This window comes from Giraffa tippelskirchi, chromosome 4, assembly GCF_054371585.1.
Source record: "Giraffa tippelskirchi isolate mGirTip1 chromosome 4, T2T-mGirTip1v1.2.pri, whole genome shotgun sequence".
In the NCBI taxonomy this organism is placed as follows: Eukaryota; Metazoa; Chordata; class Mammalia; order Artiodactyla; family Giraffidae; genus Giraffa; species Giraffa tippelskirchi.
In genome coordinates, this window is record NC_137278.1 from 146,016,155 (window position 1) to 146,288,397 (window position 272,243).

The following is a 272,243-nucleotide window of genomic DNA, read 5'->3' on the forward strand; positions in this document are numbered from 1 at the left end:
TGCCCGATTGATAAAGGAAGATTCTCTAAAATACACCTATGTGCAGCAGGGCAGTTTGTTCATGTAGTTTAATGTTCATTGGAAATAGGATTCTGGGGTTTCTATGCCTCAAGTATTTTCACTAGGAAGAAGGCAGAGGGCACTTGAATTGAGTGTTCCTTCTGCCACTTGTAAAACAAAAACTCAAAAAGATAAAGTAAGCATCTTGGTTAAGGCAGGGAGAAGATAACGCTTTCCAAGACAAGGAAATGGGGAGAGAATGGGAAGGGGGAATCTGTAGATTTCATGAGCATCTGAAATTTTAAACCATTCCTTGGCTGTGTCCCAAGGAAGTAACAGACCTATAAGCTGCCTCCAGAGAGCAAAGCCCATGTTGCTTGGGACAGTCCCTGAGACATGGCATCTTCTGTGCTAAAACCAGGAAAGCCCTGGATAAATAGGACGGATTGATTACTCCAAGGGTAACTAAGTGGCAGCTATGATGGAGTAGAGATAAGACCTTCTCTGGGACTTCCCTGGTGGTCCAGTGGCAAAGTCTCCATACTCCCAATGCAGGTGGCCCAGGTTCGATTCCGTCGGAGAACTAGATCCCACATGCCACAACTAAGACCCAACATAGCCAGATAATAAATACATATTATTTAAAAAATAAAAATAAAAACAGACCTTCTGATTTGTGGCTCCGTGTATAGCTTTTCCACCTGGGAGTTACCCATGTGGGGAGAGGGTCTGTCAGTTGTGGCCAAGTGCATTACAGGACTCAGATTCAACTTTAAGTAGTTTTAAAGGAAACAAAAAGTCAAGTTTTTTCCATAGCTTGAGAACTGATATTCATACCTAATAGACAGGTAAAAGACACCCTCAATTCCTTAGGGAAACTTTGTAGACAGATATATTACAGGATACAGGACTTTTTAAATTTTAGAAGGGATCTAGAAACACATTTTACAGTGTTGCTTATAATACGTGGCAGCTCCAATATAGTACCCTATAATCAGACACACTGATATTTCTATAGAAATGTTAATATTTAGATCCAATGAATTAAAAAATAAATGGGGCTTCCCAGGTGGCTCAGTGGTAATGAATTTGCCTGCAATGCGGGAGACATGGTTCAATCCCTGGGTCAGGAAGATCCCCTGGAGGAAGAAATGGCAGAACACTTCAGTATTCTTGCCTGGAGAATCCCATGGACAGAGGAGACTGATGGGCTACAGTCTTCAGGGTCACAAAGAGTCGAACATGACTGAAGCCACTGAACACCCCCCCCAACACACACACACACACACACACACACAGGCTTATGTCAGCCAGGCTGGGTTGTGCTGACAAATGAGGTCAGGTTAGTTTAGGTTTTGCCACCAAGCTAGTTGCAATTTTCAGAAATTTTAATATCTTGGAATTATGGATAATTAATGGATTGGTATATTCATAAATATGCATAAATTTATAATAAAATCAATTTATTATAATATTAGCTGAAGTATAAAATCTATGTTTCCTGATATTGACTTCAGATTCTAGAGAATTTATGAACAGATAGTACTGCTTAATACATTCATAGAGTTTATCAGATTCTAATATTGTAATTGATAATTCATTTAAATTACAATATAAGGTGATATATGCAACATTCAAATGTTCTATTTACATGTTACAGATTTTTATCCAGACAACCAAGGTGCAATTGTCTCAAGTTAAAATAACTTTCCATAAAGGTCAATTGAGACCTGGATTTGCTTGACCTGATAATGAGCAAGTAAGACTTTTTTCCTTGGATGATACCAAACTACAATAATAACCTCTAAGTTTCCTCCAGAGCAATGACCACAGGGTTTGGGGTCAAGAAAATTTTGTTTGTTGACTCTGTGGAAGCAAAGTCAAGGACGCTGGTTTACAACTGCTTTAAGAGAAATAATGGTGATGATGTAGCATTTTTTGGGAGCCTAGAAGGTATGGTTATTATAACATTTAATTACATACTAGCACCGTCATTCTCTGTTCTGACTCAAAATTACAATTTTCGGGGCTTGAAAAACTGTACCACAGAAGCTGATAATCACTAAAATTTTCGTGATTCCATTATCATTCTTTGCTGGAAAGACAGCCCAGATCTAATTTATTCAGAGCTTTGAAGATAAGATTCAGTATCTTGAATCAAGTTCAGCTGTGTATCAGGAATAACTGAAAAAGTTAATGTTTGTCATAATTCTTAGATTTTTCTTTCCAGAGAGAAAGCCATGGGGGAAATAGAAGCTTTCTTAGACATTTTCCTTCTAACGAAACAATGTATAACACATACTTAGATTGGGTTTTATGTCCAGGTTTGCACTTACCTTATTTTGCCATGTAAAGTGCAGCTTCTCTAATCACATGTGATGGTTTGTAAAACGATGCTTTGGATAGGCTTTTTTCTTCTTCATTTCATGTGGTTTTCAAAAGGCTTTGGAATCAGTCTTCTTGTCAGAACCATTTACGCTGTCTTTTGAGATCACTTTGGTGTCAGGATTCCCTCAGTCTTGGTATCTATGACAAACTTGTTACATGCGCCAAAATGTAAAATATTTATGTGTAGACAACACTGCCTCTAACTATTGCAAACGAGGCCCCTTGTCTCTTTTATGGTATCTCCTTAGCGAGCAAGTGTGTGAAGAGTTATGATCATCTTTTTTTTTTTTCTCTCCTTTAATCAGTTCCTTTAAAACCTCCATAAAAACTCTCTTCACACCAGCTACCCAATGGTAGACCAATGCGGGTCTCTCACATTGCGGGCAGATTCTTTATTATCTATCTGAGCCACCAGGGAAGGCTACACAATGGCATATGCAACTAATTGTTCCCTGTTGTCTATGTCTCACTGACTTGCCTTGCTAACTCTGCTTGGCCTGATCTCTGAACTTGAAGGACTCCTGTGACCCATGGGTTGTATCTCAGCCTCGTGGGAGCCCACATCTGGAGGAATCCTAGCATCTCAGTGATATACAGCCCAGGCTGCCTTTTCTCTATCCTTTTCACTATCACATAGTGACTAATACTTCTTTTCTGCTGCTACATTCAATGGACTAAAAGGACACAAGGAAGTTTTAATTCAATACTGTTCTCTTTGCCAAAGTTCTCCCGGGATTCCAGCTAACACTAACCCCAAACAAAACAAAAGGCCAGAATGGAAGTACATGTCACATGTTTAGGCTTACTATTAAATGTCATAAATGCTTTCTTCATCCTTGGGCATGTAAGTCTGTCTGTATTTCTTTTTGTTGTCATTCTATAATTGATCACCCTGCAAAGTAAGAAATCTAAGAGAAACAGAAAGTCATGGAAATGAACTCATATGAGGAGTATGCTAAACAGACTTCATTAGCTCACAATATAGACTCCAGACCATTCACACTGCAGTTCAAGCTAAAATCTCAGTGGGAGGATTCTGTTTTTAAAAGTCCACTTGTTCATAAGACTGTTACTGTAAGCAATAGATAATTAAACTCACTTAATATGTCTTTTATTAATTTTCTTTTTTGTTAAAGAGTAACTCTGTCCTGTAACAGTTGATGTTCCAATGACTATTTATTTCTTGTGCTATGCTGTGCTTAGTCGTTCAGTCATGTCTAACTCTTTGCGACCGCATGGACTGTGTAGCCCTCCAGGCTCCTCTTTCCATGGGGATTCTCCAGGCAAGAATACTGAAGTGGGGTGCCAGGCCTTCCTCCAGGGGATCTTCCCAGCCCAAGGATCGAACACAGGTCTCCCTCAATGCAGGTGGCCTCTTTACAGTCTGAGCCACAGGGAAGCCCATTTATTCCTTAAATCTAATCATATACTCAGTTCTGTGGCTTGAACCCAGGAGGAATGGTGTCTATGGAACATGATGAGCACTTTGACACAGTGAAGACTTAGAATGGAGACTGGCAGAACCTCCATCTTTAGCAGCATCTCATCTGATTGTCTTCCACAGGACTGATTTCTATGTATCAGCCTGGAAAGAAGATGCATCACCCTCAACAGGATAACATCTACTATCCCTCTTTCTTTCCCATTGCGTGAGTGCATGCCTGCTAAGTCACTTCAGTCATGCCCAACTCTTTGTGACCGTGTGGACTGTAGCCTACCAGGCTCCTCTGTCCATGGGATTCTTCAGGCAAGAATACTGGAATGGGTTCCCACACACTCCTCCGGGAGATCTTCCCAACCCAGAGATCGAACTGTCTCCTGCATTGGCAGGTGGGTTCTTTACCACCTGGAAAGACCTTGTTTTCCACTGGGAGCCAACAATTTCTTCTAGAACTTTAGAAACAATGAGATCAGCAAGCTCAGAGTTTAAACTAATGGGAGAATAGCATCAAATTTGATTGAACAACAAGAATACAAATTATCTAGAAAAATGGCCAACAGCAAACAGGATACTTATGTGAAATTACTAGGCTTCAGTTTCAAAGTCCTCTTTGCATCTCCTACCTGTGATACATTCATAGGTGGTGTTGCTTGAATTAGCTATGCTTTGAGTTTTCCCTGAAAATGCAACATTTGGTATTCTTTTTCTTTCTGCCATGTAGAAAATTTAGAAGCATCCACCTGTTGAAAATAAAATCAGGTTATCCATTTTGTCATTAAAAATCTGAATGAAACCAAGACTGCTATTTTAAGACAAAATATTTGTTGCTATAGTTACATCAATACTGAATAGGTGTATTTAACATGAAACTCCTAGAGAAATAAAAAGTCTGCCAGAAACTTGCCCAAATCATGCTTCAGAACAGCAATTAGGGTTCAGAAAAAATGGTCATATGAACTGCCACTCAGTGACTCCTCGGGTACTCCCTTCTTGGTAGCCTGGTTCATCCCCACTGAGCGTGCCAGGGAGCATTGAGCACTAATATCTACTTATCTAGGAAATGCAGCAGACCTTTGCTTCCAGTGCACAAAGGGGGAAATATGCATTTCAAAAAGCTCTGTTTCCAGTTGCACATTTATGTGACAGATGAGTTAGGGCAAGAAACATTGTTCTACTTACCGATGTACCCCCAAGAACCTAGGTCAGTGACTGAAACATAGAAGATACTCCATGAGTGAATGAATGACTCATGCCATATAGAACAGATAGGCTGCTACCACCAAAGGGAGGACTCTCAAGGTCATAGGAGCCCATCTCAATAAAGGATTTCCTGGAGCCCTAATCTACCATTTCTAGCTTTCCTGGGTTGTTTCTGCCCTGTCTTTCTCTTTCCACAGAAAACACACTGGAATTTGGGGAGGGGGGCTACAGGGCTAGAAGTAGAAATTTTGTTCATAGGGCATGTGTGTAATTGCCATATTGCACTGCAGTCATTTACTTTGTCTTCTCCAGGGCCAACCTATGCATTAGGCACCACCTCCCTCCCCCAGAGAATTCTGAGGCTGAAGAAAATATTTAAATACCTAATATGCTTAAATTTTCATCTTCATATTAACACAATTATAAAATACCACTTTTAATGTTTTTCGTGGAGGAAGGGGCCCAGGAAATTGAGAGTGCCTAGGGTGCATGAAAGTCACATAGCAGACCCATCTCCATGAGCTTACATTTTCCTGTCTTTGTAAATTCACAACCTAGCCCAAGACATGGGAAATGTTTGGTTGCTTAACATATGTTTGAGGAATAATAACTAAAATGAATGACTATGCATTCTTAATGGAAGTCAGAGAGAAAAAACATACTGGCCACCAATATGATTTATTTATCTTAAAATGAGAATAGTTATTTAATTAATTTATTTGTTGCCACATGGCACAACATGCAGGATCTTAGTTCCCTAGCCAGGGACTGAACCCGTGACCCCTGCAGTAGAAGTGTGGAATCTTAGTCACTGGACCACCAGGGAAGTCCCCACCAATATGAATTAAATACAGTAAGAGGAAGCAGAGAAGAAAAGGCTGATAAAAGAAGAGAAAGCCATTTTTTTCTTAGGAATGGGCTGGCAATAGTAGCTGAGAGGCTTGGGAAGTAGGAAGCTGAAGCCAGGGAGGTGAGGAGGGGTAGCCTGGGAGCTTCTGTAACATGTAGGCACTGAGTCCATATTTGACAGGTGATGTATTTTTCTGGCAGGCTAATGAGTCAGGGAATCTGAGTGCTAGAAGTGCTCTTAGGAGCCGTTCTAGTCCAGCTCCTCATTTTACAGTTGAGAAGAGTAAAGCCAATTAAATTATTGGGAAGTTAGAACCTGATTCTCAGGCCCTTTCTGCTGCTCTTCCAACTCTTCCAATGGTCAGAACTGTATTTACAAGGCAGGGTGGTGAAATGAACAGACACGTCATTCATGTGTTTATTTTGTGTGTGAGTAATACACATAGTGTGAGCAATTTCACTTGGAGCAGAAGAGAGTCATTTTCAGACATCTTAACAGATCTGTAAGATTACTTTCAGGTCACAGAATGGGATATTGTCATTTCTTATTTCTCTCAATTCTACTGCAGCTCTGACCTGAAACCATTAATACTTGCCCAGCCACCTCCCAAGTAAGAAGCCTGACCCTACTCACATTGCTAAATTGGTCAGAAGACTAAAAGTACAGATGGCCAAACCTGTTGAAAGTGAAACCAGAACCTAGGAGCCTTTCTGAGCACAAGGGCACAAGGACATAAGAAGGGAAGGAGAGATTGTTAAGTAAAGAGACTCTCCCATTATTAATCAGCTTAGGTCACTGAAACTGTTCTCACTTCGAACCAGAGTCAGTGGGGCTGATTCCACTCTTCCTTGAAAAAACTGGCTCTGCACAGTCCCTAATAGGCTTTCTATTATTAATAGATAAGACCTGGTACACTGCATCTGAACATCTGACCCATTCCTGAGTCACTTGACGAATACACCAGAAAGATTCTCTGCTTGCATCACAGAATAGAATGTGGAGATCCAAGGATTTATTACACTTAGGCCCTGTCCTCAAGTAGTGTACGGTCTAGTTGAAGGGCACCCCAGGGAAGGAAGAAGAGCTGGCAGGATGGTGTTTTGGCTCATGATGGCAGTGAACAAGGTCACTTGGCTGCATTCTGCCTCTGGGATGTTCTTTTACGACTGAATGCTTGGGAGATTCTAGAACTAAATCAGTTTCCCACATGTAAGCCAGAACTGAGAAAGCTGAAGTGAAAGGGAATGAAGGTAGGAAGAGGTAGGAGTGAGGTGGTGGTAGGTGGAGGAGGGGTGGTGTGCAATCTCAGAATTTCTCAAGGACGTTCCAGTTCAGTGGAACCCACAAGAGGAACTAAATTTTACTCTTTGAAATCTGATATAAGCTTCATTCGGAATTTCCCAAATGAGAGAACTGCCTGATTGGTACATTTAGCATCCTCCCAGAATCAACCTACATGTGGGCTATACCACCTAACAGGAAAGTGGAAAGCTTCCACTCTCCATAGGTTGTTACCCTCATGTATCGAAGAGGTAGGTATAGGCCTTTGTCATTATCTATAGCTTGGAAACTTTGTCATTCTTCAGTAAACTAGCAACTTACTCAGGTTCTTGGGAGGTAGACCCACTTCTATTCTATATTAAGTCCCCCAAACTCCTAGACCCTGAGTCATAGTTGATCTTATGATACAGTCCCCTTTTATGCTTTATCTTCTCACCTGGATTATATCAGGGCAGTGCCATGATTTAAATGTCTTACAATTCTTATGAGCATCTAAATACTCGTAGGAGCTCAGTTCAGTTCAGTTCAGTCACTCAGTCGTGTCCGACTCTTTGTGACCCCATGAATCGTAGCATGCCAGGCCTCCCCATCCATCACCAACTCCCGGAGTCTACGCAAACCCATGTCCATCGAGTCGGTGATGCCATCCAACCATCTCATCCTCTGTCGTCCCCTTCTCCTCCCGCCCCCAATCCTTCCCAGCATTAGAGTCTTTTCCAATGAGTCAACTCTTCGCATGAGGTGGCCAAAGTATTGGAGTTTCAGGCTTCAACATCAGTCCTTCCAATGAACACCCAGGATTGATCTCCTTTAGGATGGACTGGTTGGATCTCCTTGCAGTTCAAGGGACTCTCAAGAGTCTTCTCCAACACCACAGTTCAAAAGTATCAATTCTGCGGCTCTCAGCTTTCTTCACCGTCCAATTCTCACATCCATATATGACCACTGGAAAAACCATAGCCTTGACTAGACGGACCTTTGTTGGCAAAGTAATGTCTCTGCTTTTAAACATGCTATCTAGGTTGGTCATAACCTTCCTTCCAAGGAGTAAGCGTCTTTTAATTTCATGGCTGCAATCACCATCAGCAGTGATTTTGGAGCCCCAAAAAATAAAGTCTGACACTGTTTCCCCATCTATTTCCCATGAAGTGATGGGACCAGATGCCGTGGTCTTAGTTTTCTGAATGTTGAGCTTTAAGCCAACTTTTTCACTCTCCTCTTTCACTTTCATCAAGAGGCTCTTTAGTTCTTCTTCCCTTTCTGCCATAAGGGTGGTGTCATCTACATATCTGAGGTTATTGATATTTCTCCCAGCAATCTTGATTCCAGCTTGTGTTCCTTCCAGCCCAGCGTTTCTCATGATGTACTCTGTATATAAGTTAAATAAGCAGGGTGACAATATACAGCCTTGACGTACTCCTTTTCCTATTTGGAACCAGTCTGTTGTTCCATGTCCAGTTCTAACTGTTGCTTCCTGACCTGCATACAGGTTTCTCAAGAGACAGGTCAGGTGGTCTGGTATTCCCATCTCTTTCAGAATTTTCCACAGTTTATTGTGATCCACACAGTCAAAGGCTTTGGCATAGTCAATAAAGCAGAAATAGATGTTTTTCTGGAACTCTCTTGCTTTTTTGATGATCCAGTGGATGTTGGCAATTTGATCTCTGGTTCCTCTGCCTTTTCTAAAACCAGCTTGAACATCTGGAAGTTCACAGTTCACGTATTGCTGAAGCCTGGCTTGGAGAATTTTGAGCATTACTTTACTAGTGTGTGAGATGAGTGCAATTGTGTGGTAGTTTGAGCATTCTTTGGCATTGCCTTTCTTTGGGATTGGGATGAAAACTGACCTTTTCCAGTCCTGTGGCCACTGCTGAGTTTTCCAAATTTGCTGGCATATTGAGCGCGGCACTTTCACAGCATCACCTTTGAGGATTTGAAATAGCTCAACTGGAATTCCATCACCTCCACTAGCTTTGTTTGTAGTGATGCTTTCTAAGGCCCACTTGACTTCACATTCCAGAATGTCTGGCTCTAGGTCAGTGATCACACCATCGTGATTATCCGGTTCATGAAGATCTTTTTTGTACAGTTCTTCTGTGTCTTCTTGCCACCTCTTTTTAATATCTTCTGCTTCTGTTAGGTCCATACCATTTTTGTCCTTTATTGAGCCCATCTTTGCATGAAATGTTCCCTTGGTATCTCTAATTTTCTTGAAGAGATCTCTAGTCTTTCCCATTCTGTTGTTTTCCTCTATTTCTTTGCACTGATCGCTGAGGAAGGCTTTCTTATCTCTCCTTGCTATTCTTTGGAACTCTGCATTCAGATGGGAATACCTTTCCTTTTCTCCTTTGCTTTTCACTTCTCTTCTCTTCCCAGCTATTTGTCAGGCCTCCTCAGACAGCCATTTTGCCTTTTTGCATTTCTTTTCCATGGGGATGGTCTTGATCCCTGTCTCCTGTACAATGTCATGAACTTCTGTCCATAGCTCATCAGGCACTCTATCAGATCTAGTCCCTTAAATCTATTTGTCACTTCCACTGTGTAATCATAAGGGATTTGATTTAGGTCATACCTGAATGGTCTAGTGGTTTTCCCTACTTTCTTCAATTTAAGTCTGAATTTGGCAATAAGGAGTTCATGATCTGAGCCACAGTCAGCTCCCGGTCTTGTTTTTGCTGACTGTATAGAGATTCTCCATCTTTGGCTGCAAAGAATATAATCAATCTGATTTCAGTATTGACCATTTGGTGATGTCCATGTGTAGAGTCTTCTCTTGTGTTGTTGGAAGAGGGTGTTTGCTATTACCAGTGAGTTCTCTTGGCAAAACTCTATTAGCCTTTGCCCTGCTTCATTCTGTACTCCAAGGCCAAATTTGCCTGTTACGCCAGATGTTTTCTGACTTTCTACTTTTGCATTTCAGTCCCCTATAATGAAAAGGACATCTTTTTTCGGTGTTAGTTCTAAAAGGTCTTGTAGGTCTTCATAGAACCGTTCAAGCTCAATAAACATTAATTAAATGTATGATTGCATACATGAATACAAGAGTGAATGAAAGAATAAATGATCTTAGTCAGTTAAGACCACATGCATGGCCATTCAATGAGCCTCATCAGAGGTTACTGCAGCAGTGCAGAAGATACTTATTTCTGAATCTTATAAGGACAAGATTCACTCGTCACTCATCTTATCAAATACAGTCTCAACCCAACATCCTCCAAAGAACCATAGAGGTAGATGAGTGGTCACAAAGAGCAGGCTCTATTCAAAGTGCAATGAGAAGATCCTCCTTCTCTAAGTAACAGATGTTAGATTGTAAAAAAGTTATTCTCAAGGAAATCTCAAAATGGGATGTTCTGGGTTCTATGGATCCAGTGCAGAAAAGAGAAAGAGAAACACCATAACTAGCCTCCAGGCAGGAAAACCTTTCAGAAGGAACCTGGTGAAAGACGTGTGAGAAGTAGCTCCCCTGAAAGCTAATCTTTTTCACCAGCCAAAATATAGAATTAATACTATATGCCAAGTTGCTGCAAATTCCCCTTGCTCTGTTCCCATGACTGCTAGTTGCTGTATCTCAATGGCTTTCTGCCTCCTCCATTTTTATTCTTCAACTTCCTTGCACCCAACCTACCAAATTTATGCCAGCTTCGATCTTTTTTCTCTCAAGAACACTTCAAAATGGAACATACTCAGTTTCTGTTGCATACAACAGAAATCATCTCAATGAATTTCTAGTACATACTTGTGTTTGAAAGCAGGCTATGATGGGGCAAAAATATAACCATAGGGAGGTAGTCGTCCCAGAGAAGGCACAGGAGAACCAAACTATTTACACCTCAGCCTCTGGTCTCTGAGTTTTCTCATACTCTGAATTTGATATAAAAGTAACAGAATGGGAAACATTTTGCTTAACATAAGTAGTGATGTGGTTTTTCCTTTAGGAGCCAAACCAGAACATATCCAACTAGGCCTGGCATGAACACTCTAAGAAACAGGAGCTCAGTTCAGTTCAATAAATATTGTTGCACCTGCTAAGTTGCATACTCTACACTGGGCACTAGAACTACGAAGATAAATGGAATATGGTCTTTGATTTTGACAAGCTTGCAACATAGTAGGGGATCCAGACACTTCAGCATCTGATCCCTGCACCACATGGTAAGGGCAGTGAAAGGGAAGCAATGAGAAGCAGAAATATTTTATCCATTTCAGGGCAATGTAGGAGGATAGATGGGTCTAGAGGGTTAAAAATGATTATGAAATGGACATAATAATGTTATAGAGTCATGTTGTCACAGAGCAACATAAAAGTTCTGCATAAAAGAGGTCACTATGTATCTGCAAAACAGTTCCTTAATTTTTGGCCTAATGGATCAAATGAGGATTCCACAGCACAAATGAAGCTAAAGAAATATGGGAATTAATTATTTTAATTGTTAAAATTGGCAATATACACTGTTTGAAATACACTGTTTGAATACCCTGAAATTTGACCCAAACTTCTATCAATTGTCTAGGGCAACATTTATCAACCTCAGCATGTTTTGGACTGGAGAATTCTTTGTTGTGGTGGCTATCTTGTGTATTATGGCATGTTTAGCCTCATTCACTAATGCCAGTAGCACCTGCCCCCACCCCCATCCCCCTTCCTCTCTTTTGGACAATTGGGACAAGTCAAAATGTCTCAAATTACTAAATGTCTCTTGGGTAATGGGGACAAAATCACCTCCCATTAAGAAAAGCTAGTTTAGGATGGTTAGCAGAAATGAACAATTTCATGTCTATTTTTTCAAGATAATCAGTTCCCACTAAGGCTCTGTGTAACAATCCAAACCTGGAGACGTGTCGTCATCATTGTAGCTAAGCCTTTTCTTAGTTTCTACGTGGGGCCCAGTGGTAGCTATGGCAGAAGCTTCTAATTTTTCCCACTATTTGTTTTTCCTCATCCTGCAAAAATAACCTCTGATTTCTAGCTGGGTATTCAGAACAAGATATTTCCTGGTCTTGCTTATAACTCTATAAGCGGAATTAATGTGCACAATTTCTAGAAATGTCCTTCAAGGAAGGAACTGCGCTTTTTTTCTTTCCTCCTTTCCACTGCTTGATGGGAATGTAATTGCTGGAGCTCCAGCAGCCTATATGAGGTGATCTGGGGAATTGAAACTACATGGGCTACAGAAACAGAAAAAACTGACACAATGACAGAGCCTTACAAGTCTTCTAGACAACTTCTTGAACTGTTACATCCAGACTACTGCATAAGAGATTGTTTTTTCCAGTGTTATTATGAGCCTCTGCTACTTTCAGCTAAACCAATATTAACCAAGGCAATTGCCTGAAGTAGACATTTATTATATTTCCAAACGTCTCTGAGCCATTATCTCCCTCATACTAGGAAGCTTGCTCAGTTGTTCTACTAAGACCTTTGCAGAAAATGCTATCCTCTCATCTCCTCTTCCCTTAGAGTACCCAATCCAGAAAGTTTGTTATTTCAATAATAACCCTCCCACTGCCTCTCACTCTATTTCTCTTGTTAGTTACACTAGATTCACTGGTGCTACCCAGTTCCTAAATGCTGACATCTCCTTACACCTATCAGACACAAAAATGAAATGATAACACCTATTACTTGCAAAGGTACAAGAAAAATTATGCTTTCACAGATTTCTGGTGGAAATGTGGCATTGAAGTCATTTTAAAAACAATTTAATAATAGCTGGTAAATTTTAAAATACATATACCCTTTCACTCAACTATCTACAAGTAAAATTAATATTAATCAAGCAATCAAGGATACATATATAAAGGTATTTACTGCATTTCTTCCCACAGTTGCAAAAAGAAAAAGGAATCACTCATAAAAGACAATAAATTTGAGATCCATCAACATACAGTTGCTACTTACAGGATGAAATTGCCTAGGAGACTAGTGGGAAAAGAAAAGGTTTTGAGGAATGAGTCCTGGAGCACTGCAACATGAGGGGGTCAGGAAGATCGGGATACAGTCAAAGACAGCAAGAAGTGTGGCTAGAGAGGCAGACAGAGAACAAGGAGAGTAGTTTTCCAGTAGCGAAGAGAAGAAAGATTCAGGAAGGGTGGAGGAATCAATTCTGTCAAATGCCACCAAGAGGTTCAGTAAGGTGAGGACCAAGAAGGAGCCATTTAGTGTGACAGTGTGGAAATCACTGGAGATATGGGAAAAAGCAACAGCTATGATGGGGACATAGGTCAGAGCTCAAGAGAGAAAGGAAGATGAGGAAATGGAGACAATGAGTATCGATAACTCTGGATTTTTGCTGAAAAGTGGAAGCAGGAAATGAGTCTGTGGATTTATAGAAGCTATTTTGTTTTTAGATGGAAGGCATCACAACATGTTTTGTTTTTAATTATAGCATAGAGGGAAAGTAGATGATGCAAGAGAGAGGGGGGCAACTGCAGAGTCAATGTCATTGAATAGGGAACCTTATAGAGAGGTGAGCCTGAGACAGGAGACAGAATAGCACATCCCCTCTGGGCCAAGTGAAGACAGAATACAGTTGGGCACCAACACAGGTATGATCCACATTGGGTGGTGGAAGGTAAGACTGTGCTCCTTAATTATTTTGGCCAATATCCAGCCAAAACTGAAAGAACTGCTCAGCCTGAGTCAACAATCTACAGACTCTTGAGCTAAATAAATAATTACTATGTTAAGCCACTAAACTCTAGATGATGTGTTACATGACATTATGGTGGCAATGGATAACTGGTGCAAAGGTTGTTCCACATTAGTACATAGAGAACTGCCTCGTTTTTAAAAATGGTTACACCCAGCATTGCATTGTATGTGCCTTATTTTATTTATTTTACCATTTCTCTCAACTGTTTATTTCAGTTGTTATTATAAGCAATGCTATAAGGAATATCTTCCTACATATAGCTTTGCACACATATGGATGTGTACAATGAATTCCTAGAGATAGGATTTCTGGGTCAAAATGTATATGCAATGATAATTTTAATAGATACTGGCATTCAGTAGAGTTTATCAATTTACATGCTTGCCAAAGATTTATGAGTTTTCACACATCTTCATGCTTTTATTTTTTACCAATGTGGAAAGTTAAAAAATATAAATTCCCATGGATGTAATTTTCATCCCTCTTCCTTTGCAGTCCTAGAATGAACCCACCATCCCTACTGGTTCCCATTTACTCTGAATAGTCCTGATTTCGTAATCATCAGCCCTGCTTCAAAGGCACAGTAGCCTCCTAGCCTCACACAGTTTCCTAGTGGTTCTATCTGGTCAATGCTCCCCTTTTATTGATAGCCTATCCACTAAATTTTCATAAGTTATGAGTAATCTAACTGAAGAAAACTTGGGGAAATATTCCACAGATTTAGAGAGAAATGAATTATGTTCAAATGGAAATGTTGGAAGATGGTTGGAAAAAGCTAAAAAGAAATAAGGAAATTAAAACAGAGATGATGATGAATAAATAAGGTATTTTTGAAGTCACTTCAACTTCAACCATATTTTCTAACTTTGACTTCTCAAGGGATTTGTATGTTAAATGCAATTTACCTTACTTAGGCATGGACAGTGTAATAAACTTGTGAACATTAATGAGTTTTTAATCTTAGAACTGATCAGCTGCCCCAGCAGGGTCCCCACTCTCACAGGTCTAAAGAACAGTTGTCCAAATGGAGAGTCACACCAGTAAAAAGACAATAAAATGTACATATGGAATATATAAGGATAATGGGGGAATGCCAAGATAACAGGGGAAATATTAACCAATATAAAAGGGACAATAAGTCCATACAGTGAGAAAATATAAATCTCAGTTGTAGAATTTGGGCCCTTTTATATCTTCACAATCCCCAAACTACTACATCAAACATATATTTGGAACTTTTATATTATTATTCAATGTGCTATGTAATTTAAAGTAGTAAAACAAGGATGGGAAAGTTCATTTATGGAGAAGTGTAAGTAATTTGACCTTAACCCAAGGCTCAAATTGTCATGTTGGAAGCTTTTCTAATTTTGCCATAGATTCTCAGCTTTGTTACTTTGTACTCAAAAGGCAATTAGCTCAGAGAGTGGTTTCTCATATTTAAGCATTTTTCTTTTGTACATCCAACCAAATTGCATTTGGAGTACTAACCCTCTCTGTCCTCAATAGGTCTTTGGAAAAAAAGCTTGTGGGGGACCGGAGAGAATGGAGATGGAATCCCGCAAAGGACAGAGCAGTGAAGCTAATACAGCCCTTTATCTTCTCCATTAAATGGTCATGCAAATAAGAGCTCAAGTGAGTTAACCTTCTTGAAACTGATATGACTTCCTGGATGGGCTCAAGAAAACATAATGTGTGTAAGCTTTGAGTTGAAACCCTTAAATAAAGCACTAAATTGAAAAGATAAATTTAAATTCAGCTGTTCATTGTCTTTTCAATTCTATCGCTTTTCAACTTAGCATATTTTTTCTTTCTTTCACACATAATAAGCCTTAGTTATGAGAAAAAGAGACTGGCAGGAGAGACAACCCAGCCATTCAGGGTTTCTAATGTCTCATCAGATAATCACAAAACATTGGTGCCATTGAGAGAGCCCAGTCTGAAGGGAGGGAGCATGACATGACCACAGGCTCAATGGCTGGGCCTGGGTTGAGATTCTGCCCCAATCTTTTCTACCAAGCCACTCAAACAATTGTTTTCTTTTTCCCCAAATCAACCAATTACATGATTGAACCGAGAAACAAGGGATTGTTTTGACATTAGGCTCTAGCCCAATACTAAACTGAAGTTTGCATTTTACCATAACTAAGTTCAATTCACTATCAAATTGAGGTTCAGTTTGAGACACAAAGCAGTAACAAACCATTTCGTAGAGCCAGTAAATCACTGTCGACTTATTTTGTGGCTTTAGGATTACACCGGACATGTAAAGGTAGAGGAAGTTAGACACCTTTCTTTGAAAAACCTAAGCAGCTAGAGATCCTCTCCTTGTTTTTCTTTCACCACTGCTATTTTATTTCATTTTGTTTGGGTTTTGATTGTGATGATACACTATCCCAGGATGAGTTGGTTCTGGCCCATTTATTTTTGTTCACAATCACCATATATGTTTCTAAGAGCACCTATTTCCCTGTACCCTTTGGGGTGGTCCAACTTTGTGTGACCTTTCTCCTTAAATTGTCCGTTCTTGCCTCTATATCTGACAAAGGGCTTGAGTCTTTAACAACTGGCCCATGGAAAGATGGGAGCAAGCATTCGCCTGGGAGATCTGAACTCATCCCAGCTTCCCCTAAGGTTGCATGCCACCACCTGCAACTTGGACTGTCTGTAGCAAAAGAGTTACAGGCCTGCAAAGTTACCCAAATATCTAGGAGAAGGTTGGCAAAGGAGATTGTCATTCATCGTGGTAATTCGGATTGGTGGATTGCTGACACTGGCATGACTAGCTGTGTCCAGGCCTGGTGGAAAGAAAAAAGTGGTTGACAGGCAATGTCCAACATGGGTGTGAAGCACATTAGATATTTGCCTTCCTTCCCAGTTTTAAAGAATTGCTCAGGCTCAATGCACTGGTTGAATCAGTGCAACCAGAACAAACCATAAACAGGTCATCTTCTTCATAGGTTCACTGGCACTCAGCACACCCCTAAGACTCTTCCTTTTCTCACCCTCAGGGGTCAGAGAAAATTTCTTGTCAAGGTGACTTGTATAGCCTCTGTGACCCAGCAAAGGAACCCTAAGCAAAGTCCTCTGACAAGAAGTCTGCAATGAAGTGACCAAGTCAGAGCAGCAGAGGGACCCGAGTACAGATTCAGGTTTCCTCCCCAGTCCCATTAGCTGTTCCCATGTCACACTGAACACCTGGGAGGCAGTGAGGCTGGGGTGATGGAAAATGGAAGCATGACCCCTGCTCCCTGGAGCTGGCCACCCACTGGCTCTGTCGCCTGTACTTGCCCCCAGCGAGCTGCCGATTTCAGAAAACCTTTCACCAAACTTGAGCCGGTTTTCATCCTGCTTTATGGGTGCTGTCCATTCTTTCAGATGCAAAGTGTTAGTTGCTCAGTCGTGTACGACTCTTGGCAACCCCACGGACTGCAGCCCACCAGTCTCCTCTGTCCATGGAATTCTCCAGGCAAGAATACTGGAGTGGGTTTCCCAGCTCCTTCTCCAGGTTCGGATGTGATGCCCCTTCCAAATAAGGAGGTTCAAAAAATTTGAGTTCGCGCTGTGTGTTTATCCAGGTGTTTCTTGTTAATGACAGTGTTTTGCTATTCTGAGATTAGGGCTGGAGTCACAAGTGATCTCATGTTTGTGGGTTTTCTCCCTTTTAGTTTTTTTTCCTGAGAAAACATTTGGATTCATTTTGGTTTTCAGTTTTAGTTCACGATTCTCATTTTTCTTCTCAATTTCTCCTCAAGCCCTCATTCTTACTATTACCTTCTCTTTCTTTTTCATTCTTGGCCATCTCCTGTTAAAAAAAAGCATCTTTTCCTGTAATAAGCCCTGTAAGTAGCACCGCAACAAACACACACATCCTTACTGTGGATTTCACATTCTCTTTTGCTGTGAGTCTGAAGAGCTGGGTAGCGACTCTTTCCCCAGTGGAGTGAGGCATGTTGGCAAGCGTGTAACTAGAGGACCGGGATTCTCCCACATATTAGGTGTGATTAGGGGCAAGTCAGCCTCTCTATGGAGAAGGCACTGGCACCCCACTCCAGTACTCTTGCCTGGAAAATCCCATGGACGGGGGAGGCTGGTAGGCTGCAGTCCATGGGGTCGTGAAGAGTCGGACACGACTGAGCGACTTCACTTTCACTTTTCACTTTCATGCATTGAAGAAGGAAATGGCAACCCACTCCAGTGTTCTTGCCTGGAGAATCCCAGGGACAGCGGAGCCTGGTGGGCTGCCGTCTGTGGGGTCGCACAGAGTCAGACACGACTGAAGCAACTTAGCAGCAGCAGCCTCTCTATTTCTTCATTTATTAAAAAAAAAAAGATAATTTTTCTTGTCTGCTTCACAGAATTTTTACAGATAAATACTCATGAAATCTTTTTGTAAAGTATAAACTTCTATGTAAATATTATTTTATTATTATTATCCTTTTGCACATCTGGTCACCTGGCTGTAAGGTGCTAATTACATTACAGGAGGATCTGATTGTCCTTTGTGGCACCTGACCAAAGAATGGCAGCTTCTCTCGGCAATGCCCATCCTGAGCAATTCTCGCTTATCTGGGATCCTTTTCATCATTCCCAAGAATGCTACGATTCCCTGACATTAACCATAATAAAGCCAAATTCAAGAAGGAGAAGCTACTTGAGTAGCTTGAAAAGTCAAGGAAATACCATAGCCATCATCAGCATGCTTGCCACATTACTCAGAGATTTTTATCTTTGCCTTCAATAAACTTCCTTAGATGCAGGTCAGAAATCAGATCTCTTCCAGGCCACTACAGATAAAGCTGTATGGCAAAAATGTGCTTCCAGTGTAGGGATTTCTGTTCTGACAGCTTTGCATTCAATCTCAACCCCAACTACATCTGTTTCCCTGTTGGATATTAAAGACAATTGCTGCTCTAGTTTAATAAAATGATAATTTGCATCTCATCTGGGCTAGACTGCTTGAGAGCATTTCCCTTAAAATCTACATGGTTTTATTTTTACAAATGATTTTCACTGAAAAGGTGATGATGTTTTTGGAAATGACACCTAACTAAAATCTCAAATATCATATAATGTAAGCAGTCTATATTTTCAATATAATTCCTTTCCAACTGTATAAATTTGATTTCTGAAAATCTCCAAGGTAGAAGAATTTATATTTGAGAAATGAAAGATCATGCAGAAAGAAAAAAAAAAAAAGGACTGTAGAGCTAGGATTCACTGTAAACCTTAAAAGTTTCTTACAAATACCTTTCTATCAATTTCAATGAAGCAATTGCAGTAGCACACTCTGTAAAGACAATCAATGAGATGATGTTTTCACTATTTGAAATTCGTGATGGTGTGTAGAGTACTTGTTTTGCCTTTCTCTCCAAAAAAGATATGGCAGGTAGGAACAAAAGTTCTTCTGGGCTGGAGGAGGGTGAGCACTTCCCATAGACTTGGCTGTGTGAGGTGGGGATGGGATGGAAGCCAGGCTAGTTGCCTTTTACCTCCTGCCAGTCTGCATGAGACCAGACAGCAAATATAAAAACGGTGCCCTGAAGGGCTAAAGGGGAACCAGGGGGGTATGTTCCAAATAGATCAATCAGTGTCAAGGGAATATGGGGTGAGGTACAGGACAAATTACCAAAGTTGAGACCTAGAGTCCAACAAATTGCTGAGGAAGGAGATAAAGAAGCAAAAATAGCAACAGCTCAGAGCAGAGAAGTCAGAGACAAGGCATTAACTCCATTAAAAAAAAAGCATCTTTTCCTGTGATGAGCCCTGTAAGTAGCATCACAACAAACATACACATCCTTGCTGTGGATTTCATGTTCTCTTTTGCTGTGAGTCTGAAGAGCTGGGTAGCGATTCTTTTTCCCCAGTGGAGTAAGGCATAGTGGCAAGTGTGTAACCAGAGGACCTCGATTCTCCCAAGTATAAGGTGTGATTAGGGGCAAGTCAACTTATTTCTTTATCTATTAAAGAAAAAAGATAATTCTTCTTGTCTACTTCACAAAATTTTTACAGATAAACACTCATGAAATCTCTTTGTAAAGTATAAACTGCTATGCAAATATAATTTTTTTATTGTTATCCTTTTGCACATCTGGTCACCCCATTGTAAGGTGATAATTACATTTTAGTTCATTAGTTTTGTTCATTCCAGATACAGTATTGTGTGGACAAGCCTGGTCCATCTAAAAAAACAAGAAGGAATGAGGAGTAATGCATTATTATTATCCCAATTATTTCAGTAAGCAGAACTCACAATTTAGCTATACAAGAAATACAATTTTTCCAGTTACCAAAAAATATATGGAAATTTTGCATAAGAACTTGGGATCAGGAATAATTACTATAATAGTTTCAAAAGATCTGTTTTCATAGATTGAATTTCCTTTATGCTTCGTTTTAGATGTCCTCTAATCTGGTAAAAAGCAAAATGGTTCAAAGGATCCATTATTTCAAAGAAACTGAAATTTAGACTTGGTTTTTAAACCTGCCATAAGGCTGTTCTGCATCTGAAGAAAAAGCTATTTTCACTAGCTTTTGTGATTTTTATTTCAATCATTACATGAGTGATCAAAATTCCTTCTGATCTAAATATCACTATTTGAAGAGACTCAACTTCTGTGTTGTACTTCTACATGCCTTTGATCAGAATCCCATGAGATATAGAACCATATTCTTGAGTTGCCTAATTGCTCTAACCATTTACATGCTCTGCCTTTGTAGTATTAGACATATGTGTCTAACACTAGCAAGTATGTTAATTTCCTATGGTTGCTGTAACAGATCACCACCATCATAATGGCTTAAACCAACTTTATTATCTTACAGTTCTGAGGATCAGAAGTCCAATATAAGTCTGGTTGTGGTTTAGTCTCCAAGTCATGTCTGATTCTTGCGACCCCATGGACTGTAGCCCACCAGGCTCCTCTGTCATGGGATTTTATAGTCAAGAATACTAGAGTGGGTTCCATTTCCTTCTCCAGGGGATCTTCTTGACCCAGAGATCAAATCTGGGTGTCCTGAACTGTAGTCAGCTTCTTTACATACTGAGCTACCAGGGAATTTCTGAAATGATTATGGTGGTGGTGGTTTAGTCGCTAAGTTGTATCCAACTCTTGCAACCCCATGGACTGTAGCCTGCCAGGCTCCTCTGTCCATGGGATTATCCAGGCAGGAATACTGAAGTGAGTGGCCATTTCCATCTCCACGGGATCTTCCTGACCCAGGGATTGAGCCCAGGTCTCCTGCATTGCAGGGACATTCTTTACCAACTGAGCTATGAGGAAAGCCCAGTATAAGTCTAACTGGACTAAAATCAAAATCTCCGTGGGGCTGTGTTTTTTTTTCCTAGAAGCTCTAGAGGTAAATCTGTTTCCCTGCCATTTCCAGTTTTTATAGGTCACCTGCATTCCTTGGCTCATGGCCACTCTCCACCTTCAAAGCCAGTGATGGCAGGTCAAATCCTCACTCCCTCAGTAGCATCACTCTAAAGCTAACTGTTCGCCTTCATCTTTCACATTTAAAAATCCCTGTAATTATGTGGGTCCATCTAGATAAGCCAGGAAATCTCCCTATTTTAAGGTCAGCTGATGAGCAACTTTAACTCCATCTGCAACCTTGATTCCCCTTTACCATGTAATATAACATATTCACAGGTTCCAGGAATTAGGATGTAAACATCTTTGGGGAGGGGGCATTATTCTGCCTTCTATGTGAGCAGATAGTCACTAGGATCTGGTTCCATGTACATAATCTAATAAAGTTATTCACAGAGACTGTGTATTGGGGTAGTTCTAAGAACTTTACTAATAGAGGAAATAGAAAAATTCTTCTTCATATTATTATAATTATGTTGAATATGAAGAGAAACCAGAATTGGTTAAAATGGTAAAAGAAAAAAAAATGGGGTCATTATTGCATTGTCCACATGTTAGAATGATACCTATGGAGCCCTTTGATCTCCTGCAAAGGTATGAAACCAGCTGCAAAAGATGTAGGACTTAGACTTTCCTGTGTTCAGAGCCAAAGAAGCTTAGGTCCTAGGAGGGCATGACTCTTGAGGAATGAGGGACACCCTACACTGTGTTTCTGACAATGGGTCAAACGTCCCTCCAATGATCTATGTCTCTTTGTACATCCTTTAATCAGTGGCTGCTCTGTAGATAACATCAAGTCTTTCAGGTGTTCTGCACTTTCAACCATCTTATGAACAAAACTAACACTTCATGCTGCTCACTTATTATATGGGTTGGCTCAAAAGTTCGTTCAGTTTTTCCACACCACCTTATGGAAAAAACTGGATGAACTTTTGGGCCAACTCAATAACTCCTTTCCAGAAATATCTTTCCATTCTCACTCTCCTGCTATTATAATCATACAGCATTTCTTTAATGAATAGCCTAATGTCTCAGCAAGTTGTGATGCAGCTATGTTCATATCTGTCACTTGATAAAAACCAAACTTCTGCTAGTCCTCATCTGTTCTAATCTCTGCTTACCCCCAAAGTTTATTTCACTGTGTTTATTAGCAGTATATTTAGTTTGCTTATCAACTAATTTGAAGCTGGAGAAATCAGTTGTCAAAGAATCTTCTTGGGCCTATCAAAACAGCTCCCTGACAATTCAGAATAAAGGAGTTTCTTAATGGAGTGCCTCTGAGATTTCCGCTACCAAAGTTTGCGACATTTCAGATGAAGCTTCAGTGAGCAAAATGTCCAGTTTTAGAGTATCCCTCCCGCAGGCAGAGATAGACTCCATTTGTACTAGTCATCTCAAGTTGCTGTAACAATATGCCATGGTCTGTGTGGCTTAAATAACAGACACTGATTTTCTCTCAGTTATGGAGACTGGAAATCCAAGATCTAGGTGCAGCATGGTCAGTTTCTGTGAAAGCTTTCTTCCTGATCTGTGGATGGCTGTGTTCTCATGTGGCAGAGTGAGAGTACAAGAGCAAGAGAGAAAGAGAAAGTGAAAGCTTCCTGGTGTATCTTCATTTAACAGTGCTAATGCCAACTTGGGGCTTTCCTGGTGGCTCAGTGGTAAAGAATCTGCCTGCAGTGCAGGAGATCCCTAGGTTCAGTCCCTGGGTGGGGAAGATCCCCTGCAGAAGGAAATTGCAACCCACTCCAGTATTCTTGCCTGGGTAATCCCATGGACAGAGGAGCCTGGCAGGCTATAGTCCATGAAGTTGCAAAGAGTCGGACATAACCGAGTGACTAGGCACACACACACACCATCCCCTCCTAAGGGACTCACTCTCATGACCTCAGCTCAGCATGATTATCTTTGAAAATCCCAGTTTCCAAATACCATCACACTGGGGCTGAGGGCTTCAACATAAATGAATTTTGGGAGGACATGATTAAGTCTGTATCATTATCCGAAGAGCAGGTTGGGTAAATTCTAACAATTACAACAGAGCTTCCTATAGGCTCTCTATACCAAACCAGAACAGTATGTGGTAAGCAGTAGTTGTTAAATAAACACTTGTTGAATAAATTGAAAAATAAAAATAAAAATGACTATATTTACCACTAGACCTGTCCTTCCAATGCTGTAATGTCACATAGGAATCAGTATGCTTTTGTTAGGCAAACAAATAAATTAATGAATTAATATTTGTGTGTGTGTGTGTGTTAGTTGCTCAGTTGTGTCTGACTGTTTGCAACACTATGGACTGTAGCCCCCCAGGCTCCTCTGTCTATGAAATTCTCCAGGCAAGAATACTAGGGTGGATTGCCATTTCCTGCTCCAGAATTAATACTTAGTACCCACATAATCTAACATTGGAGATAGCTGGATGTATCTCACTTCTTGCTGCCAAAATTTCTTCCTGCTTAATGTCTGTTCGCTGGGTTCCTATTTCCTCTGTGGCATCTTCAGTGGTTACCTGCGCTTGCAAGAAAAGATGAGTGGGATGAGGTTTGAATGAGCTGTACTCTTATCCCAAAGCAGCCTTTTCATGTTTGGGTGAGACTGGGAGAAAGACTGGATCTCTTTGATAAACTTAATCTCTCTAGGGATACAAATATCTTCCAAGGAAATCAAAGAGGAGTTAATGATTTAAACAAAATTCTATTTCACCAGCTTGGAATAGTTTTCCAATAAATGTCTACTTTCTTCTCATAGTGGACAATTTTCATTTTCTACAAATTCTGTTTCATCTTGGAAATTTTTTGTCTAAAAATAATATGTTTAGCCTTGTTGCCAAAGATAATCCAGGTGTTCTGCCCTCTTGAAAGGTTCCTGAAATTTGTTCTGCCTGATCCTTCTTGCTGCCTCAGTACATCGAAGGGGCAGACATGTGTCCTAAGCTTAGACAATCAGGTTTTCTCTTAAGACTTTCCTGAACAGACTGATGTAAAGACAAAAGAAACTGCTACCAGTTCATTAGTTCCAGGTGTTAAGGTGTTTCCTTAATGATCAGGCAATTTTTATCCTGGTTCCTATCTTATTTCTCAGCCTGATTCTCTGGCCTTCCTTTTGACTATGTGAACTCTCCAGTACCTTTCTAACACATAATGAAGTTGGCCAGAGTTATAGTCTCTGGCATGCAATCACAAAACGCTAACTAAAACTTATTTTTTTAAAACTTTAAAATATGACTAAAGGGCATAAAAGTAACCAAATAAAAAGAAGTAGATATCTTATTCATAGGCAGAGAGATTTGATATTATCAATATAATGATTTTTTTAAAATAAAAATAGCATGATAGTGATTAAACCATCAAAAAGCTTATTCTCAACTGGAATTAAAAGGATGAAAGAAGGAGACTAACTCTACTAAAGAGTCAAAATGTACTATTATGCTCCAAATTATCACACTGCAGTACTGAATTATTTAATTAAGGATACATTGATAGCTCTTTTGAAAAAAAGTAACTTCATGTATCAAGATAAATCTAGACATTTAAATACAGAAAATAATCATAAAAACTTTATAGAAAAATAATATACTAATGTCCCTATGATCTTGGAGTGAGGAAAGTATTTCCAAGAGTGCTGCAGAAACTACAATCATAAGGAGAAAATCAATTAATTTGACACAATATGTTTTAAAATTCTCTGTAGAGGAAAAATATCAGACATGATCACTCAACTAAACTGACCTTCAGTTTTCTCCTAGCCTCGTAATATCACCTTTAATCTACCATTTAATCACTTGAACTCTTTCTTTTGAAATCATAGTAAAGATTCTAGTTTAGTAGCTAGTTATACAGTATAGATCCTTATTTAGGAATCTGGTGACAGTCACCTTGAACTGAAATGTGCACTATTGAAATATACTTAAAGTAGCAAAGATAGTGTTTTAAAACACATATGTCAAGGTAAGACCTTTACATTTACTGCCTCATTTAATTCTAACAAATCTATAATATAAGTACTATTGCTATATCTATCTTATAGGTGAAAAAAATAAGAGTTGGAGAGATTAAGTCACAGGCATAGTTATTAAATGTCAAAATGAAGACTTGAACTCAGGTCTGTCTATGGAATAAATGTGTTCCTAATGGCTTCTTTGCACTGTCATTAGTGAAATGGAGATACAAGTTATGTTTCAAAGGCTTAGTACAGAGAAGACAAGACAGTTCCTGTATTTCTCCCTTTCTCAATAAAAAGCCAGCTTCACTACACATTCAAACACATTTTCTTTCATTCAAAAACCTTTATTGAGAGTGTACTATGTGCCAAGCATAAGTTCTAGAAGTTAGCAATCCATCAATGAATAAATCAAAGTGTCTTCTCTCATGGAAGGAAACAGGCAGTACAAAACAAATAAATACATAATATGCCATATGGCAATAAATGCCATGAAAAAAAAGGCAATTAAGAAGGTCAGAGTGATAGCAGGAAGGCAGAGTGCCCGGTTATAATGGGTGGCCAGGAAAGGCTTCTCTGTTAAGAGGATATTTGATATTGGAGCAGATACTGGAGGCAAGTTAGGGAGCCAAGCACATATTTAAGAAGAGAGTAATGAGCATGAGAATTTCAAATGCAAAAGCATGAGGCTGTGGGGCGTGCTTGGGAAACACCCGGGAGAGCAGTGTGGCTGGAGTGAGCATGGGGTGGGAGTGGTAGGTGATGGGAAACGCAGTTAGGGATATGGGAGGGGCTATCACACACCTACCACACTCACAGAAAGCACCTCAAGTCCCAGTGTCTACAGGATAGCTCTGGGCTGACTTCCAAGAAGAAGCCATTCTAGACTCTCGAGCTCTTAGTAGAGATCCACATGATCTGACTACAGACTCGAATCACCCAGCCCTGCTGTTCTCAACCAGAAAGACACGTCAGGCCCTTGGAAAGCAGGAAGCCAGAAGACGTTTATGATTAACTTACACATCTGCTAGATAATCTCTTCTATTATTGTTTTTATCAAGCAGCATAGACTAAACAGTTGAAATGATCAATTTGCTTAATTGCGACTTGGAGCCATGTTCCCTACGGTGAAACGAATTATCGCTGTCCTGAGTTATGTGTTTGAGATTTACATACGATATTGCTATCATGATTTTGGCTTAAAATTACTCTGATTCCCCTCTTTCTGGGTTTCTGTTAAAAGTTCAACTTGCCTAGCACTCAGTAATCAGCACACACTGGGGGAAATAGCTTTGTGGATTCCGCAAGTAAAATCTTTTCTTAATTCTGCTCAACTATTGTCAGATGTCCTATGAAAGCTTGTGATTAGAACTCAAGTCTGGTCAAAACCAATATCATAATATGCTTTTTTCCCGCAAAAGAGTGATGAATTAGGAGGGGAACCTTTAAAAAAAGATTTTTGTTTTACCAGACTTAAGTTGTGTTTTACTAAGAAGTCATATTTCTAAAGAACAGGGGTTGAAATTTTTTCTTATACAGAACCACATAGGAAATATTTTCAGCTTTGCGGACCATCAAGTCTTTTTACAACTACTCAACTGAGTGTGAAAGTGTATGTAAATGGATAAACTTGTCCAATAAAACTTTATTCACAAAAGCAGGTGGCAAGCCAGATTTGGCTCATAGGATGCAGCATGCAGACTCCTGCTGTAGAATCTCTGATTATTTTATTCTTGCCAGTGCTTAGGGAAACAAATAGAGAGGTAGAAGAATAGCACTGTTCTTTAATTCTCCTGCTCATGAATATCCTGTTCAATGAAATTGTCAAAAAAACTAATGAAGCCAAAATAAATATCAAGTAGAAAAAATCAGTGGGGCTCAGTTTACAGATTACTTCTGAAGTCAAAGGGTGATGCAAAATATATTGATGCTTGATGATGGCAGGAACTAACCTACGTTTGCAATATGGAATGGCAATTGTCTTATGAAGAGGAATTTCTGGTCAGTCGTAGTCTCCATCCCTCTTTCTTTGTTAAGTGTGGAATCTGATTAACGTTCTTGGGGTCACTATGACACTTGCCTCAATCTCCTATCACAGACTTTCCTATATGGGGCAGAAGAAACTTCATAGCTCTTACTGGGATCAACTTGGTTGTCTTTCTGGCCCTGTCATGCCGGGACCTTCCACAAAGCATCTTCAGCATGTCCCACAGAGTTCTGTGGCTGAACACAGATCACCAGGAGTATGGTCTTTGAAAAAGAGGAGAGACAGAACTGCTTCACATAGCTGCTCAACTCAACTCTAAACCCTCAGAAAGTCAAGGTCATATGGTGTATTTCTTCCCTCTGCTCTACAAGAGGCTAACGCGGGCCTGTCTACATAGAGGATGCTTGACAGTGCTTGCTGAAGGGAGATGCCCAAGACACCACTGCCATTTATCTGTCCATCACTTGGGGCCTTTTGAGTCTCAATACTCAGCAGCTTCACTGACCTCCTCATGGACCACCTCACACACCAGCTGAGAAATAAGTCTACAGCTGAGAGTCTTAATATGTTGGAGAATCTCAGAATTCTGCCTCAATGGACCATGTGTGTGCTTAATCACTCAGTCGTGTCAGAATTTTTGCAACCCCATGGACTGTAGCCCACCCTCTTTCTCTGTGCATGGAATTTTCCAGGCAAAAATACTGGAGTGGGTAGCCATTTCCTACTCCAGGGGATCTTCCTGACCCACGTCTCTTGCATTTCCTGCATTGGCAGGTGGGTCCTATACCACTATGCCACCTGGGAAGCCCAAGGACCATAAACAGTTAAATTTAATGATTCTTTTGCACTAAATCAGTCCCAATGGGTCCCCATTAACTATCACAAATGGCAACAAACCCAAGAACCAAAATAGAGAATGGTGGGACCTTCAAAACATACATGTTCCCTTTTCCTCTTCACCAATGGAGTTTTTTTGTTGTTATTGCAACTCTTATTTTTTATTAACCAAAGACTCCACTGTGCCCACCAAAACCAGGGGCAGCTCTTTCCCACTGCAGAGCAGCAGGGACCCGTGAGCACTTATGTGCTGGTAAATGTTTAACAACAGACTCTCCAGGAGGTAAACAAAGCCCTGATTCTTGGCATGTGCCCATTTCGGTAAAGTAAATACTTACCCTGGCTGATTTCAAACTACCAGTGTGACAGGACTGAATGCAGAGCTGAGAAGATAGGAAAGCAATCAGCTCTCGGGGGCTGGTAAAAAACGGACCCCAGGACACCACTGCCTGTGTGGACATTTCAGAAACAGAGAAGATGGACAGACAAGAACCAGTAGCTGGAGTACAGGAGTACAAGCAACACTAGGTCACGGGGGCCAACTTCTGCAGGTCCTGGAGCAGCTTTTTGCAAGAGGCCGCCATTTCCAGGCATCCTGAGAGGTCACCACCCCAGCTCCATGGGCGCTGGCTGGGACAGAATCTACAGTGAAGATGTGATAGAAATTTCAATGTGCTTTATCATAGATGCTTATTTATTTTTTTTAGAAATGTGTTAGTTGCTCAGATGACTGTGATCCCCTGGACTATAGCCTGCCAGGCTCCTCTGTCCATGGAATTCTCCAGGCAAGAATACAGGAGTGGGTTGCCATTCCCTTCTCCAGGGGATCTTCCCTGCCCAGGGATCGAACAGGGTCTCCTGCATTTACCGTTTAAGCCACCAGGGATTTCTGGAGATCTGATAAGGACTCAGATAGTCAATAAGGCTCAGCAGCACTTTGGGTAAAGTTCAAAGCTGAAGCCCCCCGCCCCACAACAGCAGCCTGGAAAGGTGAGAAGCAGCCAGGCTCCTCTTGCCCTGGCAACAGAGCTATGCCCAGAAGCTGCACACACAGGGGACCCTCTTGAACATGTGCCGAAGGAATCAAGGCACTTTGGGTATGACTGTGCAGGTGGCCAAGACTTCACTAGGGGAAGAGAGGGAGAGGGGCTGGTGGTCACAGTTCTAGTTATCTCAAATACTCAGAAGCATCCCGGAGCGAGGCGGGCATTTAGTGGATAAGGAGGGCACAAATGGGTTCACGGACAGAGGAAAGTTTAGGCTTGTTACCAGGAATGGTTAAATCAGCCAGGTCCTTGAATTTTGCCTCCTTTTCCTTTCCAGCTGGGAGAAAATTGTGAGTAGGCACAGAGGTAGTAGGAGAAAAACAAAGGAACTCTTTTTTATCATAAAACAAACAAAAGGCTGTGTTTCATGTGTGTAAAACTGAAGCCCCTTCCCTTGACAGGCAAATATGGGGCCACCTTATCCCATCCAACCCCCTTCTGTTTATTCTGTCATGTATGCGATCAGAGAATTCAGGCAGGTTGTACACATGCCGAGAGATTCGTCTTCACAGAGACTGGTACACAGATGTTTATGGTAGCTCTATTTAGATTAATAATAGCCAGAAGGTGGAAAACCCCAAATATCCATCAACTGATGAAAGAAAAACAAAATGGAGTATATCCAGACAATGGAATGTTATTTGGCTATAAAAAGAAAAGAAGATCTGACATATGCCATTAGATGGATGACTCTTGAAGACATTATGCTAAAAGAGAGAAGACAGTCACAAAGGACCATGTATGGTCACATATGATTTCATTCCTACGAAATGCCATGTATGATCATATATAATTTTATTGATACAAAATGCCCAGAGCAGGGAAATCTATGAGACATAAATTAGATTCATGGCTGCCTATGAATGACGGCAGGAGAAGGGGAGAATAGAGGAAGATTGCTAAAGGATTTTATGTTTCTTTTTGAGAAATGTTCTAAAATTGACTGTGTTGATGGTTGCACATATCTGTGAATATACTAAAAATCACTGAATCATACACTTTAGATGGGTGCATTATATGGTATGTAAACCATATCTTAATAAAGCTGTTTTATATAAAGCTGAGGGGAGCTGATCAGAGTATTCAGATAGCCAGACATGCTGAATGGCGGGTATAGGGCCTCTTGGGATACAGAAGCAAAACTCGTAGGACACACCTAAAGAAAGAGATCAAATGTCAACAGAGCTGTGCAGCCGCTGTCTCTCCAGCTACCCACTCACACATCCAGGAGTTATCCTGGACTCTCCCTTTCTCCCTGGTCCTCACCTAATCTGTGCATATGTGTGTTTGGGAGGGGGGCAGTGTGTGTTAGTTGCTCAGTTGCTCTTTGTGACCCCATGGACTATAGCCCACCTGTCCATGGGATTCTCCAGGCAAGAATACTAGAGTGGGTTGCCATTCCCTTCTCCAGGGGATCTTCCTGACGCAGGGATCAAACCCAGGTCTCCTGCATTGTAGGCAGATTCTTTACCATCTGAGCCACCAGGGAAACTCTCTCCACTTCTCTCCATCTCCACTGCAAACTCCGGGTCCAAGGTATCCTCTGAGAACCCCAGCAGCCTCCTAAGCACCTCCCTGTGTTCAATCCTGCCCTCCCTGCCTTACTCTTCCTCTTGCAGCCAGAGCAAACTTTCTGAAACTCAGATGTGACCCATTCACAATCCCCAAGGACTTCCCATTGTTCTTAGGGAAAAGGACAACTCTTCAAGCTTGCCAGCAAAGTTCTGCATCATCTAGCCCCTGCTTCAGCCTGCCAGCCACAGCTTTCCAGAGGCCTTTGCTTTCACTGCTCCAGCCACACTAGTTTCCCTCCAGAGAGCAATTCTTCTCTATTCCACAAGGCCTTTGCATGTGCTGTTCCCTTGGGCAGAAAAGCCAACCCTTAACACTTAATTGTTCAGTGGCTTAGTCACGTCCAACTCTTTGCGACCCCATGGAATGCAGCACTCTAGGCTTCCCTGTCCGTCACCATCTCCCAGAGTTTTCTCAAACTCATGTCCATTGAGTCAGTGATGCCATCCAACCATCTCATCCTCTGTCGTTCCCTTCTCCTCCTGCCTTCAATCTTTCCCAGCATCAGAGTCTTTTCCAGTGAGTCAGCTCTTCACATCAGGTCGTCATAGTATTGGAGCTTCAGCTTCAGCATCAGTCCTTCCAGTGAATATCCAGGGTTGATTTCCTTTAGGATTGACTGGTTTGATCTCCTTGCTGTCCCAAGGACTCCCCAGCACTTCACCTGGATCCTTTATATCCTTCAGTTAGCTCCAGTGTCACTCCCAGAGGTTTCCTGACCAGTCATCAGAAGTAGCCATGTCCCATCCCCCATACTACACTCTGTCACATTAATCTGTTAATTCTCTTTCTAACATTATCACAATGTGTCATTGGTTTGATGATGCATTAAGTCTCTACAGAAACACAATTCTCCTTGCCTTGTCTCAAACTACCTCATCTCTCCCACACAGCCACTGCCACACAGAATAAATCCTCACACTAAATTGAAGGCATGTGAAATTCATTTTTAGCCTCTACCCTCCTCTCTCCTATGTTCTCTTTCACCTCTGAGAAGCTGTCTCTCTCTGCTGTCCCAGGGCTTCAAGGCATATCCCTCCCCCAGCCCGACCTATGTACAGTGACCTTCCTCCTGCCTTCTGCCCCTTGCTGATCCATGTTGCCACTGACCCCAACTAAAATCTAAAGAAGAAATTCATATCTAACTTAATTAACTGACATAGAAGTGAGAGTGTGGCTAGCTCCTTAAACAGTTATAGGAGTGATGTTTCCAGAAGAGTACTTATGGGAGAACCACTCAAGCAGAGTGGGCGGAGGCATGTGAGGGGCAGGCCCAAGAAACTAGCTAGCCAGACTCTTCAAGGAAAACCGTCCTTAACTACCCAGGCTTGTAACCATTTCTTTCCTTCCTTTACTCCTGAACTTTTACATTTCTTTCCCTGCAGTTTCCCTGGCATCAGCAACTCCCAGATGGAAACAGAAGATGGGGCAGAAGCATCTTCATATGTTTGGGATTTTCTTTTCTTTTTTTTGTATTTGTATTTGCGGATATTTTTAAGCCCAGGTTCTGTGATTTGAAGACCATCAATATTGATTGATGTGATGATTTTTATGTAATTTCTCCTGAATTCCAGGCCCCAAACTTAACCAGATTAGTACATTGCTTCACATCAGACATGTTACCCTAGAGCTGCAAAAAGAAACCACTGGGAAAAGAGAGAAATGCACTATAAAATATGCAGTTATACAATTGCAAAACTCCATAGCTAAACTAGTCTAGATCAAATGATTCCAGATCTTGAGTGTTTGCTGGCCTCAGTGTCACATCAAAAATTCAAGCGGGCTCCCCCAGGCATGAGTCCTTCAAGGCAGAGCTTCCCACAGTTTCCCCATCTAAGAACCATTTGGGATACTTAGTACAAATGCAGGCTTCCCGGGTGGTGCTAGTGGTAAAGAACGTGCCTGCAGGAGGAGATGCAGGAGACGCCAGTTTGATCCCTGAGTCGGGAGGTTTCTCTGGAGGAGATCATGGTAACCCACTCCAGTACTCTTGCCTGGAGAATCCCATGGACAGAGGAACCTGGCAGGCTATAGTCTGTGGAGTCGCAGAGTCAGACATGATTGAAAAGACTTAGGACGCATGCACGCAGTACAAATGTATTTTCTCAAGTTGCTGACCTTCTGAATTAGAACCTTCATGGGAGCGATCACTGGGTTTAAAAGTTTTACCAGGTGCCCCACTATTGAAGATTACAGAATAATCTTCTCCAGGAAGGGGCGGTAACAAGTATCGTAGGGGTTTGTCCTTGATAGGTTCAGTTCTATAACCTTTATGGTGGGTCCAACTGCCAGAATTTTTGATTCAGTTGGATGGAGCCCAAGACTGTGAATTTTTAAGATCTCAGATGGTGCTAATGCTGCTTGTTCAGACACCATACTTTGAGAATTGTTGCTTTAAAGCAAAAGTCCTTGAAAGAATTGTCTGTGTTGGCTGCCTCCGCTCCATTTCCATTCCCTCCAGAACCCAGTTCAGTTGGTATTCATTCCCTATCACTCCCCTGGAAATGCTACTGTCAAAATCATTGGTGACATTGCCAAGTCCAGTTCTCATCTTCATGGCCCATTTGACATGCCTGATTGCTCCCTCATCCACGAAATAGTTCTTCAGCAGATCTCCAAGCCAACCCTCCCACTTTCCTGATTTTCCTTCTACTCCCTTACTTGGAGACAGTCTCCTCAGCTTGGGGATCTTTTTTCTTTATTCTCAGCACTCACTCCCTACATAATCTAGTCCCATAGCTTTTAAATACCACCTATGTGTTAATGGTTCTCAAATATATACCTCAAGCCTGGTGATCTCTCCAGAATGATATATGAATTGTACATGTTTTCATATATCTGACTGCCTTCTCAACACTCCCACCATTATTTCTATTCAGTAGGCACCTCAATCTTAACCCTTACAAAATCTAACTCTCATGCTGCCTTGCCTCCACAATCCTGCTTCATTTCCCCATCTCACAAATTGGTAATCCTATCCTATAGGCACAAATTATTTAGTCATCCCTGACTTCTCTCTTTTTCGGAGAAGGCAATGGCACCCCACTCCAGTACTCTTGCCTGGAAAATCCCATGGACAGAGGAGCCTGGTAGGCTGCAGTCCATGGGGTCTCTCAGAGTTGGACATGACTGAGCGACTTCACTTTCACTTTTCGCTTTCATGCATTGGAGAAGGAAATGACAACCCACTCCAGTGTTCTTGCCTGGAGAATCCCAGGGACGGGGGAGCCTGGTGGGCTGCCGTCTATGGGTCACACAGAGTCAGACACGACTGAAGCGACTTAGCAGCAGCAGCAGCAGCAGACTCCTCTCTTTTTACCATAACTCATATCAGATCTATGAAAAACCTGTTGGATTTAAAGTCTCACCATTGCTCACAACCTGCATCACCACCATCTAGGTCCAAATGGCTTTGGTCTCTTTGCTGGGTTATTACAACAGCCTCTTTACTGATCTCGTGGCTGCTGTTGCCCTGCATTGATCTATCCTCCATGCAGCAGTCAGAGAGATCCTGCAATAAGGTTCTCATGCTGTTAGGAATCAAAAGGAAGTCAGAGCAGTGACCTGCAGAGCCTGCAGGGTCAGCATGTCCTCCTCGGCCCCCACCATCATCATCACACTCCCCTCACTCATGCTGGTGCAGCCAGACGGGGCTGGCTTAGTGTCAGGACACCTCTGTGTCTTAGCGCTCACTGTTTCTGGCCTGGAATGCTGCCCCCCTACATGACTGCATAGCTCCCCCTCATCTCCTCCCAGTACTTGTTCAACTGTTAGCCTCTCAGGAAGCCTTCCCTGACCAGGTCTTTCAAATTGGAACACCCCTCCCTGTCTTATCTCAACGTTTTCATAGGACTCCTCCAAACACACCACTTTATCCTGGTATGCTATTTGTCTATCTACTTTCACTGAATTGTAGGTCAATGAAGGCACAAATTTTGTAGATTTGTTTGTAGCTGTATCTCTTAGGATAAAGTCACGTAACTGGCACTTGAAAAACAATTGCTGAATGAATGAACGAATGAGTTCTAGTTTTGATACCAAGTGCTGTACATACGTTATCTTGTGTTATCTTCTTCTCCTAGCTGAGGAAATGAATGTTAATGGTGATCAGGTAATGTGTCTAAGGTGAATGCAACCTTTGGGACAAACCCCTGTATGTCTATGGGCTGGAAGGGTGATTCCATAACCTTCTTATTTTTTTTTTACATAGGGATAAGGGAATAAGATCCCATCTTTTATTTTATTTACTTTTTGGCCAGGCTGCCTGGCATGTGGTATCTCAGTTCCCTGACCTGGGATTGAACTGCATTGGAAGCATGCAGTCTTAACCACTGGACCACTAGGGAACTCCCTGATTCCATAGCCTTCTGGTTGATGTCTTCTAAAGTCTCATTAGACTTTGAAATTTGTTCCCAAGCGACAAATTATTCTGCTGCAAGCACATCTGGACCTGAAGCTAACACAACATTTTAAAAAAAAATAAAATTTTAAAATTAAAAAACAAACACAAAAAAAACAAATACCCTCTGACACCCAAATAGATCTATTTGGCTCCAAAGCCGCCTAATTTTTCCACAATGCTGGTAGTCCCTACAGTTTTCATCATATGCCAGTCAATATGTTTAAGTACCTGAAAACATTCTCAATTTCAGTTCAGTTCAGTTCAGTTCAGTCACTCAGTCGTATCCAACTCTTTGCGATCCCATGAATCACAGCATGCCAGGCCTCCCTGTCCATCACCAACTCCCGGAGTCCACCCAAACCCATGTCCATTGAGTTGGCGATGCCATCCAGCCACCTCATCCTCTGTCGTCCCCTTCCCCTCCTGCCCCCAATCCTTCCCAGCATCAGGGTCTTTTCCAATGAGTCAACTCTTCGCATGAGGTGGCCAAAGTATTGGGGTTTCAGCTTCAACGTCAGTCCTTCTAATGAACACCCAAGACTGACCTCCTTTAGGATGGACTGGTTGGATCTTCCTGCAGTCCAAGGGACTCTCAAGAGTCTTCTCCAACACCACAGTTCAAAAGCATCAACTCTTCGTCACTCGGCCTTCTTTATAGTCCAACTCTCACATCCATACATGACAACTGGAAAAACCATAGCCTTGACTAGATGGACCTTTGTTGGCAAAGTAATGTCTCTGCTTTTAAATGTGCTATCTAGGTTGGCCATAACCTTCCTTCCAAGGAGTAAGTGTCTTTTAATTTCATGGTTGCAATCACCATCTGCAGTGATTTTGGAGCCCAAAAAAATAAAGTCTGACACTGTTTCCCCATCTATTTCCCACGAAGTGATGGGACCAGATGCCATGATCTTAGTTTTCTGAATGTTGAGCTTTAAGCCAACTTTTTCACTCTCCTCTTTCACTTTCATTAAGAGGCTCTTTAGTTCTTCTTCCCTTTCTGCTGTAAGGGTGGTGTCATCTGCATATCTGAGGTTATTGATATTTCTCCTGGCAATCTTGATTCCAGCTTGTGTTTCTTCCAGCCCAGCGTTTCTCATGATGTACTCTGCATGTAAGTTAAATAAGCAGGGTGACAATATACAGCCTTGACATACTCCTTTTCCTATTTGGAACCAGTCTGTTGTTCCATGTCCAGTTCTAACTGTTGCTTTCTGATCTGCATACAGGTTTCTCAATAACAGTTTTCTCCATCCAGTTCTTTGTCCCAACATTCAGTGCTTTCTACATTTCCTAACTCCTGGGTCATTGATTCCCACTCAGAGGTCTTCTGAGCCACAGTCTATCTTTAGAGCCTCCATTGCATTGGGCTGGAGATGAGGTCCACTTTGTCAGTCAGCAGGGAAGTGGGTACATAAAAAAATGCCATCCTCATCATTCTTTTCTAAATGTCTCCTGGTCTTTCTTTCACCCTGTTCTTTAGTATTTTTGTAGTCACCATATCAGCATTAGAACTTTCACAAAGCTAAAAGGAAGCCTCAGTTTATGGGAAAAATAAAACAAACAAAAGGTTCTCCAAGGAAGCTGGCCCTCTCACTGTTTGCCTCCAACTACCTTTCTGCTCCCACTTATGGGACTTTTTTAGTCTCTGGAGAAATAGTTCCTTTTCCACCATCAACAAATAACCCTAAATTGTAATACCTGGAATTTATTTCTTCTGCGATTCCTTTGCTCTTCCAAAACTGCCATGCAAAATCTTTACTTCTCTGTCATCCCCTTTTCTTTCCTGTTTACAGGTCTCTTATCTCCTTTTAAGAAATCGTTCTTAACAATAGTGCTTCAGATTTCATTAAAAGTCCATGAATTAAAAGTCTCAAAAATGCCTAAAAATATAGAGAGCATTCAAGTTGTATTAGGAAACCTCATGATGGAGGAGGTGTTGCTGTCCTTGTCACTGAGAATCACAGAGATTTGAGTGACAAATTTCCTCTATTGCCCAAGGGATGAATCAGAGGGTTTCAGTGACACACCCTCCAACAAGATCATAGACAAATAGGGACTGCTTCCCCGAGGAAGCGTGCAGCCAGGCAGAATTTGGAGGGGAGACAGATGTCATGATCCAGAAGATCCCCATGACCATGATCAGCACTGCTGTCGTCCAGCCGCCTTCCCCAGGGATCAGAGATGTGGTTACTTAGAGCCATTATAAAGTGACCCTGTCTACCCTACTCCCTAGGACTTCTGGGTCTGCAGAGGTCTGAGTGAAAACAGGAAGAATAAATGCAAAAGAGGCAGAAACTGCTCAGGAATTTGTCTGCCAACATGATCAAAATAACCATAGTCCTCAGGCACCAGGGAATAGACAGTGGCCCAGGAGAAGGTACGGTGCTGCTTAACTTGGTGGCCAAGGTCCCATCATGGAAGAAGATAGGACCCATAGAAGTCTTCAGCATTGAGAGGAATACAATGCAGTCTTCCACACAGAGTCAATGCTTAAATAAACAATGATAAGCCATAAAATAAGTATGAAAGAGTCCAAGAAGTTCTAATGTTTTTCCCCTAGGACATCAAATGATTTGAAAAGAAAAAATACAGTGCCTCTGAGTCACAGGTACCCTAAACACACACGTTTGGTCTTTCTTTGGGGTAACACGGCAGTTCACAGAGAGATTTTCCTCATCCAGGAACTTGCCTGAAAGTAGAGGACATTTATTCAGATTCCTCTGTTCTTAATTGAGTGCTAGCTCTATGTTGATGCCATGCTCAGCAATTTTGCAAACCTCATTTTCCAACCCTAACAACAATACAATGTCATGGTGATTTAAGGACACATTCCCTCCATTCCATCCAAATGCGAGTAAAGAAAGGAGTTTTGTTTTACAAATAAGAAAACCAAATGTGTTGTTTGGGTCCACCAAGTAGCAGAATCCAAGACAGCTTAAATCTGCAAGTGATTTATTGAAGAAAAGAACAAGAGTAGGCAGGGAGAGCCTCAGACCCAACGCCAGTCTGACCCCCGTGAGGAAGAGAAGCAAGGAAGCAGACTCGAGTAGGAAGAGTCTAGGGCTGCAGGGCAGTTCCAAGAAAGGCTCGGCCAGGTTTAGCAAGGTCATCAAGCCAAAGTTGCCCTGGAGAAATCTCAATGTGTCCAGAATAGATCTACCTTGATCTCCACTGTGCCTGTTGCTGGCTGGAAAGAGCCTGCAGGAAACTTGGCTGGGCTGGATCACATGGCGGGGGATGGAGGAAGGGGGATGGGATGGAAGAGTAGGGTGGAGGAGGGGTGTAGAGGAGAAGAATGGAGGGGGATGAAGGAGAGAGAAAGTGAAGGGGGTGGAGGAAGGGGACTGGGCACCTGCAGCAGGAGATCTGAGTAGTGTGCTTTCATTGCTGCCAAACCAAGGTATTAGAGAATTAAAATAAATTTACCTATTCACTCAGCTTCTTTGTGGTGAAACTGTAATTCAAACCCAGGCTTTGGGGATCTGTATTCCATATTTTTCTCACTGTGCCAAGCAGGTCCCTTATTTGGGATGACGTAGTACTGTGGAATTTTCAGTTCTTTGAATTTATCTAAGTTTTGATTCTTTTTCTTTAAAGTTCCCTTTTTATTGTGTTGCAGTCTGCTCACTTACAGGTTAGGGAGTGTTGCCAACTACCGGGTTGTCCAGTGTAGAATTTTATCCAGGTTTCTAGGTATAAGCTTGAGCCAAGAGAAAACATGACACCCCTGAAAAATACCCAGGCATCTTTGTACCTCAGGCATCTCTGAAAGAGGACCTGCGTTCTTGTTGGAGACACAGCATCCTGCCCTGTAAAGCGTCTCTCCACCGGCTGATGCCCTAAGACAATAAACAGAAACATCAGCCTCTCACTGCGGCAAAGATAGGCTTTTTGGCCCCACTCACCCTCTTCTTTCTCTCCTTGCTACGGAGAAGGTTTTGTAGCACAATAAGCCATTAAAGTCGTGTTGTCAGTAATAGTAAAAGAAATTTCTGATAAGTAGGTGAAACCCTCTGAAGAAATTGTTCATTTCACCAATATTTATTGAGTACCTAGCATGTGCCAGGAACTAGAAATGCAGTGTTGAACAGGGGGACAGACGAGGCTCTGTCATCGTGAAGTTTTCCCTCTAGTGGGAGCAGAAAAACAATAAACCCCAAACAAATGATATTAAATGGCAATAGCTGCTGTGAACAATATAAAATATCACAAAGGGCTCAAGAGCAACGGGGAAAGACGATGGTGCTTAAATAACCTGGTCAGGGAAGGGTTCTAAGCATGGAAATGTAAGAAGGGAGCCAGCCACATGAGGATGCAGGGTAGGAGCATCCCAGGCAGAGGGAACCTGGGAGAGGAAAGACAGTGCCTGGAGGCGGGAACATGCATCCTGCATTTGAAGCATTGAAATGAGAGTCTGTGTAGCCGAAGCCTAGAGAGTACAGAGTTAGATAGAGTTCAGCTTACTCAGGACTTTGTAAATCAAGGCAAAGATGGGATTTTATTCTAAGTGCAACTAGAGATTTTAAAAAATAATTTTATTTATTTATTTACTTGTTTATTTTATTGGCTGTGCTGGTCTTTGTTGCTTTGCAGGCTTTTCTCTAGCTGGGACAAGCAGGGGCTGCTCTCTACTTGCAGCATGAGGACTTCTCATTGCGGTGCCTTTTCTTGCTTTGGAGCACGGGGTCTAGGTACATGGGCTTCAGTAGTTGCGGCTCCCAGGTTCTAGAGCACAGGCTCAGCATTTGTGGCATACAGCCTTAGTTCCTCCATGGTGTGTGGGGTTTTCCTGGATCAGGAATTGAAGCCATATCTCCTATATTGGCAGGCAGTTTCTTGACCACTGTACCACTAGGGGAGCCCACCACTGGAGAACTCTAAGCAGAGTAGTTCTAGGCGTTGATCTGCTGCTGTGGGGAGAATGCCTTGCAGGAGGCAGGGATACAAGGCGAGAGGCTGTTTGGCAGGGATTGCAGTGTCCTAGAGGGAAGATGATGGTGGCCATGGAAAATGTAGTGAGATATGATTACATTCCAAAAGTCCTTGGCCTGCTCCTACAGAAGCCTATTGCAAACCAACCTTGTCTACATGAGAGTGAGGCTGTAATAACGGTCCTTTGGCTCTGACTGCCACTTGGGAAGGCATTGGGTCTTTTGGCCTTGACTACATGGAGTGCCACCTGGGAAGTCAGTGGGATACAGCTTACTGGACCTGGGGAGGGCAAGAAGAAAGCCAAAAGCATAACCCCAACTTGACTCTGCATGGCTACAGGGATATCTGATTCAAAGAGCAAAGCCTCATTTCTTGGATTTGGGGTGCAGATTGAAGATCCACCATTGTTAAGATTATGTCCTTTCTGGTAATGGATTGTGGCTGCACATCCCTGGAGGCACCATGGGACACACTGGTGAGTTATATAAAACCCATAGCAGCTAACAATTATGCAGGACTCACTCTGTATCAGATACTGAATCTCTTACCCTTATTATCTCATTTAAATCTCATAACTGTATAGTATAAATTACTATCTCCACTTTGTATATGAGGAAACTGAGGCACAGAGAGGCTAAGTTACCAAATTTGACTACTTTCACTTCAAAGTCTCTCTTCTGCTAAATATGAGTAGGGCTCCAACGACTCCAAGGATGTTGAATCCTCACTCAGCAACCCATGGCTGTCCTGAATTTAAGTGCAGCCGGGCCAATCTGAGGGGATTCTCCTAAGATGTATAGCCAGCCATGTGGCTGATGTAGTCATTATGGAAGTGAACTTTCCCACCGTGGGCATTAACAATATGTCCTGGTTTTCAGACAGACACAACAGAAGACTAAAAGAGAGTGTCCAGCCCTCAACAATTTGACATCACTGGTCCACCAATGCAATGGCTCAGCTCTAACCAACACACTGCTTACCCTCATGGTAGAAACCCTTAGCAACAAATTCATTCAACAATTGTTTATTGTCTTACTAAGTGCCAGGTGCTATACCAGCGGCTAAAGGTTTACATGGAACAAAGCCACTCTCTGTCTTCCGATTCTCACAGGTTAGTGTGGTGGCCTACAGGTAGACTGGCTAAAGTTCACAAAATGAGAGAATTAACAACACAAAGTACTTTTGTAAATATTTAACCTGAAACTGCAGATCACAGAAGAGAACTGTGTTAGCTGAGTAGAAATTAGAATCTAGAATCCAGGTGGCTTGAGGCAGTCAGAGAGAGACAGATTTAAGAGAAGGGGGAAATTATTGAGGTTATTCTGGAGGAATTTGGAGTATTTCTAAGGCTTCCAGACATTTCACTGTAAAAGGTAGCATCTGGCTGTAGTTTTGCCTGAGGCCACTGTCCTCTTTTGAGGCTGAAAGCACTTGCCATCTGCTTGATAAAGCTAATGTTGATACAGGAAGTCATTTTGTTTCTGACCTCTATTTTGCCCAGGAGTGATGGAAGCAAATCTAATAGCACACAGAATGGGGGAAATATGTCCTGGGGAAGCTTCCAGGCTAAAATCTGACTGCTCTTAAGAACTCTAGATTAGGCAGTGAGTAAGAGCTGCTTGGGAATCATTTATCAATAATTTGTGTATTGGAAAAAAAGACCAATCTTCTTTGGCAGGAGGAGAGCTGGGAATCTGAGAACTCCAGGGTCCTAAAAAGCCTCCCTCATCTACCTGACTTCCTCAGATATACAGAAGATCTTTGGGTCTTCAGTGGGAAAGAATCACTTGGATAGAAAGAAGAGAAAAACAGGAAAGATTTCTGGTAAATGTCCCACCCTTTCTTCTAACATAAAATTCCTCATCTGGGTCATATTACAGAGAGGGGGACAATGTTTCCAGAAGGTTGCTTGAAAACATTTTCTGGGAAAGAGAATTGGAGGCTCCTGGAGTCCCTTTCTTCAACTCCTTGGCTGGATTATTAGTTCTTTGACACTTTGGAAAGATCAATGACTTTGGGGTGACAGGGAAACAGTGGGTAGAGCCCCCACGTTGTAACACCAGGTGTTTAGAACAACCAACCAGAGCACACTGCTTTATCTTTCTGATGAATAAGAATTCTTCTATTCATAATATGGGGGTTCTCACCAGACCATCTGACCTGTCTCTTGAGAAACCTGTATGCAGGTCAGGAAGCAACAGTTAGAACTGGACATGGAACAACAGACTGGTTCCAAATAGGAAAAGGAGTACGTCAAGGCTGTATATTGTCACCCTGCTTATTTAACTTATATGCAGAGTACATCATGAGAAACGCTGGGCTGGAAGAAACACAAGCTGGAATCAAGATTGCCGGGAGAAATATCAATAACCGCAGATATGCGGATGACACCACCCTTGTGGCAGAGAGTGAAGAAGAACTAAAGAGCCTTTTGATGAAGGTGAAGGAGGAGAGTGAAAAAGTTGGCTTAAAGCTCAACATTCAGAAAACTAAGATCATGGCATCTGGCCCCATCACTCCATGGGAAATAGATGGGGAAACAGTGGAAACAGTGTCAGACTTCATTTTTTGGGCTCCAGAATCACTGCTGATGGTGACTGCAGCCATGAAATTAAGAGACGCTTACTCCAAAAGCTCAACATTCAGAAAACTAAGATCATGGCATCTGGCCCCATCACTCCATGGGAAATAGATGGGGAAACAGTGGAAACAGTGTCAGACTTCATTTTTTTGGGCTCCAGAATCACTGCTGATGGTGACTGCAGCCATGAAATTAAGAGACGCTTACTCCTTGGAAGGAAGGTTATGGCCAACCTAGGTAGCATATTTAAAAGCAGAGACATTACTTTGCCAACAAAAGTCCGTCTAGTCAAGGCTATGGTTTTTCCAGTGGTCATGTATGGATGTGAGAGTTGGACGGTGAAGAAAGCTGAGCACCGCAGAATTGATGCTTTTGAACTGTGGTGTTGGAGAAGACTCTTGAGAGTCCCTTGGACTGCAAGGAGATCCAATCAATCCATCCTAAAAGAGATCAATCCTGGGTGTTCATTGGAAGGTCTGATGTTGAAGCTGAAGCTCCAATACTTTGGCCACCTCATGCGAAGGGTTGACTCATTGGAAAAGACCCTAATGCTGGGTAGGATTGGGGGCGGGAGGAGAAGGGGACGACAGAGGATGAGATGGTTGGATGGCATCACCGACTCGATGAACATGGGTTTGGGTGGACTCCGGGAGTTGGTGATGGACAGGGAGGCATGGCGTGCTGCAATTCATGGGGTCGCAAAGAGTCGGACACGACTGAGCGACTGAACTGAACTGATTCATAATATTGACTCTTTGCTACTTAAACTGCAAATAGTTTAATCCTATTTGTTGTTACCTTTCAGTTCTGTTAATGTTCTTTTTTCCTTACTGAAGGATTTTATTTTCATTTGGTCAGCTTTACCCTGGCCTTTATAATTTCACCTTTGGTTTCATATATAAAGAAGCCTTCAATAGCCACTACTATAAATTATTGATATTTCTACCATAATCTAGTCCCTTTCTACAGTACACCTCCTGCCCTGTTGAACTTAGGTGGGACCATATAACTTGTTGGTCAATGAAATGCAAGCAGGAATGACAGATATCACATATGAACAGGAGCTTCAAGAGTGCCTCGCATGCTTCAGCACCCTCTGCAAGAGTATTATTAATGTTTCTAGAGAGATACCACTCCATCAACTAGGGCCCCAGTTTGAAAGCCACATGGAAGACAGTTCAGCTGACCCATGATGGGTACATAGCTCAAGCAAAAACAAGAACTTTAATGTAGTTACTCTTGTGATTTGAGAGGCAGTGTTATGACAGCACAACCCAGTCAGTCTATCCTGAATAAGGTGTGTTTCTAGCCTTTGTCTTATGCCTACTGTTGTATTAGAAACAGAGTCTTAATTCATAATTACCTAGATCATCCAACTAAGACTAAAAATAAGTATAACCTCTCATCTGGAAATCCTAGGAAACAAACAAACAGTGTCAGAAATATACACAAACCACCTCCTCAAAGGTTTTACATGTTTGCTATTTTCTTTGTAAATTCAGCATTCCAGAATGCAGAGTAGCAAATGGTGAGAATTGAAAAGGAAGTGTAAATACTTGGGGAAAAGCAGAGAGTTGTATTAAAACCACCGTGGAAACATTTGGCTTTAGGATTTCAGTGTTGCTTTTCCTCCAGTCACAAGGGCCCTGGAGCAGAGTGGGTTCTCCTGGGGGGGGAGTCTGCATCACCATCTCATCTATGACCACCTTCCTCCATCAATTCCTCCATCTGCGTCTGACTCAAAGCTCCATATCCAGTGGCAATATTGGATTGCCTGAAGAGGTGTGGAAAAGTGAAGGATGAAATTTTCCTGGGGGAATGCTGAAAAGTAGTGGAGTACAAAGCCAGGAAACATTTGCCAAAATCCTATTTCTCCCAGCCTATGGATGCTGTTTATTCCCCATGAATGCAAGCATGTCTGGAGAGGCTGCTGTGTCACAGTCACCCTGGAAGGCACGGTGCTTTCTCCAAGGTGGCACTGTGACCTAAACACCCCTGGATTTGGAACAATCAGATGCAAAGGCCAGGAAGGATTTTCAGGGGAAGGGTGTTTTTAACACTCTGGTTCCAACCCAAAAGGGCTGAGGAACTCTAGGAGATGGCACGGAGATCCTGGAAAATGTTCAGAACTGCATCTTTCCAACTTTGAAAACATTTTCATAGCCTCCGAGTTAGCCAGTAATGAGAATTGATGGATTCTAGTCAGAATCACATTTCTATATGATTAAGACCTAATCCTGCTCTTCTGCCCAAATTTTGGTGTTGAATAGCAGCCAAAATTTGACTCCTTTTTGAGCTTGAAGTCAGGTCAAATGGTACTGCTTCAACCCCCTCCACAACCACCTCCGCGATTCAGCAGAGATTCACAGACATATAAATCAGTGTTGGCTCCATTTAGAGGAGGATGGGGAGCTGGACAGCTCCCAGAGAAGTCATACCCAGAACAATTAGTTACCAGCAACACACATTCCAAACATCATATCATAGAAACTGGAACCTCCCAAATTTGAAGAACAGAAGCAGCTGGAAAAACAGGAAAAAAAATTGGTAAAAATCCTAACACAAGGCTAAATTTTTGCTTGAGAGTGAATATATGTGTCCTCTCCAAATTAATGTGCTGAAACCTAATCCCCAAATTAATGGTACTTGGAGGAGGGCCTCTGGGAGGTGCTTAGGTCTTGAGGACTCTGCCCTTGTGAATGGAAATCATGCCCTTAGGAAAGTGACCCCAGAGGCCCCATGCCTCTTCCCTTATGTGAAGATGCAGAGAAAAAAACACCTAAGCACCAGGAATCTTGTGTTTACCAGACACGAAGCTCCAGAACCTCCTCCAGAAGGATGAGAAATAAATACTTGTTGCTTATAAACCACTTAGTCCATGGAATTTTTGTTACAGTACCCCAACTGGACTGAGACAACTTCAAACAATGAGATTAAGAAACAGAGAAGTTGCTGCAGCTGTTATTGGAAGTCCTACCCTGATGGGTCAGTGGTAAAGAACCCACCTGCCAATGCAGGAGACACAGGTTCGATCCCTGGATTGGGAAGATCCCCTAGAGAAGGAAATGGCAACCCACTGCGATATACTTGCCTGGGAAATCCCATGGACAGAGGAGCCTGACAGTCCATGGGCTTGTAAAAGAGTTGGACATGACTTAGCAACTAAACATCAATCATGAGAAAAGGACATTCCAAAATGGCACTGGAAGAATGCATCAGTGAATTAGATGAAGGAGAGCAGAAAACAATATCAACTGGACCAAATCAAAGGTAGTCTCATCACTTTCTTCATGGGAAGGAATCCAAAGAAACGTATTATTCAAGTTAGCTGTTACCATGATAGCTGTACTGAAGATACATGTAGTAAAATTCAATATGATTCTTACTCCATAGCTTATATGCAATCATTTTGAATTTATATAGATATTTAAACTCCCAAAGTAAAGAATCCTTTCAGGCTTTTTCTATTAACAGATAGGTATCTGACAGGTCTAGACAGATAGACCCCTCTGCCAAGGAAAGTCAGGACTCCAGTGCCCAGACTGGAGAGCTCAGATAACCAGCGCTCCTTACATAACTGCACCAGGACAAGGCTTAGTCCCACCTGGGTGTGCTCCAAGGTACCCTTCACATCTGCCACCTCCTTTCATCCTCACAATTCCTTTGTAAGGCACATAGGGTAGATATTTAACAGATAAGAAACCTGAGGTCCAAGAAAGTGAGGGTCACAAAGTTGGCAAGTGGCAGTTCTTTATCATTAAAACTGACCTTCAGGTTCTTTCCTCCAGCCCCTGCTGCCTATTTGCCAAACCTTCCAGAAAGATGCTGTGAACAGAATGTTCAAGCCAACAAGGAAAGATGTGTCTTAGATACTTCTGAGTATGGCTTGCCAGCTTTTTTGAGATTTACCCTGAGCCCAGAGGTGTATCCTTGATAGACATATCTAAAACATGAGATCTTACTGCATCCTGGCCTTGGCTGATGGGTCCAAGTGGATGCCTGTTCCATTCAGAATACACACACACACACACACACACACACACACGTACACACACACACACACACACGTACACACTCCAAATTCAGAAAGAGTCATTGGAGCTAGATTTTGTTAGGGGAGACTTTCTAAAGCTGTTCTTCTCAGATGCTGGTGAAATACTTCAGTACCCATTCTATTTTTAATAGAATTTTTTTAAATTTTGTCTAACTAATCACTTTCTGCTACTTGCAATCAAAGATTCATAACTAGCAACATAATTTCTGAACTCTCTTACATTCTATGCCTTAAACTTGTGTTTTCACATAATATTTCTTGCTTTTACCCAAATGCAATTCTCTCTTCATTGATTACCTTCGATGCATTTCTCTAACAATGACAAAGTTGGGCTACTTTCCATTTTGGCCACATTTTCCTTGGTCAATACTTCCTTGGAAGTATTGATCTTCTCAGATGACCAAGAAAACAAATCAGAGGTTAGAGAGCAAAACCACACTTAGGCACTTAAGAGGGATGAATGGACTGGCAGAAAGCTAATGGGATTGTGAAATCCCTGCTAAATTAATAAACTTCCTGTCAAATGGCCTCAATTCCTCTGAACATTAAAAAGGTACCAAAAGTCTGTCTCAGGCCCACCAAAACCAACGGGTTGATTCCCACTGCAGGCTGGGTCAGTTCAGTATCCTTAAATCACCTTTCTTTTGAGCAGAGTTTGCAGTTCACAAAATACCAGACCAGCAGTGTGGTAGGTAAAATGACACTCAGAAAAAGAGTATTATGAGCTCTAAGCTTGTGAGTGGAGTTATACGTATGTAAAAAAAAACCATTTAAACCTTAATCCTTGCCTTTGCTTGAAATGAGGAAGGCAAGGATGGACTTTCAGTGGCTCTTCCATTTGATAAGGCTGAGCACAGTTCAGTTCAGCTCAGTTCAGTCACTCAGTCATGTCCGACTCTTTGCAATCTCATGGACTGCAGCATGCCAGGCTTCCCCATCCATCACCAACTCCTGGACTTTGTTCAAACTCATGTCCATCAAACCGGTGATGTCATCCACCCATCTCATCCTCTGTCATCCCCTTATTCTCCTGCCTTCAATCTTTCCCAGCATCAGGGTCTTTTCCACTGAGTCAGTCCAATGAGTCTTCACATCAGGTGGCCAAAGTATTGGAGCTTCAGCTTCAGCATCTGTCCTTCCAAAGAATATTTAGGGTTGATTTCCTTTAGGATTGACTGGTTTGATCTCCTTGCAGTCCAAGGAACTCTCAAGAGTTTTCTCCAACACCACAGTTCAAAAGCATCAATTCTTCAGCTCTCAGCCTTCTTTATGGTCCAACTCTCACATCCATACATGACTACTGGAAAAACCATAGCTTTGACTAGATGGACCTTTGTCAGCAAAGTGATGTCTCCGCTTTTTACTATGCTATCTAGGTTTGTCATAGCTTTTCTTCTAAGAAGCAAATATCTTTTAATTTCTTGCCTGCAGTCACCATCTGCAGTGATTTTGGACCCCCCAAAAATAAAGTCTGTCACTGTTTCCATTGTTTCCCCATCTATTTGCCATCATGTGATGGGACTGGATGCCATGATCTTCATTGTTTGAATGCTGAGTTTTAAGCCAGCTTTTTCACTCTCCTCTTTCACTTTCATCAAGAGGCTCTTTAGTTCCTCTTCACTTTCTGCCATAAAGGTGGTGTCATCTGCACATCTGAGGTTATTGATATTTCTCCCGGCAACCTTGATTCCAGCTTGTGCCTCATCCAGCCTGGCATTTGGCATGATGTACTCTGCATATAAGTTAAATAAGCAGGGTGACAATATACAGCCTTGACGTACTCCTTTCCCAAAGGCTGAGCACAGTGGCTGTGAATTAGAAAACAACAAACAGAGCTGTGAGGCAGCGTGGCTGTGCCTTGAAGCCTTCCCAGGGCTTTCCAGACCGCTCTGCAGGGTTAGGGGGGAAGCAGATCTGGCCTGCGCACCAGAGAAGGGGCATGATTTGCACAAGCAGCTAAAGAGCTGCACACAGAGCCCTTCTCGTCTCTAGGGAGCATCAGGCATGGGCAACCAAGAGGGTATTTTATGAGCCTCCGGAGTCTGCTTCAGTGTGGCTAAAGGTACTTTTAATTGGTTTTCTATTCAGAGGTATTAAATTAACTTTACCTAAAAATATTGCTTACTTAGGTCAATGAAGGAAAATTGGATTCAGATTTAGAGTCTCTGCACAGCTGCAAAATAAGCTCTAAAACCTTTGCATTTGTACCACAGCATATGGGCGAAGTGAAGAGCAAATGACTTTGCAACTTCTGATTTGAATGTAAGTACTATTATGTCTACTTTTCCACTCTTCTACTTTTCCACAACTATTTTTCCACTCTTTCCTTTTGCTGTTGGGGGGCAGATAAAAAAGTTAAAGAAATAGAGTCAGATTTGGATTCCTCTAAGCTGTTCGTCACCGCTGATAGCTAAACCACCTCACTGAGATGGAGGCAGTATCAGAGACAGGCCGTCTGGCCTTGCTCTATTAGTCAGAAATATTTAGGCACAGAGAAACAGCACTGAGGAGTGAATCCTGAGACTCAGGTCTGAAGCCCAACATAGACATGCTGTTTCTCCTGAGTGAGCCTGGAAAATAAAGAATCTCAAGATTCGGTCATCTCTAAACTCCTTCCTGGTTGGAATCATGCTTATAAATAGGCATTTTCTTTATTATTTTTATTATCTTAAACTTTGGGTAAATTTAAACTCCAAAAGTTTCATGCAAAATCTGAACATTAAAAGCTCTTTTTTATTTTATTGAAGTTGATTTAATGTTTTGTTAATTTCTGCTATACAGCAAAGTGATTCAGTTATATAAATAAATAAATAAATAAATATATATATATATATTCTTTTTCATATCCATTTCCATTACGGTTTATCCAGGATATTGAATATAGTCCCCAGTGCTATATGATAGGACCACATTGTTTATCCTTCCTATATATATTAATTTACTTCTTCTAATCTGAAACTCCCAATCTATCCCTCCCCCCACCTCCTCTCCCTTGGCAAACAAAAATCTGTTGTCTATATCTGAATCTGTTTCTTTTTCATAGATACGAACATAAACTCTTATTTATCTCAAATCAAAACACCTCAAAGTTCAAATAATCAGAATGATCTTTGTGAAGACATGTAATGTTCATATTAATGGTTATAACGTTGTGCAATATCCTAAATGAGCTTCAAAATCATTAAGAAAAGTTAAACAGCTTTAAAAAGTATCTTCTAATTCTCTTCCCCGGAAATTCTCAGGAGATGAGAGACAAATCAGAGAAGTTCAAAACAGATGAAGCCTCTGCTATTACTCCGCCAGATTCTTTAAACCTCAATAGTGAGGCTGTGGTTTGCATTGATATTTCCCTCCTTGTAAGTAAATCTCCTTTCATTTGAACGTGTCTCATTTCCATCAGTTATTCTTGGCATCCAGAAAAGACAAAATGGTTTTCAGGGTTTTGTTTGTTTGTTTGACTAAAATCAGAAAGCTGCCAGGCCAGCAACAAGAAGAGTCACAGATGGCTTCATTTCTTTGGATCTTGAAATGACTGACCCCACCAGGAGAAAAAGTTTCTTTAAATTCAAAATTATGTAAGAGGAAATTTCTTTCATTTTATAGTAGAGAGCTAAGTGCAACCATTTAAGATGTCTGTCTTTTCCCAGAGAGAGCACAGTTGTTCAGTCAAGATGCTCAGAATAGCACAGGCTAGGCACTCACCAGGCACTGAACACCTGCTGATGGCTGAGACGCTATCCCCTCCTCAAGACTATACCAGCTTTCTGAGTGACAGAGTCCACCGTGGCAAGTCCCTACCTTGGGAAAGCATAACATGCCATGGGACAGAGGAAGGATGGGAAGAGAATTCCCTCTGAGCACTATTTGCATTAGGGAAAAACTTCAGAGAGAGTTGACTTTACCCTTTCTTTACAGTCATTTTTTTAAAAATATTGCATAATAGTGATCAAGACCAGCAGACTGTAGAGCAAGACAGATGGGGTTCAAACCCCAGTTGAACCACTGACTAGCTGAGTGACCCTAGGTAAGTTACTGAACCTCTCTATGCTTCACATTTCCCACTGTCAAAAGGAGATAATGACCATGCCTGCTTCCTAAGGTGGTTGTGAAGATTTAAAGCCCTCAGACTAAAGCCTGGTATGAGCCACTTTGAAGTTGTTATTTTCCTTCAGTGTTTTAGGTTCTAATGTCTCACCCATATCCTCAATGTAACACCTTCAAGGTTCTCACCTATAGCAGTTGTTGTTGTTTAGTTGCAAAGTTGTGTCCTACTCTTTGTGACCCTATGGACTGTAGCTCACCAGGCTCCTCTGCCTGTGGGATTTCCCAGGCAAGAATACTAGAGTGGGTTGCCATTCCTTCTCCATGGATCTTCCCAACCCAGGGATCGAACCCATGTATTCTGCTTGGCAGGTGGATTCTTTCCTTTAAGGATCATAGATTTCTTAAAGGCAAGGCTATATCTTCCTTATGTTGGTATGAGTCGTGAGCACAATGACTTTCACATAGTTGGTCCTGAATTTATTTCATACATAACTGTAAGAAGTAACAACAAATGGACAAAACCCATAAAAACATAGAGAAGTAGAGGGTGGCTTCTGGAGTCATACAGACTTCAGTTCTGGCTCTGTTAATACTGTCTGTGGAATCTTGGACATTAATTCTATCTGTCCCTAATCTACTCATTAATAAGAAGGGAAAAATCACAGGACCTCCTCTGTAGGGCTGTTGGAGGCTTAAATGAGACAATGTGTATAAAGGACTTAAAAAGGCACCTGGCAGTTAGTAAGAGTTCAGTAACAGTTAGCCATAGTTGCAATTGTCTTGTTCCCTCCATCTTTATTATAATTGCTGCTTGCTAAGTTGCTTCAGTCATGTCCAACTCTTTGCAATCCTATGAACTATAGCCTGCCAGGCTCCTTTGTCCATGGAATTCTCCAGGCAAGAATGCTGGAGTGCCCTTCCCTAGCTGATCTTCCCAACCCAGTGATCGAGCCCATTTCTCTTCCATCTCATTTACAGGCAGGTTCTTTACCACTAGCACCACCATTAATCTGGGGCAATTTTGTTTGTGGGGAAACATACCTCTACTTACCAATGACCTCTAAAGAGAAAAATGTATTCTAATGCAATATGACCATTAGGGATAATGGTATGAACCTGAGCTAATTAAAAAAAAAGTCTAAATATGCTAAGTATATCTGCTTAAGAATTCCAGGAAGTAAGTTTAGTATTTTAGGAACCTGTCCCAAACATTTGCAAATGTCAGCGCTTCAGAAGAGTCCCCACCTATAAGTCATTTTGTCCCTAGCCATATGACAATATGATCTATAGTTCACCTGTGTAAAGGCATTGTAAAGGTTACTAGGTGGCAGGCCCTATTTTTTCTTAGTACAGCTCGGGGGAAATGAGGCAGAGAAACATTTGGCTCCAAGATAATAGAATCAGTGGCAAAACTTACCCCCCAAAATCCATTCATTCTCAAGGCCTCGTCCAAATACCAGATGCAAAAGCAAATCTCCCCGAGTTGTTAAGTATAACTTCTAGTAAAAGAGCATATCATTAAACTGAACCTTCAAAAATCCAAATCTCCATGGGAGATGATGTTACTCAAATATATAGCATTCTGGTGGTCTTGCTTGTTGAAAAGAAGAACTTCAAGTATGGTATCAATTGAGATCCAGTCAGGAGATAGAAATGATGCCAGTTATTTTAACAGAGAAAAGACAATATAGAAAGTTGTTAACTTGGTACTGAAACACTCACTGAAAAGGAAAAGAGAATGCTATCATGGAGGCAGCAGCAGCAGGAAGCAGCTACCAATCCTAGACCTGGAGGAGCAAAGGGAAGATGCTGGAACTATTAAAACTTACGCTTGGAAGTGGGGTGCCATGGAGCTGCGACTCGAATGGCTTAGAAAGGGCATTAGACTAATTATCTTGTAATAACAGATAATAGAATATAACTGCCAAAATACTGACTCACTATGCCATACACCTGAAATGAACACAGTATTATAAGTCTACTATACTACAATATGGAAAAAAAAGGGGCAGCTGTTTGGCTGGTGCTGGTTTCCCACATGTTGGAGGGTGGGCTCTATGGACCTGACACCCAGACCTGTAAAGAAAGGGCTTCACCCAGCAGCTGCTGACTTCTCAAAGGGATGTGAGGAGGCTGATTTTGAGTGTTAGGAAAACTGTCTCCTGGGTCCAACTGCTTCTCCAGGAATGAAATGTGAGTGAGGAGGTAAAGCTTTGTTCGGATGATTCAAGCACAGGAGCCAAATGGAAAGAAGGAAGTCCCTTTACTAAACCCTCCTCCTATCTTCTTGTTTTTAGCACATGCAGTCCACTGAGCTGAACCTGAAAGCAGCCGGCGAAGTAAAAACATGATTTGCAGAGTCAAGTCTGGTTGACATCACAAAGGAGTAGGGAAAAAAAGGCCAGTTGGCACATGTGCCTAGAGGAAGGGACATTTTAAAATATTTTGTTTCACTTTATCATAATTTATACCCAATCTAGTGATCTGTCTCCTATATTTGGCTTGGCTCCTGTTTGCAAACTTCCTATCATAACTAAGGTAAGGGATTTCCCTGGTGGTCCATTGGTTAAAAATCCACCTTACGATGCAGGGGACGTGGGTTTGATCTCTGACTGGGGAACTAAGAGCCCACATGCCACAACTAGAGAGTTTGTGCACTGAAATGAAAGATCCTGTATGACACAACTAAGACCTGATGCAGTCAAATAAAAAAAACATAACTAAGGTAATAAAATTGTCTTACCAATCCAAATATGTTGTCTTTTTTAGACTTTTAGATTAAAACTAGAGATTAAAAAAATAATAACAGCATATTTTTTCTACTCTGAAACCCTACAAAATTATGATGTATTCACCATACTTATTTTCATAAATGCTATTTATTATCAGGAAAATGATACATATGAATCTGCAATTGTAAAAGACCATTGAAACGTAATACAGAGAACCTAATACACTCTATAATGTTTCAGTAAATAATTATAGTGAATAACTTTAGAAACGGTATTGCTAATGGAATCCACATATCACTGGAAAATGCTCAGTGCTTTGTTGTTATTGGCTTTGTTTGAATTATTGCAAAGAATGAATTGTCCAAGACATGTAATCCCTAACCCAACCTGTTAAAACTTGATTTTGTTTTGCTCAGAAGTAACTAAGGAGTTGCATTCAGATTCAATGGAGACCAACTCGGAGATATTTACCCAAAGAATATACTCTTATTCATTTAGGAGTACTGTCAATTCAAGAAGTATTCTTAGGATGGCTTTAACAATGCATAAACGTAACTTTGTAGGTTAATTTTAAAACAGGATCTGTAATTCAAGAAACCAATAGTGCCTTTGAAAAGATACTCCTAACACATTGACAAAGGTCTGAATCTGAGATAGGGAGATGATCGCCTCTTAGCAGTAGGGTGTCTGGGAACTCAACTAAGCACATTTCCCATCCTCACTTGCAGTAACCTGTAGTGATGAATTTCTCCATGACACGGTTGGGATGCTTGGGTCATATCATATCTCACATTTTCTCTTCCATGTTTCTCCCCTGCCTTGGGGTACAACAACAAAGACAGTGACTAGAGTGACATTGAAGCCTAAGTACTGAGGACAGCAGAGTGACATCACCTTGCGTTCCTAAATGACTGGACAAGGAGGAGATGATTCCCTCCCACCTCCCCTCATCCACAACCTGGAACTTCTTCCCTGAGCTATAATAGGAGAAATAAACCTCTACTACAGGGGTTTCCCTGGTGGCCCAGTGTTAAGACTTCCATTGCAGGGGGCAAAGCTTCTATCCTTGGTCAGGATCTAGGATCCTGCATGCTGTGCAAGGTGGCCAAAAAACAAAAATAAACTAAAAAAAGAGAAAACCTCTACTACATTTAAGCTAATAATATACCTTGGGCCTATTGGTCATAAGAATTTAGTTCAATCTAATCGATATATAAGACCAATACATTGTCTAGAGGGCTTCCCAGGTGGCACTAGTGGTAAAGAACCCACCTGCCAATGCAGGAGACATAAGAGACACGGGTTCAATCCCTGGGTTGGGAAGATCAGCCTGGAGGAGGGCCTGGCAACCCACTCCAGTATTCTTGCCTGGAGCATCCCATGGACAGAGGAGCCTGGTGAGCTATATAGTCCATGGGGTCACAAAGAGTTGAACATGACTGAAGTAACTTAGCGTACATGCATGCACACTGTCTAGAAGGATTTGAAGTAGTCTGGATAGAGTTCCTAGAAGAAATAAGACCAAATCTAGGCTTTAACTAACAGCCACAATTAATTTAGAATCTTTTTGCGCCAGGGACTATGTCAAGAAGTGACATGTATTTTATAATTGTCACAGCAGCCCTTCACATTATGTTACTAAACCTTACTTTACAGATGAAGAAACTGAAGGCCAGAGGAACTGGGTAATTTCCCCTAAGTCCTACAGCAATAATGAGTATTAGTCCTACAGTTTGAATGCAGATATTTCTGCCTCCAGAGCGCATGCCCGTTGGTTGGGAGATGGTATAAGGAAAGGCACTGAGGTATGTGTTATCATGGTAGGTGGAGGCTGGGAGTGACAATGACTGTGACTTTTCCTTCAGTAATATTCTTGTAGGAAAAGGAATCCACCTTGATCTCCCTTTCCTAAACCAGTCTTGACTTCTGAAATCTAACCTGTGCTGCTCTCTTCTCCATCAATGCTATAGCAACAGGAAAGCCAAGAATAAATTATCAAAGTATTCGGAGATGATAAACAGACCAAAAAACCACACCCTCAAACAGGAGCCCAGTCCATTTAACAGATGACTGAATAGAGACCAGAAGACAATAAAATGGGTGACGTTTCCTATGTTATAAGGAGCCTCAGGAGGATTGGAAGGGTGAGGGGTAGGGATCTTGGCGACAGAACAGAAGAAACCTAAGCAAAGGCAAGTACATTGTTGTTCAAGATCGCCAGCAATTTGCCTAGATAATCAAGAGCTAACTGTAAGTCATTTGTATTCAGCATGGGGATGGCCCTACAGGACTTCAAGGCAAATATACAAATGTAGGCCTGGGGATGCCTGAAGTAAACCACATCTACCATGCTTCGGGAAACCATGCAGAGCTTTGAATAGAGGAGGTGGCCCTCAATGAGGGGAAGGTATGGACAGTATTTCCAATGCTGCCTTTGACCTGACACATTTAAAGTGTCAGAACTGGTCTTATTGTTTTTAATGGAGAACATTGATAAGTCATTTATATTGTAGATGGTTCAGTGGCTCAGATTGACATGCAAAAGTTAAATAGAGCCTTCTGCTCAGCCCACTGTTCTCCAAGACACCCCCATGCTCTATCCTCTTAAAGCCCTTCCTGCAATCCTGCAGCTTGCCTTAACTCATGGTGACAGTCAGAGGCCAAAAAAGGTTAAGGCCACTCAGACTGAGAGCACCAAACTCTTTCACTACAGAAGCATAACACTAGAGTCCATGGATGCCCTAAGTGCTGTCTGCCCAAAATCCCTGCCCTCTTCCTTCTGGACATGTGATACAGCATGTCACACCCTGGTCTCTAGGTGGTCAAGTGTGGCCATGTGACTAATTCAGGTCTATGAGTTAGAAGCAGAAGAGACAGTACCACTTCCAGCCTGGAGCATTTCATTGTTGGTGCAAGACCCTCCAGAATTATCTTTCTTTCTGCCACAGTAACTGGCAGCATTTGAGATGATGGCTATTCCATGAGGGACATGTAGCCTAAGCACGAAATAAATCTTTGCTATTAGAAGACACTGGGATTTTAGAGTTATTTGTTAAGCTAACCTTGCCAATCCTGATAATAATAATTAACACTCACTGATGTGAGTGTTCTATGAGCTTCCCTGGTGACTCAGGTGGTAAAGAATCTCCCTGCAACGCAGAAGACCTAGATTCGATCTCTGGTTTGGGAAGATTAATCGGAGAAGGGAATGGCAACCCACTCCAGTATTCTTGCCTGGAGAATCCCCATGGACAGAGGATCCTGGCAGGCTATAGTCCATGGGGTCACAATTCTTACCACTTTATATATCCTCATTTAATTCTCATAACAGACCTTCAAGATGGCTAGTGTTGTATCCTTGTGGGACAGATAAAGAGACAGAGGTACAGAGAAGTTATGCAAATTGTGTAACTAATGCAGAAGGTAGAACTAGATTCAGGAACAGGAAGTCTGTCTCCAGGGCCTGAGATCTAACCACTGAACTAGGAAACCTCTTGACAATACATTTAAAAATGATCGCTGTAACAAGCTTTAATCAAATTGCTCATCCTTAAAAATATAAACATTGAAAACTGAAGTAAAAACACACTGTTGTATTGAAGTCACCATATGCTACCCTCAATTTTAACTCTTGTTTGCAGTTAATTGCAATTATTTTATAAGGTGAAAAAAAAATTGGCATTTAAAATAAATGCACTCCAGATGTCACTACTTGACTCGCCAAGTTGCATGACAATTTAAAAAAAGTAATAGCACACCCATGAAATAGATAACATTTAATCATGAAGACTGCACTTTCTGCAAGCTCTGAGTCTACACTCTTGAACCTGGTCTCCCAGAGTTAGAGAGATACCTTAAAAAAAACAGGAACTGGAAACATTATCTATTTAGCGTGTTTCATTTTAGATTAAACAGATTTTACTCCCTGTTCCCTGGTAATTATATATAATTAAAAAGCACCAAGGAATGTGCGTAAAAGCACAGTGAAGTAATAATCATGTGGATGGTGGCTTATTTTAACTCACCACTGAGGGGAAGTTGCTTTTATTCAGATTAATTTGTGGAAGAACTGCTGAAAACACAACAATGAGATAGAAGGGAACATGTTCTTCAAATTGCTTAGCTCAGAAAACATGATTAACGAAACACATCTAATTGCATCAAAGTTTCAGAAGGCACTATTACTGAGTACATGCTAAAGGTCACACTCCTATGGAACAGCTTTCTCTTTGGGGCAACCCTTCCTATTTTTCAGAACCTTTATTGAAGTCAGACTGATTCAGATCACTGCTAAAGCAAGACCTTGCCAAGTAGCTACAACAGTCGGGGGTTGTGTTCAAGCATCATCTTGGTGTCATGTTACCCATCCCTCACCCATATTCTCCAGAACAAAGTCAAGTATGGAAATGCTGACCAACAACTCAAGTCTTTCACTTGTTTAAAAGCAATGTATTGAGCATTACTACACTAAGACACTGAGCTGAAATTATTAGAGAAATAATCAAAACTACAGTGAGGTACCACCTCACACCAGTTAGAACGGCCATCATGAAAAAGTCTACAGACAGCAAATGCTAGAGAGAATGTAGAGAAAAGGGAACCCTCCTTCACTGTTGGTGGGAATGTAGGTTGGACAGCCACTATGGAGAACAGCGTGGATATTCCTCAGAAAACTGAAAATAGGATTACCTTATGATGGAGCAACCCCATTCCTGGGAATACACCCAGACAAAACTATAATTCAAAATGCTACATACACCCCTATGTTCATAGCATAACTGTTCACAACAGCAAGACATGGAAACAACCTAAGTGTCTATTAGCAGATGAATGGATAAAGAAGAGATGGTACATACATACAATGGAATACTACTCAGCCATAGAAAGGAACAAAATAACGCCACCTGCAGCAACACGATGTAACTAGAGATTATCATACTAAGTGAAATAAGTCAGGATAAAGAGAAATATCATATGATATCACTGATGTGTTTAATCTAACATATGGCACAAATGAACCTGTCTACAAAACAGAAATAGACTCACAGACATACAGAACAGATCTTTGCTTGCCAAGAGGAAGGGGAAGGGGTGGATTGGGAGTTTGGGATTAGCAGATGCAAACTACTGTATACAGGATAGATAAACAAAAAGGTCCTACCGTATAGCACAGAGAACTATATTCAATGTCCAGAGACAAAGCATAATGGAAAAGAATATATATGATATTGAATCACTTTGCTGTACAGCAGAAATTAGCACAGCATTGTAAATCAACTATACTTTAAAAAAAAGACACTGAGCTGAGTACTATGGTGTGCAAAACATAAGGATGTGAACACATGCCAGGAGCTCACTCTGTGTCAAGCACTACCTTGTTTAATCCTCACAACAACTTGATAACATCATGACCATTATGATCTCTCTATGTTTACATCAGGTAGGAAGTAAGGCTTATGATAACACCTGTAGAATGCTACATAGTGATCTAGGTGTTAACAAGAAGCATGGAAGGAGGGTGGGGAGGGCCGGGGTTACCCCGCAATTTTAAATTGGGTGGTTAGGGAGTGTCATGAAAGTAACATTTGAATAAAGACCTAAAGGAAGCCCAGGGGAAAACCACAGAGATCTGTGGGAGTGAGGGAAGGTACTCTAGGCAGAGAGGAGAGCAAGCACAAAGGACCTGAAATGGGGAATGTTGAAGCAGTGGCAAGGAGGAGTGGGTGGGAAGTAGTCGGGGATTCAACAGAGGCAAGGGAACCAGAGCGTGGCGGTGGTGGAAGTGACTGAGGGTCACGGGCTTTAAGTGACGGGGGACGTCCTTGGAGCATTTGGGGTGCAGAAGGGTCAGAATCTGACAACAGAATCACTCTGGCCACTGTGCTGAGAAGAGACCAAAGGGCAGCAAAGAAGAAACAGGAGGCCCGCTAAGAGGTTGTTGCAGCTAACCAGGCAAAAGCGGACAGTGGTCTGGCCCAGGGTGGCAACTGCAGAATGTCAAAAAAAAAAAAAAAAAGGCCAGATCTTGGACACACTATATTTGTAAAGTAGAAACAGAATTTATGACAGATCAGATGGGGACTGTCAGAGATAGTGGATCAGGGATGGCCCCAGGTCTTTGGCCTAGCAACTAGCAGCATCGAGCGGTCTTTTGCTGAGATGGGGAAGGCTGAAAGGAACAACTTTGGAAGCCCCAGTCTGGGGAAGTTAAGTTTGAAATACCCATGAGACAACCAAACGGAGGTGTCAAATAGGCTAACAGAGATGTCAAGAGACACAACAGAGCTGGAAATAGACATTTGAACATCATTAGCATCAACATGGTACTTCAAGTCAAGGGAACAAATGAGGCCACCAGGGAGACCAGTGTAGAGGAAAGCAGATGCCCAGAGGCTGAGTCCTAGGTCGTGCCAACATTTCATGGTTGGAAGATGAGGAGGAGAACAGCCACAGAAGCAGGAAGAAAACACAGCATCCAGAAGAGTGACCTGTGAGTCAACCACACTGGAGGAAATAACTTACTCCAGCTCTGCCTCCTTTGGTGGGGTTTTGACATAAAATAAGAGGATAAATGGGAAATCCTTTAAAAAAGTTGTAAAGCCTTCTGTGTCTCCAAGATATCTAAGAACTTTACAAGTGTGTATGCAAACCAAGTATATTGATTTTAAAAACTAAGTGCATACACATTTATTATATTGATTTAAAATGTATCAATTTAAACAAATCAATCAACCAAAATATATGAGGTAAATCTCCCAGAATAATACTACATTTCAAAATAGTCAAATTATAAAACGCATCAAGATTCTTTTTTTTAACTTTTTATTTTGTATCAGGGTATAGCCAATTAACAAACAATGTTGTGATAGTTTCAGGTGAACAACAAAGAGATTCAGCCATACATATACATGTATCCATTCTTCCCCCAATTCCCCTCCAATCCAGACTGCCACACAACAATGAGCAGAGATTCTTAAACAGTGGTGTTTCCCTGCAACCTCCAGCTGCTTGATCAATCCTTCAGTGGCTATGGTAAAGTGAAAGTGTTAGTTGCTCAGCTGTGTCCAACTCTTTGCAACCCTATGGTCTGTAGCCTGCCAGGCTCCTCTGTCCACGGGATTCTCCAGGCAAGAATACTGGAGTGGGCTGCCATTCCCTTCTCTTGGGGATCTTTCTGACCCAGGGATCGAACTCCAGTCTCCTATACTGCAGGCAAATTCTTTACTGTCTGATCGACCAGGGAAGCTATGGCAGCTGAAAGAGAAAAAATATTTGCTTCTTATGGTATCAGTGTCATTCCAGAATGTAACCTCTTGTTTCTCTACCAGAGGCTACAGGGTTATCTCCAGAGAGTCAAGAACTAACAATAAGGCTGTGTTCTTTCACTCCTTTCACTCACCCACCATCCCCAACGACAGTGACATCCTAAACCTAGTGACTCTGAACCTTGTATGCTACCTGTCATACATTTAAAACCTATTTTTAGGATCATGATATTTGTTTATTGGACTTAGAGCTCATAAGAACCTAGGAATCTTTCAACATTAGTGATGACAGATGCCCATTCACTTCTACAGTGATAATGTTAGTGAGGAAGTAGATTTTTAGAGCACGTGCTTTGGAGTCAGACTCCTGCTGCTAAGTCGCTTCAGTCGTGTCTGACTCTGTGCGACCCCATAGACGGCAGCCCATCAGGCTCCTCCATCCCTGGGATTCTCCAGGCAAGAACACTGGAGTGGGTTGCCATTTCCTCCTCCAATGCATGAAAGTGAAAAGTGAAAGTGAAGTCATTCAGTCGTGTCCGACCCTTCGTGACCCCATGGACTGCAGCCTACCAGGCTCCTCCGTCCATGGGATTTTCCAGGCAAGAGTACTGGAGTGGGGTGCCATTGCCTTCTCCTTTGGAGTCAGACTGCCCAAGTTCAAATCCTACAATACTTACAGTCTCCCTCATAGGCTTGTTGTGAGGATTCAAGGAGTTTAATGTTTATAAAGCTTTCAGGATGGTGTCTGACACATGGTCAGTGCTTCATGAGGGCTCATTCCGTAACTGGAAGTATCTCACGCATGCTCGATATTGTCGTAAGCACTAGGCATACAATGGAAAACCCGACAAGATCTATCCATGGGTGGTGGGGAGAAACAAACAAGGAAACAGATGAATGGGATAATTATAGAGTGTGTGAAGTATTAAACAAAGACATGTGACAGTGGCTAGGAGTGGTGGGAGTTGAGGAAAGGCCTCTTGGAGAAGGGAAAATTGAACCAAGGTCTGAGCAACTAAAAAGACCCCAGGCATGTGAGGAGCCAGAGTTAGAGAATTCCCAGCAGAGAAAACCACAAAAGCAAAGAAATACAGCCACGAAGACAAAACAGCCAAGTCGATTTCAGAAAATAAACCATCTAATTTAATGTGGGGAAGGCATGTGAGTCAGACATCCAGGGCCAAATTAAGCCACTCAGGAATTAGGCAGGGAAAATATCCATAGGGGAATCCTTCACACCCATGGGCAAATGTCTCAGAATGTATCGATGAAGTATTGCTCAAGCTTGATGCCGCAGGGGAAGGATACATTTGAGTTCTGATATGATTGACCTGCAGATTTTTATTGCAGGATTTAGGAGTATCCTTCTTGGTAAAGAATCCACCTGCAATGCAAAGGGCCCCGATTCAATTCCTGGGTTGGAAAGACCCGCTGGAGAAGGGAAAGGCTACCCACTCCAATATTCTTGGGCTTTCCTTGTGGATCAGTTGGTAAAGAATTCGCCTGTAATGCGGGAGGCCTGGGTTCAATCCCTGGGTTGGGAAGATCCCCTGGAGAAGGGAAAGGCTACCCACTCCAGTATTCTGGCCTGGAGAATTCCATGGACTGAATATTCCATGTGGTTGCAAAGAGTCGGACACAACTGAGCAATTTTCACTTCTACCTTTCACTCACCCATCATCTCCTCATTAAAATATTAATATAATTTTTTTTTTTTTAGCCCATGGTAGTTCTAGTGGTAATGAACCTGCCTGCCAATGCAGGAGACATAAGAGACACGAGTTCCATCCTTGGGTCAGGAAGATCCCCTAGAGAAGGAAATGACAACCCACTCTGGTATTCTTGCCTAGAAAATCTCATGGACAGAGGAGCCAGGCAGGCTACAGTCTATAGGGTCGCAAAGAATCAGACACAACAGAAGCAATTTGGCACTCATGATCATTTTTAAAAGTACTTCGAACCAAGGCAAAACAAGGGACCTAGGATCAAGCAGCTAAGGAAGGCTTTCCGTCTTTTGCTTCCACAGCCTGATGGATGAGTTTTGCCTTTCCGCCATCCATCCCTGGCCCTTTACTTTGTTTTGCTTTTGACAGCTATGGACCTCAGGAAAAGCCAAACAGGTTTAGAAACCAGTTTGGTCCCAGCAGACCTGCTCAGTGGGAACTCACCTGTATACACACAGATCTGGGGCAGTGCCTGCCTGGGCACTAGGAAGTCAGCCCAGGTTCCCAGGGAGCCCTGAGACATCCAGTCTAAACAGATACATCAATCTGCTCCCTGAGAAGAGAAAGCTGGCTCTCCCAATATAATTACAGGCTGGCTGATTTGTTATTCTGAACTTTGGTGCATGGCAGGGGTAGTGCTATTTGTGCCAGTTTATGGTTTGGGGCCAAAAGATGAAATACCAAGCTTGTCTGATTGGTTTCAAGAATCCATTTGCACCAACAGAGCTTCTGCATGTGCCAATGTGTGTTCAGGGATTATGCCACGTGGCTTAGTCTCTTTGGCAGAGCACTTTCAAGAAGGAAATTACAAGTCTTCATATATTCAGAACCATTTAATAGCTGGCAAGCTACTGCCAACCACCTATGCTATTGCCAAATCTCCTGAAATATCTTAAAGGGTTCATCCTTGTCAGGTTAGCTTTAGAGCTAAATAAACACACCACAGACGACACATGCTACATTCTCTCTAAAAGAAAAAACAATTATTTATCTCTATCCTTGGTCCTTGGCAATATAAACCCCAGATGGGAAAAGAACACTTTATATAAAAAATTGTGGACGGCCATGTGTAATCATGGTCTGGGGAACAGCCCATGAAATGACAGAGACCAATTACAGAGACTATAGCTCCACCATACGACAGCTTTGTGTCCTTCAGCAAGTTTCATAACCCCGTCAAACCTCAATGATCTCATCTGTGAAATGGGAATTAAGTGTTGTTAGAGTGAGTGGTTCTAGGTAAGTCACATCACACAAGTGAGGGAGGCACTCAATAAACACCTACTTCTCAAAATGGTAGGGTCTGATGATGAATCCTCTTGATGTAGAATTCGCTATGAAACATTTTTACGTTTGTGTTTAGCTTTCAATCATTATTTGAAACTAATATAGTCATATTCTAGGTTAGCTGAGAGACCCATCTGGATTCGATTTTAGGCCTCAACTTGGAATCTGCATTTGTAGATATCAATACATTGGCAACAAGTGGTATTACTTGAATTGTCATGAGCTAGAGAGGAGAGAAGGAAATTAGGATTGATATAAGGAAACATCCATGTCAAATAAAGGCCCATGGTGCCTGTGGGCTGTGTGCATGAAGGTCCTGCGTTCAGAACAGAGGAAAGTGGTGGAAGAACCAAGGAATTCCCTAGCTCTAAGTCCTATAGCTGCCAAGAGGGCATGGTGCTTGTATCCTAGCATTGAATAACAGTCAGACTCACACATGCTTGTCATGTTTATTTAAAATTTTTTTTTAATTTATTGATTTTTGTAGTTTTGCTTCTAAAATATAAAATTGCTTTGATTTCATGAGTGTTGTGCAAGTAGTAAAGAAATTTATCACCTGTTTTAGGCTTCATATATTTAAATAAGTAAAAATAAAATCAATTCTTAGCAACAGTGGATGTTCAGGCAAATTTTTGCTCCAGAGAATGATTGCATAGATTATTCAATTTTCAGAAACCCAGTAATAACTGGCCATTGTCAGTATAATTATTATGAAGGAATTAAAGGGATTGATTCAAAGAATAAACAGCCTTATGCTAAGTGAAAAAGCAGACTGTCATATTGTATAGACATTATGATTAACATTGTGTTGAAAAAATTATGTCCAGGGAAAACAGCATAAAGGAATATTCTAAATAATAATTGTTACATCTAGGTGATAAAATTGTGAGTGATTTTTTCTATTTTAAAACATTTTAATTTGTCCTTAAGAGACATGAATTTCATCGTTTTAAAATACATATTTGAAAGGTAAGCAACCCCTACAGGCACAAAAGAGGACATAACCTGCAATGAATTCAGGCTGACTCCAGACCAGTCACTGAAGGGTGGGGGACTCACTAAAGGGTGGGGGACTCCCTCCCTTTCCAGCACTCACATCCCAAGCCCTCAGTCTCTGGTTTCAGTAGAGTTCTGCAATTTGCACTTCAGATTTCTAAATATCCCCCTGGTAGCTCCAACAGATGTGATTTACAGGGCAAGTCTCTCTCTTAAAACACCTTTCCGGGAACTCTAATACTCCATAGTACTGGTGAGTTCCAGGAACCATCTGTGCTGCAGTGAAGGTGGCCAGCCCCTCCTCGTTTTCTCCCTTGGCACGTCTCCAGGGCCCACCCCTGGCAAACGGGGAAATAGGCCTCTGATGGCTTTCTTGTCTCTCTAGTACTCCTTTTAGCCACCTCTGCCTTCTTGCTGGCATTCTTCCTTGGCCTTAGTCATTGTGCCACACCTGTGCCAGGCCTTCCTTGGCTGGGCTTCCAGCACTGCCTGCCCATTCCTCCTTAATACTGACTTCAGATTACGTGGTGGGAATTCCTGCCTATGCCAGCTGCACTCTTTAGTGCCCAAGGCTAATCAGATTACAACACAGATGCACAAATACACACATACATATGTATATTAAACACACTACACACACACATACGCCTGTGTGCTCAGTCGCTTCAGTAGTGTCCAACTCTTTGCGACCCCATAGACTGTAGCCCCCAAGGCTCCTCTGTCCATGGGATTCTCCAGGCAAGAATACTGTAATGGGTTGCCATGCCCTCCTCCAGGGGATCTTCCCAAGCTAGGGATCAAACCTGCATCTGCAGCATCTCCTTCATTGGCAGATGGGTTCTTTACCACTAGCGCCACCTGGGAAGCCCCCTGACACACATATATATGCATATATTATATGCATATATATATATATAAATAATACCCAGGCTATCCCAAAGCATATCAATTAGTATCTTTGGAGGTGGGTCCTGCCATTGGAAGTTCTAATATCCAGCTAAGTTTGAGAACTATCAGATCAACAGTCCAAAGCTGAGGCAATATCTCGAAGGTCTGAGAACACAAATTCTGAAACCAACTGACTAAAACTGAGTTTTGGCTCCATCACAAACCTGCTAGCTCTATAGTCTTAAACAATTTGATTTATCCCTTTCTCCCCTCATTTCCTTATTTGTAAAGCGGAGAGAACACTGATAAAAATTTCTGCCTCACAGAGTGGAGGCAAGGATTAAATCCCATAACACCTATGAAGCACTTAAGGCTGTCTGGCATTCAAGGGCCTCACTCAGGCTGCGTCATATTGATAATTATCATTACTCACCCTTCCCTAAGTCACCTGGCTCAGGGGTGTTCAGTGTGGCAGCTTCAGGAATCAAGGACCAGAAGCTTTTCTTCCTGGCAGAGTTGGATCTGCTCAGCAGGCTGGAGAGAGGGTTTGTGAGTTCCTCCTTTACATCTGAAGGAGAGCTCCAAGAAATGCCTGATGGGTATTTTTCATATAATTAGGAAACTCAGATCTTTCTTCTTTCTTTTTTTTAATTGGAGTATAGTTGATTTACAATGATGCGTCAGTTTCTGATGCAAAGCAGTGATTCAATTCTCTGTGTATACACATATTCTTTTTTATATTCTTTCCCATTATGGCTTATCACAGGATATTGGATGTAGTTTCCTGTGCTCCAGAGTAGGACCATGTTGTTTATCTAATCCCAAACTCCTAATTTATCCCTCCCCCCCAACTTTCCCCTTTGGTAACTGTTAGTTTGTTTTCCAAGTCTATAAGTCTGTTTCTGTTTCATAAGTTTATTTGTGTCATATTTTAGATTCCACATACAAAGGACCTGATTTTCAAGGGGGCAACTGGAGTCCTCAGAAGCCGTCGGCAACCCTCCCAGCACCCCAGGCTTGGGAGATCCTTTGGGATGTTGCCCCTGTCCATTTGCGGTCTATTCCCCAGCTTCACCAAACCCAGCTCACCATCCTGGGTGTTAGAATAAACACCCTCCCGCGCTCCATGTGCTGCACACCTGGGAGTGTTTGTTTTTAGCTGACTGTGTTGATTTAGCATTAGGCCCAGCAGGGGATGTGGTTACAGGGCTATGATAAGGCTCTGAGCCACTCTGCTTGCAGGAGGAAAATGCCAAGTTGGTTAAGGAGCACTGAACCACCCCAGTGCTCTGGCTTAAAATATCTTAACCAAAATTATGAAAGCACCACAGAAACAAAACACAGCACCAACTGGCCTCTTTCTCAGGGTAATTTTCCCTCCCACCCTCTTTCCACCCCAGAAAGCAGTGAGGGTGTTGGAATTAGCACTTAACTCAGAAGGGAGTTCTAATAATTCATTCCTCACCCGCCTATGTGAGCAGATTGCACTTGTCTGTGCCTCAGTTTCCCCAGCAATGAAAAAGAGGGCTTGAACGCTCTGATCTCTTCCATCCTTTTCAGTGCTTTAGCTATCATGTTGGTGAATCCACACATCCATAGGTGAATGACGCATTAAATTACTGAGCACAAATATGCATCAGGCAGCTTGGGAAAGAGGAGAGAACAGAGACCAGAGCACCCTGGGAGCAAACGTGTAAACAAATAGGCACGACCGGGGGATTTGTAAGCACATGCTGGTGAGGACATATGTTCAGGGAAAAACTGATTTTTGCAAACCAGGATCAGAAAATGATTTAAATTGAGGGCTAAGTGATGGTTAGTTGCTCACCAGGGTGGGATGAGTTGGAAGGGCCCTGTCACAAGTAAATCTTCAATCAAGGCTGTGCTGCTGCAAAGCCTGGTGGCCTGGAGAATTGCAAGCCCCTCAGAGAGTTGGAAACCTAGATTGTGAGAGGGTATATGTATGTGTGTGTGTGGGGGGGGTGTCTGTGTGTGTGTGTTTTTGTGAGGGAGGATGAGATGGAGATACCAGCAGAGACGAATGCTGTTGGATATCAGAAGAGAAGAAAAGTGAGTAGGGGCCACATCAAAGATATACGATATAAAGTTGAGTTTAGCCTACAAACACAAAGGAGCCGATCATAACCAGTATTAAGCAAAACCCAAGTAAATTCAAGCCAATGAAAACTTCATGCAAAATAGTTATATACCCAAATGCTTAAGAGATTAGAATAGGTGCTTTGTTTCACTGGCCACATTTTTTTTTTTTTTACAGTCAGATAACAAATGTGCAAGCAGTGGTATAATCCTATTTCTTAGCATGCTTCTTAAATGACACGACTTGAGGCTGCAGGATGTAAGTTTCCAAAGTGTCGGCTTTAACTTGCAGCCTTCTTCTTAATGGCCCTTCCATTTAGACAATGCAGATTGAGAAACTATCACTTTCTGAAAGCTTTTGAGAATAATTCCACTGGGCTCTTACCACTACCTGACTGCCCTTTCTTTATCATACATTTTTCTTCTTTTTAGTGTATACCTGATTATCATCTGGGCAAACGGAGATTATATCATGAATATTTTATAAGTGCATAGTGCCAGTGCAGAAGAGACTATTAATAGCTGAATGACTTGAAAGAATATTCCCATACGCCTAGCACATGCCTGGCACAGAGCAGGGGCATAATTAGAAGCAAGCACACAGGCTATGGGAGTCAGAAAGAGCAGGTGTTAGCCTTGACTAGGTCACTTGATGATTAGTGGTCCTGAGCAACTCATTTCACTCTGAGGCCCAATTTCTTCATCTGTATAATGGAGTTCAATAACTTGTTAAAGGATTTTAAAAAAAAATGAAATTATGACTCTCATACAGATATAAAAGTAACATGCTAAAGATTGTCTTTAACATATAAATGTTAAATTATTTCAAAGGAGAAATAAAAGAGGCAGGAATTTATATGATGTAAAAGAATGCTGAAATAGGTTTGCAAACAGAAACTGGCTTTTTCTAATGGGGGAAGGATGAGCAGGTGGAGAAGCCAATTTAATTATATCGAACCAGTATATATTTGTATCCTATAGACAAGAATCACTTGCATTGTTGTCTGTAATTGATAGGGCTTCCCTGGTGGCTCAGTGGTAAAGAATCTACCTGCCAATGCAGGAGATGTCGGTTCGATCCCTGAGTCGGGAAGATCCTCTGGAGATGGAAAGGAAAACTCACACCAGTGTTCTTGCCTGGGAAATCCTGTGGACAGAGGAGCCTGGCGGGCTACGGTTCATGGGGTCACAAAGAGCTGGACGCAACTTAGCAACTAAACAACTGTTATCTATAACCTACAGAGTAGCAGAATAGCTTAAAGGCAATGAAAGCTGCCCTCTAAGAATCAGAATGAGATAACCTGAAAGAGTGTGCACTAAACAATGCATGGCTTTCCACTGAGGCAGGAAATTTTCTCTAGAACACATAGCTGGCATCCTCTTGTTGCCAGGAGGATTCGATTTCATGAATGTCGAGCACCTTGTATAGTTTTGAGAATATACCAGTTACCCAGCAAGTGATCACTGGCTTCATTAGTATTAATGTAGGTTATAAAGAAAATTGCTTCTTGGGTAAGTTGTTGCTCATCCAATCCGAATCTATACTCTTCCATCTCTTTTATCTAATGGCATCCAGTGGAGTGCTGGGCACTGGCTGGGTGCTCAGTAGATTTTTTAATAAGAAATTTATATTAAGGATAACACTCTGATGAGCTGTGAAAGAGATTTTTTAAGCAATTGAAGATTAACCTTCTGAGTTAGAAGAGACGTCAAGGGAATCTAAATGACTGCTGGCATCGTGCTCTCTTTCTGAAAGTCAGTGGCCCTTGGTCCCCATTCATGTAAAGTGATGGTGGTTGAACACTACTCGGCCCTGAACTCTTGCCACTGGAGACCAGTGGAAGTTGTGTTGAAAATGAGCTTTCTCCTGGTTCTAAGTCCTTGTCCAAACACAGCTCTCACTGTGCCTGCTATGACATCCCAGTTGTATTTTCTTCAAGGAAGCAAAACCAAATTATGGTGGCACCATTGTCACTGGCAATTGAATTCTTGTGGGAAGCAGACAAGACAAACACACTCCGCTTCCTGAACTCACTCCCATTTTAAATGATATGGAAGCGAAGAGAGAAAGGGAGCTTGGTAAAAGAGCATATATGTGTGTGTATGCACACATGCATGTGATTAAATAGTAATAACTAAATCAGTCATCCCAAATGTGAAATGTTGTTCTTGGCATAAAGCTGAAATAATTTTTTGGTGGTAAAGAGGGACTTGGGGTTGGGATGGGGATAAAAGTTGGGTGTGTCTTGGAACTGTCTCTGGTTTCAGTGGTTTGGACCCAAAAGTGGTTTCATTTGCCTGTTTCTTCTTCTCCTTCTTTTGAAAGTCTCTCGTTTTAGAATGGTAACAAGGAACCATTCAGTTTGCACTTAGCAGTGAACTTGACTTTTCAAGAGCTAGGGAATAATAGAAAAGAATACCCTTATTTTTCATAAGCTGGACAGAGTCTCTGGTTCCTCAGCCCACCTTGCACCCCTTCAGGCATCCTGCTTCAAACGTGGAGGAATACTGGCCAAGAGACCAAACTTAACTTAATCCTCCCATAGCTGCGAATCACTTCTCCATGCATAGAACGGGATCTTTTGACTAGACAAAAAACTCATGTGAGGAGAGGAATGGGCCAGGGTGGTGGGAAAGGAATGAAGCCTTTAACTGGAAAGCAAAACTCACTTTAAGAAAAGACAGGGTTAGTCTTTTTTTTTTTAATCAATAATGTATAGTCTTTTTTATATATAAAATAACTTTTTAATTTATTTTTCTTGCCACATCACGCCACATGTGGGATATTAGTTCCCCTACCAGGGATGGAACCCACACCCTCTACATTGGAAGGTCAGAGTCTTAAACAATGGACTGCAGAGGAAGCCCCCGGGGTTATTTTTTAATTGAGGGGCTAACTAAATTATTTCATGAGTTTCTAGTTAAAGGCCCATTCTGCCAAAAAAAAAAAAAAAATTATGCTTTGCAAGAGAATGTCAAAAAGTCCACAGTTTTGAGCTTCAGTTCTGTGACTCGAGCATTTGTTATTTTGCAAAGATGCATGTATCCAATTCTCCTTGGAACCTCAACAAAAAACATGACCATCTAACCGAAAGATTTTTAACCTTATATGGATTATGGATGCTTTTGAGAACCTGAAGAATCCCACACCTTAGAAGGAGTCTCACATGCACATCTTGAGTTGCACTTTTCGCCTGTTGCGAAACACAGAAGCTGACTACTCTGGCTAATTTAAGCACCAGAGGGGTTTGGTGGAAGGAAATGGAGTGGGAGAGGAAATAGAGCTGTTTTGGGATCCAGGCAGCAGGAACTTCTAGTGGGCACGATTTCTTGTGTATTGCCAGTGGAATGAAGCAGATCAAGTCATTTCCCCCTTGCTGTAAGCACAGTTCCTGGAGAGGAATTCTGTTTGACCTGGATTAGACTCCGGATCCTTCCATGGCTAAAGGATCTAAAGCTTACTGACCAGCAGCACCATCAAGATCAAAAACTATTTGGAGTGAAGGTCCTAAAGAGAAATCAAGTTCCTGATGTTACCGAGAGAGAAGAATGGGCAAGCTAAAACCACAAACATCTGCTAAACACATCTACTCGGAGTGCTCTGAATGTCATAGGAATAGGGGAGCTATGAACCTTTGTCATGGACCCAAGCTCTAAAACCTGGGATCTAAAAATCCCTGACTAGGCTACACCCTACGACCTTTAGATGCATCATCAACACACTGTATTTCCTGAGTGCATGTGTATTGTTGGAGGGCCTAAAATGCAAGAAAATTTGGGGGACCTGATAGAAACAACCAGAATGAATAACAAGAAACAAATTAAAAAGCTGAAAACAGTAAAACCAAGTTTTTCCCAGACCAGATACTAGATTAAGTCATTTCCACGTAAAGATGTAACTGTTATACCAGCAGGCTCTTAACCAGAGATCTGGTGTACGTGCATGGATCCCAGAGCCATCACAGTGACTAAAGTGCCAGGGAGGATGATCAAGAGAGACCTTCTAGGAAGAGTGATACCCTGGAGTGAGTGGCGCTAAAGAATCAGGCCTCTGGGCTTGACTTTTGATTTCCCTGGAGTGAGTGCAGCACCAGAGACAGGGAGTTTCTCCCCATCTCAGCAGGGGATGTGGCATGACCTGGATCTGAGGTGGCCTGGGAAACAGACCTGAGGACTAGTGAACACTCAGAGCATCTCTAACACAGCTTGTCTTATACGTGGCAATGGGCTAAGAGGAGAAACAAGCTTCTCTCGGATGACTTCACTATTTAAGAGCTTCATAACACAGTTCCTAAACAGCTGTGGCAGAAACCCCGTGAAGTCCACTGTGATTTTTGTCCCTTCCCACTTCTCTAACTCCTTTCACCCTCATACACTAATCTTCTACATCTACGGGAGGTCACACTGGCCTCCTTTCCAACTCCTCATCCTCCCTAAGACCTCAAGGCTTCATCACATTGTACCCCTGCCAGATGTGGTCTCTCACAATTCGGGCTAACTCCAAATTATTCTTCAGCCTAAGCTTCAAGTTTATTCCTCACAGAAATCTTCACTGATGCAGATTAGATCAGGCCCCCACCCATCAACCTGTACATGGCACTTCACATACTGGTAAAGTACTTTGTGCTATTCTGTTATATTCCTGTCTTCCTAACCTGGTAAACTCTGAAAGGATATGGGCCATAACTGCCTTATTCACTTTTATAACCCCAGTGCCAGGAACATAATAGGTGACCATTAAATATATGTTGAATAAATTGTGCAAAATTATAATGAAGAAGAGGATCTATCAAGGACAAATAGTAAAAGGAAATTAGTAAATTTTGAGAACGATGTAATACCTGCTAATGAATGTAAAGGAGCAAACAGATATAAAACACGAGACACTGACAGAACTGTAGCATATCTTCCATTATTTCAACCTCACAAAAGAAGGGAATCAAGGAAGCGTATGGAATGTAGCCAAAGAGAGTTAAGGTTTTAGTTAAAGCTGAAAGCTCATGTATCACATTTGGTTGCCCTGACAACAGAACCACCAATACCATCTTATGATAATATTATAATATGAAAAAGCAAATACAAATAAATTAAGAACTTATCAGAAATGGAGCAACTGATGGTTCAGTTAGATTCACCTTTGGTGATGATCTAAGGTGAAATCTTGGAAAAGACTCTGTGTTGCAAAGGATGCTATCCTGGAACTTGAGTTATATGTTAAAGGGTTAAACTACGTCACAGAATTTGATAAACCAGTTTTAAACTCTATATGGGGAAGCACATAAGGCTGTGATCAACTAAGATAGTTTTAAATAACAGAACAAAATATCAGACTTGATGCACATGGCAGTCATCTTTTAGCACAATTAAGGTGCGGAACCCACAACAACAAAACCTCAGTGGCATAACACAAGAAGCATTTATTTTGGCTTATAAATTTACAGGTTGGCTGTAGAGTTCTGGTAATTTAAGCCAAGTGTGGCTATTTTGGCTAAGCTTTTTTGTAAGGGCAGCTGGTTTGTTGGCTTGGCACTGGCTGGTCTAGGATGGTCTCCACTTGGATTGACTTTACCCTGTATCATGTGCTCTCTTATCTGTCAGCACACTATGTGAGTTTATTCTCACAGTGAGGGCAGAATTCCCAAAGAGGCAGTAGAAGCATACAGAGTCTCTTGAGGTCTAAGTTTAGAACCGGCACACTGTCACTTACAACACATTTGATTAGCCAAAGCAAGTAGCAAGACCAGTCCTGATTCAAAGGGTTGAGAACCAGGCTCAACTTCTTGATGCAATGAGCTGCAAGGTTAGATGCTAAGGGTATGGATGTGCCGTATGTGTCCTGTACTTAGTCGCTCAGTCATGTCCAACTCTTTGCAGTCCCATGAACTGCAACTCGCCAGGCTCCTCTGTCCATGGGGATTCTCCAGGTAAGAATACTGGTGTGGGTTACCGTGCCCTCCTCCAAGGGATCTTCCCAAACCAGGGATCAAATCCAGGTCTGTATTGCAGGTGGATCTTTACCGACTGAGCCACCATGGACAACCGCTCAATTCAATTAACCTACCATATCAGAAATCAACTTATTATGAAGCTGTAGTAACTAATTCAGTATGATATTGGTATAGAAATGAACAGAATAATTATATGATATTACAATCCAAAATAGATGCCTATGCAAATAAAATATCATGAGAGGAAACTTTGAAGATTCTCTATGAGGAAAATTATAGACAATTAAATAAAAGTGCTATGATAATAGATTATCCAATGGGGAGGATTTAATCCTTACTTCATATAAAACACAAAAATCAATTCCAAGTCTATTAAAGATCTAAATGTAAAAAGTGAAACTTTAAAAATTTTAGAAGAAAATAAAAGAACATATCTACTTCTTGAATTTTGGGAAAGATTGCTTAAACAAGATACAAAATGTACAAATAATAATGAATAGGTAAATAAATTTAATTATTTTATAACTTATAACCTATATACAAAGAAAACTTCCAAACATTGAAAAGTCCCAAGTCTTCAGGAAGATGTTTGTAAAGAAAAGATTAGTATTGTGGCATGGAGAACTAATTAAAAATCTTTCCAAAATCAATGAGAGAAAAATGTCAATAGAAGAAAATGAATGAAAACTAATATGCAAAGCAGAAGGCAATTCACAGAAGAGGAAACCTGAATGACCAATAAATATGTAATAAAACTACTGATCTCATTTGATTAGTAATGGACAGATGCAAATAAATTAAAACCATAATGAAATATTATTTCACAACCATTAGCTTGATGAAAATGATGTAGGTTAACAATAAAAAGAGTTCATGAGGAGCCACTGGAACTCTCATACAAATTGAACTCAGAATAACTACTTTGAAGAGTAATTTGGCAATATCTAGTAAAATTGGATGTGTACATACCCTATAACCTAACGATTACATACATATATATATATATCCTATGGGGTTTCCCAGGTGGCTCAGTGGTAAAGAATCTGCCTGTAATGGAGGAGATGTGAGTTCAGTCCCTGGGTTGGGACGATTCCCTGGAGAAGGAAATGGCGACTCACTCTAGTATTCTTGCCAGGAAAATTCTATGGACAGAGGAGCCTGGCAACAGTCCATGGAGTCACAAATAGTCAGACATGACTTAGCGACTAAACAACAACAACAATTTACATATATCCTAGAGAAAAGTTCTCTTGTTTTTCTCAACTTATGAATGAGAATATTCATTGCAGGATGATTCATAATAGCAATGTCTAATCCTAAATGTCTATAAATGAAAGTATGCTTACCTACATATTGGTATATTCATACAATAGAATACTATATTACAGTAAAAATAAATGAACTAGAGGTAATACATCAACATGGAAAATTCTCACAAAGATTATATTGAACAAAACAACCAAGTCTCAGAAAAATGTATACACTAGAAGAGCAGTTACATAAAGTTTACTGTTGTTTAGTTGCTAAGAACTAGTAATTATATCTAGGGTGCAAGTGAGGTTATAAACAAGAGAGTATCTTTGGAAAAGAAACACAGGCTTCAGCTAAACCCACAATGTTTTATTTCTAAAATTGAGTGATGTCACCATGAGTATCTTTTATGTTACTCTCCATATGTTCTTTGTATATCTGATGTTTAATTGAAAAAGGGAACAGATATATAAGAGTCTTGCTGTGAAAGAGAAAAAGAGGTGACAAACTAGAAAAAGAGCTTAACTAATGTTAGGACGTTACCGCCTGAGCATCCTCATCCGTGGGTCTCCTTGCTCTAGCTTCTTCCTCTAGCCCATAGGGTTTGTCCTGCAACATTATAGATCAACAGTAGCAAAAAGATCCCATACTTGAATAAGTTGGAAAAGTGCTGGGTTAAACAAAGTTCAGTAGAGTTCTTTTCTGGAAAACTTGGAGTATTTGCACTATTTATGGGTGCCTTGAATCTCTGAGCAGGAGATAGAGTAAGCAACCTTTCTCCCCCTTGAATACCCTGGGAGCATTTTTTCATATGATGTTGACATGCAAGAGTTTCCATGAAATGCATTTTGGGACATACACCCCCAAACTTGGATCTTCCCATTGTTTGCCACTATCCCTAGGTCTCAGCATGCTCACAAATTCCACTTCTTTCTCAATGTCTGTGTCTTTGTCATTTCGTTTTCACTTCTCCACATAGCTCCATGCTTTTGTCCTCCTTTGGTGGAAGCAACATGGCATCGTGAGAGGAATATTCAGTTTGAAATCCTGGCCCCAATACTTCTTAACGGGGGACTCTGGTTTCTGTGCCTTGGTTTTGACCTCCAAAATGCAGAGGATATCAAGTCCTTTGCTTCACAGGAGAGTTGTGCGTATGCATACATATAAATGAATGAATCTACTGAAATTCTCTTGAATTTACTAGACATTGACTATGATGTACATGAAGAAGGAAAATAATAGTTTATCTGTCTTCAGAGACTAATTTTGGAGACCATATTAGTTTGCTAGGGTTGCCATAACAGGGACTTAAGGGGCTGAAACAACAGAAACTTATTGTCTCAGTTCTGGAGGGAAGAAGTTTGAGATCAAACTGTCAGCAGGTTGGTTCTCTCTGAAGACTGTGAAGGAGAAATCTGTTCCAAGCCTCCCTCCAAGCTGCTGGTGGTCTGCTAGCAGTCTTTGGCACTCCTTGATTTCTACAGCATCTCCTTGATCTCTTCTTTCATCTTCACCTCGCTTCTCCCTGTGCAAATGCCCCCAAATTCCTCCTTTTTATAAGGACAGCAGTCCTATTGGATTAGGGACCCACTCTTAATTCAGTATGACTTCATCTTGGCTAATTTCATCTGCAACGACCCTTTTCCCAAATGTGATCACATTCTGAAATATTGGGGGCTAGGAATTCAACATATGAATTTTCAGGAGACACAATTCAACTCCTAACAGAGACTGATTAACATAACACCTATGAAAGTGTTATCTTCTCATAAGGAGTTATAAAATTTAAGAGTCTATGCTTGTCACAAGTCACCACATTTTAAAGCACCTAGTAACCTACCTCATTGCAGCACACAGCCAGAACTTGACTTGGCACAACCTGGATCCTTTGGGGAATGATGTTAACAGAGCTTGCTCAGGGACTCTTTAAAGTGGAGGTTCTGTTTGGTTCTAAATCCATCCCCAGCTAACAGAAAAATCCATTCTGTTAACAGTTACTAGATACTTGGGGTTTGTGGACAAAAGGAGATCCAGCAGTATGCAGAGATTAAATAATTGCTTGGAGGCAGGGACTTGATGAAATTTTGCTAAATTAGTTGGACTGTTCCATGGTTAAACTGAATAGAGGATCTAGCCTTTCTTATGTGCCAGCTTGTGCTATGCTGGCTCACCCCAAAGAGATGTGCTTTCTTAACAGACTACTCTTACAACATCATTTGCTCTAGAGAGAGATTCAGAATGACATGAAGCCACCTCAAACCTAGCAAAGCTGTCATGCCAAAATGACCTTGCCGTTAAGGGGAAGCAGCCTCACATGGTGGTAAAAAAGCGTGAATTCTGAAGTTCAGCTGGCTGGGTTTAAGTCCTGGGTCTAACTGTGAGATTTTGGGCAAGAAACTTCAGTGACCTTCACCAAATAACCATACTCACCTGAGAGGGTGGCTCTGAGGATTAAAAGAGCAAATCCATGCAACAGAACAGTGTCTGGAATGTACGCAGACTGCATTCGACAAATGTTTGTTGCTGTTACTCTCAGTGTAATAAAAGAACCTCAAGAAATCACTTTGAGATCATTTTTCCTTTTTAAATTGTTAAAAGGGAAAATAATGATATCAACCAACAGGGCCACCTTCATTTTTTGTGTATTAACTTCTTGTTCCTAGGACACTTAGAATGTGAATATAATTTTGTATGGTGCTCTTTTTAACGTAAGTTGTGTCTGTGTTCCTACACAGTTATTCTAATTGGCTATATAAGATTCTGTTGAATGAATGCACCAAATTTTACCTAACAGTTCTCTTATGATTAAATATCTGAAATTTGTGTTTTTGTTACATCAGGTACTACTGACTAATACTACTTTGTACAAATCAGTGAATTTTTTCTCATTAGGCCAAATTAGCCAGGGCAATCTCCCTTCAACCTCTACCCCAGGCTCTTTGCTTCAGTTGAACCCTCCTCCGTACTGCTCTGACCTAAATTACCTTCCTCATAATCTACTCCCCCACCCCTCTGTTTCCCAAGTTCTAGTTACGAAAGCCAAATCTCTGTCACTATTTCACTATTTCTTATTTTCCCTTTGCAGATCCCCACGTTCCCCATTCTGTTCCTTGCTGGGTCATATCACCCTGGATCTACTCATCCCTCCCTCCCCTCACCGATCTATTGAGCTCACAATCCTCTTCTGGGGACATTAAATAGGGGAACCCCAAGGTGAGGGTCATTTGGCATATCCTGCTTTCCCCTTCTTATACTGTGAGCATTCTCAGAGTCTAAAAGGGAAACAATATGATTTTTTCCTAAAGCATCCCTCCTCTTATTCCATTCCTGTCAAACTTCTGTTTACCCTTCAAGGCTCAATTCAATGCACTAATCACCAGGCATAGCTTGATGATCCACCCTTACTGTTCCCAGGGCACTTGCTACATATCCCGGTATTCTCAACAACCAACAGTGATTTCCTATGGTAGATAAATAAGCCAGTTAATGGGCAGATCTGTGTATGAGAACTTAGAAACTGCTCAAGTTACTTGTTTTGACGTGGCTAGATAGGAGTATGATTGTTAGCAGCAGGAACTTGGGAATCAGGTAGACTTTGATTTGAATATTAAGTTTACAACCTCTTTATAAAATCACTCATCTCTCTGCTGATCTCAGCTACAAAATGAGACTGCTTCTGTCACCAGCTTTCTTGGATCAAATGATTTAATAGATGCAAAGCACACAACAAGCACATGGTTTAAATGGCAGCTGGTAAGACTACCCCCAACCCACTGACCAAAAAGTCAAAGTCAAACAGGCCAAAAGTATTGCCCCACCCCCCACCCCGCCACCACTGGATTTTGTCAATTGACCCCAGGTTCTCACCTCAAGATATAAATGGGACCAGTATCATTAGGGGGACTGAAGAACCCATGCTTTCAGTGAGTTTCTGGTATTAATGTTGATGAGTATATTCTGCTCGGGTCTCTCCCTCTTTCTTGCTCACTCTTGCCAGGAATATTCATTTAACATTAAGGACTGCTAAGAGCACACTGGACTCTATTCTGATCCAACTCTAGCCCATCTCCAGGTCTTTCCCACAAATGCTGCGTTGCTCGAGATCCATCCCATTTTTGTCTTTGAGTAGAGGGTTGTCTCTAGCCAGTCCCACCAGACACGCGAATTCAATGTGTAATTTGGAAGGACTGAACACAGCTGCCAATGCAGGAGATCTAAGAGATTCAGGTTCGATCCCTGGGTTGGGAAGATGCCCTGGAGGAGGACATGGCAACCCACTCCAGTATTCTTGCCCAGAGAATCCCATGGACAGAGGAACCTGGTGGGCTCCATAGAGTTGCAAAGAGTCGGACACAAGTGAAGCAACTTACCACAGCACAGTACAAGATTATTGATTCCTAAGAAAGGATTGCCAGGTGGAACTGTTATGCACAGAGGAGATTGAAAAACATAGGAGAAAATGGAGATCTATTGATAGATGGCATTTCCAACACATGCCCCTGAGCAGCAAGAGGGAAGTAGACTGCGGGCATCTCTTAGGAAAGGAAGGGAGTGTACAAAATGGGTGAAAGGTGCACAGAGCAGGAGTGGTAGCCTACTTCAGATTTTGCCTCGGGTCAGCCTTTCTGCGCCTGGTAATGTTCAACATTCATTTGTGAGGTTTGTGAATGGGCTACAGGCCTTGAGGGAAGCTGGAGCCTCTAGGGTTGGATCAGCTTGCAGGCCTTGATAGTACTGTCAGTGCCTGCTAGAGCCAGGCATACTTAACACAGGCTGTCAGACCTTCTAGAAGCAAGTAAAGATGAGCTCTCTGGCCATAGGCAGGCTCTAAAAACTCAAAGTTTTGCATTTGATTAAGGTTCATAAGATACAAGATAGAGTATTAAAATGTAAAAGGCTGCTAGGAAATAAAACCAAAGAAATGCCAAAGAATTTAATCTAAATGCAGATACAAAATAAAATCCTTGCTCTGTTTACTTGGCCCAGATGCCTGAAGCATTTTGAAAGAAGGCATATTTCTGCACCTGAATAATGTTAATCTTGGATTTAGAAAAAGAGTGAGTATAGAGAATTTGGAGATTGCTGAGAATCACTTCTGATTACAATTAGATAGTCTAGAAAACCAACCAAATATTTATGAGAAAACTGCAATGTAGAAAATAATGATGATAACCTTTATTATGGTACTTTAGAGTTGACACAAAGCTTTTTACATAGTAGAGGATGCTCCTGGATTTCCCAATAGCATGCATGTGTGCAGTGTGTTATGAGGTATCATTTTCTCCCCTAAGGAGCTTACAATCCAGTAACAAAAGAAAGACACGTACACAATGTAATATAATACAAAGTAGATGATGAGTCCTTTACAGGGCTCTATAAAGGTAATAAATTTTGATTATTAAGGAGTAGGCTACATAAAGGAAGCACAATTTTAAATGTACTTTGAACTTTTGATAGATGGAGGTGTGAGACAGGCACTTTAGCAAAGAAAACATCATGTGCTAGGGCAGGAAATGGAAAATTGCAGCATGTGTTCAAAAAATGATAGGAAATGCAGGAAGCTTACATTGTAGTCGACATCTGTTACATTTGCCTATTCATTATCCATTCTCTATTCTCTTCATGGTGGTAACTCTATTTCCTTTGGGGAAACCCATTTATTTTCAGTATCTACTGAGAAAGTTGACCCTCCTCCTGGAGTCAGGGCAGTCAGGGCCTGTGATCATCATTTGACCAACCACTACCTCCTATCTCCCTGGATCGAGTTAATACTTCCGAGTTGGGTAGATGACTCAAGTTATCCAACGTCCCAAACTACATCCCAGGAATTTTATTCTCCTTCCACGAGATCTGCAGCTGTGCTGCTGCTGCTGCTGCTAAGTCACTTCAGTCGTGTCCGACTCTGTGCGACCCCATAGACGGTAGCCCACCAGGCTCCCCTGTCCCTGGGATTCTCCAGGCAAGAACACTGGAGTGGGTTGCCATTTCCTTCTCCAAAGCATGAAAGCGAAAAGTGAAAGTGAAGTCACTGAGTCGTGTCCAACTCAGCGACCCCATGGACTGAAGCCTGCCAGGCTCCTCCGTCCATGGGATTTTCAAGGCAAAAGAGTACTGGAGTGGGGTGCCATTGCCTTCTCCTCTGCAGCTGTAAGATTGATGAAATCCTAGCATTTCGAAGGGTCTCTCTGGGCAGAGTCCCTACCACAGAGAAAGGCCAACACATTTATACATGTTGGATCTTTTTGTGCCTAAAACAATCTGCCCTTCCCCTTTTCAGATATGGGAGACAACCCATTCTTCATTTGTTCAGCCAGTTTTCTTTGCTTCCCATTGCTTGTATCCACAAGAATCATACTGCATGGCTGAGGACTGACTGGAGAGATCCATGCCATGTCATGGGACTTCATTCTCTAGTCAAAAAAATCATGAGATGTTTTGGGAAAGAGATGGATTTTGCAATCCCATATCCAAACCAGTTTGAAGGCGACTTTACAGACAGGGAAACCAGGTAAGTGACTTTCACAAAGCCAAAGCCAGTGGGAAGCATTGCTAGCTGTATGTGAGTTCCCCTTGTGAGTTGCATGGAAGGCTCATTGTCACCGCTTCTGAAGCTTAATGTGCACTAGCACTTTTCTAAGCACATGCACACACATTAACTCACTTGACACTCACATCAGCCCTATAAGAAATGTCACTTATTTACACTCATACCAACTCTATGAGGAGGATCCAGCTATCATATGCCACATTTTGCAGAACTGAGGCATATGGAAATTATGCCTCAATTTGTAAGTTGAGGCAAGAGGAAATTAACAAGTCCCCAATGTCCCACAACTAACCAAATGGTAAAACTAAGATCTGGATGTTGGGAGTCAGGTCCCAGAGACTGTCCTCAAAGAAGACAACTGCTGACACCAGGAAGTCTTACAAACATCAAATTCCCTTCCCAGTGGCCCATCTTTTCCTCCCATTAGCCTAGATGCCCATATTTAGAATCACTTCTTTGACCTAGAAAAGGAAGCTGGAAGTGTTATTTATAGAATGCCCATTACATGGTTTCTTGAGTGGGAGATTAGGATGTTGGCCTTTTCCCATTGAAATACTAACAGAGATTTAAAGGGGATAGGTAAGTTTCAAAGAGAAAAATGTGGAGAAATCAGGATGTCTTGGCACTACTCCAGGAAGTGGAAAGTTTCCCTGATATTGGCAGAATGGCATCAAGTGTATGGGTGAGGAAAGAAGGCACAGAGAGAGACTTTGACTTCTGACAAAACTCCCATAAATCCTTGAAAATGCAAACTGCTGTCAAAATTCCCAAAAGCACATTCTTGCAACAGTATGCTTACTTCCATAAATGGCCCTTGTCTGTGTTGTTTCAGTCAGTCCTTGGATACGACGAGATGAAGTCTGGCCTTCAAAGCACTGTCACTGTCAAGTACCTTCTCTCTGCCAGACCTTCCCACAGCCCCAGATGGTCTAACTTCTCCTTCCTTGTCATTTCCTGAGTGGGTGGGAGAGAGGAAAGAGAAAAGAGACAAGAAATGTAGAATTTGTCAGTACCAGCCCAGTATCACACAACCTACCCAGCAGGGCTGGTCCCAAGCAAACCATGCATGGGTTGGTAAGTGGTTGCAGTTTGGCCCCATGCCCACACCTCCCTGCCTGCCCACCTTCCTCTGCAGGAACTTTGACCCACTTCCTCCCCACCTCAGGCTGCCAGTTTTCATAGGGGTTCTTACTGCATCCTCATTGCACTGATATACATGATTAATTATACACTGAAGTAATGCCCTCCTGTGTCATGGGGATGATCATATTAATGGAAGCATTTTAGGGGAGAATTCAAAAGAAGCAACATCGTGATTCTGGAGTCATTTACTTATTCATCCATTTAACAAATATTTGTTGAGAACCTAGAATTTCCCAGGGACTATTCTTGATACTGGAGATAGCTGATTCCCTTTGCTATACGGTAGAAACGAACGCAACACGGTGAAGCAACTATACTCCTCCAATAAAAATCTATAAAAAAAAGACATTCTAGATCATCAATAAAAGCAATCTAATGAGTGTGTAGATAATTTTAGTCACAGTAGAAGCCAACATTATAATGTACTTAGATATAAAGATGAAACAAACTAATTTATAAACAAAAAATATATAAATATATATTTTGAACTTAACCATTTCTCTGCTCCTTCAACACCATCACTCTGGCCTTGGTTACCTTCATCTCTCACCTGGAACCCTATAAAACCTCCCAGTTGGCCTTTCTGCTTCCATACTTGTCTTCTTACATTTTTTATTTTTTTTTTCTTCAAGTACCCCTTACAGGATATCATATCACACTTCTGTGCCAAATCCTCAATGGCTTCCTATCACCCTAAAATATAATACAAAATTCTCATCCGGCTCACGGTTCCTTTTCCAGCTGCATTCCCAGTGACTCTCTCTGCTTAGTCGCTGTGCTCCTGCCACATGGGTCTTCTGAGCCTCGACAATGATTCTGCCTCCTCCCTTTTCTTCAGCCTAGTATACTCTCCAAGATAGAGCTTGAAATTAGAACTTCAACTCTTATTGTTGCTGTGTAGTGGGAGGCTTGCCTGCGCACCCCTCTGATTTCAGCCATGGCTGTGACAGACAGTTCCTAGGAGCCCCCTCTTACCTTGTGCTGTGTCTCCAGCACCAAAGGAGCCCTGTTGGCCTGTGGGCAGACACACGGGGAATATAGGCTGAGGGCATCATTATCCCCAGGTAATCCTCAACTAGCCATATAATCCAGCCTCCTGTCTTTCAGGAGGAAAATTCTAGAAGACATTCCATATACTTCTCAGGGGTCCAGCCTGCATCAGTAACCTTGAACACACCGCGTCACATGAATTTCTCCTCTTCCCATGCACCCCCTCTCCTAATCCTGCCTCCTAGGATCACCTCCCAAATAAACTGCCTTCACTCAGTCTCTTGTTTCAGTTTCTGCTTTGGAGGAATTCAAACTAAGATAGAAGATTTACCCACTCTACCTATTCCTCACTTGCATCAAGCTCCGCTCCTCAGCAGCCACAGAGAAGAGGGAAAAAAAACCCTCACCTCATTTACTGGTTTCTAATTTTCTTCCAATGATCTATGATCTTTACAACCAGAAAAAGAGCTTTCCCTCAACTCCTTCAAAACATCATCCATCCCCACTTCAAAGGTCAATATCTACAGCCTAACTTGAAGAATTCAACTGAAAACCGTTGCAAAAATAACAGTAACAATCAGGGACTGCGTCCAGTTAAGAGGGTAAGGGGTACTATAAAGGAGACATAGTCTCAAAGTCATAAATGACTTCACAATGGACCTGAATGGACACAAGCACCGAGTTTATAAATGGTAAAAGGACAGGCATAGAGTTGACTGATAATTCGGCCAAGAGATAATACGCTTAAATGAGTCTTGGCAAGAATCACTTAAAGTGCTTTGGCTGGCAGGTACTGAGTGTTCTTTATTAGAAATGACTATAGATTAAAGAGATATGAGACAAGTGAGTAATACGAAGCAGAAGAAATCCTTAAATCAAAATTGACATTTTAATAACTATGCTTTAAGTAAATCTCCCCTCTGAAGTCTTCTAATGTTTAACAGCTGCAAGTAAATATGATACCAGGTGAAGCTAATGAAAAAGTTTAATAACGCAGGAAACAAAAGAGCAGAAAGGAAACGGAAACAACCCATTTTCAGTACCTCCAGGATTTCACCTTCTCTCCCTCTTCTGTCCTCTCATCCACCCAGCAGCCTCCTCACTAAGAATTACTGAGCAAGCCAGAGTGCGTTCAAATCTTAGCTCTGTCATATTCCATCTGTCTGTGCTTGGTGAGTAATTTAACCTTCTAAGCCTCAGTGTTCATGTCTGTAAAATGGGATTAAATCACCTGATAGTGTTGTTCCAAGAATTAATTGAGTTAATATATATAAAGGCAGAGTAAACACTTAATAAAATCTCAGTTATTGCTTTTGTTACTATTTTGCTAAAGAAGAAGAAGAAAACTAGAGGAAAGGCATTAGAGAAGAAAACACAGGTGGACAGAGAAAAGAATAGAAAGGAAGGGTGCCTGGAGGCAACTCAATTTGCCATCCAAATAGGACCACTATTCAGGCAGTGTGCTCAGGCAGGTTGACCAACCGGCCTTGGGTTTAGATCAGTCAGTACCAATGCCCCAACTAGTCTAAAAATTTTGAATATCATCCCTACCTTGGCTTGTGCATTATTCAATCACAAAGAATCTTTAAAATTGCAAATCTTTAAAATTCTTTAAGAAATCAATACTGCAACACATATTGAAGACAGGGAAATTGTTAATACTTTATCCCATTCCTGGTAATTTATTCAAATACAAAAGAATAAGTTCTAGACCCACTGATATTTATGGAGTTTTTATTGATGAATACAAAACATCACAAGCAATGTCAAAGTCCATCAATGAAGGAATGGTTAAATACATTGTCGTTCTTTATTTCAATGGAAATTATGCACTATTAAAATTATAATTATGAAAAACAGAAACCCATAGAAACGTGAAGTGCTTATGGTATAAAATGCAGCCAAAAAAGGTACCATAGAAAACTGTGAATACATTCTGATATAATCTGCAAATTATATAAGAATAGAAACAACAGAATATGCAAGAATAACTGTGGAATGACTAATTTTCTTTCTTTTTGCAAAAGTGTTTAGTACATTTGTTATAATATTTTAGCAATTAAAAGGAACTGGGGTGGAGAGAGAAGTGGTTTTCCCTTCTCCAAACCCTACACTCAAAAGTGAGGAATAATATATGTAAAGTACAAGCTGGCATTCTCTCCCAGAAACACCATTAGACTCTCTGAGGGCTTTTGGGCAGATTAGGGAAGCAGGGACTTCCCTGGTGGTCCAGTGGTTAAAATTACCTGCTGACAATGAAGGGGGTGCAGGTTTGACTCCTGGTCGGTAAACTAAGATCCCAATGCCTTGCAGCAGAAAGATAAGAAAAAAAAATTTAAATTAGGAAAAGCTGCCCCTGTGGAAGAATATCCTTCTTAGAGTGCAGACATTTCTTTTGTATTGAGCTCTGTTCAGAGCCTTACCATCCTCCAATGGAGGGTGGTGAAATGGGATTCTTCCAGAAATACGTTGGCTGGATTGCCAAAGGTGAAACTTCTGTAGACCCAAAGATTAATTCTTTTAGGAGGTATGCAGATGAGAATCAGAAAAACAGCAGCTGAATAAACAAATATGTGTGGTATAAAACCTGAATTATATGGTCTACTAAAAATGAGATCTCTTCCCCTCTAAACCTCAGCAAGTGCTATACTATCTAAGCATTCATCTTCTTCCTACTGAAGGTTATATTTAGACTGAACCAAGAAAGATATTGCACCCAAGATTCCAGAAAAAAACTTGAGATGTGAGTCCCAGATGTAGAAAAAAGTATATTTGCCAAACCATGCTGTCTGCACCTTTTCCAGAGGCAGGAACGTTCCAGGCCTCAGATGACCAGGGAAGACAAGTTTCTATGGTGCTTGAAAGGCACCAGAATCCAAAACCCTGGGTCCATCACAGTTAAAGTTCTCATTAGCGCCCTTCATGCCCCTGGCATCAATGGGGCATAATATGGACCACAGGGCTCCTCCCAAAATAGGTTGGGTCTTCCCAAGGATACTGCAAATGTATAAAAATGTTCAGGAACACATAAAATGTTTTATTTTTTTTAATTAGTTTATTTTCTATTTTTTAACTTTATAATATTGTATTGGTTTTGCCATACATTGACATTAATCCACCATGGGTGTACATGTTTTCCCCTTCCAGAACCCCCCTTCCACCTCCCTCCCCATCCCATCCCTCTGGGTCATCCTGATGCACCAGCCCCGAGCACCCTGTATCACGCGTCGAAACTGGACTGGCGATTCATTTCACATATAATTTACATGCTTCAATGCCATTCTCCCATATCCTCCCACCCTCGTCCTCTCCCATAGAGTCCATAATACTGTTCTATTTATCTGTGTCTCTTTTGATGTCTCGCATACAGGGTTATCTTTACCGATTGACTAAATACCATATATATGTGTTAGTATACTGTATTGGTGTTTTACTTTCTGGCTTACTTGACTCTGTATAATAGGCTCCAGTTTCATCCACCTCATTAGAACTGATTGGAATGTGTTCTTTTTCATGGCTGAATAATATTCCATTGTGTATATGTACCACAGCTTCCTTATCCATTCATCTGTTGATGGGCATCTAGGCTGCTTCCATGTCCTGGCTATTATAAACAGTGCTGCAATGAACATTGGGGTACATGTGTCTCTTTCAGTTTGGGTTTCCTCAGTGTGTATGCCCAGCAGTGGGATTGCTGGGTCATATGGCAGTTCTATTCCCTGTTTTTTGAGGAATCTCCACACTGTTCTCCATAGTGGCTGTACTAGTTTGCATTCCCACCAACAGTGTAAGAGGGTTCTCTTTTCTCCACACCCTCTCCAGCATTTATTGCTTGTAGTCTTTTGGATAGCAGCCATTCTGACAGGTGTGAAATGGTACCTGATTGTGGTATTGATTTGCATTTCTCTGATAATGAGTGATGTTGAGCATCTTTTCATGTGTTTGTTAGCCATCTGTATGTCTTCTTTGGAGAAATGTCTGTTTAGTTCTTTGGCCCATTTTTTGATTGGGTCGTTTATTTTTCTGGAATTGAGCTGCAGGAGTTGCTTGTATATTTTTGAGATTAACTGCTTGTCCCTTGCTTCGTTTGCTATTATTTTCTCCCATTCCAAAGACTGTCTTTTCACCTTGCTTATAGTTTCCTTTGTTGTGCAAAAGCTTTTAATTTTAATTAGGTCCCATTTGTTTATTTTTGCTTTTATTTCCAATATTCTGGGAGGTGGGTCATGGAGGATCCTGCTGTGGTTTATGTCAGAGAGTGTTTTGCCTATGTTTTCCTCTAGGAGTTTTATAGTTTCTGGTCTTACGTTTAGATCTTTAATCCATTTTGAGTTTATTTTTGTGTATGGTGTTAGAAAGTGTTCTAGTTTCATTTTTTTACAAGTGGTCTTTTGACCAGTTTTCCCAGCACCACTTGTTAAAGAGATTGTCTTTTCTCCATTGTATATTCTTGCCTCCTTTGTCAAAGATAAGGTGTCCATAGGTGCGTGGATTTATCTCTGGGCTTTCTATTTTGTTCCATTGATCTATATTTCTGTCCTTGTGCCAGTACCATACTGTCTTGATGACTGTGGCTTTGTAGTAGAGCCTGAAGTCAGGCAGGTTGATTCCTCCAGTTTCATTCTTCTTTCTCAAGATTGCTTTGGCTATTCAAGGTTTTTTGTATTTCCATACAAATTGTGAAATTATTTGTTCTAGTTCTCTGAAGAATTCCATTGGAATCTTGATAGGGATTGCATTGAATCTATAGATTGCTTTGGGTAGTATACTCATTTTCACTCTATTGATTCTTCTGATCCATGAACACGGTGTATTTCTCCATCGATTTGTGTCCTCTTTGATTTCTTGCACCAGTGTTTTATAGTTTTCTATATATAGGTCTTTTGTTTCTTTAGGTAGATATATTCCTAAGTATTTTATTCTTTCCGTTGCGATGGTGAATGGGTATCCTTAATTTCTCTTTCTGTTTTCTCGTTGTTAGTGTATAGGAATGCAAGGGATTTCTGTGTGTTAATTTTATATCCTGCAACTTTACTATATTCATTGATTAGCTCTAGAAATTTTCTGGTGGAGTCTTTAGGGTTTTCTATGTAGAGGATCATGTCATCTGCAAACAGTGAGAGTTTTACTTCTTCTTTTCCAATCTGGATTCCTTTTATTTCTTTTTCTGCTCTGATTGCTGTGGCCAAAACTTCCAAAACTATGTTGAATAGTAGTGGTGAGAGTGGGCACCCTTGTCTTGTTCCTAATTTTAGGGAAAATGCTTTCAGTTTTTCACCATTTAGGATAATGTTTGCCGTGGGTTTGTCATATATAGCTTTTACTATGTTGAGGTATGTTCCTTCTATTCCTGCTTTTTGGAGGGTTTTTATCATAAATGGATGTTGAATTTTGTCAAAGGCTTTCTCTACATCTATTGAAATAATCATATGGTTTTTATTTTTCAATTTGTTAATGTGGTGTATTACATTGATTGATTTGCGGATATTGAAGAATCCTTGCATCCCAGGGATAAAGCCCACTTGGTCATGATGTATGATCTTTTTAATATGTTGTTAGATTCTGTTTGCTAGGATTTTACTAAGGATTTTTGCGTCTATGTTCATCAGTGATATTGGCCTGTAGTTTTCTATTAAAGGAAGCTTTTATATTCCACTCCCAGCAACCAATGACCGGGTTTTTGGAACTATCCTCCAAAAATATTTGAACTGTATGACACTACAGTGTACTGAAGAGAAATGAGCATGGGTTCTTAATCCTCTGGGCAAAGAATAAGTTGAGAAAGCTCCTCCTCCCTACCTTGGTTTCTATACACCTCATCAGACTTCAATAGAGAGATTGCCTTGACACACAAGGGGAACCAGTTTCACCAAAGGTTTGAATGAACTTGGTTTGGGACTGAGGCAAAGAGCTATGTGATGTCCTTGGGCTCAGCACAGGTGCCTGCATCTTAGATATTCTTTTCACAGCCTCCTGCTCAGGTGTACAAAGGCAATGACCTCTGCTGAAACTGAAGGTGTGATTTCTCTTGGGTGACTGGGAGTTCAAGCCTGACAAAGCGCCATGAGCCCTGGGGCAAGGTGGTACGGCCCTGGGGAGTGGCTGTCTTCAACACGGAGCAGGATACTGAAATTTAGCAATTCAAGATCCTGTGGACTTCCCTCTGTAGTTCCTGCTGGAGCTGTACTCAGAAACAGGGAGCGCCTTCTTGCCTGGGCGGTCCAGTCAAACCTGCCCACTGCCCCAACCACTGGACAAAGGTGATGACGCCCAGAGCTGGATGATGGGCTGCTTTCCTGCAGCCATAGGATGCAGTTCCCGTTCCTGGTTAATTCTTTGTCCTTGGCACACAGACACTTTAAATTTCCTGGAATAATTTCACCTTCATGTTATGCTTTGGTAAACAGAAGGCAGTCGTCAGGAAGTCATTAATACAAATGTCACTGTGCACGTCACCCTCCCCCAAAGCAACAGCAACCTGTTCAATGCCAAAGAATATGGAGAAACTGGTGAGGGGGCGCTGGAGACAGGAGCCTAGCTTTTCGATTTCCTGGTTTCCTGGTCGTGCTGCAGCTCTGATACGTTTTCTGAAAGCTCTAGGGATCCACACTCTGAGCTGTGCTGTCTTTCATTCAGAGCACGATCACACTCTGCTTTGAAGGAAACAGCCAATAAAAAAAAAAAAAAGCCCTGCTAGGGAGGCCCGGGCAGACTTCAGCACAGTCACGGTCACCGCTCTTTCTTTGAAAGAGGGAACCACACACTGAGATGGGCTTGTGGCTGGCAGTTGAACTTTAAATCTGTCACAGCTGACTGCCTAAAGGTTTTACTGTCCACAACATCAACTATGGTTGTTGTTCAGTTGCTCAGTCGTGTCCTACTCTTTGTAACACCATGAACTGCAGCACGTCAGGCTTCCCTGTCCTTCACCATCTCCCGGAGTTTGTTCAAACTCATGTCCATTGAGTTGATGATGCCATCCCACCATCTCATCCTCTGTCACCCCCGCTTCTCCTCCTGCCCTCAATCTTTCCCACCATCAGGGTCTTTTCCAATGAGTCGGCTTCTACACATCAGGTGGCCAAAGTATTGGAGGTTCAGCATCAGCATCAGTCCTTCCAATGAATGCTCAGAGTTGATTTCCTTTGGAATGACTAGTTTGATCTCCTTGCAGTCCAAGGGACTCTCCAGAGTCTTCTCCAGCGCCACAGTTCAAAAACATCAATTCTTTGGCACTCAGCCTTCTTTATAGTCCAACTCTCACATCCATACATGTCTACTGGAAAAACCATCACTTTAACTATATGGACATTTGTCAGCAAAGTAATATATCTGCTTTTTAATATGCTGCCTAGGTTTGTCATAGCTTTCCTTCCAAGGAGCAAGCATCTTTTAATTTCAGGACTGCAGTCATCATCTGCAATGATTTTGGCACCCAAGAAAATAAAGTTTGTTACTGTTTCCATTTTTTCCCCATATTTGCCATGAAGTGATGGGACTGGATTCCATGGTAGATCAGTCCAGAAAAGTGTGTTTCAAAATGGAAATGTCTCCCGGATCCACTGATGGCAGCTGGGAGAAGGTGTATCAGCAATAGTTATACACGCTGTATTGTTCTGTTCCTCTTGCCTTCTAGTTCCTGTGACCTGGAGAAGCCCCAGTCACCCTCACCACCAAGTCCAACTTTCCCTCCAAGATTCAGATCATATCCCTTCATTTGACAAATATGGCTTAAGCACTCACTTTATGCCATCATTCAATTATCAGTCTTCTGGGGAAGATGACACTGAAAGAGTAATGTGGGCACAGCTGCGGGATGTATCTACTTTGAAAGTAACTTCATTTGGGTGGGGGTTGGGGTCATAGATATAACCTCCTTTCCAAATTCTTCTGGCTTTCCCCAAGCATTATTATCACTCCACCAGTGAATACCAGGCACCTCTTCCATCAGCTCAGTGCCTGGTATTTCTACAGAATGCTTCCCCCACCCCTGCCATCCCTGCCATTTCATTAAGAATATCTTCAAGGTCATTGGGCTGTCCTATTAATCAAGTACCTGGTAAATGTTCAATGATTCAAATAAATAAATCTCTATGAAAGGAACTAACTATTGTCTAGCCAACCCCAAGTGAGATCAATAAGCTTTTTAAAATCCAGATTTGGTCAGTCTCCCAAGTGACAGCATATTTTACTATTTGGAACAGGAACGTGCAGATGATGAGTGTGACTGAGCAGGTGAGCAAATGCTGAATCAGGTAGTTACTGCAGCGGTGAAGAAATGGAGGCAACGAGGTGAGTGAAAGAAAGCAGGGTGTGTTGGAAGCAGCTGCTGAATCAGAGTAAACCTGTCGGCAAAGGTTAGGACAAGGGCCCATTTAAAGGCAAATTTCACTCTGGTGTTTCTGAATCATTGACATCAAAACTACTAAAAACGTGTGGGAGTCACTTCAGTGCTAGAAAAATATTTGAAATCTTATTAACCTCTTTGTACAGAATGCCAAATACTGCATCGAGATAGCAATTAGCTAGTCCAATGTAGTAATGAAATGATCTGGGTTTTTTTTAATAAATTTATTTATTATGAAATGATCTGTTGAGAATGTCCTAAAACAGTGCTTCTCAGATGTTAATATATATACCAATTACCTGAGTATCTTGATAAAATTCAGAGTCTTACAGTGGTGGGGTGAGGCAGAGATTCTGTATTTCAGATAAGTTCCCAGATTCTATCAGTTCCCTTTGAGGAGCCAGTTCAGAAAGACCAGGGAGAACAAGTTATGATTTTGACAAACACACTTTTACTCTTCTTTTTTAGATTTTTACTATTTATTGAAATTTTTCTAATACATGGTCACTGTGATGAATTTGGAAATTGTAAAATATACAGAAAAACCCAAAAACTTAAATAGCCCTCAGTCTCATCACCTAGTGATAATCTATATGAATATTTTGATGTGTTTCCTTCTAATCTTTTGTTTGTTTTTACATAATACTCTCTATAAATTTTTTCTTGTTTTTTAAAAATTGTTTCCCTCATGCTGTTATATTTGAATTGATCAGCAAACATTTAGAAGAGTGCCATGAACTCTTTCACTAAGAGTATAGCAGTTAGAGTCTTTGTCTTTGCTTTTTGGTGAGGAAAAACGATCTGATATACAATCTGATAATAAATAAGATTGAATGGATAAAATTTCATTTTAAGGAATGACATTATATTCCATTTTATAGCTAGTCATAGTATAGTTAACCACTATAGTTAACCAATCATAATATAAATAACCAGTATTCAGGTAATTTCCCTTATTTGCTTATATATATATAATATATACATATATAAATATATATGTAAATGTATATTTACATATATATGTAAAATATGTACAATGTGGAACATTTTTGCAGATCAATTTTTGCATGTATTCCTAATTTCCTTCAGATAAATTTCTTTAAGCAGAATTTCTGGGTCATTGAGTGTATACAGTTTCTGAGTTTTTGATACATATTGCAAAATAGAACTCAAGCAGTGTTGTACCACACATACTTCTACTTGTACTAGTACAATGTGAAAAAGGCACCCAAAAAGCCTTTATCACATTTTTTCCAGCATTAATTGTTATTTATTTTTATACTTGTCCAGATATTCTAGTTTAAATTCCCTTTATACTTATGGGGTTATGCATTTTCACAGGTGTATGAGCCATTGGTTATCTTCTCTCGCAAAGTGTCTATTTCTTTGCCCATTTTGCGTTTGGGGGTTTTCTTTTTTCCCTTATTAATTTGTAACTGCTTTTTATATATTAAATATATTAACCCTTTGCTATAGATTTTGTAAATGTTTTTCTAGTTTATTTTTTGTCTTTTAATTGTGTTTCTGCTTTTTAATCCATGTGTTATTTAGAAGTAAGATGTTTAACCTCCACATATTTTTGGAATTTTTCAGTTCTCTTTCTGTTATGTATCTCAAGTTTAATTCCATTGTCATCTGAGAGCAGGCATTGCATGATTTATATTCTTTTAAATTTGTTAAGATGTGTTTTATGGCCCAGAATGTCATCTATCTTGGTGAATCTTTCTTGTGAGCTTGAGAAGAATGCTTACCGTGCTGTTCTTGGACGAAGTAGTCCATAGATGTCCATTGTATCCAGATGATTGATGGTACTGTTGAGCTTCACTATGTCCTTACTGATTTTCTTTCTGCTGGGTCTGTCCATTTATGATAGAGGGGTGTTGAAGTCTTCAACTATGATAGCGGATTCCTCTCTCTCTCCTTGCAGGTCTATCAGGTTTTGCCTCACGTAGTTTGACACCCTTTTGTTAAGCACTTACATATTAAGGACTGTTGTCTCCTTGGAGAATTGACCCCTTTATCATTGGGTAGCGCTCTTCTTTATCCCTGATAACTTTCCTGCTTTGATATTTGCTCTCTGAAATTAATATAACTACTCTTGCTTTCTTTTGATTAGTGTTAGCATAGTGTATTTTTCTCCATCCAGGTACTTCTAATATACATGTTTTTATGTTTAAAGTGGGTTTCTTGTAGAAACATACAGTTGATCTATTTTTTGATCCACTCTGGCAATTTCTGTCTTTGAATTGGTGTGTTTAGACCATTGATGTTTAAAGTGATTAATGATATAGCTTGATTAATATCTACCACATTTGTTACTACTTTCTATTTGTTCCCTTATTCCTTTATTATTTCTATCTTCCACTCTTTTTCTGTTTTTTGCAGTTTTAATGAAGCATTTTATATTGTTCTGTTTTTCCCCTTTGTTAGGATATCAGTTATATATTTTTTCCTTTTTTTTAGTGATTGCCTTAGAGTTTGCAATATACACTTACAATTAATCCAAGTCCACTCTCAAATAACACTATAACACTTTACAAGTAGTATGAGTACTTATAATAACAAAAAATGCTGATTCCTCTCACCTGTTGCTTGCATTTTTGCTGTCTTTCATTTCTCTTGTACATAAGTGTGCATGAATATATATCATACTTATAAGCATGCTTATATATACGCTGCTGCTGCTGCTGCTCCTAAGTCGCAGTCGTGTCCGACTCGGTGCGACCCCATAGACGGCAGCCCACCTGGCTCCGCCGTCCCTGGGACTCTCCAGGCAAGAACATTGGAGTGGGTTGCCATTTCCTTCTCCAATGCATGAAAGTGAAAAGTGAAAGTGAAGTCACTCAGTCGCGTCCGACTCTTCGCGACCCCATGGACTGCAGCCTACCAGGTGGCTCCTCCGTCCATGAGATTTTCCAGGCAAGAGTACTGGAGTGGGGCGCCATTGCCTTCTCCATAATTAAATACACTTTTGCTATTATTATTTTGAACAAGCTTTTATGTGTTAGATTAATAAGAAAAACAAATATTTTATATTTTGCCTTCACTTATTCCTCCTTTGATGTTCTTTATGTAGATCTGACCTATGTTATTTTCCTTCTCCCTAAGAAACTTCTTTTAACATTTATTGCTAAGCAGGTCTACTGGTGACAAATTCTCTCAAACTTGTTTGTCTGAGAAAGTCGTTATTTCCCCTTCACTTTTGAAGAATAATTTCACAGGGTATGAATTTCTAGGTTAGTAGTTTTTTTCTCTTTAAATACTTCATTCCACTCTCCTCTGGCTTGCATGGTTTCTGAGGAGAAATTCTATGTAACTCTTGTCTTTGTTCCCTTCTATATGTTCTATTTGTTTTCCTCTGGCTTTTTAAAGACTATCTTTGATTTTTTTTGCAGTTTGAAAATGATATACCTAGGTATAGGGGATTTTTGGTTTTGTTTTTTGGCATTTATATTGTTTTGGTGTTCTCTGAACTTCTTGATTCTGTGGTTTGGTGACTTAGATTAATTTGGAGGAAATTCTCAGTCATTGTTTCAGATATTTCTCCTGTTTCTTTCTTTCTTCTCCTTCTGGTGTTCCCATTATGCGTACATTAAACCTTTCATAGTTGCTTCACAGTCCTTGAATATTATGTTGTGGATTTTTTTCAGTCTTTGTTCCATTTGCTTTTTAGTTTTGCAGGTTTCTACTGATACGTCCTCAAGTTCAGAGATTCTTTCCTCAGCTATGTCCAGTCTACTAATAAGCCTATCAAAGGTATTCTTCATTTATATGACAATATTTTTGATCTCTAGCATTTCTATCTGGTTCTTTCTTAAGACTTTCATCTTTCTGCTTCCACTACCTGTGCGTTCTTGGGTGCTCTCTACTTTATCCATTAGTGCCTTTATCAAAATTAACCATATTTTTAAATTCCTTGTTTGATAATTCCAACATCCATGCCACAACTTGTTCTGATCCTTTCCTTGTCTCTTCAAATTGTGTTGCTTGTCTTTTGGTATGTTTTTTCTTTTTCTTTTTGATAACTACATATGATGGACCAGGTGAATTGAAGTGCTATGAATTAGTCTTTAGTAATGTGACTGAGAGGCTGCGGGTCGCAGGGGGAAGCATTCTGTAGTCCTATCATAGTAAAGTAGAGCAATTACCACCCAACCCATTACCAGGCAATGGTCACCAGGTAACCACTAATGCCTGACAAGCAGTGGTTAGAGGTCCTGCTCAGCCATTGGTCAGCACTGCAGCAGGCCCCCCCCCCAAGCAATCAACTGTCAAGGAGCAACTATTAGTGCTCCTGCTCAGCCATTGGTTGGAGCCAGGCCCTGCCCCCAAGCAACCAACTGTGAGCAAGGGTTAGTGAGGCAACTCAATCTACAGTCAGGGTATGATGGCAGTCTGCTAAGGAGTGAGGTAACAAATGGATCCTGGCCTCCTCCTCAGGGCCCTACAGCTCACCTGGCCTCAGGTTAGTGGATGAAGGCTGCAGTGAACCTCTCCCGTATCCCTGCCTCTGTGACCTAACGGCAGCAGCTGTCTGCATAGGATGCAGTCAGCGGGACCTAGTCCCTGCCATATGGGCGACCTGAGGACCAATTGGGTTGGGCACCAAGCTCCGTCAGCGATGATGGCTGGGCAGGGTCTGAGGACCTGGCCATGAGGGAGCTGCCAGCTGAGATCTCTCTCCTCTTAGCCAGGACCTGGACCTCGGAGGGGGAAAGCTGTGCCTGGGGACCTTGCCCTTTCTTGTCAGAGCAGAGAGTAATACTGGTTTGGTGGAGATTCACAGGAACATTGTTTACATGACCATGACCTGACTCCAGAATAAAGGATCTGACACCAAGAAGTGTGCAACAATTAACCACACCCTTCCCTTCCCTTTCCTAGAAATGGGCTTTGCTGAAGGCTTTGGGGGAGTTTGGGGTTTTTTAAGGCATGAGCCACCCATCTCTTCACATGGCCCTCCAACAAACCTTTTTCTGTTCCAAACTCTGACGTTTTGATATTGTTTAGCCTCACGGTGAGTTTGGGAACACAGACTTACATTTCAGTAAGCCTATGATTAGGTCTCAGCTTTTTCGTGAGCCTGGGCCTCTAAACTGTGAACCTCACATGTGTTTCTCAGTTTTTTTCTCCCCCTCAGGTGGGACAGGATGGATAGATTGGGCTGAAGTGGGATGTTTCCCTTCTCCCTTGTGGAAGGCTAGAGCCATCAGGAGATGGATATATCCTTTCCTTCAGGCCAGTTAGGCTCTGATAAGAATATCCCAGCAGGTTAGGCTCTAGTTAGCAAGTTTCCTCTTATTAAGAGGCACTGAGTGCTCTGGTGTATTTCAAAACAGCTACTTTTCTCCTCACCTTGCAGGAAGCACCTACTCTGAGAACCTGGTCAAGCTCCACAAAAGCGAGAACCACTTCTATGTCTGGGTTCTCCTGGAGTTTTAATTGTCAGTCTTGTCCACACTGAGTCTCCAGTAATTTGTCAATTACAGTTCAGGTGTTCCCACCACAGCATTGGTTTCCATGGTGTTTTCACTCCTGGGCCTCTGTTCAGGTAAGCCACAGCTCTGTATTATCAGCCCATCTGTTTCTCCAATTTTGGGGGTAGCGGTTTGCTCTGTGTCCTCCCCTCTGTTATGGATCCAAGAAGAGTGGTTTGTTTTTCAGTTTGTTCAGGTTTTTACTTGTTTGGACAGAGTGGCAACTTCCAAGCTCCTTACATGTGGCACCAGAAACTGGAAGTCTATGTTTTTTAAAAACCTCTATGTTTTGAATTTTTAAGTAAGTCATAGCTATTAATCTTGTCACTGTAAATTTGGTCTTTGTTTTTATGTTTAGGGTAGGCTTGTCCTTAAGATGAGAAAAATTTGGATCCATGTTTCTTTCTAGTTTTGTAAAAGCATCTTACATTATGTGTATACAGAAATGTTAGAAAGCACTGTTGCAAGGATAGTCCGTTTTCCTGTGGTACAGTTTTGCTAAAACTGGGGTGTACAACAGGCTTCTCAAGAGATCCAGGAATGGGGGAACACTGAAGGGTGACATCTTTCGGGATTGTAATATAAGTTGAGAAGCCAGGTTTTATCGTTCCATTAGCAGGCATGCTTCTTTATAGGAAGGATTTGAATGTATCTTTCACCTATTGTTAGTATGTATGGTACACAGAATAATACCCTCTCCTAAAATATTCATATTCTAATCCTTGAAATTTGTGGATTCATTACCTTCCATGGCAAAATAAACTTTGTAGTTGTGATTAACTTAAAGATCTTGAGATGGGGGAAGATTATCTCAGTGGGCTCAAAGAAATTGAAAAGGTCCTTATAAGAGGGAAGCAGGAAGGTCAGAAGCAAGAAAGGAAGCAATTGACAATGTAAACAGAGGTCAAAGAGAAATTTGAAAATACTATGCTGCTAACTTTCAAGATGGAGGAAAGGGACATCAACCAAAGAAAGTAGGAGGCCTCTAGGAGAAGAAAAGCCAAGGAAATAGGTTCTCCCCTGCAGTTTTCAAAACTAACACCCTAATTTAGGACTCCTGAGTTCCATAACAGTAAGGTAATAAACCTGTGTTGGTTAAGCCACCATGTTAGTGGTAATTTGTTACAGTAGCCATAGGAAACTAATAAGGGATTGTCAGAGTACAAGCCAAATCCCTGCAGTGGTTCCCAAATGTTGCCCCTTCCAAGCCACATCCAGTGCACTAGGCTACTGCCAAAACTGTTGTCATGTCCAACTCTTGCAACCCCATGCACTGTCGCCCTCCAGGCTCATTTCTGTGGGATTCTCCAGGCAACAATATTGGAGTGGGTTGCCATTTTCTTCTTCAGGGGATCTTCCCAACCCAGGGATCAAACCCACATTGCAGGCAGATTCTTTACCACTGAGTCACCTGAGAAGCACTGCCAAGATAGTAGGGTTGACTTCACCATCAGTGGATGGTCTCAGAGCACTGATAGCTTACCTAGAAAAAGCCAGCTGAGTCACTTGCCTAAAAGAAAAAGGGCAGGAACTTGAGGCTTTTCGATCTTCTCCCTTAATTAACCTAGAACATTCAATGAGTCCTCAGAGAATTTCATTCTGATTAGTTTCTAATAGGGACAAAAATCACCCTATCTTTTAGGGTAATTGTGAGGATTAAATTACTTAATACATACATGGGTAGTCCTTAAAACATTGCCTGGTACATAGACAGCCTTCATTAGGTGTTAGCTGTTATTATTTGTTTTGGCTAAAGTTCTCCAGAGAAACAGACCAATAGTATGTGTGTGAATGTATTATATATAGAGAGAGTTACTTTAAGGAGGTGGCTGATACAGTTGTGGGGTCTGGCAAATCTGAAATCCACATGGCAGACCAATAGGCCAGAGACCCAGGAAAGATCTGATACAGTCTTGAGTTCAAAAGTAGTCTGGAGACTGCAGAATTCCCTTTCCCTTGGGGACTTCTGACTTTCTCTTTTAGCTTTCCACTGATTGGATGGGGCCCATCCACATTATGAGGGTAATCTGCTTGACTCAAAGTTTACTGATTTAAATCTTAATTGTCATCTAAAAAATATCTTCACAACTACATCTAAACTGGTGTTTGACCAAACATCTCAGCACTACAGGCAAGCTAAGTGGACATAAAATTAATTATCACATTGGTATTTGTTTCCTATCTTATTTCAGTGGCTAAAACCCCCAGGAAAATATAAAATAGTTAAAACAAATACGGAACATCTTTATCCTGTTTCCAGTTTTAATCAAAATACTCTACTATGTCTTCATCTCTATTAAGTACTATTAAGGAACTATTCTCTATTCCCAATTTAGTATATTTTTAATCATAAATGGGTACCATCTGCTAAGATGATTATGTAGTTTTTCTCTTTTGATTTATTAAAATGATATATTTTATTTATAGACTTCCTATTAATAACTTCTTGCATTCCTATGGTAAAACTTACTTGGTCAGACTGTAGGCTTCCTTTCAGATGCTGCTGGATTTAATTTCTTAGTATTTCAGTTCATTTTTTATAGTTTATTTTTGCAGCATTCAGTTCCAACGCCCCATGTTTAATATAAAGTATATAATAAACAGATGTGCTTTTTAATTGAAGTATAGTTAATTTATAATATTGTGTTAGTTTCTGGTGTACAGCAAAGTGATTCAGTTATATATATATGTATCCTTTGTCAGATTTTTTCCATGATAATTTATTATGGGATATTGAATATACTTCCCCATGTTATATAGTAGGACCTTGTTATTTATTTATTTGTATCTGCTAATCCCAAACTCCTAATTTATCCCTCCCCCCACTCCCTTACCCCTTAGGTAGCAATAAGTTTGTTTTCTATATCTGTTAATCTATTTCTATTTTGTAAATAAGTTCATTTGTACCATTTTTTAGATTCCACATACAAATGACATAATTTGATATTTGTCTTCCTCTGTTTGACCGACTTCACTTAGTATGATAATCTCTAGGTCCATTCATGTTGCTGCAAATGGCATTATTACATTCTTTTTACATTATATATACACGACTTCTTCTTTATCCATTCATCTGTCAATAAGCATTTGGATTGCTTTCATGTCTTGGCTATTGTAAATAGTGCATGAGGCTAAACATGTTTTTAGCGGCAAGATGTTCAGACTACGTCATCACTAAAGTCATTTGGTGTCTTCTTCCCTTGCAAATTCCCTTCCATTGACTCAATATTAACATTACATCAATTTAATATTCTAAACATCCTTCAGCATGTTAAAAATATCTGTATTCTCCTTGCAAAACATGACCATGACATTGCTTTTTCACTCTTTCATATCTACTACCTACTATGTGTAACTCTCTGTAAACTTTCCCTTAAAATGAACAGTCAGCTGTTGTTCAAGAGGGTTGGCCATCCAAACCCAAGTCTCTTTATGAGTCATTCTGCTTTAGGAATCCATCCTATATTCTTTGAGTTGTTAACTTTGCTTTTCAAAAGCAACACTGTGTGGAGCTTCTCCTACACTGAGACCAGCATAGACCAACTTGTCTTATGCTTCACGCAGTTTCCTACAAAACAAACTCAAACCAACAAAAGCATAAAATACGTGGCCACTCTGATTGGCAAAAAAGAGTCAGGATTTGGCCTGAGGACAGTGAGGAGCTCAGGGTTCTTCTTTAGGGCACTGAGCTGCCACTTAGAGTTCTGAGTGCCTTCTGTTTAAAAGTAAGGCTGGCAGTTGGAACAGTAAATTTGAGTCAAACTTTAAAAGCATGCCCTACCACACCACATGCTGCCCCTTCACAGCAGATGGCCTGGACAATGTTCTCTACTCCTGGACTCCAGAGAGGCCAAGAACCAACTGCTACATCGGTCCAATATTCACTGAGGTCAGGTTTAACGCTTAAGCTTCTTTATATCTAACTCCCATTTTGCTTTCTGGTAAATATTTTTAACTAGTCACATAACTGAAAATTATTTTCATAAACCAACAAGGTCCCAACAGTGTTCTGGGGAAGTTCAGTAAGTTTTCCAAAAGAAGGGAAAAAAAGATTCTGTCTTCAAATTTGGAACAAGCTGGGTTAAACAAAACTGATTTCTTTACTGCAAAACCACACAGAGCCTTTAGTATATTGATGTTCTTTGGGACCTCCAAAACTTTTTTTCACAGTATACCTATTAACATTTCCAAGTATTAATATATTATTGTTGGGTATACTTTAGGGAAACAGTATATTAAGTAATTATTATTATCATCACCTACATTTAATGCTTACTAGGACTTGAGTATGATGTCACATATCCCCAACTATATACGGGATATTATTAAACTACATCTCACTTGAGCCTTGCAACATCTCTAAGAGTGGGAGTTATTATCTTCCTTTCATAGCAGTGTAGAGAAGTTAAGTAATTAGCCCACAATGACAGCACTAGTGAATCATAAACGCTAATCTGCATCCAGACCTGATTTCAAAATCTATGTGCTTAACCAGTTAAGCTACATTTGCAATAGCACTACTACACTTTGCAATGGTTGCTTCCTAGAATAATACTTTATATTACATTGTAAAAACCAACTCTACCCATGCTCTGAAAACTATCACATCCTCTCCTGCCCTGCGAGCCAGCCCAACAGATCCTTTCATCAGTGAGCACCTTCCCACCATCCTGCAGCCACTCTGGACCAAAGAGAGCTGAATCAAGTGTAATGCATGCTGTTTTCTTCCTTGGGGCTTCTCTCTCTGACATCTATGTATGTCAAGAGATGTCTAAGTGATGACCAGACTTTCTGCAAAGAAACAAAAAAGGACACCGAGCTGGGTGTTAAAATGCAAGTTTGATAACATCTTCAAGGACACAGTGGAGGAAACAGAGGGTAAAGATTAGTGGGCAATTAGGTGTCGGTGGGAATTCCTTGGCAAATGAAGGATACCACTGAGGCCTAGGAGGAGTGACCAGCCATTGTGTGAAATTCTGGAGGTTTGCCATGATCTCAGAAGATTTGTAAAGAAGGAAATAACTAATTCCAAAGAACTTGCTGGAAACTCATCTACTCATCTGCACCATTCCATGCACTACTGGGATCACCTGCATTGAAGGATCCCATCTTCTATGCTAACGTGACAGACTTGTGCTGCCTCTTTTATTAGCATCCACATTTCTCAGTCCAGTAAATAGCCAGCCTTCTTCCAGCAGTGTTCTACACAGCCTTTCATACAAAGAGATGGAAAGTTTACAGTTATATGATTTTGCATATCAAAGGATGGTCTATTAGCAGAACTAACCTGGAGTGACCATCTTACTCAGCAAGGGCCATCAAAGCATGTTTTACGGAAAGAATGTCCAATTTAGAAATTTCTTGTCTCAATAAATCTAGGAATTTAAATTGCCAGACTTAGGAGGTATAGTTTTGGGGAACCCTATTCCTCCTCTTTTAAGATGTCTCCTCATCCTCCCCATTCAAAAGGATTAGGACTATTCCACATGTATAAATTACCCATGATATAATGAATCAACCCGAATACCAGTGGTTTAACATATCTAACATTTGTTATTTATTATGAGTCTACAAATTGGCTGAGCACTGCTGCTGATTTGGGCTTGACTTAACAAGTTTTAGATGGGCGTGTTCACGCATCCTTGGTTACCTGGCCAATCATCAGGAGGCTGGCTGGTCTAGGGTGGCTTGAGCTGGTATGACTCACCTCCATTCCACATGATCCCTGGTCCTCTAGCAGGCCAGCCTGTGTTCATTCTCATGGCAACTGTAGGGGTTGAAGGGAGGAAAGAAAACTCCAGTGTACAAGAACATTTCAAGCCTCTGGTTGTGGTGCATTTCCTAATATTTCACTGCCCAAAGCAAGTCTCATGGGGAGTTTGAATTCAGAATAGGAGGGAACAAGAAATGTACAGGGGAAAAGCCATGGTTAGTACTCTCATATGTCATAAATGTCTCTTGGCTTCAATTTGAATCATGGTGAATAGAATTATAAAAGCAGCTATGTTAGAGCTAAGAAGAACCATATAACCTAGGCTCTTTGATGAGCTCACAATTCCAGAATTAGTCTAAGACTCAATTCAGAATATTGGAAGCCCCTTCTACAATTTTGATTCAACTGAAAGAATGTAGTACTGAAGGATATCAGGATATGCCACCCCAGAATTTGCCACTTCAGCATAAGAATTATTTTAAGATGAAGACATCTGAAATTCAACAGATGCAGAAAGAAGGCTTTCTGGAGCTTCCCTTGTCTGAATAAAAGCAGAAATTTCTAGGAAATCAGGTTACCACAAATCCCCCCTTCAAGGTAAGTCTGTTCCCAGGGAAAAGACCAAGAATAAACCCACCATAATCCCCTCTCCCAGGGAGTTTATGACGGAAAGATTACCAATACCATCATAGGCAAATATTGCACATTTTTTAAACTCTCATTTCTCTCATTTGTCTTTCCTAAAAAGAAAAAAAAAAAAAACTCATTTTTTCCAAAAACCAAGAACAAAAGCCTATTTGTCCTTCCCATAGAAGCCTTTTCTCCCCTCTCTCTTTCCCCTGCTAAAGTATATAGGTCACATCATTTTAAGTTACTAATGACTGAGTACTCCTGCATGTAACTGCACTGCATGTATAAATTTCTTCTCCTCTTAATCTGTCTTTTGTCAATTTAATTTACAGGACTTGGTCAACCAGCATATAAGTTTAGAGGAAGTTTTTCCTCTCATACAGTACCATCCCTGTGAATTACCCATATCAGAGAGCACTCTAGGAGTGTCCTGTTTAAGCTGTTAGAGTTGCTTATAGCCAATAGCATCCTACCTAATTGAGTACTAGGTTTGAGTTGCCTATTAAACAACTAAAGAGAGATATCAAGGAAACAAAGGAACATGAGTCTACATGTGTGGGAAAAAGTCAGGGTAGAAGATAGAGATTTGAAGTCCTAGACACATAGATTCTATTTAAAGACACATGACTGGATAACATCACACTGGAAGGCGTGTAAAAAGAACAGAGATGTGGGTCCAGGGCTGAATCTTAGAGAATGCTAATATTTGAAGTTGGACAGGGGAAAAGGACATACCAAAAAAAGAATGATGAAAGTAGGAGAAAAACCAAGAGAATGTGATGTTATGGAAGCCCAAAGGGGAAAGAAGGAATTTTAAAAGGGAAGAGGAGCTGTATTATGTTGAATACTTGGAGAACTCATTGGATTTTTGAATTTAAGAGCTTCCTCTGTTTCAGAACCAGCACCCTTGCCCTCTAGGCTCTAAGTTACTGAATTTTCCTTTGTGAAAGAGGAAACTCTTTCACATCTCCAGACCATGCTCTCCTTGCCTCCAAGGCTTCACCTGCATTACAGGCTCCACGGAAAACATGCCTCCTTCCATCTCCCCTCTATAACTCCTGCTGTTCCAGCAGGTCTCAGCCTAGACTCTTGCTTCTCCAAAACTGGCTGAGGGGCCCCTTCCATATGCCTCCAAAGAACCCTGAACTTCCCCTGTCCTAGTCACCTTGGGCTGCCATAACAGATAATCCAGACTGGGATGGCTTAAACAACAAAAGTTAATTTTCTCACAGTTTTGGAGGCTATAAGTCTAACATCAAGGTGCCATCACCATTGGTTTCTGATGAGGCCTCTCTCCTTGGCTTACAGACAGCTGCCTTCTTGCTGTCCTCACATGGCCCACACACAGACAGAATGCTCTTGTGTCTCTTCTTATAAAAGCAACAGTCCTATTGGGTCAGGGCCTAACCTTATCATCTCTTTTAACTTTAATTACCTCCCTAAAGGCCTTATCTCAAGTACAGTCATGTTGAGGGTAGGCCTTCAGCATACAAAATTTGCTGGAAACACAGTTCAGTCTGCAATACCCATCAAAGAACTTATCGAGTGATAATTTCTTTATTCCCTATTTGACTGAAATTCTGTGAGGCCAAGTCCAGGCAATGTGTGTATTTTAATTCCTATTATCTTCAGCATGTAACATAGTGCTTAGAGGTGCAAAAAAATTTTATGGACTAAATGAATGTGAACATGAATGCAGGATTGGCCCCTGCTCTGCCATCTGGCTAACCCACATAGTTAGCCAAGACTGTACTCTAATTGGGAATTCGCCTCCCAGGAGTGTCGCATTTTCAACGGTCAGTAAAATCTAGCCCAGTTGAAATAAATGGAAGGAAGCCCAGTGTGAATCGGTGAGAAAGTATAGAATTTTAAAAGTTTTGGTACTTTCACAGAAGTCCTAAAAAATAATCTGTCACGTCTGTTGCAATCATCCTGAAAATGAGTCTATACTCTCTCCCTTTGTTAGCAAATTCTCCTTGCTACATACAGACAGGGCAAAGGTAAACTTTAAACCAGCTTCCAGGGGGAAAAATGTTGGATTGTTTAAGTCTTTGTTGAGGGTTCCAAAGGTCCCCATGCTTTAGGAAAGATGAAAATGGATGAGAAGAGGGGGCTGTAGAGGAGCTCAGAATTGTATTATTTCAAAACTCTGTCTTTTGTTGCATAATAATAGCAAAGTAGTGAGTTTGATTTACAGATGTTAGAATATCATCTTTAGAAATAGGAAGTCAGCAATGGCATATATATTCTCCTTCCTTCCCTGAAGATTACCCACACAGCTTTTTAAAGATATGAAAATGATTTAGAAATATGGAGAGAAACTGGCTTTTTTTAGGAATTGCATTTCTAGGTTTTCCTAAACTCTAAAGGGTGTTAAGGAAAAAAAATCTTTTAACAAGTTTCCAAATGTTCACTGATGTTAACCCTTCAAGTATGCCTTTCTTCTTCTTTTGTAAAATCAAATGTATTAGGTAAAGGCTGACTTGGGGTGTAAATGCCTAGTTCCAGTTAGAGCAACATGAGAAAGTAGAGGCACACAGCTCCCTGAAGGTTCCAGCTTCCTCTGTGTAGCTGGATAGGGCTGTTATCCCAGCAGTGGCCCCATGAGGCTCAGTAACATGTGACAAACATGCTGACTTGCAGCCTGTGCTGACATAGACTGTACTAACAATAACACTCAGGCACACCCCAGCCCGTTCCTCCTTCTAACCCTAGGTGCTGTCAAGTGGAGAAACTAGGCAGCACAGAAAATGCCTCCGGCGCTCAGAATCCTTGCCAGGAGCTGATTTCTTAAACAACTAAATAGTATAACAGGGAAGGGACAGATACTGGGAAAGAAGTACTAAACTTACATAATTGCCTCATTTTAGCACAGCTCCAAAGCAGTGTTACTTTTGTCCCATTTTGGTACTTGATATACACGCAGATTTGTGGAAGTTTTCTATTATGTCAGTGAATTTTTAATTGGAATATAATTGCTTTACAATGTGGTATTCGTTTCTGCCATACAATGAAGTGAATCAGCCATATGTGTACATATATCCCCTCCCTCTGGGAACTTCCTCCTACCCTTCTAGATCATCACAGAGCACCGAGCTGAGCTTCCTGTGTTATGTAGCAGCTTCCCACTAGCTGCTACTTTACACATAGTAGGGTATATATGTCAATCCTAATCTCCCAGTTTGTCCCATCCTCCCCTTCTCCTGCTGTGTCCGCATGTTCATTCTCTATGTCAGCATCTCTATTCCTGCCTTGGAAATAGGTGAGTTCTTGTGATATTATGGAAAGAAACAGACACAGCCCAGAGATTTGAAAGGATTGCCTAGAATCAGCAATTCCCAAAAGGAAAGGGTCCAGTGGTCCCTTGTGGCCTCTTCTTTCAATTTATTGATAATGGTCCTCAAGGGGAACCTCACTAGAAAAGCCACTTTATAACACATATTTCTTGCTTTGGCCACCAGACAGTTCTCTAAAGTATCTGTAGCCTGCAGGTCCTGAATTGGGGCTTCAATTTTACTGCAATGCAGTTTGCTGGTTGGCACAGCGCCATGTTTGAATGGAGCAAGTGAAAAGGCTTTGGGGGATATTTGTGGAAGGGTTCAGTGGGTAATGCGTGTTAGTAAGGGCTATATCTTAAATGCCTGGCAGTTCTTGGCTAAGTGCAAGCTGGCCCTGTAAAAGGATTTTGGGCCTTTCTCCAGCACAGAGTCAACAGAGTCAGAGACAGCAAGATGCACCCTCTGGTCCTGGCTATAACTCACAGGTGGAATTGCCTTTCCTGCCCTAATGGGATAAGGGAGACCTCAGCGCTCCTCAGGCACCCACAGGCTGCCTGGATAACCTCTACACATGTGTACACACACACACACACACATCGGTGAATACAATAATTGTGCCTGGATAACCTCTACACATGTGTACACACACACACACCGGTGAATACAATAATTGTGGCTCTCCTCTGGCCTGAGACCCTCTCCTTCCTTCTCACTGGTTGAAGGAAGGGCCCACAGTTTGAAAGGATTGTGAAGCTTAATTTTATTTTGTGCATACCTGATAAGTAAGAATTCTCTGGGAAGAAGCCTGCTCAGTTAGCTGTCCCTTCTGAAAAATAGAAAATTGTTCTTTAGCTAGATTGCATTTGCAATGTCCCTAGGATTAACTTGTTTTCATATTTTAACTCATTTGGGCCTCAGTTTCTTCATTATGGATTGGGACTACAGTGATCAACTCACGGGCTTGTTGAGAAGAAATGATGATGTGATAATGCTTTGTAAACTAAACATCATAAATCAGATTCATAGATCAACACTTAAATTTGCATAAATATAAAAAAGGGATTCTGGGAACATTCTTCCTAGCCATTTTCTAACTGTCTGAACTTTAGCGAGTTAATGAACTTCTCAGAGTCTTAATTTTTATACCTATAAAATTGGGGAAACAATATCTATTCTTAGGAAGCTGTTATAAGAATTAAAAACATACCCTCCTTTCACTGAGTGTGACGTCTGACACAGAGTGGATGCTTTCTAAATGGTAGTTAATCCAGAAGATATCTGTGTAGACGGAATAGCCCTCCCTTGTCTAACTTTCTGAAGTGTTCTTTCTTGCTCAGGAATTGAATCCCTACCTCAATTACTGTCTTGAGTGTGCAGGGATATGGCTAATGAGAATGAAGTCTGGGGCATGAAAATAAATAATTCATGGACTGCATTTTGAACACTTGCTTGAATTTCTATGAGAGTTAGTATTTCAATTTCCTAGACTGAAAAGATGAAGGCACTAAGAAACTGAAAACAAAACAAAACAAATCAACTAATCAACCTTCCTAGTACACAGTTTGGAAAATTTTCTATCAAGTTAGCCAGAGGTTGGGGTATTTATTGACTCATAGGAGAAGGGAAAAATGCATATATATATTAAGGCCTACTAAATAGTAAGCCATGACTTTCAAACTTTTAAATTTAATAAAGACAAAAATACCCTAAAGCCTTCCAGGAAATAAGATAGGTTTCAGAGCCATATTGAGGTCTATGAAGAGAAAAAAGAGAGAGAAACATCAGAACTGGGCAAGATAGAAGTGAAGGGTCTTCCATTAGGTTAAAAAAAAAATCCCACTTTAAGACCTTGTAGAATACAGCCATTGGTGCACATTTGCAAACACAAGCTTCTGTGAGGATGTCTTCTCTTGTCACTCTTGTCACAGCAATAACTTGAGACAGAAGTTTCCCTAGCTACCCAAATTCTTAGATGCAAGGATGTACACATCCACTACCATTGAGGATCCAGATGAAGCTCATAGGTCCTGGAACCAGCCATGGCTGGGCTGGCACTGGATTCAATTCTGTCCTCCAAAGCAAAGAGGGGCCAGTTTTAAGGAGAAATAGTATAAACCAAAGAGAGCAGGAATTAGGGTTGCAATGAACTGGAAAAAAAACCTCTCCATCTCCTACAGTCAGAGTTGCGCGCTCTGTCATACACACACATACACACACACACACTACAAGGTGATATCTACTCACTCTTGCCAGGGTAGTCTCTATTTAGTTGCCATTTTTGTAAACCTGGGTAACATGGATACAGGAACCAAATTTTCATTGGTCGGTTGGTCATCAGCTATAACTTTAACTAGTGGTGGGGTCCTGCCAAACTTTGTCCAGGAACTTAGTGACCTGACACACAATTCAGGAGTTTCTATTTTGACAACCCTGAATAGAGCTTTCTTATTTGTCACTCTGCAGACAATACATTGAGACCAAAAACACTGCAGAGACTGCAAAGGGATCCCACCTCCCACACCACCCTGATCACTCTGAATCCTGTGGGGAGAAAGGCTCTGAAACCATTCCCTGTTTGGAAGTAATGTTGCTCTCCAAGGGCTGCTCACAGAGGGCTCTGAAAGAGGAATAAGTGAGACCATACATTTGGCACAGTTGTAAAAGACAAAACAATCACATGTGTAGAACACTGGAGTTACTGTCACCTAAGGACTGATACCACCTGCTGCATGGTTGGTCTTTTGGTTTCAGCTGCTCCTTGGGACACACACACCCACCCTGCCCCCAGAAAGATAGTGCCAATTGGATTTTCTCACATTAACCCTGCATTACTTTGGGTTTCTGTCTTTCCTGGTTTGGGCACTACTGGTGTTGCTGCTATAATTTCCTATCTCTCAGTTTTTGTACTTGCATCATCCTTACTGAATTATATGGCTAGGGTGGAGAAATATCTCTGGTTAGTTAGGAAAATCAATAACTTTCTTTGTTCTAATTTTATATATTTGGGGCTTGGCATCTTTCATTTGGATTCACTTGGCTCAGTTTATCCTGGGCAAACCTAACCCAATAAGGGGCTATATGCTTAAGTGTGCTCATCTGTGTTCCCCACTGTGATCCTCTTTGCATCCACTTCTCAAGGTAGCAATTTTCTTTGGCATTCTGCCCCCTCAGGTCTTCTGGTCCTAGTAAGATCTTGAACTTGCCTCAACAACTGCCGAGTAGACGCCCTCAATGATTATGAAGCATCGACCCCAGGCTCCAATCTCCACAACAGCCATGTTGATCATCAACATCCCTCTGTGTCCCATTGTTTCACTTCTACTTCCCAGGAGGAACTACCTCAGGATGTGGGGCAGGAAACACTAGTTTCTAGGCAAACTGCCAAGAGCAGTCCTTAAGGAACTGACCCATTTCAAAAACTTCCTTCTTTCTAATTACTGCTACCTCTGCAGAAAAATTCCCTTTGAGCCTTCAGGTCCTTTTTGTGGCTCTTGCCTCCCTTTGGACAGATAACAGACAGCAGCTTCAGTCTCATTTAGGGCACCCACAAGTGCAAGGAGACAAAGAGGAGACAGAAGAGGGAAGTGACAGGTGATGAAAACACCTCCCTTTCTGCCAACTCTGTGCTTTCTTTCCACCTGCTGGGTCTCTGTTTGGTCTCGGGTGCCAACCCCACGTGGCCCCTGTACACAGCAGGCCCAGAGGGGCCAGAACCTTTCCAAACAGCAGGAGTAAAGCAGACAGAGCCTGTTACTTTGAGGAGCAAAAAGAGAAAGTGAAACTTTTGTGGCATTTACCTGTCCCTCTACAGAGGTCTGGCTAATTGTATACATACTCTCTTCAGACTCTTTCTGGATGTCCTATTATAAAAAATGGCAGCAACCATCAGATGGTCCCATCACTGTCACCAGGAAAATAAAACCATGGAGATTCATGGACACAAAATTAATTATCAAGTAAAAATTAAGAGTACCACTAATATTCTTCTAGTCACTTGGAAGATATCAGAGAGGGTATCTCCTGGGCTCTCGCCTTAAATTTAGATTGATAAACCTAACTGTCAAAAAGGAAGAGACAGATGGGTGACTAACTTGATTCAGGGGAAAAAGAAGGTATGTTTCTTGCATTAAATAGATTTACCTTCCAGTCTTCCATGTGGGAAGAATAATATTTGCTTTTCTTTCATTTTTCAGTCACTTGTGACAAGTACACAGTCTCAAATTCCCATGATTGGATTAAATCACTATAAATAGACCTTGGAAAATTCACTCTGACTTTTAGACCCTGGCACTTAGAGGCAGGAATTTCCCCTCTCCTTCTTGATATTTTTTAAAAAAATCCTTGCTATGTTTTTTGGTCTGTAGTTAGTTTCCTTTTTACATGATTTCCATACCAAGTGATGAAAAGTCTGCAGGAGAAGGAAGAATGCAGAAATGTGTATAGTTTGTCAAGGTGAACAGAAGCCCTGAGATGAATGCTTGTGTGTGATCCTCAGACCTAAGCAGTAATTCCAGGCACCCAGTGAGCAGCAAACATAAATTTGATGTGAGAAAATCCTATTCTAACAATTGGTCTATTTAAATTCATGTACAGCGTGCTTGCTGCTTCTGCTAAGTCGCTTCAGTCATGTCCGACTCTGTGCGACCCCATAGACGGCAGCCCACCAGGCCTCCCCACCCCCCCCCACCCCCCACCCCCACCCCGTCCCTGGGATTCTCCAGGCAAGAATACTGGAGCGGGTTGCCATCTTAGTTGTGCTTAAATCATAAACCTTATTCAAGTCACAGATAAATAAATACGTAATGCTCAGCAGATAAGCCAAGACTTCAGCTTCTATAGCCCTTCCCCTCTCAAAGAAGATAGCTGTGGGCTTGTTGGAAGGATGAGTTGCCTTCAGTTATGCAGATTGTTACTTGGATGTATGGTTCCTATGTGAAAGAATAAAATAAAAGTACCAGTTCATTGTCACCTGGTTTTAATGGGCCTCAATCTAACTTTAAGGGAAGAATGGGATCCACAAGAGACACAATTATTAGTCCAGAATCCATACCCTGAAACTTGAATTTTAATTAAAGAAGACTATGGCATTTCACTAAATTGGTAATAAATATTTTTTTTTTAAAGAACTAAATTTTCACTGCTTCCATTTAGTAGTCTTAGTTTAAGAAACTCTGCAGTTGACATTCATATGTATGGGCCATGTGTAGAGATAGAGTTCCGTTCCATTCTTCCCCAAGGCCTCAGTGTGAGCATTTATTCCTCCTTATTGTTTGGAATTAAGTTCTCAATAGTTATATGCTGGATTGTAAACTCCCTGTGAGCAAAATACAATTCACATTATATAATCTAGAGGTGTCTGTTGTTTATGATGATGATTGGAATGTCTTCAGTATCCTACCAGTTATGAAGAGCTCTACAAGAGCTGCTATGATATGGTTTTAAATTTCAAGAAGACTTTCTTTTAATTTCAGCAAATATTAATAGAACAATCATCAGAGAGTGGGACAAACCTTGGATTCAGCAATAAAAATAGGAAAGTATCTCATGGGATGATAGGAAGTGAGTCCTACAGGCTGTTTAGAGCAAAAGGCCAAAGGCTAGTTCCAAGAAAATGTGAGTGGAATTTCACAGTGAAGCTAAATTACATGGTAAACTCCAGGATGGAATATATAAATTATTTTTTTATGTCTGAAATGAAGGTGAGCAGAAGAGGAGAGTGAACATCAGTTACTATTCTTCTGTAGGGGAGCCCAGGATGAGGAAAGAAGTGTTTATATGCAGACAAAGATGGCAGAAACCCCACTGCAGACTCTCTGGCACCCAAAAGCCTCGGAGATGGTAATTGGAACAATTGGGCCACTTCAACACCACCAGACCTATGAGCAGAGATGCCTGCCTCCAGGGTTCACTGATGTTACAGCTTGCAATGCCTGTGACTCTAAATACAGACTGCCCTCTTACTGGTACGTTCAGATAGGGCCCACCCAAGACTCACCAGTGTACAGCAGATGGAGGGGCCAGTAAACCTCCATGAACTGAATTCTCTGTTATCTCTAATCTGTTCTTTGACTCCGAGTGACTTGAAGAAACTGGGCAGTAGATTCTCTTGGTAATTTGGCTGAAAAAGAACAAACTAAGCAAAATAAATAATGACCTCCCTTTCAGAAACTTTTATTCACTTCAAAGACACCAAAGTATCCATTCCCCACTCCCTCTCATTCCTACTCCAACCACAGGGATTGCCTGTCTTCAGAAATAACCCTAAAGGAGTGGTTGGAAAATGAACAGGAGGCTGCCATTGCAGCGTAGGGCTCTCGTACTCCCCAAGGTTTGGAAAGTCTTAGTTACTCAAAGGTTTTCATAAATCTCGCATGTCTTATTCCTGCGTCAGTGTCCCCTCGCAAAGCCTCCTACTGTCCCTAAGTAATGAAGAGCCTTTATCCCACATTCACTCCTGTCATCCTTACTAGGTTCCAACATTCAAGTCTCACTTAGGTATTTCATCCCAATGACAGCTTCTTAGGAATTAAACTTTCTCAAATTTACTTGTACGGAAATATCAACATTGCCAGACATTTTAAAAGATGTTCAAATAGGTCTAACCTTTAACAAAATACACTCACCTTTACCTGGAAAACAAGAAATAAATACTTTTAGCTGAAACTTTGTCAGCTGGAGCTTTTCAAATTTTTTAATGGAAAAATTTAATCTGTAAACGCAATATAAGGGTTTTAAACTAATTTTGAATATTTCTTTTTTAAATTTTATTATTGGAGTATAATTGCTTTACAATATTGGAGTATAATTGCTTTACAATATTGTGTTAGTTTCTTCTATACAACAAAGTGAATTAGCTATATGAATACATATATCTCCTCCCTCTTGAGCCTCTCTCCCACCCACATCCCACTCCTCTAGGTCATCACAGAGTACAGCACTGAGCTATCTATTTTATACATGGTAGTGTGTATATTTCCAAAAAGAATTAATGTTAGTGCTAGAATAGATATTAAAAAATTAAACAATTCTGTCATTTCTTAGGTGAGGAAACTAAGGCATAAAGAGGTTAAGGGAACTGCTTAGAGAAATTATGTTCCCAAATTCCTTTTGTAGTAATATTATTTAATAAAAATAGAAATAATATTATTTAATAAAAAGAGAAAACCCCAATCCCTCCATATACTCCTTCAATAAGCCTGTGACTCTTGTGTGAGTCTCATCACAGTGTGAAAACCACACCATAAGCAGGGATGTTTTTCACTGAAGAGGCTTATTCCTCTCCCTAATTTAGATCTGACAGTTGGTGGAGTGGGCAGAGGCTGCCCACAAATGGTCACCAGGTGGGATTTTCCTGCTGCATAAAGAGAACTTGTTGACCTAAGAGAAGTATTCATATCAGATCAAACCTTCCTGGAAAATTCCACTTTAATATGTGAATCAGAGAGAGAAACTAGGGCAGACCCAACTTTAAGTCTAGCAGATCCTAACCATGGCTTCGTGTGCCCACTCTGCTTCTAGAAGGAGATGACTATGGAGTTATCTAACAAACTTGTTCTTTCTTACAACAGTTCCTATCTCAGCCACTGGGATTTTCTAATTCTTCCAGAATTGGCGTTGGAGGGGTGGAGGGGTGGGACAGGCTTCAGGGAGGAGATAGGAGGCGAAAGTGTTGAGCATGAAATTGTTCTGCGAACGCTGAACACATGGGGAAAGCAAGGATGCTATAGTGGCCACCCCTCCCCAACTCCCCCAACTCCCCCAACTCTCAGTGCCTGGCAGAAACTCTGGGCTTCCTAAGTTAATACTCTCCATCCAGAGAAATTCCCGGGAAGCACCCCACCCCCAACTACCTCCATTTTCCCTTCATTTCCAACAACTCCACAACAGTTAAGAGAAGGCTTTCATTGCGAAGGTGGAAGATAAGATCTTGAAATATAAATCATTGTGTTTTTCTTTCTGTTCAGCCTTTCCTGACCTTTCCTCTAGTAGGCAGAAGCATCTACTTTGCCTGCAGAAGAATTAAGAGTTGTTATGACTGGAAATCTGAGAGTCAGGAAAGGTCTTTTTTCAGAATTTTTCTTTCCGCTCAAGGCATATCAGAGAGTTAATGCTACAATGAAGACATGCAGTACCAGGAGGCCTGGGGGCCTGACCAGTTGCTGTCAACAGCGCTCGTCCCTGTTCCTCTCACTGGCTTTTCTCTCCACAGCTGGGCAGGAGCCTCCCACGTCATGTGCCCGTACATCACCCCAGATGACCCTCTGGTGACCTAAGAAATTGCCGAGCCCATTGAATTGCCCTTGGTCAATGGTTCAACGCTAAGAAAAGTGGAGTCCTTGACCCTCAGAGCGTGGTGATAGTGAGGGGAAAGACTCAGCAGTAGTCTGTGGGTGGGGCTGGGGCTAGGGGTAGAGGAATTTACCCTGCAACACAGTAAACAGTGGTGTTTCTAGAAGGACAGTGTATTTCTTTAATTGAAGTATAGTTGATTTATAATATTATATTAGTTTCAGGAGTACAGCTTAGGGATTCAGTATTTTTACAGATTATTAAAATTAAAAGTTAAAAGTTATTACAAGATAATGGCAGTAATTCCCTGCACTATACAATATATCCATGTTGCTTCTCTATTTCATACATAGTAGTTTGTAGTTCTTTTTTTTTTTTTTTTTCCTCAGGTGATTTGTTCTTTTTTTTTTTTTTTTAATAAATTTATTTATTTTAGTTGGGGGCTAATTACTTTACAATATTGTAATAGTTTTTGCCATACATTGACATGAATCAGCCATGGGTTTACATGTGTTCCCCTTCCTGGACCCCCCACCCACCTCCCTCCCCATCCCATCCCTCTGGGTCATCCCATTGCCCCGGCCCTGAGCCCTTGTCTCATGCATCGAACATAGAATGGTGTTCTGTTTCACATACGATAATATACATGTTTCAATGCTATTCTCCCAGAACGTCCCACCCTCACCTTCTCCCTCAGAGTCCATAAAATTGTTCCATGCATCTGTGTCTCTTATTCTGACTCGCATATAGGGTTATCGTTACCATCTTTCAAATTCCATATATATGCATTAGTATACTGTATTGTTGTTTTTCTTTCTGGCTTACTTCACTCTGTATAATGGGCTCCAGTTTCATCCATCTCAGTAGAACCGATTCAAATGTATTTTTTTTAATGGCTGAGTAATATTCCATTGTGTATATGTACCACAGCTTCCTTATCCATTCGCCTGCTGATGGACATCTAGGTTGCTTCCATGTCCTGGCTATTGTAAACAGTGCTGCGATGAACATTGGGGTACACGTGTCTCTTTCAATTCTGGTTTCCTCGGTGTATATGCCCAGCAGTGGGATTGCTGGGTCATATGGCAGTTCTATTCCCAGTTTTTTAAGGAATCTCCACACTGTTCTCCATAGTGGCTGTACTAGTTTGCATTCCCACCAACAGTGTAAGAGGGTTCCCTTTTCTCCACACCCTCTCCAGCATTTATTGCTTGTAGACTTTTGGATAGCAGCCATTCTGACTGGTGTGAAATGATACCTCATAGTTTGTAGTTCTTAATCCTATATCCCTAACCTGCCCCTCCCCCATCCCTCTCCCCTTCGGTAACCACTAGTTTGTTTTCTGTATCTGTCAGCCTGTTTCTGCTTTGCATATACACTCATTTCTATTATTTTTTAGACTCTGTATATAAGTGATATCATACAGTATTTGTCTTGGACTTATTTCACTATTTGTTGCTGCAAGTAGCAGAATTTCATTTTTTTTTTTTTTTTTGAGGAGTAACAGTTCATTACATGTATGTACCATATCTTCTTTATCCATTCACCTGTTGATGAACACTTAAGTTGCTTCCATATCTTGGCTACTATAAATACTGCTGTTATGAACGCTGGGTTGCATGTATACTTTCAAATTAGTGTTTTTGCTTTTTTTGGGACATACACCCAGGAGTGGAAATGCTGGATCATAGGGTAGTTCTATTTTCAGTTTTTTGAGGAATCTCTATAGTGTTTTCCACAGTGGCTGCACCCGTTTACATTTCCACCAACAGAGTGCGAAGATCTTTTGAAGCAATTTTTTAAAATTTCTGATGCCAGCCTTTCTAAATACCTGAGGATCCTGTGGGATGCTTGCTTAGTGGACTGTGACCCAGGGGTGCTGGTGGTATTTATGGCTGGTTTCTTTTAATTAGTCTGCACCCAGCCAGTGCTACATACTTTCAAAACATTATTTTGTTCCATCTTTACAACAAGCCAATAGAGAAGGTGTTATATTATGAATGAAGAAACAGACTTTAGTGCTTCTGACCTTAAACACTGGACCACACCACCTTTAACAGGACTAGATGCTAGACAGTAAGGATAATACATTTCCTCAAATCTTCTACTTCCTAAAATATATCTAGCTTTTATGATAGATTCTATTTTAGATAAACCTAGGAAACAACATTTTTAACTGGAACTTGAAAGCTTTCCTGCTAAGCAAAATAAAATTTGACCTACCTGGATAGTTTAAGACCCAGCTCCTAAGTTCGCTATTATGTTAACTTATCTAAATTTGTACAAGGAAGGGTCTCCCTTGGTCGCTCAAATGAAAGAATGAGAATCAAAAATGATTTTAAAGGAACCAGTCAAAGACCTTAGGTCTTAGCCTCCCTTTTGGGCCATAGAGGTCCAGTCACCTCTCCCCAAGCACCCCATTCAGGAACCCCGAAGGGCAGTAAGCTTTTGGAGAGCTTTGCCAATGGAAAGAGAGTAGCAAAAGAGACAGTTCCTTTATTAATATTCAAGTCCTCTCCTTTCTAGGAGAATTTGCTGGAGAATTCCCTTTACAGATCAGAAATAAAAAGGGCCATTCTCCTTGTGACCCCTCCACATCTCCACAGTTTAGTGCCACAGAAGGAAAGGTAAATAAACTGACTGGGTCTTAAGGCTAATTTTAGGAGGATTGGAGTGTTTGCAAATTAGGTCCCTCAATCCATTTTTTCCCTGTATATGTAAAGCAACGTATTTCTGCACTATTTAAGAGAAAAGAAAATTAATGTGAGCTGCCAACAGCTGTCTGACAACCTTGAGCACTGGGTATGTTGGCACTGGTCCAGATTTCACATACGGAGTTCATTTTGGGTTAGTCAGAAAAGGGAAGGAGTTGGCCCAGATCCTGTCCCACAAATTCAGGAACAAGGAGCTGAGATTCCCTTCAGAAATTGCTGGAGGGTGGCTCTGCTGGCCTATTTGCCAAGCCTATTTGACATCCACTTGCTTCTCTACCTGATACAAGAACAATTGTTAGCTGTCTGGGTTCTCCTCTGACAAGCCAGTAATTCAGTGTAGCAATTAAACCAAGTGAAGATTACTTTTCTTTTCTCTATATCCCTTTTATAAAGATGTATTATTTCCACAGGCTTCAGGTTTTTTAAGCTCCTTTTTCTTCTTCTTCATGAATTCTCCTCACCCTCACTTTGACTTTAGCTTATTAGACTGAGGCTGAGTTCGCTAGCATAATAAAGACTTCATATTTGTTGAAGAATGAAATCCTCTTATTTTTCTAATCTCTGACTCACTATTTCAGGGTAATAAACATTTCATGTTTCGAAAAGGTAATAGTCATTTTTATGTTCAAAGTAACAAGCAATCAATGTAAGAAAAAATTAGACAATGCAGAAAGGGATTAAAAAAAAGAAAGTAAAAAAAAAAAAAATCAGTCTCACCACTAGAGAAAACTAACCACCATTAAAACTGTGAAATCTTTGAACTGAGTCTTTTTTATTTTTTTTTATAAACAGTATCTGATTTCTTTTCTTCATTTATTATGGACATTGTTATTTGGGAATAACAGAGATCAATGTCACTGTTTTTAAGAGGTGCATAGTACTGCAATGTATAAATGTGCTTTAACATATACTAATAGACATTTTTGCTAATATAAATAGTATTGCAATGAACTCCTGGTACATGTCCTTTTCCACTTGTCTAGTTATTTCTTTATGATAAATTCCTATATACATTTTTTCAAGGCCTTTGATACATATTGTCAAATTCCCCTTGCCCCCAGAAAACTTGTACTCATTTACTATCTCAGCAATGTCATAAGAGTGCATTTTTTTCCTCATGCACTCACAAATACTTTTTAAAAATTTTGCCCACTTGAGACATAAAAATTTGTGCCTCTATATTGTTTTATTTTCCTCTATTAACCAGGCTGATATGTTTTCATATGCCAACAATTACATATTTTTAATTGTTCTCTTGTCCCCATTCTTCTATTGGGATATTTATATTTTCCTTCCAGACTTGTAGAAACTCATTACATACAAAGACATTTTCTAGACTGTATTTCAGAGAATTTTATTGCCCTTTGAGATATTAATAGGTGTACTGACAGGAGGAAAAAGACTTCCCATGGTCAGATTTAACACATCATTTCTTAAACTTAATTGACCATCAGAAATTTTTTTTACGGAACCCCCATTAGCATCGTTCAGGACACTGGTGTTCTGGGCAAGAACATTTGAGAAATTGCTCTGCAAAGGATAGTAAAGCTTTATCTGTTACATATGTGGTATGGTTTTTCCCCATTGTCTTTTCCCCTTTGTCTTTTACTCTGTGATTGTTTCCTACACCACTTTTAAATCATGTGTTCAATTCTCTCAGTATTTTCCTCTAAATTTAGTAATTTAGAAGTAGTGACCCTGAAATCATACTTACTTGGTTTGAATTCTGGCACCATCATTTGTTTGACCTTGGGGAAACTACTTAACCTGTCTGTGTCTCAATTTTATCATCTAGAAAATGGTAAGAATTAATGGTAAAAAATATACCTAATTGTTAGGAGGATTCAATTACTTAACATAGATAAAGCACTAGAATTGTGTTTGTCACAGAGTCTCAGATGAGGATAATAATGATGATGATAATGGGTTCCTTTTCACATGATAAAGTCTTTCTTCATATCTAGTTGTAAAAGAAAAAATTACTCATATTTCCTTCTGTGTCTTATGGAAATTAATTTTGGTATTATCTATAAAGCAGAGTCTACTTCTCCCCTGTGGTTAGCCAGGCATTTTCAACACCATTTATTGATTGATGCTCCCTCTATTATATACTTTTACTTTTTTTTCTGGACTTTTCTGCTCAGTCTATTCAAACACCAATGCTTCTTTCCTATTGTTTTCCAGAAAAATCACAGCTCTGTTTGCCTGAATAAAGAGCACATGTTGGATTCCCTCTTAAAGTGGCCCCAGGAGACGCTTGGTTGAGATGAGGGACTTTGAAAGTGGGATCTGGTTAGCTATGATTCAGACAGGAAATATGGATATCACAGACTTCCCATTTTAACCCTTATCGTGCCTGTTGGTTCCCACACCCTGCTGAGGGCCAGCTGTGGCTATAGCCTGCAGAGTTCCTCAGGAATATTTGTTCACTGTATCACAGAAAAATTAATAACCCCAAACTCCATCTGGTTGCTATCTTTTCTGATGCATCCACCAAACAACTTCTATAGAAAGCTGTGAGGGGGGAGGGATACTAACGTGGCCCATCCCAGACTGTGGGAGGAGAGACAGGTGGTCAGAGCTCAGAGGAGGATGTGGCACTGAGAGGGCTCACAGAGGTGGGACCAGAGCAGCTTTGAGGACATTTCATCCAGAGCTGAGGGAAGCTGGAGTCCTCACAACCCTCCCCTCTCTGCACCCCATTACCTCCTGTTCCCAACATCCTCTTTGCTGTTCCTCAAACATGCTTCCCCCATGGGCCATTTGTACATGCTGATCCTCTGGATTATTCTTCCCCCAATGCCCACACGGCTTGTTCCCAGGTCAGTTTAAGGCCTTGGCTCAAATGTCAACTCGTTGGTGAGACCATCCCTGACTGTTCTACTTGAGGTTGTGCTAGCCCTCCCTACCCCATCTCTGCTTTATTTTTCTGCATAGCACCAGTTGTTGTCTGACAAGCTGTTCTACTTTTTATTTATTGTCTGTCTCCAGCCTTAGACCATGAATTTCCTAAGAGTCTATATTGTTTTGTCCCAACACCTAGAACAGCGCCCATTATGTATCTAAGGACTCTGAAGTTGTCCACAAATGAACGAACAAGTGAGTGGCCCAGCCAGAGAGCATCACTTACCTGAGACTTTGGGATGTGTCTAGACCTGTTAACAACAGCACGATTCCTCACAAAGCAATTGCCTGAGGGACTCTGGATTTTCAAACTAGTCTCTGCAAACAAGTTATTTCTAAAGTGAGGAGAAAAGGCTGCTTCTCTTGAAAGAGCCAGTGAGCATTTGTCTGCAGTGATTTCTTTCATTCAGTGCCCTGACTTCATGCATGAGGCTGCCACAGAACCAGGCAGAAGGAAATGCAGGTTAAAAGCACAGTGAGACACCAGCACACACCCAGCAGGATGGTTAAAATGGAAACACAGAACATGCTGAGTGGGGCCAGGATGGGGAGGAAGGAACTCTCATATACTTTGAAAAACTACTGGGCAGCTTGTAGCAAATGCAGACCCTGTGATCCAGCATTTCCACACCTATGTAGACCCAACAGAAATGACTATATGTGGCCAATAAAAAATCAGGTAACACAACAACAACAGTGCCATTACAGCAGTGCTTTTTGGCCAAACCTTGGAACAAAAAAATGGAGCAAAATAGTAAAGTGGAGTTTTAAAAATATGGTATATTTATGGCTGAGTCCCTTTAATGTCCTCCTGAAACTATCACCACATTGTTAATCAGTTATACTCCAATACAAAGTAAAAAGTTTAAAAAAGAAAAATAGTATTTTCACATGGTGGGATATTACACAGCACAGGAAATGCATAATCTCCAAGCCTGTACAATGATAGGGATGAATTACACAAACAATGCTGAGCAAAAGTCAGGCACAAAGGAGTATAGTGTGTCTGCTTTCATCTGTATGAGATTATAAACAAGTAAAGCTAATCCATGCTGCTGGAAGTATACCATGATTAGAAAGGAACATAAGCTATGCTTTAGGCTTCTGATAATATCTTTTTCATCTGGGTGCTGGTTACATAGGAATAGTCATCAAGCTATAGCTATACACATATACATTGACTTTTCTGGATGTAATATTTTTTGAAAACTAGGTTCATACATTAGAACCACCAACTGGAGAGGTATTTGCTAAAGCTATTTGTAACTGCAAGCCGAAACTATTCCAGGAAGCAACTACTGGGGCAGGAGATGGAGGCTTGGGGAAGAGGGGAGGGTTTGATCAGGGCTGGAATATACCTCTGAGATACTGCAAAAAGGGAAAAGGCCAGAGGCCAGATGTGGAGAGGAGAAGCTTGTAGAAAGCCTCCAGCACCTGGTACTTGAGGTTACTGAGGGCCGGTTGGGGGCAGAATGGTGAAGACTCTGCAGCCTGTCTTGGGGAGCACCAGTGGCCACAAGACTGTGCAGGTCAAACTTCTAACCAGATACGGAGGGAAGGGGACTCTTTTACTTATGAACGGAAACTGGGGACTTTTTTTTTAATCTGATAACTTGTGTTATAGAAAGCAATAGAAAAAAAGGTGGCAGAGAGAGAGAGAAAAAAAAAACTATATATATATATATAGAAAGAGGCCCTTAATTTCTAAGGAATCAGCCATGGCAGGAATTCTGCCTGACATGCCTGAGACAGCCCCCTTATTTCTTTCAATGAGTGTAACAAAACATGAAAAGAGGGATAAGAGCATACAGGAACTGCAAGGCCCCACTAGGGTGTGATGGCCCCGTAAGAGGATTCACTCCACACCCGACCTGTATGCTCTGGAGTACACGGTGCTGATGGCCCCAGCAAAGTGTTGAAAAACTCACTGCTAACATTGGGGTGGTGTTGTTTAGTCACTAAGTCGTACCTCTTTTGTGACTCCATGGACTGTAGCCCACCAGGCTTCTGTCTCTATGGGATTTCCCAGGCAAGAATACTGCAGTGGGTTACCATTTCCTTCTCCAGGGCATTTTCCCAACCCAGGGATCGAACCCACATCTCCCGCATTGCAGGGAGATTCTTTACCACTGAGCCACCAGGGAAGCCCCAGGATTGGGATGTGTAAAGAAAGAAAAAGAAGACCACCCCATTATGTCCTATTGCTATGGAGAGAAAGGGAACCCTCCCCCCCCCTTCAGTACCGCAGGATTAGAGGCCACTTGTAAAAAGTTGAGAAACAATGAATTAGTCAAGGATTTTCATGGCTTCCAGCCTTTCAGGAGCAGGCTCTTGCCAGAGCAAACCTCTAGCCCTCATCCCTAGGATCTGAAAGGGTCCAGCTGGAGAAGCTGCCAGGAGAGAAAAAACTTGGAGCCTGGTGATGCTAGTCAGGGAGTCTTTAATGCCACTTGAGAACCTGCATCTGTGCCATCATCCTGGTTTTGGATTCCGCAGCTCCAATGCAGAGTCTCCGAGGCATTCCCACATGTAAGAGTCAGGGAAGGAGTTGGAGTGGGCAGGGGAGTTGGAGAAGAGATGGTTGCATAGGGCCAGCTCTGGCATGCCTACCCTACATGTCCAGCTGTGCAGGCAGCATATTTGTGCAGTTCGTATGGCTATTGTACTCATGCATACGCTATGTGCAGAAAGCTACACAGAAAGAGAAAATATTCAAGCATTGGCTCATCCCATTTCTTCTCTTCAGAGTATCTCAAATAGGCCTCTCAGAGGATGGAAATTTTCAGTTTTATATCTTAGGAGATACAGGTGGGTCTAAGAAGGACATTAGTAGCTAGAAGCCTAGTGTGTGCCCTTCATGAGCATGATGTGCACTGTTTATGGGCCAAGAGCCATCTTGAATAGAGATGCAAAACCCCCGACCACATAGGGAAAGTCTACAAGTATCACACTTTCTAAGAATAACAACGTAAGAGATGGTAGTGACTATCTCTGAGCCTCATAGCAAGTGCATTGTGAAGAGTAAACATCCAGAGAAAAATTTAGATTTGGATGGGCTATTGCTTTCTAAACAGACACCAAAGGAAATCTGAACCCAAAACCCAGGTTCAGAATGTCTAACACTGCTGACCAGAGACAGTAGTTTTCAGTGCTGATTTTATTGGTATCAGATGCAAAGACAAGGAGAAGATAATTTCACTGCCATTTCAATAGTGTTCACAAGGGATCTTAGAGGCTCCTGACACTATCTGGTAGTTGATGGGAAGGACAGTGGCTGATATGAAATATCTGGAAGTACTGATTTCTTTTACTTTCTTTTACTGATAGTAAAATTGTACTTTATAAGATCTCAGAGGCATATGAATTCTGATCCTCAAAGTTCAAAGCTGCCTGGGAGAATCAGGATTGACCTTGTTCATTTTCAAATACAGGTTCCACTCACTGTTTGACATCATAACAGGGTATGGACAGATCCTGAATAGATCTTTCCTGGCATTTTGTTGGCCATTTCCCACAAATCTTAGAGAATCAAAGTCTGTATCCTTGTGTTAGTGGCTCAGTCATATCTGACTCTTTGCAGCCCCGTGGACTGTAGCCCACCAGGCTACTCCGTCCTTGGGATTTTCCAGACAAGAATACTGGAGTGGGTTGCCATTTCCTTCTCCAGAGGATCTTCCTGACCCAGGGATCGAAGCCGGGTCTCCTGCATTGCAGGCAGACTCTTTATCTTCTGAGCTACCAGAGAAGCCTGTATCCTTAGTGGATAATTGTAGGTGATTTCAGGATAACCATGGCATTAAGGCCAATCCCTTCTCTGACCAGACCCAGGGATATTAAGCCAAGAACTAAAAAGAAGAGAAGCCAAAAGAGGCACCCCCTGTACAAGAGCATCCAGGACTCTCCCTTTGAAAACTGGTAAGGGAAGACCTGAAGCAGATGGTGAAGGCCTTAGTCACCTGTTTCAGCCAGGTTCTTGTACTGGCATCAGCTGATTTCATCTGGTTTAAATCCTTTAATGTAAACACATTTCTGTATGGAGGGCCTCAGAGCTGTGCAACATCAGGAAGGTGCCACGGACATAGCTAAATTCTGTGGGCAGAAGCTCAAACTCATGAGATCCAACATCTTGTGTGCAAGTCAGAACTTTTGGCTCTAAGTTAGTCGGTGAGAAACAAGTTCTAGGAGGTGCACCCATGGGTTTCAGGGGTGAATGGCAAAAACGTCTCTTGTCTGGGCCCACTAATGCCAAGCAAGATACGATGGCAGTGGCAGGTGGTCAGTTTGGCTGACTATTTTCAGGACAGATGTCCCCTCTTGCAGCTTCACCGATAGGAAGCTACTTCTCTTGAAGGAGTCAGAGTCATATGAGACTCCCAGGGTCCAGAGAGATACAGTATCCATCATGCCAGACAGCTTGGGACTTTCCAAGATGGCACCACTGGTGGTTCTCACCTCTGAAGCTCTGGTAGATGTAACTGCTCCAGCCAGAGAAAATGAAGAGAAGCTCAAAATAGGTGACAGGCAAGGAAAGAAACCCAGGACCTCCTATTGGACTAGACAAGTTTCTCTAGGTGATTTTGAATCTGGCACTGAGGTTGGCACAAATTTTAATAATATACCACAATTACTTGATGGTGTATTATTATTGGGTTGGCCAAGAAGTTCATCCAGGTTTTTTGTGACATCTTGTGAAAAAACTCAAACTCTTTGACCAACCCCATAAAACAGGTACTGGAATGTTCTCCACAAAGACACTTTTCCTTGGGAGTATTTTCATCTGGTTCTGAGAGCCTTATAAAGCTTTGAATGGAATATATGAATAGTGGAAAGCTTTACACCTTCTGGAAATCTGTCCCTAGAGGGCAAAACTTTGGTGGAGTGTTCTACTTACAAGTCTCGCATAAAAAGTTTGGGTGATACTTAAAATGATATATTTTAAAGTTACGTTCAGTTCTCTGAACTAAAATCTTAAAATTTATGTTAACATCTCTACCTATGAGCATTATCTCCAGAACTCTTCCTTGTTTTCTTCTGAGAGTCACTGAGAGGTCTCTGTGGTTTTCTCAGATATATGTTACAGCCATTTATTCTTTAATATATAGCTGTACTCCCTACCCCCTGCTACTGCAATACTCATCTCCCATATCCATCAATTCACTTTATAGGTCCCTTCATCTGATCAGTGGGTTTCTCATTGTCTAATGAAGAGATATGGAAATCGCTCAGGTGGAGGCAGTCCTGAGGCCACTGTTGACCTGCCTCTCCGAATGTGGTCACCTGCAAACTGCTTAGAAATGCACAGTCTTGGGCCCCTCTTCCTGATCAACTGAATCAAACCTCAGGAGGTGGAGTCAGCAATCTGGGACCTGTTAGGTCCTCTGGCCAGAGCTCTACACTGAATCACACCGAGCAACTCCAAGCCTTCTTCTCCACAACCCGCATTCTCTTCTCAAGGAATTACTGAGAGTAACAGGAAACACCAATCTGGCATGACACCAACCAAAACGAAGTAAAATACTATTTTATTATGTAATGGCAATACCACATAGGGAGACGTTTCTCCCTAAAATCACAGAGATGGATGGTTTCGTGAAGATCAGTGTGGCAGGGACTAGACCGGCCAGAATCATTTCAGCCCCAGCATATAAGGAATCAGAGAGGAAAACATCATCCTTGTCTCCATTCTGCTCTACCACTTGGTGGGGGTGGGAGGGGAGGGGTAGTGGAATCAGATCAGCTTGGCTGTTCATAAAAGAAGCAGGAGGCCCAGAGTTATTTCAGTGCATGGGAATGGACATGGGATAAACTGAAACAAGGAACAACTTGAAAGCTTAAGAAAATAAAGGCAAGGGAGAGAGAGAGCACCATCCGAGCTTGAGTTCTGCCACCCTGTCGTAGTTCTAAACAAATTCAAGCAGATTGCTTTCTTGCTGGAGTTCTAGTAAAATGGATCTTGCCACTGGCAGCCAGTTCAGAGCGCCTGGCCGCGTTTTGGTTTTTTTCTTGTTTTTTGGCTTATCGCCATGTCATGACTGACCTATTTTCACTGCAGTGAGATCAGCCATGTCTGCAGGCCCCTGAATCAGCAGTTTCTCCTCTGTTCACTAACTCCAGGCTGGCAAAGCTGATACCAGTGTCACAGAAAGTGCCACCCCTGCACTCTGCCGAGAGTTGGGGAGGGCACCATTTTGTTACAATGTCGGCTTTGACCTGAGGATGCCCTGAGCCCAGCTGTCATGTCGCCTCAACATAAGCAGCTGAACTTGGAATTATCTTGGCCTAGTCATTAATCAGGACTAAAAATAGCCCCAATAGGCCTGGGCTTTGCTTAATTCCTACCCAGGTGGGAAAGGTAGCTTTAAAAAATAATCTAATTGCAAGATCACATTTTTTAAGGCTTTGCACCAAAATATAAAAATAATTATCCAACACCCCAGTTTGGGAGACAATTTACAGGTAATATGGCTCTCTAAAAAAAAAAAAAATAGTGTAGTCTTTTGAACTGCACATTGATTGAAATGATCCATTCTTGGTGGCTATTAAAATAAGCCAGAAATTGTGCTCAGAATCTTCTAAGAATACCCTCCAACACCAATCAACGCAAAGAAAATAGCCATTGGTTTAAAGCTCTGCAAGAGCCTGTTGCCAGGCAGATTAGACAATGAGCGAGTTCCACAAGGGGGCGCTCTCTCCACTCGTCCTTCAAGCCAAGGGCTCTGCGTTTCTCAGCCCTTAGGCTGCTCTTGGCTTTGCCCTCGGACAGCGTGCTCCTCCTAAGAGCAAATACTCAGTGCCCTAAAGAAAGCTACTTCTGTGATCACTTTCTGGCTGAGATCATCAGGCAAATCTTCTCTCTGCGATATCAGAGAAGCAACTTCAAATGGAGGGAAGTCAAGCAAAACATTCAAAATAAAAGGAAAAATATAAATACATCTAGATTGATTTTTCTCCATAGTGATTATCTCTATGTGCTCATTTTCTTGATCCTCTAATGATAAGAATATGATAGGGTGAAATTAAAGTACACTTATCACAGTGATCCATGGCTGGCCCAGAGTCAGAAACAGCCATGGCTCTAATCCAACAGGAACAATTGCAGGACCAGGTGTATTCTAGGAGACCCTTCACTCTCATTTCTCTCTTCCTGCTGCCTGCAACTTCACCTCACACCCAAACAGCTCCAGGAGGCTATTTCTTCCTGCGCTGGACCCCTTGGCCTCCATTCATATCTCCCCTCCCCCAGTTCAAAACTTACCTTACCTCCTCAGAGACCTTCAGGAAGGACTAGCTGGTGAACCAAAGAGTAGATTCACTCTATCTAGACACAACTGAAGAATCAGAGCAAGAGAGGTGGAGCTGATGCAAGAATGGCTTGGACTCAGCAAAAAACACTGAACAGACGACTGGGCCTTGAGAGAAAAAAACCTCTACCTCTCACCCCCTTACACCAGCACCACCACCCCACCCTGCCCACATACCTGTTTGAATTCAGAGATGAAGACTCCGCTAGGTACCAGCAGCATAAATCAGAGAAGTCACTTACCGCCTCTGAGCTCAGCCATAGCATCTGAAAAAAAAAAAATTTAAAAATATCAGTTCTATTCCATAAGTTATTCTGGGGTTAAAGTAAAATACTGTATGTGAAACCCTTTGTGGGTTATAAGAAACTATATACACATCGTGAGTACCCATCTCCAGAGCTGTTCAATTATTAACAGACTGATGGGGATAGAAAAGAGAAGGAAAACTGAATTAGGTTTTATTATTATTAATTCATTTTTCAGCAAACAGAGGATGACTAAGTTTCCTCTTGAAGAGAATCTATGATTCTATGAATCTGTCTCTAGTCATAGATTATCCAAGGTTATAAGCTGAATGTATCCCCCGCCCCCCAAAATTCATATGTTGAAACCCTACCCTGCAATATGATATTAGGAGGTGGAGCCTTGGGGAAATGATGAGGATTAGATGAGGTCATGAAGGCAGAGCACTCATGAACGGGATCAGTGCTCTTGTGAGAGTCTCAAGAGAGCTTACTGCCCTCTGTTCTCCGTCATGTGAGGATACAAGAAGTTGGCATTCTGCAACCTGGAGAGGGGCCTGCACCAGAACCACCATGCTGTCACCCTGATCTGAGATTTCTGGCCTCTGGAACTGTGAGAAATACATTTCTGTTGTTTACAAGCTACCAAGACTGTAATGCTTGTTACAGCAGCCCAAATGGACTAAGACATCCAAGGTGGCCCGGACCCAGAGGGATGTTCCAAAAGATAAACACCTAGATAAACACAGATCAATCTCTGTGCAAAGATTTCACTTGAGAAATGTTTATAAAAGACTTGCAAAAAATTAGAAACTCTAAATATCCCACATAGAGAGGTTTAATTGAAGCTCTCTATATAAATTATATAATGAATTACTATGCATCCATTACAATGACATAGAAGAACTTGTGATATAGAAAACAGTCTATAATAAGGAATTAACAGAGAAAAAATAACTTATACAACACGTGTTACAGACTGACATAAAAAAATGTACACGTACAAGGAACTATATTCAGTATCCTGTGATAAACCATCATGGAAAAAAATATGAAAAATAATGTATTTTATATATATATATATGCACATAATATGGAGAAGGCAATGGCAACCCACTCCAGTGCTCTTGCCTGGAAAATCCCATGGACAGGGGAGCCTGGTGGGCTGCAGTCCATGGAGTCGGATACGACTGAGCAACTTCACTTTCACTTTTCACTTTCATGCATTGGAGAAGGAAATGGCAACCCACTCCAGTGTTCTTGCCTGGAGAATCCCAGGGACGGGGGAGCCTGGTGGGCTGCTGTCAATGGGGTCGCACCGAGTCGGACACGACTGAAGCGACAGCAGCAGCAGCCCATTATATACATATATATATATAACTGAATCACTTTGCTGTACAGCAGAAATTAACACAACATTGTAAACCAACTATAATAACTATCAACTATAATAAAATAAATTTTTTAAAAAACACCAGAAAAAAAGTGTGCACATATGCACATGCCCGCACGTACAGTGCATGTGGCATGCATACTGAAGAGTCCAGAAGAATACATATCAACCAGAATGTTTACAGTCAAAGGTTAGAATTATGGGTTACTTGAATTTTATACTTTGGCTTTTATTTATTTTCTACTGTTCTACAAGGAACATATATTATTTGAATAACATACACAAAAGCAGTAACAGTTTTATATATGTATATAAAGATTCTGAGCTCTAGAGAAGACCAGTGGGAGAGCTTTGAGGCCAGGGATCTTTGAGGACATCCTCAGCACTGCTCCAGAAGAGGCACCTGGCCCCAGAACTCAGCCCTGCCAGGGCCCTTATCTAAGATCACTCAGGCCCTTGTTTGCAATTTCTGCTCAGGCAGCTCTATTGCGCCTGCTTATCAGATGAGGCCTGAGTCAGAGATGGAGAGAGAGTTGGCCTCTGGAGTCTGTGTGGAGAAAAAAATCACATGAAAACCTAATACACTTTCAGTCTCATGCCAATGGGTGACTTAGCAACACAATGATTCTGTGAAAGGAAGAGGGTCCCCAGAAAACAAGAAGTGTGTGACCCCTTATTTCATTGCCTTTGACTCAGGCTGGGTAAGAATCACTAAGAATAAGAGGAGAGCTATGGAAGTTGTCAGAGAAATCTATGATATTCCTCTGGAAAAATCTTACCCTTCCATGAAATATCTAATAGATTTTATTAATGCCTTTCTCCTACTCGGTGTAGTCAGTCAACGTGTAATAACTGTGCGGATGGTCACAGCTTATATTATTAAAGTTCTAGCTAGTTCACCAGTCCTGGGCTTGGAAATACATGCAAATCTCCTCATTTGAATAGTTGATTTCACATCGTTAGTTCTATCCTGTGTCATCAGGGATGATCCCAGGTCTAATGAAGCCTCAGGAGTGGTTTTAATCCCATACAGGTTGGTTAGCTTCAGAGAGAGAATTTTCCCCACAAAACTCTTCACCTCAGCTCTTAACCTGGGTATCTCACAATTCCCTGGAAACCAACCCTAAATTCTCATCCTCCTGAGACAGTAGCCCTCTGTTCCTAGAAACAGGAAATCATTAGCCATTTATTGTGGGTGTGGCCAGAGTAGGCTGGGAGTTATGCTTGAGTTGGCCAAAATGATGCAGTGGGGGACTTGTCAGACAGGAAAAATGACAGAATGATGTTATAATTGGCGATGTGACCGAGGGTCCACCAGATGGGTAGTGATAACTGGTGAGCTATGGCTCTCCAGAGGCAGGAAAAAGATGAAAAGGCACCCCATCTTCTTTATCCATTGCTCTGTTGATGGACATTTAGGTTGCTTCCATGTTCTGGCTATTGTAAAGGGGGTGGGGGTGGTGATGAATTGAGAGATTGCAATTGACATACATACACTGTTGATTCTATGTATAAAATAGGTAACTAGTGAGAACCTACTGTATAGGTCAGGGAAACCTACTCAGTGCTCAGTGGTGACCTAAATGGGAAGGAAATCCAACAACCTGGGGATATATGTATATGTATAGCCGATTCACTTTATTGTACAGTAGAAGCTAACACAACATTGTAAAACAACTATACGCCAATACAAAAAAAAAGACCGACAAAAAGGCAATAGAAACGCCTAAAAGATGAGAGCAACAGAAGCAGATAAATTTTTCTGTCCTTCTTCAAAATAGTAGCATTCCTCTTGTCTCTCTGTGTGCTGCTCAGACCTCCTGTTTCTACTTGTCAGTGAGACCAGTGAGCCTCTGGAGCTGAGTCAGCCTAGAAATCGAGTGCTATTTTGTTTGCTACGAGTTGCAGTGTATTTTCTTCTGTTTCTTATACCCTTTAATTTTGTGGGGAAAGTGATGGTCATATACTTCAGATACTCCTAGGGCTAAATGGGTGTGTAAACAGGGAAAGGATGAAGAGGGGCCGAGTGGTCAGGACACCAAAGATGGCTAGTTTTTGCTCTCTGTTCCTCCTCTGCTCAATCAGCCACCTTACATTCTGTCAGGTGTAAGGTGCTTCCCTTACACCGACTCATCTCAGTGTGCCTGCTCCCTGCCCTGACTAGTGATTGTTCTAATCCCTAGGCTTGAGTGGCTCCACCTGCTTGTGTAATAAAGGGAAACATCTGCCCTAGTGATGGTCATTAACCTGCGAGGCTGTGCATTGCTGGTTTCTCTGATGAGCCAACCAGACATCAGTTCCCCCTATAAATGGTAGCGTCCCTCTCCCCAGAACACCCAAGATGACTGCCTTGTCCTGCTTGCTCTACCTGGCAGGGTGACATTCGAGGACCCTTTTGCTTCAGACGCATAAGATGGCCCCATCCAATGAACCACTAGTGTCTTAGTCACTGTCTCCAGAGTCTGCCTTTGTTCTGGCAACTGCAAGTCTTTCAGGCCTGTGAGGTGCAGCCCAACAGGAACCATGTCACCAAAAATTTCCTTTAGGAGGAGCTGTTCTCAAAGTACACTGATGAGGTGTGACATCGAGAAAGATACCTCTTAATATCTGGTAGATAATTTTCCTATCTGAAATCTGCTTCTCTTTCTCTTGATTATTGATTTGTAAAGGGAGTTTTCCCATTCCATGTTCTTCTTGATTAACACCATCAGTCCAAACCAGGAACCTGGTCTATTCACAAATTCACAGCTGTCCTTTCCTTCATTCTTTCTTTCCTCTTTTTGAAATTGAAGCATAGCTGATTTACAATGTTGTGTTAACTTGGGGTGTATGGCAAAATGATTCATATATATATATGCTGCTGCTAAGTCTCTTCAGTCGTGTCCGACTCTGTGCGACCCCATAGACGGCAGCCCACCAGGCTCCGCCGTCCCTGGGATTCTCCAGGCAAGAATACTGGAGTGGGTTGCCATTTCCTTCTCCAGTGCATGAAAGGGAAAAGTGAAAGTGAAGTCGCTCAGTTGTGTCCGACTCCATGGACTGCAGCCCACGAGGCTCCCCTGTCCGTGGGATTTTCCAGGCAAGAGTACTGGAGTGGGGTGCCATTGCTTTCTCCGCATATTATATATATAATATATATATATTCTTTCAAATTCTTTTCCATTATGGGAAATATAAAATATTGAATATAGTTCCCTGTGCTATACAGTAGATCCTTGTTGTTTATCTATTTTATATATAGTAAGTGTATATCTATTAATCCCAAGCTCCTAATTTATCCCTCCCCCTTCCCCTTTGGTAGCCGTAAGTTTATTTTCTGTGTCTGTGAGCCTATTTCTGTTTTGTAAATAGCTTCATTTGTATCATTTTTAAAATTCCACATGTAAGTGATATCACATGATATTTGCCTCTCATTGTCTGACTTTATTTAGTATAATAATCTCTAGATCCACCCTTATTGCTGCAAATGGCATTATTTTATTCCTTTCTAAGGTTGAGTAATATTGCACTGTATATATATACCACATCTTCTTTATCCACTCCTCTATAAGTGGACATCTAGGTTGCTTCCATGTCTTAGCTATTGCAAATAGTGCTTCTATGAACTTTGGGGTGCATGTATCTTTTTGAATTGTGGTTTTCTCTGGATATATGCTCAAGAGTGGGACTGGAGGATCATATGGCAACTCTATTTTTAGTTTTTTAAGGAAACTCCATACTGTTTTCTCTAGTGACTATAACAATTTGTACTCCCACCAACAGTGTAGAAGGGTTCCCTTTTCTCCACATCCTCTCCAGCATTTATTATTTGTAGAGTTTTTTATGATGGCCATTCTGACCAGCATGAGGTGATACTTCATTATAGTTTTGATTTGCATTTCTCTGGTTAATGATGTTTACCATCTTTTCATGAGCCTGTTGACCATCTGTATGTCTCTTTTGGAGAAATGTCTATTTAGATCTTCTGCCCATTTTTTATTGTGTTGCTTGTTTTTTTTTTTTTTAATTGAGCTATTTGTATACATTGAAAATTAAGCCACTTAATGAAGAGACTGTCTTTTCTCCAATGTATATTCTTAACTCTTTTGCTGTAGATTCACTTCAGTTCAGTTGCTCAGTCATGTCCGACTCTTTGTGACCCCATAAATCGCAGCATGCAAGGCCTCGCTGTCCATCACCAACTCCCAGAGTTTACTCAAACTCATGTCCATCGAGTTGGTGATGCCATCCAGTCATCTAATCCTCTGTCGTCCCCTTCTCCTCCTGCCCCCAATCCTTCCCAACATCAGGGTCTTTTCCAATGAGTCAAATCTTTGCATGAGGTAGCCAAAGAATTGGAGTTTCAGCTTCAACATCAGTCCTTCCAATGAACACCCAGGGCTGATCTCCTTTAGGATGGACTGGTTGTATCTCTTGCAGTCCAAGGGACTCTCAAGAGTCTTCTCCAACACCACAGTTCAAAAGCATCAATTCTTTTGTGCTCAGCTTTCTTCACAGTCCAACTCTCACATCCATACATGACTACTGGAAAAACCATAGCCTTGACTAGATGGACCTTTTTTGGCACAGTAATGTCTCTGTTTTTTAATATGCTATCTAGGTTGGTCATAACTTTCCTTCCAAGGAATAAGCGTCTTTTAATTTCATGGCTGCAATCAGCATCTGCAGTGATTTTAGAGTCTAAAAAAATAAAGACTAACACTGTTTCCATTGTTTCCCCATCTATTTCCCATGAAGTGATGGGACCAGATGCCATGATCTTAGTTTTCTGAATATTGAGCTTTAAGCCAACTTTTTCACTCTCCTCTCTCACTTGCATCAAGAGGCTTTCTAGTGCTTCTTCACTTTCTGCCATAAGGGTGGTGTCATCTGCATATCTGAGGTTATGGATATTTCTCCCAGCAATCTTGATTCCAGCTTGTGCTTCTTCCAGACCAGTGTTTCTCATTATGTACTCTGCATATAAGTTAAATAAGCAGGGTGACAATATACAGCCTTGACGTACTCCTTTTCCTATTTGGAACCAGTCTGTTGTTCCATATCCAGTTCTAACCGTTGCTTCCTGATCTGCATACAGATTTCCCAAGAGGCAGGTCAGGTGGTCTGGTATTCCCATCACTTTCAGAATTTTCCAGTTTATTGTGATCCACACAGTCAAAGGTTTTGATATAGTCAATAAAGCAGAAATAGATGTTTTTCTGGAACTCTCTTGCTTTTTTGATGATCCAGCAGATGTTGGCTATTTGATCTCTGGTTCCTCTGCCTTTTCTAAAACCAGCTTGAACATCTGGAAGTTCACAGTTCACGCTTTGTTGAAGCCTGGCTTGGAGAGTTTTGAGCATTAGTTTACTAGTGTGTGAGATGAGTGCAATTGTGTGGTAGTTTGAGCATTCTTTGGCATTACCTTTCTTTGGATTGGGATGAAAACTGACCTTTTCCAGTCCTGTGGCCACAGCTGAGTTTTCCAAATTTGCTGGCATATTGAGTGCAGCACTTTCACAGCATCATCTTTTAGGATTTGAAATAGCTCAACTGGAGTTCCATCTCCTCCACTAGCTTTGTTCGTAGTGATGCTTCCTAAGGCCCACTTGACTTCACATTACAGGATGTCTGGCTCTAGGTGAGTGATCACACCATCGTGATTATCTGGGTCATGAAGATCTTTTTTGTATAGTTCTTCTGTGTATTCTTGCCACCTTTTCTTAATATCTTCTGCTTCCGTTAGGTCCGTACCATTTCTGTCCTTTATTGAGCCCATCTTTGCATGAAATGTTCCCTTGGTATCTCTAATTTTCTTGAAGAGATCTTTAGTCTTTCCCATTTTGTTGTTTTCCTCTATTTCTTTGGATCGATCACCAAGGAAGGCTTTCTTATCTCTCCTTGCTATTCTTTGGAATTCTGCATTCAAATGGGAATATCTTTCCTTTTTTTCTTTGCTTTTTGCTTCTCTTCTTTTCACAGCTATTTATAAGGCCTCCTCAAACAACCATTTTGCTTTTTTGCATTTCTTTTCCATGGGGATGGTCTTGATCCCTGTCTCCTGTACAATGTCACGAACTTCTGTCCATAGTTCATCAGGCACTCTGTCTATCAGATCTAGTCCCTTAAATCTATTTGTCACTTCCACTGTATAATCATAAGGGATTTGATGTAGGTCATACCTGAATGGCCTAGTGGTTTTCCCTATTTTCTTCAATTTCAGTCTGAATTTGGCAATAAGGAGTTCATGATCTGAGCCACAGTCAGCTCCCGGTCTTGTTTTTGCTGACTGTATAGAGTGTCTCCATTTTTGGCTGCAAAGAATATAATCAATCTGATTTCAGTGTTGACCATCTGGTGATGTCTATGTGTAGAGTCTTCTCTTGTGTTATTAGAAGAGGATGTTTGCTATGACCAGTGCGTTCTTTTGGCAAATCTCTATTAGCCTTTGCCCTGCTTCATTCTGTATTCCAAGGCCAAATTTGCCTGTTACTCCAGGTGTTTCTTGACTCCCTACTTTTGCATTCCAGTCCTCTCTAAGGAAAAGGATGTCTTTTTTGAGTGTTAGTTCTAAAAGGTCTTGTAGGTCTTCATAGAACCGTTCAACTTCAGCTTCTTCAGCGTTACTGGTTGGGGTATAGGCTTGGATTACCGTGATATTGAATGATTTGCCTTGGAAATGAACAAAGATCATTCTGTTGTTTTTGAGATTGCATCCAAGTACTGCACTTTGGACTCTTTTGTAGATTAATCAACCATACGTGCATGTGTTTATTTCTGTGCTTCCTGTCTTGGTCCATTGGTCTATGTGTCTGTTTTTGTGACAGTACCTTGCTGTTTTGATGACTGTAGCTTTGTAACATATTCTGAAGCCAGAGAGCATGATTCCTCCAGCTCTGTTCTTTCTCCAGATTGTTTTGGCTACCTGAGGTCTTTTGTGCATCCATACAAATTTAGAATTTTTTGTCCTAGTCCTGTGAAAAAATGCCTTTGGTAATCTGATAGAGATTGCATTGGATCTGTAGGTTGCCTTGGGTAGTATGGTCATTTTAATAATATTGATTCTTCCAATCCGAAGCACAGGTTTCCATTCTTAAACGCTTATTACTTTGGTCCCATTATAAGTTCCCAGAGTGAGGTCTGTGTCTGAAGATTAAAGGTCACAATGTCTATTATTAGTAATTAAGAGGGATAATTGTGTCCTAATTTTGGCTTCAATAAACATTGCAGACCCAGATCACAACATAGGTTTTAGAGGCTTAGCTTAAAACAGGGGTGACTGAGGAAAGGCAATGACTTGAAACCAGCTACACAGTCTGTGTTATTCTCTTTGCCAGAGAAAGCCCTACAAAGTGAGGGAATCAGCAGAGAAAAAAATAGCCCACATTCTTATACCTGTGAGCACCCACTAGTAACATGGTTTAGAGAACAGAAAACTGGCCTGGGAATCTGGACACCCAGCTGCTCTCAATATCAGCCAAGCAAACATGGGCTTCTCAGCAAGTGAGATGGGCCTTGATGTTCCCTTAATAAGGAACACTCTGTGCAAGATCCACCCACAGCATATCCTCATTCTCGGGTCTCAGCTCAAACACCCTTCCGCAGGGAGGTTTCCCCAGATACACTCTCTCCCTTTTTGTTTTCTATCAGTCTTTCTATTTCATTCACCGTCTGAAGCTATCTTGTCTTATTGACTATGTCCTCTCACTCTATATATAAGCTCCACAAAGACAGGGACCCCCCACGTCTTTTGCTCACTGCTTTACTATAAGCACTTAGAACAGTGCCTGGCACATAGTAGGCCTTCAATCACTATCTGTTGAATTTATGCATGAATGAATGAGTATGAGGTTCCAGAAAGCAGTGAGAAAAGCTCTTCCTGTTACTAATAGGGCAAGTTGCTTCCTTTGAAGAGGAAGTGTACATTTTCTAAAGGTAGGGAAGCAGGAAACAAAGTGGATATTTATATCAGAGGAAAAGCCCTTTATTCCCACACTGAAGTGCTAACATTTCCTCCCCACTCTGCATGTCTGCTTGTGGGTGGACACAGCAGAAGACAGCTTGGAAGCTGAAGAGAGAAGGGGGTTGGGTAGGCAGTAAGAGTTAACAAACGAACCAAGTTATCACTGTGATTTAAGGCAGGATGTTTACATACCACTCCCAGAAAGCAGAGGATGGCTTTGTCTTCCCATTTGGGTGCAGTGAGAAGATTTAATTAAAGTAACTGGAAATCTCTGGGAACTTGTTCAAGTCTTTTGAACAACTGCTGTCCACGGGAAAGTGCTAAGGAAGGGGACAGTGGCAACCTCAGACAGCTAGTATTTGGTTGTTTTCTGTATATCTGTGCAGCTCAGGATACCAAACAAAAATGACTGACCCTTCCACGTGGTGGCCCCTCCACCCATAGTGCACACCCTTCACACCTGTCCTACCTGTGACTGTGGTCACCTACCTCTGTCTCCAAGCATCCAGGCCTGGTGCTCTCTAAGCACCTGTCTGGTGGAATGATTGAGGGTGCCCACCATGCTTTTGGGGCTTCCCAGGTGGCTCAGTGGTAAAGAATTCACCTGCCAATGCAAGAGACACAGAAGATGTGGGTTCAATCCCTGGGTCAGGAAGATCTCCTGGAGGAGGAAATAGTAACCCACTCCAGTATTCCTGCCTGGGAAATCCCATGGACAGAGGAGCCTGGTTGGCTACAGTCCATAGTGTTGCAAAGAGTCGGACATGACTGAACAACTGAACACACACACCATGTTGTTGAGCAGTATGAAACCAGTGCCTTATCTGTATAATCACTTTGATTTATACAGTATGCCATGTTCTAATGAGAAGGGTTGGGGGAGGCTAGCTAAGAACAATAACCCTCCCATACATTTGTTTAGTACTTTATACTACTGACAAAGCTCTTTCACCTAGAACATCTTGTTTTAGTTTTAATCCTCATCACTGCACTTCCTATTTACAAAAAAGGGCAGGTATTTTTTCCATCATCATAATACAGAACAGATTGTAAGATCAAAACAAGTGAATGATTCACCTCATGTTACAAAAGTAGAAGGACCTATGTCTCCTTGTCTCCAGATATTTCTTTAATGATGCTTTAATGAAAAATATTATGAAAATACATAAATTTGTAGGTCAATTTATACTTCAGAAATCCATATGTTTGTAACATTTATTTTTTAAAACCTTCCAATTGTCTATATGACTAAATGATATTTAAAATGAAACTTCAAATATATCTAGTAGCTTTGTCTAGTTTTATCTGTTGGAAAATGTCAGCCATCCGTGATGAGGTTTCATAAAATAGTTGATAATTGTATACATATTATATTACTATGATGTCTGTGTGTACCATTTTTCTAAATATTCACTATTAAGTTGATACTTTTTAAAACTTTTTTAAAAGGCAGCATTAAAAGAAAAATTTCTAGCAAGAGAACCAAGGTTGACACTCTCTTACATCACAACCCAGTTGTCTCTATGTAAAGATTTATGCACATACAGGAAGAATCTATTTGATAATTTCACTGTATCTGATCAGGATCAAAAGCTAGGCAGGGTTTGCATGGTGCCTGGCACATGAGGCAATTATTGAACGGTGGGAAGAAAGAAAGAGAGAAAGAAGGAAAAAAGAAAGAAAGTTCTTCTCTTTGAAGAAATGAGATGGGCTGCAGTTCAGCTCAGTTGCTCAGTCATGTCCAACTCTTTGCGACCCATTGACTGCAGCACACCAGACTTCCGTGTCTTTCACCATCTCTCAGAGCTTGCTCAAACTCATGTCCGTCGAGTTGCTGATGCCATCCAATCATCTCATCCTCTGTCATCCCCTTCTCCTCCTGTTCTTTCCGAGCATCAGGGTCTTTTCCAATGAGTCAGCTCTTCACATCAGGTGGCCAAAGTATTGGAGTTTCAGCTTCAGCATCAGTCCTTCCAATGAATATTAGGATTGATTTCCTTTAGGATTGACTGGCTTGATCTCCTTGAAGTCCAAGTGTCCAACGGACTCTTAGAGTCTTCTTCAACACCAGTTCGAAAGCATCAAATCTTTAGCACTCAGCCTTCTTCATGGTCCAACTCTCACATCCATACATGACTATTGGAAAAATCATAGCTTTGACTAGACAGACTTTTGTCAGCAAAGTAATGTCTCTGCTTTTTAATATGCTATCTAGGTTGGTGATAGCTTTTCTTCCAAGGAGCAAGTGTCTTTTAATTTCATGGCTGCAGTCACCATCTACAGTAATTTTGGAGCCCAAGAAATTAAAGTCTCTCACTGTTTCCATTGTTTCCTCATCTATTTGCCATGAAGTGATGGGACTGGATGCCATGATCTTAGTTTTTTGAATGTTGACTTTTAAGCCAGCTTTTTCACTCTCCTCTTTCACTTTCATCAAGAGGCTCTTCAGTTCCTCTTCACTTTCTGCCATAAGGGTGGTATCATATGCATATCTGAGGTTATTGACATTTCTCCCGGCAATCTTGATTCCAGCTTGTGCTTCATCCAGCCCAACATTTCACATGATGTACTCTGCCTATAAGTTAAATAAGCAGGGTGACAATATACAGCCTTGACGTACTCCTTTCCCAATTTGGAACCAGTCCGTTGTTCCATGATCAGTTCTAACTGTTGCTTCTTGACCTGCAAACAGATTTCTCAGGAGGCAGGTAACGTGGTATGGTATTTCCATTTCTTCAATAATTTTCCACAGTTTTGTAATCCACACAAAGGCTTTACTGTAGTCAATGAAGCAGAAGTAGATGTTTTTCTGGAATTCTCTTGCTTTTTCTATGATCCAACAATGTTGGCAATTTGATCTCTGGTTCCTCTGCCTTTTCTAAATCCAGCTTGAACATCTGGAAGTTCCCGGTTCACGTGCTGTTGAAGCCTGGCTTGGAGAATTTTGAGCATTACTTTGCTAGCATGTGAGATAAGGGCAATTGTGCAGTAGTTTGAACATTCTTTGGCATTGCCCTTCTCAGTCCTGTGGCCACTGCTGAGTTTTCCAAATATGCTGATATATTGAGTGCAGCACTTTAAGAGCATTATCTTTTAGGATTTGAAGTATTTCAGCTGGAATTCCATCACTTCTACTATCTCTGTTCATAGTGGTGCTACCTAAGGCCCACTTGACTTCGCAATCCAGGATGTTTGGCTCTAGGAGAGTGATCACACCATCGTGGTTATCTGGGTCATACACCCAAATCCTCCTTATGAGATTGGTATGGCCACAAAACCCTCTAGAGTTGATTGCCACTCAAAATAAGATTTTGGAACTGATAGGAGCTCATCATCTGCTGTCCCGTTCTGTTGGCTGGTTACTGTGCCCCAATGCGGCTGCAGGCATGTTCGGGTATCTGAACTGATCATCAGCTGACCTGAATTCACATTCCCATACACAAACATTATAAGCAAATGCTTTCTGGGCTAAAAATAATGTAGACATAAAAGTCTGTTTAAACGAATTGTCCTTTTTTTAGGAGCTAAGAAAGGGTGGGAGGGGAGCAGCTGACATACTGTGAGACAAGGAGCAAAGCGGACAGCTCTCTTTGATCCTCTGGGAATTTCCAAGTTGAAAACACTGTGGGGAGATGATTCCTTCCCTTGGGATACAGGCTGCATCTGACCTTCCCCTATGAGTGTAAGTTTTGAACATTTTTTTCCTCTGTCCCTCTTCCCCTGTAAATGACTTAGTCATTTAGTACATAAAATAAAAGTGTGGCTGAACAGATGGGGGAGAGAGCATGGTGTCCCAGCCTGAAGTCAAACAAGGAATGTTAATATTTAAAGTAATGTTAGGAGTTGGCCATTAGGTCTGTGCCTCCATCACATGTTCATTGCTTCCTTCCCTCACTCACGGTCAGACGTGTAGGTACAAATAGGAATAAGAAATTGTTTGTTCCTACTGTCAGGGAGCTCTAGTCAAGGAGGCTGGAAGGAGATAGAGACAAGACACATACAGCTCTAAGGAGTTTGCACTTGACCTCACAGGTCAGTGTTTTTGAACTTGGATATGCAAAACTGTATGGACAGAAATTAAAGGAAAGAATGATTAAATATTCTTAGTATTGTCAACTCATTTTTTTATATTTATTTATTTGATTATGTCAGGTCTTAGTTGCTGCATGCAAGTTCTTATTTGCAGCACATGGGATCCAGTTCCCCAACCAGAAATCATGACCCCCACACAGGGAGCACAGAGCCCTAGCCACTGGACCATCAGGAAAGTCCTGACAACTTATGTTAATTACAACATTATTTAAATCTATAGATTTATCTTTAAATCTATAAACTAGCTATAACTTCTCAATGTCTATAACCTTTATGCAATAATAAAACCAAAACAAATTTACAAAGGGAAAGCCAATACAAGGCCTATTAATAAAATTTGCTCCTAATCTTCCCAGTCATGTCCCTTAAAGCGAAATTGAGTATTTTTTCTTCTGGTGGCACTATTAGCCAAATGACCCAAGGTCACATTGTCAATATTGGGATAAAACCATTTTAAGAGTTCTCATCACAAGGAGAATTCTTTTTTTTTTTTAATAAAGGATTATTTTTAAATGTCCGAGAAACCCCATTAGCTGCAAGAGTACATTACTGAAGGCCATAGTCTGAAGTTTGAGGAAATGCTACATAAGTGTTTGGGGCCCATTGCTGACAGATTTTGAGCAGGAAGTGACATGATCAGTTTCCATGTGAGAGCAATTACTCCAGGAAGCAGTGATCGATGATTGGTGGAGAGAGACACCTGGAGTGAGGGGGAAACTCACTCCTATGATCGTTTAGGTGGGGATGATGAACAAAGACAGGATAAGTGAGGAGGTATAAGAGAGTAGACCAGAAATGTCTGTAAAAGGCAGGGTCTGCGGAACACAGGGGCTGATTAAATGTAGAATGTGAAGGAGAAAGGGCATTCCCAGTTTAGGTGATGCTGTTAAACCCATTGGGAAATAAAAAAAGGGAAGTTTAGTTTCAGTCATAGCCACTTTAGGGAGGCTGTGCACTGTTGGGGTGCAAACAGTCAAATACAGTGGGTTAGAACTGAAGAGAAAAAGCTTCTGAATGAGGCCAGAATGCTAGGATGGCCAAATGGTCACAGCCTACAAACTGTAACTTTGACATCCAGGAAAGTCTCAGTGCCCACTTCCCCCACTCCCAAATAAAACGTTTCTCCTGCCTCCTAGTTACTACCCATTGTCTCAACCACAAGGATAGCTCCAATAATTCAACTTAATATTCTGATACTATTTAAAGCACAAAATCTGCAGAGCCTGACACTCCATGATTGAGGACCTGAATCCAGGAATGCTATGGTGGATAGTAGCAATCATTCAGACCATGGCTCCACATTTTTCTCCACCACTTACTAGTTATAAAATCTCAATAATTCCTCTCTCATTTTTCTGTTTGTAAAACAGAGTTATAAAACCACATATCAAAACTATTTAGGAGCATTAAATGAAGTAATGCACGTCCGCATCAGTGAAGTGTTATTGTTCTCCTAATGAATTGGCTAAGCCCATGGACAAAGTCAGATTTCCTGGGTTCAAATGTCTCTACCGAGTTCTAACACTATGACCTTGGGTCAGTAAACTAACCGCTCTGTGACTGAGAGAGCTAATGACTTTCTCTAGTGCACAGAATTATTTTGAGTCAATGTACAGAATTATTGGGATAACTCTTTGAGTCAATGTACACAAAAATTTGAGAACCAGGTGTTTTGCAGAGTTTGTCCCGCCTATGTGTAAGCTGTTATCATTGAAGTTAGTCTCTTCCAACAATTAAGTCTGAGATTCTTTCTTGGTCATCATCTTGATGGAAGAGGAGAGATAAATGATGTAACACTGGGCACCTGAACCACTGAGCGTGAGTCCCATAGGAAGAAGACGAAAAAGAAGATTCAGAGCCCAAAAGGCATTCTTTGCCTATTTCTCAACTTTGTCCAAGACAAGCCAGGATCAGCAGAGCCCTGGGGAGGAAGACATAAAGAGGACTGAAGCCGAAAGCCAGGTAACAACATGGAAAGACTGTCATCAGACATTGGCCAAGGAGGCAGCCACCAGGTGAAGTACTATGAGTTCTTAGGAGTTAGGCCAACACTCGCTGTTTGCAATGATGTTGATTTTTCACTTATCAGTGGGTAAATGCCACAATTATGCTGGATTTTGCCCCAAACTGGAAAGAGAAGGAGAAAAAAAACAAAAAAATAAACCTCAGACCAACTTGCATTTCCTGAGGGCTATGCAGGAAGTTAGAGGCTAGAAGTTAGAAGCCTGTTCGGAGCAGGGGCAGTGAGCAAACACAGATTTTTCTGATACATTCAGCATTAGGATGTCAAGTTCCTGACCCTAATCAACCAAGGTCATGAACAAACTAGTCCTTTAAACATTTTATGAAAGAAACTGCTGTGCATTTTTCTCCCTGGACTCTCTCCCTTGGAATACAAATGAAGCCTGGCCCTCCCAAGCTCATACTCCAGGCCAGTTTAGCACAGAGCTGACTTCTTGGTGATCTGCTGCCTCCATCAGGATCAGGGTAGAATCTGTTTTAATACATTACAATTTGTTCAGTCCTGAGAGGATGCAATGCCTTCTGGACTAACGTTGAACAGAGGGATCGATTGGAGATGAACGTGTTATTCGGGTACACGTTTTAATAACTTAAACTTTTATCAAAATAAAGATGCAAATGAAAAATAGGAAAAGAGCTCTCCATTTGCGGTGAGGTAGCTATTAGATCCACTCCCAGGTCTGCCACGTTCACTGTGTGATTGGGTAAAGTCTCTGAACCCCTGAGGTCACTGGTCTCCTTTGTAAAGTTCTGACAGGACCATCTACCCCATAGGCTGGTTATAACCCCATCATGATCTGTTCCTGACTCCTGCGTCAGTTCTAGCCACTTCCTGCTGCCACAGTCCTCTCTAGTCATACCAGTCTCCTCAGGGCTCCTCCTTCCTCTGGCTCTTACTCAAATTGAGTAAGAAACTAAAAGAATATGCCTAAAAAAATCCTCCATCCCCTCCCCATTTCTCAGGCTGACAGCAATTCATCCTATACATACATGCTGAATGCTTCCCTGTCAATAGGGCATGCCCATCAATGCCATTCCTCCAGGAAGTCTTCTTTGTCACCATCTCCCCCAGTTAACATATAGATTCTCTGTCCTCCTATGAGCCCAGAGGGCTTGTGCATATCCCATCAGAGCACTTACAACAAACCATCCTATTGATTTGCCAGATCATCCCCCTGGACTGTGAGCTCTTTGTAAGCAGAGATCATGTCTTTCTAAAGCCTCGGCATCTCCATGGCTTAGTGCAAGGCCAGACATATGAGGTATCCAGTGTCTGTTTGCAAAGTGAACCCTAACCCTAACTGGTAAATGTTGTTCTTTTGCTATTTGTCTGGTCCTCCAATGACAAGTATTGCAGGAGAAGTTGGCAGTATTGGTACCTGCTCCAGAATATTTCTCTAAGTTGCTGTGCCTAACATCTGCTGTTATCTTCATGGCCAGATCACCCCACTTTAGCCCAGACTTCACCTTTCTGTTGAGGTGGATACTGCTGACTTTCATGTTAAACACCATCTGCTCCACACCTAGACACTTCAGCCAGGATCCCAAACAAGGCTGCTGTCTGGCTTCCTCCTGCCCTGGTCATCCAGCAGCCTCTCAGTCCTCTTTCTGCCGAATCCCATTCTGTGGGCTACATAAGATTCACTCTGACTTGCTTTCTTTTTGAAATCATGCAACCAAGCCACAATCTTCTTGATCTTTAGTAAAGAAACATCTAACCCAAGCATCCTCCTTCCCTCCCTTCCCTCTCACACAGGTCAGATTCCCTAAGAAAATATTGGAAGGGGAGATTGATTTTACATCCTTTCTTCTCCTAGAACTTGCTGAGCATCATGGTTTCTTTCCTACTCTGCCATAGCCCCTGCCGCTCCCCCACTGATCACCATCAGGAGCTCCCGGGCAGCCCCTTCAGTGGGTACCTCTCCCTTCTGGTGAGTTCAGAAAAGAGGTTGATGGGCTGAGCACACTTCAATCAAGTGCCTGAAACATTTATTGTGTCACCACAGAGGAGCAGAGGGGTATCGGTCTTGTCTGAACAACTGGGGTAATAAACCAACAACACATTCTGCTTTACAAAACTTAAATCCATATATTGTTTATGAGTTTTCCCATGGCATAAGAGAGAAATATCCAAAATGACAGACTCATCTCATGGGGTTTCCATCATGGACACAAGCCTATTCCCAAAGAAACTGTCATGTCTCCAAATGCCTTTTTCTCCCTACTCCACAGAGCAGTGACATCTAGCTTTGAATCTAGTTTATTACCCGAAAGATCTGGTCTTGACCCAGAAGTCATCACCTTTTCCATGGTTCCTTTCCCTAAGTCTGAGTCATTCCGCCTAAGGAAACTCAGTGGAGCTTTATCCAGAAACTAGCAATGGGGAACCCCAGATTCCTCAGGGAACTCTGGTCCCTGGAATGGAAGAGTGATTACGAGCTCTGGAGCCAGGTGACCAGGCCTTGCACGTGGCTCCAATTTTCCCAGTTGTGTGATCCTCATTACATATCTTACACTATCTGGACCTCAGACCTTCTTATCTGTGTTACGGTGATAATAATAATGAGGCTTTCCAAGTAGTGGGGTTTTAAAGAGTTAAACCCACAGAGAAAAAGCTTAGCAAAGAAGAAGTGCTCAGTAAATTTTAGTTATAGCTCTATATGGTTTCCCACCAGAGTCGACAAGTCTGTTACTTTTTCTGTTTATCTAGCAAGTAATTGTTGATGAAGACATGTACACGTTTGCAGACAGCTTCTGAGGACAAATATGAATTCCCATAGATCATACAATCTGGGAATCTTTCTGAATGACTCATGAGGAAGTAGAGTCCGCACAGAAAGCTAACTCCTTATGAACCTTCAACTTACAGATTTCCATTAGTTGCAAATGGAACTTTTCCTACTGTCTGCATTTTGGCTAAAGCCCCTAAGGTGAAAGCAATAAGTAACAAGCGTTGCCCTCCTCAATCCTCCAGAGACCTACTTGATAACAAAACTCACTACAAGGTAGCCAAACTGATCTTTTACCTCCAGACTACGGAAAAAGAGACTAATCCATGCTGCTAGAAGTCTAGGGTGACTAGAAAGGAAGATGAGAGGTGCTTTGGGGTTCTAATAACAGCCTACTTCTTGATCTGGGACTTGAGACTTGGAATTCCCAAATAGAGTTTGTGTAAGGGAATTCCTAAGAATAGAGGTCACTTGGCTCTTCCCCTTTCATTATGGGAGAGCCTTACATTGTCCTTGAAGGCTTGAGGACATAGCTAACAGAGACCACAGCCTGCCACATGCACAGATCATTTCTGAAGGCAGGAGCCAGCCAGAAGCTGCCCCCAGAAGTCAGGCGAAGACAGAGGTAGTGGAGGAGGCAACCTGCCTGTTCTCAGGATGGTGAACCATGAATGGATGAGTCCTCATGGGTCTAGTGGACACTATGGAATGTATATTAAAATATCTTGAAAGGATGCACTCTCTCTAGAGTGGCCTGCCAGAGCAAGGGGACTCTAGCAGTACCAGGCTGGAGATGCAACCACTGTGACAGGAGTTGGGGTGGAAAGTGCATCACAAGACATCAGTTGAAGAGTGTGTCAACCATACAGGAACCAGTACAGCACAAAAGTCCCAGAGTGGATGACCCACAAGTGCCCATGATAAAAGAGAGTAATAAGTACACAACACCTTGGCAATTCCAGGCAAGGGAGAATCACAAAGAGGTCAAAGTACATGAAAAGACTCTTTGCCCTCTTGCTCCTTTACTCCTACTCCCCAGCCCTGGAGAAACCAAAGGTAGCAATGCAAATTGAGCAGGGGGAGTTAGTCAGAAAGAATAATGAGCAAACAGACCCTTAGATCAGACTCTCCTTCCCAAACCATAGGACCCCCCGGCCAAGGGTCAGGCTTAGGCTTTGGGAAATGGGAGAAATTTTGAATTGGATCTGAGATCAAAGTTTTGAGTTAGAGTCTATTGGGTGTTTTAACACTTGAAGTAATACTTGTCAAAAGAAGGCTTATTTTGTCTTCTTGACTAAACTACAGAAGGGGACAGGGAAAGGAAATTGAGCAGTGTGTTTTCAAGGTGGTCACAGTGGGGAAAATCCAGCAGTTTCCTGTGTATAACTACTGAGTTCAATACAACCCCAACACATGGAATAAAAAAAATACATATGCCAAAGCAAAATCTCATCAGCCTTGCCCTCTACCAACAGAGGGTTCTGAGCTGTTGCTTGTGTGAAAGTCGCCCATCATGTCCAACTCTTTGCGACCCCATAGACTATACAGTCTATGGAATTCTCCAGGCCAGAATACTGGAGTGGGTAGCCTTTCCCTTCTCCAGGGGATCTTCCCAACCCAGGGATTGAACCCAGGCCTCCCACATTGCAGGCGGATTCTTTACCAGCTGAGCCACTAGGGAAGCTCGTTGCTTGTGTGGGCCTGACATAAACTGGTCCTCAGCAAAGATGATCATAAGGGACCCTGCCCATTCCTTTCTCTTACTCCTTTTGCCCCCAGCCTGCTGGGCAGAGGAGAGCATACCCATCAATCACCCCTTGGGTCCACAAAGACCTACCCTAAGGATGGAGGTCACTGCTTTTGATGACGTCATTACATTTGATGTCAAATTCTTCTCTCAATCTCTCTCCAGGGAGAGAGAAGGGGCATTTTTACTCTTCTAGCCACAGAGACAGTGAATATTTCATGTTGGTGGAGAAGGAAACATATGATTTGTTCAGGAAGGAAAGGAATTTAAGGACTTTTCCCAAGAAATAAAAAATTTTCTCTGAAAGAAGCAAATTTAGAGATTCAAGTGACTCCAAAGGGGTCTCAAGAATGGAGTGGAATGATCCTACCTTTCTCAAAATGATACAAATGAAACAAAACAAACAACATCAAAAAAACCATACCATGCCAGTAATTTCAAGAAGTCTTCAAATGGTAGTTGGACAACCACTTCTTCCCTCTCTCCTCTTTTTTCCTCTCTCTTCTCTTGATTCCAGGACAAACACACGTCTTTTGTAATCATTGCTTCCACCTTGTTACTCAGTATACCGTTTTCTCTCCCTTTTTTAATATTTATTTACTTATTTATTTGTTTGACTGAGCTGGGTCTTAGCTGCAGCATGTGGAATCTTCAGGCTTCATGGTGGCATGCCAGATCTTTAGTTGGCGTGTGAACTCTTAATTGAGATCTAGTTCCATGATGAGGAATCACACCTGGACCCACTGCATTGGGAATGTGGAGTCTTAACCACTGGACCGCCATGGTACTTGTCCACCATTCTCTGAAAGCAAGCCCCTGGGTCAGCCTTTCCTTTCCCAAAGATTCAGGGAAGCACATGTAACTTCCACGTGGAAACCAGGAGTCAGGGGGAAAGTGCTGGTTGTTTTCTTTCCGTTTTCCACTCTCCTGAAGGCTTACATTCGGTAGACATTCTGATTTTCTTGAAGTAACAAGAGGAAGCCCAGCTGGCATAGCAATATCTAAATAAAAAATGCTGCTGATCTGCTAGTATTAACTAGTCTAAAAATACCATGGAGCATGTGGTTTTCATTACAGCAACAAAACAACTATAGTATGACAAGCAGCCTGCCTTCCAAAACTACCCTCATTTACATGATCTTATGTTACTTGTGGAGCTGGACTCTTGGGCTTAAAGAAAAACAAGAGTTCCACAGCAAGAGGTGAAATGAAGATTTAGGCACTCAGCCAAAAAGTTCAAGCCACACATAAATGATTACAGCTTATGGTCACGTGGCCATTCTCTGCTCAGCACTCTCATCACACGTCATTTATTCCATTCATTGGAACTTCTCACACATGGCTCTTATCACAAGTAATCGTGTACTAGATCAGGGCAGAGCCTGTTTGATGAGCAAAACCACATCCCACGTAGCCTCTGTCACGTAATCTTCAGCATGGATGGAGCTCATGGCAGCAACACTAGGTAGTTATGTGTGGAAGAACAGAGACTCTGGAGTCCCAGAGCTGAGTTTCAAGCCTAGACTGCCACTTTCAAGCTATTTACCCTAGGGAAAGTCTTTCACTTCTCCAAGTCTCAGTTTGCTAATCTATAAAAAGGGTATTCAGTTCAGTTCAGTCGTTCAGTTGTGTCCGACTCTTTGCAACCCCATGGACTGCAGCACGCCAGGCCTCCCTGTCCATCACCATCTCCCACAGTTTACTCATACTCATGTCCATTGAATCAGTGATGCCATCCAACCATCTCATCCTCTGTTATCCCCTTCTCCTCCCGCCCTCAATCTTTCCCAGCATCAGGGTCTTTTCAAATGAGTCAGTTTTTCCCATCAGGTGGCCAAAGTATTGGAGTTTCAGCTTCAGCATCAGTCCTTCCAATGAATATTCAGGACTGATCTCCTTTAGGATGGACTGGTTGGATCTCCTTGCAGTCCAAGGGACTCTCAAGAGTCTTCTCCAACACCACAGTTCAAAAGCATCAATTCTTCGGCACTCAGCTTTCCTTATGGTCCAACTCTCACATCCATACATGACTACTGAAAAACCATAGCCTTGACTAGATGGACCTTTGTTGGCAAAATCATGTCTCTGCTTTTTAATATGCTGTCTAGGTTGGTCATAACTTTTCTTCCAAGGAGTAAGCGTCTTTTAATTTCATGCCTGCAATCACCATCTGCAGTGATTTTGGAGCCCAGAAAAATAAAGTCTGACACTGTTTCCCCGTCTATTTCCCATGAAGTGATGGGACCGGATGCCATGATCTTAGTTTTCTGAATGTTGAGCTTTAAGCCAACTTTTTTATTCTCCTCTTTCACTTTCATCAAGAGGCTCTTTAGTTCTTCTCCACTTTCTGCCATAAGAAAGTGTCATCTGCATATCTGAGGTTATTGATATTTCTCCCAGCAATCTTGATTTCAGCTTGTGCTTCTTCCAGCCCAGCGTTTCTCATGATGTACTCTGCATATAAGTTAAATAAGCACGGTGACAATATACAACCTTGATGTACTCCTTTTCCTATTTGGAACCAGTCTGTTGTTCCATGTCCATGTTGCTTTCTGACCTGCATACAGGTTTCTCAAGAGGCAGGTCAGGTGGTCTGGTATTCCCATCTCTTTCAGAATTTTCCAGTTTGTGGTGATCCACACAGTCAAAGACTTTGACATAGTCAATAAAGCAGAAATAGATGTTTTTCTGGAACTCTCTTGCTTTTTTATGATCCAGCAGATGTTGGCAATTTGATCTCTGGTTCCTTTGCCTTTTCTAAAACCAGCTTGAACATCTGGAAGTTCACGGTTCATGTTTTGCTAAAGCCTGGTTGGAATATTTTGAGCATTCCTTTAGTAGCGTGTGAGATGAGTACGATTGTGCAGTAGTTTGAGCATTCTTTGGCATTACCTTTCTTTGGGTTTGGAATGAAAACTGACCTTTTCCAGTCCTGTGACCACTGCTGAGTTTTCCAAATTTGCTGGCATATTGAGTGCAGCACTTTCACAGCATCATCTTTTAGGATTTGAAATGGCTCAACTGGAATTCCATCACCTCCACTACCTTTGTTTGTAGTGATGCTTCCTAAGGCCCACTTGACTTCACATTCCAGGATGTCTGACTCTAGGTGAGTGATCACACTATCATGATTATCTGGGTCATGAAGATCTTTTTTGTATAGTTCTTCTGTGTATTCTTGCCACCTCTTCTTAATATCTTCTGCTTCTGTTAGGTCCGTACCATTTCTGTCCTTTATTGAGCCCATCTTTGCATGAAGTGTTCCTTTAGTCTCTCTAATTTTCTTGAAGAGATCTCTAGCCTTTCCTATTCTATTGTTTTCCTCTATTTCTTTGCATTGATCACTGAGGAAGGCTTTCTTATCTCTCCTTTCTATTCTTTGGAACTCTGCATTCAAATGGGTATATCTTTCCTTTTCTCCTTTGCTTTTTGCTTCTCTTCTTTTCACAGCTATTTGTAAGGCCTCCTCAAACAACCATTTTGCTTTTTTGCATTTCTTTTTCTTGAGGATGTTCTTGCTCCCTGTCTCCTGTACAATGTCACAAACCTCCGTCCATAGTTCATCAGGCACTCTGTCTATCAGATCTAGTTCCTTAAATCTCTTTGTCACTTCCACTGTATAATCATAAGGGATTTGATTTAGGTCATACCTGAATGGTTTAGTGGTTTTCCCTACTTTCTTCAATTTAAGTCTGAATTTGGCAATAAGGAGTTCATGATCTGAGTTCATGATCAAAGATGACTGCTATTATATTCAGCACTAACATTCACTACTGTATGCCTTTAACATGCTGGAGACTCCACTTAATGTTGTTACAGGCACTATTTCATTGACTATTCTCAAGAATCTGATGATTTGAAAATTCTCATATCATCCCCATTTACAGATGAGGATACTGAGTGCCAAAGAAGTGAAGTAAATTGTTATACGATAAGTGACTGAGCTGGGATTCAAATTCAGGACTAATTCATATCAATACCTGTGTCCGGGGCTTCCCTAGTGGTCCAGTGGTTAAGAATCCACCTGCCAATGCAGGAGACACAGGTTCGATCCCTGGTTCAGGAATGTCCCACATGCCGCAGAGCAGCTAAGCTTGTGCACCACAACTACAGAGCGCATGCTCTAGAGCCCCTGAGCTGCATCTACTGAGCCAATGTGCCTAGAGTCCATGCTCCACAACAAGAGAGAAGCCACTGCAATGAGAAGTCCGTGCACTGCAACAAAGAGAAACCCGTGCTCACCACAACTAGAGAAAGCCCACATGCAACAATGAAGACCCAGTGAAGCCAAAAATAAATAAATAAGACCTGTGTCCTCATTTACAGAGCTTAAAGTCAACACCTACCATGACTCAACATGCAAACAGCAAAGTGGTTAAAGGCAAGGACTCTGGGTTCTACCACTCTCTTGCTGGCACTTCTCTGGACTTCAGTTTTCTCATCTAGAAAATGGGGATAATAGGACCTACCTCATTATGTGTGGCTATGAGGGTTAAATAACTAAAACGTATATGGCTATGGAATAATCTCTACCAGTATTGCCTCCGCTGTGTTTACTATTTTTATTACAATGAAACAGCTGACATAGAGATGAGGAGGAGGACTGGAATAAGAAGAAAGAGCCCAGGAAGCCACCAAATGCTTGCTCTGTGGCACTTACAAAATCCTCAAGGGAAATTTGCAGAGATGACCAGGAACAGGTTCCATGAATATTTCACTGAATGTTCTTGGGAATTTTCAATGAAGTAGAGCCTGTAACAATATTAAATGGAGTCAGATGTATAGCTTAGGTATGGCTGGTGGTTGAGGGTTGGAGAGTCAGACTAGAGCAGTCCACTGATGCCTGTATACCCTTGGAGGGTCCCCCTGCCTGATGATGTCACTGTGTGAAGTTGCATGGTGATTCTGAGGCTGACATGCCAGTGGGTGCATAGCGATGGAGTTGATATGCCTTGTTCATCATCCCCATAAAGATCATTTATAGATCAGGCCCATCTTGGAAGCATGGAAGTATACCTGATGGGAAGCCTCCATGATGGTGGACGTTTGTACCAAAACTGACCTGAGAATTTCTTAGCAAACTTTGCAGATGAGAAAAAAAAAAAATCTCTCTGAGGTGTGATGTGAAGCAAGATTAAATGATCAGGTAGAAAATGTAAGCCACTTTCAAATAATTTATGGAGTTGCTGTCAACATTAAAGCCATGGAGACTGACCCTCACTTCCTGAGTTAAGATCCAAAGGAAGAGCTTTTGTCTCAAGATGTGACAGGGGGACAAGGACAAATCTTTATGATGCAAAGCCAGAAACAACTTCATCTTGGCCTGTGTTGTTTCCAGGTGTGAATTTCTGGCTGTAACAAAGATGATAAGTAAGTAAGCAAGCATTCTCAGAGAAGGCAATGGCAACCTACTCCAGTACTCTTGCCTGGAAAACCCCATGGACGGAGGAGCCTGGTAGGCTGCAGTCCATGGGGTCGCTAAGAGTTGGACACGACTGAGCGACTTCACTTTCACTTTTCACTTTCATGCATTGGAGAAGGAAATGGCAACCCACTCCAGTGTTCTTGCCTGGAGAATCCCAGGGATGGAGGAACCTGGTGGGCTGCCGTCTATGGGGTCACACAGAGTTGGACACGACTGAAGCGACTTAGCAGCAGCAGCAGCAAGCAAGCATTCCACCTCTTTCAAACTCCTTACTTTATTGCACATATCAGATATGCAAGAAAACCCCAGTTTTCTTATTTTAATACCCATCACCAGCTAATTCACAGTGTCCCGGATATATAAGCTTATCTCACAAAAAATAAAAATCTAAAGAAGAGGATGATGAGACTGCTTATGAGAAAAGATTTCCTCCTCAGGAAACAATTTGCAGAAATAACCAAAAAAGATGGAAAAAAAAAACAACATAAAATCTGGCCATAATGAGTCTTATCTCTCTTTACTCAGTGATTTTTAAAATATAGCCTTTATTCTGCCAATACTGGGGCTTCCCTAGTAGCTCAGTTGGTAAAGAATCTGCCTGCAATGCAGGAGACCCTGGTTTGATTCCTGGGTCAGGAAGATCCACTGGAGAAGGGATAGGCTACCCACTCCAATATTCTTGGGCTTTCCTGGTGGCTCAGTTGGTAAAGAATCTGCCTGCAATGCAGGAGACCTGGGTTTGATCCCTGGATTGGGAAGATCCCCTGGAAAAGAGAAAGGCTACCCACTCCAGTATTTTGGCCTGGAGAATTCCACGGACTGTATAGTCCATGGGGTCACAAAGAATCAGGCACGACTGAGTGACTTTCACTTTCTTTCACTTTCTGGCAATACTATAAAAGTAATATTGATATACCGGTTACTAGAATCAGGATATGACATAGACTTTAATATAGCGGGGAAATAGCAATTTATTTCAAAATCTGTTGATGAAGTTTCTCTTAAGAAGGAGTGTCTTTTGCTTAGCAAAAGTGCCTTGAAGAGCCATTTGACTGTGAAAATATAGGCTCTGAGATAGTGTTGAGAAAGACCAATAAGTCAGTCAAAGGATAGTATATTTCTCTGTATAATAATATAAGAAAAAAACTTTTCACAAAGAGGCTAACGTGATGAGGACAGGATATGTTGGTAGAAGAAATTGGTGGGTAAAGAGAGAAGGCGGGAGGGACAGGGTCTAGGAAGATGAAGTCTGGAAGCCCAAGAGAATATGCTGCTAAGTCGCTTCAGTCGTGTCCGACTCTGTGCGACCCCATAGACGGCAGCCCACCAGGCTCCGCCGTCCCTGGGATTCTCCAGGCAAGAATACTGGAGTGGGTTGCCATTTCCTTCTCCAGTGCATGAAAGGGAAAAGTGAAAGTGAAGTCACTCAGTTGTGTCCGACTCTTAGCGACCCCATGGACTGCAGCCTACCAGGCTTCTCCGTCCATGGGATTTACCAGGCAAGAGTACTGGAGTGGGGTGCCATTGCCTTCTCCACCAAGAGAATATATCTCCAGCCAAATGAGGAAGCAATTTGCAGAAATAACCAAAAAAGATGGGGGAAAAAAAACCCATGAATTGAGAGCTGGGGAGATCTCGATTTCTAAGTCAATGAGACATCCCATAATTAGTATTAAAGAGTTTTCTCTGCTCTGTGGCAATTCAGATCCTCTCTTTTCTTATACCCTTTGTTAAAAATGGGCTACACACGAGTGTTTTCTGTAAGTGGCATCAAAGGAAAAAACAAGTAGGTTCAATTTGAGAAAAGAAAAACCACATGAGTCTAGATAGATGTGAAACTGAGAATTTGGTAGAAGCAGAAAGCCTAGAAGTGTTAGCCAAGCCCACCCCACCACTGCCCCTGAGAAATTCCACAGAGTGGGTAGAAGGTTTCTGTGTTTCCCTTTGTGTGTGTGTGATGTGATCTCAAGCTATTTTTATTATATTACTAATGGTTGAGGTGACTCATAAGGCTGGCAGAATTGTGGAACACCCAGAGAGAGACATCTGCATTCCATTAAATGTGTCATCTCTCCTGATACAAAATGCTCCCTTATTAAAGAAAGATTAGGTGGCACCACTACCTTTTCTGCAGCCAGTGCCATGCTCAAAATATTTTAATAATCATTAGAGAAGTAGCCAATGAAATTGAAATATTCTAGACTTTACAGCTAGAAAGGCAGGTCTGTCTCAAAGTGATTACTCAGGACACTGCTGCTAGAGTGTGACTTCTTTCTTAATGTACAGAGAAAAATTTTCCCATGAGTTTTTGGGGTGCCAGTGGTAAGAAGGATGAAACTACAGGTGTGGAAGTCTGCGTGATTTTGACAAAGACATGATTTTAAGACGGGCACCCAGTTCATCCTTGCATCCACATTTCTAGTCTGAAAGTGATGCCCTTTGAAGTCAGTGGGTTTTAAAGATTCGAGAAGCACCATTTGTGGAACCTGGCTGCAGATCTTAGATTGCTAAGAGGGTATATGTTCTCTTAGGATTTCTATATGTGTAATGGCAAAATTATTACAGAAAATTCTGGTAGGCACTGTGTGTGTCAAACTGTTGTTTCTTGCAGACAACCGTAAAGAGTTGCCTCTCAATGTGCATTTTGCCCTTGCCTCCTCAAATTCTTCCAGGAGTCTTTATCCTTATAATCTGCTTTTACTTCTTAGTTTCTTCTGAACTGCCCTTTCAAAGGCCAATGGTGGTCCACTAAGAGAACACTGAATGGCATCTCTTCCTGTCCAGTCCTCCCTGGCCTCCTGGCATCACCTCTGTGAGTTCACAGGTGAGCGGGTGAGGTCTCAGCTGAGCAGAGAAGGTCCCAGGTGAGCAGGGAAGGCCCCAGGTGAGCAGGGAAGGCCCCAGGTGAGCAGGCAAGGTCCTAGGTGAGCAGGGTCTAAACTGGCCTTCAACACTGGTCTTAACTGAGCAGCAGGGGAGGTGTGTACTGGAGTCCTGGGAGCTGTGAGGACTGCTTAAGATCTCTAATATTAGTTTTTCTTTATAACCATTGACCAGGGCTCTCTCCTTTAACCAGACTTAAGTCAGCCTCCTCTCCGATTTGGCCCTGACCTTAGGCTCTGTCCTTAGCCCACTTCTCCAGCCTTATCAAGAATCCTGCTGCATCAGTATAGCAAATGTCTCCCACCTTTGATATTTGATTATACTTGATCAAATTCCTCATCCCTCCCCCTCAATGTCTAAACACCCTGGTTCATGTTTGAGAAGAATCCTGTCACTTCAGTTGAGTCAGATTCCACCTGGCCTTCATGGCTCCTCTTAGTAATTTTCCACCCACGGACCCCCCACCCTGCTCCTGGGCTATAGATTTCTGCTTTTCCTTGTGGTGTTTGGAGGTGAGCTCTCTCTATCTCTCCCCTACCATGAAACCCTACTGCTGTAATTTCTCTTGAATAAAGTCTTCCTTTCAATCTTTAGCTAGTGTCTGAACACTTTTGCTTTGGCACCATCCAGAGCATCTGATGCTGCAGCATATTTCTGCCTTCACTCTCCTTCTCAGGCGTCTCAGGACTCAGAACTCGAGACCCACATGCTCCGACTTCTCCCTCTCAACCTCTTCCTCAGTTTCATCATCAGCCCTTCAATGAGGTGTTGCCTCTCATCTGACCATTATCTCTGGGCTTATAGTCATCATCAGCCCTTCAATGAGGTGTTGCCTCTCATCTGACCATTATCTCTGGGCTTCTAGTCATTTCACTGCTTGTTCCCAGCCCACTCTCAAAACACACACACACACACACACACACACACACACCACACACACACACACACACACACACACACACACACACACTATCCTTCTCCATACAGATGCCACAGTAAACCCTCTAAATGCAGGTCTGACCTTTTTCCCTTGATGCAAATCCTTCAGCATCTCTCCACATACTCCAAGATACAACCTTGTGTCTCATTCTCCAAACATTTTTTGCTCTCCCCCTTGTTTAAAAAGCCAAGTGCTGATTCACGTTCCTGGGCCTGATGCCTCCCTTGCCAGAATTATTCATTCTTCTCCCTCTGCCTTTCTAAGTCAATGTAACCATCATTTCCTCTGGGAAGGCTTCCCCAGCCCTCCCCAGTATGAAGTGGGGGTCCCTCCTTGTGTTTGAAGTAATCCTGCAGATGACTGGATAATGGTGGTGGTGGTTTAGTCACTAAGTCGTGTCTGACTCTTGCGACCCCATGGACTGTAGCCTGCCAGGCTCCTCTGTCCATGGGATTCTCCAGGCAAGAATACTGGAGTGGACTGCCATTTCCTTCTCCAGGGGATCTTCTCGTCCCAGGTATTGAACCCAGGTCTCCTGCACTGCAGGCAGATTCTTTACCAACTGAGTTACTAGGAAAGATAGGTTGAGAGTAATGAGTCTCTCAGAAACACAATGTCTCACACACACATCTTAGAGAAATTAGACTTGAATGTGATCACCACAAGGGATACATTTTCAGTAGGGCCAAGGAAATATAACAGAGAGGGATTGGCATATTATTTCACTTCATGTTTATCTGACCAGAAATTTCTGCGTATGTTGTTGAATTGGGGCACTTTCAGTTTTAAGTGACAAATATCCAATTCAAATTAGTTTGAACCAAATAGGAATGTATAGATTTTCATAACTGAAAGAGAGAGAAGGAATATGTCACATTCAGGCGTGGCTGGATCCAACACACCAGATTTGTCATTAAGATGCAATTGTCCATCACCTTCAGGCTCTGCTTTCCTCCTCCTTAAGCAAGTTCTCTCCACTTGGCAACATAGATTATCTCAGCAGCTTCAGATTTCAATGGCTGTTTGCTCTTGCAACCTTCAGAGTTAGGGATCCTCTCTCTACCAGCCCCACATCAATGCCTCTAAAATGAGTCTGAAGTTCGGCTTGAGTTAGATGCCCGCCACAGGACTCATAATTATATTGAGGAAAATGGGGTAGGATGGTCCATTCTGGCTCAAATTCCCAAGCCTCAGGGATAATCACCATTTGAGCAACAGACCACCAGACTTGGGAGGCAAATTTTCCAAGAAAAAAACACTGACCAGACGAAGAATTTCTTACTTTTTTTTCAGATAAGTCTTTTATTCCCATCCTCTGTTGTGACATTTGAAGCACACATATTCAAATTTCTTGGGGGTGTGAAATCCTTCTTCAGAGGGTATTCAGTGCACTTAGAGATGTGGGGACAGGCATTCAGGGGCCAAGCCCAAGAGTCCCCAACGGGGAGCCCCTCATCCATGTCACCTGCCAGGGTGAATGTGCTTCCTGAGTGACCCTGACCCCAACCAGGTCTAAGAGCAAGATCCATACGGAGGGTCTCTTCAACCATCCGGTCTACAGCCTCGCCACATAGGACTGAATCAGAATTTTTTTTCCTGAAAGTCTTGAAAATTTTCCTCCTAGGTCTAAATCAAAAACAAAACAAAATTTAAAAACCCAAAGTACAACAAGTATTGGTTGTTGGGGAAAGCCATGAGGTTCCAGGCACCGTAATGAGATAAAAGGATCTGCATGCTCAACTCCCAACAAATGATACCCTCAATCGTCAGTTTCAGCAAAGAGTACATGTTCTTTAAAACAGATTTACCTCTGCAGCTGAGGTGGAGATTCTAAGACAGGATAATTGAAGAGCTGGAAAAAACCAAATATCAGTTTTCATCAGGAGAATAAAATAACATCATTTCGCTGGATTGGACAGTGTCCAAGAAAAGCCATTACCCAGTCATGACACGTGAAAAGTCTGTTTTGATTTCACATGGGAGACTGTTTAGCAGTGTTAAGACAAAACATGTCAATTCCCATGGGTTATTCCAAAATGCCATTATAAGCACAAAAATGCCTTTATAAGCACAACCCTGAAAAAAAGCAAATCTATTCCCATTGCAAATGTCACCAAGCTTCTGATGGAAAATGGATACACTTATCAACTTAGAAGAGTCAAGAAGGGGCTAAAAGGAGGGAAAGTCAGAGACAGGAGAGGAAGGACGGGGGAGCAGAAGGGAGGAAGAATGAAGGAAGGGAGGAAAAAAGAAAGTGAGAGAAAGATGACCTTTTAACCCCGCTTCAGATTCATGCTGAAAAGTGTAATGGTTAAGAAGGCAGGCTTTGATTAGACACAGAAAGACAAATTCTGTTATGATCTGTCTCATATGTGGAATATATAATAAAATAGTAGAAGTAATAGAAGAAGGAGCACAGTAGTGGCTGCCAAAGACTGCAGGTAGGGGCAAATGGGGAGGTGCTGGTCAAAGGATACAAAGCTTTAGTTTTGTACAGTGAATAAATTCTGGAGATCTGCTATACAGCATAGTGCCAACAGCCAACATACCGTGTTGTATACTTAAAATCTGCTGAGAGTATAAATCTTATGTTAAGTGTTCTTATCACAATAATCATGAGAATAATAATAGTAAAGGCAGCAGGAGAAAAGTTTCATAGGTAATGGAATTACTTTCAGCTGCACAACTGTGGGAAATTAGTTCCCCAACCAGGGATCAAACCCAAGCCCCTACATTGGAAGCTCAGAGTCTTAACCACTAGACCACAAGGGAAGTCCTGAGGGGATGGATATGTTTATGCCCTTGATGGTGGTAACAGTTTCACATATGTATGTGAATGCTCAGTTGCTCAGTCCTGTCCAACTTGCTTCGACCTCATGGACTATAGCCACCAGACTCCTCTGTCCATGGAATTTTCCAGGCAAGAATAATGGAGTGAGTTGCATTTTCTCCTCCATCACATATGTATGTGCTGTGCTGTGCTTAGTCGCTCAGTCGTGTCCGACTCTTTGCAACCCCACGGACTGTAGCCTGCCAGACTCCTTTGTCCATGCAATTTTCCAGGCAATAATACTGGAGTGGTTGCCATGCTCTCCTCCAGGGGATCTTCCCAACCCAGGGATCAAATCCAGGTCTCTTGCATTGCAGGCAGATTCTTTACCATCTGAGCCACTAAGGAAGCCCATCACATAAGTATACTTATCCTCAAACTCATCAAGTTGTATATATTAAATATGTACAGGTTTTTTTTAACATCACACCTCAATAAAAATTTTTTAACTTATTTTTAATTGAAGGATAATTGCTTTACAATATTATGTTGGTGTCTGCCATACATCAACAAGAATCAGCCATAGGTATACGTGTGTCCCCTCCCTCTTGAAACTCTCTCTCCTACCTCCCACCCCATCCCAGCCCTCTAGGTGGTCACAGAGCCCCCGCTTGAGTTCTCTGAGTCATACAACAATTTCCCACTGGCTATCTATTTTACATATGGTAGTGTATATGTTTCTATGCTACTCTCTCCATTCGTCTCACCCTCTCCTTCCTGCCTACCACCACTGTGTCCATAGTCTGTTCTCTATGTCTGTGTCTCCACTGCTGCCCTGCAAATAGGTTCATCAGTACCATCTTTCTAGATTCCATACTTATATAGAATATATATGTGTTAATATTCCATATATACGTGTTAATATACGATATTTGTTTTTCTCTTTCTTACTTCATCCTGTATGATAGGCTCTAGGTTCATCTACCTTATTAGCACTGGCTCATATGCATTCCTTTTTATGACTAAATAATATTCCATTGTATATATGTACCACAGCTTCTTATCTATTCATCTGTTGATGGACATCTAGATTGCTTCTGTGCCCTATTTTAAATAGTGCTGCAACGAACATTGGGGTACATGTGTCTTTTTCAGTTATGGTTTTCTCAGGGTATATGCCTGCCCAGTAGTGGGATTGTTGGGTCATATGGTAGTTTTAGTCCTAGTTTTTTAAAGAATTGCCATCATCAAAAAATCTATGAACAATAAATGCTGGAGAGGATGTGGAGAAAAGGGAACCCTCTTGCACTGATGGTGGGAAAGTAAATTGATACAGCCACTATGGAAGACAGTATGGGGGATTCCTTAAAATGGATTTTAAAAACTGATTGTCTTGTCGTGATAGCTAAGAGGCACAGAGTTTCTTTGGGGAGTGAAGAAAATATTCTCAAAGTGATTACACTGATGGTTGCAAAACTCTATAAATGTAATAAAAGCCATTGAGTTGTACACTTTAAAAAAAATGTATTTTATTCAAGTATAGTTGATTTACAATGTTGTCTTAATTTCTACTGTACAGCAAAGTGACTCAGTTATACATATATCTACATTCCTTTTCATATTATTTTCCATTATGGTTTATCACAGGATATTGAATATAATTTCCTGTGCTATACAGTAGGACCTCATTGTTTATCTACCCTATATATAAAATTGTACACTTTAAATGGGTGACTTATATGGTATGTGGATTATGTGTGAGTAGTATGTGCTCAGGGCTTCCCAAATAGCTCAGTGGTAAAGAATCTGCCTGCCAATGCAGGAGACACCAGAGACATGGGTTCGATCCCTGGAGGAAGGCATGGCAACCCACTCCAGTATTCTTGCCTGGGAAATCCCATGGACAGAGGAGCCTGGTGGGCTACAGTCCAGGGAGTTGCAAAGAGTTGGATATGACTGAGTGACTGCGCATCACAGTAAGTGCTCAGTAAATGAGACACAGTACCATTATAGGCTGATGGAAACTGTGTATCCTGGTTCCCCATAGCGTGCTCCACAAAAATCACTTCCTGCACAGAAAGGTTACTTAAATTCACCAACTTACAAATACCTAGTCAGAAATCCTGAATAGGCTATGTATGCTTCTTTATTTCATAAAGAATGGCAAACTATGAATAAAAAGTACACTCTTGTTTAACACATTGAAAACAGGAAACGGCGTCTAAAGCATCTTAGCATCACTGAGCTTCGATTTCTGCAGGACACTAGAGGTCCCTGTCGGCAGTGAATTTCCAGCCCTTATGATGCAGAATTCAGAGTGACAGTTTTCTGCTTCAGCCCCACTAGATGTCTCTTCAATAAACTTCAAAGACAGTCGATGTCCAGACATCAATCTGGTGTTCAGGAATCATTACACAAAAAGGACACTGTTTTAAAATAACCAAACAATTTGCCTGAGTATGCATCTTTCGCTGTCACTCACACAATCAGGATGGAAGAAGTCTTTGTTTTCCAGAACCACTGTCTGCTATTAAGAAGATATGGGGGGAGGCAAAGGCAACAATGATGCTATTTTGATTCATTAGGAGCAAGAGAGGATACTTGGAAGACAGAGGATGTTCTAAGACATTAAGTATCAGGTTGTTCCATCAGAATTAAATGACCAAATCAATCGAGACAATAAAGAAATGTAGTTACATTAACAAGATAAAGCAGCTCACAGAACAGAGCAAGGTTTGGCTCTGTGTTGTTGGAAGGAATTGATGCATCAAAAGAAAAGCAGTGTTTCTCCTGGCAGCTGGAGAGAGGGAGAGAGGTGTGCAGAGAGAGATGTCCTGGCCCTGGTTCAGTGACAGATAAATCCCAGTGGGTGGACTGGACTATTTCACTGAGGAAACCTAAGTGTGAATATCCGAAGATCCCATCCTCCCCAACAAGGCTTGTGAATGTCATTGGTGTTCCCATGTCCTTCTGCCAACAGGGAGAGAGCTCGCTGCTCAAGCCACACCAGAGACAGTTCTAGTCCCTGTAACAGGTCCATTTCTCATTCTGAATTTTACAGCTCACATCCTGGCATGTTCTTCAATTTCTTCTGGATTTAGTATTGTGGGTTAACCTCCCCCAACTCATGACTTTGGGCATCGACAAGACTGAGGTTCTCACCCTCACAATCTATCTGTAAGACAAGCTATCTGTAAGACTTTTCCATAGGTTGTGAATTAAGTCCTGGAAACCCCTCCTGGAACTGCACGGCTTCCATACATTGGTTTCCAATTTACACAGTCCTGAATCTTATCTGCCTGTCAAAGTTTAGTGTTTTTCAGTGTAAATAAACCTCATGCATTGTTGAGAGTGGGACAATGTTGACTGAGGAGCTTTCCCAGGGAAGAATGCTAAAGGATTATGTAATGTCTGCATTCTATGAGGCTTTTTGCTTATTAACAGAGGATAATAACTAATAACTCTTGGCTAACACCAGTAGTTGAATAGCAACAGTCCACCTGACCATAGTAATTGCTTAGCAAATATTGTATGAGCCAGATGCTGTTGCAAACCAAAGATGCAGCAGTGAATTGGAACAAAACCCCTGCCCTCAGGGAGCTATTTACTATGGTGACATACATATAACTATTAATAAGCACACAACCAAAGTGCAGAATGTGCCCCACAATGATGAATATGGTGGGGAAAACAATGCAAGGAAGGAGCCTGGGACTCAGAGGGGATGGGAGTAGTCAGGGCAAGTTGCCCTGAGAAGGTGACAATTGGGTTAGAACTTCAAGGAGGCAAGGGAACCAGCCACATGATTACCTGGGAGATGACTATTCCAGTAAAGGAAACAGCAAGTACTAAAGCCCCAGTATGAACATGTATCTGGAGAGTTCTGTGTGGCCAGAGTGGAGTAGGTGAGAGGAGGGGAGAAAGGGCAGCGTCACTGATGTGAGGGCCTGGGAATTTGATCAATTTTACATTTAGGAAATGTAAACAACCCTAAATTAGGAATATGCAAGTGGACAGGGAACTCTGCTCAATGTTATATGACAGTCTAGATGGCAGGGGAGTTTGGGGGAGAATGGCCCCTTTGCTGTCCACCTGAAACTATCACAATGTTGTTAACCAGCTATACACCAATACAAAATAAAAAGTTTTAAAAAATAAATTTTTTAAAAAGAATATGCTAATGATCTCCCTCACTTCACAAGCACCCACCTCACCCCCCACTGCATGTTAAGAAGCTGTGTTGTTACTACCTGTTAGTGGAACACTTAAGACTATAACCAGCTCACTGAGGGAATGGCTGCGTGTAGGTGTGTGTCATGCCTCTGAGGTGACAGTCTTTCCTCTGGTTACTCCCCTCTCAGCTCTTTGTTTCTCATCCCTAGTGTGGCTCTTTCCACATTGTCATATAATTACTTCTCTATTTGTCTGTCTTCCTCCCAATTATGAATGACTTTAGGGCAAGAAATTCATTCATTTTTGCTAGCCCAAGATAAGCATAAAGCATCAAATAGGAACTCAATAATTGCTTTCTCACTGCAATTGAATTCAATGGTTATTTTATATTTGGGTAATAGCCACTCACTTCTTCAGGAGCCCTCAATATATCAAAAAATGTTTTAAACATTTTTTTTAATCCATAACTACTCTTAGGGGTAAAGGTATAAATAGCACAATAAATCACTTCCACTAGTTCAATACACATGATTTTAAAGTGTTAATAATATATAATGAGGATAGCAGACTTTGGATGAATGAATTGACTGATATGTTGAATACTGAAATAGAAACACAGAAGCTAATCTGATTATATTTTAGAATAGCTGATTACATTCCCAGACAGTAGCTGATTCCTTAGATTACCTCCACACACCAGCACAATCAACAAAAAGCATTGCCTGCCAACTTGGCGGGGGAAAAAGAAGCAAAAAGATTAAGGACCTAAGACTCACTGGAGTCAGATAGACCTGGTTCCACTCACAGCTCTCTTGTTTATTAGCGAGGTAACCTTGAGCAATTTACTTAACCTCTCTGGTCCTCAGTTTCCTCATCTATTAAAAAGGAGTCATGATAGTATCATCCTCATAGGGTTCTTAAGTATAATAAATGATATAATTACTGGAAAGCATCTAACATGATTCCTAACAAAACATTCCACTTGATGTTTTGTATTATAATGGACAGAATAAGCCAGCATTTACATATTTTATCATAATCTCCAACTTTCATTTGGATTTCTTAATTTTCACCATCGCAACTCTTTTTAAAAGCTCTGGATTATGAAGCATTGAAGGCTAAAATCTACAGTAACAGATACTTGAGCATGTCTGTAATGCTTATCTGTAATTCCAAACTATGGAAAGTCTCTAAGAACTTGACAGTTTTTGCACAACTTCTTTGGATGTCAAACTTGAGCTGTGTTAGGCCGGACAGAAACCTCACTGATACTAACTAGAGCTTTGATAGCCCAGATTCCCATTTAGCAGAAAAGTTCAGATGTCTGGTTTTCTTCCTCAAAACACAAGAGGAAAGAATGCCTTTCTGAAGGAAGGCAGTTTCTTTTAGTCAAAATATAGAGAGTTGACACTGGCTGTCGTTTTCCTAGGGAACCTAGAATATTAGTTGGCTCTCACCAGCTACAAAAATCACCCTTAGTCTTCTGGGCATGAACCTTGACACAAACCAACATCACACCAGGTCATTAAAAACACAACAGTTTGTCCTATGTTTAAGTTTCCAAGTTTGCCAGGTCACCTGGCATTTATAACCAGCATTTATCTATTTGTCTGAATGGATGATGGATTACCTCATGTGCATAATAACTAAGTGGTTATGTTTCATGGCAAGTGGTGTTGTTCTGCAAAGAGGAACTAGGGAGCTATGACTGGGGAAGTGGCACTGTGGGAGGCCTAAAATTTCAGGGACATGGTAATTGGTATAGATGAGGCTGGGAGATGTGAAGGTGTGGGTGAGAGAGTGTGTGAGTGACCACAACCTAAGCTGGCACTGCGCTTGTTAGATAATTTACTGAAAATGCCTTCGAGCATGGCACTCACCCAGGCAGCCACAATCCTTCATCTCCTCATAACCTCATTTCCTATTGTCTTAGGCCTGAGCTACTTTGATTATGTTAAACACCTGGTCCATTGGATCTGGCCAGAACTTTGATAGGGGGTAAAGGAGTGTAATGAACACCAAAGAATTTATGCCTTTGAACTGTGGTGTTGGAGAAGACTCCTGAAATTCCGTTGGACAGCAAGGAGATCAAACCAGTCAATCTTAAGGGAAATCAATCCTGAATACTCATTGGAAGGACTGATGCTGAAGCTGAAGCTCCAGTAGTTTGGTCATCTGATGTGAAAAACCAACTCACTGAAAAGGTCCCTGATGCTGGGAAAGACTCAGGGCAGAAGGAGAAGAGGGCTTTAGAGGATGAGATGACTGGATGATATCACTGACTCAGTGGACATGAACTTGGGCAGACTTTGGGAGATAGTGAGGGACAGTGAGGCGTGGTGTGCTGCAGTCCATGGGGTCGCAAGGGATCGGACACGACTGGATGACTGAACAACAACAACAGACGCCTAGTCCACTGGATCTGGCCAGAACTTCAATGGGGGTGAAGGGTATAATGTGTGCCATAAAGGGAACCATTGGGACAATTGAAAAGACTGAACAATAGCTGGAGATTAAATAACAGCGATTATAACAAGGTTAATTTGCTATTTTGATCATTATACTGTAATTCTGAAAAGGATAGCCTTAGTTTTAAGAAATGCACATATGAAGATAAAGCAGGGAAGAGAAAAGTCCAAATCTACAAAATTAGAAGTCCTAGAAGTAAAGCTAAGAGAGAGGCATTTGTAGGAAATAGGTTGAGGGATTCTTGAGCACTTTTAAAGTTAAGAGCAGATGAATTATCCGTCGATGTATCTCATGACCTGAGTAGGAAAGAAGCCCAAAAGGGAGGGAATATTCGCGTATGTATGACTGATTCATTTCACTGTACAGTGGAAACTAATATAACATTGTAAAGCAACTATCCTCCAGTAAAAATTAATTTAAAAAAATAAAGTGAGCAGAAGTCAGTCATTCAAAGTCAATTAGAACTAGAAGTATCTTGTAACAACAAAACTTCAGCTTCTTTAACATTCCTCTTCATTAGCTGATAAGGAAAATATTCAATATTAAACAAATATTATTGTAATATTAGATAATACTATTGTAAGCATTTTATTTAATAGTATGCTTTTTCACAAACCGTTTCAGGGGTGATTAAAAATTATGGCATTTTGTTTCTCAACTATCAGAAATAGCTTAATTTAACTTAATTTTAGTTTGCCAATGATGTTATTATATTAAAAATGACAAGAAACTGTAAAACTGAATAAAGGTAAATGAGTTACTACTAATCAATCAGAAAAATCCTGCATTCTATTCACTGTGGCTCTGGCTCCCTGGGAGCCTGTTGGAAATGCAGACTCTCTGGCTCCACATAGACTGACTGCTTTCAGAGCTGATCGTGTTTACTACAACCCCCAGGTGATTCCTCTGCACCTTCAGGACTGAGAGGCCCTGATCTCGCTCACCTGCTTATAGATGTCAGTGTTATAGTTGCATGAAACTTGCTTACTAAATAAAGAAAAATCTTTTCTTTTCTGTTGTTTTTGGTGGCCTTCAAAGGCCAGGAAGGAGGGAGGAAGGGGAGCAAGAAGGGCAGCCTCCAGCGACATAGCTATCATTTATAACTACTGCTGTGCTGTACTCAGCTCAGATAGAAAATTTACTGCTATTACACAAGCGTCACTTAATTCCATCAGGGTGGCTCTTGATGTTCTGCCTGCCAGACTTATTGCCTGGGTGGGACACGTGACCCCAGACAGACACACTGGATGGTGCACCCAGATTGATACTTAGAGTTGCCTTAGCAGTTTTCACCACGGAGCTGGAAATGCAAGTTTATCAGGTACAGGAGGAGCTGTTCTGATTCCCAAGACTCACTTAGTATTTAGGTAAAAGCACCTTATGAAACAGAACTAGATTGTTCTGTGATAGGAAGAAACAAAATAAAAAACCTCTTCTTGCCTCAAAATATGTGAAGCAAAACTGAATTCAAGTGCTGAGCATAGAACTCCTCTGGTCACCACGAAGCATCCTTTTCCAAAAAATATTCCAAAAAACACCAGCCTAGTAGCTGCTCCTGGCAAAAAGGACCCCATAACTAAATAAGTGGTGGAAACCCTGTATGTTCCACTTCCTCTCTTGGAAGCTGAAGGTGTGCATTAACATAGTAAATGCTCCAAGAAGTTCTGCATTGTAGGAAAAGTTTCTGTCTAGCAGAATTTTCCCAAATAGATTCTTTTATAGCATATCTTTTTCATCCAGTTCATGTTAATACTTTCTAGAATTAATGTTTTAAGAAAAAAAAAACTAGAGAAACAATCTAATGGATATTTAATACACAAAGGAAGATCTCAATTAGTTCCATAAATAGAACGTTTAAAGGAGAAAGAATGGTAGTTGTAAAGCACATCAAAAATACTGATGTGGCCTCCGGAGGACTTGGGAAACGGACCTGCATTCCCTGCCAGGACACTGCCATAGAAATAAAGAGAGTCCTTGGGTCCTGAGCATAAAAGAAGTAATATTCTTTGTCTGCAGTAGAGTTAAAGATGGGAATAACTAATAACTGATCTTTCCCATTCCTTCAACCTCATATCCACTCCACCACCAAATCCTGCTATTCTTTCTCAATATTCCACCTCTTAGATGTCCACCACCCCATCCTGGCTAAATTACCTGAATTATTCCAATAATCTACTAATGGGTCTTCTGACTTCCACCTAATGTACTGACCACACTGCAATGCACTGCTGAGAACCTTCTGAGAGCTGCCCCAGGAAGACAATAGGAAGCTGACATAGGTGTGGCCTGGCATTTCCCAGCTAACTCATCCTGATGGGTCTCCCACTCACTCTCACACTCAAGATCCTGGTGTCACCTATATTCCCTCTACCTGGAATTCTGCTGCCCATCTCAGTTTTGCCTATTCATCCTTCAGATCACTTTGCAAAAAATTATTTCCTCCAGGAAAACTTGTTTGATTTGACAGTCTAGGGTCAGTTCTACTCAAAGGGCAGTCCACAGTCTAGTGCCAACCCACAGGTTGTACACAAAGAGGTAAGTGCAGAAATGGAGTGCAAAAACTTCAGTATTTTGATATTACCATGGCATCTATGCACATGATCATTAAATTAATCTTTTTGAACCTGGTTAGTCACACACAGGAACCAAAGGTATGCCAGCATCAGTTCATGACAGATTGGAGGGGAAAACTGGTTATCCATCACACTGAATTCTAGAAGCACTGCTCTAGGTCACATGCCATGTTACACATTCTTGCAGCCCCAGGCACCTTCCTTTCAAGCATTTATCATAACTAGTCATTTTACATATATGTTTGTGATTTTTTTTTTTCTCCCACAGACTTCTAGATTCATGAGTGCAGGCAAAGACTTGCTGCTCGAGATTGCATCCTCTGAGCCTAGCACACTGCTGCTGGTAAGTCGCTTCAGTCGTGTCGACTCTGTGCGACCCCATAGACGGCAGCCCACCAGGCTCCGCCGTTCCTAGGATTCTCCAGGCAAGAACAATGGAGTGGGTTGCCATTTCCTTCTCCAATGCATGAAAGTGAAAAGTGAAAGTGAAGTCGCTTGGTTGGCCTAGCACACTACCTGACATATAATTGGTACTCAGGAAATGTGTCTGATTAGTTAGGGGAAAGAGTGAGCCTTGTTGGTTTTAACTGTGTCCCCTCAACACCACTCTTAGTACTTACTGGGTCACCTATGGTTTATACATGAGGATGGGAGACTGGCAAGGGAAGGTCCTGAGAGGGAGATAAGAGAGTAATTATTCTATTCCATGAACTCAACCAAACCCTTTCAGATTGTGTTTCAGTGGCATAAAAGATGTGAAATAAAAAGTGGACAGAGTCATTTTAAAGAATACAAAGGAATGCTTCATCTTTGGTAACTTTTCTCTAAACACTCTGATGTCACACATCGAGGGTGCTGTGTTCAATATTTATATTTCACTCTCATTAAGTAACATCAGAAAATATTATTGCCCTCCCAGCACCAGAGCTGAGTACATGCCAGCTTTCTGCAGGATTGTATTTCCGCACACAGACCTCCCTCCATACACTTGTTCCCAGCTGTTCTGATAAAAGGAGAAAAAGAGAGCTGTGTGCTGGTGCGACTTTGACAGCTTGACTTCCAGCAGCTGCTGGACCTCAGAGAATAATTTCATCCCTAGTGGGTTATCAGAATCAAACACCTCTGATGAAGCAGAATTTCAAAGGATGCAGATATCCAGTTTAATTTAAGAGGCTTATTCTAAAACTGCTCTGAGGAGGACATTTGGCCTTTTAGCCCCCTGATTCAAACAGGCATCAGAGGCAGCTGAGATCTTGAACTTTTTCCAGGAAAGAGAAGAAATTTTAGTACAGTGAAAGAGCACTGGACAGCATGAGTCTTAGCCCCAGCACTGGGAAAGGTACCTCATCTCCCTGGACATTTACTCTCCTCATATGTTAAAAAAGAAGGTTTGATCCAATGACCTCTTCCACCTCTTCTAGCTCTGAAATTCTCTGACTCCAACCTCTAAGTCCTCTTCTAGCTTTAACATTGGTGGATGGAATGATTCAAATTCCTCTAGGCTACAAGCTTCAAGCATGCTAAGGAGCTCTCTATCTGTTCGCTAGCCTCGATTTCATACTGAATGAGGTGGTACTGAAAGGTTATATTTAGATAAAGGACTAGCCGTGTGCAACTCATTGTTTAAAATTTCCTCTGAAAAGCCTACAATACAACTTCATGCCCTGTATTGTGAAAACAAATTTGGTTACAAAATCCTGGGGCTCAGAGTCTAACTCTAGTTCTACAAATTGAAAGTGTATATACTAAGATTCCTCCCCAAAACAGCATGCCTGGAAAAAAGGCCCTAGGATCAAATAATTTCTGAAAGAAACTGCATTGGATACCCTCTTCCTGATGTATCACCCTGCAGAAGTGTACATGCTAGAACTTGACAAGTCCTGCACTAAAGAAGACCTGCTGAACTTCACCATCCTGGCGTTTCTCAGTATTTAACCACTGAAGGCTTCTATTTTTCCTCTGAAATATTTGTTCACATTTAATAAACTAGGGCTCCACTGGACATATTTGGGAAATGCTGCTCTAAGCATCCTGGGCTTGGTATATGCTGGAAGTTCCTGAAAAAGGCAAATTCTCCAGTCCTACCCCAGACATACCGAGTCAGTATCTCTGGAGGTAGAATGCAGAAATATTAGTTTTCACAGGCCCTCAAGGCAGTGGTGTACTGGAGCCAGTGAGTACCAACTTCCAAGAGCAGAATGTTAAAATGCCAGGAATCTGAGAAATTTCTGAGCCAATGAACTTCACATAAGTAGATTGAAATTTGCTTTGGTGGAAGTATTTACACCATGAAAATCAGCAAATGCAACAATTCAGGAGTTTTTGTTTACCCTAAATTGCTGGTTATTAAAATTTATCTGCAAATCATGGCCTCCAGGTGATCCTTATATCCAGTACAGTTTGAGACCCACTGATAAAGCAAGGAATTATATTATGTGTCAAAACTATGCCAAAATTTCAATCATCTGCTTTTAACCATGGTTTTAGATATTCTAGGAAAATAGTATGCAGGAGAAACTCTTGCATTTTCTTCTTAAAATAAGAAAAAATTATCAAGGAATAAAAATAATCAGGTAAGGAGAATCTCATTAGGAAGAGGAAATGTTTGCATTTATAGACTTCGTGAATGGAGACGTGTGAAGGCCTTGCTGACAGATACAGCTTTTGATGGGTATTCTTCAGTAATCTGAAAAAAAATCTAGATATATAAAAATGTTCTCAGACTATATCGACTGTCATTTTTTCTTCTTAATTTTCTAAACTCTTCTTCACCACTATATTTCAGACTGAAAAGAAGCACATCTCGTATGTGCTGAGATTCTCCTTGGACTCTGATGTCCCTGGGGTGTCTTTAGAAGGGGTGATATGGTACATTATTTCTTTCTTAAAGGGACTTCTCTGACAGATCCAATTACAGTTCTGATTTCATATCTGATAGCAAACACAGAGCCCAGGGTGATCTTTTCTTTATTTCTCTGGTTCAAGCAAAGTGCAAAATCCAATGACCGAACAGAAAGAAGACCGTGAGACTGAAAAGTTTGAGTTTCTACTTAACATTTGCCTTGTTATCCCCTCTAAAGGTAGACAACCTAAAGGTGCCTGCTGGATTCAATAGGGTTTTGCCTGAATGGTTTATCTGGCATAAATCCACTCCATTGGGTGTCATATCCCAGGTCGCTACAACCTGACCCACAACCAAGAAGAACTGCATTGTTACGAATCCTGCAGTTCATTCTGACAGCCAAACACAATGACACTGCCTATCTCTCCTGTAAAATACCAAGTGGTATATGTTTAAAGACAGAAGACTGTCTTCTCTCTCATCAAGTCTAAGACTTCCTGACAGCCTTGAAATATACGTGGGGCAAAACAATGATGAGGAAGTAGAGATGAGGAGATGCTATGTTTATTGAACATTTAACATTTGCCATGTTCACGCCCAGGCATTGTGTGCATTATCTAAAGCAACCTTTTCAGCAAACCAAACAGTTTTTGCTGTCCAAAATCCTTTTAAACTAAGGGTCAAAAATCCAATGCCTTTGGAGTCAGAGGGATAAGCTAAATAATTGAAGTGAGCAAGGCGAAGCAGTAGAAACACAACTAAAACTGATAACTCCTCAGTGGTGGGGAGACAGAAGGGCGAGGCAGAGACCTTGACAAAATATCTGATTTTTGTGGCTAATAACTTTAAATCTTTCAGTATAGCCAAGTTTTTGAGTTTAAAAAAATACAAAATAAAAATTCTGTGGTCCTAACAATACACATATATGGGTCAGATCTGGCCACTGGCCACCATCTGCCTCAGACACAGTCCTCCCAATTACCTACTGCTTCCCAGAGGCCTAGCATAACAGCTGCAGAATGGGCTGGTTCCAGGCATGCTGCTCAGTCCCACAGATTATAGTCTGTGCTGTAGCCTTGCATTTTTATGTATTTCTGGTTTGAAGCAGTGCTTGAGCCTCTGGACCCTTCCATTTAGGAGTCCCTCTTCCTTCCCTTCTTCCCTTCACCCTCTCAAACAATGTTTTCTCACTCAGTTCCCACCTCAGCTCACTCTCTGGACTGTTATCATCCTGTGATCAAGGGAAAGCTCTGAATCACACCCCTGGGTCATGTGCATTCCTGTCCAGGAGACCTGGCCATACACATTGGTGACACCAGTAATCACGTCCCCTCCCCCTACCCAGACTGCTGACCATCACACCCCCTCTATACCACACTATAGATAGACTACACTTACACACTATAAGTGTACAGAATTTACAAAGGAAATACTTAAAACCAGTTCATGACACTTGGATGTTCAGCCAGATAAAAGATATGAAAAGGTGAAGGATTTAGGAAGAGATTTTCCTGTAGAGAGTTATTGCCACACCTTGAGTCCCTACCCTCTCCTCTACCCTTAAGGCTCTACTTTGAGCCTAAGAGAAGTCCATGACCAGGTCACTAGTTTTTCTACCGTGCAAGGCAAGGGGTGCACAAAGGTTTCCCTTAGTCAGATGTGAACCACAGAAGAAAGCCAGCATGGGGTCAAACAAAGGACATCCCAGAAGGCTGGAAGAAGGCTGGAAGAAACCTAGCAACAAGAAGCTGAAGGGAAAAGTTGTGTGCCTACTGGTTCCAGAAGGAGTTGAAAATGACCACCCAAACTCTAGACAAGGCAGCCAGCAAACTTTTCCTGGAGAAAGCCAGACAGTAAATCTTTTAGCCTTTGAGGGATGTATGGTCTGCGTGGCAACTACGCAACTCTTTGTATCATGTAAGTAGCCATAAACAAGCTGAGTATGACTGTGTTCCATTAAAACTTTATTAACAAAAACAGATAGCATGCTGGACATAGCCACACAAGCCCAACCTTAACAGCAGTACCCTAGACACATCAGCCACCGGCCTGGGACAAAGGAAGAAAGCAGAGCAGAGCTCAGTTACGGAAAAGTTCATGAAGAGGCCTTCCCTGGTGGTCCAGTGGTCAAAACTTCACCTTCCAATGCAAGTGGTGCAGATTCAATTCCTGACAGGAGAGCTGAGATCCCACATACCTCAAGGCCAGAAAACTAAGTCATAAAACAAACAGTACTATAACAAATTCAATAAAGACTTTAAAAATGGTCCACATCAACCAGCACAACATTGTAAAGCTATTGTGAAAGTGAAGTCGCTCAGTCGTGTCCGACTCTTTGTGACCCCATGGACTGTAGCCTACCAGGCTCCTCCGTCCATGAGATTTTCCAGGCAAGAGTACTAGAGTGGGTACCCTCCAGTTAAAAGTTAAAAATTAAAAAAAACAAACAAACTAAGACCCTGAAGGCACCACAATGGACACCCTTCTCCAGCAACACAAGGATTGTGACCCTTTTATTTGCAATGGCATTTTCCCCCAAGGGGATTACAAACTTTAAATTACCCTGGAGGGAATTGGATCCTCACAAGTAAGAGAGCAAAATAAAGCTCCTCAACCCTTAAAAATTAAAAAAAAAACAATCCACATCAGAAAAAAAAATCTTAAAAAAAAAAGCTCATGAAGATCAAGTCAGCGTTAACATCCTGCCAAGCCTGCTACATAACCACCGATTCACTTGAGAACCTTTCTCACTACCCGCCCCTCTTCCCTGTACTCCTATACTGGAGAACTTAGCAACTAGCCAGCCGCAACAAAGCAGAACATTATGGTACCTTCTCAGGACAGATTCCTCCCCCATATCCTCTGCTTTAGCTCCTCTCTGAAGTACCTAGATAACAATATCTGAAGGACATTTTCTTAGTTGTTTTATAGAAGCTAAAACCCCCACCAAATGGAATAAATTAACTGCTTGATGATCAAGAGCACATAATACCGCCCTTTTACCTTGCCATCAACCAATCAGAATTGTGCACAAGGTGACCAGGTACCCTGGGCCCCTCCCTTACCTGGGCTTTAAAAATGATTTGCTGAAACCCATCAGGGAGTTTGGGCTTTTTGAGCACTGTCTCAGATTCCTTGTATAGCACCTTAACAATAAATGCTCAACAAGAAATACTTCACCACAACCCACTGTCAGTAGATTGGCTTTACTGCCCTCAGGCCAGCAGACCCAAGTTTGGTTCGGTAACACAGCCAACTGGGAAGGGAGAGAAGGAAAGTCAAAGGAAGAAAATTAGAGAAGCAGCAGCAACCAGCTTTCCTCCCAGCAAGCTTCCAGCCTGAGGAAGACAGAGCTGAGAGAGGACAAGGTATTTGACACTAAATCCAATTTGGGTTGAACACACTTAATTTCTGAACTGAGACTGTGTTTCCAACTTAAAATGACCATAGATCGACCTGTTTATTACTTAAGAGTCAGTAGAAAGATCATGGGTGAGGTGGGGGAGAAAAAAATTAGGTTGATTAAATCACTCTTTCAAAATACTGGCGACCTACAAAATCAGAGTCCAGCATTTTCTTTTCTCTAAGCCCCCAGCTCTAATGGAAAAACAAGTGGCGAAGTCATCCATCTCAATCCCTGCACAACCCGTGACAGAAGCAGCTCATCAGGAAGGCAGCTCGATAGTGGTAATGTTTTTGACTCCTTGTCACATCCAGTTTCTTCAACTGTCCATAATAGATATTTGATTGTGGAAGATAATTGGGGATTCTTTTGTCCTTTGACAAATATTATGACAATATCTTTCTTCAGGTAAGGTGCATACATCCAGTCAGATGCATTTAACTCTCCAAGAGGGGCATGATTCTCAGGGTTCTGCCTTTCTAAGGGTTCAGTCATATGGGAAGAAATGAGGGGTGAGGGCTGGCACCCCTGGAAAGCCTGTCACTTGCAATTCAGAGCAAGTGCCTAATTATAGAAGGTGCTGATCAGTTCATTACTGGCTCTTGAACCACCCCCTAAGGGTAGTGGTCTAGTCACTAAGTCGTGTCCGACTCTTGCGACCCCATGGACTGTAGCCTGCCAAGCTCCTCTGTCCATGGGAGTCTCCAGGCAAGAATACTGGAGTGGGCTGCCATTTCCTTCTCCAGGGGATCTTCACGACCCAAGGATCGAACCTGGGTCTCCTGCACTGCAGGCAGATTCTTTCCTGACTGAGCTACCAGGGAAGCCCAATGAATACCACCCCCCCAATGAATGCCGACTAAATCAGCAATTTCACCACGCTGAATGGGGCCCGTGGGGCATTTGCAGGAATCAGCTGGGAGCATTTGAGTTCAAAGCTTTATTTGTTCTAAGACTAGCACAGCCAGCAGTAGGAGACTCTATCTGGCTTTCTTTAAAGATGTAAAGTATTACTTGTTTTATTTTTCATTTTCTAAGCTAAAAAGGTTTTTAAAAGAAACAGCATCATCTTCTAATGATCTTAGTCACTCTGTGCTGTGAATGTCATAGAATAAAGATTATCTAACTCACACTTCGGGCTTCCCTGATAGCTCAGTTGGTAAAGAATCCTCCTGCAATGCAAGAGACCCCAGTTCAATTCCTGGGTTGGGAAGATCCCCTGGAGAAAGGAAAGGCTACCCACTCCAGTATTCTGGCCTAGAGAATTCCATGGACTGTATAGCCCATGGGGTCACAAAGAGCTGGACACAACTGGGTGACTTTCAACACACTTCATCTACACTTTCCAAAATGTGTGACTTCCCTGATTTCATTGTCTTTCACAACTGTCACACAGACATGCTATTGCTTGATAATGATGTAGTCCTATTTAATTATGGCATTTGCTAGTTTTTGGCTAGTCACTAATTGCTTTATGCTTGGTTACAATGGAGTTTTTCTTCTTATCCTATCAGCTGCTACCAGGGAGAATGGATATGTGTCTATTACCTAATTCATACAGTTTTTAGTGTAGTGTAATGCAGATCATATTTACTTAGATAATTTTTTTTCTTTTAAAATTCTACTACATCCACACTAAAATGGTAACCAGAAGAAAAAGAGAGGAAGTTGATGATTATGCGAGTCTTGGTTGACTGCCAATTCCAGTAATCATTTCATATTTGATAATTTTTTGCAATACCATTTTTCATCTTAAGTAAGTAGTAAAATTAAGATCTACACCTCCTCTTTTTTTCTTTTTTCAGTAACACGTTGTCATTAAGAATAAAAAGCTCTCCTAATCAAGGTTGGATTTTATCTTCAAAAGGGTGGATTATGTAGAAGATTGTCAGGATATGATATTCAAATTTAGATTGTAAATACCATTTTTGATGAAAGAAAGATTAGATACATATTCAACCTCTCACATTATTCATTCAACTTTTCTTTTCTCACTTTCATTCAAGAAACACTCATGTAGAGCCCATCATGTCTGAGAAAGTATCCTAGGCACTAGGATATAGCAGTGGAAGTGACAAGGCTAAAACTATTATCAAAGCAGATGAAAGTTATGCAGAGATGTAAAGTAGGATGATGTAAGGAAATGACTCGATAATAAATTTAGGTTGAGTGGTCTAGGAAAGGGCTCTCTGAGAAGGTGAATTACAGTTGATCTGGATGATGAGAAACAACCATGTAAAGATCAAGTAAGAACAAAAACACTCTGAATGGAGAGAAGTGTAAATGCAAAGGACCTAGAGTAGGAATAAATTTCAGGGAGCAGAAAGAAGCTTAGTGTGGCTGAAGCTTTGTGGGTGGTGTGAGATGCTAAAAGATGAGCACAGAGGAGGAAGCAAGGGTCATAGGATGAGGGCTTCTCAAGAAGGGATAAGAACTTTGGATATTATTCTGTTTTACAGGAAATCAGACAAAGAGGGGATATTTAAGTCACAAGAATAAGGTAATCATAATCTGATCTATATTTTTAATATTATATTCTGGCTGCTATAGGAGAAGTGGATTGTAAGAAGATAAGAATAGAAAATCAATACAGCAACTGTGATGCTCCTCCAGGCAAGAGATGTTGGTGTCTTGGGTGAGGGTGGTAGAGAAGATGGAAAAAAGTGGAAGAATTCCAGATAGACTTTGAGGTTGAGTTGGTAGGCCTTTGCTAAAGGGCTGGTGTAGGAGTAAGGGAAAAAGAAGGAATAAGAATAATGCTTAGATTCTTGTCTTGAGCAACCAGGTGGTGCCACTTATGAACTGGGTCTGCAGGAGAGGACCAGAGTGGGCAGGTCAGCAAAAAAATGAAAGTTATTTTAGTCATGTTAGGTTTGAGATACCATTTGGAGACCCAAATAGAGACCTGATAGGTAGACAGAGTTGGAGAAGTTCAGGATGGTTATAAATATTTGAGAATTATCCATATAAAATGGTGCTTGAAGCCATGGGATAGATGAAGCCACCAAGGGAGAGAAGGACAGAAGAAGAGTGAAGAAAATATCCAAGGTGAGAGGCCCTGGCATTGTCCACTATTTAGAATAACAAGAAGAAAGAAGATTCATTTTAGAAGCCTGCAAAGAAGCAGCTGGCAAAGTAGGAGGAAAACCAAACAAGTGTAGTGCCACCAAAGTCACAAAGTCTTCTAGAAAGAAAAAAAATACCCAACTGTACCTAATGCTGAGGAGATGCCAAATAAAGGAAGGGAAGAGGTGTATCCCTTAAAGTCTGCAGCACAGACACCACTGGTGAGCAGTTCAAGAACAGTCTCAAGGATTTCCGTGGTGGTCATTGGCTAAGATTTCACACTCCTAACACAGGGGACACGGATTTGATCCCTGGTCAGGGAACTAAGATCCCACATGCTGCAGGGCAAATAAGCCCGTGTGCTCTAGAGCTGGTGTGCCACAATGAAGATGAATCCCAAATAAATAAATATATTTTAATTGTTAAAAAAAAAAAAACAGTTTCAAAGGAGAGGTGCTGTCAGAAGCTCAATCAAATGAAGTCCATAACTATAGGACAGTCACTTAGGACATTTCACTGAGACAAGTTGAAAAGTAATAGGGAAGTCTCTAGAGGGCCATTTTCCCACCAATAAATATTTATTGACCAAGTGCTAAGTGCAAGGCACTGTGCTAAGTATTTTTGAGGCATAGAAAAATAAATATTGTATAATACATGCTTTAAAAATCTCATAATATGTGGTAGAACACCGGGAGAGTTACAATAGTCATCTGTATCTGTTATTATTGCCGTAATAAGGCTGCATAGCAAACTGCCCCCAAACTCAAACACAATAAGCTTTGATTATTGATCATCAACCAGCTGGGAAGTTCTGCTGATCAAGGTCAGGCCCAGCTAGCCTGGGCTGAGCTTGCTCACATGTCTAAGTTTAAGGCTGTTCTAACGCTGGGACCTTTGTGAGCATAGGGGCTGTATATCCATGAAGCCAGCCCTGTCCCTCAGTTTGGAAAAAGATCATTGGCCAAAGAGGAGGAAGCCAACATATAAAGAGGAACAGAGATATTTATTAAAGAGACTGATGGCTCAGACAGTAAAGAATCTGCCTGCAATGCAGGAGACCTGGGTTCAATCTCTGGGTCGGGAAGATCTCCTGGAGAAGGGAATGGTTACCCACTCCAGTATTCTGGCCTGGAGAATTCCATGGACAGAGGAGCCTGGTGAATTACAGTCCATGGGGTTGCAAAGAGTCAGACACAACTGAACGACTAACACACAACAATCCCGTTGAGCCTGAATCCAAGACTATTTGAGGTCTTCCATCCTAGACGTCCTTTGAAAACCCCAAATTCCCCTCTGTATAGAATATATCTGAATTGAGCTCTGTCACTTGCAACCCAAAGAGTTCTGACTAGTACATCCAAGTTAGAATTTGGGAGCCTAGAAAAAATAATCCACTGATGATTATTTAATCAAAGAGATATGTTTAAAGGCGGATTTTAGGAAGATTGGTTCTCACAGACTGGCTGGAAGAGAGAAAAGCCTGCTGAAAGAAAATGTAGCTTTCAAAAATTTCATAATTTAGTTTCCAGGGATAAAAAGGAGAATCCCATTTTCTATTGCCCAGCTGGTACTTGGTTGGTGCCCAGAGGTGCAGCCCTGATGGTCATTAAATGCCAGCATCCATTCTGATAAGTGACAGGCACATTTTCTGGCTGTTAAGCACCTTGATGATCACCCCCTACCCAAACTTAGGCTTAAGTATATCGTCAATAAAGTGAAACTGCTTGGAAATATTTTAGGATTGGGGGTTTCCCAGGTGGTGCAGTGGTAAAGAATTCACCTGCCAATACAGGAGACACAGGTATGATCCCTGGGTCAGAAAGATCCCCTGGAGAAGGGAATGGCAGCCTGTTTCAGTATTCTTGCCTGGAAAATTCCATGGACAGAGGAGCCTGGTGGACTACAGTCCATGGGGTCACAAGGAGTCGGACACAACTGAGCAGAGCATGCACGCATTTTAGAATACTGTTTTCTCTCTGCCTGTGATGCATGACCTGATTTATTTCCACTTTGGATATCAACATGCACAGAAATAAATTTGCCAGAGGCCTGGATGAACTGGCTCCCCAGGAGAGAGACTGACTTCACTCCTTCTCTGACCTAGTCATGCTGAAATAATCAGAGCAGAGCCTGGCAGAATGCAAATGACAATAACATCCAGACTATCAAAGACACCGACAGGAAGCTGATGTCTGGCCACAAGAGAGCAGAAGCAGACAGGCAGGGAGAGAGTCAGGGTGAGGCCATGGAGAAAATGAAGATATGATAAACTGTAAGAATCATGTTGGCAATGCACAAAGTATTGCTGAGTTGACTTGTATTACCAACAAAATCAAGAGGTCTGGGCCTGTGGAATATCCAGGCCAAAAAGATGATGTGTCACCCTCCCTCCTGCCTCTAACACCTCCCGTACCCACTGGCTGCTGTTCACAATTCCACCATCTTTTGGGGAGAATGGATATATGTATACGTATGGCTGAGTGCTTTCGCTGTTCACCTGAAACTATCAAAATGTTAATTGTGACTAGCCAATGTTAATTGGCTATACCCCAATGCAAAATAAAAAGTTTAAAAAATAAAAAAAAATAATTCTACCATCCAAATGCTGTTCTTTTGTCTAAGGAAATAAACAATGGACAGCGATTGAAGCTTTGTTCATAATAGCAATAATTTGAAAACAACCTCCATGTCCAAACTTAGCTGGCTTCTTGTCACTGGCTGGAAAAATTATGATGTGATCATACAGTGAGATACTGTAATTCCATTTAGTCAAAGCTGTGTCACATGTTACCCCTACCTGCAAGGGAATCTTAGCAGTTTCAGTTGAGGCTATTGTCATCTTGAACAAAATCAGAATTCTTTTTATCAGAAAGAAGTGAGAATAGATGCTCATAAGCAGCTTGTAGCATCTACTGTGCAACTTATATATCCTGTAATATGGGACTGTTTAAGTAATGAATGGTACAGTCACAGGATGGAATACTCTCTGCAGTGGTCCATAGCTATGAGGAAGAATGAAGTAGGAAGTTCTATGGTAAATATCCTAGATATTTTTTTAATTGCATTCTGGGTTTTTTTTTTAATATTTATTCATTTGTTTATTTGGTTGTCTCAGGTCTTAGTTGGGTTAGAGTTACCTAGCATACAGGACCTGTGCTGTGGGGCATGCGGGATCTTGGGTGGCTCACAGGCTCTAGAGTTCATGAGCTTAGCAGTTGCGGCCTGCAGGCTTAGCTGGTCTGCAGCATGTGGGATCTTAGTTCCCTGACCAGGGTTTGAACCTGTGTCCCCTGCATTGGAAGGCAGATTCTTAAGCACTGGACCACTAGGAAAGTCCCTGTCCTAGACATTTTAAATGAAAAAAGCAAGCTGAAGAAATGTAAATGATACGATATGTGTGTATCTCTTTATAAGTGCATATAAAATTCATGGAAGGTGTTATTTTTAAAAAATTATCAGTAATTATTTTTGGAAGATGAGACTGAGAAGGAGTGCAATATTTACTTTTCACTTCAACCAATACTATATTTTTGTAAATGGAACCAGAGAAGTTGGTATGAAAATATTCTGGAGTCCTACTCTGATAATTTGCTTTCAGATAGGTCTAAACATAACAACACTGAGGACATATCTGCCTGGTTCCTGCCCTCTGAGATCCTCAGCAAAAGGTCTATTAGCCAGGTTTTCTCTTCAGCAAAGAAGGCTCATTGAAAGAAAGTAGCATATACCCACCCAAGAGTCTGTCTCAGACAGAAGTCTACCCCAAGGCTTTGGAGGGCAATATCAGTTCCTCTCCATGTTACTTTCTTAAACTGTTTCTTTTCTTTTCTTTTCTTTTGGCTGTGTGCTGTGGCTTGCAGGATTTTAGTTCCCCAACCAGGGATCAAATCTGGGCCCCAGCAGTGAAAGCACTGAGTTCTTATCACTGGACCACCAGGGAATTTCCATCTTATTTCTAAAATCATTTTGATAGTCTGATTTATTTTTAATCACCTGCAATAAAAGTTCTTTGTATTAAATTAAAACCCTCTCTGCAGCCTATAAATTCCAGTTCTATCAGGCCAGTAGAAAGTTGGTCACTATCTTCCATGTTGTAGTTGAAAACTGAAACCTCTCCTAATGACTGAAGAAATTAAACTTGTGTATCCTGAGCTCAGAAAACTAACCTGTAGCAGTTCAAACAGAAGTGTAAAGTTTCTTTTAAACCTTGAATTTTATAATTTGTGAGAATGTTGCACTCTGCTCCATGATACAGCTACAACTGATTCACATGAAAATAATCTTCTTCCCTTCACCACCAGTACTTGAATACAATTCTCCAAGAAGATGTATTGTGTCTTTGCAAAGGCTACACTCAACACTATGTTCTCTCAGATTATGCAGCCACATGACCTCACTCCTCAGGCTTCTCAACTTTTAAGTCAATCCGTAGACATGGGCCCCAGTTCTTCACTTCTTTACATTTTCCATCATTTTCCTCCAGAGCCTATTCCAACTTAGAACTACCCTTAAAGCATGGTGCTCACAAATTCACTGCTTATACGCCAATGAGATACTTTTTGACAAAGGTCCATATTTATAGCCTCATTTTCTCTCCCCGCTTGTTTGTACACTCACTACTTATTTGTGCCTCTACTTTCTGGAAAAGGAAGAACGCATTTAATGGTCAAGTCAGTATTACTGAGCTCCTCCACTAAAGACTTGTGCATCATTGAACAGTATACAACAGGAATGATTAACATACCATAGTGAAGATAATGAAAGATAAACTAGAAAAGTCCAAGGAAAGTTATAATAGAGTGTACGAGTTATAGAATAGAAATAATTATAGAACAGTCCATGGGATAGTTATAGAAATAGTTATAGAATAGTCCATGGGATTTTCCAGGCAAGAATACTGAAGTGGGTTGCCATTTCCCTCTTCAGGGGAAACTTCCCGACCCAGGGATCAGACCCAGGGATCAAACCCAGGTCTCCCACATTGCAGGCAGACTCTTTACTGTCTGAGCCACCAGGGAAGCCCATAGAATAGAAAATCTGTTTGAAATCAGTAAGAAATACAGGAAATCAGGCAAGTGTGTACATAAAGTGAACAACCACATGGTAAGTTTCTGGGACACCCAGCATCTGTCCCAATCCCACGCACTTACCTTTAAGAAAGCCAACCTGCCCGCTACTTCACTCAGCTTCAGTGGGAGGACACCCCAGGAAATCTGCTGTGTTCCCTGCCCAGGGCTGGACCATCCTGCCTGCCACGCCCAGCCTGTTCTGATGAATTGAGTTCTTGTCCTTTCTTGCCAGATGCTGCCTTTGACCTCCCCAAACTGTCAGTGTCCAATACTGTTTCTCTTATACTAAACTTGGCTGCCCAAAACTGCATTCACCCCTCAAACTACATTTTCTTTTCATAGCCCCAGAGAAAGTGCCATCATAGTCTCAGCACATCCTCCAGATAAAACCCAGCTGGAACTAACCAGGAAGATTGAAATGACTGCTGGGATGGTCTGAGCCTCTGAAGAAGAGAACTGGACAGTGGTCTGGCAGAATCTGCAGTATATTTGCAAAAGAAATGTTTTTGTCCAGGTACATGTAGTTCAATTTGAATAATATATGATAGGACTCCACTGATTGTAGTTCCAGAATTGGAAATGTATAAAATTCTAGAAGGGTTTGGATAGAAACTAGCAAAGAATAAGCACAGAATAAATTCAAGGCAAAATATGCCTTGTATATTTCTGTTGTAGATGGAAATCTTTATAAGGTTATTAAAAAAGTGATTCCTGTTTACAATAGTCAGGACATGGAAGCAACCTAGATGTCCATTGGCAGACCAACAGATAAGAAAGCTGTGGTACATATACACAATGGAATATTACTCAGCTATTAAAAAGAATGCATTTGAATCAGTTCTAATGAAGTGGATGAAACTGGAGCCTATTATACAGAGTGAAATAAGTCAGAAAGAAAAATACCAATACAGTATATTAACTCATATATATGGAATTTAGAAAGATGGTAACGATGACCCTAAATGTGAGACAGTGAAAGAGACACAGATGTCAAGAACAGACTTTTGGACTCTGTGGGAGAAGGCAAGGGTGAGATGATTTGAGAGAATAGCACTGAAACATGTATATTATCATATGTGAAATAGATCGCCAGTCCAGGTTCGATGCATGAGACAGGGTGCTCAGGGCTGGTACACTGGGACGAACTTGAGGGATGGGATGGGGAGGGAGGTGGGAGAGGGGTTCAGGATAGGGAAAACATGTATACCCATGGCTGATTCATGTCAATGTATGACAAAAACCACTACAATATTGTAAAGTAATTAGCCTCCAATTAAAATAAATAAATTAATTTTAAAAATTAAATAAAATAAGTGATTCTCAGGCCAAAAATAAGAAGGAATTATCGTAATTATGAGTATCTTTCCCTGAAAAATCTTTAAACAAGATTTCTTTGCTATCCAGAGGTCAGAGTATACAGTGAGTTGATCAGTGATCCTCAAATATGCTTGACTATCAGAATTAAAAAGAAAAAAAAAATTAAAGGTAGATTCCAAGCCAGGTGGATTAGAATCTCATGAGAAGGAGTCAGGAAGTCTATTTTTAAAGCATTAAATCTGTTTCTGGTAATTGGTTAGATATGGAAGTCATTGTAGAAATCTACATCCTCTGGTACCTTCCAGAGTTAAGATTAAACCTTTTGTTTTCTGAGGCCGGTAGTAGCGATGGGTTTCTCTCTTGCTATTTTGAATTTTTAAATAATAATCTCTGTTTCTCATCAGGCCTGAGGTCATTTTGGTGGATACCAGCCCAACTTATAATAATCCTTTCTTTTCTAAGAATTTTCCAGTCTCTAGGGAGGGTACCCAGAGAACTTTCTTTATGACATGACCCAGTTTCTGGCCTCAGTTTAGTGGAAAAGGAATGTTCCAAGCTCAGAAGCCCAGTCCCAATCCCAGAAATCTGGAATCAGGAGCAAGAAAGAAAGTTAGACATTGTGGACTTAGTAGCTGTGGCTGCCACCTCCACTGGACTGAGTAGCAGAAAAAGCTGATCCCAAGAAAGAATACAACAGATACACAGAAGCAGAATGAGAGAACAGAGAGGGTGCTCTCTGGATCCCCAGTGGGTTTCCAGACCTACTGCAACATCCCCAAGACCTAGCTGCATTTAGGTTAGCCTTTGAGTGCATAAGGCACCTCTCTTCCTTATAGTTAATTTTGTATATTTTAAAGCTATCTCAAAATGTAACTTGCAGCAAGTAGTCAATCTAATGTGCCTACTTGTACTCAATAATGACATCTTGAGGTCAGAGAAGTTCCGTGGCCCTCAGTAGAGACTAAAGTCATTCTTTTCCCAACTCTAATAGTTCAGAGGACACGTGACAACTTCCTTTATAACCAAAGATCTACATACGCTGTGTATCTATGCGTGCTGATAAGACTGAGGGGAAAAAAATCAACTACTTTCTTTATTAACATGGAAAAAAATGTCCCAAACATGATCTGGGACAAAATTATTTTGTAAGATTATTTACAACCTGCTTCTGGGAAAAAATTACCATTCCTAAATAAAATGCTTAAGCAATTTTCTGATAAACTTTAATTAGCTTAAGGCCTCTTCTGGGAATTTGGTACCCACATTCTCAGCTGCCTGTTTGTCAGAAATCAAATGATATTTAACCAGACATTGTTTTTTATTATATCCAGTCAAACCAAGATCATCTAGCCAACCTCTTTTCTTAGAAGATATTCTTACCAAAAGCAAGTCTTTGAACTGGCCAATAGAATCTATTTGCTTGCAGGGAGTGCGAAATAAAATTTTGACACCAACTCATAACAAAATTGTCTGAAAAAATTTAAAATCATGTTGTTGGGCCTCAATAAGGACCTTTTTTTAAAAAAACATTTATTATTGGAGTATAACTGCTTCATGATGTTGCATTAGTTTCTGCTGTACAACAAAGTGAATCAGCTGTATGTATACGTATGTCCCCTCCCTCTTAAGCCTCCCTCCCACCCACTCCTCCCCTTATCCCACCCCTCTAGGTCAGCACAGAGCACTGAGCTGAGCTCCCTGTGCTACACAGCAGCTTCCCACTAGCTGTTTTACATGTGGTAGTCTATATATGTCAATGCTACTGTCCCAATTTGTCCCACCCTCCCCTTTTCCTCCTGGTGTCCACATGTCTGTCCTCTACCCATAAGGACCATTTTTTTTTATCACTGTTGAAGTTTCCTTTAGACCACCAGCTGTAACTTTACTTTAGACAAGTTTTTGTTGCTTTGTTCAAAAAGATGCAATTCAATTTTGATAACAGCTTAGAATATCTGCTGGGGATTTTTCTTGAGCTATTCAAAGTCTTGTTGCTATATTATTTGAAATGCTTAGAATTATGCCTAAAAATTTGGCCTCTATTCTGTTCTCTCACTTTTAATCTTGCTCACTGAAAAAATGGTTTGGCACCTGATATAACTTATTTGCTTCTCCTGGAAAAATTCCTTCTTTTTTCCTCCTTTCTTCCTGTTGTTACTAAGATCCTAACTGCTAGGGATACTTCAAAACAACATCACTATCATTTTGTCAATTAACATATGCATGTGTTCATTCATTAGTTCAAATCTTTGTTAGTAGCCACTATGTGCAAAGTACCCTTTACATTTTCTGTCCTTCAGAAAATGATAGAAAAAACAGTTCAGTAATGAATGCAACAGGTAGGCCACTTCACGTTTCAGAATTACATTCACTTACATACCAGCTGACTTCCAGAAGTTTTTAATATTCAAAAATGTATAACTGTACTGGAATGTTTCAAAGATGCACTTAATTCATCTTATTGTATGATCCAAAGCAGTTGTCCTAAGGATCCTCATCTGCTTCCTTCAAATCTCTTTCCTCCTGTCCCAGTTCTAGCAAGTCACTGACTTTTTCTTTCTCTCTCTCAACACCCCTTACGTTAGTCTAATACCCAAACTAAAGCTGTTCTTTCAGGAGCTTCTGGCCCTTTCTAGCCATTCAACACTTTTTGAGCCTTTGCAACTGTATTCTCTCTATGAGTTTTAGTCCAGGTCTGGAAACTGTCCTGTCAACCAGATGTCCTTCCCCTTTACTTGGGGGCTGAGAGGAGTAGCAGGACTGTTAACACTCATATAATAATATCAAGTTTGCTGGGAGAAACATCAACAATTTCAGATATACAGATGATACCACTCTAATGGCAGAAAGTAGAGAGGAATTGAAGAGCCTCTTGATAAGAGTGAAAGAGGAGAGTGAAACCGCTGGCTTGAAACTCAACATTCAGAAAACTAAGATGATGGCATCTGGTCCCATCACTTTATGGCAAATAGGAGGGGGAAAAGTGGAAACAGTGACAGATTTTATTTTCTTGAGCCCCCACATCACTGCAGACAGTGACTGCAGCCAGGAAATTTAAAGATGCTTGCTCCTTGGAGGAAAAGCTACGACAAACCTACATAGTGAATTAAAAAAGCAGAGACATCACTTTGCCAACAAAGGTCTGTATAGTCAAAGCTATGGTTTTTCCAGTAGTCATGTACAGATGTGAGAGTTGGACCATAAGAAAGCTGAATGCCGAAGAACTGATGCTTTCGAACTGTGGTGCTGGAGAAGATCTTGAGAGTCCCTTGGACTGCAAGGAGATTAAACCAGTCCATCCTAAAGGAAATCAACCCTGAATATTCACTGGAAGGACTGATGCTGAAGCTGAAGCTCCAATACTTTGGCCACCTGATGTGAAGAACCAACTCATTGGAAAAGACCCTGATGCTGAGAAAGATTGAGGGCAGAAGGGAAAGGGGCTGAGCATTTTTTTAAAATTTTGGTTTAGATTTTAAGGATCAATTGCTCTACAAAACCACAAAATAATGTTGCCAAAGTATGAAACAAAGGGAAGCATGAACAGCCTCCTTAATGACTTCCTTTTTTCCAGTAGCTCTTGGATCATCCGAAAGACCTGTACTCAGAAACGTCATTCTTAACTCTGTCAAATGAAAAAAGCAGAGATCAAAAACAAGGGCTTGCTCTAAAATGCACTGGCCTTTAAGGAATCCTTCACAATCAGAGTTCAAAGCCAGAAGACTTCTATGGAGTACTAACAGAAGATGAGATGATTGGATGGCATCATCAATTCAATGGACATGAGTCTGAGCACACTCGGGGAGATGGTGAAGGACAGGGAAGCCTGGCGTGCTGCAGTCCATGGGGTCGTAAAGAATCAGACACGACTTAGTGACTGAACAATAATAACTCTGTCTCCAGTAAAGCTAAGATTATACAATGTGGAATAAAGGCCATAGACAAGTTTGAAGTATCAAGGGCATCTAAAAGAGTGGGAGACCATTTCTATTTGTGAGGATTAGCCAAGTTTCACAAATCAGCAGATGGAAATCGACTCAAAGTTCACACGTCAGTCATCTAGAGCACATGAAGCCTGATAACCATGTGAACCAAGAACTTGTCCCACCAGGCCTCACTTCCTGATGTACTGCAGCCCAGGCAAAGCTGTTTCTACCTGCGCTTCTCTCCAGATGTCCTGGGCAATTTGCTGAGGGCCTGAGTCAGAGCTGTCATGGGCCAGCACAATGGCATTGCACAAAGCGCAGAAGAGTTTCTGCCAGTGCCTTTGCCATGAAGCAAACCCACCTGCACAGTTAACATGGTGCACCTGAGACTACTATCCTTAGAAGGGCTAGCTTGTAAGATGGTCCTCTGACTACATATGGGACCTTGGTTTCCAGGAGAGTTTCCACTGTTGCCAGAACTCTTAAGAGTGGTTCAGTGTGCTAATCTGTGAAACACACGTGGTTCAGACTGAACACCTGCTTTCCTTTGGAGAGTCTACAGTTTTAGTGTATGCTAGGGGAAGTATATGCCTATGCTATCAGTCCCTAGGAAAAACCCTGGGTACTGAGTCTCTACGAAGCTGCCCTGGTCGCAACTCGGTGCTGGAGAGATCAAGTCCAGCCTGTGCAGTTTCACTGGGAAAGGGCCCTTGGGAGTTTGTGCCTCGTTTCCCCCAGACTTCACCCCATTTAACATGTCTCTGTGCCAATTTTGCTTTGAACACTTTTGCCTTGAGGACTATTGTAAGTCCTGAGAGTCCTACTAGCAAATTGCTGAAACTGGGCATGGTCTTGGAACTCCTGACACACGGCCCTTCCTACATAAGTGAGCCCATCTCCTTACACTCCTGCCCTTTCTCACTCTGCTTCTTTCTGTTCCTTGAACAATTTAAATTCTTTCCTGCCTCAGGGCCTTTGCATACACTACCTCATCTGCCTGGAATGCTCTTCCGTGTCTCTTATGGCTCATCCTTCACACTTCAACTTATATGTAACCTCTTCAGATACCTTCTCTGACCACCACCAACTGAGTTATCACCTCTCACATCACCTGTTTATTTACTGTCCACCAACCTTCAACCTAAATTGTCTTTATTTACTTGAAGACAATTAGACTGCAGTTTCAAAAGTTGCAGGACCTATTTGTTCACACAATAATCTAACATTTATGACAGAAATAATTCGATCTATATCTGTTGATAGAGTAAATGAATACATCCCTGCATTCAGATCAAAACATCCAAGGAAGGAGAAGGAGATATTTAGAAATCCATCCTAGCTTCTTCCGTCCTATTGGAAGTCCACTTTGTATACAACAGAATTTCTTACTTGAAAAGGAGAAGACACAGTTGTTCTTTCTGTGGATGTGTCCTCTCAGTGCTAATTTTAGCAGTTCTCTTGAGATCCTACAAACATTTTAGTCCCTGCTCAAACAACTGGCTGTAATTGACCTGAACTCATATTTCACTCAAGACCCAAGAATTAGTAATGATCCTACTCACTAATGGTAAGAACTCAGATTCTGATAAGGCAACACTCTGTCCCCCTACCTCAGAATGCTACTCCCTAGTGACCTTCTCCTTTTTGTATATTGTTATGAAATTTATTGCTTCCCTTGTGGCTCAGTGGGTAAAGAGTCCACCTGCAATGCGGGAAACCTGGGTTTAATCCCTGGGTTGGGAAGATCCTCTGGAGAAGGGAAAGGCTACCCACTCCAGTATTCTGGCCTAGAGAATTCCATGGATTGTATAGTCCATGGGGTTGCAAAGAGTCAGACACAACTGAGTGACTTTCATTTTCACTTTCATGAGATTTATAACTTTATACTGATGCTGAGCATTTTTTTAAAGTTTCGGTTTAGATTTTAAGAATCAATTGCTCTACAAACCCACAAAATAATGTTGCCATAGTATGAAACAAAGGGAAGCATGAACAGCCTCCTTAATGACTTCCTTTTTTCCAGTAGCTCTTGGATCATCCGAAAGACCTGTACTCAGAAACATCATTCTTAACTCTGTCAAATGAAAAAAGCAGAGATCAAAAACAAGGGCTTGCTCTAAAATGCACTGGCCTTTAAGGAATCCTTCAGAATCAGAGTTCAAAGCCAGAAGACTTCTATGGAGTACTATAGCTCATCTGGCTATCTAGGATAAGACGTTATTTTGCAAAAACTTTTTATACCTAGAGGAAAACTACTTATTCTCCAAAAATCTGATCAGATACCACTTCCTTGGCAAAGCTTTTCCAAATTCCACAGGCTTTAGTAGCTCCCTGCACTGTGTTCTTATTGCCATTTGGGGAAACCTTTGCCATAGCACCGCAAGGATATTATATTTTAATTATTTGTTTGCGTGTCTTTCTCCCCCACAGCCAGGCTATGAATTCTTTAAAGCAGCCAACTTCATCCATCTTTGTATCTTTATACTTTGGTGGCTTCATAAATACTGATCAACTGGCAAAAGAATCAGAATTGAAACTGTAGGTATATGATTCCAAGTACTAACCTCTGGCCTGTTAAAATAAAGAAAGCTGATGAGTAATAGGATGTAACATGTTGGGTTTTTTTATTTATTTACAGCATTCTAAAAGATTTGACACAAAAATTTCTAAGGAATTTTGTAGATCAAAGGAAGCATCAAGGATTTTCTCTCTTCCTTTAAATACAGACAGGCTGTAAATCCAAATTTTCTTTCCGTCAAGGGGTTTTAGAGCCTATACTCTGTGAGTTCTGTTTACAATTTAGAGTATAGATCCCTCTGGAGTCCACCACCCCCACCCTACTTCATCCAGGCTGTGCATTCTGGGAGGTCTTTACACACCAAGGGAATGTTAATGCCCAAACTTTATGAAAAAGCAGTTGTAGAAAAATTAACTGATGAAGACCAGGGCCACAAGAAGAGAATTATGGTGTGTGTGGTGGCTCATCTCTGGGAAGATTTACTATGCCACCTGAAAAGACACGCTGCTATGTGACAGGAATTTATTTACAGTTCAAGCCTGACCTTTTTCCCTGTTGAGGGAGATTGCATTGCTGGGTAGCTTGGGGATTTATTGTTCCTGTTTAGCAGCAATGACATTTCCTGACTATTGGCTGCAGAGGCCCTTCTAAGCTCAAGCAGAGAAAATCCCGGCCCTGAGGCCCCTCCTGTACTGAGGGGCAGGTTTCTTGGGGCAAAGTATTAATAGGTTTAAAGGACAAGGTTTACTGGAAGAGAGTGAGAGCACAGGGGACAGTGTGATGACAAAAACAGGCTGCCTTGCTGCCTCCCATAGACAGCAAAACAAATACATTCAAGTCACCAGGGGACACTAGAGTCCTGCAGTGTGAAAAGTCAGGTGGCGGACACGAGCATGTAAAACCGCAGGAAAATGAAATAGAAGCCTCTTCCCCTCTCCCTGTCTTTTTGGCCTCTCTCTGCACCATATCTAGGTCAGAGCACCACATCATTCCAAACCAGAGAAGGGATTCTCAGAATGGCCTCTGCCAAACGGCTCCAATTTCAGGTCATCTTTGTAGACGCACCAAATAAACTGCCAAACTAGGACCTGAACATCGTAAATTTCTTTTTGCTAAATCTGCATTTCTTTTCTCCAACCTCCCCATTGCAATAAAACTTGTGGATTTTTAAAAATATTTTATTTATTATGTTTTGGCTGTGCTGGGTCTTTGTTCTGCACGCGGGCTTTCTCTGGTTGCAGTGAGCAGAGCAGGGGCTACTCACTAGATGTGGTGCACAGGCTTCTTGTTCCAGTGGCTTCTCTCATCACAGAGCACAGGCTTTAGGGTGCTCGGGCTTCAGTAGTTGCAGCTCAAGGGCTCCAGAGCCAATGGCTCAGTAGTTGCAGCACACAGGCCTAGTTGCCCGCCCCATGTGGAATCCTCCTGGACCAGGGATCAAACCTGTGTCCCCTGTGTTGGCAGGCAGGTTCTTAACCACTGGACTACCAGGGAACTCCAACTTTGTGAGTTTTTTAAAAAATATACATAGATATAAATATCTCCAAGGAAATTTAGAATAAAAAAAATTCTCAGACTAAGAAAACACTATGTATTGGTTATTGTGATTAAGAAAACCAAATGTTCCCAAGTAAATTAGATAGTAAAGTTGACTCAAGACAGGGACTTCTTAACCACAAGAACTATTTAGATGCACCAAATTCAAAATGAATCACCTCAAGTGTAGCCTGTTTGGCATCATTAGATTCAGAGACATAAATATAATCTGCCACTATTAGCCCAGAGAATAGCAATTTAATGATCAGCTTGTCCCCTCCTCCCCATCTGCACTGTGGACCATTAATCACAATCATAAATAAAACTCCAAGACACAAATGGACAAGAATTACAATGTTTCACTAAAGACATCTCTTTTTTAAATTATACACATTTTTATTCATGTTGCAAATTATTTCTATGGTTTAAAGTATAGAATTAAAAGACTGGAAGAAGATCTAGTTATCATCTTGGACAGTTTTTCCAACATTTTTAAGCAAAGAAAAACACTTCCTCCCAAAAGAAGCCCCCAAATTAAACAAAAGCTGAGTTTCTCACCAGAAGGTCTTGGAGACCTCCCCTCGTGTAGGGTTTGGAAGTGCTGAATCTTTTCTCAGGAAAGTCTGAAAGCCACTGATCTGGAAGGAACCTCTCCTTTTTTGTGAAGAAAAATGAATCCAGAAGAGGTTAAATTCCTTTCTTAAACTGACACAACCAGCTGCTTCCTAACCCAGAACTAGAACCCAGCTGTTTAGGACACCAAAATAATTCCAGTCTGGATCCAAGTCTCTTCTGGAGCAGAATGCTGGAAAGCAAGCCTTTTACACCTGGGTTAAAAAGATATGACTCGCTGCCTTCTTCATTGCCCAAGATAGAAGTCGATTTTTATTATGTAATTTGATATAGCAGTTAATGAACATCTGTTTCCTATCAAACACTGCAATCCTGGGTTTCTCCTGTTAAAAAGAGAACTGTTGCATCATTAACAATACCCAAAATATGGAAACAACCTAAGCACCCACCAATGAATGAACAGATAAAGAAGATGTGGCATATACATACACACACACACACACACACACACACATACACAATGCAACATTAGAAAGGGAAATCCTGCCATTTGTGACATGATGCATGGACATAATGCATGAGAGCATTGTGCTAATAAGCCTGACAGAGAAAGATAAATACTGCATGGTATCACTTATATGTGGAATCTAAAAAAAAAAAGCCAAGCTCATAGAAACAAGGAGTAGAAAACTGGTCAGGAGCTGGTGAGAGCAGTTAGGGAGAGGTTGGTAAAAGGGTACAAACTTTCAGCTGTAAGATAAATAAGATCTCAAATATAGTGCAACACATGGTGACTATAGTTGATAATACTCTATTGTTTTGAAATTTTTTAAGAGAGTAGAACCTAAATTCTCTCACCAAAATAAATTGTGAGGTGTTGGATGTGTTAATTAACTATATGAGGGAAGTCCTTTCATAGTGTATACATATACCAAATTTCTAGAATGCATACTTTATCTTACAACTTTTGTGGCAATTACAGTTCAATAAAGTTGAAATTAAAGAACCAGAACTGCTCTTTCACATAATCTATAGCCCGTTATCTCCACCAAGTACAATTTGGTTGTCAAATTTGTAACACGAACAGCACATAATGATTGCAAAGGATTTGAAAAATGTAAAATGCTGCATAATTTAAACATAAAAATATAAAGTCATTTCCTGTAAATAGGAGTATGAATCTGTGAGTCTTGGTGCATAAATATTGGACACCTCTCTCAGGACATCACCTCTCTCAGGACATCACTTGCCTCTCTCAGGACGCCACTGATGCAACATCACAGATAAAGCAGGGTGGCAGTGACACGAAGAAGCAAGCACGGCCCAAGATTAAAATGGCCTGTTCAGACACTGAAACATTCAGAATGCTGCTGGTGGTAGATGCTGCCGGTTTGTTTTCTATAGTCAGCTTTTCTCAACATTTACATCAACCCTGAATTTAAGGTCACTATATCCTGTTACTGTTTATTTTACTTTGTTTGTCCTGGGCAAAAAGTGAAAAGGAGAGATGGTATTTCCAGTGTAGTATAAAATGATCCAGGCTAATTAAACACAGTTAAGAGCCAAGTGACAGATTAGTTTTTCATCCCATTAGCACACATGCATAAACCAAAGTCATAAACATTTACTAAGTTCTTTGTCATTTATTTTAATGCTTTCTAAATGTGCTAAGGAGAAAAAATTTATGATGTGTTTCTACAGCACTCTGGTCTTAAGGTTCTATGCATCAAGAACTAATTTATTTCCATAATGGATTATCAGTTTACAAAGAATGCCTCACATAATAAATGTAGGGAATGAATGTGGGAGTATCTAATTATTGAATAATGTAAGCAAAACTATAAGTAGTTACTGAAAAAAATTTTATGTATTGAATCTTCAAAAAGCAATATAAGGAGGGAAAAAAGTTTTAGGTATTTTAAGAAAAACAAGATAAAAAAAAAATCACATAGATTCACATTTTTACCATAAAAGAGTTTCAAAGCTGTTTACCACCCACTATTTAAAACCTAAATTCCAGTCCAAAGAATTTTGCACCACCTCCAGCAAGATTATTGTAATAGGATTTAAAGGATTACTAAAATATGGCTATTAGGTAAAAATAACTGACTCTACAGCTCACTTGCTTAAAGATTTATCTACCTTAGTAAACCTAGTAAGTCAAACATAGCTACTTAGTCTAACATTTCTACTCCCAATATATCTGAATTTTCAGTATCACCAGCAATCTGCAAAACTGATAAATTTACCTGGCATTTGACTACTAAAAATACTTTAATAGAAATAAAAATTGTAAACAATTTTAACTAATTCACCTATTTTCCATGGTTACATTGCTTCAGCTTTGTCCCAAATAAACTTCACTGGATCTTAACATTATATGACCTGACTTATATTGATAAGATGGCTGAAATTGATGAACATTTTTTTTCTCAATCATGAATGGCAATAACTGACTGTATAATTATTTTGCTGTAACCATGTAACTCAGTTTTATTTCAGGGTTTATGATAATGCATCTCAACCAAAGAAAAAAATGTAGAAGTAAAAACTAGTTGACATGTATTGAGGAATATTAAAAGTACGTGTTAGTACAATTCCCAACATCCCTTTCTGTGTCAAGACCACCCACTCCCAGGCAACAGAGAAGAACCTAGGAAGATTTACTAAAGAAAGCACTCCTTTCTCCACCTTTCCTCAAACGAGTATCCTCAAAGCTGCTTATGGAAAAGTTATTAACCATCTTAAACCACAAGCATAATATTCAAAGACCCTCTTTGATCTCCTTCCTTGAAAACAAATTAGTTCAAGTCTTTAAGCATGCCTTGATGCCTGTTATGTACGCTAAACATCATAGAAAGAACAGAATAGTCTCAAATTAAAGAAACATATAATTCTATTGAGACAAGGTATGTGCATGAGGTGCTTCAGCAGGCAGTGAACTGTTAGAAAACAAGACACACAGGTCGTGGTGGAGTGGGTCAGTGCTAGGTAATCTCAGAATTTAGTGCATGATGAACTGGCCAAGAACATGGGCTTTGGAATATTGGTCGTAGTTGACATTTATTGAGTAACCTCAGCAGGTATCATTTCCACCAATTTTTTATAGATAAAGAAACAGATGCAAGGAGGGGTTATATAACTTGCCCCAAATTACACAGGCGTAAGTGGTAAACCCAAGTCATTTGACTCCTGAGGCTGGGTTCTTAGATCTGATAGCATATTGTCAGGTCCAGCCTCAGATCACAGTCCCCACCAGCATCACAACCCTGGACACATCCTTTAAGCTCTCTAAACTTCAGGTTTCCCACCTATCAGATGAGACCACAATGAGATAATATATTAAAGGGCCTGACATATTGTGCTTTTTCAGTGTTTGCTTATTGTGCTCTCCAATTCATAGTACTATTTATTATTTATTTTTGACTGCCCTGGGTCTTCGTTGCTGCATGCAGTCTTTCTCTAGTTGTGGCAAGCGGGGGCTACTCTCTAGTTATGGTGCACGGGGCTTTTCATTGTTGTGGCTTCTCTTGTCGCAGAGCATGGGCTCTAAAGCACAGGCTCAGTATCTGTGGCCCAAGCTTTGTTGCTCCTCTGAATGTGGGATCTTCCTAGACCACTGATCAAACCTATGTCCTCTGCATTGGCAGGCAAGTTCTTAACCACTAGACCACCAGGGAATTCCCTGTAGCTTCTATTATTATTGTAATGATATGTAATGATATCATAGTAATGACCATCCAGACTTCCCTTCCTGATTTGAACACAAGTTTCTGGTTCAAGAGAAACAAAAGAGTTAAAGCAGAGAGACGAGAAAGGCAAACACTGAAAAAGCAGGAGACTTCTCCACCCATCCCAACTCATAAGACCCAGGTTCTTACAATCAAAGAGAAGAGCTACAAGTTGCCAGTCTCCAAAATATCTGCTTTCATACATATCTGCAATTTTCTCCTGGTGCTGCTTCAAGACCTTAGCCGTATGCCAAAGGCTGGCCAATTCCCCCTTTTTATCAATCATCATTTTTGGAGGTTTTTTGTCTTAAGTCAATTTCACCCTTATCATTACTACTAATATACTTTCTGTAATGAAGATTTAAGAATTAACATGGTCTGTTTTGTGAGGATTTTTAAAAAGTCATCAAAGGAAAGAAAAAAAAGAGTTTAAATGCCATTGCCCTGTTGATTGAACTACGCAGAGAGAGTGTGGGGGAACTGGATGCATGGTATTGATTGGTTTGACATTCTGTCCTTTTCAACCTCACCCTTATTTTTCATCATAATTTCTTCTGTCAACTGGCAAGCTTTAAAAGAAAATTTTAAAAATATCTCTGGTGACAAGTTGCAAAGGAAGCTAAAAAAAAAAGTCATGTTTTTTTCCTTTCTTTCTAGATATTTCTTTCTCATGCCTTTCTGAGAAAATGTAAGGAATATTTCATCTAACATGAAAGAGAATTCCATAAATATGATATTTTTATAATAAACATCTTGTTATGTAACCGTTATGAATTCTTTTTAATGGATTCACCTGGCTTCTCTGGTGACTCAGTGGTAGCCTGCCAATGCAGGAGACCTGGGTTTGATCCCTGGGTCAGGAAGATTCGCTGGGGAAGGAAATGGCAACCCACTCTGGCATTCTTGCCTGGGAAATCCCATGGACAGAGGAGCCTCGTTGGCTACAGTCTGTGGAGTCGGAAGAGTCGGACACGATTTAGCTGCTAAACTACCCCCACGATGCTATTACTCAGGTGCTTTGTTATTTGGGTTTCCTCTCTCCCCACACCTCCCAAAGGGGAAAACTTTTAGTCTCTCAAAGTCTCTGTGACTGAATCTGCAAGGTTTGGAGATAGAGAGGCAATTCTCATTTCACAGCAATTGCTGATTCCCTTTGTGCTATATTAGCATTCAAGAGACACAGCTTTTCTCATTCCTACAGCTTAGGTACTCTGTGCCTTAAGCAAATTCCTTAACCTCTCTGAGTCTCTTGGTCCGTCTATAATAAGGAAATAATACCTACTCTGTGGAGATAAAATGTATGTAAAAGTTCTGGCCGTACTACCCAGCACAGAGTAAGCCAATATATGATGCCTATTATTATAACTACTTGCCTTATACTTCTCTGACTATTCTACTTAAGTATATGAAGGAGGTACTATTACAATAAAGGGTTAAGAGGCCTGAATAGCCCAGCTCTGAGGGTGTCCAGGTGAACTTAATCTTTGGGTCAGGATGGCCAGGCTTTTTCTGTGGGAAGACTCTTTTTAGCTTCCATAGTTGCTGCAGGATTGACTCGTAGGCACTCCTGGTGGATTCAAGCACTGGCAGCGGTAATATACCTTGGTGATCCCTTGCTCAGTGTGGAATAAACTGGAATTTGAATATCAATTCCACCACTTGTTAGCATGTGACTGTGACAACATAGAGAACTCAACTTCAGTTTTGAGAAATGGAATATTGCCTGCCGTATCAGTAAACAAAGGATGTTGCAGTCACCAGTGATTGCAGCCACCACCAACGGGTTAGACGGTGAGTCCTGATAGAAATCAGAAACGAATAAAGAATACCTGCTGTCTAGCAGCCATCAGACTGCAGCCACTGAGGAAACGCTGGATGAAAGAACATGAGGTATTGGCCCCAGATAACTGAGGTACGTATCAAAGGAATGATTTCAGTGAACCCAAACTCCTTGCATCTTCCCATACATAGAAAAGCACTCGATTTCTTAACTTGAGATATCTAGTTTTCTTTTATTAACTGAAGTCTTTTGTTCCAACTTCCTGCTTTTGTTGTAAAACTCCTATATATTCTGGCTCCTCACCCCACCTCCTCAGAGCAGTTTTCTCAGGGTTGAGATGCTGCCTCCAGGGCTTACAGTCTTAAGAATATCTACTGAATAAAGCATAATGCTCAACTTCTAGGTTGTGATTTTTTTTTCAGTTTACACATAACTCATCTGTAAACTGGAGATGGATTGTAATATTCTCCACTTCCAAGAATTATTGCAAAGATTAAACAAGACAGTATAGTCAAGCAGATGGTGGAATTCAGTAAATTCTTTATACCTAGCTTGTTTGCCCCCAGTCCAGGTGATGGTCATTTGAATTAAAAGGTACATGGATCAGCTCTCCAATTACACCCAAGTCCTAGGGGTCAAAACAACCTCACCATAGTTTTTTTCTGTTTTGAACACTAAAATGTTCTTATATTAAGTCTCTGCTTAAATTATAATTCTCCCTTACCTAGTTATCCACCAGACAATCATTCTTACTGGTGTTTACTCACAAATCTATATAATATAAGCACTGAATGGATGGATTTGTGCATAATAAAAGCTAAGACTTACAAAGGGATTCCGATATCAATTACTTGTCATGAGTTATGTCATTTAATGTTGACATGAACCCTTTGAAGTACTATCCCCAGTCTATAGATAAGAAAACTGAAGCTCAGAGAGGTAAACTTACCCAGATTTACAAAGCTAGGAAGTATCAATGCCTGCATTTGAATGGAAACAGTTTAAGTCCAAAATGTATAGTATGATGTACTTTTCTTCAAAATGTGCTAACTATTTTATAGATGTAATTTCAATCCCTGTGATGACAGACCTCCAGCTGTTGCTGCTGCTGGTTGCCTGCTGGCGCTTGGCTTGGCAGTCACCGACACAGCCCCCTGGGGAGGTAGCTTGGGCAGACCGAGTCCTCCAATTTACCATCAGATTGCTCTGAATCTTTGAGCCTGGGCCAATCCCATTCCACATTTCATGAAAATATTTCCATGGGATCATGCAAAGAAAACAAAGAGGGAATGCAAAACCCAGTGGTAATCTAGAGCTTACATTCAGGGAAAGGGGTGTTCTGTCAATCAAACATTCTGGTTAAATCAGAGATGTCAGTGTCTGTACAGAACACTAAGTACCCATGTTCAAAGACTGTACATATAATTCCTAGTGCCCAAACAGAACATAGTTTCGTCTTTCTTTGACAGTTCAGAAATCATGAGTGTCTCTCAAGGCCATTATAAGGCATATCAATCACCTCATTGTAAACTACCAGTAAGGAAGAAAAGTGCAATTTTTGTTAGTATTTTTTTTTAAGATTTTTTTATGTGAACCATTTTAAAGTCTTTATTGAGTTCATTACAGTATTGCTTTTCTTTTATATTTTGGTGTTTTGGCCCTGAGGTATGTGGGATCTTAGCTCCCTGATCAGAGATTGAACCTGCATCTCCTGCGTTGGAAGGTGAAGTCCTAACCACTGGACCACCAGCAAAGTCCAGAAAAGTGCAATTTAAAAGGGATTTACTAGATTAGAGAGAGTACACTGTATAGGTATATTGGATGAAAGAGTACCCTAATATTTTTATATTTTGAAATATAAAACATTTTATATTTTTATATTTCAGCTTACTTAAGCCAGAATCCATGAGAGCCCTTGGTCAGGTAAGTCAAAACCATGTGAATATTTATTTATCTAGAATAGTTTGGGTCAAGTTCACTTGTAACTGTGTTACTGAACCAAACTTACGTCTGCTTGCCCACAGGCAGTAAAGCCAGTCTATTGACACAAGGTTGTCATAAAGGAAAGTGCAGTGTTTATTGCAGCTGTCAGACAAGGTGTGTAGAGCAGCCAATGCTGAAAAGCCCTGAACTCCCCAGTGGCTATCAGAGAAGGATTTTTACAGACAGAGTGGGGAGAAGGTTGTGGGGTGCATGACCAGCTCATGGACATTCTCCTGATTGGTTGGTGGTGAGGTCACCAGGAATCAACATTATCAACCTTCCAGTTCCAATTGGCCTGTGGTCCACGTGCTTGTGGGCAGGATACAGTTAAATTCTTCCACTTGGTGGGGGTTTGTGTAACTGCAAAACAACTTAAGGATATGGCTCAGAACCCCGACAGCACCTTGATGCCAGGCTTATAGCCTCCAGAACCATGAACAGAGATTTTCAGCCAAGGTGGTGGAGCAGGACTTGAGCTCACTCTCCTTTCATGAGCACACCAAAAAAAGTATACATCCAGAGACATGAAGACGAAATCAAGAGGTGATAGGAGGGGTGCACTCATGGTGTAATCAGATCGCATACAACCCAGCTGGACAACCCACAGACTGGAGAATAATTAAATCATAGAATTTCTCCCACAGGAGTAGAAGCTGAGCCCCATGCCAGGTTCCCCAGCCCAGGGGTCAGTCAGTGGGAGGAGGAGCCTCCAGAGCATTGGGCTTTGCAGGCCAGTGGGGCTTAACTGCAGGAGCCCCCCAGGACTGGGGAAACAGACTCCACCCTCAGAGGGCATACACAGGTGCTCAGGGCAAAAGCCAAGACTCCACAGAAACCTGAGCTAGACCTACCTTCTGGTCTTGGAGGGTCTCCTTAGGGGTGGGGGTGGCTGCGGCTCTTTGGCATCATAAGAGATGGTGGCAAATACAGTGGGGACCTATGTGAACTCTGGGTGGAGTCAGACATTTTGAGTCCTTGGCACTGAGACCCCACCCAACAGCCTATAAGTTCCAGTGCTGAGATGCCTCAGGCCAGACAGCCAAAAGGGTAGGAAATGGCCCTGTCTATCAGCAGACAGGCTACCTAGACTTCCTGACTCACAGCTGCCTCTAAACACATCCCTTAACAGAGCGTGGCCCATCAAAGGGCCAAGACCCCCCTCCACCCACCAGTGAGGAGGCACTAGCCTCTCTCCCCCAGAAAACCTACACCAAGCCCTTAGACGAGCCTCACCCACCAGGGAACAGATGCCAGAAGCAAGAAAATACAGTTCTGCAGAACTGAGTTTACAACACAGATCAGAATCTACACTGAGACCAACTGGTCCCTGGCCCTCTGCTGGGACACAAAGGACATCCCCTACAGAGGGCCCCTTCTCTAAGATGGAGAAACATAACTAAGCTACTACACACATAAAAATACAAACAGAAATGTAAACGATGAGACAGCAAAGGAATATGTCCCAGACAAAGGAACAAGATAAAACCCCCATAGAACAGTTAGGTGAAGTGGAGATAGCCAACCCATTTGTAAGAGTGCGGAGTAGTGACCATAAAGAGGATCCAAAAACCTGGAGAAAGAATGAAGACACACAAATTTAATGAAGAGCTAGAAGATCTAAAGAGCAAATAGACGAAGAGTACAATAATTGAAGTGAAAAATACACTAGAAGGAATCAATAGCAGAATAAATGAGACAACGAATGGAAGAGACTCCTGGGATAAACATTAAATGCACCAATATTTGCATTGCAGTGTGGTCACAGAAGGAGAAGAGGGAAAGAAAGGGCCTGAGAAAATATTTGAAGTGGTAATAGCTGAAATATGGGAAAGGAAATAGTCACCCTGCACAGAGAGTCCCATACAGGATGAGCCCAAGGAGGAACCCGCTGAGCCACAGAGTAGTCAGATGGACAAAAAAAATTAAAGACAGAAAATATTAAAAGAAACAAGGGGAAGAGCAACAAATAACATACATGGGAAATCCCCTAAGACTGTCAGCTGATTTTTCAGCAGAAACTCTGCAAGCCAGAAGGCATGATATATTTAAAGGGATGAAAGGGAGAAACCCACAACCAAGAATACTCTACCTAGTAAGGCTCTTGTTCAGATTTGACAGAGACATAGAAAGCTTTATACACAAGCAAAAGCTAAGAATTCAGTACCATCAAACCAGCTTTACAGTAAACTCCAAAGGAACTTCTCTAAGTGGAAAAGCCCAAAACCAGAAATAAAATTATAAATGGGAAAGCTCACTGATAAAGGCAAACTTCAAAATACAGAGCAAATATTGACAGACATAAAAGGAGAAATGGACAGTAACACAATAATACTGGGGGGACTTGAACACTCCACTTACCTAAATGGGCAGATCATCCAGACAGAAAATTAGTAAGGAAACAGGCCTTAAATGACACAATAGCCTAGATAGGCTTAATTGATATTTATAGGACATTCCATCCAAAAGCAGCAGAATACACTTTCTTCCCAAGTACACACAGAACATTCTCCACGATAGATCACATCTTGGATCACAAATCAAGCCTCGGTAAATTTAAGAAAATTGAAATCGTAATCAAGTATCTTTCCCAGCCTCAACACTATTAGATTAGAAATCAGATACAAGAGAAAAAACTGCAAAACACACAAACATGGAGAAAAAAAATAAATCTATGTATATACTTTGTGTGACAGATGAAAAACAAGAGAATTACAATTCTCATGATGTCAAGTTTTCCTAATAATTATGAAATGAGCATTTTCATATCAGCAGGATAAGTATTGTTATCCTCTTTCAAGATGAGATTACTGAGGCCCTCTGAAGATCAATAACTTCACCACAAGGCTCCTTAGCTACTGAGCCACCTTATGAACCCACATCTGTCTGTGCAGCCTGTGGTCTTTTCCTGGCTTTCTCATCCAGGCTTATATATCAGAGCCACCTGAGGTTGTCTGCTAAATATGTATCTCTGCTGGCTGGGACTCATGTTTTGCAAAATGTGTTACATTGATTCTAATGTACATTGATTATTCAGAATATCCTGTTTTCTTAAATGGGCTTACCTTTATCATTATTTGTAAACTGTAAATACAACCCAAAGCTGTTAAGAGTATTTTTTCACAAATATTTTAAATCAAACTTGAAAAAAAAAAAAAGGAATATTGTCTACAGCCCTGGAGGAGAAACTAAAGTCTTTGACAATGTTTAATGGCTAAACCATCATTATTTTGTCTTTTGTTGTTTTTCAGGGACATTAAGTATTTATTAGGCTTAGGAATTTTTTTAAATTTCTTGCTTGATGGTTTTTCTTTGCTTTTGCATTTTCCCACTTCTCTGATTAAATTTACACTTTGAAAATCAGCAAAGGCCTAGGAGGCTAGTTTTTCTACAAACAAGAGGCAGGTGGAGGTCATGGGCGGAGGGAGGAGGTCGGCTCTGGAAAGGCGTCAAAGGGTCCTGCTCGGTTACAAATGTGCTATTTTCTAGGTTGCCAAGGTTAGCTCTGGTAACCTTCCTACAGTTTGATATGTTGAATAAGGTGGATTTATAATATGGTTTCAAGGATGAAAACTAATGAACATAGAAAACGGCTAATGGAAAGTCACCAGATCTGACCCCAAAATTCACTCAGGTGTCTTCAGGGGAGCATCAGAGAAATTTCCCACTTCTCAAAGTCTCCTTTTCCTTTATCCTCTACCATCCCCAGAGAAACTTTCATTCCCAGCCCTTGGACTCTTTCTTAGTCTGACTTCTTTCACCTTCCTTGAGGTTCAAACTCAACTTGCCAGAAATCCTTAGGTCTGAATCTCCATGTTCTCGGTCCCACTGCCCAGGTGAGTTCCTAACCAGACATCTCCAGCTCTGACTCTATCCCTGGGGACTCTGCCAGACTAGGAGTCAGGATTCTGAGAGCAAAGACAGTGCTGATTCTCTACTTATGCTCTAGGGTCTTGGTATGTCTAGCAGCATTGTTAGATGAAGAAAGATTATCTTTGGGTTGTCTCATATAATGTTAGTGACAAAACTTGAGAGCTTTGAAACGGGTGCCCATGCACAGAGGGCAGGGAGACATGAAAGAGAGAGGCAGACCACTCCAGTCTGGTAGGTGGCAGATTTAACAAGCAAGGGAGTTTACATACAAGGCTTAGCTTTGGCAGCTACAGGATGAGTGATTTCCACACCTGCCCACCAGAATCTTAAAAGTTTACAAGAGGAGGGATTTCACTGGCCATCCAGTGGTTAAGACTTTACCTTCCAATGCAGGGGATGCAGGCTCAGTCCCTGGTTGGAGAGTTAAGATCCCATGTACCTTGCAGCAAAAAAACATAAATAGAAACAATATAGTAACAAAATCAATAAAGACTTTTTAAAAAATAAATACAATTACCTTAAAAAAAGACTTTATTAAAAAAAAAAACTTGACAAGAGGAGGTCTTAACCAGGTATAGTCATGTGTGCCACCCAGATTGTCTCAATACCACGTTGCTCACTCAAGGCTGAGTCCTAGAAAACAGTTTCCACTGTGGGAAAAGTGGGTAGAACATACATACCAAGGACAGAGGAGGAGGTTAGGAGCCCTCCATTGCCCAGGACCAACTCAGGGGTCAACTGGCAGTCATGTCCTCTCAGTGACCTCCTCCAACATTTATTTAGTGACTATGAAAACACCATCCCCAGAGAACTTTTCTGATTTGGAAAGGAATCACACAAAGTGATTCCTTATGCCAGTAATTATGTACATTTCATTTGGTTACCATATTAAAAATCTATTATGTGCTGCCCATGGGGTTCAAGATAGTCTTGTTTTCATGAACAGAAAATATAAGTCAGCAGTAATGTGGAATTCTAATCAAAATTCACCATCCACCCACATCTGGCCAGTTCCCAATGGGTGGCCTCTGCTGCATTCATTTCTGGACTAGAGTTCTAAACAGGTCTCCCCAAAATTACCCAATCAAACACAAATCCAGGTACTGCTATATAGAAATCACAAAGATGTAATCAAGGTTCAGTTCAGTTGCTCAGTCATTACAACCTCATGGACTGCAGCATGCCTGGTTTCCTGTCCATCATCAACTCTCAGAGCTTGCTCAAACTCATGGCCATCAAGTTGGTGATGTCATCCAACCATCTCATCCTCTGTCTTCCCCTTCTCCTCCTGCCTTCAAACTTTCCCAGCATCAGGGTCTTCTCCAATGCGTCATTTCTTCACATTATGTGGCCAAAGTATTGGAACTTCAGCATCAAACCTTCCAATGAATACACGGGGTTGATTTCCTTTAGGAATGACTGGTTTTATCTCCTTGCAATCCAGGGGACTCTTAAGAGTCTTCTCCAACACCACAGTTCAAAAGCATCAATTCTTTATGGTCCAACTCTCACATCCATACATGACTACTGGATAAACCATAGCTTTGACTATACAGAACTTTGTTGGCAAAGTAATGTCTCTGCTTTTTAATATGCTGTCTAGGTTGTCATAGCTTTTCTTCCAAGGAGCAAGTGTCTTTTAATTTCATGGCTGCAGTCACCATCAGCAGTGATTTTTGGAGCCCAAGAAAATAATCTGTCACTGTTTCCATTGTTTCCCCATCCCACTTTGCCATGAAGTGATGGGACCAGATGCCATGATCTTCATTTTTTTTGAATGGTGAATTTTATACCATCTTTTTCACTCTCCTCTTTCACTTTCATCAAGAGGCACTTTAGTTCCTCTTCACTTTCTGTCATTAGAGTGGTATCATCTGCATATCTGAGTTATTGATATTTCTCCCAGCAATCTTGATTCCAGCTTATGCTTCATCCAGCGCAGCATTTTGCATGATGTACTCTGCATGTAAGTTAAATAAACAGGGTGAAAATATACAGTGTTGATGTACTCCTTTCCCAATTTGGAACCAGTCTGTTGTTCCATGTCTGTATGCTTCTTCACCTGCATACAGATTTCTCAGGAGGCAGGTCAGGTGGTCTGGTATTCCCATCTCTTTAAGAATTTTCTACAGTTTGTTGTGATCCACATAGTCAAAGGCTTTGGCATAGTCAATGAAGCAGAAGTAGATGTCTTTCTGGAATTCTCTTGCTTTTTCTATGATCCAACAGATGTTGGCAATTTTATCTCTGATTCCTCTACCTTTTCTAAATCCATCTTGAACATTTGGAAGTTCTCAGTTCATATACTGTTAAAGCCTAGCTTGGGGAATTTTGAGCATTCCTTTGCTAGCGTGTGAGATGAGTGCATTTGCGTGGTAGTTTGAACATTCTTTGGCATTGCCTTTCTTTGGGATTGGAATGAAAACTGACCTTTTCCAGTCCTGTGGCCTCTGCTGTTTTCCAAATTTGCTGGCACACTGAGTACAGCACTTTCACAGCATCATCTTTTAGGATTTGAAATAGTTCAGGTGGAATTCCATCACCTCACCAGCTTTTCCCATAGTGTTGCTTCCTAAGACCAACTTGACTTCACACTTCAGGATTCTGGCTCTAGGTGAGTGCCCACACCATCGTGGTTATCTGGGTCATTAAGATCTTTTTTGTATAGTTCTTCTGTGTATTCTTGCCACATCTTTTTTTTTTTTTAATAAATTCATTTATTTTAGTTGGGGGCTAATTACTTTACAATATTGTAATAGTTTTTGCCATACATCAACATGAATCAGCCATGGGCTTACATGTGTTCCCCTTCCTGGACCCCCCACCCACCTCCCTCCCCATCCCATCCCTCCGGGTCATCCCATTGCCCCGGCCCTAAGCCTTTGTCTCATGCATCGAACATGGAATGGTGTTCTGTTTCACATATGATAATATACATGTTTCAATGCTATTCTCCCAGAACGTCCCACCCTCACCTTCTCCCTCAGAGTCCATAAAATTGTTCTATGCATCTGTGTCTCTTATTCTGTCTCGCATATAGGGTTATCATTACCATCTTTCAAATTCCATATATATGCATTAGTATACTGTATTGGTGTTTTTCTTTCTGGCTTACTTCACTCTGTATAATGGGCTCCAGTTTCATCCATCTCAGTAGAACCGATTCAAATGTATTTTTTTTTAATGGCTGAGTAATATTCCATTGTGTATATGTACCACAGCTTCCTTATCCATTCGTCTGCTGATGGACATCTAGGTTGCTTCCATGTCCTGGCTATTGTAAACAGTGCTGCAATGAACATTGGGGTACACGAGTCTCTTTCAATTCTGGTTTCTTCGGTGTGTATACCCAGCAGTGGGATTGCTGGATCATATTGCCACATCTTCTTAATATCTTCTGCTAGGTCCATACCATTTCTGTCCTTTATTGTGTCCATCTTTGCAGGAAATGTTCCCTTGGTATCTCTAATTTTTTTGAAGAGATCTCTAGTCTTTCCCATTCTATTGTCTTCCTCTATTTCTTTGCATTTATCATTTAGGAAGGCTTTCTTACCTCTCCTTGCTATTCTTTGGAACTCTGCATTCAGACGGATATATCTTTCCTTTTCTCCTTTGCCTTTCATTTCTTTCTTTTCTCGGCTATTTGTAAGGCCTCCTCAGACAACCATTTTGCTTTTTGCATATCTTTTTCTTAGGGTTGATTTTGATCACTGCCTCCTATGCTGGTGCTGCAGCTAAGTCACGTCAGTCGTGTCCGACTCTGTGCGACCCCATAGACGGCAGCCCACCAGGCTCCCCCGTCCCTGGGATTCTCCAGGCAAGAACACGGGAGTGGGTTGCCATTTCCTTCTCCAATGCATGAAAGTGAAAAGTGAAAGGGAAGTCGGTCAGTCGTGTCCGACTCCTAGCGACCCCATGGACTGTGGCCTACCAGGCTCCTCCATCCATGGGATTTTCCAGGCAAGGGTACTGGAGTGGGTCGCCAGTGCCTTCTCCGACTGCCTCCTATACAATGTTTCAAACCTCCATCTATAGTTCTTCAGGCACTCTACCAGATCTAATCCCTTGAATCTATTTGTCACTTCTACTCTATAATAGTAAGGGATTTGATTTAGATCATACCTGAATTGTTGAACGGTTTTCCCTACTTTCTTCAATTTAAGTCTGAATTTTGTAATAAGGATTTCATGATCTGAGCCACCAGTCAGCTCCTGATCTCATTTTTGCTGACTGTATCAAGCTTCTCCACTTTTGGCTGCAAAGAATGTAATCAACCTGATGTTGGTATTGACCATCTGGTGATGTCTATGTGTAGCATCTTCTCTTGTGTTGTTGGAAGACGGTGTTTGCTATGACCAGTGTGTTCTCATGGCAAAACTCTGTTAGCCTTTGACCTGCTTCGTTTTGTACTCCAAGACCAAACTTGCCTATTACTCCAGGTATCTCTTGACTTCCTACTTTTGCATTCCAGTCCCGTATGATGAAATGGACACCTTTTTTGGGTGTTAGTTCTAGAAGGTCATGTAGGTCCTCATAGAACCATTCAACTTCAGCTTCTTTGGCATTAGTGATTAGGGAATAGACTTGGATTACTGTGTTATTGAATGGTTTGCCTTGGAAATGAACAGAGATCATTCTGTCATTTTTAAGACTGCAACCAAGTACTGCATTTCAGGCTCTTTTGTTGTCTATGAGGGCTACCCCATTTCTTCTAAGGGATTCTTACCCACAGTAATAGATACAGTGGTCATCTGAATTAAATTTACCCATTCTGGTTCATTTTAGTTCACTGATTACTAAAATGTCAATGTTTACTCTTGTGATCCCCTGTTTGACCACTTCCAATTTACCTTGATTCATGGACCTAACATTCCAGGTTACTGTGCAATATTGTTCTTTACACCATCAATCTTTACCTCCATCACCAGTCACATCCATAACTGGGTGTTGTTTTTGCTTTGGCTCAGCCTCTTCATTCTTTCTGGAGTTATTTCTCCACTGATCTCCAGTAGAATATTGGGCACCTACTAACCTGGGGAGTTACCTTTCAGTGTCATATCTTTTTGCCTTTTCATATTATTCTTAGGGTTCTCAAGGCAAAAATATTGAAGTGGTTTACCATTCCTTGTCCAGTGGACCACGTTTTGTCAGGACTCTCCACCATGACCCATCTATTTTGGGTGGCCCTACACGGCATGGCTCATAGTTTCATTGAGTTAGACAAGGCTGTGGCCCATGTGATCAGTTTGGTTAGTTTTCTGTGATTGTTGATTTCATTCTGTCTATAATTAAGGTTACAGATCTTAAATTAGGGAGATTACCCCAGATTATCTGGATAAATCCAATCTAATCACTTGAGCCCTTAAAGCAGAAATGTTTCTCAGTCAGTAGTCAGAGAGATGTAGAGGAAGAAGAAGATGAAAGATGAGACAGGAAGAAGAGGTCTGAGAGATATGAAATGTGATGAGGGGACGTCCCTGGTGGTCCAGTGGCAAAGACTCCATGCTTCCAATGCTGAGGACTCAAGTTCAATCCCTGGTTAGGTTAGGTTAGATCCCACATGCCTCAACTAAGACCTGGCACAGCCAAATAAATAAATATAAGTATTATTTTTAAAAAAGAAATGTGATGAGATTTGACCCACTTTGGTTCGTTTTTATGTACAAAGAGAGCCAAGAGTCAGGAAACATGAGTGGCTTCTAGTAGTTGACAACAACCTCCAGTGGGCAGCCAGCAATAAAATGAGGACCTCAGTTTTTCAACAACAAAGAACTGAATTTACTCAACAACCAAAACAAACCTGGGGTAGGCAGAGGAATTCTCCCCCAAGAGCCCCCAGTAAGAAATGGAGCCCTGCTGACACTTTGATTTCAGCATTTGCAACCCTAAGACGAACCTGCCTGGCTTCCAACATACAAAATTGAGAGAAAATAAATAAGTAATATTCTAAGTTACCATGATAGTGGAAATTTGCTATAGTGGCAATAGGAAATTAACACACTAATCTTCAGTGAGGAACTGAAGTTTTCTAAATCCTGTGCCCTATTTGGTTTCCTAACCATCATTATCTTTGATTCAATTTCTCACCTTTTCACTCCTGTTCACTAGGATGCAGAGATGGATCCATGAAGTCTATATTTACTCAAAAACTGAGATCCATATTTATTATAGGATAAAGGTCATTTTGAGCATCTAATGGTGCAAAATTTTTCTGCCATTTACACATTAAAGTACAGGAAAGTTATTGTGTCCCAGAAATGCATGCTCATTTAACATAAAACCAGTAGGTTTGAGGACGTGAAAGAAAAGCTTTAAAATTCTGTCAGATGGATTTGACTCCATTAAGCCTAACTTTTACAAGAGAGAAACCCAATTTTAGAAGTGACCTTTAAGTACCTACTTTGAATATTGGAAAGTTTTAAATGCCTTGTAAAAGCTCCAGGAATGGGTACAACATCATTTTTATAAAACCTTGCAGTGGAAATCAAGGACATTCAGTCAGAAATGCCAATGAACAGCTATGATAGACCTTAAGGAAGCCAGGGTTTATTTTCTTCAACCATTTCCCTCAGAACCTGGGAACCATTTATAACTAGTGTGATGACAAAAACACGTAATGTTTAATGTCTCTCAACCATAGGTTCTAAGTGCAGTTTGAAAGAGCTGACCGTATAGTAGCACAATTAAATAGGATTTGGCTTATTGGAACTCATACTAATATCAGCTGCCCTTGCAAGCAGCAGCCATGAGTGAAGTGGCCTCACCTCCCTGATGACGGAAAGGTTAGGAAGACAAATGGGTGTACTCTGGAACTGAACATGGCCTGCCTTCCCACTGAGGTTTCCCTTTGTGATAAAACCAGTAACCCGTGATATGGAGACTGCATAGGCTCTGGACCGCCCTCTGTATGCTGATAGGATGTTGGCATTGGGCTAAGATGGATCGGGGGTGGGCATGGCCCTAAGTGTCCTGCATTTCTGTTAACTAGAGTGGACTATATAGAAACCAAATGCACGTTTGGCATTCTGTGTGCAGTTTTTTTAAAAAAAAAACTTCTATTGGCACATGATTTACTTCAGATGTTATTTTTTGAAATGGTGAAAAAGAAACTCTTTTCAAAGAAGCAAAATCAGCCAATCAGCTGTCAGTGGGCCAAGACACTAAAATCTAGACTCCATTTCTGGTTCTGCCAGTGACCTGGCATGTGAAAATGAACAACTTGCAGGCTAGGCACACCTTGGTTCACATTCTCCTTCTACCATAAAATGGCAGAGAAATGACACTGTGCCCAGGGGTGCGGACCTTCAAGTCAGGTGGACCCAACCTCTAGTCCCAGCTCTGCCATTTAGTGGCTGTGTGCTTTTGCATCACTTAAGCTCTCCAAGTGTCAATTTCTTTATCTTTAATTGAGCATAATAACATTTTTAATAACATCATAAAAATGGTGTTATAATGCTGCTGCTGCTGCTAAGTTGCTTCAGTCGTGTCCGACTCTGTGCGACCCCATAGACGGCAGCCCACCAGGCTCCCCCGTCCCTGGGATTCTCCAGGCAAGAACACTGGAGTGGGTTGCCATTTCCTTCTCCAATGCATGAAAGTGAAAAGTGAAAGTGAAGTTGCTCAGTCGTGTCCAACTCTTAGCGACCCCATGGACTGCAGCCTACCAGGCTCCTCCGCCCATGGGATTTTCCAGGCAAGAGTACTGGAGTGGGTGTTATAATAAAATAGTATAATAAGTTTAGCACAGTGCCTTGCCTATGGTGAATACTCACAAATTGTACCTGTTATTATTATAACTATTAAATAGAACTGGCAGAAGCCTTCATGCAAAATCAGGCATTCCTAATTTTCATATTTATCTACAAGTTTACATCATCAGAATCAAATGATCACCAAATAAATTGCTTTGCATAATCTATCTCAAAAAATAAATCTCATTGACCACAAACATCCCACCTCTGCAACTTTGTATTCCTGAGATGCTCTAAGATATAAAACCACCTCTCACTGTATGAATTCAAATAACACTGCTTGAAAAAGAAAAAAGGGAGAGAGAGGAGGAAAGAATGTGAGGAGGCAGCTGTTAGCATAGGGCAAAGCCCTCATGCAGAGGGCAAACAAAGCACATTTGTCTCTGTCATCACCACCTGGCCCTGCTTCCAGAGCTTAGAGACCATTTTTTTATGTTCAGTTTATTAACTGGGTTCCTGTCACCTCCTAAATCCACCACTGTCAGTCTGGTGGTAGGGTGGAGCTCTGTAATCTCAATGCTAACCCTAGGAGGAAGCTTCCTAAAAACCATCAGTAGCCACAACTAGGAAGGCTGCAAGGTGTCACTGCAAGGTGACAGCCCAGTGCCCAGTGAAAGGAGGGAAGGCACGTGTTCTCAGAGGACCAAGGAATCCTGTCTAAATCAGTCAAGAAGCGTTTCAGGTAACTTGTCAAACAAATGGAAATACCAAAAACCTAATATAATCTGACATACATGTTGGCAAAAAGCATTACTCATGAGAAGCAATATTTGCTTCTTTGCCCACATCCTGTGATCATAAAAAACTAGACAAGAGTATGGGCTGTCTCCAAGATAACAGAGACAGATACAGACACAAATATGAGACAGATGTACAGATTCTGTTACACATGGATATTGATCCCATTTTCTATATATTGATAATACAATAGGTCATATATACACAGAGACAGTTGATAAATAATTAAATAAGATATCAAGGGAAAGCCCCTAGCTTTGGTATATTCTTAATAAATCTTCATGTCCAGCTTCAAGTCCCACTGTGACCTCTACCACCCTTTGATTATTCATCAGTTGATTATATTAGTTAAGGTTTTCACAGATCTTTTCTTACCCCTTTCTCTTCCATTTTTAGCATTTCCACAGTTGTTAGGCTCTTCATTTAAAATTACCCCTACCAGAAGGGGAAATCAATGTGGGAATTTATCAAGCATTCTTATAAAATATTATAAAAGAAAGTTATTGATACTGGGATTAAATAAAACTTGTATATTTCATTTCTCTAGATTTCCCTTGAAATCTATTAAAAATCCACCAAGTCTGTATTAGCTATACAGATATAAGAACAAATATTATTTCTTTAGTACTCATTTGGCTTAAAAACGTCAGAAAGTTGGGATAGTATTTCAGTAGCAAGATCACTTTACATTAATTAATACCATTTCAGAATCACCATTATTTTTAAGAAAGATTGTTATAAAATCTGAATTTCTTCTTTCACCTTCCTGTGAAAATATTGTAACAACATTTTCCTTTTATTGCCTTGCCCTTGATAGTTACCCAAATAATACTTTAGCTCACAGGAGAGAATTAAATGGCTTCTGTCCAAGTGAGACATTATTCTAGTTAATTATTAGCATTAAAATTCCAATTTAGAGTTCAACACACTCATAGACAGATGCTGCTGCTGCTATGGGTCAATGCTTCTATAAAAGACAATCTCGTTCTAGTCAGGTGTGAAATTATGTGGAAAGGCTGAATGAGCTAATGGCACTGTGTGCTGTAGGTGTGTGCTCAGAACTCCTAGAGCAGAGTAAGGGCCACAGAGATTGCTTAGGACGAGCAAAATCTAGGACTTTTAAAAATGCAGTTCATTTACATTCTGCAAATTGTGGCTATGAATAGCATTTATTGAGTAAAATATAGTAAAGGACACTTTGGGGCATTTCAAAAGAAATACAGGACTCCCTAGCTCCAAGAAGGGCAGACAAGGCATAGAAATACAAGTGCAGTGAAGAATGGCTTTACATACCAACATACCTAAGTTCAAACAGTTTCATCTGCCCTCATAAGAATTTAGAGAGCTCCAGGTTAAAAAGAAAAGAACAGAATTGAGGGGGCTAATTCAGGAGAGTCTTCAAGGGTTGAGTAAAACTGAAAGGGAATATTTCAGAAGCAGTAATGGTGGTATATATAGATACTTGAGTCAAGAACCAGCAACTTCTGTGAGAGAGGAAGGAAATTCAGTTCTAGCTGCTATGGAAGGTATATATGGGAGTAATAACAAAAGGTGGGCATACTTGAGGAATTGTTCTCTCTCTTAACTGTGAGGATGTCTGAAGGAAAGTTACATGGCTCAAAATAGCCTGGAATTAAAACTCCCCCCCAGATCCTCCCCACCGTTTCTATGCAAAACAAAGAACTCTCTCACCTGAAGAAAAAAATGGACATTAAGGCTGATTACGCCCAGCTGCCAGCCAGTCCAGCCTCTGGCTGACCTCCAGAATTCCTTGCCCCAGCTGTTTAAGAGATAACTACTCCGAACAACTTTGGAGAAGGACAGGCCCCCTTAAGACGGTAGCTTTCCACATATATGCCTATATATACTTACTCTTGCCTTGGGTTAGGGCAGCAGCTCACTAATCTGACTGCTGCTCCTTCTTGCCTCATTAAAGGTGATCTGTTCCTGTAAAGTGCCAGCCTCGTTCTTTTGCATTCAACTCCCCTATGATGAAAAGGACATCTTTTTTTGGTGTTAGTTCTAGAAGGTCTTGTAGGTCTTCATAGAACTTCAGCTTCTTCGGCATTAGTGCTTGGGGTATGGACTTGGATTATTGCAATAGTGAATGGTTTGCCTTGGAAACGAATGGACATCATTCTATCATTTTTGAGATTGCACCCAAGTATGAATTTTGGACCTTTTTGTTGCCTATGAGGGCTACTGCATTTCGTCCAAGGGATTCTTACCCACAGTAGTAGATATAATGGTCATCTGAATTGAATTTGCCCATTCCAGTCCATTTTAGTTCACTAATTCCTAAAATGTCAGTGTTCACTCTGGTGATCTCCTGTTTGACCATTTCCAATTTACCTTGATTCACGGACCTAACATTCCAGGTTTCTATGCAGTATTGTTCTTTACAGCATCAGACTTTACTTTCACACCAGGCACATCCACAACTGGGCGTCGTTTCTGCTTTGACTCAGCCTCTTCTTTCTTTCTGGAGCTATTTCTCCACTCTTCTCCAGTAGCATATTAGACATCTTCCTTTGGGATACTTGCTAAGATATAAATGCTACTGGTCAGAGGTCAGTGATTGAGCTTGACCCACTCAGGGTGAAACCAACAGAGCTTTCGTGTTTGCACAGATCTGGTAGATTGAAAACTAGAGGAGAACCAAATGCAAGGTTAGTTTTTACCATTGATCCATTGCTGTTTCTATGACAGCATGGAAGACTGGAGGCCTAGAGTTGTTGGGTGTGAAAAGCCAAACAAAATCTCCCACAGACTTTTGTTGCCTAGAAGGTAAAATCCCACCAAAGGAGAGGCCTGCAGCAATGTGAATAATCTCCCCATGAAGACAGTTTCCAGGCTTTGAATTTGCACAAGGCAGGAAGTCAAAGAGTTGACACTGCAAAACCTTCAAAGAGCAAAAGTTTCAGGATAAAGAGACTGAGACCCACCAAAGCCTAAATCAAAAGCCTGAATGGGTCTTGGCTGAGGAAAAACAAGGAAGTAGATTGATTTTTTATTAAACCCTGGCTCAGCCCAGTCCCTGGGAGAAAGAACAAACTCATGGTGAAGAAGGGCAAAATGTAACTTGATCTTGATTTGTAGTATGAATATGTACCAGTATAACATATCACAATTCTTATGAATGTTTGGATATTATACAAGGATATAGTATCTGGTCAGAAAAGTTACCACAGGATAATTCACTCTATCTGCCTAATAAAAGAAATTTTCTGGTAGAAGACATCATGCAGAACCTTTACTATACTCTTAGACACAGTGACCACAAACAATCAAATATTAATAGATATATGAAAAGGCAGGAAAATGTGACTATCTGAAAACCAAAGAAAAGCAAACAATAAGTAGTATGTCCACAGGCAGTACAGATGTTGGAATCAGTAGACAGAGACTTCAAAATAACTAACATAAAAAATGTTAAAATATAGGAAAATATGGGTAAAATGAATGAAAATATGGAGAAATTCAACAGAGAAAAGTATTCCATACAAAAATGAAATGGACATTTTGTAATCAAAATATGCAATATTTAAGAGAAAACCTAAATGTGCTTAACAGTGGCCTGGATGCAACTGAATACAACGTTCCTGAGCTTAAAGACAAGTTAATCTGTTATATCCAGACAGAAACACAGTGAGAAAAGAAGAAATGACAGGAACAGTACAGAGTACAAAAAACACATAAAAAGCTGTCAAAGTTTAATATTTATATTTGGAGTCCCAGGAGGAGGAGAACGAAATTGGGACAAAAACAATATTTGAGGAGATAATAGCTCTGTATTTTCTAGAATTGATGAAGGACATTAAACTGTGGATTCTAGAAATGCAATAAATGCCAAACGAGATAGAAAACAAAGAAAACCATCTTAGTTAAAGTGTAGAAGACCAAATGAAAAGAAAGGAAAAAAATCTTAGGAACAGAAATACATCACCTACAAATGAGCAACAATTATACTTACGGCTAAATTGTCAAGGGAAATTAGAAACCAGAAGACAATGAAATTACATCTTTTTAATATAAATAAGTTGGGGGCAGGATGGAGGGCTTCCCTAGCGGCTCGGATGGTAAAGAATCTGCCTGCAATTCAGGAGACTGGCTTCAATCTAAAGGAATGGCTACTCACGCCAGTATTCCTGCCTGGGGAATTCCATGGACAGAGGAGCCTGGTGGGTTACAGTCCATGGGGTTTCAAAGAGTCAGACATGACTGAGCAGCTAACACTTTCACTTTCGCTTTTTGGGGAGGTGGGGCTGGGAAGGAGATAAAAGAAAAACTGCTAACTTAAAATTCTATACCCAGTGAATACCCTTTAAAAATTAAAAGTGAAATAAGATGATTTTAGACAAAAGCTGAGAGAATCTGTCTCCAGTAGCCTGGCATTATAAGATCTTCTAAAGGAAGTTGTTTAGCGTATAGAGAAACAACCCCAGATGGGAGCTAAAAAGTGGAGAGCAATAAAAAGTAAATATAAAATCATATTTATTGCTTTAAAACATTCATAACATCTTGTGGAACTTACAAAGTGCAACAAGTAGTATGTGAAGTTAAACTATTGAAAATACTTTCACTGTTTGGGTAAAATTTATGGAAGTCATTTTATAATTGGTCAGAAATGCACACTAAAATCCCTAGAGTAGCCCTAAAAATGAATCCAAGAATATATAATTAAAAAGCTAATCAAGCAGAAAAATTTAATAAATATACCTGATTAATAACCCTATCCCAGACCTACTGAATCAGAGTCTATAATGGTTGGTCCTCCAATCTGAAATTTTAATTAGATTGCATATTAAATAGACCCACCCCCTGGTGCTCACATTTGATAGCCACTTTTTGCAGTGTTCTTTTGCAAACTTAAACATTCAACAAACTTTTACAAATTGGTTACAGTTAAAACTATTAAGTGCCACACATTATAAAAATACAAATTTATTCAGAGGCCACTGAAGAAAAATAAACAGATATAGCATAAGTAATACCTAGTAATAAACACAAAGGAAGATGATAAATGTCCAGCATCCAGTGTAGTGTTCCCAAGGGCATCTTCTACTATAAACAAAGTGAGGTCAATGAATAGAGAAGAGTTTTCTCATTACCCCAGGCTTTCTCTGGACCAAGCCATTAATTCTCACCCATCACAGACTCCTTAAAGAAGTAAACCACTGCTGTATTGAGAATAGGAATAAGACCATCAGATTTCTTTTTCAACTTTGCATTCTGATAACTTCCCTAAGTTCAGAAACTAAAAGATGATTTATTGCCATTTTGACAAGATCACAGTAACTATTACTACTGCTGCTACCTCTGAGTCTGCTACTGATACTAACACTAGTTTAGCATTCTGGCTTGTAAAGTATGTCAGTACACATAATTTCTGTACAGGAATCCTAAGACAAATATACCAGATTTCATTGTTATTATCATACACATGGTTATATGTGAGAAGGAAATGGAAGCTCTAAATAAAGAGCCTGTGCGTTTGAGAGCATGTTTGTTTTAATGGCTAGCATGGCCTAATACAGTGACCAAAATGAATATTCTGCCACTGCTGCTATCAAACCAGTCAGGGAAGCAAGTGGCATCTTATATTCTATCTCCAACTGCTTTTCCTCTTGTTCAATATCACAAGCCTAAACCCAAATGGTATCCTTCACAAGAAAAAAAAAAACACTAAAAGATGAAGAATTTTAGTGAATCAAAGAGATTACATGTAACAGTACTTGATTCACCAAAGTTAGAATTATCTAAAATACATACTTTTTAGAATACAGTTAGGAGTAACATTTCATTTAGAGATAAATTACCACAAAAAGTCAGCATTGAGTGGTGGGACATATAGAAGTGGTTGGAAGACCACAGGCAGTAAGACCTTTACACCTATTTGTTTTAATGTCTGTTCTCAATCCCCTCCCCCATCCCCCCCTTTTAACCTTAATCCCTGCTTATCTCCAGCACACAGCACAGCATCTAGTATATATCTGCTTCTTGAAAAAATATTTTCTGAATGAATAAAACTTGCCTAACCTTGCAGTGCTACCTCAAGACTATCTCTGCTGTTTCCCCAAATGTGTATCTTATCAGTTTTTTCAAAGACCAGGGCCATGTTTGATGCTATCTCTAATTCTCCAATGGCAAATGCAGCATACAAGAAATGAATAGTATAATGTTTGAAAATCTCACGAATTTGGACTTTGTACTATTTTCAGTTCCCAGTATCCTTGGCAATGCTGAGGAAAAGTGAATATCATCTTCAAACAAAATTTTCTTTTCCTCAAAGAACATATCTAATAATAACGATCATGATGCCAGGCATTCTACTAGGTGCTGTTTCTATGCTAAGTCACTTCAGTCATGTCCAACTCTTTGCAACCCCACAGACAGTAGACCACCAGGCTCCTCCATCCATGGGATTTTCCAGACAAGAATACTAGAGTGGGTTTCCATTTCCTCCTCCAGGGGATCTTCCCAACCCAGGGATCGAACCCAGGTCTTTTACATCTCCTGCATTGGCAGATGGGTTCTTTACCACTAGCACCACCTGGGAAAACAGCCTCACAATTTTTAAATAAACATATACCACTGGGCTTCCCTGGTGGCTCAGATGGTAAAGAATCTACCTGCAATGCGGGAGACATGGGTTTGATCCCTGGGTTGGGAAGATTCCCTGGAGGAGTGCATGGCAACCCGCTCCGGTATTCTTGCCTGGAGAATCCCCAGGGTCACAGGAGCCGGCGGAGCCTGTGCTGTGACTAAGCACAGCACACTTCTCAGCATTCCACTCCTAAGTATTTGTCCAAGAGAAAGGAAAGCATATGTCCGTACAAACACTTGTCCACAAGTGTTCATAGTGGTTTTATTTGTAATTGCTGAAAACTGGAAACAACTCAAATGTCTACTAAAGGAAGAACAGATAAACACATTGTGGTGTATATATTAGAATATATTCAGCACAACATGGGTAAGTCTCAGGATGATGATATGAGTAAGAGAAGCCAGACACAAAAGAACATATACTATATGATTCCATTTATATGCAATTTTAAAATGCAGGCTTATCTGTAGTGACAGAAAACAGACTGCTAATTGCCTAAGGATGGGTGTGGGACCTGGAGGGATAGGGGGTAGAAATTGCAAAAGGACAACAGAAAACTTGTGAGGCTTATGGAAACTGACTTTTGGTTCTGTTTTCTCAAACTCTCCCACAGACTTGGCACATAACAGTTAATCAGTGTTGTTGCATGAATAAATAAATAAGCAATTGCAGGCTATTGTTTTGTAGAGCTTGGTTGATAAGGCAAAAACAGACATAGGACAATAGCTAAACATATGCATTTGTGTATGTGTGTGTGTGTGTATGTGTGTGTGTGAATGTGTGTTTTAAAGTGGTTAATATTGCAGTAGGTTTTAAACGAGAAAGAAGGCAGCAATAAAGAAGTTAAAAATGAAGAAAGAGAAGTGATTAGAGGTGGAATAAAAGCTTATTTGGATCCTGATTTGAACATACACCTGTAGAAGAATTTGTTTTAGGCAAATGCGGTAATCTGAATATGAATTGGTTATTAAATAGTACCAAGAAATTGCTATTAATTTTGTTAGGTGTGATAATGACATTATGGCTATACAAGAATATTTCTATTTTTTTAAGCTATGGAAATTGAAATACACAGGTAAAAAGTCATGATGCTCGAAATTTACTTATAGATGCAGCCAAATCTAGTTATTGTTGAATCTGGATAATAGCTATATGAGAGTTAATTATTCTCATCTCTGTATTTTCATAGATGTATACACAGTTTCATAATAGAAGGTTTAAAAAATATCATTAGTCTTTCACAATTCCAACAAAAGAAAAAACAATGAATATAAAGTTACAAGCACAGAATTCAAGATCAAGGTCTGATACCTTCAAAAATTCATGCAATTTCAATCTCACCTTCTTCATCTACACCATAGAGATAAATGGTTTCTGGATCCATTTTAAGTCACTGAATCATTGTAATTTTCAAATGAGATAATATATATAGGGGTACTTTGAAATGAAATTTTTGGAGGTCTGCTGCTGCTGCTGCTAAGTCGCTTCAGTCGTGTCTGACTCTGTGCAACCCCATAGACGGCAGCCCACCAGGCTCCCCCGTCCCTGGGATTCTCCAGGCAAGAACACTGGAGTGGGTTGCCATTTCCTTCTCCAATGCATGAAAGTGAAGTCACTCAGTCATGTCCCACTCTTAGCGACCCCATGGACTGCAGCCTACCAGGCTGCAGGAGCCTACCAGGCTCCTCCATCCATGGGATTTTCCAGGCAAGAGTACTGGAGTGGGGTGCCATTGCCTTCTCCATTTGAAGGTCTACGTCACTGCAATAATAATTACTTTAGGCAGAGCCACAGCCAGCTGCATGGTGCCTTTTGTAAAGAACAAAAAGGGAGACTCCCTCTGGGTGGATGAATTACACAGGCCCTCTCTGGGCTGACAGTCTCTGCAGGGATACAGTAGGAGCAATTGCACCTCTTAGCAAAGAAAAGGGCTGGGCACCCTGGAGAAAGCAGAGCTGGATCTCTGCCCATGCAGCTCCCCCAGGCTGGGTGAGTGAGGCCAGTCAACAAACCCTTCACCCTTCTATCTGAGTTTTATATGTAGTCTAGTCTTTTCCTCCTAACTGTGTGGAAGCCACATATGTCAGTGAGAGAGAGTTTGAGTGCAGTGAAAGACGAGAGACAGCAGTAGGTACTTTTGGTCCTGGGGTACCTTGAATAACAGTGACTGGTAAACTCATGGATTCCTTGAGGGCCCTGGCCCCTTGTGAGGGAACACCAAGAGGCAGGGGCACAGCTCAGAACAGGAAAAATTGTTTCCATGTCTTGGTTATTGCGAATAGCGCTGCTATGAACACAGGGCTACTCTGTATCATTTTTGAATTATAGTTTTGTCCAGGAATATGCTCAGGAGTGAGATTGCTGGATCATATGGCAATTCTATTTTTAGTTTTTTGAGGAACCTCCATACTGTTTTCCACAGTGGCTGCACCAACTTACATTCCCATCAATAGTGTAAGAGGGTCCCCTTTTCTCCACACTCTCTCCAGCATTTGTTATTTGTAGACTTTTTAATGATGGCCATTCTGACCAATGTGAAGTAATTTTGATTTGCGTTTCTCTATTAGTGATGTTGAGCATCTTTTCACGTGCCTACTGACCATTTGAATGTCTTGTTTGGAGAAATATCTATTAAGGTCCTCTGCCCATTTTTCAAAGTAAGTCAGAAAGGGGAAGACAAATACCATATGATATCACTTATACGTGGAATCTACAATATGGCACAACGAACCTATCTACAAAACAGAAACAGACTCACAAACATAAAGAACAGATTTGTAGTTACCAAGTGTGGCTGGGCGGAAGATGGATGGACTGGGAGTTTGGGGTTGGTAGATGCAAATTATTACATTTAGAATGGATAGACAACAAGGTCCTACTATATATAGCACAGGAAACCATATGCAGTCTCCTGGGACAAAGTATAATGGAAAAGAATATAAAAAAAAGAATAGGAATACGTGTTTAACTGAGTCACACTGCTATACAGCAGACATTAACACAACATTGTAAATCAGGTGTTTGTTGTTCGTAGTTCAGTCACTAACTCATATCTAACTCTTTGCAACCCCACAGACTGCAGCACGCCAGGCTTCCCTGTCCTTCACTATCTCCCAGAGTTTGCTCTAACTCATGTCCATTGAGTTAGTGATGTCATCCAACATCTCATCCTCTGTCGCCCCCTTCTTTTGCTCTCAATCTTTCCCAGCATCAGGGTGTTTTCCAATGAGTTGGCTCTTGGCATCAGGTGACCAAAATATTGGAGCTTCAGCTTCGGTCTGTCCAATGAATATTCAGGGTTAATTCCCTTTAGGATTGACTGGTTTGATCTCCTTGCTATCCAAGGGACTTCGAAGAGTCTTCTCCGGCACCGCAATTTGAAAGTATCAATTCTTTTGCACTCAGCCTTCTTTAAGGTACACCAGGCTTTGACTATATGGACCTTTGTTAGCAAAGTGATGTCTTTGCTTTTTAATACATTGTCTAGGTTTGTCATAGCTTTTTTACAAGGAGCAAGCGTCTTTTAACTTCATGGCTGCAGTCACTGTCCTCAGTGATTTTGGAGCCCAAGAAAATAAAACCTGTCATTGTTTCTATTTTTCCCCATCTATTTGCCATAAAGTGGTGGGACTGGATGCCATGATCTTAGTTTTTTGAATGTTGACTTTTAAGCCAGCTTTTTCACTCTCCTCTTTCACCTTCATCAAGAGGCTCTTTAGTTCCTCTTTGCTTTCTGCCTTTAGGATGGTATTATCTGCATATCTGAGGTTATTGATGTTTCGCCTGGCAATCTTGATTCCAGCTTATGTTTCATCCAGCCCAGCATTTCGCATGATGTACTCTGCAAATAAATTAAATAAGCAGAGTGACAACATACAGCCTTGACAAACTCCTTTCCCAGTTTTGAGCCAGTCCATTGTTCCATGTCTGGTTCTGACTCTTGTTTCTTGACTTGCATACAGGTTTCACAAGAGGCAGGTAAGGTGGTCTGGTATTCCCATCTCTTTCAGAGTTTTCCACAGTTTATTGTGATCGACACAGTCAAAGGCTTTAGCGTAGTCAGTGAAGCATATACTTCAATTTTAAAAAAAAGAAAGAAAGACAAGGAAAAGGAGAAGGACTCAGTAACATGACACTACTTCCCTCCTTCATGATCTTGCTTTCTGCCAGCCCACACTCTTCTCCGCCTGAAAGCAGAGCTGCCTTATTCTTGGAAGCTGAATTAACCATGTGGGCTAACAGACCAGAGCCAGGAGCAAGCCAGGGTCAGCTTTCTGCTCTCCACTCTACATTAACTTGCTCCACATTACTAAACCAAAAGCCATTATCACAACATCATAAACCGTATTTCTAATTAAGATGATATATGCCTCTTTCAGAATTACACATTCCAATTAGCAGGGAATCAAGTTATTCCTATTGTGTACTGACACGCTGAAGTTATCATGGAAAAAGTAAAAAAATGACTTCAATTACATAAAAGTATTAGTCTTTTGTCAGGCTTGTTCTGAAATATGGGTTCTTCAGACTCTACTTAATGGAATTATAGCTTCATTAAGTATATTTGCTTGTAAAAATATATTATTCAATATTTTAACAAAATGTCTCTCAGCATTTTTAAATAGTAGCATGTATATATATCAGCTATGAGTTCTGCAATCTCTCATACCTCATGTCCATGTTATTTGCATCTAAACAATTCACTTGACCTTATTACAGAAGATAATTTTACTCTAGGGAGATGCTAGATAATTTTACTCAGGTGAGCCCTGGCATCGTATTTCCCCATCATGTGATTATTCAATGTTTTTTAAAAACCCCATACATTCTATAGTCCAATGATCCCTGAAAAAAGTAATTTGTAATTATGTGTTATGATGGATGTTAGCTAGATTTATTGTTATGATCATTTCATAATATATACATATATTGAATCATCATGTGGTACACCTGAAACAAATGAGAAATGTCCATTATATCTCAATTAAAAAGAAAATACTGACAATACCATATATATGCAAGGACATGGAGCAACTGGAATTCTTGTACACTACTGGTGGGAGTGAAAATTGGAATAAGCACTATGGAAAACCATTTGATAGTATATTTAATAAAAAATAGACATATATGTGTGCTATGACCAAAAAAAACAAAAAAGATGATTCCATTATGCCACAATATTTCAGTTCAGTTCAGTCACTCAGTCGTATCCAACTCTCTGCTACCCCATGGACTGCAGTACTGCAGTACGCCAGGCCTCCCTGTCCATCACCAACTCCCGGAGTTTACTCAAACTCATGTCCATCGAGTTGGTGATGCCATCCAACCATCTCATCCTCCGTTGTTCCCCTTCTCCTCCTGCCTTCAATCTTTCCCAGCATCAAGGTCTTTTCCAATGAGTCAGTTCTTCGCATCAGGTGGCCCAAGTTTTGGAATTTCCGCCTCAGCATCCGTCCTTCCAATGAATATTCAGGACTGATTTCCTTTAGGATGAACTGGTTGGATCTCCTTGCAGTCCAAGGGACTCTCAAGAGTCTTTTTCAACACCACAGTTCAAAAGCATCAATGCTTTAGCGCTCTGCTTTCTTTATATTACAACTCTCACATTCATACATGACTACTGGAAAAACCATAGCCTTGACTAGATGGACCTTTGTTGGTAAAGTAATGTCTGTGCTTTTTAATATGCTGTCTAGGTTGGTTATAACTTTTTTTCCAAGGAGTAAGCGTCTTTTAATTTCATGGTTACAGTCACCATCTGCAGTGATTTTGGAGCCCAAAAATATAAAGTCTGTCACTGTTTTCACTGTTTCCTTATCTATTTGCCATGAAGTGGTGGGACCAGATGCCATGATCTTAATTTTCTGAATGTTGAACTTTAAGCCAACTTTTTTAAGCCACAATATTAGCTCTCTTCTAGCATCCAGACCAAATAAAAACTCAGAAACGTGGTATCTAGAAGTTCAAGGCTCATGGATTTGAATTCCAGCTCTGCCATTCCCTCCCTAGCAGCTAGCCTTCCCTGGGTTTAGATTCATCACCTGCACAATGGGTTGATGAGGAGATCAAGTGAAATAATGTAGGCAAAACTCATGTCATATAATAGGTGCTCATTAAATGCCAGTATCACCTAACTCAATATCTAGCCCATAGTGGTGGTTTAATAAACATTCATTCAATTTATTGAAAATGGGACTCCCAAAGAAATTTTTACTGATTCTGCAAATGAAGAATATCCTTTATGGAAATAGAAGTTGAATCAGTGACAGGCTGAGTTCTGGGGGGAAATTTCTAATAAGCCCAATGCCTTCCTTGCTATCCCATGCTGCTTGGATGTATCTTGGCACCGTTTCCCCAACTCTACAGAGGTTCCAGAAACACTGCCCTTCATTGGTGTGCATTATAATCTCCAAGAAGCCTTCGGGTCACTGGAAATCAGTTCTTATTTGGCACTCACCATTTAATCTGCCCAGAGACAGTTGCATTTTTCTCTTTTAAAACCCAAGGTTTTTTAAAACTCTGGTGGTCCAGTGGTTAAGACTCTGCTTCCACTGCTGGGGGCCTGGATTCAATCCCTGTTTGGAGAACTGAGATCCCACAAGCTGCAAGGAGCTCCCCCCCCAAAAAAGCCTAGGGCATTAATTCAAAAGAAAAACAAATCAGCATGATTTTAGGCAACAAATAAACAGAAAAAATTCTTTTGTGTGGGCGAGGCATTTAGAGTCCAGGACAGACTTGGGACCCACACTCCTTAAATTATGGCATTTAACCTGCTTAGGGAGTCCCTGTTGGCACAATGGACTATGTAGTTACTCAGTGGGGCTTCCTTTGTAGGGAAAAGACTCTTATACTTTGGAACCATTTCTTCTGGATACCCCTTGGCTATGCTTTTTACTCGCTCAGTATCATCACCTTGACTTAGAAATGTCAGTCAGAAGTACCAAAATCAAAGTTTCATCTCACAGAAAATTTGAATAACTTCAATAGCTTTTTTGGTCCTAGGGTAGGAATTTGAGGATTTTTTGTTTGTTTGTTTTTACTTTGGCCATGCCACGCAGCGCCTTTGGCCTTGCCACGCAGCGCGTGGGAGCTTATTTCCCTGACCAAGGATGGAACCCACACCCCCTGCAGTGGAAGCATGGAGTCCTAAACACTGGACCACCAGGGAAGTCCCAGGAATTTGTAATAAAAGAATATTTTTTAGGTGAGAAATGACTGAATTACCAGTTGCAAAAGTAATTTAACTTCCAGAAACTAGGAATTATTTTCATTATGATCATAGATGCTTATAGATGATGGAGAATAGACCCAGAATGATGAAATCCAGAGATAATGCTCGAATTTCACTTTTGGCAATCTTCTTCAACCTGTCTTATCTCAATTATTTTATCAAAAATGTTAATAAGTAAGAAAGTCAGCAGTTTTACAGATACTAGAACATAATACACTCTTTAAAATGCATAATTATGGCTCCAAAACTGGTGGAGATTTTAAAGAGGAAAGATCTTAAAGAGTAAATCAAGAAAAGAGGAAATTTGAAGGCCTAGAAAATTCATTAAAATGAGTGACTTTTGAATAATTAATCACTTACAATTTTCCCTAAAATAAAGTCTGTGACCTTGGCTTTTAGAGTGTAAGAGATAGTATCCTCACATCAACGCTGTAGGAAAATCTATTACCATTTATAAAACTATTGCTTCCTTTTGTTTCTCTTATTTCTAAAGATTTTTTTTCCCCTTATACTTCTCATAGCTCAAAGCAGAAAATAAAATGATGGAAAAGTTTTCCCAGAAAGTACTAGAAGACCTTTGCTTAGACTTGTCTTCCCTTTAGATGGAGTTAGGAGAGATATCAGGGGCAACGAGAGCCATTTCTTGGACTCCAGCATTTCTTCTTGAAATATCACTCCCAGAAAATAAACCCTCACTCCTCAGAAGTACAGTGAGAATTTTTCCTTAAAGCCTCTTCACTCCCTACCTCAATTAGGGCCTCATGGATGCCCTCTGGGAAAATGTGTGTTGGAGGACTAAGAATTGCCAAGATCAACAGCACCTCCAGAAATGCTGGTGCCAGACCCCCTAGGTGGTTTAAAACAAGAAGGGCCTCCCAGAGAGCTTGATCCCCCATGAATATGAACAAACACAACTGGTTCTCCTATGCATTTGAGATAAGGGTGATAAGCCCAAGTCCTCAGTTTCCTGGGGTGGGGCAACACCTCAGGCCCTGGGCCACCCCAGACTAAGCAAGCTGGGGCCAAGCTCCAAGGCCACACCCACTTGGCCCCGGTTCTCAGCATTTTCACTGGCTGCTACTGACTACCCTTGACTTAACAATTAGGTCAACCTTGCACATGCTCTCCCTTTTTTGAAAAGAACTCATTTATTCCTCCAATACCTCCATTGTCTTCCTTGTCGCTTGCCCACCAGGGCTTTAAGAAACACTGAGTAGTTGAATTGAACATCTTGTGAAACCCTAAGAGAGGGTGTGGCTTCTTTCCTTGGTGGTTAATCTTAGGGTTACATCACCTTCCCTTCCACTTTTTAAACTCCTCCAACACCTCTCTAACTAGTGTCCTTAATGAATAACCCCTACTACCTGTCACAGGTTCTGGGTTCTTGACTTGAATTTGACCAAAGCAAATATATCTCAATAATGTTTATTTGCATGCTCTCCAGGTTTTTGCTGGGGTTTGAAGGATGGATGGTCTTATTTGATCATCCACAATGTCCTCTGAGGTCCTTTACATCCCTTCTGGCCTTAAGGGGCATTGAGGTGACATCTGCTACTACAGTCTGTGATTCCAGCCATTTGCCTCCAGTTGACAGGTCCTCAGATTCTGCACTTATTTCTTCTGCTGCCAAGCCTCTGCCTCTGATTCCCTGGCCTCTGAGCAGATCCAAATCCCATCATCAGGGTACACAAGGGCTCTGAGATCTCCTGCAAGCTGTGGTTCCCCGTGGCCTCAGGACTCTCTCCCTCTTTCTCAATCCCATCACACTATTCCACTGTATTACTCTTTCTCTATTTTGGATATGGTACCAATTGTTTTTTATTTTTTTAAGTGACATATAGTTGATTTACAACGTATTAATTTCTGGAATACAGCAAAGTGACTCAGTTACATATATATTATATATATATATTTTTTTCTTTTTCAGACTCTTTTCTATTATGGCTTATTCAACATATGGAATATAGTTCCCTGCACTATACAATAGGACCTTGTTGATTATTTTGTATATAGTAGTGTATGTCTATTAATCCCAAGCCCCTAATTTATCCCTCCCCCACCACTTTCCCTTTTGGTAACCATAAGTTTGTTTTTTATATCTGTGAGCCTATTTCTGTTTTATAAATAAGTTCTTTTGTCAGTTTTTAGATTCCACATATAGGTGATATCATATAAGTGATTCCACATATAAGTGGTTAATCTCAGGGTTATCGTGCCTTCCCCTACTTTTTAAAATTCTTCCAGCACCTCTCTGATATTTGTATTTGTATTTCTGTGTCTGGTTTACTTCACTTAGTATGCTAATTTCTAGGTCTATCCATATTGTTGCAAATGGTATTATTTTATTCTTTTTTTTATAGTTAAGTAGTATTCCATTGTGTTCCCACACACAACATCTGTATTCATTCCTCTGTCAATGGACATTTAGGTTGCTTCCATGTTCTTCCTATTGTAAATAGTGCTGCTATGAACATTGGGCTGCGTGTGTCTTTCAAATTACGGTTTTCTCTGATATATGCCCAGGCGTGGGATTGCTGAATCATATGGCAACTCAATTTCTAGCTTTTTAAGGAATCTCCACATTGTTTTCCAAAATGGTTGCAAATAGTGCCAGTTTAACTACAGGATTTCTAGACACCTGCAGCCTTCCCTAGACTATGCCCGTGGAACTTGGCCACTCATTTCACCATGTTCCTTCAGGCTTACACAAATGTTTCTATAGCTCAAACCTTATCGTGGTTCACCCCTAAGAAAGCAGAATGAAGCAAGGACATTGGCATCTCATTCTCCCCACTCCTGCTCTGCCTCCCTCCCATCTCTCCACCTCCTCTTCAAATCAGAAGAATTTTCTTTTACTTCTTGGTCCTATTTGACAGGGGCTTGTCACAGATTCTTTCTTTCTCCCTCAAAGTGTTATTTATACCCATCACTCTCCTGGGAGTCACACTGACAGAAAGGCTGCAGGAAAAAATGATCTTGAGTTAAGGGAAAGAGGAATGAAAAATAATTCATTTACATTTTAATATATTATTCCCACTACATGCTCCCTCTTGTACCAAGTATGTACCCCTCAAAGGATATTTTTTCTTTTTTAATATTTACCTATTCAATTATTTAATTGGCTGCACCAGGTCTTAGTTGCAGCATGCAGGGTTTTTATTTGTGGCATATGAACTCTTAGTTGTGGCATGTGGGATCTCCCCAGAGATGGAAGCAGGGCCCCTTGCATTGGGAGTGCAGAATCTTAGCCGCTGGACCACCAAGGAAGTCCCCTCAAAAGACATTTATTTTTGTCTCAGTCTCTTCTATTACCAAGAAAGTAACAGCAGACTTCTGTCCTCCAAACATCCTCTATACCTGTGCTGTCTCCTTTATATTTGCATGTTGTTGCTTTTGTTCAGTTGCTAAGTCATGTCTGACTCTTTGTGACACCATGGACTGCAGCCCTCCAGGCTCCTCTACCCATGGATCTCCCAGGCAAGAATATTGGATTAGGTTCCGCATTCCTACACAGGACCCATAATCTAGTAGGAACTAAAAACTGTTTGTATTTGAATGAGTTAAATAAGCATTGTTGATGACCTATATGTACTTTTTCATTGAAATATAGTTGATGTACAAAATTATGTTAGTATCAGGTGTACTACATAGGGATTTGATACTTGCATATATTATGAAATGATCACCATAAAACTACATCTGTCCCCATATGACCTTATTACAATATTATTGACCATGTTCCTTATGCTGCATGTTACATCCCTATGACATTTTATGTAATTGGAGGTTTGTAACTCTTAATCCTCTTCCTCTTCATCTATTCCCACTTCCACACCAACTCCCTTCTGGGTACCACCCTTTTGTTTCTCTGTATCTATGAGTCTGTTTTCATTCTATTTTGTTCACTTTGTTTTTTAGATTCTGCAAGTAAGATAATGAAGTATTTGTCTTTCTCTGACTCATTTCACTTGGCATAATACCCTCTAGATCAAATTTGTGTTATCACAAATAGCAAGAGTTCCTTTCTTTCTTTACAATTGAGTAATATCCCACTGTATATATACCATATCTTCTCTAGCCATTTGTCTATCAGTGAACACTTAGGTTTCTTTAATATCTTAGTTATTGTAAATGCTGCAATGAATATTGTGCATAAATCTTTTCAAATTAGTGTTTTCATATTCTTTGGGTAAATACCCAGGAGAGAAATTGCTGAATCATATGGCAGTTCTATTTTTATATTAAGGAAACTCCATTCGGTTTTCCATAGTGGCTGCACCAATTTACAATCCTACCAACAGTGCATAAGGTTCTCTATTCTCCACATCTTCACCAACACTTTTTATTTCTTGCTTCTGGATAATAACCAGTGTAACAGGTATGAGGTGGTAGTTCAGGGTTTTTATTTCCCTGATGATTTTAGTGGTGTTCAGCATCTTTTCGTGTGTCTATTGGCCATCTGAGTGTCACTGAAAACTGCCATGGAAATGGAAAATTTTTAGATGACATAGAAATGGAAAAATATTTAAATAAAGGGAAAAAATTTTAATTTTAATGAAGTTTTTGGGAGGTTTTGATGTTGAGTTATGTGAGTTCTTAGTCTATTTTGAATATTAACCCTTATTCGATACATTGTTTGCAAATATCTTCCCCCACTCAGTAGAATATCTTTTCATTTTATTGATAGTTTCCTTTGCTGTGCAAAAACTTTGTTGTTTGATGTGGTCCCATTTGTTTATTTTTGCTTTTGGTTCCCTCCAAAAGAGACAAATCCAAAATTTGGAGGAGACAAATCCAAAAATACTGTTAGACTGATGTCAAGTAGTATACTACCTGTGTTTTCTTCTAGGAGTTACAAAGTTTCAGATCTCACATTCAAATTTTTGATCAATCTGAGTTTATCTTTTATAAGGTGTGAGAAAGTAGTCCAGTTTGATTGTTTTGCATATGGCTGTCCAGTTTTCCCAGCACCATTTCTTGCATCCTATGTCATAGATTAATTGACCACATGAGTGCGGGTTTTCCTGGGCTCTCTGTTCTGTTGTTCCATTGATATACGTGTCTGTTTTTGTGACAGTATCATACTGCTTTGATTGCTGTAACTTTGCAGTACAGTTTGAAATCAGGGAGGGTGATACTTCCAGCTTTGTTCTTCTTTCTCAAGATATATATGGCTATTAGGGCTCTTTTTGTGTTCCCATACAAAGTTTAGAATTATTTCTTCTAGTTCTGTGAAAAATGCCACTGGTATTTTGATAGGGGTTACATTGAATCTTAGGTTGTCCTGAGTAGTATGGTCCTTTTAACAACACTAAGTTCTCCAATTGCTGAGCAAGGTATATCTTTCCATCTGTTTGGTCATCTTCAATGTCTTTTTCAGTGTCTTAGTTTTCAGAGTACAAGTTATTTACCCCTTTGGTTAGATTTATTTCTAGGTATTTTATTCTTTTTGATGTAATTGTAAATAGGATTATTTTCTTAATTTCACTTTCTGATAGTTTGTTGTTAGTATATGGAAGTGTAACAAATTTCTGTATATTAAGTTTATAACCTAGAACATTACTGAATTCATTTATTCTAATATTTTTGGTAGCATCTTTATATATAATATCAACTACAAACAGGGAGAGTTTTACTTATTCATTTCCAATTTGTTTTCCCTTTTATTATTTTTTTCTTGTCTGATTGTTGTGGCTAGGATTTATAATGCTGTGGTGAATAAAAGTGGTGAAAGGGGGCATCCTTGTCTTATCACTGATCTCTAATTCTAGAGGAAGTGCTTTCAGCTTTTCACCATTGAGTATGATCTTGGCTGTGGGCTTGTCACATATGGCCTTTACATGCTAGAGTATGTTCCTTATATACCCACTTTGTTGAGAATGTTGAATATAAATGAATATTGAATTTTGACAAAAGCTTTTTCTATATCTCTTGAGATCATAATTTTTACTCTTCAATTTGTTAATGTGATTTATCACACTGATTGGTAGATATTGATGCATCCTTGTAGCTCTGGGATAAATCCCACTTCATCATGGTATATGATGTTTTAAATGTATTATTGAATTCTGTTTGCTACTAATTTGTTGAGGATTTTTGTGTCTATGTTCATCAATGATATTGGCCTGTAATTTTCTACTACTTTTACTGTGTATGTTTGCCTTTACCAGTGACATTTTTTCCTTTTATAATTTTCATATTTTTAGTTCCTTCTCTGTTTAGGTAGTTTTCTTAGCACTTCCCATAAAGCTGGTTTGGTGATGCTGAAATCTTTTAGCTTTTGCTTGTCTGTAAAACTCTTTATCTTTCCTTCAAATATGATTGAGAGCCTTGCTGAGTAGAGAATTTCATCACTTTGAATATATCATGCCATTCCCTTCTGGTCTGCAAAGTTTCACCTGAGAAGTCAGCAGAGAGTCTTATGGGAGCTCCCATAATTAGTTGCTTTTCCCCTTCTGTTTTTAAGATTCTGTCTGCATATTAAATTTTGCCATTTTAGTTATAATGTTTCTTGGTATGAACCTCTTTTAGTTTATCCTGTTTGGGACTCTCTTTGCTTCCTGGACCTGTATATGTTTCTTTCCCTAGGTTAGGGAATTTTTCAGCTATTATTTCTTCAACTAAGCTTTCAGCCCCTCTTGTTTTTCTGGGACCTGTTTGATGCAAATATTATTTTGCTTGATGTTGTCCTATAGGTCTCTTAAGTTATCGTAACTTTCTAAAATTCTGTTTTCTTTTTGCTGCTCTGTTTGGGTGAATTCCACCGTCCTGTCTTCCTAGTTACTGATTTGTTCTTCTACTCCATCTAGTCTGCTGTTGAGCCATTCTATTGTGGTTTTCATTTCAGTTATTGAATTCTTCAGCCCTGTTTAGTTCCTTTTTATTTTCTAATTCTTTATTAAAATTCTCACTGTGTTCATCCAGTTTTCTCCTGAGCATCTTTATGATCATTACCTTGAAGTCTTTATTATCTCTACTTCCTCTAGTTCTTTTTTTTTGAGGTTAACCTCAAAAAAGGAGTATGTTCCTTCATTTGGAACATGTTCCTGTCTCTTTATGTTGCCCAATTCTCTGTGTTTACGTCTATATGTTTAGTTAGATCAGATATGTTTCCTGCTCTTGGGCTTATGTAGGAGACATCCTATGGGGTCCAGCAGCAGGCTCCCTCAGTCATCAGGGATATATGCTCTAGGGGTGCCCCCTATGTCAGCTGCATGTATCCTTCTGACAGGGCTGACTACTGTGGGTATACTGCCAGGGAAGGCCGACTCTCAGCCAAGTTGGCTAAGAGGTCATGACTCATGCAGTAACTGCAGGCCTGATAGAGGGTGGGGTAGGCTTCCCAAGTGGCTCTCTATGTGGCCTGGAAGGGTGTGGGGCTGATGTCAAACACAAATGGGTGGAGCCAGGTACTGGAGTAGCTGTCGGTGCAGTTTGGGCGGGGGGTGGGGTGTGTGGCTCGGAGCTGGTGCCAGCTCACTCTTGGGTGGGGCCAGATCCTTGGTGCTTACAGTACAGAGAGGGACGATTCCAAAATGGCACTGCCTGTCCTAGTGTTACAGTGGTAAAATAGGCTCTCCAAAATAGCTGATACCAATGTCTCCATCCCTAGAGGTGCCCCAGTTACTTCCTGCATCTCTGGGAGTCTCTTTAAGATCAGCAAGTGGGTTTGACCCAGACTTCTTTCAAACTGCTGCCTCTGTGCTGGGACTCGGAGCATATGAGATTTTGCACATACCCTTTAAGAGCAGAGTCTCTGTTTCCTATAGCCCTTCAGCTCTCCCAAAAATGAACCCTACTGGTTTTCAAAGCTCAATTTTGTAGGGGGTCATTTCCCTGAATGCAAGGCCCCCAGGTGGGGTGCCCAATATGGGGCTCAGACCCTTGGTCCTTGGGACGAATCTCTATGATCATGATATTCCTCTCATTTATGGCTCTCCAACCCAGGGAGAGGGCTTCCCTCACAGCTCAGCTGGTAAAGAATCCACCTGCAATGCAGGAGACCTCAGGTCAATTCCTGGGTTGGCAAGATCTACTGGAGAAGGATAGGCTACCCACTCCAGTATTCTTGGGCTTCCCTTGTGGCTCAGCTGGTAACAAATTCTCCTGCAGGAGACCTGGGTTCGATCCCTGGGTTGGGAAGTTCCCCTGGAGAAGGGAAAGGCTATCCACTCCAGTATTCTGGCCTGGAGAATTCCATGGGCTATACAGTCCATGGGGTCGCAAAGAGTTGGACATGACTTTCACTTTCTTTCAATCCAGGGAGAACTGACTGCCTCACATCTCCACCCTTCTACCTGTCTGGTTGTTTCCTTCTTTATGTCTTTAGTTGTGGAAAATCTTTTCTGCTAGTCTTTATCTTATTCTCATAGATAGTTGCTCTGTAAGTGGTTGTAATTTTGGTGTGCCCATGAAGGAGGTGAGTTCTGGGTCTTCCTACTCTACTATCTTGGTTACCACTCTACCTATATATACTTTGAAAAAAAAACAATATTTTTTCTTTAAAAAAAAAAAACAACTTCTTCAGTGTAAAACTTTCAGTGAAAGAACATCTACAAAAGTACTGGCAAAGAATTAAGCATTTCTCTTTTCCACTTTTCAACTGTGGAGTACTACCATACAGTTATATTTTTTGTGAATAAAAAACCCTTCAGTGCCATGCTATAGAAATTTCCCATTCTTGGTTGCCAGGCTGGCCTTCTCTAGATAGCCATTCTCTCACTTCTTCTAGCTTCTGATATGTAACCCTCCAATGACTTCCCTTTTGCATACCTATTCCAGTTTTGTTTGAAATAGTTTTTGCTAAATCAAGGACATTTTATTTTAGCAAATTCTCCAAGGTAATCAAACAATGGATATTTTCAGATTAGATCACTGCAAAAGGTAGTTCATTGCAGGCAGCTCTTGGGGATAACATCTTCTCTCTTCTAATAAAGGTACCAAAAGTCAACTGGTAGATGGACAAGCAGAATATGAAATTTCCATTGTCCAATCAAGATCATCTGAAATTGTTCCTTGGCAGACATCTTTTTGTTTCTTTTACTTGCCCTTAAATGGGAAGGACTGTCAAGTGCCAACTTGAATACTTCAAAAGGTGCTAAACATAAACAGTGAAGAATACCAGAGTATTTTAAAAATTAGTTTCTAATAGAGCCTGTGTATGTGTGGTGCATGCTCAGTTGTGTCCGACTCTTTGAGACCCCATGGACTGTAGCCCACAAGGCTCCTCTGTCCATGAAATTTTCCAGGCAAGAATACTGAAGTGGGCTGCCATTTTCTCCTCCAGGGAATCTTCCTGACCTAGGGATCAAACCCGCATCTCTTGTGTCTCCTGAATTGGCAGGCAAATTCCTTACCATTGTGCTACCTGGGAAATCAGTAGAGCCTGTAGTATTTCATATTGCTAGAAAACAGCACTGCTGCCATACTGATTTACTACAAAAGCAATCATTCTAGGTTCAAAAGCCCCACCCACAACGGAGCTAGTAAAACCTAGAATCTCTCAACTGGAGACCATCCTATTTGCTTTCTCGACTCAACACAAACTCAAAAAAGGAAAAAATGTAGAAAAAGAAGTGAGTGACTAACCTGAAAGTACTCCTGTTCTTTCTTTACCCATGGCATTGAAGTTAAATGTTGCAGTGAAATAGCTCACACATGACTCAAATCTTGAATAATAATCCACGTTGGTCATAGCCTAGACAATAGAAGACCTCAAGGGGCAAAGCTCTTGCATATTGTAATTTGATATTTATGGTGTTCTATCGCCATCTCCTGGAAGAAAAGACCAAGAACACAAAAAGGGGCTGTAGGATTTCAGGCTTTAATAAAAATAATTTTCTTTAATTCTCAAGAAAGTAAACACTGCTGTCACTGAAGACATATCCTTGTATCCCCTTCCAGATGAATTAACAGAATGTTGGGCAACCAAGAAAGCCCAAAGGCAAATGTTCAGGACTCCAGCCTCAGTTACTTGAGAGCTAGAGATAACATCAAACCAATGAGTAATGAGCTTTTAGAGTTGTCAGTCCCCAGAGAAGATGTGATTTCTCATTAGTAAAGAGAGATGAGAGCTCATTTTGCAAGAGTCAAAAGTACTGCAGGAACACAGAGAGACGCTAAAAGAATAACTTCCACACTCAGCTTTGAAAGTAATCATCTTTATCTTGGCTTCTTAAGTCTTAGAATTTGGCAAAAGAGTTCTAAGGATTTTAAGACATTATTAATGAGATTAAGTATTTTTTCCAGATTAACTTATTCCCCAGGCTAGCTTGTGTTGGAGTTATTTACACATATGGCACAAACACAGCCAAATGAATTGGAGTGAGGGACTTTCACTACTATATACTGTCAGCCTTTATTTCTCAGGGTTGGTTTACATAACAACAAAAGATCATTGTGAAACATTTAAAAATATTATTTTAAAACACACTTTTATTTTGATCATTATGTATTTTCCATCAATATCCTCATGCAATTAGTGTAAAAAAATCATAAAACTTTAGAGGAGAAAGGACTTTAGCCCAACCACTTCACAGATCCTAATCACAAGTTATATTCACATGATGAGGAGATAGCCTAAAGTCAACTCCCACTAATCATTAGGAGAGACAATTTAAACCATCTATTCTCTCTAAGTATTTGGCCCCCATCCTGCCCCACTGCCCTGACTTCGGGGGAGTTTTACAGCTTAGACAATGTCACAGTGTCCTCAAGTAACCAGAGATTGCTGATTTCCTTTCTGAATACTGATTAAGCTTATTCATAAAACATGAAAATGGAACACAGTTTTAGGATTTTACAGCTGGAAGAGGCTCTTCTTAAAGAACTGATGAAAGTGATTTGCTGGTGATACCTGATGGCCTCTTTTGGAAGATGGCAGGTTTGAACTCAGTATTGAAATACGTCAGGCTTTTTTTTTTTTTCTTAATTCAGCCTCTCTTGAGGGTCTACCCTGTAAAAAGTACTGTGCTGCTGCTGCTGCTAAGTCGCTTCAGTTGTGTCCGACTCTGTGTGACCCCATAGATGGCAGCCCACCAGGCTCCGCCGTCCCTGGGATTCTCCAGGCAAGAACACTGGAGTGGGTTGCAATTTGGAATATCTAAAAGGCATAACTCTTGTTCCCCAAAAACCAACTACGGTTGCTTCTATGTTTCCAAGCTATCCATAAAGGGAAACTGAAAATAAAAGCATCACGGTTGGATAGAAAATTGATGTCTTAGAAAGACCCTGACCTTCAGTCTCTTTACAGTGTATCTCATGTAAATGATACTGTGGTAACTTGATAGAGTTAATCACCGCATGGGAATTCTTTCTAAAGCTGATATCTAAGAGGAGAAATAACCCTTGCTACCGCCAAACTTCTTGGGGCAGGAAGTGCCTACACAACAACATCAACAACAGAATTACAGCATTTCAACCTCCCAGTGAACCCACATTTGGGGGCAGAAGTCTAGTCTTCATAAATATCCAGAAATTTGAAATGCTTCATGGACCACAATCAAATTTTGAGATCTTTTAAGTCCATCCTTTCCTCCTCTTCATTCCTCTTCCTCCCTCACTGTTGGAGTCTTGGTTGCTTTGATGCTCAAGAAGTTTGGAATCCTTTCCTGAATTTTCTGCTATCCGAACACTAGCATAATTTGTATTTTATGACAAACCCATAGAGCTCCACTGCTTGATCGATATATAGAGGGGCTTTGATACTATCAGTTCAGCAGTTATCCTTCAGCTTCCTGCAATCTCTCATCAAAATGAGACAGCCATGCTCTAACTTGTCAGTAAGATGATACCAAAGGAAACTGAGAGGCTAGCCACCTTCATGAAATTCATTTCAAAAGTTTCAAAAACACATCACAACTGCCCCTGGTCCTTTCCCTGCAGATTTCACCAGTCTCTAATGAGTTGATTTTAGGCAGTTTCTCAGCTCCCACCACAAACTCAACTGTCAGCAGGCAGAACCACTTGTAAGGTTCCCTGAACATGCCAAGTTTCCTTGGGTCCCTATGCTTCTTATGAGCTCTTGCTTCTACGTCTTAGGCCTTTCCTTTGACACTTTGGATAATACCTATCTGTCCTTTCAACTTCAGCCCAGGAGTTGTCTTCTCCAGGCAGTTTGGAGTCCCTGACACCTCTATGCTTCTCAAAGACCCTGTTTAGACCTCTGTCACAGCAGTAAAATTATTTTCCCCTCCCACAAGCTATACATTAATTCCGGGAAGTGATTAAGAGTTTGAGACTTTCCTGGTGGTCCAGTGATTAAGAGTCTGCCCACTAATGGAGGGGACATAGGTTTGATCCCTGGTCCAGGAAGATTTCACATGACACAGGGCAAGTAAAACCTTCCCTGGTAGCTCAGCTGGTAAAGAATCCGCCTAAATGCAGTAGACACAGGTTTAATTCCTGGGTTGGGAAGATCTGGTGGAGAAGGGATAGGCTGCCCACTCCACTATTCTTGGACTAACCTGGTGGCTCAGCTCGTAAAGAATCCACCTGCAATGTGCGAGACCTGGGTTCGATGCTTGGGTTGGGAAGATCCCTTGGAGAAGGGAATGACTACCCACTCCAGTATTCTGGCCTGGAGAATTCCATGGACTGTACAGTCCATGGGGTCACAAAAAGCCGGACACGACTGAGCAACTGTCACTTATTCACTAATTTTGATGATCAACAGAGACAGGGTATATATAAAGGTCAGAATATAACACATATCAAATTTTAAAACCACAATTTCTGTTAATTCATCATGAACACTTGGTTCAAATATCCCTTTTATTTTTTTCAGAAAAGCCTTCTCTTTTAAGTCCCCAACTAATTATTTTACTTTGTATTCTCTTAATACTACACTTTCACCATGTTATATAATCATTGAGTAATATTTTAATGTTGAATTGTATATATTTTTTTCATTTCCTCTCATCTCTACCACTGCTCCCAGTCTCACATGCCCCCATTCAGGTTGCAGCGAGAGTTTTCTGTATGTACTGCCCTGAATTGTAAAAAACCACGCCTTCCAGTTATCAGTTCAGTTCAGTCGCTCAGTCATGTCCGACTCTTTGCGACCCCATGGACAGCAGCACGCCAGGCTTCCCTGTCCATCACCAACTCCTGGAATTTACTCAAACTCATGTACATGGAGTTGGTGATGCCATCCAACCACCTCATCCTCTGTCGTCCCCTTCTCCTCTCGTCTTCAATCTTTCCCAGCATCAGGGTCTTTTCCAATGAGTAAGTTCTTTGCATCAAATGGCCAAACTATTGGAGTTTCAGCTTCAACATCAGTCCTTCCAATGAACATTCAGGACTGACTTCCTTTAGGATGGACTGGTTGGACCTCCTTGCAGTCCAAGGGACTCTCAAGAGTCTTCTCCAACACCACAGTTCAAAAGCATCAATTCTTCAGCTCTCAGTCTTCTTTATAGTCCAACTCTCACATCCATACATGACCACTGGAAAAACCATAGCTTTGATTAGGTGGACCTTGGTTGGCAAAGTAATGTCTCTGCTTTTTAATATGCTGCCTAGGTTGGTCATAGCTTTCCTTCCAATTATAAAGGCCAGGAAATTGAGAAAGAATGGCTTTGTGTGTTGTTGGGGAGGAGGGGAGTTGGTTTTTTGGTCTTGTTTTTGGTTTTTTTAGTTCTAAGAAACTGAGCCTTAAATACCACAAGCCAAATCCTAGCAGACCTAGGGCAAAGACTTAACAGTAAACCCCACAATATGACAATAGCAGTTTCTATCTTATACCCCAAATAAAAATAACAGTTTGACTAAAGAGTCGAAAAGGGAGAATCAGAGTCTATGACAGCATAAATAAGCTGGAGGTTCCCTGGGAATGAGTCTTCCCTTGAGATCATAAACTGAGAGTCCTGGGAGCAGAGATATAGAAACTCCAGGAAAGCTGGGGAGGATCCCAGAACTGATGGGACAGTGCCCAGCTTCTCAGAGTGTTGTCCAGAAGTGTACCAACCTTATGGAGACATTTACATTTAATCTGGCAGCAACAGATAGAGAAGATGTGTAGGCTGTTGGCCTGAGGAAGTCCCACTAAGTCTCATTGTCTGTGTTCCCAAGCTTTCTGAGAAGTGTGCAGAGTGGCTGAGAACCAGTCAGTAGTTCCTAAGAGCCTGTAGAAGTGAAGGGAGTGGTCATGACAACCTGTTGTCTCAGCAAGATCCCTGTCAACTCCAGGAAAGGAATGGCTGTAAGAGCTGATGTCCAAGGGTCAGGCAGAGAGCAACACACCTCCACGAGGACAAGTCAGGCCACAGAATAGACTAACTTCCATGCCAGCAGGATGTATGAGCCCTGTCACAATCCCTTCAGTCTGCTATAACAAAATGCCATTGACTGGGAATTTGTAAACAATAGAAGTTTATTTCTCACAGTTCTAGAGATTGGGAAGTTCAAGATCAAGGTTCCAACAGATTTTGTATCTGGTGAGGACCCACTTCCTTGTGGATGACAGTCTTCTGGCTGGGTCCTCACCTGGCCAAATGGGTGAGAGAGCTTTCTGGAGTCTTTTTTATAAGAACACTAATCCCATTCATGAGGGCTCCATCCTCATGACCTCATCACCTCCCTAAGACCCCACCTCCTAACACATTCATTGAAGGTTAGGTTTCAACATATGATTTTTTGTGGAGACACAAACATTCAGTCTGTTGTAGACCCCTAGGTACATGGATCCTCTGAGCTACCTCTGAGGAAACTGGTAGAGAATTCTAAAAGAGACACAGACTTAAACCTGAATAGACTAAGTTACATTGAATTTGAAGGATTGAGTTTACCATTACCCAGTGGAAATGAAGGTTTATAAGCTGTATTAATTTTAATGAAAGAAATTTATCCTTTTCAAGTAGATATTTAAAAGTATATTTATACTTTTCCAAGTCCTTACTCTTAATGCATTAGCATCATTTATTCATTCAACCAAAAATCAAATGTCTGTTCCAAGCAGTGTGACGAAAGCCAGAGATACACAGATAAATAAGCTGTCATTAAGAAAGTTATGGTTTAGTGGAGCAGACCCTATAGTCACATATGATAAGTACTATTGTAAAGTGGTGGTAAAAAACCCACCTGACAATGCAGGAGACCCGAGTTTGATCTCTGGGTCAGGAATATCCCCTGGAGAAGGAAATGGCAACCCACTCTAGTATTCTTGCCTTGGAAATCCCATGGACAGAGGAGCTACAGTCCACGGGGTCACAAAAGTGGCAACACCAATTAGCATCTGCTGCTGCTGCTGCTAAGTCGCTTTAGTCGTGTCCAACTCTGTGCGACCCCATAGACGGCAACCCACCAGGCTCCGCCATCCCTGGGATTCTCCAAGCAAGAATACTGGAGTGGGTTGCCATTTCCTTCTCCAATGCATGAAAGGGAAAAGTGAAAGTGAAGTCGCTCAGTCGTGTCCAACTCTTAGCGACCCCATGGACTGTAGCCTACCAGGCTCCTCTGTCCATGGGATTTTCTAGGCAAGAGTACTGGAGTAGGGTGCCATTGCCTTCTCCGATTTAGCATCTAGACAACAACCAAAATATATGTATTTGTTTCCTGAGGTTGCTGAAACAAATTACCATAAATTTTGTGACTTAAAACTACAGAAATTTATTCTCTCACAGCTCTGGAGGCCAGGAGTCTAAAATCAAAATTGTGGTAAAAACAATATTTGTTAAATTAGGAAATCCATGGAGCACTCACAGGTAATTCACATATAATATATAAATCCATCCAAAATATATTTCCATAATCTTCTAATGAAAATAGGGTGGCTTTTACATATGCTGTATAACTACAGTCACACCTCGGAGATATTGAGGGTTCAGTTTCAGACCACTGCAATGAAGTAAATATTAGAGTAAAGGGAGTCAAACAATTTTTTTTTAATTTCCCTGTGAATATAAAATTTATACTTACACTATACTGTAGCCTCTTAGGTGTGCAATAGCATTGCATCTTAATAAATGTACATTAATTTAAAAATACTTTATTGCTAAAAAATACTAACCATCATCAGAGCTTTTAGCAAGTCATAATCTTTTTGCAATAGTAATATCAAAGACCACTGATGAGAGATCTTCCTGGCAAATATAATAATAATGGTAAATTGCAAGAATGAAATATTGTGAGAATCACCAAAACATGACACAGAACACAAAGTGAACAAATGCTGTTGGAAAAACAGTGATGATGCTGAGTTGCCACAAACCTTTAACCTGTAAAATAGGCAGTATCTGTGAAGCACAATAAAATGAAGTACAATAGATGAGGGAGGTCTGCCTGTTTACATAATTAAAATAACTGACCTAGAAAACTGTTGTGATGAAGCTGGTGTTGAATAAAAACAGTATTGTAGCATGCCACTGTTTTCTCTGTTGCCTGTTATTGGTTGGATTTTTTAAGTGCTCTGCTCTTTTGAGTCATTAAAAATTTTTCTTTTTCTTTATTTTTTGGCTGTGCTGGGTTTTCATTGCTGTGTGTGGGCTTTCTCTAGCTGTGACAAGTAGGGGCTACTCTTCGTTGCAATACGCGGGCTTCTCACTGTGGTGGCTTCTCTTGTTGTGAAGCACAGGCTCTAGGCACGAGGGCTTCAGTGGTGGCAGCATGCAGGCTCAGTAGCTATGGCACAGGGGCTTAGTTGCTCCATGGCATGTGGAGTCTTGCCAGACCAGGGATCGAATCCATGTCCCCTGCATTGGCAGGCAGATTTTTATCCACTGTACCACCAGGGAAATCCTAAATAAGTCACTAAGCAACTTGAGCAGCCTACAATGGTACTAGATGTTTTTATAAACAAATTCTCTACATTTTATTTGCATTTTATTCTAAAATATTGGAATCGAGGCATTTGACAAATGGAGGATCAAAAAACTTCAGCATGTGAAATGTTTTAAGGAATTAAAGTTTTTGAAAACCAAGTTTATAAACAGAGAAGCAATGAAATTTGTCCCTACCAAAGCAAGGAAGTTAACAAATGTAGCAGTAAAAAATTTAAACAGTATACAGGATTTTATTTTTAAAGTCTATAATTGCAATTTGGAAAATCTCAACTTGGAATAGATATTTTGATGGAGTTCCTATTTTTAATTGGATAAACTGGCATTCTGTTTATGAATAGATTGGAATAGAGTTGAGAAACCTATACTTTTGTGACATTTAAATTTGGACAGCCTTTTTGATAAGTTTTGTCTTATAAAAACATGTCAAAAAAAGATATTCTAGATTGAAGCAAAAATATCTGGGCCAAACTTTTTACTTATTTTAATATATAAAAAAACAGAACTGAGAACTTCCTCCATTTAGCAGAATTTCCTCTGATCTTACTACATATTTCTTCTACATAGTGCAGCCATGAAATAAAAAGACACTTACTCCTTGGAAGAAAAGTTATGACCAACCTAGACAGCATATTAAAAAGCAGAGACATCACTTTGCCAACAAAGCTCCATCTAGTCAAGGCTATGGTTTTTCCAGTGGTCATGTATGGATGTGAGAGTTGGACTATAAAGAAAGTTGAGCACCGAAGAATTGATGCTTTTGAACTGTGGTGTTGGAGAAGACTCTTGAGAGTCCCTTGGACTGCAAGGAGATCCAACCAGTCCATCCTAAAGGAGATCAGTCCTGAATGTTCATTGGAAAGACTGATGTTGAAGCTGAAACGCCAATACTTTGGCCACCTGAAAAGAACTTACTCATTGGAAAAGACCTTGATGCTGAGAAAGATTGAAGGTGAGAGGAGAAAGGGACGACAGAGGATGAGATGGTAGGATAGCATCACCGACTCAATGGACATGAGTTTGAGTAAACTCTGGGAGTTGGTGAGAGATAGGGAGGTCTGGCGTGCTGCGGTTCATGGGGTTGCAAAGAGTTGGACACAACTGAGCATCTGAACTGAACTGAACTACTACATACTTCAATTCTGGCAGAGAGAATAGCTATATTCTCATTAAAAACACAGTCTTCAGAGAAAAGTCAATTAAAGCTGCCCCAAATCACCAATTTATACATCATAAAATCCAATTTTGAATATAATAAGCAATTTTATAGAATTTTAGGACCATATTGGAATAAACGCATTATTTAGTTGAAGAAAAAGCAGGAACAAGAGAAAAGGAGAAACACAATGTCATAGAGTTCAGAAGAAGCAACAGAGGGCTCTCAGTATCCAAGGGTTCTGCATCTGTGGATTCAACCAACTGAAATTTTGAGCGAAACGTTCATTGAATCCATGGATGTAAAACCCACGGATACAGAGGGAAGACAGTGCTGTCACCACCTATCAGACTTGAATATCCCTGTATTTTGGTATACGTGGGACCTCCTGAACCAGTCCTTCCATGGATACTCAGGGATGACTGTAATCAAAATATAGTAACATGGTATAAGGGGCTTCCCAGGTGATACTAGTAGTAAGGAACCCACCTGCTAATGCAGGAGACGTAAAAGACGCAAGTTCGATCAGCGGGTCAGGAAGATTTAATATTCAGATAATCAATATATCTGCCTTAATATTTTTAGAGAGACTTTTAAAGTACAGTTGATTTACAATGTTGTGTTAGTTTCCACTGTATAGCAAAGTGACTCAGTTATACATATACATTCTTTTTCATTACGGTTTATCACAGGATGTTGAATATAGTTCCCTGTGCTCTACAGTAGGATCTTGTTGTTTATCCATTAGGGAGACTTTTAAAAACAAATTTTAATGGAATTTTTTTATGGGCAACAATAACATAAAACCAGTTTGTTGATTAATAAGTATATATTTAAAGTTCAAATGATTTTAATAGTTTTTAACAACTCGTACTTCAAAAATTGTTTGGTTGATTAACTAGATTCTCATCTAAGCTCAGCCAAAGTGCAGATTACATGGCAAATATGAGGGTAGAAAGAAGGCGTCTTAGAGGTTCTGAGGGATGCTGATTCCCTCCTAACTGTTCAGACCATTGGCCAGCATAAGAGGGGAGAGGTGGGTACAGCTTATAGAGCCAGGCAGGCAGGCAGGCAGGCAGGCAGGCCCCCACCCACCCCCACTCCATCCAGAGCAGCTCAGCTTATGTCAGTTTTACCCACTAGATTGCATATAAACTCTAATTTGAAGGAATGGTTCACTGACTAAAAATAAGCTTGAAAACACTGCAATGAGGAATGGAGTGTCAGGGACGAATTTTAAGCAGTGGAATAACAGGATCAGTTTTACGTTTTTAAAAGTCAGGCTGGCGACAAGAGGGAGACTAGACACTTATGAAACATCAACACTGGGATTTATAGTAAATCCACATTTCTCTGTGTATTTTCCATAAAGCCCATTCTCCCTCTTACAAATGACAAAAAAGAATCATATTTCCAAAGCCCCTCCTGTGAGGAACTGCATGTTGAATTATGATTAAAATTTCATTAAAACTTCCGTTCCTTTTACTTTCTTTTTTTTAAGAAAGAAGTCAAGGTACCTATATTTTAAATAATATTTTGACACATTATAATCCAAGGTGTGGAGGAGGGGCCATGGAACAATCCAACAAACAAAAAGAGAAACTAAGAAACACATGGTGAAAAGTTCTTTTCTTTCGACAACCTAATTTGATTTAAATTACAAATCAACAAGAACTACATTACATAATATGTTTTTTTTTTCCTTTACCTAGCTGCCCTGATGCTCAGAACTAAATTAAATGTTTGTAGCAACTGGTTTATTGCAGTTACTTGCAATACAAATTTTCCTCTGCTTTGCTTCCTTATTTTGTTTTGCTTTTTTCTAAATTGTTATTTTGAATACCATTTGGAAGTACTGATATAAATTGTGAATAATAACTGGAGTGATGGCTAACATCATACAGGGCTTACATGTGCTGACAATGTTCTAGACCCTTTATATTAACTCATTTAATCCTCACTGAAACTAAATATGGAACTCTCTGGCTTTGGGATTAGTGAATTTATTTATAAAACATTGGTAACATCAAAGGACATCTGTTTCCCCTTTGTCACCAGTATAAGCTTATTAATAATTTCAGTGCTTAAAACCCATCAAAGCATCAAAACAGCCAATTTCAAAATATCATTCTAATGCACAAAAAGTCAGATCCCTAGAAGTCACCTCTCTGAGCCTCAACTTCCTCTTCTGTAAAATGAGTATAAAAATAATGACACATAATAACGTTTGTAGGCAGTTATAATGAAAAAATTCATGTAGAATCTTGTTGAAAACTTTAATGTGACAAACAAATGTTACTGTTATTCTGCAAAGACTAGGAAAAATTTTTTGTTATCATCTTACACATCTCATGCATTCCATTGACAAGTCACTTTCCACAAAAAGTCCAGAATTTGACCACTTTTCAGCACTTACCTTCTGGTCCTGGGGACTATCATCTCTCACTAGGACCACTGCCGCAGCTTCCCAATGGGTCTCCTGCTTTACACCTTTTTCCTCCTCCACACAGCAGGCAGAGTGATTCTTATAAAATACAGTGCAGCTCATACCACTTCCCTGCTCAAAACCCCCTAAGGTAGGCAGAACACTGACCTTGCAAAAATATCTGAGTCTTAGGAACTTCCCTGGTGGTCCAGTGGTTAAGACTCACTCCTCTTTCCCAATGCATAAGAATCAGGTTTAATCCCTAGACCTCACATGCCCCAACCAAGAGTTCGCATGCCACAACTACCTCATGCAAGGCCCAGCACAGTCAAATAAATAAATAAAAACCCTTGATTTTCCAGATATAATCACAAGGGTCTTCATAAGAAGGAGGCAGAAGTCAGAGGAGATGTGACAACAGAAGGATGGAGGGGTGCCATTACTGGAAGGGGGCCATAAGCCAAGGCTTGTGGGGAGCATCCAGAAGGTAGAAAATTCTCCCCTAATGTCCCCAGAAGGAAAGCAGCCCTGCTGTCACTTTGATTTTAACCCCATGTTACAGATTGAATTGGGTCTCCCCTTGAAAATATGTTGGGGTCCTAACCCCCAGAAGGTGCCTTATTTAGAGAAAGGGTCTTTGCAGAGCTAATCAGCTTCAAATGAGGTCATTAGGATAAGTCCTTTTCCAATATGACTGGTACGTTTATAGAAAGGAAAAATTCAGACACAGACATGCATGGAAGAAAAATGTCGGGTGAAGCAGAGGTCAGAGTGATGCTGCTACAAACCAAGGGATGCCAAAGAATGCAAGCAAACCACCAGAAGTGGCGGGGAGAGGCTTAGGATAGGCTGTCGCTCACAGTCCTCAGAAAGAGCCGCCTGTTGACATCTTGATCTCAGATTTTAGCCTCCAGAAGTATAACATAATACACTTCTATTGTTTAAGGCACCTCATTGTGGTACTTTGTTTCGGCAGCCCCAGCAAACTAGTTTACCCTGTAAGACCCACTTGGGATGTTGACCATCCAGAACTGTAAAATAATTCATTTGTATTGTTCTAAGCCATTAAGTTTGTGGTAATTCATAATGGCAGCAATAGGAAACTTAATATAGTCTCCAAAGTCACCCCATTAGAAGTCCTAAAAATCTGGTCTGTGCCATAGCTTAACATCTTCCAACCTGAACTTCCTCTCTGGCTTTGTTGTTCAGTCATTAAGTCATGTCCAACTCTCTGCAACCCCATGAACTGCAGCACACTAGGCTTCCCTGTCCTTCACTATCTCCTGGAGTTTGCTCAAACTCATGTCCATTGAATCGGTGATGCCATCCAACCATCTCATCCTCTGTCGTCCCCTTCTCTTGCCCTCAATCTTTCCCAGCATCAGGGTCTTTTCCAATGAGTTGGCTCTTCACATCAGGTGGTCAAAGTATTGGAGCTTCAGCTTCAGCCTCAGTCCTTCCAATGAATATTCAAAGTTGATTTCCTTTATGATTGACAGGTTTGTTCTCCTTGCTGTCCAAGTCTCAAGAGTCTTCTCCAGCACCAAAATTTGAAAGCATCATTCCTTCAGCACTCAGCCTTCTTTATGGCCCAGCTCTCACATCCATACTACTAATGGAAAAACCATAGCTTTAACTATATGAACCTTTGTTGTCAAAGTGATGTCTCTGCTTTTTAATATGCCATCTAGGTTTGTCACAGCTTTTCTTCCAAGAAGCAAGCATCTTAATTTTGTGGCTGCAGTCACCATCTGCAGTAATTTGGGAGCCCCATTCTTATTCCCTCACTCCTTCTGTTCCAGCCCCACTGGTTTCCTTGCTGTTCTTGGAACATCCTTTTCACTCACCCAGGGCCTTTGCATTTGCTGCTTCCTCTAACTGAAATGCTCTTCCTCTCCCATGCTCCCTTACTTCTTTCAGGTCCCTGATCTTGAATGACCTTATCAGAGAAGCCTTCCCTCAACATCCAATGTAAAATAGCACTCTCTCCTTTCTGCTTTATTTTTCTTAGCACTTATCACCTGTCACGTGTTATATACTACATGTTAATTTGTGATCATCAACTCCTCTTGCTTGCATTAAAATCAAAGCACCTTGACAGCAGGGAGTCATTTGGTTCATTCCTATGTCTCCACTACCTATAGGTGCCAGACACATAGGAAACACTCAAGACATCTTTCTTGATTGAATGAATTTTGAATGAAAATTGAAATCAAAATTTCTGCTATATTCTGCCTCTAAAGTGATTTCCACTTAAACTGTTTTTTATATCTTTGTTTTGAAGCATATAAGCAATGAAACCATAGGTTCTGGGTTCATAAATTCAGTGTTCCAAGTGACTCTCATCAAAAAAAAGAAAAAAAATTGGAAGCTACTGGGAAGGCAGCAGCACAGATTTCCTGCAGAACTTCAAAACCTTTCAAACCAGAGAGTCAAAAGCAAAAAGGCAGACTACTCCTGACCAGAGAAACCAGTCACGATGTAATAATAGCTCTGGACTTATAATTAATCTCAAAAGGCTAGCTGGGCAATTAAGCCTGGGTTTGGAATTAGATATTAAAATATTTTTAATGCAGTAATAAGTAGAGTGGGCTTTTGTTGTTTATAAGGAATTCAAAACTAGTCTGAGTCTTCAAAAGCTCTTCCATTTCCAATTTTAATAGGATGTGACTATGGGTGACACATAGGCAGAAGTTATGATATGGGTAGACGTTTAAGCTGCTAGAGAGTGTAGCTTCTGCTAGCTTCTTCTCCTAGAGTGCACTTCTCAATCTCTTGTTCTGATGATTGTTCCCTTCAACTTACAAGTCAAGAGCCTATAGGTAAGGCTCTAAGGGCTGTGTTTTCATCTCTGTTTTAACCATCAAGTCATCATCCTTTGTTTATTTGCATCACCCTCCCCATAGGTTTAAGACTTGTAAAGCCAAACATAAGCAAAGGAAAGAATGAACATGGCCATTCTTAACCAAGCTTAAACAAAGTGTCTTCAGCTAATTATCACTGCTGAACATACATTAATGGATAAATAGCATAAATTCAACTCACTCTTGGGAGATGCTTCTAGACTCCTCAAATCCCCACATCTGTGATTGCTGTACATGTGTACTCAGCTGTGTCTGATTCTTTGTGACCCCATGGACTGTAGCCTGCCAGGCTTCTCTATCAGTGGGATTTTTCAGGCAAGAATACAGGAGTGGTTTGCCATGCCCTTCTCCAGTGGATCTTTCGGATCCAAGGATAGAACCCAAGTCTCCTGTATTGGCAGGCATATTCTTTACCACTCAGCCACTAGGGAAGCCATCATTTGTAAGAGGAAGAATACCTAAATGCCCTTCCCAGATACTCTTAAGAGAGGAGGAGGGGTAAAATCTGATGAGTCAGAATCCAATAATACTCAAAGGGACAAGTTTATTAACAGGTTTTAAATACCCACTTGCACTGAACTAATCCTTAGCCCATGTTCACTCTCTATAGGAGTCCCTGAGGCCCAGTAGCCTCCCTGTTTCCCATCACATGCCCCAACCTGTTGGTCACTAATAAAATTTCCTCCACCGGGGGGCAGGCAGAAGTGATAGATTCCAAACTTTGGATGTAGGTTTGAGGGCAGCTGGGAGACTCCTTTTAGGCCAAAACTAAGCCAAGAGCTCCCTCTGTTCATCACTAGCCCCCTGCACCCCAACCATGGTGCGATCCTTTGTTTTACCATCTGCCTCAGGCTTTCCTGGGTCCCTCCCTCCAAATACTATTAAAACTCTGCCTGTGACTTCACTAACCATATAATTTCACTCTGCAGTATAAAAGCAAACATAAACTCTGCAACGATCCCTTCAGTTCCTTAATGGGCATTAAAAGACATTACCTGTGGCTGAGTACCACTTGGCCACCAGCTGGGGACCCTTACCAGTTGAAACTCTCCCACATTTAAGAAACATGAAACTACATTACAACAAAATCACATGAACCTGCAGCGTGGCTGGTGAGCAGTCAAACCTGTATATAGTCGTGCCTTGATCTGTGGGTAGATTGGTACCAGGAGCCCCAAGGATAACAGAGTCCCTCACAGTAAGCCCTTGTATCAGGAGTTTCCACATCCTCAGATACGGAGGGCCAACTGTACATTAATACGAGATGCCTAAGATGTTCTCCCTAACTACTTTTTTCCTGTTTATCATATAAAGCTGCTTAATTCCTTACTATCTCAAACAGAAACCTCTGACATCTAATCTCTGTCCTTTCTTTTAAAAATTTTTTTAAATTGAGATATAGTTGATGTACAGTATTATATAGGTTTTAGGTATACAACATACTGGTTTCTCCTCTTTTTAGGCCTAGTTTTGACTGATTTTTATAGAGTGGTCTATACTTCCTGTTTCCATTTTTGCTCTTACCACATTTACCGTTTACACCCACATTTTAACTAAAATTATTCACCGTCTCTCCAAAGCCTTTAGAAATGTGGTTGTGAAGTGGAGTGGGGAATATTCTATAGTAATATGATTAGATCTCAGCCTTTTTGTGAGTCTGTACCTGCCTGTGAACCTCACATGTGTTTCTCAGTTTTTTCTCAGGTGGGACAGGATGGATAGATTGGGCTGACGTTAGGTATTTCCCTTCTTCCATGTGGAAGGCTAGAGCCTGCTAGAATTGAGTATATCCTTTCCCCCAGCTCCTTTAGGCTCTGATAAGAATACCCCAGCAGGTTAGGCTCTGGATAACTAGTTTCCCCTAAGGACAGGGCTTCTGAAGAACTGAGTGCTCTGGTGTATTTCAAAATGGCTCCATTCCCCTCGCCTTGCTGGAAGGTCTACAGAGATTCTTTCTTCTCCAATATCTACTGTGAAACCCTGGTGGAGCTCTGCAAAAGTGGGAGCCACCTCTGTGCCCAAGTCCTCTAGGAGTTTTTAACTCTCAGGCTTGTCCACACTGAGTCTCTGTCAATTACAGTTCAGGCGTTTCTTCTCCACCCTTGGTTCCTGCAGTGGTTTCCACTCCTCTCTGCTTCGATAAGTCAGGATTCCCCATATCCGCCTGTCTCTACAATCTTCGGGGCAGTGGCTGGCCCAGTGTCCTTGCCTCTCTTCCAGAAAAGTTATTGATTCTTCAGTCTGTTTAGTTTTTACTTCAGGGCCTTGTCGATTTTCACCGAGTCCATTAAATTGATCCTGTCTGGTTTCCCTTCCCCTCATTCCTCATCCTGTAATTTAGCTTTCTCTTTTATTCCTCCATATCACCACATATGCTATTTTCACTTTACATTACTTGGCCATTTTCCACATGAAAAATATTGTTGTATAAATTAAGATTCTGTTGGATACAAGCAGGAGGAAAAAACCACTAAGGCCAACTTAAGTGTATAAAGAGAATGGAGCTGAATTTCCAGGGTAAGCTGGCTTCAGGAACAACTGGATTCATGGCCCAGAACTTGTCACTGAGACTTTGATTTCTTTCATCTCTCTGCTTACCCCTGCTTTTTAATATGTGTTGACCTAATTTTCGGTGTCATTGCACTGCCAAAGTGGCTGCGGTAATTCCCACCTCATATTCTTGAGGTTTGAGTCCAGCTAGGATGAGAGAATATCTCCTCCTAGGCATCTAAGCAGTTCTGATTGACTTAAGTCACATGGCCAGCCCTGACCCAATTGCTGTGCCCAGAGAAACAGAAAGCATTTATTGGCTTAGATCTTGGTTACACGCTATTGGTCACCTATATGCCTATCCCACTGTTCCCCCAGGACACAAGAACCAAGAATGGCAAAGACAGATCCCCTGATGAATACCAGGGACTATTACCCTAAGTAAGGCAATGGCTACTGGATGAATGAAACACATTTATCCACTATATATTTTTTTAAGACTAAGTTTAAGCATCCCCATGAGACTGAGATCTCTGAGGTCAGGGACTATATCTACTTTATTTTTGTACCTTAATGCCTTAAATGTATTGAGCACTCAACAAGCATGTGCTGAATGAAGAATATACCTATAGGAAAACAGTAAAGACAGCAACTAACTCCTAAGGGGAGTTGGGGAAAGTATCCAAGAAGACGTGGCACCTCAGGCAGGTGTGATGATGAATGTGAGTCCACCAGGAGCAGGGTAAATAGCAATAAGGGCATCCAAAAGGAGCAATAGTCTATGAAAACACCTAGACCAGCATGGAACATTCAAGACTAAATCATCTAGATTAGGAGAAGTAGGAGATGGAACAGGACAAGGAGATGCAGGCAGCTTGTTAAAGACAGAAAAAAAAAAGAAAGAAAACCTAAAGATTTGTATTTATCTCTAGGCAGTGGAGAATCCTTGGGCAAACTCCAAGAGATGGTGAGGGACAGAGAGGCCTGGTGTGCTGCAGTCCAGAGGGTCACAAAGAGTTAGACATGACTTGGCAATTGAACAACAACCACAAAAGTGGAGAATCACTGCATGCTTTTGAAAGAGGGATTAATATAATTGAGTATTCTTACTTTAGAAAGACAACATTGATTTCTTTCCTCTCCCAGTCTGTCCTCCCCACTGCTGTGAGAGTCAAGAAACCAATTAGGAGATTGATACCTAATCAGTCCAGGGTTTCCCAGGTGGCTCTGTGATAAAGAATCCACTTGTCAATGCAGGAGACACAGGAGACATGTGTTTGATCCCTGGGTCGGGAAGAACCCTTGGAGGAGGACATAGCAACCTACTCCAATATTGTTGCCTGGGAAATCCCACGGACAGACGAGCCTGGCAGACTACAGCCCATGGGGTTGCAAAGACTTGGAGGACATGACTGAGTGACTGAGACACACATCTAATTAGTCCAGAGAATATAAGGGAAATCAAGAAGTATTTCTAGGAAGTAAAATTAAGAAGTGATAGTGATCACATACGCTTAGAGATGGACACATAAGAGAATGTAGGAGATTTCAGATTGTCTGACAAGGCAGATGGCAATACCAGCAAAAAGGATAAGGAACAGAGAAAAAGGAAGCCATGCTGAAATATGCCTCTTTTTCCTATTTCTTGCTTTGCTGTCTATGCTTTGCTTTTTCAATCCAAGGATACATTTAACCTGTACTATGTGCAACATGTTTGGGATTCCTGGTGGCTCAGATGGTAAAGAAACTTCCTGCAATGTGGGAGACCTGGGTTCAATCCCTGGGTTGGAAAGATCCCCTGGAGAAGGGACTGGCAACCCACTCCAGTATTCTTGCCTGGAAAACCCCATGGACAGAGGAGCCTGGCACGCTACAGTCCCTGGGTTTGTAAAAAGTCAGACAGGACTGAGCAGCTAACACACACACACATGGGCAACAAGGTTATGTAAGATTGTTGACGAAGGGAGTGTGTGGGGTCCAGCTGCTCACCACTCAAAAGCCAGGAAACAGACCAGGTTGGTGGAAAAGAAAGTTTGCTTTATTTCAGATGCTGGCAACCGGGGAGGGAGAGGGTGGTAGACATTGTCCAAAGGCCAACTCTCAACCCTGACAAACAAGGGGTGAGAGTTTTTACAGACAGAGTTGGTGGGGGGCGGGGGTGGCTACACGCAGAAACAACACAGTCACCTCCAACAGTCATCTTCAAATTGGTCATCGGTGGTCTGACCAGCATCATCTTCATTGTTTTAGGTACGGTTAATCTTCAGTTCCAAGGTCATTTGTTCCCATTTCTTTGTGATCAATTTTCGGAATTGTGGCAGCTCATGTCCTGGGTACAGTCTGGTCATCATGTTGTTAACTTCTCCACCTGCTGTTTTGGTATCTATAAGACAACTCACAAGACATGGCTCAGAATACTATCTGTCTTGAGAAAGAACTGCTGCTGCTGCTAAGTTGCTTCAGTCATGTCCGACTCTGTGCGACCCCAGAGACGGCAGCCTACCAGGCTTCTCCATCCATGGGATTTTCCAGGCAAGAGTACTGGAGTGGGATGCCATTGCCTTCTCCATGAGAAAGAAGTAGAGGCCCTTGACTATGCTTAATGACTACATTATTATTATTTAATCTCCTTTGACTGTTCCTTTGTTTCTGTATTTCTCATTTCTATGATTAAATTTATTCTTTGACTAGAGTTTTCGACAGACAATATGCAGGCAGAGGACCTGGTGGGGGAGGCAAGGACCACAGGGTCCTGCTCCATTTCAAGATCTCCTCCAAACTGATAACTCTCTTGCCAAGGCTCCAAGGATAAATATGGGATGAGTTTTCTAGCAGCCTGTAAAGGGTTCTGTTATAAATGCACCAGCATAGAGGTATGATTTTCCCCAGGAGAGCATGATTGGAAATAGGAAGTTTGAGAAACCTAACCATAAGACCAAGTCATTGCAATGGAGGAGGTGAGGGAAGGCAGCCAGGATGGGTTCTAATTCTGCATTAGCTGACAACAACTGCCTTTTGTTAGTGTTTTGTTGCAGGATTCTCATCTGATAGGGAAGCAGGGTGCTCTATTGATGGGAGGGACTTGATTTGATTTTTATTGAGAGATAGTTGATTTACAATTTATTTGTCCCAGATGTACAATGTGGTGAGTCAACATTTTTAGACTATCTTCTATTTAAAATTATTATAAAATATTGACTATATTCCCTGTACAATATATCTTTGTAGCTTATTTTATGCACAGTAGTTTGTACTTAATCCCTTGCTCCTATCCTCCCTTTCCCTCTTCCTCTTCCTACTGGCAGCCACTAGTTTGTTCTCTGGCAACCAATTTTTGAGTCTGTTTCTGCTTTGTTATATTTATTTATTCATTCATTTTATCTTTTAGATTCCACATGTAAGTGATAACATGAAGTACTTGTCTTTCACTGTCTTATTTCCCTAAGCATAACACCCTCTGAGTTCATCCACATTGTTGCAAATGGCAAGGTTTTGTTCTTTTTATTAATGACTGGAAACATGGTGGGCTGCCGTCTATGGGGTCGCACAGAGTCGGACACGACTGAAGCAACTTAGCAGCAGCAGTAGCAGTATTCCATTATGTGTGTATCTGTAGATATCTGTATGTGTTATATACACCACATCTTTCTCCATTTATCTGTTGATGGACGCTTAGGTTGCTTCCATATCTTGGCTATTGTAAATAGTGCTGCTAAGAATGTTGGGGTGCATATATCTTTTCTAATTAGTGTTTTTGTTTTCTTCAAATATATATTCAGAGATGGAATTGCTGGGTCAGATGGTAGTTCTATTTAGTTTTTTGAGGAACCTCTTTACTGTTTTCCACAATGACTACACCAACTAACATCCTCACCAGCAGTGTACAAGGGTTCTCTTTTTTCTACATCCTCACCAACATTCGTCACTTTTTGGTCTTTTTAAGGATAGGTATTCTGACAGATGTGAGGTGATATCTCATTGTGGTTTTGATTTACATTTCTCTGGTTAGTAATATTGAATATCTTTTCAAGTGCCTGATGGCTCTGTATGCCTTCTTTGGAAAAAATGTCTATTCAAGGGTTCTGCCCATTTTTAATTGGGCTGGGCTTTTTTAATATATATATATATATTAAGTTGAGCTGTTTGATATTGTATGAGCTCTTTGATATTGTATGAGCTGTTTATATATTTTGAATATTAACTCTATCAGTTGTTTGCAATTATTTTCTCCCATTCAGTAGGTTCTTCTTGCTTTGTTGACAGATTCCTTTGTGCAAAAGTGTTTAAGTCTAATTAGACCCCATTTGTTTATAAAAGCAAAAACGTTTATTTCCTTTGCCTTAGGAGACGCCCAAAGATATAGCTGGGCTTCCCTGGTGGCTCAGCAATAAAGAATCTGCCTGCCAGTGCAGGAGACGCAGGTTTGATCCCTGGGTCAGGAAGATCCCCTGGAGAAGGAAACGGCAATCCACTCCAGTATTCTTGCCTGGAGAATTCCATGGACAGAGGAGCCTGGCAGGCTACAGTCCATGGTGGTCTTTAGGCATTTTATCACCTTACCTGATGGAGACAGGATCTGGTGAAAGCCACAGAGGCTGGTAGACATTTTGTTAAATGTCTGGAGGTGGAGTTGGTTGCTGTTTTGCTGTGAACGAGGACACTGGTGGTGGCCTGTGTTCTCATGCTCCGGGCCAGAGGCCTGGCCCTGATGGCAGGCCCATAGTGGAGAAGAGCCCGAGCCTTGTCTTCCTTCCCTGCTCCCACCAGCTGCCCTGGGAGAGGCAGAGCTGGGAAGGAGCGCAGACAGGCTTTTCGGGTGCCTGGATGGAGGTCATGGCTCAATGTGGTTCCAGGAAAACAGCCCTTGTCCGTATTGAGGAATAAGGAGACAGAGTAAACCCCACTCGAAGGATGGCACTGCGGCGTGGAAACTGTTCCACTGGTTTCTTCTAGGAGTGTTATGGGTTTTGGTCTTACACTGCCCTTTAATCCATTTTGAGTTTAAACTTGTAAATGGGATGAGAAAATATTCTAGCCTCATTCTTTTACATTTAGATGTTCATGGAAACTTTTGATTAAAGTTGATCATTTTCAAATGTCATTTAAATGCTTTAATGAAATAAATAACATAGGATATTGTCCTCCTCCACAAAGTTTCATTTCAGTTAGATTTTTTTTAGCCCTATACTTTGGAGAACTGATGCAAAGAACTGACTCATTGGAAAAGACCCTGATGCTGGGAAAGATTGAGAACAGGAGGAAAAGGGGACGACAGAGGATGAGATGGTTGGATGGCATCACCAACTCGATGGACATGAGTTTGAGCAAGCTCCAGGAGTTGGTGATGATCAGGGAAGCCTGGGGTGCTGCAGTCCATGGGGTTGCAAAGAGTTGGACATGACTGAGTGATTGCACTAATTTTGTGGAATTGTGGAATTTTAACTAGAAGCAACGTTGTGACTCATTTTTTTTCTTATAAGTCATTTCTTTATAGCATAGTATCATTTGCCTGGAAAATTCCAAGGGCTACAATCCATAGGGTTGCAAAGAGTCGACACGACTGAGCAACTTCACTTTCACTTTTCACTTTAGTATCATTTCCTTAAAGGAAAAATTAACCTCAGTAAATCACAAACTGTATAGAGATCTATAAAAGAATTTTAAGAAGTCTACAAGCATTCTGAAACAGCCTTAAGATTCTTTAGATTTTGAAACATTATACCGATATCAGAGGACTATTATGTTCTAGAATTCCTTTATGTAGAAAATAATTCATTTAACTTTTAAATATCACATATTAAATAATGTTCTTTCTCCATTTTCATTACTATGTTAAACATACTAATTCCAAGCGTTAATATCACATTGAGTGACATAAACTATTTCCAATGTTTACTTCTAGAGAAAACTCCTTTCTATCCCCATTAATTATATAATTTCCTTCATAATTAGAATTGTTTATTATTCTCATATTCCTATACCTAAAGCTATTATTGCAGTCATGAAAAGAAAATGCTGACACACCTGGCAGTTTTGCCACACCTAAATCAAAGTAGTCCATCAAAAACAAATTTGAGTCTTCAAAAATAATAATAGGCAACACAGGCATAGCTGACTTTTTACTGCATCCATTTACCCAATTCTGACTACAGGAGACTTTTATTTTTCTTAAGTTTCTGTAGTTTGGATTTTTTTTTTTTTTGCAATATGTGTCATTACCATTGTAAAGTATATTTTAAGTCTGTTAAAACTAGAAGTCTGTTAAAACTGAGTTAACTGCCAAGGATGTCACAATTCTTTCCCAAAACCCAATTTTAATGGCGTTTTCAAATCTTAACTATTAAGCAGGTTTATAGCTTAGAGAAACAAGGTATCTGTTAGAAATCTGAGGATTGCCTGTGCCATCCAGACTTGAGAATAACGGAGAATAATGTGCTTGAGAATATTATGCTCCAGAGATTCAGTTCCTAACTTCTCACCCTCAGGGTGTAGGAGGGTCAGCAATAGTATAATCATGTCTACTAGGACCTAGAGTCCATCATCATTATTTTCAGATTAAAAACAGAATGTTTCATTAAGCAGTGACTCATTAGTAAAAATGCATATTAATAAGTTTAAAAGATAAGGTAATTTGCAAAAGAAATAAAGTTCAGGATAAAGAATGGGTACATAATTTTCTTAGAATGATGGATAACAGTGCAATAACCACCAGGTTACATAGCTTGCCTGAAGTATGGCTCTCTGGTGAGGCACAGCAGACTGTTTAAGTGCTGACAGGAAGATGGAGCATAGGAAGGAAGGAGTTCAAAAAATAACAGGGAAACTTCAGAGACCATCTGACCCATACTGATCGTGATTCAAATCCTAGAGATGGTCACTGATGAGGAGTTAAGGCTGAGTATCTTATACTTATCAGGGGTACATTTTAAAGTAGTCAAAACAAACCAAAAAGGAAAGAAAAGAACATCTCGTTTAGAAGTAACTAAACAAACCACAGTTAACCCATCTCTCCCACTCCTCAACCTCTGGCAACCATGAATCTGTTTTCTGTATCTATGTGCCTGGTTTATGTAACTTTAGATTTCACATATGAGACTGTATACAGAATTTGTTTTTCTCAGTCTGACTGTTGCAGTTCTCATAATGCCCTTGAGGTCTGTCCATGTTGCAAATGGCAAGATTTTATTCTTTTAATGGCTGAATAATATTTCTATGTGTGTATTTCAAAATTTCTTTTAAATTCTTCATCAATGGTCACTTAAATTGTTTCCATATCTTGCCTGTTGTAAGTAATGCTGCATTCAACATGGAATTCAATATATTTTGCTTAGCGTTTTCATTTTCTTCTGATAAATACCCAGAAATAGTATTGCTGGATCATACGGTAGTTCAATTTTTAATTTTTTGAGAAAATTCCATACGGCTTTCCATAGTGGCTCTAACAATCTACATTCCTACCAACAGTGCACAGGGATTCCCTTTTCTCTATATCCTTATCAATACTTGTTATTTCTTTTTGATAATAGCCATTCTAACAGGTGTGAGGTGATATCTCATTGTAGTTTTGATTTGCATTTCCCTGATGATTAGTGATGCTGAACATCTTTCATTGCCTATAGTCCATCTGTATGGCTTCTATGAAGAAAATGTCTATTCACATCTTCTGCCTATTTTTTAATCTGATTGTTTGGCATGTTTATTTTTTTACTATTGATTTATGAATTCTTTACACATTTTGGATATTAACCCCTTGTCAGAAATAGGATTTACAAATATTTTCTCCCATTCTATTGGTTATCTTCTAATTTTGTTGATGGATTCTTGGCTGTGAAGCTTTTTCATTTGATGTGGTGCCACTTGTTCAAATTTGTTTTTTTGTTGTTGTTGTTGCCTTTCCTTTGCATGTTTTAGGCTCAAAAAATCATCATGAAGACCTATATCGAAGAGCTTGTTGCCAATGGTTTGTTTTAGAAGTGTTATAATTTCAGGTCTTAAAATTAAGACTTTAATCCAGTTTGAGTTAGTTTTGTGTACAGAATAAAGTAGTGGTCCAGTTTCATTCTTTTGCATGTGGCTGTCTAATTTTCCCAACATCTTTTATTGAAGAGACTGTCCTGTCTCCATTATATATTCTTGGCTACTTTGTCATAAATTATTTGACATATATGTTGGGGTTTATATCTGGGTTCTCTCTTCTGTTCCAAGATCTATGTGTCTGCTTTTATATCAATACCTTACAGTTTTAAATATTATGCTGTTGTTCAGTCACTCAGATGTGTCCCACTCTTTGCAATCCCCATGGACTGCAGCACACTAGGCTTTCCTGTCCTTCACCATCTCCTGGAGCTTGCTGAAACTCATGTCCATTGAGACAGTGATGCTATCCAACTATCTTGCCATCTGTCATCCCCTTTTCCTCCTGTCTTCATTCTTTCCCAGCATCAGGGTCTTTTCCAATGAGTCAGTTCTTCTCATCAGGTGGCCAAAGTATTGGAGCGTTAGCTTCAGCATCAGTCCATCCAGTGAATATTCAGGATTGATTTCCTTTCAGATTGACTGGTTTGATCTCCTTGCAGTCCAAGAGACTCTCAAGAGTCTCCTCCAACACCATAGTTCAAAAGCATCAATTCTTCAGCTCTCAGCCTTCTTTATGGTCCAATTCACATCCCTACATGACTACTGGAAAAACCATAGTTTTGACTATATGGACCTCTGTCAGCAAAGTAATATCTCTGCTTTTAAATACGCTGTCTAGGTTTGTCATAGCCTTTCTTCCAAGGAGCAAGCGTCTTTTAATTTCACACCTGCAATCACCATCTGCAGTGATTTTGGAGCCCAAGAAAATAAAGTCTGTCACTATTTCCATTATTTGCCCATCTACTTGATGAAGTGATGGGATTGGATGCCATTATCTTAGTTTTTTTAATGTTAAGTTTTATTTAACCCAGCTCTTTCACTCTCCTCTTTCACCTTCATCAAGAGGCTCTTTAGTTCCTCTTCACTTTCTGCCATAAGTGTTGTGTCATCTGCATATCTGAGGTTATTGATATTTCTCCCAGCAATCTTGCTTCCAGCTTGTGCTTCATCCAGCCAAGCATTTTGCATGATGTACTCTCCATATAGGGCTTCCCTTGTGGCTCAGCTGGTGAAGAATCCACCTGCAATGCAGGAGACCTGGGTTTGATCCCTGGGTTGGGAAGATCCCCTGGAGAAGGGAAAGGCTACCTACTCCAGTATTCTGGCCTAGAGAATTCCATGGACTGTATTGTCCATGGGGTCGCAAAGAGTCGGACATGACTGAGCGACTTTCACTTTCACTTTCATTCTCCATATAAGTTAAATAAGCAGGATGACAATATACAGCCTTGATGTACTCCTTTCCTTGACATACTCCTTTAAACATCACAGGTTTGTAATACAGTTTGAAATCAGGGAGCATGAGGCCTCCAGTTTTATTCTTCTTTCTGAAGATTACTTTGGCTCTTCAGAGTTTTCTATGATTCCAGACAAATTTTAGGATTATTTGTTCTATTTTTGTAAAAAATACCATTAGAATTAAATCTATAGTTTGGGTAGTACGGACATTTTAACAATATTCTTCCAATCCATGAGCATAGAATATCTTTGCATTTATTTGTGTCTTCCTCAATTTCTTTCATTAATGCCTTGTATTTTTCAATATAAAGGTCTTGCCCCTCCTTAATTTCATATGTTCTTAGGTATTTTGTTGTTCTGATGCAACTGTAAATGATATTTTCTTAATTTCATCTCCTAATAGTTTATTATTAGCATATAGAAATATAACAAGTGTTGGATTTTATATTCTGCAACTTTACTGAATTCTAACAGTTTTTTGGCGGAGTTTTTAGGGTAGCTATATACAATATCATGTCATCCGCTTATGCTGCGGTGCTGTGCTTAGTCATTTAGTCACGTCCAATTCTTTGCAACCCCATGGACTATAGCCCGCCAGGCTCCTCTGTCCATGGGGATTCTCCAGAGCAGAATACTGGAGTGGGTAGCCTTTCCCTTCTCCAGGGTATTTTCCCAACCCAGGTATTGAACCCAGGTCTCCCCTGCATTTCAGGTAGATTTTATATCATCTGAGCCACCAGGGAAGCCCAAGAATACTGGAGTGGGTAGCCTATCCCTTCTCCAGGGGATCTTCCCAACCCAGGAATCAAACTGGGATCTTCTGCATTGCAGGTGGATTCTTTACCAGCTGAGCTACCAAGGAAGCCCATCATCTGCATATAGGGTTGTTTTACTTTTTCCTTTCTAGGTTGGATGCCTTTCATGTTTTGTGCCTAATTGTTCTGGCTAGAAATTCCAATTTTACGTTGAGTAAAAGTAGTGATTGTCTTGGTCCTGACCCTTGTCTTGGTCCTGATCTTGGAGATTTCAGCTTTTCACTGTTGAATATGATGGTAACTATGGGCTTGTCATATATGGCCTTTATTATGTTGAGGTACATTCCCTCTGTACTTGCTTTGTTGAGATTTTTTCTTAATCATAAATGGATGTGAAACTTTTAAAAATATTTTTTCTGCATCTATTGAGATGATCATGTGATTTTTTTCTTTCAATTTGTTAATGTGCATATCACATTTACTTATTTGCTGATGTAGAACTATCCTTGTATTCCTCAGATAAACCCCAAGTGACCATTGTGTACGATTCTTTGAATATACTGTTGATTTGCTTTGCCAATTTTTTTGCTGAAAGTTTTACAATCTATGTTCATCAGGGATATTGGCCTATAATTTTCTTGAGGTGTCCTTGTCTGGTTCTAAATTCAGGGTATTGCTGGCCTTGTAACATAAGTTTAGAAGAGTTCTTTTTTTTTTTTTTTTTGGAACGGTCTGAGAAGAATTTGTTAATTCTTTCAATGTTTGCTAGAATTTCTAGAATTTACCAGGGAAGCTATCTGGTCCTGGACTTGTGTGTGTTGGTAGGCTTTTGATTACTGATTCAATCTCCTTACTCTCAGTGGGTTCACATTTCTTATTTCATTATAATTCAGTCATTAGACATTGTATGTTTCTAGGAATTTATCTGTCTCTCCTCAGTTGTCCAATTTATCGGCATGGAATTGTTTGGTCTCCTATGATCCTTTGTATTTCTGTCTTATCCATTATAAAATCTCTTTCCATTCTGATTTTGAGTTCTTTTTTTCTTGGCTCAGTTCAGTTCAGTTCAGTCGTTCAGTCGCTCAGTCGTGTCCGACTCTTTGTGACCCCATGAATCGCAGCACGCCAGGCCTCCCTGTCCATCATCAACTCCCGGAGTTTACCCAAACTCATGTCCAGCAAGTCAGTGATGCCATCCAGCCATCTTATCCTCTGTCGTCCCCTCTTCTCCTGCCCTCAATTCTTCCCAGCATCAGGGTCTTTTCCAATGAGTCAACTCTTCACATGAGGTGGCCAAAGTATTGGAGTTTCAGCTTCAACATCAGTCCTTCCAATGAACACCCAGGACTGGTCTCCTTTCGGATGGACTGGTTGGATCTCCTTGCAGTCCAAGGGACTCTCAAGAGTCTTCTCCAACACCACAGTTCAAAAGCATCAATTCTTCAGCACACAGCTTTCTTCATAGTCCAACTCTCACATCCATACGTGACTACTGGAAAAACCATAGCCTTGACTAGACGGACTTTTGTTGGCAAAGTAACGTCTCTGCTTTTTAATATGCTATCTAGGCTGGTCATAACTTTCCTTCCAAGGAGTAAGCGTCTTTTAATTTCACACCTGCAATCACCATCTGCAGTGATTTTGGAGCCCAAAAAAATAAAGTCTGACACGGTTTCCACTGTTTCCCCATCTATTTCCCATGAAGTGATGGGACCAGATGCCATGATCTTAGCTTTCTGAATGGTGAGCTTTAAGCAAACTTTTTAACTCTCCTCTTTCACTTTCATCGAGAGGCTTTTTAGTGCTTCTTCACTTTCTGCCATAAGGGTGGTGTCATCTGCATATCTGAGGTTATGGATATTTCTCCCAGCAATCTTGATTCCAGCTTGTGCTTCCTCCAGCCCAGTGTTTCTCATGATGTACTCTGCATATAAGTTAAATAAGCAGGGTGAAAATATACAGCCTTGATGTACTCCTTTTCCTATTTGGAACCAGTCTGTTGTTCCATGTCCAGTTCTAACTGTTGCTTCCTGACCTGCATACAGGTTTCTCAAGAGGCAGGTCAGGTGGTCTGGTATTCCCATCTCATCCAGAATTTTCCACAGTTTATTGTGATCCACACAGTCCAAGGCTTTGGCATAGTCAATAAAGCAGAAATAGATGTTTTTCTGGAACTCTCTTGCTTTTTCGATGATCCAGTGAATGTTGGCAATTTGGTCTCTGGTTCCTCTGCCTTTTCTAAAACCAGCTTGAACATCTGGAAATTCACGGTTCACGTATTACTGAAGCCTGGCTTGGAGAATTTTGAGCATTACTTTACTAGCATGTGAGATGAGTGCAATTGTGCAGTAGTTTGAGCATTCTTTGGCATTACCTTTCTTTGGGATTGGAATGAAAACTGACCTTTTCCAGTCCTGTGGCCACTGCTGAGTTTTCCAAATTTGCTGGCATATCGAGTGCAGCACTTTCACAGCATCATCTTTCAGGATTTGGAATAGCTCAACTGGAATTCCATCACCTCCACTAGCTTTGTTAGTAGTGATGCTTTCTAAGGCCCACTTGACTTCCCATTCCAGGATGTCTGGCTCTAGGTGAGTGATCACACCATCGTGATTATCTGGGTTGTGAAGATCTTTTTTGTACAGTTCTTTTGTGTATTCTTGCTACCCCTTCTTAATATCTTCTGCTTCTGTTAGGGCCATACCATTTCTGTCCTTTATCGAGCCTATCTTTGCATGAAATGTTCCCTTGGTATGTCTAATTTTCTTGAAGAGATCTCTAGTCTTTCCCATTCTATTGTTTTCCTCTATTTCTTTGCATTGATCGCTGAGGAAGGCTTTCTTCTCTCTCCTTGCTATTCTTTGGAACTCTGCATTCAAATGGGAATATCTTTCCTTTTTTTGGCTAATCTTAGCTAAAAGTTTGTCAATTAATTTTTCTATTTTAAAGAAACAGCTCTTGGTTTCTTTGATCCTTTCTATTGTCCTTTTAGTCTCTATTTCATTTATTTCTGCTGTAATCTTTATTTCCTTCCTTCTAACTTTGGGCTTCATTTATTCTTTTTCTAGTTTTTTGAGGTGTTAAGCTAGGTTGTTTGAGACTTGTTTCTTGAGGTAGATATTTATTGATACGAACTTCCTTCTTACAACTGCTTTTGGTGTATCCCATAAGTTTTGATATGTTTTAGTTCCATTTTCATTTGCCTTAAGATATTTTTTAAGAATTTCTTATTTCTTCTTTGACCCATTGGTTATTCAGGAGTGTACAGTTTAATCCCTATTTGTTAATTTTCTTGTTTTCTTTATATAATTTTTAGTTTAATACTATTGTGGTTGAAAAAGATGTCTGATATTATTTCAATCTTCTTAAATTTATTTAGATTTTTTTTGTGGCCTAAAGTGAAAGTTAAGTCACTCAGTCATGTCCAACACTTTGCAACCCCATGGACTGTAGCCTACTAGGCTCCTCTGTCCATGAGACTTTACTGGAGTGGGTTGCCATTTCCTTCTCCCTCAGATCTTCCCAACCTAGGGATTGAACCCGGGTCTCCCACATTGTAGGCAGACACTTTATAAAGTCTGAGCCTCCAGGGACCTAACGTGCTCTATCTCGGAAAATGTTCCACGTGCACTTGAGAAAAATGTCTATTGTGCTGCTTTGGGATAGGATGTTTTATGTATGTCAAGTTCATCTGGTCTAACATGTAATTTCAGGTTGATGTTTCTTTTGAAACATCTTTTGATATATCTCGATGATATATCCATTGATATAAATGGGATATTAATGTCCCCTACTATTACTGTATTGTCTTTTTATCTCTATAGGCCTGTTAATATTTACTTCATATATTTAGGTGCTCCTAGGTTGGGCACATAAATATTCCAAGTTTATATCCTCTTGTTGAATTGATGCTTTATCATTATGTCATGCCCTTCTTTGTCTCTTATTAGAGTCTCTGTTTTAAAGTCTATTTTGTCTGGTATAAGCAACCCTAACCTCAGCTTTCTTTCACTTTTCATTGGCATTGAACACCTTTTCCAACCCTTTGCTTTCAGTCTGTGTATGTCCTTCTATCTGAAGTGAGTCTATTGGCAGCATGTAGACAGGTTTTCCCACTCCAGTATTCTTGCCTGGAGAATCCCAGGGACAGAGGAGCCTGGTGGGCTGCCGTTTATGGGGTCTCACAGAGTCAGACATGACTAAAACGACTTAGCAGCAGCAGACAGGTTTTAAAAAATTCATTCAACTGCTTTATCTTTTTAATATTTTTATTTGCCTGCACTGAGTTTTAGTTGCAGCATGTGGGATCTAGTTCCCTGACCAGGGATCAAACCTAGGCTCCTTACATTGAGAGTGTGGAGTCTCAGTCACTGAACCACCTGGAAAGTTCCTGCTTTATCTTTTGATGGAAGAATTTAGTTCATTTATATTTAATTATTGATGGCATGTGCTTATTCCCATTTTGTTAACTGTTTTCTCGGTGTTTTGTCGTTTCTCTATGTTCCTTTGTTCTTCCTCTCTATTTCTTTGTATAATAGTTTGGTGAGTTTCTTTAGTAGTAAACTTAGATTCCTTTCTTTCTCTTTTGTGTATCTGCCATAGGTTTTCACTTTGTGATTACCATCAAGCTTACATATAACCTGTATTTTAAAGTCTTTGTCTTTTCTTTCTTAGATAAGAAAAAGTCTTATTTAAGTTGCTAAGTTTGAATGCATTCTAAAGCTCAAAATTTTTGCTCCCCCTCCACATTTTGTTTTCAGTGTTATACTTTCCATCTTTTTATCTTGTGTATTCCCTGATTTTGTAATCAGTTATTTTACTACTTTTGTCTGTCAAACTTCATACTAGCTTTATAAGTGATTCATCCACTAACTTTATTATATATTTACTTTTATCAGTGAAATTTATACTCTCATGTATTTTCCTGTCAATAATTAATGCCCTCCTTTTCAGCCTAAAGTCCCTATTAACATTTATGATAATGTTGGTTTAGTGGTGAATTCCTTTGCTTTTGTCTGAAAAACGCTCTCCTCTTCTGAATTATAGCTTTGCGGGGTTGCCTATAAGGTTGTCTTTAAGCATTTTGAATATATCATGTCAATCCCTTCTGGCCTGCAAATTTTCTGGTGAAAAATCTGCTGATTGTTGTGAAGGGTTCCTTGCATGTAACAAATTGTTTTTCCTTTTAAGTTTAATATATTCTCCTTGTCTTAAACTTTTGACATTTTAATTATAATGTGTCTTGATGTGGGTTTCTTTGGATTCTTATTTGGGACTTTCTGGGCTCTTTGGACCTAGATGTCTGTATCCTTCTCCAAGTCTGGGAAGCTTTCAGTCATTATTTTTTCAAATAAGTCATCTGTCCTTTTCTCTCTTCTCATTTTGGGTCCCTGTATAATACATTCGTCTACTTGATGTTGTCCCATAACTTCCTTAAGCTATCTTCACCTTCTTTTTTTTCCTTTTGCTGCCCTGATTAGGTGAGCTCCATGCTGTGTTTTCAAGTTGATTAATCCCTTCTTCTGCTTCAGCTAGTCTGTATTGAATCCCTCTTGAATCCCTCTAACATATTTTTCAGTAGTTATTGTATTCTTCAGCTCTGTGACTGCTTTGATACTTTTCTTTTGTTGAATTTCTTACTGTGTTCATCCATTTTTCTCTCAAGTTCAGTGAGCATTCTCTTGACTATTTCTTTGAACTGTTCATCACGTAGATTACTTATCTGTTTCATAAAGCTTTTTTCCCAATGTTGTTGTTATTCAGAACATATTCTTTTATGTCTTCATTTTTCTTGAGTCTCTGTGTTGGTTTCTATGTATTAGATGAAGCAGTCATCTCAGTCCTGAAAGAGTGGTCAAGTGTATTAGATGAACTTATCATGCAATCATGCCTTAGCTCTTGGTTGTCTCTAGAATGTTTGTGAGTGTCCAAACAGTCTATTTTATTTTTAATCACTCCACTTACTGTTGATAGGCTAAAAGGGTGCAGTTCTAGCTCAGCACCTAGATGTACGCTAATTGGAGGCCAGACACTCGGGCTGCAGCTTTAAAGCATGCAAATAAATACAATCTTGTGGAACCATAAATGTAGCCCTCCTGGCCACAAGGCCAGGTGATTCAGAGGTATACCCTGGGCAGTCTGCCATCCGTGCAATGCTCTGCTGAGCACTCTCTCTGATTGAACAGTCCCAGGAGACCCAGGAATATAAGCCCCCTTGTCCACCAGATCCAGGTGTTCAAAGTCTGGCTCCTGGGCATACAAACCAGGCACACCTGCCATAAAATCCAGGATAGACATGTGTAAGAGCTCCCTTCCAGGAGGTACTTCTGCTCTGGAGCTGGGCAGAGGGAGAATACAAAGATAGTGCTCACCTTCCCAGGTCTCTGCAAAGGTTTTCTTTCAGCCCTTTGATGTGCATGCGTCTAACTAGAAGCCTGCCCCTAAATCTGCAATCATGATGGGCCTCCTGCACAGAAAGACTGAGCTCCTGGAGTCTTGGCCTGTTGGTAGCTTTTACAGAACTCTGTGTTACACTCCTGTAGGACCTATGAGCATAAGCCCTGATGACCACCAGAGACAGGCCACACAGAAATGTCCCCTGGCAGCAGCTGCACAAAGGAGGGCACCAAATAGGGGCCTAAGGTGCTCTCTGGGAGCTGAAGCAAGGCCAAGAGCACAAAGATTGGGTCTACCAGCCTCTGTTTCCCAAGAGCACCTCCATGGCCTCTAAGAGTGTTAGCCTAGAAGCCTGCTCCTTTGGCCTCTTTCTCAGAAAGACAGGTGTTCTTCAGTCTGAATGTCCTGGGGATGGTAGTCTGCCAAGAACTGTCTCTGACTGTCACAGTCCCATGGGAATCAGGAATGCAAGCCCCACCCTGGCCTCTATAGTCAGGTGATCAGTGTCCTTTTAGTTCCAGCCACAGAAAACTGGGGCATCAGATTTGTGTAAAGGCTCCCTTCTGGGAGATATTGGTGCCACGGAGTGGGCCAGAGGAGTTGAGGACGGCACCGAGGAAAAAGAAAAGAATTGGCACCTGCCAGGGCCTTTGTCCCTGTAAAGTGTCCCTGTAGGTCCCTGCCTCTCTGATGGTTGCTGCAAGATTGGCTGGCAATTCTCTGTCACGTAAAGTCTGGGCACTCTCAAACAACTGCTTTTTCGCTGGGCTCTGGGGTGAGTGATTCTGTGCACAACAACCCTTTGTGTCTCGTGCAGTCTCACTGATTTTCAAAACCAGGTATTTGGGAGGCTTGTAACAGGTGGCCTCCAAAGTTGGGGTGCCTGATGTGGAATGCCTCAGGGAGGGGCTCCAGGTTTGAGTTTCCTCCAAGGATGGATTGATGGTGAAACCATGAGTCAGCCTCTCCTACCTACCTTAGTGTGGCCCTTTTCTCATTTGCCACGTGAAGGAGCTGTTCCACTAGTTTTCAGGTCTCTTTCAGAGGAAATGGTTCCATATGTAGCTGCAGACTTCACGGGTCAGTGGGAAGAGCTGAGTCCAGGATCTTCCTGTGTTGGCATCTTGGACTGTCCTCCTGTATCTAATTCATATCCTTTTTTTTTTTTAAATCTCCAAATATATAATAATGTTGGCAATCCAGCACTGACTTTAAATCAAATTAATGTTTCACCATTTAGGATACAATTTATTGGTTTTTGCTAACCAGACTTCAGTTGAAGTTTAGGAAGCCCAGGTGGCACAGTGGTAAAGAATCTGCTGACAATGCAGGAGACATGGGTTCAATCCCTCAGTCGGGAAGATCCCCTGAAGTAGGAAATGGTAGCCCACTCCAGTATTCTTGCCTGGGAAATCCCATGGACAGAAGGGCCTGGTGGGCTACAGTCCTTGGGGTCGCAAAGAACCAGACACAACTGAGCACACACAACAACAATATAATAGTTTAGGGACCTCCCTGGTGGTTCGGTGGTTAAGAATCTGCCTTCCAATACAGGAGTTCAGTTCAGTTCAGTTGTGTCTGACTCTTTGCAACCCCATGGACTGCAGCACGCCAAGTCTCCCTGTCCATCACCAACTCCTGGAGCTTACTCAAACTCATGTCCATTTAGTCGGTGATGCCATCCAACCATCTCATCCTCTGTCATCCCCTTCTCTTCCTGCCTTCAATCTTTCCCAGCATCAGGGTCTTTTAAAATGAGGCAGTTCTTCACATCAGGTGGCCAAAGTGCAGGAGACGTGAGTATAATCCCTGGTTGCGAAACTGAGATTCCACATGCCACAGGGCAACTGAGCCCATGTGCTCTAGAGCTCACGCTCGGCACACTGCAACTAAAGAAGCCTGCCATGAGAAGCTCATGCACCACAACTAGAGAGAGACCCAGTGCAGCCAAAAAATAAAATTAGTTTATGCTGATAATTTCTAATACTGAGGCATCCTAATATTTTCATAAGTGACTAAAAAGTTTCTCTCAACGTACGTTTTATAACATCCCTCTCCCTCTTTAGAAAAAGCCCAATTAATCATCAAAAATAGCATAAGAAAAATCAGAGTGGACTATTAAGCTCCTATAGTCATTCATGATTTAACATATTTTTCCATATACATTTGAGTGCTTATTGTGTTTCATCCTCCTTACGTATGTTAACCTTCTTAACAATTCTTTGAGGCTGGTACATATCCATTTTACAGATGAGAGAACAAAGATATTAACAAGTTGCCCAAAGTCCCACAACTAAAGGATGGTATGGTCAGATGTGAACCCAAGTTTAGAGCCTAAACTCTTGAACATCTATTTTATGTTTCTCATTAAAATGTTAGAGAAGATAAAAAAATAACAGAAGCTCCAAGATGGCAGACCAACTTAATGTGCTATTTATTGTCTCCAAATTCTACTGAAATGACAGTAAACATCTGTGAATGGAAATAAATCCAAAATAATATATAGAGCAGAAGGGAAGGCCCACGTAGCTCAAAAATTCTGACAAATTCCTAGAA

General features: G+C 40.9%; 1 protein-coding gene and 5 long non-coding RNA genes across 10 annotated transcripts; 5 read left to right on the forward strand and 1 right to left on the reverse strand.

The window, feature by feature from the left end:
- Positions 1–2,666: 2,666 nt before the first annotated feature.
- LOC145545399 (uncharacterized) lies at positions 2,667–237,222 on the reverse strand. Of its 3 annotated transcripts, XM_081589874.1 has the most exons (6): positions 237,037–237,222; positions 128,288–128,376; positions 112,898–113,020; positions 107,678–107,728; positions 82,124–82,278; positions 80,112–81,187 (listed from the first exon to the last, which is right to left on the reverse strand). In XM_081589874.1, the coding sequence occupies exons 2-5, from the start codon at positions 128,330–128,332 to the stop codon at positions 82,192–82,194; spliced, it is 306 nt and encodes a 101-aa protein (XP_081446000.1). In that variant the 5' UTR covers positions 128,333–128,376; positions 237,037–237,222; the 3' UTR covers positions 80,112–81,187; positions 82,124–82,191. The 3 variants fall into 3 exon arrangements, 1 of the variants encoding a protein (XP_081446000.1); XR_014082044.1 differs by lacking the exons at positions 80,112–81,187; positions 107,678–107,728; positions 112,898–113,020 and adding an exon at positions 2,667–4,569; XR_014082045.1 differs by lacking the exons at positions 80,112–81,187; positions 82,124–82,278; positions 107,678–107,728; ... (1 more) ...; positions 128,288–128,376; positions 237,037–237,222 and adding exons at positions 2,667–4,569; positions 6,513–6,842.
- Positions 6,920–15,570, forward strand: LOC145545405 (uncharacterized). Of its 2 annotated transcripts, XR_014082051.1 has the most exons (4): positions 6,920–7,129; positions 11,099–11,315; positions 12,990–13,709; positions 15,326–15,570. It is a non-coding gene; the product is annotated as an uncharacterized LOC145545405 (long non-coding RNA). The 2 variants fall into 2 exon arrangements; XR_014082052.1 differs by lacking the exon at positions 12,990–13,709.
- Positions 96,153–191,735, forward strand: LOC145545401 (uncharacterized). Of its 2 annotated transcripts, XR_014082047.1 has the most exons (7): positions 96,153–96,269; positions 97,167–97,355; positions 169,779–169,853; positions 175,572–175,720; positions 175,941–176,039; positions 184,233–184,404; positions 191,157–191,735. It is a non-coding gene; the product is annotated as an uncharacterized LOC145545401 (long non-coding RNA). The 2 variants fall into 2 exon arrangements; XR_014082048.1 differs by lacking the exon at positions 175,572–175,720 and having other exon boundaries at positions 191,561–191,735.
- LOC145545412 (uncharacterized) lies at positions 103,347–113,565 on the forward strand. The gene is made up of 2 exons (XR_014082060.1): positions 103,347–103,591; positions 112,647–113,565. It is a non-coding gene; the product is annotated as an uncharacterized LOC145545412 (long non-coding RNA).
- On the forward strand, positions 114,330–118,612 carry LOC145545411 (uncharacterized). The gene is made up of 2 exons (XR_014082059.1): positions 114,330–115,550; positions 116,457–118,612. It is a non-coding gene; the product is annotated as an uncharacterized LOC145545411 (long non-coding RNA).
- LOC145545410 (uncharacterized) lies at positions 138,510–144,412 on the forward strand. The gene is made up of 2 exons (XR_014082058.1): positions 138,510–142,209; positions 143,385–144,412. It is a non-coding gene; the product is annotated as an uncharacterized LOC145545410 (long non-coding RNA).
- Positions 237,223–272,243: the final 35,021 nt, after the last annotated feature.

What these genes read in the sequence shown, in the direction of transcription:
- LOC145545399 (XM_081589874.1), bottom strand. Translation starts at nt 128,332, where the DNA reads ATGCTGCTGGTACCTAGCGGAGTCTTCATCTCTGAATTCAAACAG. An exon ending in TCATCTCTGAATTCAAACAG is followed by an intron (nt 113,021 to 128,287) that starts GTATGTGGGCAG and finishes GTTCTTTTTCAG; the next exon opens with CCAAATTACCAAGAGAATCT. An exon ending in CCTCCATCTGCTGTACACTG is followed by an intron (nt 107,729 to 112,897) that starts GTGAGTCTTGGG and finishes TCTATTTTTCAG; the next exon opens with AAGGGACAGCTAACTGAGCA.